The 251405-nt window shown below is 42.0% G+C and overlaps 2 protein-coding genes across 6 annotated transcripts; one reads left to right on the top strand and one right to left on the bottom strand.

Moving 5' to 3' along the window:
• Positions 1-42209: 42209 nt before the first annotated feature.
• Positions 42210-101095, top strand: Prkaa2 (protein kinase AMP-activated catalytic subunit alpha 2). Of its 2 annotated transcripts, XM_028887964.2 has the most exons (9): positions 42210-42324; positions 71935-72076; positions 84222-84315; positions 84883-85027; positions 85993-86080; positions 88165-88389; positions 97039-97543; positions 100029-100155; positions 100628-101095. In XM_028887964.2, exons 1-9 carry the CDS (start codon positions 42231-42233, stop codon positions 100864-100866), a joined length of 1659 nt encoding a protein of 552 aa, XP_028743797.1. In that variant the 5' UTR covers positions 42210-42230; the 3' UTR covers positions 100867-101095. The 2 variants fall into 2 exon arrangements, with proteins under 2 accessions (XP_028743797.1, XP_037058659.1); XM_037202764.1 differs by lacking the exon at positions 71935-72076 and having other exon boundaries at positions 42261-42324.
• Positions 101096-111903: 10808 nt separating this feature from the next.
• Fyb2 (FYN binding protein 2) lies at positions 111904-224714 on the bottom strand. 4 transcript variants are annotated; one of them, XM_028887938.2, is made up of 21 exons: positions 224550-224714; positions 185913-186633; positions 182655-182813; positions 180908-180941; positions 154980-155080; positions 147449-147483; positions 145536-145567; positions 144665-144764; positions 143058-143202; positions 134159-134273; positions 134030-134070; positions 132125-132188; positions 130978-131070; positions 129319-129363; positions 128547-128578; positions 126776-126836; positions 118852-118938; positions 115745-115838; positions 113210-113366; positions 113094-113127; positions 111904-112657 (listed from the first exon to the last, which is right to left on the bottom strand). In XM_028887938.2, the coding sequence occupies exons 1-21, from the start codon at positions 224556-224558 to the stop codon at positions 112645-112647; spliced, it is 2172 nt and encodes a 723-aa protein (XP_028743771.1). In that variant the 5' UTR covers positions 224559-224714; the 3' UTR covers positions 111904-112644. The 4 variants fall into 4 exon arrangements, with proteins under 4 accessions (XP_028743771.1, XP_028743781.1, XP_037058656.1 ...); XM_028887948.2 differs by lacking the exon at positions 129319-129363; XM_037202761.1 differs by lacking the exon at positions 132125-132188 and having other exon boundaries at positions 130978-131065.
• Positions 224715-251405: the final 26691 nt, after the last annotated feature.

Raw genomic sequence — 251405 nt, 5'->3', positions numbered from 1 at the left:
TTATACACTCGCTCCAAGTCCTTCTAATCTTCATATGTGGTTTTCAACCCCCAACATTTGTAAATGTGTACATTGGTTTGTTTGTGTGTGTGGTCACTTGCTTGACTGGGGGTTGATTGGAGACAGGAATATCATGTAACACAGTATAATAAATGATGATGCATTTAGGAAAATAATTGACACACTGACCATGTCCAGACATTGTTTTGCTAAAGGCGTAAATATGTTGCATTCCATTTTATTCTCATAATAAAGACAGGTGTTATAAACTTTCCTCTTCAAATGAGGAGGGTAATTTGTTTCACCAAATGTCTACTAATTCTAACCTTATTCATATCTAAAATGCTTTCACAGCAATATCTGGATTGTGGTTTGATTATACACCCAACACATCATAGCCAAGTTGGCATGAAGTTAACCATCAAAATATGAATGACGAAAGTCAGACGCTGTTCCAAGAGTTTTGAAAGTGTATTGGTATTTGCTTTTCCCAGTAGGTAGTTACCCATGTGAATGGTCTCTTTGGGAAATACTTGGAAATTTTGAGTGTATTTGTGTAGGATTTCAGGGTCCTTTTTCCAGAGGAAAGGCTGCTTTTTCCTCCAATCATGTGCTAGTAATGGGTTTGTTACCTTTCAGCTCCCAATGTACCCACCAATTCTTTCTGCATGATAATGCATGGAATTTCATAACCTATTTCCATAGTGAGAAAATACTGAGCTTTCTCAGCAGAGGATGCTAGAAGAATGATCTCAGAGGAAGGAGCCTTTTCTGCTCCAGGTGACTGTGCTGTTGCTCAGAAGCATATTCAGTTGAGTTTCATCCCAGTGCAGCCTGATAACCATTACTCAAAGGCCTTTCAGTACAAGCCTTGTGTCTTCTGGGCCTCTTGTCTATATCATATCAGTACATTTCTCTTCTCTGACATAAGGTCTGAACCCTGGCCTTCTGGAGATAATACCTCCTTTACAGATCTGACTTTCCTTGGGAATTCCCTCACTGTTAGGGTAGTCTTGTATTTTATAGTTACTCTTTATGATAGCTTAATTGTTCTTCATATTGGACATCCCATTTTTGTGTCTTTGCATGGTTTCTAATGTCCTGATCAGACCTGAACTGATAGAGAATAGGGGTGATCCCCAAAATCCTATGCTGTTGTTGTTTGAACAAGAACTCCATAGACTTGGTCATAGTTGGTAGAGCTGTTGGGTTAGAGAATTGTGTGCCCTTTAGAAGATACAGTCTTGCTGGAAGAAACATGTCCATAGGAGCAGGTGTTGAGAATTTATAGTCTCTACTCCCTGTTCTTCTATTTGCCTCCTGTGTATGGATGAAATGTAACCCAGCCAGCTTTCTGCTCATATTAGCATGCCTTCCTCACAATTAGGGACTCTAGCCTTCTGGAACCATAAACTAAATCAAACCTTTCTTCTTTAAGTTGCTTTTGGTCATGGTATTCTACAGGCTGCAGGAAAAATAGCTACTGTACATGCCTACAAGTCATGATTTGGGATCGGTTTGGCCGTACCCCTGGACTTGTATACAGTGCTATGTATCTTGCTAGTGGAAAGTGGGATGCTAGTAACCTGTGGCATGTGATGGCATCATAACTAGTCAATTTGTGGTTGATTATGATAAAGTACAAGGTGAAACACATTGCTTGGAAACTCAGTTTTCTGCTGTGTTTGACCAGTATGACAGCACCATAAATATTGAGACCATGATCAGGAATACAGTATAAAAGGGAAAAATTCTCATTCTTAACTCTCAGCTGTCTTCTCTGCAAAAGTAGTTTTCTCATATATCCTTTGCATACAAAATACTTAGCTGTTGGCTGTGCCTGGCCTGGGTCCCAGATACTTGCTTCCTGCTTGCCTAGTAGTTGTGGACAGCTGGACAGCAGAGAGTCTCACTGATAGTCATCCAGTGGGTTCTGCTGTACTTTCACCAGTGAGAGCTACTGCCCCACTTTCTTATCCTTTAGGAGTGCTCATCCATAGCCCTATGCAATCGTCTCTTCCTCTGTTTGATCACTGCTAATTCTGAACTTTTGTGTTTAAATCACTGTGCACTTTCTGGGGCCTGGTTGGACTTAGGCTGAAATGAAATCTAGGTCTGACATTTGGTACAAGGAAATGGTTACAAAAACTGTATAGCAGTAAGAGATGTGGCATTTAATATATTAAATGAAAAAAAAGCAGAATATAATGTTTATATACATATTGTAAAAGAGTATTAGAAGGGAATGCATAAAATATACAATTGAGCTAATATACAATATTGTAGGAAATTAATAATGACCCTTCTTTTATGTTCCAAATAATATGTGCTTAAATACTTCTTTTAAAATGGTCTTAAGAAATATACTAATATTCAGTACCTTTGTTTCCTGCTCTGACAAGGTGATTTGTTACGGCAATGGAATATCCAGATTAACATTCCTCCAATCTCAGAAATAAACCATAAGCTAACAGATGTTTCTGAGAAAACTACTGAAAGATATTATAAAGAACAGTTACCAACCACTCAGGTTGTACAAAAAAAGAGCACAACAGCTGCTGATCTTTCAAAGGTACCAACAGCCCTACCTTTCAAATGGTTAACTGACAAACCTAATGGCCTTTGACATCAGAAAAATTACAGGACTTAGAAGAGTTGGTACAGACGTAGCTAGATGCTCAACATATTGAAGAATTGACCAGTCCTTGGAAATCTCCTATATTTGTCATTAAAAAGAAATCTGGAAAATGGAGAATGGTAACAGATGTAAGAGCTATTAATAAGGTGATTCAGCTAATGGGCTCTTTACAGCCTGAACTTCCCTTGCCTTCTCTATTACCTAAAGGATGGTCTATTTTAGTGAATGATTTAAAAGACTGCTTTTTTTACTTTACTTTTGCAAGATGGAGAAAAAATTGCCTTCACAGTCACTCACTACTCATAATAATTCCCAGGCTGTCAAAAGATATCAGTGGAAAGTACTACCACATGGGATGTTAAATAGCCCTACTTTGTGTCAATATTTTGTACAATAGCCATTGGAAATAATTAGTAATCAGTTTCCTCAATTATAATTTACCATTATGTAGATGATATCTTACTAGCTGATTCAGATGCAGACATCTTAGAGAAAATGTTTGAAGAAATAAAGAAAATTTTGCCTTGTTGGGGATTACAAATTGCTCCTAAAAAATACAAAGAGGAGATTCTATTAATTACCTGGACATAAAACAGGTTCACAAAAAATTCAACCACAGAAAGTACAAATCATGAATGATCAATTATGAGCTCTTAATTTTCAAAAATTGCTAGGAGATATTTACTGACTATGACCCACAATTGAATCGACAATGCAAGAACTAAGCATTTATTTCAAACCCTACAAGATGATAAGGACTTAAATAGTCCAAGAAAATTATCAGCTGAGGCTGAGAGAGAATTGGCTTTGGTAGAAAAGAAATTACAGGATGTATATGTGGATTGTTTGGATCTGTAGCTTGATTGTATTCTGGTTATTTTACCTTCTAGATATCCCCCTACAAAAATTCTAATGCAGAGAGAAGATAATATCTTAGAATGGATATTTTTACCACACAGAGTAAAAAATTAAAGGCCTATGTAGAAAAGGCTTCTGAACTGATTCTGAAAGGAAAATTAAGACTCCATCAATCAGCAGGACTAGACTCAGCAGAAATTGTGGTACCTTTTACTAATGCTGAAATTTACTCATTATGAACAGAAAGTGAACATTGGCAAAGAGCTTGCAGCAATTTTTTTGGGAGAGATTATTAACCAATATCTCCAAAGCAGGAGATTTCAATCTATAAAGAGAACTAATTGGATTTTTCTTCATATTGTATGGGGAATACCAATTTCTGGAGCCCCTACATTCTATACTGATGCAAACAAATCAAGAAAGGCAGGTTATAAGTCAGGAAATTTAAGTAAAGTGGCTCAAAGTCCTTATGATTCTGTTCTAAAGTCAGAAATATATGCTGTTCTCATGATATTATTAGGTTTTCCAGAGCCTCTTAATATAGTTACTGACTCTCAATATGCAGATAAAGTTGTTTTACATATTGAAACTGCTGCATTTATTCCAGATGATTCAGAATTGACTTTCTTATTTATTCAGTTACAAGAAATAATCAGAAACAGAAGTCATCCCTTGTATATAACACATATCCTATCCTATCCAGGTTTACCAGGCCCTCTAGCACAAGGTAATGATGAAATTGATCAGCTATTGGTAGGAAATGTGCTAGAAGCTCAGAATTTCATAAGAAACATGGATGTTGATAGAAAGGGTCTGAAAAAATTTTTTTCCATCACTTGGCAACAAGCCAAGGAAATGTCCTACTTGTTCTTTGTATAAGCAGACTCTACTACCTGCAAGAAGTAATCCAAAGAGTACTCAAAGAAATGAAATTTGGCAAATGGATGTGTTTCTTTTTGCAGAGTTTGGAAAATTAAATATGTATACCATATTATAGATACATATTTAGTATTTCATTGGGCAACTGCTTTGAGCACTGAAAAGGCTGGTTCTATAATTATACATTTATTAGAAGTTATGGCTATCGTGGGGATACCTGTGCAAACTAAGACTGACAGTGCTCCAGCATATGTCTCTAGTAAAATGAAACAGTGTTTTTGTATATTACAGCACAAAGCATATTACAGGTATACCACACAATCCTATAGGGAAAGCAATTATAGAAAGATCTAATCGTACTCTAAAAGATCTGCTTAATAAGCAGAAAGAGGTAATAAAGACCTCTAGAAATAGATTGCACAATGCTTTATTAATGTTACATTTTCTAAATGCTAATGAGAAAGGAATGACAGCTGAGGAGAGACATTGGATACTAGAAAAAAATGTTGAATTTTATAAATGGCCTTATTAATTTAAAAAAAAAAAACCAGAGCCAGATACTAGGGTGAAAGCCAAGAGATCGGAGGTCTAGGACAAACCACAGCCAACCTCACCTCTCCAACTTCTCAGGATTCAGCGAGAGCTGCTTCCTGTATACCCACACCTATATGCCTTTCTGTCCCTGCCCTTTTACTTCCTCTCTCTGCCCAGCTACATTACTTCCTCTTTCTGCCCAGCTCTGTCACTTTCTGTCTGTCTATACAGACCTCCAGACATTTATAGTTAACTAGTGTTGGAATTAAAGGCGTGTGCCACCACCACACTTGGTTCTGTTCCCAGTGTGGCCTTGAACTCACAGAGATCTGGATGGATCTCTGCCTCCTGAATGCTAGGATTAAAGGCATGTGATAACATTGCCTGACATCTATGTTTAATATAGTGGCTGGCTTTTTCCTCTGATCCTCAGATAAGCTTTATTAGGAATGCACAAATTTAATTCACCACAGAGTTAAATCAGCTTGTATACTTTAAAGATATGTTGACTTTGGAATGGAAACCAGGATATGTGTTACATTGGGGAAGAGGTTTTGCTTTTGTTTCCACAGGAGAAGAAAAACCATCAAAATTGTTAAAGATTAGATTTGAACAGTAGAGAACTCTTGATTAGGAGAGGCGATAGTCCATCAAACAGAGTGACCATTCAATCTAAACTAATGTATAAGTCTAACAAATGCTTTTCACTTGATCAGATATATCTTGCCAAAAAGGAAACTCCTCAAAGTTAGGGTTGCAATAGGGTGTGGTGATATATTGTATATTAAATAAAGCTTGCCTGAGGATTAGAGGACAAAGTCAGCCACTAGATTAAACACAGAGGCCAGGCAGTGGTGGCACACACCTTTAATCCTAGCACTCTGGAGACAGAGATCCTTCTGGATCTCTGTGAGTTCAAAGCCACCCTGGACTACATGAGATTGATTCAGTCTAGGAGAGAAACAGAACCAGGCAGTGATGCCACACACCTTTAATCCCACTAGGAAGGAAGTGAAATGGCTGGGCAGAGAAAGGCATATAAGGTGTGAGGAGATAGGAACTAGAGCTCTTTTGGCTGAGGACTCAGAGGCTTCAGTCAGAGGATTCATGGAGATAGGATCTCACATTTCATTTGGCCTGAGGATTCAATAGTGGTGAGAAGTTTCCCTAGTGGCTTGTTCCTTTGTCTCTCTGATCTTTCAGCATTTACCACAGTATCTGGCTCCAGGTTTATATTATAATACCATTTAAGATTCGTATAACAGTTTTGTTTTTGTCTTTCCAGGAGAACGAAGGCATTCAACTAGGAATCTGAAGACCACTGGACAAATGAGACATCTAAAGAAAAAGGATGAATCATCCAGAGAAAATATCCTAAGATAGCCAATTAGTATATCACATTTCCAACAGGATAAGATTTCATAAATCTTCCCAAATGTTTGTTTCTGCTGTTCTTTACCGACATATCAGGCAAGTGGTCTTTTTGTAGTCCCAGTTCAATTAAAATTAAAATATGGCTTTGGAGTTGGAATGTGGCTCTCTCTTTCTCTGAACCCAAGCATGCTTGTTAAAGGAAAATCCAAAATGTCTATCTCATGTAAGAAGAGCCACTTGGTATGGGACAGAGGAAAAAGTAAAATTAGGGGACTATTCTATTGCCATTAATCTCATAATTCTTTGGTTTTATTTTGACTCTTTAAAATTTTAAGGTATAAATATTATCTCAAAATTTACTATATATATATTAAACTTTTTGTCATGATAGTAATGGTCATATAGAGTCCTAATTAATTCTAGAAAAGTTGAGTGGAAGGGTAGACTATGTGACACACTGCAGCTCCCAAGGTCACTACCATAAAAGAATATGTGATGGAGAGGTAGGAAAGATGGAGGAGTGAAGTGCTTTTCTTTTTCTTTTTTGGGAGGGACTGGGTGGAGAGGAAGCTACAAAGTGGAAGTTGGACATGGAATGACTGGGAAATTAATGGGATTGGGGTTGCATGATGTGAAATTCCAAAAAAAAAAAAAATCAATTAAAGATGTGTTAAAATTTGTATTTATTTATTATTTATTTATTTTATGTATATTAGTGCTATGTGACAGGACTTTTCCTGGGGAGACACAATACACGTCTACTCAACCCAGACAGGAATCCCACAACAGTTCAAAGTACGGATATCACCAAAGTCCAGCTTGGTAAACCAACGAGTTTTATTGGGTTTTATTATTTACAAGAACAGAAATGACTGAAAGACAGCTGCATCACCAAAGCCCACCCCTGCATGGGTGACAACTTGCAAAGCTGAGAACTTGGACCACACTGTGCAGCCTACAGGCAGCTCAGCAGGTTGGAGGGTGCCCTTTCCAGTGTCTCAGTTGTTTAAACCTCTTCCAGGCAGCTCAGCTGGTTTTTGCTTCTTCCAGGCATTGTTCTCTCAGAGGCATTGAAGCTTTTCTCCTCTGACAGTCTATTTTTGCTTTTCAGCTTCCTTCCATATGAAAGGGACTCTTAGCTTTTATTATTTACTCTACAGGGAGGGGGCCTAGTGAGTCTGATCAGTTTCAGGGACTTCCTGAAACTATTTTGAGTTGTTTACTTTCCTACATAGCGAGCTTCCCTTCTGAATAGAATGTTTCAATCTCAGAGAAAACTGTTATATAACAATTAGAGTTTTGCCAGTATGTATATATGGGCTTCACATGCATACCTGATGCTTGAATAGGCTAGAAGAGGGCTTTGGAGCTCCTGGAACCGGAGTGACAAATGGTCGTGAGCTGCCATATGGGTGGTGGGAACTGAACCCATGTTTTCTGCAAAGCAGCAAATGCTCTAAATGGCTCCCCAACATCCCCTCCTCCTTCTGCTTGATGTTCAACAAATGTTCGGTAGCATGGCATGCTCACCTAATCTGCTGTTAACGACTTTGGACTCTTGCTAGTCTTTTTCTGTCAGCTTGCTTATTTTAAGGTAGTCTTAGATGCATAATTGCTAAGTCACACTTGGCAACTTTGGTAGATATACACTGGGTCAGGGTCAATGTGTTTCTTTTTAATTTGTCCCCTTCCTCTGCGGACATCTGTCTATCCCATCAAACAAGTTAGACACTTAGGGATCTCCTCCAACTCTCCTTTCACTCTCTGCCACCACTGATGCAGACATAAAATTAAAATAACTTTATCTCATAATTGCCTTTATCTCCTAATTATATTCCAAATTGACTTCTGACTTTTAATTCCTAAAATCGCCACATTAAGTCACAACCTTTTGAACCAGTTTTGGATGTGCTTTCTTATACACACTTGTTATCACTATCTTAGTGCACAGGGGAGAATATGAAATAGGAATTTGCTTCTCTTGGAAAATCATGGAAAAAAAAGTTTCTAAGTTTGTCTCTGAGGGCTGAAGAGACACGAAGTAGACCAAGAGTAGTCTACTGGAGAGGCAAAGAGGTCCTGAGGTACTGTTATGTGAATACGTGGGAAGAATGGGAGAAACCTAAACAAAACAGCACAAAACAAAAACAAAAACTCAGTGGGCTGAAGGCACCCCAAGCCAAAGAAAACGAAGTGCCGAGGCGGTGTTGGGCTGGCTGTGAGATGCCCCCTAATTGGCTCTGTGCTTGAACACTTGGTCCGCAGCTTGAGGCACTGTTTGGGGAGGCTGTGGGGCCTTTCAGAAGTGGAGCCTAGCTGGAGGAAGTGGGTCCTCATGGAGCTGGGCTTAATGCCCCCAAGCTCAGTTGTGGGTTGTGTGGGTCGACCTCCCTGTTTCCTGACTACAGCCCGCATGACACATCCAGCTGCGTCAATCCCTGCTGCACGGGCCATGCAGGCCTTCTGAACCCCCAGCCAGGAAAAATCTAAAACATGCAGGGTTTGAAGGCCAGATTAAGCATGTTTTGTTGTATATTAATATGTAGAGTCCCCTGGGAGAATTTAAGCAACAAGGAAGCGCAAGCAGATTAGGGGGTGGGGAACATCTGCTATGTGCAGGGTGAACAAAAAAGCGTGTGCAGTCCAAGCAGGACATATGGATACTGGTGCACCCTGGCATCAGTGATGTGGCAAAGCAGCCACCCCGAAGACATATCCTCAGATAGATTTAATATTAAATTATGAAATGTTTCCCACAATGAAAACAATGCTAAGAAAATTATTGAAAAAAATAAATTTAAATGTTGAAAAATATTTAGAATGGTACTTAAGGAAGGGGTCATTACAGGAGCGTTCCCATTCTCATCCGTCTGCTTCTACAATTGATGGGCATTTTTACAATCACCAGAACAGGAACCACAGAAAGTAGCTTAGGTTCAGGAGTGTGGAGGAGTCGAATGGAAACAATGTGCTGATTTGGGGGTCAGGCTAAGACACAGGTATAATTGAAATTCTCAGGTAAGTTAGTACCAGACGGAAAACAAGGGCAGAGAAGGGGTGTCTGCCGACGGCACGCAGTTGTGAGTCACCTCCAAGTGGCTTGATTTGAATCCATGGGCGGACATGAGAATGTCTCATTATGTAACAAGCTGAGGAGAGGTCCAGCTCAGGCCCGGAGGGTTGACAGCTTGCATACCCGGAAGAGGAGGAGTGCACCGAACCAGCGAGAAGCAGCCTCTGGGTGGAGCTGAAAGGAGGGCAGGGACGGTAATGAAGAGAGGGGAGCTATTTCCTTGTGTCTGTTCCTGCTTGAGATTGGGTTGAAAAGAAACCACAGAGATGGCTATCAGCCTGCGAGTCTTAATTAGGGCTCTCACTGCTGTCATGAAACCCCGTGACCAAAAAGCAAGTTGAGGAGGAGAGGGTTTAATTGGCTTACACTTCCACAGCACTGCTCATCCTCAAGGGAAGTCAGAACAGGACCCCAAACAGGGCAGGAACCTAGCGGCAGGAGCTGATGCAGAGGCCATGGAGGGGTGCGGCTTGCTGGCCTGCTTTCTTTTTTTAAAAATTTTTTTAATTTAATTTTTTTTCATTTTACATACCAGTCCCAGTTCCCCCTCCCTCCCCTTCTCCTGCTCCCTCCCCACCTCCCCTCATCCTACCCCACCTCCCATCCACTCATAAGGGGTAAGGCCTCCCTTGGGTAGTCAACACAGGCTGGCATACCAAGTTGGGACAGGACCAAGCCCCTCCCTCCTGGATCAAGGTTGAACAAGGCATCCCATTATAGGGCATGGGCTCTGAACCCAGGACCATCAGCCCAGGGATGGAACCACCCACAAAGGGCTGGGCTCTCCCATTAAGAAAATGCCTTACAGCCAGATCTTATGAAGGCATTTTCTTAATTAAGGTTCCCTTCTTTCAGATAACTCTGTGTGTCAAGTTGATGTAAGACCAGGCAGCACATTGTGCATCAGTCTTCAATCAGGAAAGATCCAGTGAGGTAGTGGAGGCAAATCCTAAGTATAATGAGTTGAGTAACGAGTAGGGGAGAAAGTTGGGACACACTTCTCAGAGAAGTGTGGTGGGAAAGGAAGTCAGGGGTGAAGAGCTCCCTGGAGGATGAGGGGAGGCCGGCCTTTTAAAGATGGAAGGCTATTTCACATGCAGACTGGATGATGGTGAAGTGAGAGATTGTACTGGAAGAGAGAGAAAGACAAGGAGCTCAGCCTCAGAGGGCCTGGGAGAGTTAGACCTACATGGAAAAGTTGGCTGCAATAAAAGCAAGAACACAGAATGTTGGCGTGCCTTTCTCTGCTTCCTGGTTTACTAAAGTAAGACGTGAGAAGCCTCAGCCGCAAGCTCAGGCCGTGAACTCCACCATTCCTGCCCTGCCATGATAAGCAAAACCCTCTCCGTGCATGGGCTGGCAGGCCTGAGCATGAAAGAAAGGCTCTTGTTGGCAGGGAGGAGCAGCCGCTGAGTCTCCACACTTCTCTAGGGGATTTTTGGGGCCTGGATCACATCTCTCTGCCATGTGCTACCCAGGCTGGCCTTTTGCCCTTGAGCCCGGAGAAGAGTTCAGTGAGATGGCTCAAGCCCCGGTGTCCCTGCTGTGGGACAGCTGCCTCAACTGTCCTGGGAGGAAATCAGCTCTCAAGTTCCCTTAGCACTCAGCTGTGTCTAGTTCCTTGACTCCTAAAGTAGAAACAATGCAACTGTCCCCTGGGATGGCCAAAGGCCAGAGGCATATGAATGCAGCCTGGGACACACAGTAGGCAAGGAGTGACTGGTGGCTGAAATTTCTATTAATAGCAAATGTCCTTCTGGTCAGGGCAGTAAATCCCTCCAAGGTGCCAGGGACCTTGGTGACACCAGCTCCCTCCCAGGGTAGAGTCCATGGGAAGTAGCAACAAGGGGATACCTGTTCCTCAGCCCCGTCCTTGCTGTGGGACAGTGTGGGGTATGAGTTCTGCCAGTTCTCTAACACGGGAGTGAATTCCTCCCCCCCCATAGGGTGCTTTAAGGGATCGACAAGTGGGTGTGTGTGAAATAGTGACAAGGCCATCTGCTCCACATTGGTTAGATACAGACCTGTAATTCCCAACTTCCGGGAAGCTGAACCAGGATGACCATAAAGCCAAGCCCTGTCTGGAATATGTAGTAAGTTTGAGGCTAGCTAGTAACTTAGTGAGACCCTGTCTCAAAATAAAAGCAATAAGTATTTGAAGGTGTTGTAGCTCAGTGGTGGAATGCTTGCCTAGCGCGGCTGAGACTCTGGGTTCCATCCCCAACATCAAGAAAATAAAGGTGCAAAAAGTATGTCACCCTTCAGCAAGTTCCACAGTTCCTGTCTTGCCTGTGATAAGAACAAGGCTCAGAACTCAGTGACTTATACTAGGTTACTATACCACGTTAGCAAAGTTGGGGTCCCTGTGCCTCCCAGCTGATCTCATAGCCCTGTCCTTAGAACAAACTATCTTGTTCCCTTCATCCCCTGTGAGCCCTCAGAACTATTCCTAGGGACTGGCCACATGGACGCCGAGAGGAGAGAGTGAGGTCCAAGGACAGTGGTACTAGTCAAGGACAAGCTGAAAGCAAAGTACCCCTGCCTTCCTACTGTAGGTCTGTATCTGTGACAAGCATAGGTGTAGCTAGAGTTTTCCTGCCTTGTCCACAGTCAGGACAAATCTTTGTCACCTGCCAGTCCCACAGTCGCTCAGACCCAACCAAGTAAACACAGAGACTTATATTGCTTACAAACTGTATGGCTGTGGCAGGCTTCTTGCTAACTGTTCTTATAGCTTAAATTAATCCATTTCCATAAATCTATACCTTGCCACGTGGCTGGTGGCTTACCGGCACCTTCACATGCTGCTGGTCATGGCGGCGGCTGCAGTGTCTCTCTGCGTCAGCCTTCCACTTCCCAGAATTCTCCTCTCTCCTTGTCCCACCTACTTCCTGCCTGGCCACTGGCCAACCAGTGTTTTATTTATTGACCAATCAGAGCATTCTGACATACAGACCGTCCCACAGCACATAGGCCAGTGCCTAGGCTGGGGAAACCAAGGGTCAGGAGACCCCTCACGTCTGGGAAAAAGAGTTTTGGGGCTTAGCAGGATCCATATACCCAAGTCCAGGTATCCAGCGTGCACCCCAGCTTGTGTCTTGCCCTCCCTTCCGGAGTCAGCACCAGGCTTGTCCACACTTTGGTCTTCATGCTGAAGGTGCTGCAGGCCACTCAGGTCTGCCTTTAGGTAAGGCTGGGACTGTTCATGGAGCCAAGCGGTACATATGCCGGACCTCCAGGGGTAAGCTACAACCCAACAGGCAGAGATGACCAGCTCTCCCCAAGCAGAAAGTGCCACATGGCCAAGCCGTCACACGCATGTAACTCCAGTTACAGACTATGGGGTTATTGGCTCAGACTTGGGGCACCCAGAGGTTTGCTACAAAGAGCAAAAGGGATTCTGCTCAAGCCATAGTCTAAGGGCTGCCATTTTATAGATGAGCAGCCAGCTGGTCGGGGATCGCCCATGCCTCTTGGGCCTTGTGGTGTTACTTGGAAACTGGTGTTGCTTCTAGCTTTGGGAATGTATTTCTTGAATGCCCAGCATGCCTACAGCCTCTTTGTCTTCCTGGATGCTGGTGTTCTTTGCACAGCAGCCAGTTCCCATTGGCAGTTTATGCTATGATTCGAGACAAGAGGGCAGCCATATCCAAGACGCTGGACGGCTTGCTGCAGCTGCTTGGGCATCCCTAGGCAATGGATATGTACCCTCTTTTGTCAGCTTCAAGCTGACTCTCTTCATCTCTGTCATGGTCTACTGGTACACTGTAGGAGAGCCCAAGGACCAAATTCATCTTCCAGTAAATATCCCTTATCCCTCTCTGGTTTTTCCCAACCTGTCCCCAGCACCCTACTCCAGGCAACATCTTCCCAGTGACATTGGAACAAACAGAACACAATTTCCTGTTCATGTGCTCTGGAGGGTCCCCCACAAAGACCTGAATCCCAGGCAGTGGTGCTAACGAAGGGGCTACCCAGAGGCAGTGCAGACCTCCACCAGAGCCTGGGCATCTTCCTTCTGAGCTGCTTCCCTATGTCCAGATACAACAAGTGGACCTGGAGAATATGCTCTTAGATACAGTAGTGGCAGCCTGGTATGGCCACCTAAGGTGGAGCTGGAAGCCCTGCCAGCTGCCAGTGTTTTTGATGTCACCACTTTGGCATCTACGGGGACACGGATTTTATCATCCTCAAGGACCTGAGGAATCTGACCATTGTACTGAATATCCTGATATATTCTCAATAGTGTCTTCCTGGCCTTCAGACACCAACACCAGGTCACAGCACTGTGCACGTACAACCTCATGGCCCACTCCAGAGGCTCAACTTGGGATCACCAAGGCCTACAGATGCTCATGCAAGTCTTCAAGAAGCCGTGCTTCTGCTGGCCAGATGGCTCAGCAGGTAAAGAGGAGGGCTGCCAAGCCTGAAGACGTGAGAAAACTGACTCCTACAAGTTGTGCACTGACCTTCACACAAACGCCGCTGTGGCATGCATGCCCACATGCATGCATACATACACAAAAAAATAAATAAATACATATAATTGAAAAAAGAAAGAAGTGAGCCAGGAGAAGAGCTCAGAGCAGCCTGTGCACTGGGGCTAAAGAAGGAGAACAGAGATCCCCAAGCTGGTTGAGGAGTCTCACTTAGTCTTCCTCACTGCCCTATTCCAGTGACGCTCTTGCAGGTTGAGTCATGAAAAGCACTTTAATTTTTAAAATTGTTATTATTTTTATTTATGTGCATGTCTGTGTGAATGTATGCTACACAGGTGCTTGCCTGAGGAGCCTAGAAGAGGACAAGACTGTCCTGTGGAGCTGTAATCACAAGAAGTTGTTAACCACCGGATGCTGGGGCCTGGAAATTGGACATGGATCCTCTGAAAGGGCAGCCAAGGCTCTTCACTGCTGAACTGTCTCTTCAGCCCTGGGTTAGCACTTTCAAGACCACTCCCAGTTATAGAAACTGCAGGCCACCGTAAAGTGACTCAGAGAAATAAATAAATAAGCAAGGACACTCTCATGAGAGGAAACAGGAGAAGTGGGGAATTCGGCAGGTGCAGGTACATCTGTTGATCTGGCTGTGAGATTGGAGGAAAGGCCCGCCTGCTGGCTTCTCCTTTCTCAATTAACTTTGAAGGGAGGTCATCTTGTGAACATGATAGGGATAGGGGAGAGGACCTGTGAGGAAAGACTCTGAAATCAATAGCTCAGAGGAGAGAAGTGAGCTCCAAGAGGAATGGCAGGTGGCAGTGTGACTGTTCTGAACTTCACATCCTGTTGTAAATCAATCCAGGTTGATCTCTGCGAGAGATAGGACTGAATTAACCACTGGCTTCAGCTCTCCGCTTTCCTTGTATCTTGGGCTGGAGCTCCTGGAGACAGAGCCTTAAACTGACAGCTTATGTTTTTTATTAGAGAGTGTACTTCCGGGGAAAAGGATTAAAGATCGAGGTGATTGAGGAAGAATCGACTGAGAGCTAAAGGAAGCTACTGCAAAGTGACACATTGCTGGAGTCAAAGATGCTGCACCTCGGACCGTCCCCTTAAGCGTGGAGTGGGTAGAGAAGAGTTTATCCGTGATCTACAAGACTGTAGAGTGACTGGGCACTGTGGCTCTGGAGACTGAGATAGGAGGATTGTGTGTTGAGAAAGTTCCAGGCCAGCCTGGGTAATGTACTGGGTCCCTGCTTCACAAACAAAACAAAATACAATCCCTTGACCCTCTGTACTTCTGGGTTGCACATGACTTAGTATCAACACCTAGTAGGGTTCAAAAGGGGCTGTGACACAAATGAAGCCCCGGGATTAGAGGAGATGGGTGGAAGGCAGAGGTGGGAGGTGAAATGTAGATGACTTTTTTTTTTTTTTTTTTTTTTTTTTTTTTTTTTTTTGGTTTTTTGAGACAGGGTTTCTCTGTGTAGCTTTGTGCCTTTCCTGGAACTCACTTTGTAGACCAGGCTGGCCTCGAACTCTCAGAGATCCGCCTGCCTCTGCCTCCCGAGTGCTGGGATTAAAGGCGTGTGCCACCACCGCCCGGCTGTAGATGAATTTTTTAATGGCCTTATTAAATAAAAAACATGGAGCCAAATATAGGGGTGAAAGCCTTAGAGAGATCAGGGAAATAAGGAAAGCCACCGGCCAACCTTACCTCACCAACTCTGCAGCTTCCAAATGAGAGTTACTTCCTGTCTACCCACGCACACCTTTATTGCCTTGCTGTTCTGTCCTCTCATTGGCTATCTTAGCCCAGCTACCTCACTTCCTTGTCACTGTGTGTCTGTACAGACCTCCAGGTCTCTATGGTTGGTACTGGGATTAAAGGCGTGTGTCACCATGCTTGGTTCTGTTCCCTAGTATGGCTTTGAACACAGAGAGACCCTGCCTGATAAGTGATCGGATTAAGGGCATGTTCTTCCTGACTTTTTGTTTACTTAAAATGGTTGGCCTCCCCCTCCCCCATCTGCAGGCAAACTTTATTAACGCACAAATAAAATATCTCCACATTTCAATACAAATAAAATGTCACCCCAGTGAAAGGATTCTAACTCAGAACTACGTGAGCTTTGTCAGGGCAACAGGGAGAAGGAGTAGGTATTGCCCTAGTGTGGGGTGGAGGAGGTTTCACACAGCGAAGTGAGTGGGAGGCTGGAAATGGGCCCTGGAGGAGGATTATGGGACACTGACCATCTGCCTCCCCACCCCAGGCTAACAAGCTACCTTTGCCACACACACCCACAGGCCCAAAGCAATAGTTCAGGCTTATGCATGGAACAAATTTGAAGTTAGAGCAGGGCAAAGGAGTCTCATGGATTCTGAATGCTGTTATTCTATTTTTAAAAAGACACGTCACAAAGTACCCCTGTCCCAACATCTTGTGTTCCGTGGTTCATTTTGAGAAGGGCTGCTTCAGCTGGTTTCTGATGGAAGAATGGGTTTTAGGTGTGAAGAACTGGCCCAGGTATTTCAGGGTGCTCTCACCCTGCTGTCTACATTCCTCCTGTGTTTTCATATGCTCCCTTCACCCTGAGCATCCATTAACCACGGCTGCAGGGAGAGCGGACCTCTATATTCTGTTCACACATGACAAACAGGGTTTAGGGAACGGTTAGTGACAGGTCACATGATCAAGGAGCAAGCACCTCACAGTCCTTTCTAAGGACCCCTTTCCTCTCTAGTGTGTCTTTAAGCAACTTTTGGAACAGCAAGTGCATTTTTATATGACATTTTGCACAGAATCTATTTTCACACAGAAAATACGTTTCATAAAATGATCTTCACCTGGAAGCTCATCATTATAAAGCAAAGACAAATGAGGAAAAAAAATCATGCAATGCGGGGATCATTAAGAGGACCAGAAAGAGACCAGAATAAGGAATTTTAAACAAACTAGGAGTCTTCATCTTAGAGATCAGGCTAGAATTTGATGAGATACGTTTGCAGGTTGCCACACAGAGAATGCTGTGCTTAAGGGACTGGGAGATAACATTAAGATAGTGTATACACAGCTTAAAACTTCCCTGGACACTTTCATATATATTATCTTAGGTAATTTTATAGCATTGAGATGAATTAATATGTATCTCATTATGCATACATGTAAAAGAATTCCATCTTTCTTTTGACACATAGTAGCCTCTTTTTGAGAGGCAGTAGAGCATAGTGGTTAAAATCACAGGTTCAGGGCCAGTGAGATGATTTAAGAGGTAAAAGTGTTTGTTGCACAAGCCTGATGACATGAGTTTGATCCTTGGAACCCCCATTTAGGTGGAAGAAGACAACTGACTGTTGTTCTCTGACCTGCGCTCTCTCTCTCTCTCTCTCTCTCTCTCTCTCTCTTTCTCTCTCTCTCTCTCTCTCTCTCTCTCTCTCTCTCTCTCTCTCTCTCTCACACACACACACACACACACACACAAAATGGGTTTTATTTCTATCTTGTTGCTCACTATTTTCTCTGGTTTCAGCAAACTTATTCAATCATCTATATCCACTATTTTAACAGTCAAGAGGATAGACATAACTCATGCCTTATAGACTGTTTTGAGGATGAGCTCATGCTTATACAGTCCTCAGAGCTTGGTAGAGATTAAATGTTAGCCATTACCATTCAAATTTTAATTTTCCAGAAGGCAGGGGTAACATTTTTCTATTTCTCTGTATTCTTAATCCCAACTAAGTAGAATGCTATAAAATGTCTCCGACTCAATCTATACTTCTATCTCCGACTCAATCTATACTTCTAGGCTCTAGGAAAAGTGAGATGTGAGCTAGGGTGGAAGAGAACCAAAGGTCAAGAAGTTTGATGTGCATCCTTGTAATGCACTCTATCCTTCTTGGAGATAGAGAGGAGATGTGATCATTGAGGCTCAGAGGGTTTAAGCAACTGGCCCCAGATCACCCAGCTGTGAAGGATAGGTTAAGTTTATGTCTACTGGAGTCTGTCCATTGTATGTTGTATTGGAAACGAACATGAATAAATGGATGAGTGGATTTGAGGAGGATCTGGGTCTGTCTTTGGAGCTCCTCTTGTGTCTATTTATTTACCTCTGTACTCCCAGAACTTAGCACAGGGCCTGCTTCACGGGAAGAGCTCAATAAATATTTATCATTAACTGAATAAATAAATAAAGGAACGAAAGGGCAAAGGAATGAACCAAGGCAGGGGTGGATAAAGTGACCTCTCAAAAGGGCATTTTCTGCCTCAATATTCAGCCTCATACATTCAGAATTTGCTGGATTCACGATAATGCCTCTATTCACTGCCTGGAGAGAGTAGAGGAAGCAATTCATTACCTGTTTACTCCAAGTGCAAATTCAGACCAACTGCTTCAGCTGCCTGCGCTCTCATTTTTCATAAAGCAAAAAAGCAATGAGTCTCCAGCTGCATGAACATCAGTCACATTTGTTTGGCTGAAGGTTTTCTTGCAACAGGCCAGGGAATTTTAAAAAAATCTGTGTAGTGTGTCCCAAACATATTTTTTCTATTCAGAAAACTTTGTGAAAAATATTTTTGTTTGTATTTTAGAGGATTATATCTCCCGGCCCCCAGTATTCAGGCTCAAGCTGGTAAAGACCTACAGGGACTCCTAGGGGCGCTCTTACAGATGCTCGCTTCCTGCAATTGAAATGAATCCCTACTTCCTCTTAAGGGAGCAATGTAGTACGTTTGACATGAAGGGAGTTTGTTTATAATAAACTGTCAACATAATAAAAACACATTAATACATCTACGGGGTACAATAAGAAACTATTGCAAAAATTAGTTGTAAAAATGATTTAAACCACAAACATCAAATAATTCAGGGATGAGCAGAGATGCATTTCTGGGAAGGGAAGTCCATCTCACACTGGTGCTTACAAAGCATTTCACAACTGACAACAAATTCTCATGCCTGCATGATTTAGAGGACATAAAAAATGCTCACACAGGAAATGACATCACTGGTGTTTGCACGGCTGTATTTTAACCACTCAAACACAAATCTAACATTATAATCAGTTGTAGAACAGACATATTGCATTGAGAGGGCCAAATATCTATTCTATCTGCTATGTAGTGAGCATAGCAGAGAGATATACAAATGAGGGGATGTCTGGAGAAAGCTTCTTTGGGCAAAGATCTGGAGTTTTAGATCAAGTCAAATCAGGGACGCATTTTAAAATGCGAGTAAGGCTCAGCAGCAGTGGCGCACGCCTTTAATCCCAGCACTTGGGAGGTAGAGCCAGGCGGATCTCTGTGAGTTTGAGGCCAGCCTGGTCTACAGAGCAAGATCCAGGACAGGCACCAACCAAAACTACACACAGAAGCCCTGTCTCGAAAAACCAACCAACCAAACAAACAAAAATCCAAGTTAGATTCCATTCACATTCCATTGACCAAAGAAAGTCACACAGACAAGCCCTCCTTTAATCCAGTAATGTATTTCTCAAATGGTGAGGGAAAATGGTTAGGAGAGTAAAAAGCTGAAAAAATATACACGCTATTGCAACTACATATCCCAAACCAGCCAGAATAATTAAATAATAAAAATATAAATTTAAGGAAAAATTTAAAATGTCTTTATTAACTTGTAAAGGGAATGACAATTTGGCAATCATACTGGAAGTTTAGAGAAAGAAATTGAGCACATTAATTTTATACCTAGCAAAGCATAAAGTAAAAGTTTATTCATCCTTTTGAAGGCTTCTTTCATTGCTTGGGCTAATGCCTATTATTTAATTTGTCATTACTCTTTCTGGTTATTTATTTCTAAAGATTGAGGTGTCTTCTCTTACCAGTATATATTTGGAACCTAGGAAATCTCTGGCACAGACAAGGGACTCAGCGACTGCTTGTTAAAGAGTTTAATAAACTTGTGAATAACTAATACAAAACATGGTGCTATGTTTCAGCGCTAATTATTAGTATTTTATTTAAATATATTTATTTCCATCCTGTAGCACAGGAAGGCTAACTTATTTCCCATTCTTTCCCCCATCTTTTTCTACCTGAGAGTTTACGTTGTTTTGCTTCCCTTGATTATTTATAAATATATTTTAAATTTTATTTTGAGAATTTCATATATGCATATAATATTGTAATTATATACACCCCCCACTCCCTACCTCTATTTTTTCCTGGATTCTCCCTGCCAGAACCCCCTTTCAACTTCGTGTCTTTTTTGGTTTGTGTATAACCTACTGAGTTCATATATACCTGTAGTGGGAAGCCATTCCAGCTTTGGTTTGGAAGTTCCAACCCCCATTGAGGTTTTGGTAACTATCACGCCCACAAGGCGGGGCCAAGGGAGGGCCTGAAGACCCGAGACCGCACTCTTGCTGCTGGGAGCCCGGACGCTAGAGGTGGACAGAGAAGAGTTCTCCAGAGAACATTGCCGAACTACTGCTGCGTCTTTCCCAGAACCCTCAACCTACCTATTCCTTCATTTGTAAGTTATGTCATTAAATAAATCTCCTTTTAACTACGTGGAGTGGTCTTAATAATTTCACCAATATATACCTGCATGTGGGGCCATGCACTAGGACATGGTCAATCTGCCAGAGACCACATCCCTAAAGAAAACTGACTCTGCCCCCACCAGGCAGCTATCAACTGTCAACAGCTCATTAGCGAGGGTTTGGACTTTTGTGTCCCTCTCCCCTCCATGACAGAGCCATGAACAGACTGATCTTGCAGAGGTCTTGTGCATGCAACCACAGTGGCTCTGAGTTCATGAGTGTGATAGTCTGGTCACACCCAGAAGATGCTGCTTTACTTCAGTTCTCATTGTCCTCTGACTCTTACAACTTTCTGCCTCCCACTTTGCTGATGTTCTCAGAATCTTAAGAATGTGGGGTGTGACACTGATATCTCACACATGGCTGGGCAGTACACAGATACTTGTCCTCTGTACCTCATCCCATTGTGAGTCTTTGTATTAATCATCATGCTTCTCTGATAAAGACTGAGAGTTACTAATCTATGAGTGGAGAGATACATATTTACAAGAGAGTTGGATGTCTGTCTAGCAAAATAATGCCATGAACTTCCAGTCCGTGGGTTCTCGGTCAGATTTTCAGCCCCAGGCATGAGTTTCCTCCTGTGGAATGGCCTTAAATCTGATCAGAAAGTAGTTGGTTACTTCCATGACATTCGTACCATTATTGCAGTCATGGGCATATCTAGTTGTTATTATAGCACCCAGGGTTTACAGTTAGGTAAGACTATTCATGGATTTTTCTTCCCAAGCAGCTTGGTAGGGAAAAGGAAGGAATGAGAAAAGAGATAACTAACATTAAGATGTTTGAAAAAAAAAATCCAGATGGAAGTCTACTGTTTATAACTACCCCCCCCCACAGATGTTTAAATGGAGTTCCCTTTGTATGTAGGATAATGATCTTTCCAGAAACCATAGGTCAACAAAGAAAAAGCCCAGTGCCAGGTATGGGACACCTACCCTCAAGATGTAGGTCGGGCACAGTAGGGAGAGGAATCCAAGAGAACAATGAAGGCTATTGTCATTATCTTGATTGCCTGTCAGAACTTGATGGCAAGGCCCTATTGCCGAAGACACCGTATGCATTGGTCACAGGACTTGAAGAAATCAAGCTGGTCCTGAACTGGAAACCTCCTCCCTGCTAAGTAGCTTTACAATATTAGTGAAGTTATTTTATTTTAAATAAATGAAGACGAACACTCTTTGTTTGATACACACTATTTTCTTGCAGATAAATGCAGAGACAGAGAGCACAGAATCCATGCGAAGAGGTTTTCTACATTTGGAAATATCTCAGTGATATATTATCCACTATTCATTTACTACTCTACTGATGAATGTCAGTTTTTGAGTTAGATTCTTCTTACATTTATATCTTTTGTGATTTGTTTATTGTGGAAAGCCTTTGAGATCGACATTACATATTTATGAACTTGTCAGGAGAACTGTTACCCCAGTAGCACTGTTAAAAGGATTTCAAACAGGCTGTGTAATGCAGTGCCGTTGTGGTAAAGAGCCGATAATAATATAAAGGAATGGGAAAGCTGATATAATTCCAAAAAAATGAAAATGGAAATGGTAGGCTGCAAACTGGTTTCTATTACCATTCAACATATAATAAACATTTCAATATCTATAAAATGATTGCTGAACTCTCTTGGCTCAATTGGGTATTTTCATGATTTAAACTTCACAGTGAAGTAATGAAGTAGTTTATATAAAATTGCATCTTCGCAAGTCATCCAGAAATAATATTGAGGCATCCTCTCTGCAATTCCCCTTGCTCTCCCAGACCACAGCCTTCCAATTCTGCTGCTGGTTTTAGATAGATTACATAGCAAATATTATTTTAATGTAGCTACTCTCAAGGAAAACAGATTTTGCTTATGAATTTTACATGCTGTGTTGTCTTAATACAGGAAACTTAATTGTTCATGATAACTTTTGAAGATGTCATCTCTTAGCCAAGGATTTGTTCAAGTGACCTTGCTGTTTAGTTTTTCCGATCCATAAAAATGCGATAATAGTGTAGACTAAGTTAATTATCCAAAACTCGCATGACTTGTCTTATGAAGTAACAACTTGTGGTATTTTTGATGTGAATGTGTGTGTGTGTGTGTGTGTGTGTGTGTATGTGTGTGTGTGTGTTGCTGTGTGTGCTCTATGTATATTCATGTGCTTGCATGTAGAGACGTGAAGACATGGTACCATCCTCAGAAATGCTATCTACCTCTTATTTTTAAGACAGGGTCTGTCTTGGCCTAGAGTTCATCAATTAGCCTAGGCTGTCTGGTCATCAGTCTTCGGGGGTACTCTTCTCTCTGCCTTCCCAGTGTTGGGATTATAATCACAGATTGCACCCACACTTCTCACATTTTTCACATAGGTTCTTTGGATTGAGTGAGCCAGTCCAGATGATTTTAATTAAGGATCTTAGCTATATCATCAGGGAAACAGTAATTAAAAATAGTTTACATAGCAGACATGGTGGTATGTGCGTATAACCCCAGCAGTCAGAGGGCTAAGGTAGGTGGGCTGCTTCAAACTCAAGTTTAACCTGGGCTACATAGTGAGCACTGTGCTAGCCAGAGCTATATACCAAGACCCAGTCTCAACCATTCCCCAATAACTAACAGCTGAAATCTTGGAAGTCTTGGCTTAATGCTGAGAAACATTTGCAATACAATAAGAACAAGTTGTTTTGTCTGCAGATTGTCTTTATTAAGAGTATTCCAGCAGATACAAACTCAACTAAGACACGTGACAAAAAGTTATAACACTGAGCTCCCAGCAGCAGAGTGAGAACATACACATTTTTGTAGGGGATTTATTTTTAATTTATATTTGAAAAAAAATGTTAACAGATGGAGAAAAGTAAAGGAGTAATCATAAAATGCTTTGGCTTAGTTCCACAAAAACGCTTCATTGATTGAACAGGAAATAAGGTGTAGAATGTGCTTTTAACCAAACTAGGAATTCATTTTTCCAATTCATAAAAGCCACTCATTCTTTCTACTGCCAGTGGAAATAGCTCCTCATCTGGCACCCGTCAATATTTTCAAGTCTGTAATGCAAACCCACAAATAAACGTTCCTGCCACTCTGTTTCATGATGCAGAGAAAAGAACACTCTTTCTTCAGTGTTGAGAAATGCTATCAGTGGTTGGAGCTGCCAGAGTGGCGTGCACCCTGTCTCTTTGACACTATGGTAACACTTTGTGTGAAAAGCTTGAAGTTTTCTAGATGAAACTTGGTAAAATGAATTATATACTTGTGAAATGAGCAAGACATTTCTTAGATTTTGGGTAGAGATGCAATGGGAAACAGGCAGCCTTCAAAAATGCAGAATGGAGTCCAGTGGTTAACTAAGAGGCAAAATAAGAGGCTAGGAAAAGAAAAGAGAGGGAGAGAGGAACAAATTCAGAGGACCCATGTGGCCAGGACTCACTTAGAGTAGAAGATGAGTTTGAATTTGAGTAATACTGCCCAGTGTTGGGAATTAGTTAGACTGTTGGGAAGCAGTTAGAAATGTACCCTCCACTCAAGGCAGGTTTGGATAGTTCTATCTCAAAAACTCCTCTTTATCTTACAGGTTGATTCACTGGGCAATTACCTAATTTAGCCTTTGCTCTGTGTGCATCACGAAGTTACTATTAGATTTTAGAATGGGAAAGTACGCAGCAGAATGATGTATAATCATTTTTTAAAGATTTATTTATTTATTATGCATACAATGTTCTGCCTGCATGTATGTCTGCAAGCCAGAAGGGAGCGTCAGATCTCATTACAGATGGTTGTGAGCCACCATGTGGGTGCTGGGAAATGAACTCAGGACCTCCGAAAGGGCAGTCAGTGCTCTTAACCTCTGAGCCATCTCTCCAGCCCGTATAATCATTTTTTGCAAGTCTATTTATCAAGGGAATTTGTCATATTCAGTGAAACTAGAAAGCAAAAATCAAGAGAGTTCTTTCTTGAACAACTGAAAAAGGTTTGCTGAAAAGGATAGAATTAGTAATTCATTTTAAAATTACTTCTTAGGTACATGTCTGTTTCAAGAGAAGCCCTGAGAATGTGGGGTCATGGGATAAGTCTTTTGTACCTTATCGAAAGTAGACCTAAGTTTCATAAAAGTGAATATGAATCATAAAAACAAAATAAGAACATTCCAAATCTATTGTTTTCATTGTTTGTAATCTCAGTACTTGGGAAGCTGAGGCAGGAGCATGGTGAGTTTCAGGCCATCCTGGGCTACATAGTGAGATAGAGAGATCTTGTTTAAAAAACAAAACAAAACAAACAAGCAAGTTAAAAAAAAACCCTCCCCACCACCAAAACCCCCAACAACAACACAAAGAAGATATTTAAGAATGGTCTTTCTGTTCTTCCTGAGGAAATGCTAAAGGTATGTTTTTGAGACTAAAATTGTAGATGCCTTTGACCTCTGTTGTTCGGTTTTGGAAAAGCCCAAGCAGTGATGAGCTTCTCATTACACAGTCATTTTTAGCATTTTCCTGGTCTCTACCTGTAATCTAGTGTGCCAGAAACTTTATAATCGTTAAGTAATAGCTGTGAATCATCAGGTGGATTCAATAATGAAAAAATATTTTAAAACAAAAACCAAGCAGGACTTTGTAGGGATGGATGCCAACCACATTTCTCAATGAGAACCAAGGCTGAAAGACCAAAATATTACATTTGCATGAGGAGCTCCTCCGACCACGCCTCCTTCTCCCTCTCTCCTTCTCCCTCTACAAGAGGAGACTCTTTCTGGGGCACTAGAGTGGTAACACCCGTGAAAAGCAAAGGGAGAAGGAAAAGCTCCCGTACTTAGGGACGTGGAAGATGTTCCCTGGGACAATATAAGTATGTCCCAGGCCGTAAGACCCACGAACTAGACTGGAGCCGCTCTGTGGCTTGCAAGGATGACTGCTGAGGCTGCATGTAAATGAACACTTCGACCGGTTGCGTGGAAAATTTGTTTCAGGTTCCTCATTGTAGAGGGCTGTCAAGTAAAGGAACAAAGTGACCTTTTTCATTGTTACAGTTTCAGATACCACCAAGGCGGAGAAAACGCCCCCTCAAGTCCATCAAAGCTCTGGTTGCCAGCAGAGGGCGCCAGATGGACAAGTCGCACCGAGGAACATCTCATGCTGTTAAGTATGGGTCTCTTGGATTCTGCAGAGAGCAGAGAAGGTAGAACTTCATCAAATCTCAGGAAACAGCTCCTGCCACATTTCTGTTTGCTGCCAAAGCTAGCATAGGCTTAGGGTAAAAGAATAATTTAAAATATAGAATTTAGTTCATGAAGGACAACATCTTCTCGTCTGTACAAATGAATTATTCCTGGATGTGAACAGTGATAAATTAGATGAGTTAACTAATTTTGCATAAGAGGCATAGCCTTTCACTTGACAGTGAAAATAACACTTTCTTTTATTCATTCATCAAATGTTTATTTTTCATCAAATATTTAAAGAATGATTATAATATTATCATTCTCAGCAGGACAAGAGGCTGTTATAAATACTAATAGTGCAAATGCAATAGCTTATTCATTGTTTAACAGAAAAAATATATCAAAACATCAGAGTGAAGCTTTTATAGCTCTGTCAGGGGAAGGGTAGAACTGTGTCAAGAGTGTGGGGATACAATGAAAAGGGTTGCTTTTGTGTGTGTGCCATTTGGCTTTTAAAGTCAGTCTAAATCAAGGACTGCTCTAGGAAAAGGATAATGACAAAAGTGATACAGATGTTCCTCCACAGAATCAAGGGTAATCTCAGCCAGGAGTGATTAAGAAGTTCACTGTGAGGGTGAGAAATGATGGGCATGATTGCACGCTGTATGACTTAAAAAGGTAAAGTCACCCCTTAATCATTAAGCAGAATATTGTTAGAGCATTTATTGAGTAGCTTGATGCTGGGGACATAAAATAACGAGGGTACAAATCATGCCCTTGAATATTTTGGGCAGAGGACACATATACCCAAAATAGAAGAAGGAGGAGGAGGAGGAGAAAAGAAAAAGGAAGAGGTGGAGGAAAAGGAAGAGGAGGAGGAAAAGGAAGAGGAGGAGGAAGAGAAGGAAGAGGAGGAGAAAGATGTGATAGAATTAATATAATGTTATAGCACTATTTATTGCTGGAATACCAGGTTAAAAGGCAGAAAAGGGGAGGAAAATTAAGATAAAGCTATGTCCGAGGTGAGATTTCATTATTTGCCAATCATTTATTCGACTCCTATGATGAAGGACTAACTATGTTTATTGTGCTTGCTCTCAAAAGATTGACAGATGGTGACTGGACATGGAACAGGCAGATTCAATGGTGGGTTTAATTAAAACTATATGAGCAGATGGTGTTGTTAAAGACAGGCTGATCGGCTGTATGGGGGAGTGTCAGAAAAGGATTCACGGGGGAGGTGAGCTTTGCAAGACATGGAGAGATTTGTGAAGCAGGTTGTGATGAGTACAAAAGACTAAAGGAATTCCACAGTGATAGCAAGAGTAGGGAAAGGCGCTTCCAGTGATGCGCACACAGAACAGAAGGAAGTCTGACACCATTGTTAATTACTAAACAACCCATGGCCAGAACATTACAACTACTGCATGGGGAAAATGAGGCAAGAGTCTAGGTTGGCAGGGACCACATATTATGAGAAACCGTGAACTTAGACTTAAAAGTGAAAATTATTTTGTAGAGTAGTGGTATTTTCAAGCTGGATTCCACTACAGTTTTTTGTCTTGTTTGTTTGTTTGTTGAGTTCTAAGGAAGTATGCCACAAAAAAGTAAAGAACACACCCCAAGGGCTGATTTTAGAGGTCCCTAGGCTAGACTATCTAGCTTTAAACGTTAATTGTTAGGTACTGTAAAGTCTTTGAATGCTGTTGGGGAGAGAAATGAATGGTAAGCTACAAAATGTGCCTCATGTGATCAATCCATCCACAATATTGTGCCAGAAAGCCATTGTTCTCTTAAATCAGAAGCAGTCGTTGGATCCGATATATTCTGAGTATTTCTCAAATCCATCCTTCTCACTCCCTTCCCTAAAGGGACTTGCAGTGGTATGGGTCCTTACTGTCTGATCCAAGATAGAATACAAGCACCTCTAACTTACTGTTCTGTGCTGGGCGCTCAGTCCTACCCATGTGCTTGTCATATCGCTTTGTGCACAGTTTTTAGATTTACTAAATATACATGGTTTTCACTGGAGTTTAACTTTCTGGAAAGCAGATAGATGAAGTCCTAGAAGGCTGTCAAATTGAGATGATTGGTAAATGGTCTCCAGTTACTTATTCTCCTCCGCACTATCAGATTTCCCTTTTCTACGTGGGCAATCCCATCAGCGTACCAACATGCCATATTTTTCTTCATCCTAAAAAAACAAAACAAAGCAAAACTACCTTTGTGTCCTTCTATTCATTTGCTACTGCTACTACCTTTAAGGCTAAATTCTAACGTGGGGCTGGGGAGATGACTCACTGGGTAAAAAGTTCAAATCCCCAGACCCTACCTTAAAAAAAAAAAAAGCCAGATGCAAAGCACAAACATCTGTAATCCCAGCACTCCTACTGGGAGATGGAAGGCTGAGATAAGAGAATCCCTAGAACTCATGGCCCAGTCAGCTTGGTATATATAGTGGGAAGACAACAAAGAGACCTTACCACCAACCAATTGTAAGGAGTGGCTTAGTCCAGTGGACAGTGGATGCAGTCTTCTCTGGAGAGATGGGACCCAATAAGAAGCAGAGTCGGGGGAGGGCGAGGAGGTGCTCACTCTCTCTTTGGATGGTGCAGAGCTGGCAGCGAGCCACTGAGAAACATAGCTGGCAGTTTGGTCCCCATCTCCCTGGCGAACAAAGAGGTAACAGCAGCTGGATCAGCTGCGGCATTGCAGCTTCGTTCTCCATGAGTGTACTGTACTGATTTTACCTGTTAATAAAAACTGACTTAACTCCAGACTTCCTTCCCGCTTTACTCAAATATGTTTCTGCTTCCTTTTATAGCAAACTTAATAGATACACTTCTTGACTCATCTTTTTTCCAGAAACTAAATTCATTTAAGTTTTTATCTTCATCACTCTGTTCAGTCATTTTTCAAAGTCATCAAGTCCATTAGCAACTCTCCATTGCTCTCTCATAGCAACTCTCTCATCTCGACCTCTTAGCTGCATTAGATGGAGTAGGTCATAGTGTCTTGAGTTAGTTTTTACCTAACTCAGTGAGTATCCCTTTCCTAGAGAGATTTGATGGCACCTCTTCTTTTATATGTCTCTAAATCTGGAATAGGTAAGTACTGCACTGCTGTCTCGTCCTTTGCTCCCTATAGTCACTTCCTAAGTAAATCCCAGCCTGCTCTCTAGTCCTATGCATAGATGTGGATGATTCTGAAACACTGTGGTGGTTAATATTGTCCATCTGGTAGGATCTAGAGTCACCAAGGAAACCAACATCTGGGCTTATTTGTGAAGAAATTTCTAGATCAAGTTAACCAGAGTGCAAAGACTCACTGTAAATATGGGTAGCACTATTCCATGGACTGCTGTCCTAGACTGAATAAAAAGGGGAAAGTAAGGCTGGCATTCATGCCCCTCTGCCTCCTGACAGTGTGCAGTGTGACGAGCTGCCGCACACTTCTACAGAATGATGGACTACCCTCAACTGTGAGCCAAAACAAACCTTCCTTCCTTAAGTTGACATTATCAGGTACCCTTGTCAGAGTATTGAGAAAAGCAGCCCATATGCTTACATTTTGAAAGAAGACCTTTTCCCCAAGTTCACACTTTTGTGGTCAACCACTCCCTTGGCAAGGCATGCTGGAATTCTTTAGGCATTGTAAACTCACCAGTCAAACCGGAAGTTTGTTTCTCGTCCATCAATTTCCATCATCCCCTCCTTATTTTTCAGAAAGTGCCCCCCCCTCCAAGACAGGCTTTCTCTGTGTAGTCATGGCTGTCCTGGGACTTCCTCTGTAGACCAGGCTGGCCTCAATTCAGAGATCTGCTGCCTCTGCCTCCGAGTGCTGCTGGGATTAAAGGCGCACGCCACCACCGCCTGACACATCAGTGACTTTCATCATGCCATTCTCCTGTTTGAGAAGTCTCTGGAAGCAGCACTTCTGTGAACTCCTCCATCCTCTTTCTTGTAGACGGCACCCTGGATATGAGTTTCTGCAGGTCCTCTGGGATGTCATGTGTCCTGAGCACCTGCTGTTCCTTCTGTCCACGATGAATTTATCCTAACAGCTCGGAGGTACCTTTCTTCACTCAAGTCTTCCTTTACATGACTCTCAAATGCTGCATTCCTGGACTTTCTCTGACAACCTAAATACAAACGTCTGTCTAGCCTCTTCCTCTTCTCTCTGTGTTCATTGACTGGGCTTCAGTTTTCCACACAGCGCCCACTCCTAGCATTACATTGTCTTATATGTTTGTCTGAGTCTTCAGCTAGAGGGTGATAAAGACTTTTCCTTTTTACGTAATTCTAGTACAGCTAATCAGAGTATAACTGGGCCTCATCTTTGGGCATGTCCTTAAGAGGCCTGTTGTAGCAAGAATTCTCAACCCTGATATCTAATACAAATTCCTTACCCTCCACTCCCTCTCTACTAGGTGATGTCTGATCACATGCCATACCTTCAGCAGAAAAATCTTTTTTTTTTATTAAGAAATTTTCTACTCACTCCACATGCTATCCACAGCCACCCCCTCCTCCCTCCTCCCTCCTCCCACCCCCAGCCCTCTTTCCCAAGCCACCCCACAATCCCACATCCTCCAAATTGAGGTCTCCCATGGGGAGTCAACAGAGCCCAGCACACTGAGGCTAGGCGGGTCCACGCCCCTTCTCACTGCACCAAGGCCGTGCAAGGTGTCACACCACAGGCACCGGATTCCAGAAGCCTGCACATGCACCAGGGACAGATCCCGATCCCCCTGCCTTGGTGCCCCCCAAACAGTTTGAGCCAAACAACCATCTTCCATATCCAGAGGGCCTAGTCCAGTCCCATGGGGGCTCCACAGCCACCAGTCCACAGTTCATGGGCTTCCACTAGTATGGCCAGTTATCTCCAGCAGAAAAATCTTAAGTCAGTGAAACAAGGAATTCCCCTACTTTCTTAGCAATATTCCATCTGACAGTGTACTCCACCCACCTGTTTAGACATTGACCCTCTTTTTTTCCTTTCTGAACTTGGACTTGAATCCAGTCTCTTTTCTGTTGTTAACCCTCGCTGCATCCACCCCGTACCTTCTGCAAGAGTACTAAATCTAGAATGCTTTGCTGTCTTCAGGGAAGGCCTGGGCTTTCTTCAACAGGTGCTACCATTCTGAGTGATAAGAAGGGAAAGTGCAGCATCTGACATTCTCCTTACTATGCCACCAATGTCCAGTGAACACTCTCAGAAGACGTCCAATCAACATCGCTAAAGAATGGATGCATTTAGAACAAAGAAACAGAACACCCAGATAATCTGGGAACTTCAACTTGGTTTGACAAATAGTTTCATATTACTTTAAATATAACAGTGTTTTTTAAAATGGCATGTGAAATATTCACTAAGACAACTATTAATACAATTTAGTTTTATGAACCCTGAGTCTTAAGAACTAAGAACCTTCAAATACCATAGTACGATTTTTAAAAACCTAGTTCTCTGGCAAGGCTTTAAAGTATTTTTTTCTTAGATGGAGAAATATTTTAGTATTTATAGAACATTTGGAATTACCTAATTTATCTTGTTTGCACTAATTAATCATGTCAAAGCTTTGTGTTTAAGGCTAACAGGATCGAGCTAACAGCTGAAGCATTAATACCCGTTTGAGGTCATTAAAAGTGTTCGAAAAAGCTTTAAATAATACATACACTGTTAGTTTTGTCAGGGGTTGTTTTAATTCCAAAGGACAGCTGTAACAGAGATGATAATCACTTCAAGGTGCCAGTGCTATCCGCTTACTCAGATCTTAGCAGCTTGAAAGTATTCGCAGAGATAGTCACAGAATCCATGGAGGGGGTCATGATTTAACTCATCTCAAAAGGGTGTTGGAGCTTTTTTTTCACATGAGCTGTCAACACACACATGAAAGCAAGATTCCCAAAAAGCTGGCAAGATCCATAATGTTTACACAGCAAAGCAAACAACCTTTGTTATTCCAATTAATACATCTGCTTGTGAAGAAAGCCTGATCCAAATTGTTCATGTTTCCTTAGTTACATTCAGTATTATAATGTTGACTCATATTGAGGCAATTTAGAAATGTATGCAGCTACAGAATGAAAATAGATTATGTTGAGTATGACATTTGTTACTAGGGTTCTTGCTAAAAATAACATCTCAAAGTTATTAAATTTTCTTCAAAGAGTTTTAGGTATTGTCACATGCATCTGCTTCTCTTTAAGAGTTTAGGCCTAGGAAATATTATTCTTCAGCCTTAAAAATCAGTGATAATAAATGTCAAAGGGTAATATTTTAAATAATATGTCAGGATTAAAGCATTTGTTGAGAAACCTTGAACTTTGAATTACTTTATAGTAATCCTATTCTATCTACCTATCTACCGATCTATCTATCTATCTATCTATCTATCTATCTATCTATCTATCTATGATAGATTTGGTAGTTTCTGGCTCATGATTTTCCCCTACCTCCAAAAGTTTGGAACGCTGAGATATGTAAAATTATGCCTTATATTTAACATATGAATCTTATTACTTTGCATAGCTGCTACAGAATGCTTAATAGAATGACTGAAAAGGAGACTTAGTTTCAAAGACCACAGTCTATCATTGTGAGGAGGTCACAGTGGGGCACCACAGCTCATATCATGTCTGTCAGGAAGCAGAGAGAATGCTTATGCCTGCTGGCTCTTTCTTCTTTCCCTGTGCTATTCCACCTGGGCCTCAGCTATGGGTTGGTGTTACCACATTCTTATAGATCACCCCCCCCCTTGTTTAATTCTCCTGTCAACAGCCAGGTGGTGATGGCACATACCTTTAACTCCAGTGCTTGGGAGGTAGAGTCAGGCAGATCTCTGAGTTCAGGCCAGCTTGGCCTACAGAGTAAGTTCCAGGATAGCCAGGGATACATAGAGAAACCCTGTCTCAACAAAACAAAACAAAATACCAAAAGCCAAACCAAACCAAACCAAACAAACAAACAAACAAAAAAAAAAGGAAGAAAGAAAGAAATATTTTTGTCAACACCTTCACAGACACAATGAAGAGCATTTTCCAATCCAATTATGTTGAGGATTGTAGGTGGAAGTTTCTGTCCTGCCTGCCAGTTGCCAAATAACTGACACAAAGGCTTAATATTAATTATAAATGCTCAGTTGATAGCTCAGGCTTATTACTAATTAGCATTTTCAACTTAAATGAACCTATTTCATTTAATCTATGTATTGTCACATGGCTGGTGGCTTTATCTGTCCTCCAGCATGCCTTGCTCCCTCTGTGTCTTCTGGTGACTCCTCTGACTCTGCCCTTCTTCATACCAGCACCTTTAGTTTGGATGTCCTGCCTATACTTCCTGCCTGGCTACCAGCTAATCACTTTTATATTAAACCAACTCAAGTGACAAATCTTCACAGTGTACAAAAGGATTATTCCACAGCAGAGGATCAAGAATAACTATCACATATTTTTTGCCATAAAAATAAAACTGTACTTTCCCCTCTATTTTGAACAAAAATTTCTAGGAGGATATATCAAATTCCACTGGACCCCAGACATAGCAGATAGGCTATCAAAATGTCAATCATATATATTAAAAACTATTAATACATTACTGTAGTAGAATAATCTTTTTGTGCACTGTGAAGTTGTGTCTTTGCCGAGGCACCTTCTGATTTGTTTAATAGAGAGCTGAATGGCCACTAGCTAGGCAGGAAGAGGTTAGGTGGGACATCCTGGCAGTGAAAAAATAAGAGATGAATCTAGGCATGGAGAGATATCGGGGACTATGGGGGTCCAGCCCCTCGATAGTCCCCTCCCAGGGTCCAGGAAGACTCTACAACCAGCTGATAATTAATCTTTGATGAAAAGAAATGAATCTATGTACACGAAACTCCTTAGTTCATACACTTTATTATTCCGTGATAGTTCTCTCTCTACACAGCTTCTATCCTGCTCTCATGTCCAGTTCCTTTTTTGCCTGATTTCTCTATGTTTATCTACTGTCCCCTCTAGGTTCTATCTTAATTCCTTCATCTAGTTTTGTCCCTTCTAGGTTTTCATCTATCTAGTTCTTTCCCCTATCAGCTCCTCTCCCATCTCCTTCTCTCTCATGGCTCTTCCTCATCTTGTTCTTCCCCATCTGGCTCTTCCTCATCTTCCATCTCGTTCCTCTAGTACTTTCTTCTAACCCTTCAATGTACTTCTTCCCCATCTCAGTTTGTTCCTCTCAAGTTCTTACCTGTCTACTTCTTCCATTCTCGTTTCTCTTCTCTGTCCTCCATGTGCCCCGGGAGTCCTGGTATATATACACTTACAAGCAGTATTCCCTTAGAAGTGCAAAGCCAGGCTTCCAGGATCAAATGGAGGGGTGATAAGAATCACATAGGGAGACAATAACCATTAATTATCATTTGCAACCCCAAAGGGAAGTGACCAATGGGGAAATGAATTAACTAAAGGCTAAATTCAGGTAGTATCTAAGAAGAGGGCTCTTATGTGCTCAACTATAATCTTAAACATGATTGGTAGAAAAGGTTAAGAATCTATAAGTTGCTAGGTCAGTGGGAGAAGATAAAACTGTCTTCTTTTTTCCTGTGATTCATATCTGTTCAAGCTATCTGTCGTTTTTTCTGCAGGGTGGGGGAAAGTGTCCTCAGTCGCTATGCAACCTGTACAGCTAGATGCCTCTGGTGACAGCTAAAGGGAGATCTGGAACCAGAGGTAAGGTTTGGGAAAGGAGGAAGTAAAGCTTAATTGGCACATCCACTAGGCCTTCTCAAACAGGTAGCCCGGATGCTTAAGTCTGTTCTTAGAGCATACAGAGGTATCTCTGATAAGTTACTTTCCTCCATCTGGGGATGGACCTGGCTGGATGCTGCCAATGATGATAATTACAGGGAGGCTTGAACTGGGTTTCTGGCTGAGCATAGCTGTCAGTGCAGAAGGTTATCCAAATATTCCTAGAAGTGGTTAGATAAGGAGTTAGAGTTCTATAAAGTTAGTAAGACTGTAAGAAAGGAGGGTCCGAGCTAAATGGTGTAAAGCTATTACTGAACGTCACTTGACCTAGGCGGTGTCTCCTTGTGGAATTTGTCTTAAATCAGGAGACTTACATATGGACTGTTACTACTGTTAGTCCTTGAAAGTAGCCAAGGGAGATATCTGATTCCAGAGAAAGCCTTTCCTGAGGCAGTTCTCCAAATACCTGGAATGTGTATGTCCAGAGAGTGATCAGTCCACACTGTTAGCCCTTCATAGGGAAAAGTCAATTGGGAAAACTATGAAGGCACACATGATTTTCATAACAGAATACAGCTGATATATAACAAGCCAAGTAACACCAAAAACTCCTTGGGATTTGGCTTCCTCTGGAGGAATTCCCTGATTCCTCTAGGTAGTGACTTTTCCATAACCTGCTGAGTTCTTATGATATATTCCTGTGGCCTGGAGCAGGGAGATGCCAGAGGAGATAGAGAGGAAGCAGGACTTGCAGAGGAGAGGTAAAAGCCATGGGTCACATGGTAGCATGTAGTTTAATAAAAATGGGTTAATTTAAGTTATAAGAGCTAGTTAGAAACAAACCTAAGCTAAGTCTTAGCTTTCATGATTAATAGGAAGTCTCTGTGTTTTTATTTGGGAACTGGTGGTATAGAGAAAGCTTGCTACATATGGCACCCAATGTGGGGCTTGAATATCCAAGCACAGGGCCTGAGAAAGCTAAAAAAAAAAGTTCTAGATAAGGAGCTGAATGTGGCCTCTGAGTCCTGCAGTCTCTCAGGCAGACCAGTGCTCAGCATTCAGAGGCACCACTACTGGCTACTGCCTGCAGGCGGGAGCCAGCTGCCAGCACCATGTGCTAAGCTGAGCCCATACAGTGGCTGACATGGAAGTTTAAGATTTGTCTCATACTGGGAATGGGGGTGCATGTTTTTAATTCCAGCACTTGGGATGCAGAGGCAGGTGGATCTCTGAGTTTGAGGCCAGCCTGGTCTACAAAGCTAGTTCCAGGACTACAAATACTTCAAAGACCTACAAATTATATCATTTAAAATGTTTTTAACAACATAAGGCTTTTCATGACAGTGAGAAACATCTGCTCCTGTCAGTACCAATTTACTTCAAAAGAGGATGATGGGCATCAAAGAACTTGCATATGGAGTTTGCTTTCATTTGTGGAAAAGTTAGTCATTGCGCAAAGAAACTGCCCTTTTCTCAACTACTAACAGTATGCTGTCCAAATTGGACAATCAGGACACACACAAAAAGACAACTGCCAAACTTTGCCAAGACAAGGTAGGGCAACCCTTCAAAATTCCTGCTTCACAGGAAAGTCTGTCAGATATTTCAGGCCTGTAGGCTGAAGAGAAATGCCACAGCATTGCAGAGGAACCTTGAGTGAATATACAGGCAGCCAGCTGTTTCTGTCATTTCTATAGTTTTAGAAGTTGTTTGCTGTATACTTCCTGTTCATTCAGGTAATATTATATCCTTCTTGGGGCTCTGATGGAGTTGAAGACTAGATAGTTATAGCTACAGTTTTCCTTGATACCAAATTCAGAAAAGAAATTCACAAAAGAGGTGTAAAGTGTATAAGTTTGAGAGACATAAAACCTTAAATTGTTTATCTAAGAAAATGTTTTGAAGTCTAAAAAACAACAGTTTTGAGTTGGTAATACAAGTTAGGATAGAAAGTGAATTAGGTACAGAACTTTGGACTCACCACAATAGAATAGATAATGGAGTATTTTCTCTAAATTTGCCAAATGCAAATGGGTTGGACATTGTGAATGTAATTCTTACCTAATAATTGTTCTTATTGTATATAGTTTTACTGTGTTAGTTAAAACTTCTTTTTTTTTATTTAGACAAAAAGGGGGAAATGTTGTGGAATAATCTTTTTGTACATTGTAAAGATATGTCTTTGCCAAGGTACCTTCTGATTTGTTTAATAAAGAGCTAAATAGCCACTAGCTAGGCAGGAAGAGGTTAGGCAGGACATCCTGGCAGAGAAAAAATAAGAGATGAATCTAGGCATGGGGAGACACCAAAGGAGATGGAGAGGAAGCAGGACATACAAGAGGAGAGGTAAAAGCCATGGGTCACTTTGTAGCATGTAGATTAATAGAAATGGGTTAATTTAAGTTATAAAAGCTAGTTAGAAACAAGCCTAAGCTAAGGTTGAACTTTCATAATTAATAAGAAGTCTCCATGTTGTTATTTGGGAGCTGACACTACAGAGAAAGTCTGCTACATGTTACTGTACATTTATACAATAATAAGATAGACAATTACTAGAGTAGCAATATGAAAAATGAGCAGCAAGGTCCACAAAGAGAAATAGAATTTAAAAACTTGATCAAGGTTGGAGAAAAGGCTTGGTTCACAAAGTGCTTGCCATGCAAGTGTGGGGTACTGAGTTCGGATCTCTAGCACCCAAGTAAAACCTGAGTGCTCTAGTGCACCTGTGATCTAGCATTGGGGGAACAAAGACAGAGCAGACCCCTGGGGTCTTCTGGCCATCCAGTCTAGCTGAATGGGTGAGCTCCAAGTTCATGGAGAGACCTTGTGTCTCCCCCCCCCAAAAAAAATAAAAGGTGCAGAGTGATTGAGGAAGACAGCTAACATTGACTTCTGGCCCTCATGGGCATAAATACACATGTAGGAGGGTCTTTCTTGCCAGACTTTCTTTGGGCTGCCAGTCCCCAAATACTGACACAGGGACTTATTATTAATAATGAAAGCTTGGCCTTTAGCTTAGGCTTGTTCCCAACTAGCTCTCATAACTTAATTAACCTTTTTCTATTAATCTATGTTTTTCCATGTGGTTTATTACTCCCCTCCATACTGTACGTCCGACTTCCTCAGTGTCTCCCTTGGGTCTCCCATGCCAGATTCTAACCCAGAGTTCCTTTCTCGGCCCACAGAAGTCCCACCTATTCTCTCCTGCATAGCTATTGGCCATTTAGCTCTTCATTAACCTAATCAGAGGTGTTTTTGTTTGTTTTTTGTTTTTCGAGACAGGGTTTAGCTTTGCGCCTTTCCTGGAACTCACTCGGTAGCCCAGGCTGGCCTCGAATTCACAGAGATCCGCCTGCCTCTGCCTCCCGAGTGCTGGAATTAAAGGCGTGCACCACCACCTCCCAGCTCAGAAGGTGTTTTAACAGACACATTTTCACAGTGTACAAAGATTATCCCACAGCATACACACATGCACAAGCACACATAGCTGCATGCACAACAACTTGATCAGTCATGTTTAAGGGTAGAATTACCCAGTTTCTCTACAAACAAATTACAAAATATGAAGAAGCAAAGAGAATACAGACAAAAATGTAAAATATGAGAGTTTTAGATGTATGCTGGATAGTTAATTTATTTTTTAAAATTTCCTGAACTTGGAGATGGCTTGCTGTATCTGATGACACCAGTGAAATCTAGTGTAGAACCTTAGTGTAGTACAGCAGTTTTCAACTTGTGAGCCACAAGCTCTTTGGGGGTCAAATGGCCCTTTAACAGGGGTCCCCTAAGACCTTTGGAAAACACAGGTATTTACATTACAACTCATAACAGTAGCAAAATTATAGTTATGAAGTAGCAACAAAAATAATTTTATGGTTGGGGGTCGCCACAGCATAAGGAACTATATTACAGGGTGGCAGCGTTAGGAAGGCTGAGAACCACTGGTCTAGTAGTATTCTTGTCACCCATTCAGGTCCTGCTTCAGAATATTTAAAGGAAAATGATGGCAAAGGTCCAATTGTAGGGAGTGAAAGCAGCAAGAGCTAGACCAGTGGTCAGAACTGAATAGTTTCCTGGGCTATGAATCTTAGCTATTGGCGCCAGACAACAGTGACACTAAAACATCACTGCATGATACTATGATGGGATACATTACATTTGCAGTATTCTTGCGTGACATCTCCTAGGGGAACAAGGAGATGTGGATACTTACAGAGCCATGTATATAGAGAGTTTTGCATTGCTGAGTAGGGTGGAGCAAATATGGAATCATATATGAAGTATAGAGGGTACTAGACAACAGCATTGGCATTAAAGACCTTTCCATTTGTCTCACCCATGTAGCATTCCATTTCCCACTAATAAAGATCCAATGAGATTGAAAATGGTCAGTCCCGGCTGTCTCTCCACCATTGCCAGCAGTCTTTTGTGGGGGTATCTTTGTGGATTTCTGTGGGCCTCTTTAGCTCTTTGTTTCTTCCTTTTCTCATGTGGTCTTCATTTACCATGGTCTCCTATTCTTTGTTCTCCCTCTCTTTTCTTGATCCAGCTAGGATCTCCCGCTCTCTTTCCCTCGACCCTCGCCCTTCATTGCTTCCACTCATGTCCAAGCTGTTCATGTAGATCTCATCCATTTCTCTGTGTCTTTCTTGGGGTCCTGTTTTCCAGGTAGCCTCACTGGTGATGTGAGCAGCAGTCCAGTCATCCTTGTTCCACATCTAGCATCCTCCTATGAGTGAGTACATACTATATTTGTCTTTCTGAGTCTGGATTACCTCAACGTGAGAACTGGTCTCTGGCTACAAGTATATTGGCTCTCAGAGTACCACCTGACTTGTGAAGGAATGGAAGGAAGAGAAAAAGTTGGGACTTGATCAGAGTCTGCCACTCTGTTTCTAGCTTTATAGCCTTGCGGGGTCAGGGGAGGGGAAACTGAGTTTTCATAATTTGTAAAATGGGGGACAATAAGTTTCCTTGATGGAAAATAAGTGTGCTTAAATAAACTTCTTAGTCAAGAAAGTATTGTTTATGTTTAGCATAAAACTCCAAGGTTAGGATAATGACAATGACATTTTAATTGTTGGTGAATAGCTAATGCAACATGCTTTAAGATCTCAGTTTATAGCTTTTCTCCATGTAGCTTCACAATTTAAAGATTATTCAGCCTCATTTACTGGGTTATTAGGACAACACAGGCATACATATGTAACTGTAAAGCACAATAGTGATATTGTCTTCTTACCCACTTGAATGGCTAGTGAAGGAATGGCCTTTAGTTGCTTAAAAGTTCAGCCTTAAAAATAGCTGGGAAGCTTTCTCAAATTTGCCAGCTAGGTTGAGATCCTTAAGTGAGACTTCTTGTCAGCAGGAAAGGTGATCTGAAGAATGAACAAAAATAGCTTGTGTTCAACAGCTGTGATGTCTATAATTTATAAGCTGAGATCATCTCTCATCAGATTGCCATGGTGTACACACAAGAAGGAGTTTGCCAGTTGTATGTTTAGTAGCTATCAGAAAACGGGGTTTTGTTATATGCATCTCTCAGTTCAATATTCACATAAAAACAGTGTGATTTGACACTTCATGTTTGAAGAATGTGACCACGAAATGCTATTGGCATGCACAATGCCACAAATGTTTGACTGACCTTTACTAATTCGTTCCCAAATAGCAAATAATCCTTTTTCTGTGTGTTTTCAAATTATTTTTTTTCCCATGGGCAAAACTGCAAGTATTTGTAATGTTTTGAAATGTGTATGTATATGTTCAAGCAATGGCTAGCTGGAACTAATGTAAGTATGGAGCTTTATACTTTTTCTCTAATAGGAAGCAAGTAATCTTCATGTATGGAAAGACAGGTCAACACTAAATAATGGGGGCATTAAATGGAGGGACGGAGGGAAGGGGAGGGGGAGAGATTGCTTGATCATTAAATTATCTGCCTGGCACTAATACTCTTGTCCTTATGCTTTGATTTTCCTTTTACTATTTTTGACTTCCATCTTCAGTACACTTATTTAATTTGTGCTTTTATATCATTCTTGATCCTCATAATATTTTTATCACCTCTGTTTTGCATTTACTGGAATGTGTAACTTATTTTCATATTTGTTTTTACTATTTTTCCCTTGTCCGGTCTCTCATATATGTACACACACACACACACACACACACACACACACACACACACACACACACACAGGTGCTGAAATATACTTAGGGCTGTGTCTGTGATTTATTGGGAAATTTTGTTCAAATTAGTTAAAACCGAGAGTGTTGGAGAGGATGTCTTTGGTGGGAAACCCGCTCCCACATTTACGCCCAGGGAACTCTTGAGGAGGGAAAAGTGAGAAATATTTAGATAGAGATACCTAGACAACAATGAGAGGAAAGAAAGAAATACAGGATTACCCTGGGAGGACCTGGGTCAATATCCAACAGCCCAGAACTTGATTCAAAAGGGCTTTTATAACAGTGCTAAGGGGCAAGGCAAAAGACCTCCCCCTTGCTAGATACAACCAAGTGTAGACCCTTCCAAACACCTGGTACCCATGCCCGTGGTCCAATCATGTTCTTATGCAGCCCTGCTGGTAAAGCAAGCTCAGATCTCACTAGAAAACCTCTGTGGGCTCCAACAGTCTTTTATCTATGTAACATGACTGTCTACGTAACTGCATGAAGAAAAGAAGGGAGGACATGACTGCTCCTAGGTATTGTGGATGTGGGGCTTGTCTTATGTCAACTTGATACACAAACTAGAGTTATCTTAGAGGAGGGAACCTCAGTTGAGAAAATTGCCTCCATAAGATCCGGTTGTAAGGCATTTTCTTAATTAGTGATTAATGGGGGAGGGCCCAGTCCATTGTGGGTGGTGCCATCCCTGGTCCTGGGTTCTATAAGAAAGCAGGCTGAGCAAGCAAGCCAGTAAGCAGCACCCCTCCATGGCCTTTGCATCAGTTCCTGCTTCTAGGATCCTGCCATGTTTGAGTTCCTGTCCTGACTTCCTTTGATGATGAACAGTGTTGTGGAAGTGTAAGCCGAATAAACCCTTTCCTCATGGTCATGGCTTTTTTTTTTTTCTTTTCTCCCCCCCCCCCCAGCAATAGAAAAACCTAAGAGGGTGGAAAAGGTTTATTGTAGATAAAAATGGACAATAGGGGCAAAAGCAGAGACAGAGACATCTTGGTGTTGGTGGCGGTGTGTGTGTCCAGACTGAACAAGGTCATATACTGAGCATGGCCATGTGAAGAGGGGGAGGGGACAAAGCAAGAGAGGAGCCTGGACCAGTGTAGCCAAAATGGCTGAGCTACACAGGGGCCAAAGGAGCTGGGGGAAGGGGCAGCCCAGTGTCTGGGCTGCAGAGTTCAGGGTAGGGGCCGGGGTATGCCAGCCAGGAGGACCCTGTAAGGGGAAGATGGAGGGATGCTGGGACCACCTGGCGGCCAGTATCACCTCCGATTCATGCATAGGCACCCCAGTTAGCCGTTTGTCCCTGGTTTGAGACCTAACAATAACATGACCAGGAGCTACAAAATACGAGTGAGTTATAAAAGAATGGGGTCGCCATCTGAAGAGGGTACGGACTAGATCGTCCCCAGACAAATAAGCCTTGATCGGTGGAGCATCCCAGGGGGTAGTAGGGGAGGGCCGTCCACCCCAGCGTCCACCTCTGCCTGCCACCCCCGGCAAGTCTCCCTGTGGACAGCCCCTCGCCCCCACTTCTCTCCCCGTCTCGGTCGCGCTCAGCTTCATCCCTCCCAGCTTCTCACCCGTGGGCTTTGCTGGGGGGCGCCTCGGTTCTGAGCCCCAGGCCCACGTCCACACGCGCCCGACTCCGCTGAGCCCCACCGCGCCCCGCGCCCCCGGCGTCCCCGTCCCGCCCCCCGGGCCCGCTGCACTGTGGGTAGGCGGCGGCGGCGGCAGCGGCGGCGGTGGTGGCGGCGGCGGCGGCGGCTGCGCTGAGGGCCCGCGCCCGAGGGAGGCCGTGTGCCGAACATGGCTGAGAAGCAGAAGCACGACGGGAGGGTGAAGATCGGACACTACGTGCTGGGGGACACCCTGGGCGTCGGCACCTTCGGCAAAGTGAAGAGTGAGTGCAGGGACGGACGCGGGCTGGGGGGGCCGGGCGGCAGGTGGAGCGCCCGCGGGCGAGCCGGGGCCCCAGCACCTCGCGCGGCAGCCGGGGCGTGGGTCTAGGGGACGACCCCACGTTATGGGCCGTGCCTCGGCGGTCCCTGCGAGCCCCCTGGCCCTTCTCTACCCTCTCAGCGCCCTTGTCTGCAGAGCTGGGCGACTGGCCCAGTCCGCAGGGCCCTGGAGCATGGTCGGGATGGGGGAGTCACCGCGCCGTGGGGTCGGGAGCGGGTCTCCCACTCCTGCCAGGTGCCCTGCGTGGAGCGTCATCTGCGGTCTCAGTTAAACCTGAACGTGGCGCGGTCCGGGTGTGGCTTTCACCTTAAAGGTGAGAGGACGCCAGCCCCAGGGCTTCAGCGACACGCCCAAGGTCACAGAGAATTGGCGGATTCAGGGTCCGAAGTCTAAGATGTCCTCCAATTTTGGCCTTGCTGAGAGGTCCCCGCCTTCCCCCAGATTCTGCCCTGTACCAGGCCTTTGATGGTGGAGTTGACTGGGGGGCATGCCTACATCCAGGAGGTGGTGGTGGGGTCGTCCCTCTGCTGGGTGTGTGAAACGCTGAAATGCAGTCGGTTGGGCAGCACTTTGGGGACCCCCCCCCCCGCGCCCCCATCTCTCAGGTTGATTGGTGTTTGTAAAATGTTTCGAGGAAGGCTTCTGGGATTAGGGTCGGAAAACGTTCCTTGGTGATGGAATTTAGGGCCGAAGAGGTCAGAATTGCTTAGGCATGTGTTCTTGAGTTTTTTTTTTTTTTTTTTTTTTGGTGAAGGGATTGCAGTTGCGTGTTAGAAAAAACAAAACAAAACGGGCAGCTTTGGAAATTTCACACTGTACTTACTAGTTAAGTATTAAACTTTGCTTTGCTTTCTTATTAGTTACTAAGAGTCACATGAGGTTTCATTACCTCTCTTCTGAACAGTTCTTGTTAAAAATACTTGGTTGCAAGTTGAGAATTAAAAGTGAAACATTAGCTTTTTTGTTGAATAAATGTTGGGTAAGCAGTCTAGAAATGTTATGCTGAGGTTTATTGAAGACTTGAGGTTCAAAGTGGAAGGGAGAGACTTATCGTTTCTGCAAGGATTAACTCCTGTTCTCTTGGTATATCTAATACCCATTTGTACAGGGAGAAAACACTTCCTGGGCGCTCTTAGCACCTGGGAGGCACTGTTCCAGGCAACAGAGTTCTAGGAAAGAACAAAACCAGAACTTTCCTGAGGCTCACTTTCTACCAAGACAGCCAGAGTACGTGTGTGAAGTCTATGCTCCCTACTATTGAGAAATGAGAATACGGGGAAGGAAGGGCAGTTTTGTGAGGTTGGCAGATTATAATGAATCGGTCACACGTGGCCTCGCCAGGTGGGTATTTTTTGTAAAGACCTAAACTGTTCATAAAATCCTTTGAAGTCTTGCTGTGAAGTTGAGAGGGAAAAAAAAGTGTCGGGATCTTGGAAGAAAAGTGGATACTCAGGAGGTGGTCCAGAGACTAATGAATGATGTTGACAACATCTTTGCTGAGAACTGCTTTGTTAGGACATTTACAGTCAAGCAAACCGCTGCTTTGCCATTTAGGGTAAGTTATATAACTTAGCCCTATATCATTTCAAGTTCTGTTGCGTGCTTTTGTTTGCTCAGCCCATTGTCAAACGATAATTTAAATCTATTTAGGTTATATTCTCTCTGCTTCTAAGCACCAGCTTCCTAAAATATAAACATAACAGAAGGAATCTTTGATTTATGAGAAAAATCCTTTTCCTGGCAAACCCTGGTGGAATGAGCAACTGGTTAGAGTTTTTCTGACATTATTTGATCATCCTTAAAGAGACACTGTGGTGCATAGTTACTTTTAATTGTCAGATTCACGAAAGGTAGAATATTCTAGGAAAGGAATCTTGATTTTTTTTTTTTTTTTGCTTTTTTCGAGACAGGGTTTCTCTGTGTAACTTTGGTGCCTGTCCTGGATCTCGCTCTGTAGACCAGGCTTGCCTCTAACTCACAGAGATCCGCCCACCTCTGCCTCCTGAGTAGTGGGATTAAAGGCGTGAGCCACTGTTACCTGGCTAGGAAAGGAATCTTAATGATCACTTAGATCAGGTTAACTTGTCAGCATGTCTGTGGGGAATTGTCTTGGTTGTATTAATGGAAAGGAGAAGACCCACCCATTCTGGACAGCACCGTTCCCTGAGTTTGCGTCCTGGACTGTAGAATCATAGAGGATTGAGCGTGAGCAAGCATGCATGCATTCTCTCTCTGCTCTTGACTGAGGATGTTCCTGCCTTGACTTCCCTGGAATGGATGGAGCCTGGCATTTTGAGTTAAAATGTCCCCTTTCTCCACTCTCCACCTTTAGTTAGGGTGTTTTGTGACAGAAATTAAACTGGGCATGTGGGTTGTAATCAGTGCAGCTACAGTTCAGTTAATTCAAGGGACTGGTGAAACAAAGCACGTGCATTTTAAAAACTACATTTTTACTTAGGATTTGACAGGTTCATACTTACATACGATGCGCCTGAATCAAATCCAACCCACACTCTCTCCCCTCCGACTCCTTTCATCCACCACTACCACTTCTCCATTCCAATTTTATGTCCTCCTTCTTAACTCACTGAATCCACATAGTTCTGCCATTGTGTGCCGACCACCAGAACATGGGCAACCTACCAGGGGTCACATCTGAAGAAAACCAGCCTCCAACCCCTGCCTCACGAGCAGCTGTCAACTGCCAGTAGCTTTTCAGCTAGGAGTGGGTCTTTGTGAGCATCTCCCCTATCCAAGGCGTGTACACACGCACACACACACACATATATTACACATATGTATATATGTATATATAGTTATTGAGGTATGTTTTACATATTATAAAAGTCACTGATTGTAAGTGTACAATTCAACGGTTTTTGGTAATTTTACCAAGTACAACAACCATCTTTGTAGCTTAGCTGTGGAACTTCTATTTTGTCCATTTACATTTATCCCAGTCCCACCCATAACCCTGAATACCACTAATCTATGCCTAATATGTATAAAAATGTCTTTTCTGGAATCTTAGAATTGGGATCATTGAGCATGGAGTCTATCTAGTTTTTGAGCGGTGTTTTTGAGGTTCATACCTAGCATACCATGTCACTGATTCGTTCCTTTTTATTGCTGAGTGGTCTTCCATTGTATGTATATCCCCGCCCCTATACATTCCATAGCTGCTGGACATTGTCCTAAGTTAAAGGCTATTACAATAGTGCCGCCATGAATATTCACATGCAAATCTGTGTGTGAATGTGTGTTGTTTCCCTGAGAAAATACTTTAGGGAAGGAAGATAAAGTTCAGGCAGGTTTAAGAGGTTTCAGTCCAATGGTTGCTTGATTCCGTTTGTCCTGGGTTGTAATGGGGCAAGAACACCATGGCAGGAAGACTATGCAGCAAGGAAGCTTACCTCATGAAAGATTGGCCCACCTCCTACTTTCTACTGCCCACCCAATAAGGCCCTCATGATAGGAAGGCAGAACCTCGTGGACCATTCCCCTTCAGTAGTGCCAACAACTAGAGACTTTTGGGGAACAATTCATATCCAAACCTTAACAATGGGGATACATACCTTTTTTCTTTTTATCTTGGATAGGTACTTAGAATTGCTGGTTCCTATCAGTTTTATTTTTAACTTTTTGAGAAACTGACAAACTGGTTTCCAAAATGGTTGTACTATTTTATATCCTCACCGACATTTTCTCCGTTTCCTTATCAACGCCTGCCACTGTTTGTCTGACTTGTTACAGTTATTCCATTGGGTGAGCTCATTGAGGTTTTTAACTTTGCGTCTTACCAGTGACCATCTTTTCATTTATTCTTCTATCATCCACACATTTTCTTAAGTGAAATATACATATTACTTGTTCTGTTTTTTAGTGGGTTTTTTGTTTTTGTTTTTGGAGACAAGGTCTCACTATGCAGGTATGGCTGTTCTGGAACTTGCTATGTAGCCCAGGCTGACCTCAAACACCCAGAACTCCTAGAGCTTTGCCTGCCTCTGCCTCCTGAGTACTAGGATTAAAGGTGTGTACCCCCCCATACCTAGCTATTTGCTCCATTTTTGGTTGGGGTGTACTATACATGGCTTGAATAGGGTTTGTCCTGTATAATAACTGATATTGGAATTTGATTCCAACACTGCATTAAAAGGTGGTGGGCCCCTTATGAGGTAATTAGGTCTTTAAGAGGAACCAGTGCCTTCTTTGGTAGGTTAAGTAATGGTGGGATAGAGTGTGGTTATAAAGCAACTTTGCCCTTTGTGGTTTGTGGCTTTCCCATGCACTTGCTTGTCCTGCTTTTCTGCTATGAGATCACACACCATGAAGTTGTTCCCAGAAGCTGAGTAGATGCTGGCACCATGCTCGTAGACTTCCCAACCTCTGTCACCACTAGCCAAAATAAACTGCCTCGCTTACTAAATTACCTTCTCTCAATATGCTGTGTACCAGTAGAAGACAGGCTAAGACAAGTTGCTCATCAACTTTAAGCTGAGTTAAAAGGATTTTTAAAAAAAATAATCTATGCTACAAGTCTCTTGCTGAATATGTATTGCAAATAAAATTCTCTGTGCTTTGTAGGACTCTCTCCTCCTTCTCTCCCTCCCTCCCTGTCTTTCATTTGATAGGAACTTATGTATTTCAGACTGGCATCAAACTCAGTATGTTGCCAAGCCTGGCTTAGCGTTTCTGATCCTCCTGTCTCTACTTCCCAAATGACAGGATTAATGGCATGCACCAGCATGCCCCATTTATGAGGTTCTCAGGTATGCTAGGCAAGCACTCTACCAACTGAGCTACATCTTTGGCCTGAGTTTTCATTTTCTTAGTTTCTTTTGAAATATAAAAATTCCCAAGTTTTGAGTTCAAATTTGTCATTAAAAAAATGGAATTATCTCTTTGTGTTCAAGACCAGCCTGGTCTACATCGTGAGTTCCAAGAAAAAAAAGGGGGCGGGGCAGTGTCAAATATTTGATACCATAGTTGGAAAAAAATCTTTGCCTAGGAGGTCTGAAGATTTGTGGCTTATTATATTTTCTTATGAACATTTGATCTGGCTTTTACATGTAACTCTGTCCTACGTTTTGAGTTCATTCCTAAGTATGGGATGGGATGAGGCTGAAGGTTGACCTGTACCATGTGGTTATCCACTTGTCTCAGCATGTTTTATTGAAAGCTCATACAGTTTTAATTGTTCTAGATTTAGATTCTATAAAATTAAGTTCTATAAAACCTTACTAGTGGATTGTTTAATTTTATGTGGCAATAAAGATGTGGAATAGTGGAGTGAGGAGCATTTTATGTACTTTCCTCTTAACTGTTATGCTATTTAAATTTAATTTCAATTGTTGATATATAAATTTATTGATCAAAGTTAGCTTAATAAGCAAAAATATAAATAGTATAGCTTTCATATAATTGTAGCACAGTTTCAAATTACTTTTAAAAGCATATAAAGTCTTGTTTGCTAATGAGTAATTAAAAACTTATTTAAAGTGAACTACATTGAATTTTCTCCTTCATTGGGCTATGTATTGCTGTTTCTAGACGGTATTCTGGAAACAGATTATATGGGTTGACAAAGTTGAAAAAGTAGTATGTTTTTAGTCTCTTAAAAATTTCCTCTAAATTGCTGGTTTAAAGCTACACCCATTCTGGGTAGGAGAGAACTACTGTTTGGAGCTCTTGTAGTTGGACCTGCTCTGTTCTTCCCTATCTAAAGCTGGTAGAACTAGAACAGATCTTTTGCATATGATTTACAAAGTAGTTGAAGGAGATTACTATTTATAATGCCAGTTATTCATTTAAAAAGAGGCCCTTGCTTTCAAGGTGAAGACCGCTAGGTGTGGCTTATAAGAGAACTGTTCTTTGTATTTGTGCACCAGTAGGTGCCTGGCAGTAACATCTCTTTCTAGTCAGCAAAGTGTCACCAAGAACATTAGTATTGTTTCTGCTTTTCAAGTAGTTGTCCATGTGACCTGGCTTTCGAGAAATTAAGGAAATATTTTACTAGTTCCCCATTATTTTTGAGATAAAAAATTTCAAAATGTAAATAACAAGTTCTGAATGGTCACTTGGAAGATTACAAGTTATACCTATGCTTTTTTTTTGAAAGTTATTTATTTCTGCCAGACCAAAGGCCCTGGAGAGTTTGATCTTTGTCCTTGTTGTCTTTCTGTAGAACATATACAACTTATAAGGACCTTAACAAAATGGTTGTTAAGCTGATTTGGAAAAGAACTTGATTTGGAATTGCTTATATTTAATTGCTGACCTTGGTTTAATAGAAATCGAATTACTTGAGAATAGAGCAGAATTGTAAACCTGTCAGGTGTAAGGAAAGAGAACACAGCTAGTTATGATGGCGCATAGGCCTCCATCCCAGCACTCAGGCTAGGTCATGGGTGCCAGTCCAACTGTGGATCCACAGTCAGTGCCTGCCTCAAAGATAAAGTACAGCTTGAGTTTTCTCCAGTCCTGCCTGGCCCACAGTCAGGAGAAAGCACTCTCACCTGCCAGTCCCACAGCCACTTAGACCCAACCAAGTAAACACAGAGACTTCTATTGCTTATAAATTGTATGGCCGTAGCAGGCTTCTTGTTATCTAGTTCTTATATATTAAATTAACCAATATCTATTAGTCTATAAGTTGCCACATGGCTCTTGGCTTACGGTACCTTACATCTTGCTTTTCATGGCGGCGGCTGGCAGTGTCTCTCTGACTCAGCCTTCCTGTTCCCAGCATTCTCTTCTCTGTTTGTCCCGCCTATACTTCCTGCCTGGCAACTGGCCAATCAGCATTTTATTTATACAGAACGATATCCACAGCAATATAGCAGAAAGCAAAATATAAAACAGCAAAGGAGAATACCTTTGTAATTTTCAGTGATGAAAGTCACAATCTTAAGTTTTTTAAAACTGTATTCTAATTACTACGCTATGTACAGTGAGTTTATTGTTCTCCAGAGTAGTCGTCTTTACAAGTGGTAGATACATGCTGGACATCAGTGTACAGATGTTGTATACAGAGACACGGCATTTGCACACCCTCCAGTGTACAGACATTGGAGTGGTATGACCTAGTGTGGAACTTGGCCTGTCATAAGTCAGGTGTGGCACGTACCGAACTCATATGTTGCTTACACAGTTGTGAGAAGTACATAGAAATATGTAGTTCAAAAGGTCCTCTCATACACAATTAACTAAACTATTAGCATTACCTGTGATCTGGTTCTGATGAGAGGAATTTATGATTTAATATGTTTGGAAATTGCTAATTGTATAGATACTGCTCACTTTTCACCCTCTTGCACTCACTACTCCAAAGGCAGGAATGAAGGCATATTGTGTACCTCTCATGTGGATAGTTGTGTTTCAAATTCCCGGAAGAGATCAGACCTCGGTTCCATGGGCTGTGTCATGTTCTCGTGATGACACAGCACTGCTTTTCCTCATTTTTGTTGTTCACATTGCTTCTATAAAAATAGTCCAAAATGTTCACGAATTTTGTGGTTCATGCCAGCTTTGGTAATGCTCTGTAATAGTAATGCCACCTCAGACATCTTGAGAGTCCTGTGGCTCCTTAATGATAGGGAAAATATTTTTGCAGAAAAAAATTAGTTAATTTTTGAAGTCAAGTAGGTAATTTAATTTGATCTCGCAGAGAGATCTAATCTCAAATCTTTTATGAGGTAATTGGTAAGTGGGTATCAATGTTGAATGTTCTGTAACAATGAGAGCAAATCCTAGTATATTTAGATCCAAATATGAGAGAGAGTTTTTAAACAGGTTTTTTCTTTTCTATTTAAGCAAATAAGATGAATATGTAAAGCAATGTTTATTTTGATATGTGGTAAACCACCTTATTTTTAGCATGGTGCTAGTGAGGAAGGAATTTCAGGCAGTTTTATCTCTGCTAATAATAGAAACTTTCTTCCCCTCTTCAAGGGAGCAGTCTCCTCGCTTAAGCTGAGACTTGTTTGATGGTGTTCGCCTCTGATGGATTTTTGTTTGTTTCTTTTGCTGGTGCTTTTGCTTTTGAAGGATTACAGATTCTTCAATGAATCATTCTTAGATTTTTTAAAAACAACCTTTTGTGTAATTAAAAACACTAACAAGATTTGCATCTCTTATTCCAAATGTTAATGTGCTTAGTTATTAAAATATTTTGTTCTTTGCAGTTTTGTTATTTTATATATTATTAAACCCAGTGAGCAGTATGTTTTCATTTAGTACTGCTGTTTTTTCTAAATTGTAAATTAGCTATAAACCAATTAAATATGGTTGCTGTAGTGCAAAGTAGTGAAATTAAATGTATAGAATATACCTCAATTCTTTTTTTCTAAATTCTTACTTTATTTGTACAATTTTATTAGTATGCATTATTTTTGTTTTCCCTTTTTACTGTGTTTGAGTTGGTGCTGTGTGGGATTCCAGAACTAATTTTAGTTCTCCTGATGTAATTAATGCAATAATGCTACCTGTATATAGTATGTATTTGCTGTGCTTAAATTATATTGAATTTCAAGCACAAATAATATTATTGTTATTAATGTGACTACAGACACTACTACAAACAGCTGACTTACTAATTTAAATGAAATGAGAATGTTAACAGAATTTGCTTAATGACTTCTTGTTTTCTATTTAATGTCTTAAGTTACTGTGATATGATGAGCCCAGCTTATTTCAGATTCATACCAGGTCCCCTCTTTATAGTCTGTTTCAGTGCTCTGTGAATTGTTAGATAATCTCACAGCTATATTGCATACTATCAGTTGATTTCAGCAAGAAAATTGACTTTGTTTTTCATAGTAGCTTTGTGATTAAGATGAAATGTGCTATGGATGGTTTATTGCTGCTGAATATGTGTTCTCAAAGAAGTTAGGTGTGATCACAAAGGGGATGCTCTGTCTACGTTTGAATTGTCTTAAAGATTTATTTTTATTTTAATTATGTGTATGTGTCTGTGTCTGGGTGTGTTAGTGCAGGTGCCTGCAGAGGCCAAAAGTGTTGGCCCCTCATGCAGCTGGACTTTACAGGCAGTTGTGACCTGCCCAACACAGGTCCTGGGAATTGAACTTCGGTCTTCTGGAAGACCAGTTGATGCTCTTAACCACAGAGCCATCTCTGTAGCCCATACAGTTGAGTTTTTATAAATGATTTTGACATGGACTCAGATCCAATAAGAGTTGCTGTTTAGTATGGCAAAAACCTAGATAAAGTAACTAGTAGACAAACCATAGAATTAGAATTTAGCTGAATAGAATGTTTGGGTCGATATATAAAAACCAGAAAAGTGAAATTCAATAGGGACAAGTGTCAAATCAGCTCTTAGGTTAAAATCCAAACCAAAACACAGGTGGCGCATGAAGAATGGAACAATTGATAGTAGTTCCAAAGACTCAGAGTTTTAGGTGACCACAAGCTTAAGAACTACGTATTATGAATGAGTAAATGATAAAATTGTTGCCAGGTGGAAAATAGATGTGCAGAGACAATATTAGTTGGTGGTTGTAGAAGTAGTTTTGTTTTATTATACTTTAAGTCAAATTTGGAATAATAGGTTCAGTTCTTGGTGTTACAGCTTGGAAAAAATAGAGCCAATTGTGATTCATTCTGACAATAAGTTTTATCTTTAGGAGAACTCCACAAGTGTGCTATACGACCTCTTGTAGAGGAAATGTGATGTTTTTCACACTGTGAGAAAACAGGTGTGACTGTGCTTTAAGCAGCTAAAGTGCCATCATCTGGAAAAAAAAAGTCGCCATAACTGGTGATGCCTTAGAGACTGATGAAAGGAAGTGCATTATGGGCCAGAATTAGGTTTGTTTCCAGGCACCCATATCATGCATCAGTGAGATTTGTTATTGACCCATTTACTCAGGTGTAGATGGTTGTCCAGCAGGACTATTACTGCAGACTACCTAGCTTACATGGAAGGTAGGCATAGCTATCCTATGAGGATGTTCTTGTCAACTTTATTTTATCATTCTGTTAGTACGCATATATTTCCCCTAGTGTTATTGACATCCATCTGGCTATAACTTATATGAAACAACTTTCTAGTTAAGATCAACTAGAAAAACTGGAGGAGAAACCCCAAATAACTCCACAACCATCTGCTTGGAGGCAGCCAAAACTATTTTAAGGAAACCTTCTGAGAAGAAAAGTCCATTGGGGTGAGCCTGATGTTTTGAGTGGTTTGCTAATTTGTGAGGATGTTATTGTGAGACATCCAGCAGAGAGTGATAGCCCAAAGAGAGAAGAACCAAGCAGTCTGAGTTCTGAGGAGAACATAAAGTCAAGGTTTTCAGAGCCAGTCCTTGGTAAGCACACGAGTTTATGGTTGCAATCTTGGAAGATTAAAAATTCTGTTTATGGTCAGCTTAATCCCAGACTGACTAAGAATGTCTACTTCCTGTCTTCTCAAAGTAAAGGAAAATCAAGTGGGGTCTCTACAGATGTTCATACACAACATTCAGCATTCTAGGAGAGGTCTGTTGTGGGGGACTGTGGGATCTGCTCTGACCTACCCCCACCTTTAGAACATTTCTTAGGTAGAGGAGAGAGGAATGAAATATCAGCTAGAAAGAGAGACCGCACTAATGAGAAGAAAGACAGAAACACAGGATAACTTCAGGAGGGCCTAGGTCAATATCCACCAGCCTCATCCTTTGTTGAAAAGGGCTTTTTATAATATGCCAAGGGGAGAGGCAAAAGACCCCTTTGCAAGATCAAAGCACACTGTACAGCCAAGTATAGACCCTTCCAAACACCTGGTAAACATGCCCGTGGTCAAATCATCTCCTTATGCAGCCCTGTTGGGTAAATTAAGCTCAGATTCTCTGACCCTGAGTAATTTCTCACTAGAAAGCCTCTGTGGGCTTCCAAAGTCTGTGATAACAGGAAAAGATATGAAAGTGATTCAGATTTTAAAGTTATCAGACATGAACTTTAACTTATATGTTTAAGATCCAATTTTTTTTCAGTAGTAGACAAAGGAAGTTGTCTTTCTGTGTGAAGACAAAATGAAGTCATTAAAACAGAACTTTTAGAAAACTGAAAAGATCAGTGCAGTGAATGGTAGATCAAAAGAAAATATCCAGATTGGACCAGAGAGAGACAAATTATGGAAAGAATGCATAAGGCACAAATTGGAACACAGTGAAAACCCATAATATTATTGGAACCACTATAGAAAAAGTCAGTTGTAGGGTATGAAAGTTGACCTTAGCTTTTCCTTTTCTTAAGTGATATTTTAAAAATATTTTAATGATATTTATGTATAGGAGTTTGTGGCATATGTATGCAGTATCCACAGAGGCTAGAAGAGAATGTCAGATTCCCTGGACCTGGAGTTACAGGCAATTGTGAACCATGCAATGTGAGTACCAGAAACTGGATCCAGGTTCTTGGCAAGAGCAGTACATGGTCTTGCTGCTGAGGCATTTCTTCATTTCTGTGGTTTTTCTTCTTTAAATTTTTTGAATGTATACTAAGATAAGTATGATTATTCAGTTTGTCTACCAAACATTTAAAGTTATCATTATATTATATTATTATTATTATTATTATTATTTGTGTGTGTGTGTGTGTGTGTGTGTGTGTGTGTGTGTGTGTGTGTGTGTAGTGTGTGCAAGTGCCTATGTGCCATGGTAGGAGTCTGGAGGTCACAGGACAACTCTTGAGAGTCAGTTGTACCTTGCTACCTTACGAGATGTGGGGAATTCTGAATTCAGGCCATTAGGCCTGTGTACAGGAGTCTATATCCTTGAGCCATCTTGCCAGCCCCTAAACATCATTTTTATGAAAATGACCTGTAATTGGTTAGTTGACTTTGGGATGGAGGGACTGTGGAAGAAGTGTAAGGTCATTGTTTTTACCAGCACAATCATAAGGAAACAGAAACATACTTCCAGCTTCCATTTAAGGTGTCTGCTCATAGTGCATCCACATGGCTCCCACTTGAGGAGTCTTTTTACTAGAGTTGATAGGATCCACTCATTGAGTCTCACAACCTAGTGTGCCCTGTGTGAAGACTGGGCTAGGAAGTAACAGTTCTATGTCTTAGGACATGTGTGATCAGTTCTGTGTCTTAAGGATGTGTGTGATCTTACAGTTCTATGTCTTAGGACATGTGTGATCAGTTCTGTGTCTTAAGGATGTGTGTGATCACACAGTATTGACATTCTGTGTCATCTGTGTCCTAAATCCATCTTTGAAAACTAAACTGAAATAAAGTTAGAACCTTTCCTGTCTTGTCAATACTACTTTGGATTCAAGACCAGTGATTGTCCTAGAGTGGGCATTGCACAGTCCTGAGGGGAAAGAGAAAGATGGCAGGAGTGACTTTTGAAGATAAGAGGTGAAAGAAATCAACTCCCAACTTCTGCCATTTGAAGGGAGGAAAAGAAAGCTTAAAAATAAAGCAGCACACCTTTTTTTTTTTTTTTTCATTTGTTTTTGAAAGACAAATTGAATTTGTTACCAGCATAACCACACTAAGGGGGAAACACCAAAGTGAATTATCCTGTAAACAAAGTAATTCCAAATGAAAGCAAGAAGGCTGTCTTAGTTGAGGTTCTATTACTGTGAGCAGACATTATGACCATGGCAACTCTTATAAGGAAACATTTCATTGGGGCTGGCTTACAGTTGAGAGGTTCAGTCCATTAACACCATGGTAGGAAGCAGGGCAGTGTACAGGCAGACATGGTGCTGGAAAAGTAGCTAAGAGTTCTACAGCCTGCATGGCAGGCAGCAGGAAGAGAGAGCAGCTGGGCCTGGCTTGTGCATCTGAAATCCCAAAGCCCACCCTAGGGACACAACTAGCCCAAAAGGACACACTTGCCAATACTGCCACTCCCTGTGAGCCTATTGGGGCCATTTTCATTCAAACTATCACAAAGCCCAAATGAAATGAAAGACTCTGGAATGGGCTGATAGAGCAGTAACTAAATAGATAACTATTTAGATATAAATAATGAAACTCCATCCTCTAAGATTTAAAATATATGTCAGAATTAAATACAAGGCAAAATGTGAGAGTAGACCAACCCTGAATTATCTGAGAAAAGTAAAACTCCAAATTTGTGTAGACATTAGTGAGTCAAGGATGCATATTACAATCTCAGGGGTAATCATTAAAATGAAACCTAAGGACTCTTAAGGTGAAAACTAGTTTTGTGTTAATTATTTTGTAGAGAATTATGTAAATCATCCCAAAACTCGTTATAAGAGATTTTATTGAACTTGAAATTATTTTTATTCACTGCATCAAAAGAAAATCCAGTTTGCAGTTAGAGGTGATTCATGGAACTGGAAAAGAAAAGGGAAATAAAGCTGTAGAGTGAGCTGCAGGAGGAATCAGTTGCAGGACTGGAGCTGGAAAAACATGAGAAGGTATGATTAGTAATGGTGGTCATGCTCCTAGCAGGGTCTATGGGTCCTCTGGGTGAGGACAGGCAGAAAATTTTAGATCCTTTATCCATGACTTGAATGTATCTTCTAGCATTTCAAAATAATCTCTTCTATACTGATGAACGGACTTTTTATGATTATGTCTTCCTTTAGGTGATTAAACATTAAGATAATTTCTTTATGGAATCTTGGATTGACTTAAGTTTTAAAGAAATATTTTAAAGTTACAGTCTAAAGCCAGCATAAAGATTTAAAAAATAAAGCCGAAACCAGGTGTGATAGCACACACTTCTAATCCCAGCACGCAGGAGGCCAAGGTAGGTAGATCTCTTGTGAGTTTGAGGCCAGCCTGGTCTACCTAGTGAGTTCCAGGACATCCAGGGCCACATAGTAAGACACTGTCTTAACCACCACTCCCCGCAAAAAATTAGAAATCAACATACCTTGAGGTTAAAGAAGCTAAGTATAGCATTTTTATAAAACAAAACAAAAACAACAAAAAACTTCTTCAGGCCTTTCCTGCTTGATTTAAAACAGCCTGTTTTTTTCTCTGCCTCTTGCCTGTCTTTATGTGCTTTTTCTTAATTTATTAACATTGAACCAACATTATTTTGTATGCTTTCTTATTATTTATATTTTTCACCAGAATGCAAATTCCACTTATTTTCAGCATTCAAGGCAATTCTTTACACACTTCAGTCAAACAATATTTACTGACTAAAAGAACAGAAAATAAATGTACATATCCATATGGTAAAAACACCCAAGTGAGAAAGCTCTTTTGGGATATGTGAACTCATCTTTTCAGTACTGAATATATGTGATATGTGTTATTATGGGGCTATCAGAGTAGTGTTATCCAGGTTTTATTTCCCCAATTTCAACCTGTGTGTCTGATTCACAATAAAAGGCACAGCTCTATCCCTGCCTTGGTCTTTGATGGGACATTTTTTTTTTTTTTTTTAATTACTCTCATCCAGTTCCATTACTTCCATCATGGCTCCATTACGTCATGGTGCAATAAGGTGATAAGATGCAAGTGTGATAAGCATGCAGATGGGACAAGGATACTTGATACGTGACAAGAGACACTGGTGACCCAGAGGGAAACGAGGCTGAGTTTTTTGTTTAGGCTTTGGACACACCATCCTGTGTTGGCAAACCTTTTCAAGTTGATGGGACTTAAAATCATTGTGGAAACAGTTCTCTGGGATTGTTTTAAATTGGGTGGAGGTGGAATGACCCACACTAAATGCAGGCAGTGCTATTCCATGGGTTGTGGGTTCCTTTTAGATGGAAAGGAAAAAAAGTTGCTGAGTTGAACTATTTATCTCTTGTATGAATAAAATGTGACGAACTGCTATAAGCTCCCCCTGTTAAGACTTCCCGTTATGATAAACTATAAACCAAAATAAGCCCATTGTTCCTTAAATTGCTTTTGTTGGGAATTTGGTCTTAATAATGAGAAAAGTTAACTAATACATGTAAATGGTAACCAGAATCGGGTGGTTTTTAGACCTTTGAAATGGGTTTGCTGAAAGACTATGGATAGTTTGTGTCTGTGGGCCACAACAGCCTTGAAGTGCTGTAAGCAGAACTTAATAGAACATTCTGTTGGGATCTTGGAAGACAAGAATGTTGAGAGATATGTGGACAAAGGGGCCTAGCTCATGAGATGTCAGAGGTGAACAAGGACTCTATCTGGAGCTGGCTTAGGGACCATTCATACAGTATTCTGGCAAAAGATTCTGGCTGTATTCTACCTATTCCCTGAGAACCTGAGACAAACTGAATGTAATGGACCAATTTATTTGACAGGGGAAGTTTCAAGATGGAATAGCTGTGTTATGGTTTCTGCTCATTGGTATAATCCAAGTCTGCAGTGAGAAAGAACAAAAAGTTGAGCAGAAAGATAAGAAAACTAAAGTTTGAGAAGGAAATGTATGTGAATTAACTGTCAGGTTTCAGACAAGGAGAGTGTTGATGATAAAATAAAACATCTGACTGGGCAGTGGTGGTGCATGCCTTTAGTCCCAGCACTCAGGAGGCAGAGGCAGATGAATCTCTGAATTCTGAGTTCAAGGCCAGCTTGGTCTACAGAGTGAGTTCCAAGACAGCTAGGGTTACACAGAGAAACTCTGTCTTGAAAAAATAAAAACAAAGAAACCCCAACAAACAACAGAACAACACCAAAACAAAAAACCAAAACAAAAACATCTGTAATTGTTAATGAGATTAGTGCCATGAAGGAGAAACCTGGCATTTCCCCAGAGTCCACATACAGTGGCCGGTACAACTACGGTTCAGGAGGTCAGGCTCTAGTCCAAGCTGCTGCAGAACTTGACAACATTGTGCACATGATACTGGCTTAACAGGTTAAAAGATGCAAGACTGAGGAGGTTATGAAGTCTGTACCATAGTCCCAGAGAGCCACTAAGGCCAGGCAATGTGTGCCGGGGTCGAAGCTGCTGTGAGGAGGAGGTCCTGAAAGGTCACTGTGTGAGGCTGTGGAGGTGAGACCAAGGTGTAGTGAAGACCCCAGTATGTTGGCCATGCTAGGACTGCGGAATTTCTGCTGAAGAAAGCCATAGGCATGAAGTAGAATTGTTAGCTCAAAAGAGGGGCTATATGTACTCCAGGAGCAGAGCTGAGGGATGGGCCATCCAAGCCCCTTGGAGTCCAAATGATTCTACCAGGATCCTCCAAAGCTAGAGTGGAGCTGTAGGATTAGGTGTTTTCCCTGACACATTTTCTGTCTTGCTTCGGTCAAGTCCCTTCTTGCTGTGCCCCAGAGCTCCCTTTTGGAATGCGAATGCTTATTCTGTGCCTTGGTGTATTGTAGGAATGTAACTTTTTTGATTTTATAGTGGCTCCCAATTGGGAGATTACCTGGAGTCTCAACAGAAGTTTAGACTTTGGAATTTTAAACAGTGTGGCAATTGGTAAAGATTTTAGGGACTTGTGAAATTGGACTGGATACATTTTGTGTTATTAGATGTCCAAGAGTTTATGAGGACAAGAGGTGCAAAGTTACGGCTTAAACTGCTATGTGTGTCAGGTTGACAATGAGTGGGGTTGGGATGGCTAATCTCGTTTATCAACTTAATAGGATTTAGAGTCACCATGAGAACAAAGTTCTGAATATGTCAGTGTGGGATTTTCTAGACGAGGTGAATTGAGATAAGAAAACCTCACTAAACGTGGGCAGCACCATGCCATAGCCTAGGGTCCTGGACTGACTCAACAGGAGAAAGATTGTGGGGCTGCAGCATCCCTTTCTGTCAGCACAGATGCAGTTTGGCAGCCACCTTAAGGTCCTGCAGCTCTGACTTCTCCACTGTCCTAGTCTGTGTTCGTGAACTGTGAGCTGAAAGAAGCCCCTTGTCCTTGAGGTGTTTTGTGAGGTGTTCTGTCACAGCAGTGATGAAGGGAGCTAATGGGCTGCCATCCTCAGATGTCCCCTTAATTTCTAGTGTGCTCTCTGTAACCTCGATGGGATGCTATCCGCCATCTGAGTTTGGAGAATGAAATATGCCCATACGATTCTCAGCATGGTGCTTAGTCATAGCCAAAAATAAGAAGTCCTTTGCTTCCATGTTAGAACTATCTTCAGAGAATTTAAGGACTTCGTGAAGAGGAAATTTGGAGAAAATCAGTGAGACTGTTTTGCTTCATCATGGGCAAAGAAGAAAGGAGCCTTGTGTTATTTTGGCAGGAGTCTGATGATGGTAGGAGTTAGAACATATGCACATCAGATCACTCCTGACTCTAGAGTTAAAGTTCTGAATATGAATGAGCAAAGGCCAACAAACGGGGCCAACTTCTGCACCAAGTTCTGACTTGCTGATAAATTTAGTAACCTTTGGCTTGCCATAGTTTAGGTATTGACTCAGTGACCTAGGGTTTTTGTTTTTGTTTTTGTTTTTTTTTTAAAATATGGAATCTTATTACATATCCCGGTTTGGCCTACAGCTACTATGTAGACCAAATTTGGGGTGATCCTCCTACCTCTGCCTTTAGGAAACCAGGCATTTGCCGTCATGTCCAGGGCTTCCAAGAGCTCTCAAAATTATACACCCCTCTTAGTCACTTCCTTGTTCCTGTGACAAAAGCAATGTAAGGAAGAGAAATTAACTTTGACTTCGTTCCCGAGGTCTACAGTCCATGATGGTGGTCAAGACCTGGCAGCAGGCATGGTGTCAGAAGCAGAAGTCTGACTGGCCACATTGCATCTACATCTAGGAAGCAGAGGCTGTGCAATAAGACCTCAAGTCCTACCCTATGGTGGTATTTTATTTGTACTGAAATGTGATTTTAATTGTATGTTAATAAATAAAGTTGCCCAGGGGTCAGAGCTATTAGCAAGCCATAGGAAAGCAGGGTGGTGGTGGCGTATGCTTATAATTCCAGCACTTGGTAGGCAGAGCTAGGTAAGTCTCTGTGTGTTCAGGGATACAGCCAGCATTGGAGACATGCGCTTTTAAGAGCTGGAGGGCTGTACTTACAGGCAGTGACGAGGCAGTCACATGTTTGAGTTTACATCCAATGAGAAGGCAGAACAGAAAGACTATATGAAGACAAACACACAGGAAATAGGTTTTTTTCCAAGAGGTAAGACCACCTCAGGAAGAATGGTAAGGCTTTAGCTCTGAGCTCTGACCTCTTGGCTTTTTCTTTTACATTGGTTCTGTGTTTCTTATTTAATAAGATGGTTGGTTACATCTACAATACCCCCAGTGACTTACTTCCTCTAGAAAAACTCCAACTCCTAAAGATTCCACATCCTTCTTAAATAGTACCACCAGCTAGGGACCAAGTGTTCAAACATGTGAGTCTTTGGGGGAGATTTCTCATTCAAACCACAACATCCTCTACCCCACAAAGATTCTCATCATTCGAATCATTCTTCACATGAGTACTGATAGTATAAACTAACCGCCCATGAACACTGCTTTCAAAAAAAAACCACAGAAATGACTGATGTCCCAAGGAGCTCCCTTTGGTCAATGTCTCCATTCTTTGTTCCCACTGAAGGTTACCCCCATATATAATTGCACCTCCTTTTGAACTTTTTAGAAACAGAATCTTTTACATCTTCTTCTATCTGAGATTATGTCTGTGTGCTTTTTTGTTGATAGTTGCATATAATTGCAGTTTGTTCAGTCTCATTGATACACAGTATTACATTTAGTCTGCACTACTTATTTGTTAATAGACATATCAAAGTTTTTGTATTTGATTCTTATGCATAATACGGGTTTAAGCATTCTGTGTTTTTTCCATTTATGTCATTTTGTCATGTTAGAAAGACATAAATTTAAAATTCATTTATATCATTATAGAAATAGATTTCTTTCTGCCCTATTTCAGATTTTGTCTTTGACCATTCTTACAGGGTTTAGTTTGATACTCTGATACATGTGGATCAAATTCAGTCTCCTGTATCCGTCCTTCCCATTCTCTCATAATTAGACGAGATTAGAGGTGCTTTCAGTTTTTTCTACATTTAAACTGTTACTTCAGCTTCCACATATGAGGGAGAATATGTGATACTCATCTTTCTTCCCTGTTTATTGCACATCACTCGGGTCCTTTCATTTTACTATAAATGACAGGATTTTGGTCTTCTTTATGGTTCCATTGTGTTTATATACCATCTTTTCGTTAATTGCTCACCTGTTGGTGGGTATCAGGTTGATTCCATATCTTACTCTATTGTGAATAGTACCTCAATAATTCAGACCTCCAGCTTTGTTTTTGGTGGGATTTAATTTTCTTTGGATGTGTTCTTAGGCTTGGGATAGCTGGATCGTCTTTTAGTTTTTGGTGGAATTACCACTCTTCTTTATAGTAGCTATACTTTATATTTCCAACAAATAGTATAATAGAATTCCTTGCTTAAAAAAAAAAAAGACGCCGTTCTAACTAGAGTTCAGTTCATGTTTCCCTAGAGGCTGATGATACTGAACATTTTGCACGTATTTGTCGCCCATTTGCATTCCTTTTTTGAAGTGCCTGTCAAGGTGATTTGTCCACTTTTAAACTGGACACATGTCACCCCTTATGTACCCTGAATAGTAATTCCTTTGCCAGATGGATAGTTGGCAAATACTCTCTTGATTCTATAGCTTGTCTCTTCATTCTGCCGATTAATTTCTTTGCTGCCTTTTGGTTTGATGTTCTTTGTCAGGTTTTAACTTGTTTCTTATGCTTTGTGGACATATTCATAAACACATGGACTATGCCATCTTCAGAGTTTCAGGTCTTAAATTTAGGCCTTTGGTCCATTTGGGGTTCAGTTTTGTAGTTGGTTAGCAATAGGGTCAAGTTCATTCTGCATGTGGCTGTGCTCTTTCCCCAGAAGCGTTGGAGAAGCTGCCTTTTCTCCTGTGTGCTGCTCTTTGGTGCCTTTGCTGAGACTCCGTGGACTAGAGTGCTGGTCTGTTGTTGCTTTGTTTCTCCGGCATCTGTTTGTCCAATTGCTCTATGTGTCCATTTTTAGGTCATTACTGTGCTGTTTGCGCTACTGGGTCTGTTTAGCACTTGAGGTGCTTTCAGTTTTCTCCCTATTTCTATGAAGAATGTTAAATCTTGGTGGGTTTGTATTGAGTCACAAGAGTTGTGACTCACTGGGATAGCATGGGCATCTAAATATTGTTAAAACTTCTAGTCCTGAACACAGAAATCATCCAATTTTTGTTTTCTCAATATCTTTTGCCAAAGTTTTATAAATTTTCATTGTAAAGTTCTTTCACTTTTTTGGTGAAATTTGTCTCAGTGTATAGATTTTTATAGCTATTATGAATGTGAATGTGACTGCTTTCTTTCTCAGCAAGCTCATCGGTGTGTAACAGTGCTACTGACTTCTGTGTGTTTTGGTAACATGCATTATTGAGTTGATCAGTTCTTATAGTGTTGTGGTGGAGCCTTTAGTTTTGTTTTGTTTTTTTAATTTATAGGATTATATCTGTAAACAGTTACCTGCCTTCCTCTCCTATTGTTTACCTTTTCTTTCTGTCTCATGTCTAATCTAGCTCCAAATCTGCTAGTACTGAATTGAATGAGAGTGTTGAGAGCAGACATCTCATCTTGTTCTAGATCCTAGAGGAAATGCTTGCAGCTGTATGTTGGCTATTTTTTTTTATCATATATAACATTTATTATATTGAGATATGTCCTTCAGTACCTAATTTGTTCATTTTTCAAATCATGAAAGGATGTTGAAGTTTATTAAATGCTTTTTCTACATCTTTTGAAATGATCATATCATCCCTCTAACCCTTATCAAAACTTTAATACACTTATCAAAACTTTAATACATTTATGAACTTATTTACTCACTATGTTCATGTCTATTTGTGCATGCATATATATACATACAGTGGTGTATGACACTGTACATATATCAGGGGTCAAAAGACAACTGCAGGAGTGTGTTCTTTTATTCCACAGTAGAGCTTTGGGATCAAGCTCAGATGGGCTTGGTGGCAAGTGCCCTTACCCGATGAACTGTCTCTTCATGTATTGATTTGAAATGATCGAGCTGTTCTTGGATCCTTGAAAAGAACTCATAAATCCATCACTGATTTTGGTATCAGGGTAATGCTGGACTCTCATACACTGAATTTAGACGGTTTTCTTCCCCTTTGGATTCTTTAGAATGGTTTGGGAAGTGTTAGTCCTTTATTAAAGGTTCAGTAAAATTAAATAGTGAAGCTACCTAGTCATGTGTTTTTCTTTTTTCTTATTTTTAACTACTGATTCAATATTGTTATTTTTTATTGGCTTATTTTGTCTCTTTTTAATATTCTTACAGTTTAATTTTGGCAGATCATATGTGTTCAGAAATTGACCTCTTTATCAAGCGAGATTTTCCAGTTTGTTGGTATATATGTTGTTTGTATTAGCTTTGTAGTATTGATTATAAGGTTTTCTTTTCACCTCTGATTTTATTTGAGTCTTTCCTTTGTGTGTGTGTGTGTGTGTGTGTGTGTGTGTAACTGAAGATGTATTGATTCATTTATCTTTTCATAAAACCAATGTTATATATTTGTTAGTGTTTTTTTTTTTTTTATCATTCTATCATTTTTTTTTAATTTTTTTTTTTCAGAGCTGAGGACTGAACCCAGGGCCTTTGTGCTTGCTAGGCAAGCGCTCTACCACCGAGCTAAATCCCCAACCCCTGTGTTTTTTTAATAATAGTTTGTAAAATTAAAAAAATCTAAAAAACCAAACCCCCATTTTGTTTACCCTTTGAGTCTGTTTTTCTGTTTTGTTTATTTCTGCTCTGACTTTTATTCTTTCTCTTTCTCATTTTGTGTTTTTCTTGCTTTTCTAAGTCCTTGAAATGCCTTACAAGGCTGTTTACTTTAAATCTTTTTTGCTTTATATGAGCACTTACTGCTATAAAATTTTTAGTACTACCTTAGCTGTCAGAAATATGTGGGTTTTTTGTTTGTTTTTGTGTGTATTTCTTTTTTAATTATTAACATTTGTTTTGTGGTTCCAAGACTACTGTTTGGAATCACTATGGGTTTCTGGAGTACATTTGCTTCCATTTATTAAGCTTTCTGTGATAGTTTTGAGTTAAAGTGTGATACTGTGGCACTACTATAACATTTCAGCTGCAGAGTTTTTTACGTCTTACTCATTTATGCTTATGATATTCCTACTGTGTTAAACTTCATAGTATATTACTTTTAAAGTGATCTTTAAAAGACCCTTTAAAGATTCAGTTCATTTTTAATCGTGTGTGTGTGTGTGTGTGTGTGTGTGTGTGTGTGTGTGTGTGTGTCTGTCTGTCTGTCTCTGTCTGTCTGTCTCTGTCTGTCTGTCTCTGTCTGTCTGTCTCTGTCTGTCTAGGTATGTGCATGTGAGTGCTAGTACCCATAAAGGCCAGAAGAGAGTGTCAGATCCTCCAACCTGGAATTGCAGTTGTGTGAATTGTGTGTGGCCTGATGTCATGTCCTGGGAACCAAAGTCAGGTCCTCTGGAAGAGCAGTGCCTACTTTTGTTAACTGTTGAGCCAGCTCACTAGTTGCCTTTGGAAGGCTTATTTAGGATGCATTCTATGTACTTAAATGCACGTTCACTCTTCAGTGGTACCATGTCCTTCATAAACAGGTTTTTTTTTTGTTCTTTTTTTTTTCTCTCTGAGACAGGGTTTCTCTGTGTAGCTTTGGTGCCTGTCCTGGATCTCGCTCTGTAGACCAGGCTGGCCTCGAACTCAGAGATCCACCTGGCTCTGCCTCCCAAATGCTGGGATTAAAGGCATGCACCACCACTGCCCGGCTCATAAACAGTTTTAAAATTGATTTTATCAGATGTTTTCTCTCAGTTGCTAATGATACATTTCTCAGAAAATGTATTTTAGGGACATAGTCATTTGCTGTTCAAAAAAATTTCCAAAGTACCTTCTTAATAAGGACTTCCAGAATTAAATTTAAAGAAGAATCTTTTTTTCTAATGTATTACTTTTGATTTAAAAAAATCAGACTTACTTGTGTAGGGTCTATACAAATGAATAAATAAATGTAATAAACCCATCAGATTGTATTTGGGAATATATAGTGTATTTTTTCACAAAGAGCTTTGTTTGAGGCATGAGGTGATGGCTTACTAAAAGACTGTCATACAAGCATGGGGACTCGAGTTTTATCCTTAGCATCTATTTTTTTTTAAATCAGTTGTTGTAGCACCTATAGTCCTTGCTCTGGGGAGGTGGAGACAGGAAGATCTTCAGGGCTTGATAGCAGCCACTCTGGCTACTATAGGGTCAGTGAAAGATTCTGTCTTTGTTAGATATAATATTTAAAATCATATCTTAAAATTAAATAAGGAAGTTATGGTATGAATTCATGTGGAATTCCAAACTATAATTTATTAAATTGTACAGACTATGTGCTTGAGATTAAAAAAAAAAATCTGATTTAATCTGGTACTGCTAATTGAAAATTAGAAAAATTACAATATTGTCTTTATATAAAACAGTTGGCATATTTATACCTTCTTAATCCAGCTGAGTAAAGTTTTGTACTTTGTGCATTAAGAAAACAGTTTGAGAACTGGAAAGCTTTCAGAAAATGGCAGACTAAATTGTCAGGAGATGGGGAAAGCCTTAAAAGGTTTATATCCTCCAGGATAGGATGATCCTTGGGGGATATAATTAAAAAGATCTGAAGAGTTGGAAGGAGAATTAGGCTTGATTTAGTGAAACCTTTTGCTTAGTGTAGGGTTTATCTTATTTATGGCAATCCTGACAAATGGCTGAGCTTCCCATTTGAATCCTCAATGATGTAGTTGAGAGTGCTGATTCATGAAATATGTTGCCTGTTTTTCCGTCTCTGCCACTTATTACTTACTGGTTGGGTGACATAAACAAATTGATAGCCATTCTGTGCCCATTTCCAGCCCCTGTGTCCTTAGGCAAAGTCTGTGAGGAGCCTGACTTGACTCTCTCCTGTCTAATATGGAACAATGACCAAGGATCAAGTAAATGTGAAGTAGTGAATAACCCATGGGGCTATATTTAAGGAACGTAGTTACTTAGAAAAATGTGTTTTTCCAGTCTAGGCCAGTGTAGTGAATATGGAGGCCAGGAGAACCTTTGCAGAATGGATGACTCAGGTACTTGAATTTCTTTTTCTTTTTCTATTTTTTAAATTAATTAATTTATTTTTTTAATTTTATAATTTAATTTTACATATCAGTCACAGATTCCCCTGTCCTCCCTCCTCCCCACAATCCACCTCCCCCATTCCCACCTCCTCCAAGGCAAGGACTTCCTTGGGGATTCAGCTCAGCCTGGTAGATTAGGTACTTGAATTTCTAATAAGTAATTCCTAATTCTGTTTTCTAGAACAGTGCAAAGTCATTTCCAGTCCTCCTTCGGTGTGATACTCTTCACCTGGTAAAACACAGAGCTGTAAGTCAGATGTGATGGTGCAGGCCTCTCAGACTTGCAGTAACCAAGACACGGGTTGGAGGACAGGCCCTCAGAAAAGAACAGAGGGCTGGGCATGGGAGAGGCAGGTGGATTGCTACAAGTTTGAGGCCAGCCTGGTCTGCACACATAGTGAGTTTCAGGCTAGTCAGAGCTACAGAGTGAGACTGTCAACAACCCCCCCCCCCCAAGCCCAAAACAAACAGATAAGAAACAGAAATCATAAAAGGCATAATTCAGGTATAGTTTGGGTGATTTTGGATTTCCTTCCCCAGTGCTTCTTGGTTTTAGAAAGTATTTTGTGAATTTGTCTAGAATTTAAGAAACCAGAAGGGATTATTAATGGATGTTACAGCAAAACTGAATATTTGAAGTTAATTATTGCGTGTATATGAATGTGTGCATATAAGATGTGTGTTCATGCCATAGCATGCATGTGGAGGTCAGAAGAGCCCCTGAAAGGAATTTTAAAGTGTTCTGAATAATAGTATTTAAATTCAATGGCGGCAGAAATCTGCAGAAAATAAAAATACAGCTGTTGTTCAACTTGCTAAAAGGGCCTATTCTTTTCAACTTGATAAAAGGGTCTACCCTCTTTAACTGAATAAAAGGTCCTACCTCTCTTCAACTTGTTGGTCAGTGGGGTCCCATAGACTCCCCCAAACAGTTCAGGCTATTGTAATTGCTCTTTGCTGCCCACCAGGAATTAGAAGGGTATTGAGTGTTGAAGTCAGTCACCTCATACTTGAGTCATGAGAGAGAAATCAAGCTGGTACTGACCTGAAAGCGTCATCTGAATTGGCTAGCTTTCGTATTGCCAGAAGGTGCGATGCAGGTTACTGAGAGAGAAGAGCCATCAATATCTTGTCCAGCTGTGAACCCTGGGAGCTACATTAATGACAATCCTGGCAAGATATGCCCACCTGTGTATAGTGGCATGCATGCTATGAAAGTAACCATCAACTTTCAGGTTGAATTTAAGGCCTGACCCACAAGATAGAACTCATACCTGGTATTGTTAACTGGGACCAAAACACATTGCAGGGTAGACCATAGGCTCTAAAGGAGAACCTAATACTATTACGTTGCTAAATTGACATAATATCAAACTGCCCTCTAAATACTTGCCATTATACCCATAGATTATTGTAGCTCTCAGCTCTCATCAAAGAAGCTTCTTTTTGCTGTAGATGACAGTTAATACAGAAACCCAAAACCAGTCACAGTACAGAGAATAAGAAACTGGAGTGCTTTAAGTCTAAATGGGACATCCATATCATACTTCCTCCTCCCAAGACTCAGAACATCATGCACAGAAAGGTAAAAACTAGAGGTTATGGAGGACTACTGCCAAACAGTGTTTTCCAGACACGACAGGGCTGCTGAACTTCAAAACTCACAGTAGCTGTGTCTGTGTAGGTAAGATCCACACAAACTCAGTGTAGCAAAAACCCAGCACGAATGGGGAAGCAGTCCACAAAGTCCCACTCATAGTTGACAAACTATTGACTGCTTGGGAAGGTCAGTCAGTTTTCTTCAGGGATGCAGATCCTGGTAGCTGGCCCTTGCTTCACGGAAATGGTTCTACCCTCACATACTGGCAGCACCAAAGGAACTACAGAGTTAAACAAACAAACAAAAGCAGCATATGAATTAAAGATGGAGAAATGGTGTGAGAAATGTGGGTTAGGGTGGGTTTGCGCAAAACACTTTGCATATGTTGTTGAGGTGGATCAGTAGTTAACAGTGCAGACCACTCTTGTAGAGAACCTCAGTTCGGTTCCTAGCACCACATCAGGCGGCTCACAACTGCCGAACTTCAACATTGTATACTTGTATGAAAGTCTCAAAAAAAAAAAAAAATAGAGGGACTTAAACAAGATGGTAGTATGTAACTCTCCTGTAAAATTCTGGCAGATGGTTCAAACTGTCATCATGTCTGTTAGCCCTCTCTTCCTGTTGCTCCTGGATACATGACTGACCTTGGGCTCAGACCAGAGGCTTTTTATTTTTATTTTTTTAAGAAAGATTTTTTATTGTTTATATATATATATATAATTTTACAATACCATTCAGTTCTACATATCAGCCATGGGTTCCCCTATTCTCCCCCCTCCCCCCCCCTCTCATTACCCCCAGCCTACCCTCCATTCCCACCTCCTCCAGGACAAGTCCTCCCCCGAGGACTGCGATCAACCTGGTAGACTCAGTCCAGGCAGGTCCAGTCCCTTCCTCCCAGACTGAGCCAAGTGTCCCTGCATAAGCTCCAGGTTTCAAACAGCCATCTCCTGCAATGAGCACAGGACTTGGTCCCACTGCCTAGTTGCCTCCCAAACTGATCAAGCCAATCAACTGTCTCACCTATTTAGAGGGCCTGATCCAGCAGACTAGAGGCTTTTAAGTTCCAGACTTTGAGATGGAGAAGCTGCTGAGACATGGCTACACCCAGACACAGGTGTAGCTTGCTGTCTCTCCTTTTGCTAGTCATGTGTGTGGGTGTAATTTGGGATTTGTGCCTGGGATATAAAGGACAGTAGATATTGCTTGGCAGCTAGCAGTGCAATAAAACCACTCTATCCCAAGTGGACTGCCAGTGTGATTAGTACAGTGCTTTATCATAGTGGGCTCTCGTTACAAAGTTGTTAGTGGGTGAGTGTTCTTATTGTACCAGAAAGCAGATGTGATCTGAATATTTGCTTTTGTAAAATGGTGCTATGGCAAGTTTGTCCATCCTGTTTTCAACTACCCTTTACAAACAAGGCATATTAAATACCACATAAAATTTATTTCAGTTATTTTATGGCTGTAGTTGTTCCCCATTGATTCTATGAAACCTAATACAAATCTCTTTGTGTGTATGATCAACAAGCCATTGCTCATAAAAGATGCCTAGCAAATGTTTTGGATTTATTAAACTTTAAATTGATTAAATGATTGGAAATAAAACTTTGATGAATGCAAACATTTGATTTCCATAAAGGAAAGTTTATGTCTGCTACATACATTAAAGATATTTTTTTGTCTTGTTTGTGTATTTGTTAAAAAATTTCTAGGACTTTCACTTGGCTTCCAGGGGAAAGTATGACAGATTATTTATATGTAAATTATTATAGTTAAGCACCAAGTCACTGAAGGAATTATTAGGAAAAAGGCTAGTGTAATTCATCAAAAAGGAGGAATTCTCAATGTATTTGATTACTTTAACTTCAGACTTTTACTTAATTTATTATCTGTTTATGTAACCATTTCTAGGGAAAATGTCATTTCTTTTTCAGTGTTTCATGTGGGAAATTTTCTTCATGTATAAAGATAAGCGAGTCAGTTTTTCCTCAGAGGCAAAGAAGTCGTATTCTCTTCTGAGTCAGTCCCCTCATGCTTTTGTTTGCAGATTAACCCTGTGATGATAGTAAAACAAAGACCCATCTGCTTGGCCAATAGACTTCATGTTGGATACTTTGTATCACATGACCAAAATATCTGGGAACAACATGTAGGGAGGAATTATTTATTTTGGCTCCTGGTTTCAGAGGTGCCAGCCCACTATGACTGGAAGGGCAGGTTAGAACAGAGTAGTTAATATTTTATCAACCAGAAAGGAAAAAGAGAGACCAGAAGTGACTTGCAGCCTTAAAGACACGTCCCCATGACTACCTCCTCCGAGAGGCACACCTCTTACCCCCTCTTTCACCTGTATTGTGGTAGTATAAATCTATCAAGGCATTTATCCATTGATTAGGTCAGTGTCTTCTGTTTTAATTATCTTTGGAATGCCTTCACAGACATACCCAGAGCTGTACTTTACTAACCTCTCAAATATTTATTCAGTCAGCTTGTTGGACTAACCATCAGAGAGTCAATGGCCTTCTTTGACTTGGAAAAGTTACCTGTTTTCTCATTAGACAGTACTTTTAGTTACTCTGTGGAGAAAGAGAAACTGAATCTTGTCCCATTGTAGTGATAAGGGATGGCAGTCTTTACTTTCCTTGAGGCCATAGTGGATTTGAAGACAAAATCATACTTGTTGGGCCATGTGGGCGAGTGTTTGGGTGTTATCAAATTTCCAGGGTACGTGATACACTACTCAGGCCATTTCATTGTATAGTCCATGAAAATCAAAGTTTTCCTTAAGTCCTGGAAGCATTGTGAAATGCTAGTAAAATTGATGTTGCTTGAACATTATTTTTACTAATTAGTTTGCTTTATATGGAATTTTTAAACTTTTAAAAAAGTGTTTAAAATGGTTATGAAGTTATAAAAATAAAATAATGTCCCCTAACAAGAAATGCAGTTCATAAATTAATCCATTTAATATTTGCATCACTTTATCACAAATACATAGATAGTATTGTTGAATTATGTGGTTAAAATTTTAGTTCTGAAGTAAGATACCTCTGGGTAACATGTGGTGCCTCCACTTAGCATGTAACTTTAGTTAGACAAACTATTTAGCTTTTCTGTGAATTAGGTTGTATTTATCCCTGGAGAATAATAATACTTCATCGAGTAAGTGTGGATGAGAGATCTGTGAGATGACTCAAGCGTTTACCATGGACGTAGGTTAGAAACCTGCAGGTATTAATCCTTAAAGGGCCAGTAGAGAACAGAAGAGAGACCACCTAAGAGAGAGTGGTGCTAACCAACGGGGAATGAGAGTGCTCCCTTAGCAGAACCACTAGAACTGCCCCACTCCAGAGATTAGCATGACCCTGAACCAAAGGGAGTAATGGATGGTATGTGAAGGAGAGAGATTGGTATAGCTTGAATTTTGAACAGTAATTAAATTGCTTTACATTTATTACAGAAACTATTTATTCTTCTGTAATAAATATGATGATGTTAAATAAAAGATGAGAAATAAGGAAAAATATAATGAATTCTATTCTGTCTAAAAGATGTTCTATAATATTTTTATGAAGGATTACAGAATTTAGCAATGCTTTCTAGTAAGATTGAAGTAACATTTCTTTGCTTTACTGAAGATGCTGAGATGACTAAAGCATGGCTTCTGTGTTGAAGGCATTCTTTTTTAAGGGGAAGAGGCAGAGGCAAAAGAAGAGCACTTCAGGCCCGTGTATCCTGTGATGCTGAAATAGGTCCATGAGTAAACAAGCTTTGGGCACATTCGGAAAATGCACGATAATTCTGTTCTTACGACAGCCGCATTTCTCTTTCTCTTTTCTTTAGTTGGAGAACACCAGTTGACAGGCCATAAAGTGGCAGTTAAGATCTTAAATAGACAGAAGATTCGCAGTTTAGATGTTGTTGGAAAAATAAAACGAGAGATTCAAAATCTTAAACTCTTTCGTCATCCTCATATTATCAAACTGTAAGTATTTTTGTGTTTGAAAATATAAAAGAAATGTCCTAAAATAGTTACAACAAAATGTTATAAATATCTTGAGTTAACTTTAGAAACGCCAGTTTTCATGCTCACACTCAGTGTTAATTCATTTTCCCTCTGTCAGTTCCTCAGCGCACACACTCGGTTTAGAGTTAAAGCCAGTGCTTCAGAATGGGTAGGGTTCAGTGGTGAGCAGAGCCTTGGGAGTTGGGCCATTAGTACTCCTCAGAAAATCACTTGGGCATTTGCTGTTCTGAGGCTGGTTCTTTTGTTTTGCTTTGTTTCTTCTGTTTTTAATTTAAAAAAGTAATGTCAGACCAGGTGTGGTAGCACATTGCTATGATCTCACTTGGAGGGGCATGAGTTTGAGGCCAGCCTGGGCTGTATAGTAAAATTGGCCCATAAATAAATAAATAGATAAATAGATATGTTAGTAAAATTGAAAGATACTTTAACTAATTTAATTAGATATGTAGAAAATCTAGACATTAAGTATGCAGTAATATTCTGTTATGTTGTTTAAAGTTCTAGTTTTGTAGCAAATAATGTAGCATTCTAGAAACAGAAAATTATCTTTACTTTAAAGCTTAATTACAGTTTTTATGAAATAAATGTTAATTTTACTCAAGGAGTACTTGATAGTAGGCAGGAACTATGCTGAGCATTCTACATTTATAACTCCATATTATCGTTACGGCAAGTCTATAAGGTAGGCTTACTTTATAGATAAGAAGACAGCATTACTAACAGGGATAAACAACTAGAAAAGTAAATTTGTGGATCCATGGTTTTACCCAGTTAAATTTATATATTGTTACTCGGGTATGTAAAACAATAGCTAGATATAAACCCAATATGGTGCTATGTAAAGCCAAATTATTTAGTGAATTTAGTAGTAGAAATAGAGAGTCAGTCTATATCTTAATTCAAATAAGATTGCTGCATAAGAAAGTCTATTTAAGAATATTGTAAAGATATTAGTATCTTTTAGATTTTGTTTGCTAATGTTTTGAGAGCAGAATAAATTTATATTTAACCTAAAATTAGTTAGCAATCTTTTTTTTTTGTTTTGTTTTGTTTTGTTTTTTGAAACAGGATTTCTCTGTGTAACCAGAGATGTCCTGGAATACTCTCTGTAGATCAGGCTGGCTCCAAACTCAGATATCCACTTGCCTCTGCCTCCCAAGTGCAGAGATTAAAGGTGTGAGCCACCACTGCCTAGCTAGTAAGCAATCTTTTTAAAAATTATTATATTGTTTAAGAATTTTATACATGCATATGTGTTTTGATCAAATCTACCTTATTCTTTCCCCTACAGTCTCCCTTTCCCACTTTCCACTTACAACTTCAAAGCTCTTTTTTAAACCCTCAGTTCGCAATCTTTGAATGTCAGTTTTAACAGGAGCAACTTGCTAATCCTATGGAGTTCTATTGTTTATTTGATTGGAGGATAATGTCCCTCCAAATGTGTGTCCTCACCTCGAGAACCTGTGAATGGTGTCAGTTACATTGCAAAAACAAAGTAAGGTTACAGGTCATCTTATACTAAGAGAGGGAGAGAGGTAGTTCTGGACAGCTTGAGAGTCCATGTGAACACAGTGGTCCTCCAAAGTAGCAGACAAGGATAGAAGGATGAGTCAGAAAGAGTTCTGAGCAAAGTTATCATGGGCAGATGTGAATAGAACTCTACTGGCTGCTGGAGGCTTAAAAGATGGAGGAAGGAAGCCGGGCGGTGGTGGCGCACACCTTTAATCCCAGCACTCGGGAGGCAGAGCCAGGTGGACCTCTGTGAGTTCGAGGCCAGCTTGGTCTACAGAGTGAGTTCCAGGACAGGCACCAAAGCTACACAGAGAAACCCTGTCTCAAAAAACCAAAAGAAAAACAAAATATGGAGGAAGGGGCTATTAGACAACACAGAATAGCCTCTAAAAGCCAAAAATTCAAAGACATGGACTTTGCTCCTTGAGTCTCCATAAGACATCTTAATTTATGTCAAGCTTCCAATGCACAGAACTATAAGATGGTGCATGTGCGTTGTTTTCAGCCTCGTAAGTATGGAGGCAATGGAGACCAATGCTCCTTAGTTTTTGTCAACTGGACACAAGCTAGAGTTACCTGGGAAGAAGGAACCTCAATTAAGGAATGTCAGTGTGGCCTATAGTATGTCTGTGGGGCATTTTCTTGATTAATGACTGGTATTCAAGGGTCTAGCCCACTGTGGGCAGTGCCAACCCTGGGAAGACAGTCCTGGGTTGTATGGAAAAGCAAGCTGAACAAGTCAGAGAGTGAGATCCCATAAGCAGCGTTCTCTACAGTCTTTACTTGAGCTCCTGCCTGCAGGGACTACTATGAGTCCCTTCAGTTCCTTCTCTCCATGATGGACTCTAGTCTGTAAGAAGAAATAACCCTTTCTCCCCACGCTGCTCTTGGCCAGTGTTGGATCACAGTAACAGAAAAGCAAGCTAGAACAAATAGCTGTTTTTGATTTGTTTTTCCTCCAAGCAGGAAAGCCCTGGCTCTCCTGGAACTCACTATTGTAGACCAAGCTGGCCTCAAACTTGCAGAGATCTTCCTGTCTCTGACTCCCAAGTGTTAGAATTAAGGACAGGAGCTACCATGCCTAGCTTGTGAATTCCTAAAATCTCATTTGGAATAATTCCTAAAATGAGTGGTTGATACAATTATTACAGGCTTTGAAATATTTATTTATTTATTTATTTATTTATTTATTTATTTATTTATTTATTTTCCGAGACAGGGTTTCTCTGTGTAGCTTTGCGCCTTCCCTGGGACTCACTTGGTAGCCCAGGCTGGCCTCGAACTCACAGAGATCCGCCTGCCTCTGCCTCCCGAGTGCTGGGATTAAAGGCGTGCGCCACCACCGCCTGGCGAAATATTTATTTTTTATTGTTGCACTTTTTGTCAATTAACTATTGCAAATTAAAATATTTGGTGATGGAGCCCACACAGTGCCATCTTGCCATCGTCAAGAATGTGCCACTGACTGTTTCTGACTAATACTTGGTTTTGTGTGCCACTGGGTGACACAATTTCCCTGAGACTTTCAGTTTTATAGTATGCTTTAATGCTATATCATACTTACTTCAGGTTCATTTCATCATAAACATAGAATCATGTGGCAGTATTTGATTTGAAGACTATGTTCAGTATCAGGTGTTAGATAACTTTAGAGTGTGCATGTAAAAGTTTTGGAAGATTAGTGTAAAATATAACCTATCAAGGATAATGCACCTCTCCTCCCATTCATTGTCTAACTTTTGAATGCTGTGCTTCATAGTGTCATGTAAGAAGTAATGGTTGGCATTGGTGGAATGTCTAGTTTGTGATGAGCATTGGCACAAAAGCAGGCATTGGCCTCCTATGAGCCGATTCTCCTAAAGTTGATTCCGAGTAGTTCTCAGTTAACTGGTTAACTGAAACAGTTCTTACATATATATATATATATATATATATATATATATATATATATATATATGACAGTCTTGCTGTACAACCTAGGCTGGCCTAGAACTTCTGTGTAACCCAGGCTGACCTTACACTCAAACTCACAATCCTGTGTAACCTAAGCAAACTCACGATCCTGTGTTTGCTTCCTAATGCCAAGGCTCTAGGCCTGTGGGGATGCTGGCCCTCCTCCCGTCTGACCTGACTCTGTGTTTGTAATGGCGTCAGTGGCGTGTAAGCTAAGTCTCTGGTTTTTGCTGCTGCTTGGTAGCTGTTGTGTATGAGAAGAGAAACCTGAAATGGCCAGACCTAAAGCTTCAACCTCACTCTCTGATGCTAACCCTGAAAGCTCCCCTTGGGAAAGAAATGTGACCTAGTTTGTTCTGCTCTTGAGACATAGATTGCATTCGCCACTGTTCTAGTTAAATTTCTGTTGCTGTGATAAAACATCCTGGCAGAAAGCAGTTTAGGGGAGAACAGGGTTCACCCCATGTATAATTACAGGTTGCAGTCTATTATTGAGGGGAAGTCAACTCAGGAACCAGTAGCTAGTCACACATGTCCACAGCCGAGAGCCGAGAGAAATGGAAGCACCCCGCTGCCTGCCGCCTGCCGCCCGCCTGTGCTCAGCTAGCCTTTTCACTCTGCAGAGTTCAGGGCCCAGCCCATAAACTGGTGCCATCCCCCGCAGGCTGAGGCTTCCTACACCAGCTAACAATATGACCACCCAGTCCCCAACAGACACGGTCCAGTCTGATCAGGAGAATTTCTCAAGTGGGTTTTCCTCCTCAGTGACTCTAGGTTGTAGCAATTTGATGATTAAAACTACCAGCACAGTAAACACCTGTGGTTATCATGGAGCTTAAGTCTTGTTTCTGACTTAATTCATCAGTGTTGTCTTGTTCTTATTTCTGTAATTTATTAACATTTCTTGCCTCATTCTGGTTTAGAGTTATTGTTACCTTGTTCTAAAGTAGCTACAGAACAGCCTCAGACTTCACCAGCAAGTAGTTAGCAAAGATGAACCCACTGCTTAAACCTTTGATTTTTCAGCCATGAGCTTACGTCATTCATTCACATCCTCTTTAATTGTAAAACGGAACTTTAAAAAAAAAGAAAAACACTCGGGCCGGGCAGTGGTGGCGGTGCACACCTTTAATCCCAGCACTCGGGAGGCAGAGCCAGTCAGATCTCTGTGAGTCCAAGGCCAGCCTGGTCTACAGAGCAAGATCCAGGACAGCCAAGGCTACACAGAGAAACCCTGTCTCGAAAAACCAAAACCAAACAAAAAAACAAAACCAAACAAAACCCACTCATGTTTTCTTCCTACTGAGAGGCTTATTGACAGCCTCTAATAATGCTAGTGTCACACACACACACACACACACACACACACACACACACACACAGAGCACGCACTCTCACGCACAGGCATGGGGAGCAGTGGGCAGTGGGAAGTAGGCAGTAAACCCGTAATAGTTAACTGTGTCATATGCAGTAAAGATGTAAGGAACCTGAAGGAGGAATATTATATACAATGACTAGCAATAAAAAGGATGTGAAGCGGAACACTCCAGCAATCAAAGAAACAGAATGAGCTAGAACAATGGTTCTCAATCTGTGGGTCGTGACCCCTTTAGGAGTCACATATCAGATATTTGCATTCTGATTCATAACAGTAGCAAAATTACAGTTATGAAGTAGTAATGAAAAGAATTTTACGGTTGGGGATCACCACAAGATGAGGAACTGTATTAAAGGGGTACATTAGGAAGGGTGAGAACCACTGATTTCTAGAGGTTTGGAGTGATAAAATCAGAGACATAAAGGGGAGCCAGACTATACAAGACATTATCAAATACTGTTAAGGACTTTAACTTCCACTCTTGAGTGAGGTGAAAAGCCACTGAAGTATGTTGACCAGAGCTGAGATGTCATCTGACTTAACATGTAGACTGTATTTGGGCAAGTACTGAAGTAAGGAAAAAAGTTAGGAGTCAATTGCAGTACTCTGGGTGAGAGGTGATGGTGGTATGGGATACAGCATCATGTGGTAGATGTTGAGTAGTATGCCTGTTCTGTCAATGCTTTCAATGTGGAGTTAACATTTACTGAGAGAAAACAGATTATGAAAGAAGAATAACTCTAAGTACCTGATATGGGCAAATAAAAGAATATTGTTGCCATTGACTAAATGAGAAAGGTTACATGAAGAAAGACCAGGTTTGAGATGGGGTATTGGGAGTAACAAACCTTTGACTTTGGTTTTATGAAGCTGAAAGGAAGCATCCTAGTAAAGATGTTTTTGAATAGCTGAGTCTGGAATTCAGGGGAAAGTTATAGATAGATAGTGTTATATAGTTAGGATTTCCATTACTGTGAGGAGAAACCATGACCACGGCAACTCTTATAAAGAAAACATTTAACTGGGGCTGGCTTACAGTTCAGAGGTTTAGTCCATTATTGTCATGGCAGGAAACATGGTGGCATGCAGGCAGACGTGGTGCTGGAGAGGTAGCTGAGAGTTCTATATCTGGATCCACAGGTAGCAGGCAGAAAAATGAGACACTTCCTGGCTTGAGCATCTGAGAACTCAAAGCCTGCCCCCAGTGACACACTTCTGACAAGGTCATACCTACTCCAACAAGGCCACACTTCCTAATACTGCCACTCCCTGTGAGCCTATGGGGGCCGTTTTTATTCTAACCACCACAGATAGCATACCCTAAGACTGGATAAGAATATCAAGAACCCGCAGATAGATGAACTAGTCCAAGGACTGAGCTCCAAGACACTAACTCTGTCTGGACATAAGCAGGAATCTAAAAAGGGGAATGAAATGAATAGTCAGTGAAGGTGGAGGACAGAAGATCTAGTATCCTAAAACAAAACAAGTGAATATTCACAAACAAAACTATGTCCTTACCTTGTTATGCCAGGAGCCTAGATGTCAACATTTTTGTGTCTTCTCATTTGTCAAAATGATTGAATAGCAATAAATTCACAAGATACAGCCCTTTCAGTATAACAGTTTGCCAGATAGCCCTATCTGTTTTGGTAATCTGGTTGAAGCTAATAAGTTTTTTCCCCTTTTTTTTTCCTAGACAAGGTTTCTCTGTTTATCCCTGGCTGTCTTGGAACTTGCTCTTTAGACCAGGCTTGTCTAGAACCCACAGAGATTCTCCTGCCTCTGCTTTCCAAGTGCTGGGATTAAAGGTGTGGGCCACCACCTCTGGCTGTTCTTTTATTCTAATCTTAATCATCCATATTTACTCTCACATCATATTAGTACACAGTAAATTCTAAGCCTCTCTTTCATACACACACACACACACACACATGTATTTACAGAATGAGCAAGTTAAGGAGGCTACTATAGAGTTCTGAAGTTTCAAAATTGTACTAATAGAAATGTAAATTGAGTGTGTTAATAAGACAAAGGAACCCAAACCAGCTGCCCATATGGAGTTGTTGCTGAGGCCATAGGAGAGTCAGGGTTGAAATCTAAGATTTCATCAGTATACCTAGACTGAGGCAAGAACAGCAAATCCAGGTCCAAATGGACCACCAGGTAGATCAGTGACTAAGAGCAATTGAGTATGCCTCATCCACAGCAGCAGGCCAGGTTGAGCTGAGGTGCCAGGGACATTCATCCTTGATATGCATGTTGGGTGTCAGATGACACGCTTTTGGACTTAAGGCATCACAGTGCTAGCGAGGCACCTCCCACTCTATGGAATCCAGGTGAGGGAGTCATACACTTGGGTCTGGTGTGTCGCCCAAGTTCTTCCTCTTCGTTCTCCTTTTTCTTTTAGGAGTTGTTTTATTTTAAGTGTGTGCGTGTGTGTGTGTGTGTGTGTGTGTGTGTGTGTGTGTGTGTGTGTACATGTGATTGTAGGTGCTCTTAAAGTACAGAAGAGGGTTGGATTTCCTGCAGCTGGAGGTACAAGCTGTTATGAGCTGCCATATGTGGTGCTGGGAACTGAGCTCAGGCCCATTGAGCTGTATATGCCCTTAACTTCTGAGCCATCTCTCCAGCTCCCAAAATAATTTTTTTTATACAGTATGGAGTAACTTAGGATATAGATATAGCTTGATCTCAACAGATTATCAACTGTTCTTACTGCTAATATTGGGTAAGATAAAAACTGAGAATTGACTTATTAGATTTAGCAAAGTGGAGGTTACTGGTTGTTAAATCTTTTTCTTTCTTTTCCGGAGACAGAGTTTCTCTGTGTAGTTTTGGTGCCTTTCCTGGATGTTACTCTGTAGACCAGGCTGACCTTGAACTCACAGAGATCTGCCTGGCTCTGCCTCCTGAGTGATGGGATTAAAGGCATGCGCCACCACCGCCCGGCCATTAAATCTTATATGAGAATGTTAAAGGCAAAAATCTGATATGAAGAAAGATATGTGATGAAGAGAAACAATAGCTGTAGACAATAGGAGGAAAAGAGAGGAACAGTCACTAGATGGGAATGTACAGTCTAAAGGGGGTGTTTTTAAAGATGGGTAATGTTATAGATGTTTGTGTACCACAGTGCAGAATGATTAAATCAAGAAGGAACTATAGATGCAGGAGAAAGTGGGACTAATTGTAGGAGCCAACTTCCTTAGCAGGTATGGGGACAGAATTCAGTACATAATTGGAGGAGTTAATCTTAGAAAATCTATGACCATGGAGATGTTGACTGTGTGTAGTGGGAGGAAAGATAATTAGAAATAAGGAAGTCTAGGAACCTAGAGGCTATCTGTTAGACATATCATACATAGGTGGTATCTATACCCCAAGTAAAAACAATAGCAGTGAGGAAAATGATGGTTTAGAATGAGAGAGAGTTAGCAAGGAGATCAATGTGTGGTATTGTGTTACAGTAGTGTATGCTACAGGTTTTTGTTTGGTTTCCTTTGCTTGTTTGTTTTGAGGCAGGGTCTACTATGTATTCTAAGATGGCCTTGAACTTGTTAGGTATCGATCTTGAACTTAGGATTCTGAGGAAGATTGGACTGAAATTTTCCTTTGCACCACAGTTTATTCTTAGGATGTTCAAATATTCAACACTTACGATTTAATGAAAGGGGCTGGAGAGGTGGCTCAGTGGTTAAGAGTACTGGCTGCTCTTCCAGAGGTCCTGGGTTCAATTCTCAGCACCTACATGTTGGCTCATAACTGTCTGGTAACTGTAGTGCTGTGGACTCTGATGCCCTCTTCTGGTGTGCAGATATACATGCAGACAAAATGTCCACATACATAAAAAAGATGTAATTTAATATTCAATTAAGGAATTGATGAATCTACCCTCTAAGCAGCAATGACTGCTTATATTTCAGAAAGAGAGTCATTGTTTCTGTGGCAGGAGGCTCACGGTATGAGGTAGTCTTTAAGGTAAACAAATGAGATGGAAATCTGATCAGTTCTCCAACTTTTTTGTTTTTGTTTTTTCTGAGACAGGGTTTCTCTGTGTAGTGTTGGTGCCTGTCCTGGATCTCTCTCTCTAAACCAGGCTGGCCTCAAACTCAGAGATCCACCTGGCTCTGTCTCCTGAGTGCTGGAATTAAAGACATGTGCCACCACCGCCTGGCTTAGTTCTCCAACTCTTAATAGTCAGGAGGTGTGGGCAAAAGTAAAGGTATCCTCTTGAGGGCAAACCAACTGATTTCCTTTGGAAAAAGCAAGCAAACTATGACCCAACCAAATAAACACACAGAGACTTATACTGCTTACAAACTGTATGGCTGCATCAGGCTTCTTGTTATCTAGTTCTTATATCTTAAATTAACCAATATCTATTAGTCTATAAGTTGCCACGTGGCTCATGGCTTACCGGTACCTTACATCTCGCTTTTCATGGCGGCGGCTGGTGATGTCTCCCTGACTCAGCCTTCTACTTTCCAGAATTCTCCTTTCTCCTTGTCCCGCCTATAGTTCCTGCCTGGCTACTGGCCAATCAGTGTTTTATTTATTAACTAATCAGAGTAACACATTTACAGAACATCTCACAGCACTTCCCCTTTTCTTTTTTTTCAAAAAGCAAGATTTTAACTTTCACATAGTAAAATTATAGATAACAAAACAATTATCAAGCAAGAATTACAGTTACACTATCTAGTCTATTTATACAGACAGATCAACCAATTGAAATGTATGGATAGTATTTGGATCTAATTCTTAAAAAAAGGAAATTTATTGTGATTTGGTGGTCAAAAAGATATGCTTTATAAAGTTAGTAATCAGGATATATTTATCCTATTTTCTAGACTATTATGGAAATAATTGATTTTTTATGTCCATACATAAATAAGAACAACACTACCAACCCAATAAAATTTTCCAAAAGACGTAAGCACTTCTTGGAGAAGAAATGTGTATATTTTGCAAGTACTAGATACTGTATAATTCACAAGCTTTCTAGTTGTGTTAGCATCACAAATTATCTTTAGAAAACAACTGGCACCTGAAATTGAGCATTCACATGTACTGTAACTTGGCAATTCAACTAACTCATCAGAGTTTATCAAGAGAAAAATCTTATGTACAAAAATGTTCAAGTAGCACATAGTAGCAGAATTGTAGAAATAAGCTCAGTACTCTTCTATGGTAGAGAGATGAATAAATAGGCTTTGGCAAGAGAAGGATAAATAAATAAATATAGTGGACTATTATATAGCAGCCATATAGCTATAAAACACAGCAATATTGACTGGTTCTCAAAGAAGTTCCCCAATATCACAGACTATATACCATTTAAAATCTAAATCTTTAAGATAGATGGATGACTATGAATCACTGTTAAATGTATGTCTATATTTTGACATATCAAAATAAAACTAAAAAGGCTGCACAGGGCTATGGGCCAGTGGCTTTCCTGGTGGAGGTCAGCTCTCTGTACGGTCACGTGGGAGGGATTGGCAAGGTCCTGCCGTACTGTCTGGGTGATGGTTTTTGTATTGCTTATTGGAATATTATTAAAAACAGCAATCAACTAAAGAAAAGACCACTCATAGACTAAAAAAAATGAGTGTCAACAGTCCAGGATAATGATTACTACATTTTGATACAACTGAGTTAAAATTAAAAATCTTACTCTGTTATACTTGTCAATATGAATAATATTTTAAAATCTTAATAGATATGACCATCAAACAGGGATGTGCAGATGTGTATTAATGTTGATTTTTGGGTCACTTCAGAAATATTTTTTTTCTTGAGTCATGTGTTAGTTTGTGTGTTTATTGCTTAAAAATGCATGTAACCTTACTAGCTGGACATTGCTTAGAGATTGTCTGGATAATTGCTTTTTCCCTTAATTAAAAATGTTTCTGAAAAAATTCCTAAAGCACATTATTTTTCATTTCCATTACATTAAAAGAATACTGTTATGTGTGAATGATTAGTCATCATTATATTCCTTGTAATATTTCCATGTAATTTTTAGAAGTTACCTTTTAATAATCCAGAAATTTGCCTTTTCTACCAACTCCCTAATATGAAGCTGTTTTCCTAGGACTCTTCTTTTTCCAAAAATTGTTTTTCTTTGTTAATTGAAATTTTATTGGTTGAAAATTTGCCCCCCCTTTAACTTTCAGATTATTTTGGTATTGAGCCAAACATTTTTTAAAATGGTAATTTATACATTAATTTAAATAGTTTGTTGTAAGTACTTTGCCAGATGCAAATTCATTAATCAAATTATCATTATGAAACATGTAATTACAAACTGAGAGGTGTATGTTGTAAAGCCAAGGTAAGTATGTCTGTGCAAGCAAATTGCCCCTTTTACACTTGGAAGGTGGCCTTTGGTGTGTAATAGCATATGCTATGGAGTTAGAGGCTTCACGATTTAATTCAACCCAGAAGTATCCTATGAAGTCTTGTGGTATATTCCAAAGGATCAGCAGCTAAGATTATTTGAGTTTCATTATCTCATTCATGCCTCATCCAGAATGGATAAGCACAAGTGTTATTAGTAACAATAACACAGATCAGAAAAATGAGTTGATAACAGTAGGTGTTCCCACCTACTCTCTTCAGTTTGATCACTTGGATGCCTGTCAAAATAGCCTTTATCAAACTATTTCTTTTAGAGTTCCTAAATAAAACGACCTTTCCACAGTTCATGTGAAATAGTCTCACTGTATTTCTGTTACAGTCATTTGCTTTACATGAAATGGGATACCCTGTTATTTGTGTCTTCGAAGACTAAAGATTACCATTAGAAGTATTTTTCCAGGCCAGATATGGTGGTATACACCTGTTATTCCAGAATGTGGGAGCCGAAGTGGGAAGATTATGAGTTTGAGTAAGCCTGGATTCTATATGATGAACATCTATCTCAAGGAGAAAAAAAACTAAGAAAAATATTTCTACAGACAGTTTTTCATGTATTTAATTTACACATGATGTGTTTTCTCTTAGTATAGTTTATGATGATTTCAAAGATAACAGAAATCTGAAGGGGAGTCTAAGAGTCTCAGGATGTAGGGTACGTTTGTAATGTTCTTCCCTGCTATGGTGCTGGCATTAGCTTGCTGACATTGTAAATCTGTTGCCATCCTAGAGTATTATACACTATTGGAATATGAAATTGTAGCAAGAATAGTGGAAGAGGTTGATCAGTGTGGAAACACCACTTTGTATTAACCCCCTTTCTTATTTGTGAAACAGTTACCAGGTGATCAGCACTCCAACAGACTTTTTTATGGTCATGGAATATGTGTCTGGAGGTGAATTATTCGACTACATCTGTAAACATGGGCGGGTGAGTGACATACCATCTAGTATTCAACTCCCACCCCCAAGCTAAGAGAGTGGAAAGCATGGGAAGTAGCTAACTCAAAGATATTTTCAGTGCCTCCAGTTATTTCTGTAATAATGTCAACTACACATGCAGGACATATTTTCTTTCCCGAGAATCATGCCTTTTGAGACACAGATTTGGAAACTATATTCCAATTGATCGCCAAAAGATTCTTATGCTTTTTACAATCTGTTCTGTATAAACTCATGTTGAAGCTTCAATTATTTTCTTTTCTTAGCATTTTCATATAAGTTCTATTTTAGTTGGTTTTATTGATTCCTCAAAACATTGTGTATATCCAATATTAGTTGAAAATTAAATATCATTGCCATTTAGCAAAGCAAAACCTATCGAATAATATTTTGAGCTTTGATAAAGTTTTGGCTGGTTTGCTTTGTCTGACTTGTTGAATTTCTAATTAGTCAGTTCTAAATTAGCCTGCTTAGTTGTATGTAGGCTGGTTATGAAACTAAAATGCATAATAGATGTCCTAGATAGTCTTGATGCGGTTTATTTTCTGCATGCTAGGTTGAAGAGGTGGAAGCTCGGCGGCTCTTTCAGCAGATTCTGTCTGCCGTGGATTATTGTCACAGGCATATGGTTGTCCACCGGGACCTGAAACCAGAGAATGTGCTGCTGGATGCTCAGATGAACGCTAAGATAGCTGACTTTGGTATGCTACGCCATGTTTGCTCAGAGCTGTGTAGTACCTTTAAAATGGACCGGTAACTACTCCTAGAGAGCTAAGGACTTCCATTCACCACACAAATCCTATAACATGAAAAGGGATTAATTACAGTCTCCAAACTGGCTTATTCTGTTTATTTAAATCCACACAAAAAAGGCCAAAGTTTCCAAAACATGTTAGAAAGCCACGTCAAGACAGATCCAGTCAATATTCCTTTCCTCCTAAGGAAATGATACTTGTTTTGTTTTGGGGGGTTTTGTTTTTTGTTTTCTTGGTGGGGGGCTAGGGTGAGAAAGGAGTCCTAAACTCCTTTGTAATTAGCTCTGCTAATTACAGTTAAAACCAAATGTAGCCCTGGCTGTCTTGGAACTCCCTGTGTAGACCAGGCGAACCTCGAACTCACAGAGATCCACCTGCCTCTGCCTCCTGAGTGCTGGGATTAAAGATGTAATGCCCAATTACAACCTTTTAAGAAAGACTTTTAAAAGCACTGTTTTTTGTTTGTTTTAATTAGCAGCCTTTTTATTTCTTCGTATACAGAAGTAGATAATATTTGGTGCTTATATTTTTGAAAAAGTGATATAATTTCAATGAACCTTTTTTTGTGAAGAGTCAAAATTTTCATGCAGTGAGCTTCATTCCACTCACACATGTGCTGCTCTGTTGCTTTCTGTGTGACAGCATAGGTCCCTAAAATAACCTCTTTCTAGCCTAACAGTGCCTCCTGTTACTGGAGAGCTGAGTGTGTGTGTGTGTGTGTGGGGGGGGGGGGAGACGGGGACGGGCAGGACCCAGGAAGTGAACCCAGGTTGTCAACTTTGCTCAAGCATCTTGGCCCAGTGAGCTCTCTTGCCACCCACCTTATTCTTTAAAATAAAGAAAGAATATGATTTCTGAAGCATGAAACAACTAAGAGTTTTCAGCATCTGATAAATTGCTTTTATTTTTAGGACTGTCTAATATGATGTCAGATGGCGAATTTCTACGAACTAGCTGTGGATCGCCAAACTATGCAGCACCTGAGGTCATCTCAGGAAGGTAAGAGTTTAGTAGTGATAATTGAGCATTTTTGTGACCTTGTATCCATTCTAATAACATTGAATTTCCTTTGGAAGAAGATTTTTTAACATAGTAGAAACAAATTGTTCATTTATTTTTTTATTATAGGCAGAACAGTACATTTTTTTAAAGCTCCATGTAGGCATTGTAATGTGTTCATGCATTTTGTTCATTGACCATGACTGAGACAGATCTGATGCAGCGTCTATATTGTATTGTAGAAAATGTCAGTATCAGTAAGGATTTACTAAAGTTTAAGCCAGTGTCTTTATTTAACAGACATAGTTATTTAATAGTAGTATTTTCACACATTTCGCAGAGTCTTCAGGCAGTTGTTTTATATTTTGCCTTTGGAAGACTGAAATTTGGGTGACAATATGATTTCAAGCAATTAAACTAGACGAGTGACTTTGAAGTCTCTCATGTAATTAGCTCATTGGTAATGAACATTATAAAATATTTACAGAGGCTGCAGAGATGAAGTCAAGTCATTATACAGTGGCTAGTGTCTGGTTTTAAAAGTTCACAGGATGCTTGAGAGAAAGTATTGAGAAGGTATCTGCAAGTAGCAGATTGTGAGAGTCTTAGTTCATTTGGATGTAATGCACCAGAGCACCGTACAGCATGCCTTATAAACAATGGTGGTCTGTCCCATGGCTCGGGAGCTCCACAAAGATTTGGTGTGTGTACAGCCTATTCCTCACTGCCCACTGTTTGTAACTTTAAGCCTGTGTGCTCAAAGGGGAATGGGATCTCTCTGGGTAGTCTTTTATAAGGGTATGGGTCTTCATGAGAGTCCACCTCAGATCTCCTTAGAATCTTCACTTCCTCATACCGTCAGTTCGAGGTTAGAATTCAGCTGATAAGTTTTAGAGAACACAAGTATTTTGTAAGATGCTTGGGTGATACAGCTGATGATGTAAATTAGGGACAGCATTCCATTGAAGCAGATCATGTTCTTTCCACTGGAAATGTTGAAATTTGTTACCTCAGACCAACGTTTGGTTTTGGTAGTGTGCTTCTGGGGAACGGTAGGACAGTAGAAGGGTAAGACAAAAATAGAGGTGTGTGGCGCAGACAAAGGTTATCTAGAGCCAAACTGTCTTAGTCCATTGAGTTAGCAAGAGATTTTGAAAGAAAGCAGTAGGGACTCTGTTATACGGGGCCGGGCAGATAGCTCAGTGCTTAAGGGCACCTGCTGCTCTTCAGAGGACCTGTGCTTGATTTCAGTACTCACATTAGGGCTCCTAGCTGCCTACAACTCCAATTCCACAGAATCTGATGCCCTCTTCTGGACTAAGTATCAGACACACAAGTACTACATAGACACACATGCAGTCAACACACTCAGACACATAAAAATAAAATTTAAAAATAAATAAATCTTTTAGGAAAGATAATGTTAAACACTGTCAATATAGTACCAGTTAAGTATTTTAATGTCTCAAATTTTGTTTAAATGTGGGGTAGGAACAAAAATTTTGTTATATGTTCAATATATATATATATATATATAATATCAGAAATATATATCTATCATATATATCAGAAATAGTTCTGAGGGGGAAAACACTGTATGTATTATTGTATTTTTTTCTAGTTTGTGGTTATTTACTTTGATGTTTCCTTAAAGAAATAAAAGAGAAAGTGTAAATTTTGTTTGTTGGTTTGTTTTTGAGAACAGAGTTTTACCCTGAATGGCTTGGGACTGTCTAGACCAGGCTGGCCTCAAACTCACAGAGATCTGCCTGCCTCTGCCTCTCAAATTCTGAGATTAAAGGCATGTGCCATTATGCCTGGCCTGAAAGTATAATAAATTTTAATTAGCACTTATAATTAATTTTTAACAAATAAAAGTAAGTCTTTTGGCAAGTTTGTGTTGCTAATTAGGCTGGTTATTTCCTATGAAGAGTAATTTTTGAGGTTTGGGAATTGCTATGTATTTCGTTGACCTTAAATAGCAATATATACCAAGTTGGTTTTGCTTTATCATGGATGGAAGCAGGATACTAACAATGAGGGGAAATGGTACCTACACTCAGGCTTGTGTTCTCCTTTCTCAGGCTGTATGCAGGTCCCGAGGTTGATATCTGGAGCTGTGGCGTTATCCTGTATGCCCTTCTCTGTGGCACCCTCCCCTTTGATGATGAGCACGTGCCTACGCTCTTTAAGAAGATCCGAGGGGGTGTGTTTTATATCCCGGAATATCTCAACCGTTCTGTTGCCACTCTGCTGATGCACATGCTGCAGGTGGACCCCTTGAAGCGAGCGACTATCAAAGACATCCGGTGATTATAGTTTTTGTTATTTTGTACATTTTATCATTGTAGTAACAGTGATACTAGAATATTTGCTTCTCCTATGCTTTGTGACACTTTATTTTATGAGAATTTTTAGGCAAAGAGTGTGGTAAATTCTTGTAATCCCAGCACCTACCCAGAAGGATGAGGCAGGAGGATCTCAAGTTCAAGGCCAGCACGGGCTACAATGTGAGACCCTGTTTCAAAGAAAAGGAATTTTTAATATTTGAACTTATTATGTGGACCTGATTGTCACTTATCCTTCAAATATTTTACATTGCTTTTATGCTTATTAGCATAAGTAGTAAAGCATCTAAGGCCCTGTATAAGAAGGATACAGTCTCCTAGAGTCTCATTTCTTGCCTTCCCCACCACATTCTTCGCATTAGACTTAGGTCCCAACCCTTTATTGTGTTGCTTTGTATCCTGATTCTTTTCTGCATCTTCTGATCTGCTGTCATTCCAGTCATCTTTCATGTTCTGCTCACATGGCACCAGCTTTGTGAAATCATTTGTAGTTCCCTCTCACTGTATAGGAGCTTCTGATTGTTCAGCACATGCCTTGTTACTGCATTCTCATACTGTATCTGTTCTTCCTCAGCATATCTCCTTTCCTGCATTATAACTGTCAGGGCACAGATTGTCTTAAGAACCTGTCTATTCACCTGCTACTTTACTACTGTTACTGAAAGTGGAAGTTTAGAAGGAACTGAAGATATTTCAATGTGAAAATTGGAGAACTTTGTGTTTTAGATATGGTTGAATATGTTTTTTTTTTGAATCCTTACCACCACTGTAAAACTGACTTACCTTTTTTATTTATAGTATCTTATACAATGAAAATGCTATATAAATATAGTATTGAGGAAATACGCATGAAACATGTTTGTACATGTTCAATTCAGATGCATGCATTTCCACCTCCCCTCACTTTCCCATATCCCCTGCCTTCCCCTTTTCCCCGTACCCTTCTGCTCCCCGTGTCCCCCCTCTACCCTTCTCCCCATGTCCCCCCTGTGCCCTTCTGCTCCCCATACCCCCCCTGTACCCTCCTGCTCCCTATACCCCCCTGTACCCTTCTCCCCATACCCCCCTGTACCCTTCTCCCCATACCCCCCCTGCCCCCTTCTCCCCATGTCCCCCCTGTACCCTTCTGCTCCCCGTGTCCCCCCTGTACCCTTCTGCTCCCCATGTCCTCCCTGTACCCTTCTGCTCCCCATCCCCCCCTGTACCCTTCTGCTCCCCATCCCCCCTGTACCCTTCTGCTCCCCATCCCCCCCTGTACCCTTCTGCTCCCCATCCCCCCTGTACCCTTCTGCTCCCCATCCCCCCCTGTACCCTTCTGCTCCCCATCCCCCCTGTACCCTTCTGCTCCCCATCCCCCCTGTACCCTTCTGCTCCCCATCCCCCCTGTACCCTTCTGCTCCCCGACTCCCCCCATACCCTTCTGCTCCCTGACTCCCCCTGCCCCTTTTCTGGTTCCCATGTTTGGTTCCCATTCCCACTTTCTCCATTGAAGCCTCATTTTTTCTATCCGATGGCCCCTTTCTAGTTCCCAGCCTCTAACCACACTGTCCTTTAGAAGCTAGAATCCTAGTAGGAGACAACATGGAGATTTGTCTCTCCAAGCTTCACTTACTTAGCATAGTTAAGAAAATAAGTTTTGTTAAGTTTTTGATCCAGTAGCCACTAGTAGATTTACTGTGGAGAATCCCTTGATTGTTGAGGAATTAAGTAGCACACTGGCAGGGAATGATGTAATGATGTAATGTCTTCTACATGTTATGTATGTTTTTCGAGGAACGATGTAATGTTTCTATATGTTATGTATGTTTTTAGAGGAATGATGTAATGTTTTTACATGTTATATGTTTTTAGAGGAATGATGTAATGCCTTCTACATGTTAGTTTTTTTTAGAGGAATGAAGTAAGCCTTCTACATGTTACTTTTTTTTTTTTTTTGCAGGGATGATGTAATGCTTCTATATGTTATGTATGTTTTTAGAGGGCTTTTGTTTTTATCTAAGGTTCCAAAGATTGTTTAGAGGCACATTCTTTTGACATCTTTCAGAGCCTTTTCCTTTCCCCTAAAGCTGGAATATGTGTTTTGACATATATATCCTGTGGAACATTCCGAGGGTGGATGAGGTGGTGGTTTATGCTGGCTGCTGTGGTCTCTTGTAAGCAAGGACTGGATTCTTTTCACATTTAGGTGTCACTTTCCTCCTTGCTGTGACTAAAAACCTGGCAAGAAGCACCTTAGGGAGGAAGGGTTTAATTTGGTTCAGCGCTTGGAGAGATGTCGTCCATTGTGGGGAGGCAGGGCTGCAGGAGCCTGAGGTGGCTGATCACATTGTGTCTGCAGTCAGGAAGCAGAGTAGTCAGAGATGTGCTGGGCTATGAGGCCTAACCCCAGTCCTTTGTCACGGGAAGCTCCGCCTCCTGACGGATTCCACAACCTCTGTGAGCAGCAGCACTAGCTGGGAGTGTCCTACTGTAGGCACTTGTAGGGGGCATTCCATGCTCAAACCACAGCCTGTTCCTCTTCCCGGCCTGTTCCAGCATTCCTGGCCTCGTGCATAAGAATGGAGAGCTCTAAAATTGCTGCCACATTTAGTTATGGAAATGAACCAACGGGGATGGGGGGTAGGGGGGTGGGAGGGTAGAGGGGGGGGAACCTGTGTTCACAATTTTTTGGAATAAATAGTTCTTCTGATTGGGTTTTCCCCAGAAGAAAAATTAGACATGCTAATATACTTGTACTTGCTTATATAAGCACTGGTAAATTTTGAATAGTAACAGAATTCTGTTATTTCAAAATAATTGTTAAGATATTTATAGACTTTAAGAGAAAAATGTAAATAAATCTACTAAAATGAGTTAATTGACCCATAGGAAGTGCTATAAAATAGTGGTATTCTGGGCTGGTGAGATGGGTTAACCATTACAGGCTAAGGCTTACAACCAAAGGACAAAATAATGGCAACATTTCTACACTTAAACTAATAACTTGGAGTTATAGTTCTCACTATTTTATGTTCAATATTTCAATATGAGAATTCTTAATTTGATAAAGTATACTTCAACAGGTATAAAAATTAAATTTTTTGACAGTCGGTAGGCATCAAGCATTATGCTATATATCTAACCCATTTTGTTGCACTGAGTTTTTCATAGGTAGGTGTTATAATTCTCATTTTTTTGTTGTTTTTGTTTTTCGAGACAGGGTTTCTCTGTGTAGCTTTGCGCCTTCTCCTGGAACTCACTTGGTAGTCCAGGCTGGTCTCGAACTCACAGAGATCCACCTGGCTCTGCCTCCCAAGTGCTGGGATTAAAGGCGTGTGCCACCACCGCCCGGCCTTATAATTCTCATTTTACTACAATAAAATTGAAACTTAGGTTATGTCATGGTGTATTTATCTATTTGCTTTTATCTAAGTTACTTTAAATTAGGGACTGCATTTTCATACTAAAACACACTGTGTATGGCATATATTTAATGGTGAATTATCCTGTTTGTCAAGGGCAGTAGATACAGCTTAGTTGGTACACTGCTTGCACTGCATTCACAGAGTCCTGGGTTTGGTCCCTCACACTGCATAAACTTGGTGTAGGGGTGCACATCTGCAATCTGGCACTGGGACGTGAGGCAGAAGGATTAGAAGTTGAGGGTCATCTTTGGCTACATAGCAAGTTTGAGGTCTGCCTGGGCTACCTATAAGTGGAAAACTGGAATTCAGAACTTTCCTGAATTAAAAACCAGTGCTCTCTTTACTATCCTAGATTGTTACATGATTTATGTGACATTTATTTCTCCTTAATTCTCTCATAGTACTTTATATATCTCATATACTATGACAATTAGTGGCTTACTATTATGGAAATTGAGCATAGTTATCTGACATGATCAGAAATGTTTCAAATTTCAATGTTTTTCAAATTTTGGAATATTTGCATAGATTTTTCCAGTTAAGCATCCTTATCCAAAACCCAGAAATGCTTAAAAATTCAGAAGTTTTAGAGCATGATGGCTAAAAGATTTGAGATTTGGGTGCATTAAGAGTATGGATTTTCTGGTTGAAGATGCTCAACTTGTCTACAAAATATTCTCTTAAGCAAACTCCTAAGGATCTCAGGGAAAAAAAATCTCTCTACTTATTTGCTTACTTAATTGTTTTTGCTTTTCTTCCAATATGTGTTTAACATCTGCTCTGTGTGAGGTCTTAAGTTGAGTGCTAGAAATACAGTGGTAAACAGGAAAGATGTGTGCTCTTGGTGTTCTGAAATCAGCTTCTTTAAACCTACTACAGCGTTAATAGTAGTACTAAAATCACTGTTGTTGAAAACAGTGGATCTGAAGCTTAACTGTGAATATGAATATTGGTTTCTCCGGTTACTAATAATAATTACTTAACATATTTGTTCTTTAATTACTCTCTATTTGTAGTGAAATCATTGATAAGGTAATTACAAATTGAGCCATGTGAAATTGCTATTTTTGTAGGTCTAAAAACAATTGAATACTAGAAACTTCAAATATTCAACTTAATCTTGCATGTGTATATTTGTGTATGCAGATGTACATTCTCATGTATGCCCATGTGTGTGGCAACCTTTCATGTTGTTACTCAGGTGGCATCCACTTTTTTTTCCCTTTGAGTAAAGGTCTCTCTGGCCTGAAACTCATCAAGTAGGCTAGGACTACCAGCCAGCGAGCCCAAAGGACCTGTCTTCAGCTCTGGGAACGAATTTAAACTTGGCTAAGAGTGGTGACCTACATGTGACTTCTGGCAATTGGGAGGCTAGCTTGAGGCTAGCATAAGCAATGTAATAAGACCCTGTCTGTAAAACAGTTTTTATTTCTTTGAGAATTTAATACTTTTGATGTATTTTATTCTGCTTATTTCTCTTCCACATCTCCTCTCAGATACAACCCTTATTCCATCCCCACTTAACTTTATGCTCTCATTCTTTTTTTTTTTAAGCTTTGGTGTCCAATTACTGCTGTCTTGGTTTTGTGATCATCCAGTGGGGCCTCTTAGATGTACCAGGGCTCATAGTCCATAAAGAAAACTAACTCTTTCCTAGGAGCTATCAGACACCAAAAGCTTCTTAGATAGGGGTGGGACTTCGTGCCCACCTTTCTTCTCCACGCTGGGCTTTTGTCTGGTTTGAACTTGCAAAGCACACAAGGCTGTCGTGTGTGTGTGTGTGTGTGTGTGTGTGTGTGTGTGTGTGTGTGTGTGTGTGTGTGTTTGTGTGTTGTAATTGAAGCTCTTAAAAACAGTATCTGGCACATGAACTACTAATACCTTTTTATAAGTGAATATATAAAAACTTAGGTGGCACTTTAAAAAAATTTTAGTTTTGTCCTGTATCTGGCAGCCAGTAATCTTCTTTCTGTCTTTGATGAACATTTTATAGCATGTGACCTTTGATCTCTGTGGTCTTTAATTTAGCATAATGCTTTCAAGATACCTGCATGTGTAGTATTTATCAGTACTCCATTGTTTTTATTTATTTACCTTTTCCTCTCTCTCCTTTTGTTTTTTTTTAAGTGATTTATTTTCATTTTGTGTGCTTTAGTATTTTGCCTGCATGTATGTTTGTGTGAGGGTGTGTGATCCCCTGCAATTGGAATTACAGTTGTGAACTGTCATATGTGTGCTGAGAATTGAACCTGGGTCCTCTGAGAGAGCAGTTAGTGTTCTCAACTAATGAGCCATTTCTCCAAACCTTTCTGTAGTTTTTTAAAGACAGGGTTTCTGTGTAGCCCTGGCTATCCTGGAACTCTCTTTGTAGTCCAGGCTGGCCTTGAACTCATAGAGATCCACCTGCCTCTGCTTTCCGAGTACTAGGATTAAAGGTGTGTGCCACCGTGCCAGCTACCTTTCTCTTATTTATGAAATTATAATTGATTGATTGATCTCACAGCAAACTCCCTGATCCTTTTGATCTCCATATATAGTTTCAATACTACATTGTTTTTAGTCTAAAAAACATTATGCTGTGTAGATACGTTATGTTGTGTTGACGACATTGGGATATTTCTGTCTTGTGGCTTTGGTAAATAATTTTGTTCTGAACATTTAGATTCATATTTAATAGTCATGTTTTCATTTCTCATGTATGTACCTAGAGTTTATAATTGTCATCTATTGTTGGTTGTTGATATTCCTATTTGCTTAGTAATTTTTTTTGACTAATTCATTGAAGTCTTTCCTCTTGTTATATATTACAACTAAAGAGATTCTCCTTGGTTAGCTAAATGATGAGCTGCAGAAACAGATTTTTTTTTTTCGAGACAGGGTTTCTCTGTGTAGTTTTTTTTTTTGTTTTTTTTTTTTTTTGTTTTTTTTTTTTTTGGTTTTTTTGGTTTTTTTGAGACAGGGTTTCTCTGTGTAGCTTTGCGCCTCTCCTGGAACTCACTTGGTAGCCCAGGCTGGCCTCGAACTCACAGAGATCCGCCTGCCTCTGCCTCCCGAGTGCTGGGATTAAAGGCAAGCGCCACCACCGCCCAGCCAGATTTTTTTTAAATGCCATGATATAGTAGGCTCCCCAGCCTTTGAAAGTGATTCTGTGTTTACGTTGAGGGTGGATCTCTAGTGTTTTAAGAGGCAGTGATAACTCTGCCTTTGCTTTCGTGTCCTTCTTGTGCAGAGCCTTCAAGCCACCCAGTGATAACAAATTAGGATCTTGTCAGTTTTTTTCCTGGGCACACATCTGGCCGTTGTGAGTTTCAGGAATATGGGGAAACTTCTTAGACCCCTTTGCACTCTTATTTCCTAACCTAGCTTAAAGGTTATTTTGAAAGTTTTTGCTACAACTCTCCACAATACCTGATTTCTTGTACCACTCCATCCATGTCTCACTAGGCTTTTGATATTGGACCACAGCTGTTCTTGTAACATGACAAAACCCTTTGTTGTCTCAAGATTTTACAGAGATTGATTCTTTTGCTGCAATACATGTTTTCTACACATTGTTTCGCTGACTGCTGATCGTTCTGGTGTGTGCCTAAATGTTAACTTGAGTGCTCTCCCTCCCCGCTCTCCCATTCTGAATCATAGGCTCTCATTTGCTGTTTTCCACGCCCAGATTTTATCAGAGTAGTTGTGTATTTGGAACCACTTATTTTTAAATATCTGTTTGTATCTATCTAGTGTATCATCTCTGCGACTATTTGCTAGTAGTCATAACATCAGACACAAAGGTCCAGAAATGAGAGAAAATGAGATTAGGAGAGCAGTGTGCAAAAATTTTAGTGTTAGTATCTCCTTATGCTCTTGTTATTGAGGACCTCAAATAATTTTTTAGTGAATGACATAACCAGTAGTTAACATGTAACAATTAAAATTAGAATGGAAATTACTTTAAAAAAAATCTGTTCATTTAAATGTCTTAAACAAACAAACCAACCTAAGGATTTGACCTAGAGCCTTGCACTTCCTAGGTAAACACTCTACCACTGAGCTATATCTCTGTCCCCCTCTCCTATCTCCTTTTACATTTTACTTGAGATAAGGTCTCACTAAATTACCCACGGTGACTTATAATTTCTTTTGTAGTTGAAGCAAGCCTTGAACTTGAGATTCTCCTGAATCAGCTTCCTTAATAGCTAGGATAATAAGTGTAATACCACCAAGTCTAATAATAGTAATGTCTCTATTATGAAGACTCGTGAAAACATTGTAAAAAGCATCATCCCACACGTTTATGAATGTCCTTAGTGTCTAGTTTAATCAAATTCTCAATCTACTTCATTTAATCTTGCAATTTTATTTCTTTATATTTTGGTTTTTTGAGACAGGATTTGTCTGTGTTAACAGTCCTGGATGTCCTGGATCTCACTCTGTAGACCAGGCTGGTCTCAAACTCACAGAGATCCACCTGCCTCTGCCTCCCAAGTGCTGGGATTAAAGGTGTGTGCCACCACCCCCCAGCTAATCTTGGCAATATTTTATGTTAGTTGAAGTTCCTGAGGAAAATCTGAACTCAGGTAAATGGTTGAAAAATAAAGGAGTATTTAGTAGCCACTCAGATAATAGTGATATTCTTTGATACTAAAACAAAGGTTAACATACTAGCTTACAGTTTACTATATCAAATGAGAAAAAAAATCAATTAATGTTCGTATTTTACCACACTATGGTGATATAATATGTTGTAAATTTTAAGTGACTCTCTTATGCATGTATAATTTTGTCACATCATTGGGAAATCTTGCATTATTGAAATACACGGATTTCCCACATTACATTTACACTATCAAAAATCATATTCATTATTATCAATACTAATTTCACCATCAAGCCCCAGGAGGCAGGTACAGATTACCATCTGGAATGTTGCTTGGAAACTTAGATTCTGTCATTGGCCACAAATATTGCTAATTGTTTTCCTTGAAGCAACAGTCCCACTTTGTTCATTTTCAAGGAAATATCCCAAGTCTGAATATCTGTATTTATTTAAGGATAGAGATTAATTAACTGGCACCGGGGTCACATAGCCAATAGCAACAGAGCTGGAACTAGAGACCAATGGTTTGGAGTCGTTATGTTATATTGCACCATGTCTAAATTATGTGGGACTTATGAAAGCATGTTCTTACAGTAGTGTGTATGGTGTCTTTCCTAGAGAACATGAATGGTTTAAACAGGATTTGCCCAGTTATCTATTTCCTGAAGACCCTTCCTATGATGCTAACGTCATTGATGATGAGGCTGTGAAAGAAGTATGTGAAAAATTTGAGTGTACAGAATCAGAAGTAATGAACAGTTTATATAGTGGTGATCCTCAAGACCAGCTTGCAGTGGCTTACCATCTTATCATTGACAATCGGAGAATAATGAACCAAGCCAGTGAGTTCTACCTCGCCTCTAGTCCTCCAACTGGTTCTTTTATGGATGATAGTGCCATGCATATTCCCCCAGGCCTGAAACCACATCCTGAAAGGATGCCACCTCTTATAGCAGACAGCCCCAAAGCACGGTGCCCATTGGATGCACTGAACACAACTAAGCCCAAATCTTTAGCTGTGAAAAAAGCCAAGTGGCATCTTGGAATCCGAAGCCAGAGCAAACCATATGACATTATGGCTGAAGTGTACCGAGCTATGAAGCAGCTGGACTTTGAATGGAAGGTAGGAAATCACAATGTACTTAGGCTGTTTGTAGAGAAAATTGTTCTTATATAAGTTTTCTAAGCAGTTGAGTATTGAGATCCACATAAAGTTGTTTTTGATTTAGAAATAGTTGTAGTGGGCTTCATATTTTTGGTTGACGTGGTTCATTCTTTTAAACTATATAACACACACTGTCAAAACATAATAAATAAAGGATAAAAAACTGTTGATGCTGGGAACGTATTTTGAGTTACAGAATAGCATTCTTGGCCAAGTAATTGAAGTTATCTGAGAAAACAGCCCACCTGTTTCATCATGGTTCATAGCAACAACATTTCTGAAATCTGAAATCTTTTTTTTTTTTTTTTGGCTTTTCGAGACAGGGTTTCTCTGTGTAGTTTTGCGCCTTTCCTGGAGCTTACTTGGTAGCCCAGGCTGGCCTCGAACTCACAGCGATCCGCCTGGCTCTGCCTCCCGAGTGCTGGGATTAAAGGCGTGCGCCACCACCGCCCGGCGAAATCTGAAATCTTGAAAGTCAATTTCTTTTCACCTTTTTCAGGAAGCTTGTTTTCTTTTCATGCCTTTTTGGCATGCGTGGTCGATGGCTATGGCAGCTAGTGTTCAATTTATATTATGCTGTCAAGCATGTTCATTCTGTCAACAAATACTTTTCTCCAAGCTGAGAAATTCTCTTATTTGGGGTTTTTCATCCTTGGTATGTTAGTTACTTTCCTCAGTGCTGTGACAAAATCCCCAAGAAAAGGAACTTGGGGAAGGAAGGAAGGAAGGTTTGTTCAGACTCACAGTGTGAGGATACAGTCCATCACAGCAGGAAGTCATGGAGGCAGGAGGGTGAGACAGATGGTCGGTCGGTCGGTCACATTGTGTTCACAGTCAGGAAGCAGAAAGCAGTGAAAGCTGGTGCACAGCTCACTTTCTCCTTTTCCTCAGTCCAGAACTCCAGCATATGAAGTGCTGCTGCGCACATTTAGTGCAGCCTTTCCCCTTCAGTTTTCTCCATCCAGACAGTCTCTCAAAGACATGTCCAGAGGTTTGTAGACCTTGTCATGTTGACAGTAGTAACCATCACAAGTCTACCTCTGTCAGCTTGACACCCAATCATATCATTTCAAAGCTGTAGCCTTTCGTGTCTTCTCCCCACAGAATCACGGCCATCTCACCATAGAAAATGCATTTAACACAACTTCAAAGGTCCCTGTAGTCTTTAACAGTGGCAGCCCTGTTCAGTGTTAACTGTCACACTTGACTATGGCATATTTTCTTACTATCAACACACATTTTACGTTTTCAGTGTAACATTTTGTTGCAGTTGAACTCTTTGAGTATATATGAGGACATTTTTAAAATTTAAGATATCCCTTTAACTGTTAATCTTTTCTTGAGGGTGATGATGAATGTTTACTTTATTTTTTTTTTAATTTATTTGGTTTTTAATGAGATAGGACAGGGTCTCACTCTGTAGCCTAGGCTGGCGTGGAACTCACTATGTAGACCAGGCTGGCCTGGAACTCCTAGAAATCCACCTGCCACCTGCCAACTGCTTCCAAGTGCTGGAATTAATGTCACATTCCATTATAACAGGCCTATTTTAACTTTTTAAAATTAAGATCTTTAACAATTTCATACATGCATAAAATGAATTCTTGTTCTCCCAATTCTCTCTTCTCATATTCCTGTCCCCAGCTCTCTCTTACTTGTCGTCCCTTTCCAGATTCATGACTTATGGTTTTGTTGTGTGAGCCATTAAAGGGAAAAACATTTCAAATTTATCATATATTCAGCACATTTTAATCAATTTTAATTTGCTTTCATTTCATGATTTTTACATGATTAAATAAAATAACATTTCCTTAAACTAAAGCCAGTCTCCTCTTTCTGAAGCAAGTTTATGTAGTTAGATGGGATTTTGCTGGGCATAGTGGCTCATGCCTATAACACTAGCACTCCAGGGACCTGATGCAGGAGAATTTCTATGGGCTCAAAACCCAGTGTGGGACCCTATCTCACTTTTTAAGCATATAAACAAGAGATGCCAACATTTTAAACTATCCAATGGGAAGAATCTAGAAACTAATATGAGAGGTTCTGAAAACCCAGAGTTTTCCGAGTTTTCTTTATCTGAGCTAGTTTGACATGGTCCTCGGGATATCGTGTTGTTGGGGTTTTATGGCTACCTGATGTGAGCCACTGACAGTTAGCTCAGTTATTTCTTCTGCTCCCTATTTATCAAAACCACTGAAGCAAAGGCTACTAAGATGATTATTAATACTCTAGAGTAGATTTGTGTCTGGGTTAAAGGCTAGACTCTATAGGATCTGAGTTTTTACAAATGGTATTGTTAGTGGGATTAAATATACCAAATTACTTGTGACATAGAAAAATCAATGATAAATCCTTCTTTCTCACCCATATTTGCTTTTGATTTTCTTTGCTAGGATGGGAGACATTGTAGTTTTAACTTTTTATTCGTTTCTGGTTTTAGGTAGTGAATGCCTACCATCTTCGAGTAAGAAGAAAAAACCCAGTGACTGGCACTTATGTGAAAATGAGCTTGCAGCTTTACCTGGTTGACAATCGGAGCTATCTTTTAGACTTTAAAAGCATTGATGGTAAGGAGACTAGCAGGGGTGAGTTCTGAAAAATGAAACTTGGCACCATTTGACTTACTGTTATAATCATCTCAAAGACATGGTGGATGGGTTCTCTACTTTTTAAAGCAGTCTTAACAAAAATGTAAGTGAATTAAATATGTAGTTTTAGCAGGAAATAAATTGCTGAGGATGTAAGGTATTTTCAGATGTAAGCATGTTCACTTTCATTTCAGTGTAAATTGCTGCATCCTATGTTGAGAGGGACTCGGGGGAGCAGTAGCTGTGGAAAGGTTAGGAGTGATTAGTGACATGTAATGACTGTGGGAGGAGGAGATAGCTAGTGCCTCTTCAGCTCCTGACACATGCACATCCCAGTGCTTACCAGGCTCTCTGTGCTCAGGTCTGCCTACCTCCTGTTCTCAGTGCAGCAGCTTCCTGGGAAGACTTGGGCAAATGCACTTGCTATAGTTACTGTTCTTTGGTCTTTCAGATGAGATGGTGGAGCAGAGGTCTGGTTCTTCAACACCTCAGCGTTCCTGTTCTGCTGCTGGCCTGCACAGACCAAGGTCAAGTTTTGATTCCACCACAGCTGAGAACCACTCACTTTCTGGTTCTCTCACCGGCTCCTTGACTGGAAGCACTTTGTCTTCAGCTCCCCCCCGCCTGGGCAGTCACACCATGGATTTTTTTGAAATGTGTGCCAGTCTGATCACTACCTTAGCTCGCTGATACTCTACCACTGGTTTCTGTCTTTCTGTTACTGCACTGTGAAAATCACATACACTCTTGAAGTTATTAGCTCACTTTTGGGTATTACATACTCTGCAATATCAATTGATGTGAATATTCCCAGGTGACATGCAGTGTATTGAAATTACTGAAAACACAAAAGTCTGGCGTTTTGTTTACTTTTAGAATTCTATTCTACTGTGCCTATGATGAATTCAAATAGGTAGTACCTTTAATGGATGAATGTTGATAAAGTTTGCTAGTTTATACTTGTGAGTTCACTACACATGATGAGCACACCTCACTGATGAACCAGCTAATTTAGGAGGTGATACCTCCTTCCTTCATGTTTAGTGCATGTAAATCCAGTTTGCTTCCTAAATCTCAAAAGGTGTTAGACTATTCAGGAACCCAGTTTTCTTGCACAAGGAGATTAAAAATAGAATAAGTGTTAGTCAAATATTTAAATGTAGAAATCTGAAAATCCTGTCCTCCTAAATATTAGAAACCAAATTCTTTTTAATGGTTTCTGCAAATACTGCTTAGTATTAGCCAGAAAGACTGTGTTTCTGTTAACAGGTGCCCAGTCTCCAGGCTTAACATTTGTGCAAGGCCCCCTAGTTAAACCCCACCACCACCAAGCAAGACAAAACCATGCAAAAGTAGTTCACAGTTAAATGAAACAAGGCAAAAGACCAACAGCCCCATAAAGGAAATTCTACTCTGATGACCTGTTTTGTGTTTATGGGCCTGGGGTGTGTTGGGAGGGCCAGGAGATTATGGCCCTGACATCTTTGCTGATTCACCTGAGGTTTAAGTTGTTAGTGATGGCACCTCCTTCCTCAGTAGCCATTGTCTTTGTTCATTGTTCTTCAGTCTTGGGTGGCTCCTGGTCTTTAATCTTTCAGTTCAAAGCCCTGTGTTGTGCATGGGGTGTTTGTGTACTTCCAAAGCCTGATTGCTGTGACTTTCACTGTTGAAACTGATTGGACAGGGAAGCCTTAAACATTTCAAAGTATGTTCTCCTGGAATAAGTATATGTGTTGTTTACATATATACATGTATGTATTGACACATCAGTGCTTTTAATCAAAAAGAACCAAACTTTTTTTGTGCAAGTTTTTTTAAATTTAAGATAAAAACACTATATAGCAGGATAAAATTAATTGATTATATTTTGTTTTAGTAAAAGTATTTTTAAATTATATATAATTTATCTAATAATGTATTTATTCATTTATTGTGTTTATGTTGTGATTAAAAAAATCATTGACCTGATTTACCCTAGAAAATATTAAGCTCTTGAAAATGAAAGCAACATTGCCTTGACAGGTTTCTCTTCACCAAAAATGGTATATTTCTATCTACCAAGAAGGGCAAATGAGACTATTAGACTAAGTTTCTCATGTGTTTATGGAAGACAAGTTTGTCTGCCTGTAAATATCTTTTTAAATTATGAGTTTGCATTATATCCCATCAGATAATATTGTAGTTCTTTTAGAAAACGATGGTCAATATTTATCACTCCAATTCTCAGTATCAAAATCTAAAGGACCTTTGTTCTCCAATTTGAGAAAGAGGGTGGGTGTACAATTAAGGTAGCTTAAGTTTTTAATCTTTGAAAGATTGCCATCTTGTGGCAGTAGACGGTAATTTTTAGTAGTTATTTTAATAGCAATACTTAGCCCTGTTTTCTCTAATGTGTTTTATGGATGTTTTGTAATTCTGACTTCTCCAAATATGTACATATCCCTGTGTGTGTAGGGGAGCGTACCACCTCAAAATATTTGCCTAATTATGAATGGAAAACTTTGAAATAAGGAACTGATTGGATTCCTTATCTCTAATAACAACATCCACAACCGTTTTAAAGGCAGGAAGGATGCCAGAATGCTTTATTAGTCTAGTGCATTTGATGTTCAAAGCTTGCTCTTAGCAAAATTACTTTGTTTGAATGATTATGATGCTATTGGAGAGCTAAAAACTATTTAAAACATAATTCTTTTATGAGTTTCGGTGATGGAGTAATTGGTTTGCAGGGAGAATTCAGTGAATCCTCTAGCAGAACAGAAGGCAGACCTTTGACCTAGCACACGTTTTCGTTACTCTTGGAAACAGAATAGGAATGAATTCTTTGCAAATTTAAAATTTCCACATTTCAGTCAACACTGGATGTAGTAGGTACTGAGTTAAGATCAGGCCCTCTTGGATCCTAGGGAGAATTACTGTTAGGTTATAGATGTAGGCCTTATTTATATCCTGGAAATGGATTCCACCTGGTTCTAAAATAGTATTTCCTAAAACAAAGAAATACATGGAATAATTTTGGAAAACCTTGTGTTCTGCTCTGCACCTTACAGAGGACAGTGGGTATTAGCACTAAAGACTTGGATGAGTTCTTTAAGAAAAAGCAAGCCACATAACCGTGTGTAACCCTACTTTGCCCAAACTAGTTTACTGTTTTCAAACATCTGCTGAGTATGGTTGCTTCCCTGTAATCCTAGTGGGGAGCATGAGGCCAAAGTAGACTAGATAGATAGCAAGGCCTGTTTCACAATGAAAACAATAAGGAAACCTTAACATCCAATAATAAAATATGGAAAACATTTGGGCCTGAGTGCCACAGCCAGTGTGATTGTGACACTTAAGACACACTTCTTCCCTCTCGGGTGCTTTGGACAGCCTGGCTCAAATTCAGCACCACTCCGTGTACCGCAGACAGGTCCACCCCGAGTTTGCAGCTTGTATCACATGCTGGGTTCTCCATCAGACTGGAGGTTTTGTGGTAGAATTTCTATTCTTTTTTCTCTTAATAGATGACTGAAAAGTCTTAAACAAGATTACTTGTGGAAAACAAAAGAATAAGAGACCAGTGACTTTCTACTATGGCTCCCTGAAGAGCCAATCAGTTTTAATTCATTCTTCAGTGGCCACTGAACATTTCCTAAGTACTTTTTGTTAGGAAACCAAAATGGAAGCTGTCTCAAATTAAATCTGCAGGGAGAGAGAAAAGCAAACCATCCACAAGTCGGGGTTTTGTTTTGATGAAGAAACCATTTTAGAGCCCCTTGTCACATCTGGTCATCTGCAGAGAGAACTCAGGGGCCTAAACTAAGCAGAAATATATGTCCTTGTGTGCCAAGGAATTGGCTTATGTAGCGCAGTAATTCTCTACTTTATGCAAATAGGTATTCAAAGATACTTATATAATTCTGGGTATACTTTTTCCTTAGCTTGTACTCAGGGAATACAAATTTAATACTTGAGATAAAATGAAATGTAATTGGAAAATAATCATAAACAACCAAATCAGATTTTTATACTCCTTTATCTGTAGTATCTACTAATATGTAAGCATGCTTAATGTGGGCCCCACATTGATGTTTATAAGATTTAACAGCCTGGAACATACCTACCATAGACACTGCAGCTCTGTCTGTTCACTGGTTAATAAGTTAAACTCCCAGTATGAAGTCTCATATCTAAATTTGAGATCTGCTCATAGACCTGTCTGGTTTGCGTTTGGTTTAAAGATCTGAAACTCTTCAGTCTGGCATATCTCTCCCTGTTAGCTTTCCTTCAGTTACCCTGTGGCTTTTAGAGCAGGTGTTAGCACTTCAGCGGTCTGCAGCAGCTCTGTTGAAAAGTTGGGGTGAAGGCTATGTGCATCTCTTAGTAAGTTTCGTCTTGGACTTGGCCTCAATTTTGAGACCCTGAAATGCAAGAGATAGAGAAAAGAGCTAACGTCCCTTTGAGCTCAAAAGTTCTTCCTTGTTTACTTCTTCAGAGAATTTGTGTTAGTGTCCACTTTTTACGTATTTGTATTTTTATATTAGTATGAATGTTCTATCTTAGTTTGAGTCATTTCAAAGGTATATACGCCCGTATTATTCTAAACACAGCTACTTGGACTACTGGAATGCATATGGCAAAAATCATCAGCAAATCAAAAGCATCCTGTGAACTCAGCATTGATCAGGAAATGGCGACTGTGTAGTGGTGGCAGTGCTTGCCCGTTTCCAGTCCTGTTAGTTCACCCTTACAGCAGCAGTCAGTCCCGCGAGCAGGAACAGCAGTCTCTCCCTAAGTCCTGAGTGCCGTGCATGCAGGGATTGATTCAGTGGTGGCCAGGCATCCCTGATAATACTTCGCCTTTCTTCTAGGCTCAGCAGTTTGAGTTTGTGAAACATCTGCTAGACAAGTAATAAAAATAAACACTGGTGTATTGCTTCTAAGTCCTGGAGTGACATACAGTAGTTGTAGCTGAATATCTAGTTTAATTATAAAAACTAGTTGATTGCACTAACTAGATGTAATTATGTGAAATATTTATGATTATATTGATTTTTATAAATATAAGTTATTGAGGGTGCTTAAAATCTAGAAAAATCTCTAGAACATAATTTTTTCTTCAATTTTATTTATGTGATTTTTGGGGTGTGGGATTTTTGTACTGGGGATTGAACCAGGGCTTCACACAAGTGAAGCACGTGCTTGATACTGACCTAACCCCCTGCCCTCATCCTGTGACTCTTAAGGTACAGTCTCTCTCTGTAAAGGAGAGCCCCGGTCCCCATCTAAGTGATCATAGTTTGTGACTGTTAGCTGAAATAGGCTTAGCTAAACTTCATATTGGTAATCTTTTATTTTGTGCATAAATGATATGACACTATTTTCATAGAGTATGTCTCTATGAACTACCTAATCACTATTGGCTTGATAGAAATTCAAGCCTTTTCAAACTTGGAAATATAACTTAATGAGCTTTAAATCACTCACACACATATATATGTACATATACATATATATTATTTAAACAAGTAAGCGGCTTCTGTACCAGCCTTTCCTTGAATATTTATGCAGTTGATGCCACCAAACAGTTATAGCATTAGGAACAGGACCCACAGTCTAGACTGGATTAAGTCTTCATTGAGCTTCTTCAGCCATAACCTGATAAGAATCAGGTCCCAGCTAGAAGTTATCAGACTGCAGGCCTGTATTTTGTGAGCCAACATTAATGTTTACTGCCAGCCTTGCGAAGCAATGCTGTTTGTGACTGCATGTGACTTTTGGTAACTTTAGTTTATGTCGAAAAGCAGTTCAAATTTTAGAGATAATTCATGATTATTTGAACAAGCAGGGTGGGTAAATTCAATTATATTTAAAGTGCAATTAAGGAAATTCTAGGGTATAATCTCTCCAGTTTAAAAAAAAAAGTTAAGGATTTGTAGAATGTCCCAGAATGAAGAAAAATTTGAACATAGACTTTTTTTAAAATAAGGTTTATATAATATTTTTTAATTCAAGATTTGCTACTTTGTGTTAATTTAAAGTTTCAAAGAAAAACAGAAGCCTCCTAGGAAAGAAGAATAGCATTGTTATTTTTCTCCTGCTAATCTGAATGCTAAAAGTCTCCTGTAAATAAGTTTTGTTACCAAATGAAGCCCATTTTTCTAGATGGAGAACATTTTCCTAGAATGGAAGAGACATAGACCCACTGTCTACACAAAGAAAGAAACAGTACCTGGTGCCTTCTCACACAATTGCAGAGGAAAAGCAAACACACATTCAGACTCCATTTTCTTGTGAGTTCTGTTTCCTTGTGACCTGCCCCACAGACTGTCACGTGGTTTGCTTCTGCCTTGTCAGTTCCACTTGACCAGACCTCACACCATCACCACCGGAAGTTGTTCACTGAATAGAGTTTCTGTTTCATTTATTTCACTTTTTAAAGCCACCTGGGCAAATATTTGGCTGCCTTCTTCTTTTAAAATGAATGCAATTACTAGCAATCTTTATATTTTAAAGTTTATAAATGAAAGAAATGCAGAGCTAAAGACCGAATCTAATTGAAATCGAATTCCCTGTTTGCTACTATAGCAGCACAAGTTTGTAACCTTCTGTAGTTTTCTCTTGTACAAAATGTGGATAATAACCTACCTCACAGATGTGTGTGAGAAGCCGCTTGAAAGCCTGGAAGGAGGGCTTTAGAGCCCCATATTCAATGTCAATCCTTCCTTTTCTACTAGACCCTTTGATACTGATAGGATGAGTATCTTGTTTTTAGACGTCATATGTAATAAGAGCATAGTGCTGAGAATGTTTAAGACACAGTTTCACAAACTACAGTGTTCTTATTGTAAGACACTTAACATTTCTTGGAAACCTCAAATATTTAAATATCAAACCTGTCTTTTGTTTCAATAAATATTGTTATTCAGAATGTTGGCTAAAACTGCCTTAATGTACCGAAATACAGCTTTCTGTCAAGACTGTTCACAAATACCCATGGTTGTACTGTTTTGAGTGTTGATTGCGAAGTTGTTACGAACTATGACCTTGAAGGGTAGTATTTTAAAATTATCTTGTGAGTAATGGTTGTGTTTTTATCACGTTTAACTATTATACAGTGATTTTTGAGTGTGAACAATAAAATTGAAATTTGGCAGATTCTAGGTTATCTGTATGATTATAACATAATGCATTACTAGATAGAAATTATTTGTTTTTCAGGAACACCATGCATTCATTCTTAGCCTGTAAAATAGTCCCATAATGTATTCATGTATTAACTCATTGGCGCAGTGCTAGAGTATGTCTTTATTTAAAAACATTGTTAAATCATTGAAATGGGACTACTTTTTACAGTTGGTTTCAGAACAGAAGACAATAGACTCGCAGTGATTTTGTTTAAATAACTAGATTCTAATTTCAATTTTATTTGTTATGCATTTTTGTGAGTTAAATGATCGGTGGGAAGGATTTATCTTTAGTAACCATATAGAAAAGGTTAGTGAATTGCAGAGCATTTCATATTTGCAGGTTCTGTCTAATTAATGTTTGAACTGTATGGAACTCATTGGCAACAAACACAAGAGAAAAGTGGCCTGTCTGATTGTGTGTCTGCATTTTCCACAGAATCAAATTAAAATCTGGTTAATTTGAAAGTTATATTTGTTTCTGTTCAGTCATTATGCTAATATTCTGTGTTTAATAATAATTCCTGAGAAAGCGTCTTAGAAAGAAATTGCTTATAACTCAATGAGATTTCACACCATTGTTGTATAGTTTGTCTTTGATTCTGTACACTGTATTTTTAACCTGAGCCATATCTAAGTGTTCTATTTTTATAACAAATTGGCACAATTTTAAGGACTTAGCATGGATTTATTATTTTACTCTTTGGAAGTGCCATGGGTATACTTGGTTCTTAGGTGACTAAACACAAGTCTTCTACTGCTTCCACAAATTTATTATTATTATTTATTATTATTATTACTAGTAGTAATAGTACTACTACTTGTAGTATTTCTTCCTCCTCTTTGTCCTCTCCCCTTTCCCCGCTTCCTGTTCTTTTTTCTTCCCCTTCTCTTTTTTTTTTTTTTTTTTTGAGACAGGGTCTCATGTAACCCGGGTTTACCTCAGACTCACTGTGAAGCTGAGGGTGACCTTGAACTTCTGATCCTCCGGTGTCTACCTCCCAAGTGTTGGGATTAGAGGCATGCACCATTCTTCCCATTTTATGCCATGGTGGGTATTAAACCCAGAGTCTCATGCATGCAAGGCAAGCAGTCTACCACCAACATGATGCCCCCAGCCCCCCTTTTTTACTTTTCAAATACAGATACTTCGCTGACATATATTCATTGTACATAGTGATGGATTTTGTAGATTTTCCCTCCATAACTATAGCATCTACTTTGGCCATTTTTACTTACTCTTCCTTTCCTCAGTCCTTCAACAGTCTTGCTTCTACTTCCAGGCATATGCATTTATATACACACACATAATTTTATGTGTCATTATCAAATCTAGAGTCTACATGAGGAAATGTGATAGTTTTCTGAGTCTGTCTTATTTTGCTTAACGTGATGCCTAGTTGTAGCCATTTTCCTGAAAATGACATAATTTTGTTCTTAGAGGTTTACATGTATGTGTTTATGTGTTGTGTGTCCAGGGGCCTGTTGAGGCTAGAAGAGGGCCTCAGATCCCCTGAACTGCAGTTACAAATGGTTGTGAGTCACCTAACAAGGGTGCTGGGAACAGAACTTGGGTCCTATGGAAGAGCAGAAAATACTCTTAACCACGGAGCCATCCTTCCACTCCTCATAATTTAGTTCTTTATGGCTGAATAAAACTATTTTCTTTACATTCAAATGTTATCAAAATGATTCCATAATTTGGCTGTTGTGAGTAGTGCTTCCTAAAAATGGATGGCAAGTACCTCTGTAGGATATTAACTGCTGATCCATCTCTCCAGCCCATATTTTGCTTTTTTTTAAACAGTTCTAGTAAATAGAATTATTTCCTAGATTTCTTTCTCAGCGTGTTTGTCATTGATATAGAGGCAGTTTACTGATGTTTATATGTTGATTTTTAGTCTAATAGTTTTGCCAAGCGTGTTTATCAGTTCTAAAAGGTTTTGGTGGACTGTTTAGGCTTTTTCATATTTTACACTTACTGTTTATTTACTATGTGTGGGAGCTGCATGCTTGCCATGGTGTGATCATATTCATGGAAGTCAAAAGACAACTTGCTGGTGTGGGTTCTCGCCTTCCACCATGTGGGTTCTGGAGATTGAACTCAGGATGTCAGGTAAGTGTCCTTGCCCTCTGATCCCACCTCACTGTTTATGATCTTCTAAGCATAAGGTCATGTCATCTACAAATTGGGATACTTTAACTCTTTCTTCTCTATTTGTATGACTTTAATTTCTTTCTCTTGCCTTATTGCTCTGGCTAAGATTTTGAGCACTCTATTGTTTTGAGCACAAACTTTATCCTTCAGATATGAACCAAAACAAATCCTTCCTCTCTTCTGTTTCTTCTTACCAGGCATTTGATTACAGAAAGTGGAAAGAAACTAAGATAGCCCAACACAGGACCCAAAGAATGTTCACAGACATAGACAGAAATACATACTGTATATACATGCACATGGACTCTCAGGGATGGGAGGGAGGGATGAAAACAGGAAGGAAAGGTGAAAGTGGCCCCCTTGTTGTGTTCCTGATTAGAGGAAATGCTCTGTTGTCATCTAGTATAATATTGGCTATAGGTGTGATATATATGTCCTTTATTTTGTTGGGATGTGTTCCACTTAGTTTCTTCAGAGCATTGCATGTAGGGGATATTGAGCTTTGTCAAATCCTGCATTCATTGATATGGTCACATGGTTTCTGTCCTTGACTCTTATGTGATGATGTATCACACTTACTGATTTACATACTTTATTAACTGTGCAATTAAATCAATTTCATCATAGTGAATTATCTTTTTTATATGTATTGAATTTGGTATGCCAATATTTTACTGAAAAAATTTGCATTTATGTTCAGTAAGGAGATTGGCCTATCATTATTTTATTGTGTCTTTATCTGGCTTTGGTGTCAGGGTAATATTGGCTTCATAAAATGAGTTTGGTAGCATTCTTCTCTTTCTATTTCCTGTAATGGTTTGAAGAGCAGAGGTATTCTTAAAAACCTAGTAGAATTCAGGAAGGAATCCTTTTGGGCCTGTATGTTTTGGATTCTAGAGATTCTTATCACTTTAGCCTCATTACTTGTCATGTATCTGTTTAAGTTGTTTTTATTCCTCTTGGCAGGCTGTATAGGAATGTATCAGTGTTCTTTAGATTTTTCCAAACTTAGGTATGTAAGTTGTCAAAATGTTCTAATGATCTGAATTTCTTTGGTATTTATTGTAATGATTTCTCTTTTTACTTTATTTTAATTAGCATACAAATATTAGTTATCATTGCAACATTTTCGAACGAAATTTTAGTTGATTCTCTTCCTGTTATGCTCATCTCCCCTATGCTGTGAAATATACTCCCTTTGTACACTATAAAGATTTGTCACTTGAATTGGTTTAATAAAACGCTGATTGGCCCGTAGCCAGGCAAAAACTATAGGCAGGACAGCCAAACTGAGAATGCTGGAGGAAGAAAGGTATAGTCAGAAGAGATACCAGCCAGCCACCCAAGAAGCAGGACATGTAGAAAACGAGGTAACAAGCCATGAGCCATGTGACAAAGCATAGATAAGAAATATGAGTTAATTTTAGTGTAAGAGTTAGTTAGTAACAAGCCTGAGCTATCGGCCAAGTAGTTATACTTTATATTAAGTCTCTAAGTCAGTTATTTGGGAGGCAGCTGCTGGTTATTTGTAAGCAGGTAGTCAGGACAGAAAAACTCCAACACCCCTACCTCCCTGTCCTCTCCGACCCAGCTATCAGTCTTCCTGCACATACGTCCTTTGGTCCATCCTCAGCATTTCTTTTTACCCTATCTTGGTTTCTTCCTGTTTTTATGTTTGTCTGCTTTGGTTTAGTGTTTGTTTGTTTGTTTGTTTGTTTGTTTGTTTTTGGCTTCACTCATACATTACAAGCTAGGATCTGCATATGAGAGAGAACATGAAGTTTTGTCTTTCTGAGTTTGGGTCACTTCTCTTAATATAATACTTCTAGACCCATCTATTTTCCTGTAATTTCATTTTTATTTATAGACGACTAAAATTCCATTGTGTGTATGTATACTTTCATTATTCATCAGTTGATGGGCATCTAAGCTGGTTCCTTTACCTTCCTATTGTGGATTATGTAGCAATACACATGGATGTGCATGTATATTGTGGCCTTTGGGTATATGCCCAGGAGCAGCACATCTGGGTCCTGTTTTATTCTCTAAGCTTTGAACTCTGTGAATACCTTTGATTCATGTGGGTTAGAATGAACATGGCCTTTATTGGTGAGTGCCATCTGGAGCATGTAGAGGAAGATGAAGAATATAGAAACTTGAAAAGTAGCTTTGAAATAGATAGGATGACTCTGTCAAGAAAAAGCTTCCATTGTGCCTGCTGCTTAAAGAGCTGAGGAGGATTCTTCATATGCTTTTGTGGGAACAAAAGCCACATGAGTGCCCTGGAGGCCAGAGGAGGATGTTTCATCTCCTGGAGTAACAGGTATTGTGAGCTACTGCATGTAGTTGCTGGGAACTGAACTTGGGCCCTCTAAAGAATTAGGAAATGAACTTGAAGTGTAACTGTTGAAAGCATATGTAGAATTTATTATTAACACATAGTGCACATCAGGTAGGACCAGAATGTTATTTACAACTGTGCAATTTCTGTGTACTGTCATGTAAATAAAATACACTTGGATATGTTTGGGAATAGACAAACTATTAATTTCCCCTATTTTAGGCAAAGTTTTCACATGATACAACATGTGCATATCCTTACATTTTTGTTAAACATTTCTAAAAAAATACTTGTGTTTGAATTTAGAAAAGAATTTCCCCCCACCTCTCCCCCTAGCATACTGTTCCCTTCAGTAGTACTTATCTTCTGTTCTTTTACTTTGGTTTTTTGGTGTTTTGTTTAAAGTAACATGGTTACATTCTTTACCACTTAGAAGTCATATGAAATGTAGATGTGCACCAAGAAATTACATTTGACGTGTGCTAACATTAGATGTTCACTAGCCATCTGCACAGCTCACTGGTACCATAAGGCAAGATGTCTAACTTGGGATGTGGCTCATTAGGTAAGTGCTCGCATGCTAACATTCTGTTTCACAATCTCTTGAACCAGCAGGAAAATAGACATTGAAAGACGAACTTTTTTGAAGTCAAACCAACATTGACATGTTGAGGGTTTTCTTCTGAGTTTCTGACAGAAGTCTCCACAGCCCATCTCATTTGACACAGGAACTGGAAGGGCTGTGGGGCTGGGCTCACAGCTTGGGCACATCCTGACTTATGCAGACCTTCCTGATGGAATCAGCCCTGATGCCTGGGACAGAAAAGAGAACATGCAAGCATGTGAAATAGATGGTAAGTGGAACAGTTAGGAGATTTCAGACGATTTTAAAAACTGTTTGCAAATGGTCTCTGCATATTAGTCCGGTGAGCATACTCAGAAAGCCCCGTGAGAAGGTGTCCTCTGATGCAGTTCCAGGCAGTGCACTGCCTGGCTGGTGTTTGGTGTTTGGGGGACAGGGTTTCTCTGTGTAACCCTGGCTGTCCTGGAACTCACTCTGTAGACCAGGCTGGCCTTGAACTCAGAGACTGTCCTGCTTCCTGAGTGCTGGGATTAAAGACATGCACCACTGCGCTGGACTACATAGCTAATTTTCAAATACACTGGGTAGTCCCTTAAGACTAGTATACATAGTATACTACATTCAGTACCCAGAACTCATGGCTAGATATGAAATTAAACAACTTACTTGAAATTTAGATGTTCAATGAGCACATATCCATCTGTAGAAACAAAACTCATATTACTAACCTCAGATTTCTAGAGAAAATTTTTTAATATTGAAAAGTTTCACCATGAACTCACATTTGCCTTTGGAATTGCGACATATCACTAGGTTTTCTTCAGTGGTGTCGATAACTTCCAGCTGTTCTCCAGGAGTTATTGGCAGGTCAAATACTCCATTTCGTGAATTACTGGAGCACGCTACTGCTCTATTAATGACCACAATCTCTTTACCATACTAAAATGAGAAATTACTATAGTAAGATAGTTATTATAACAGAATTAATGAAAGATACAATATAGTAACCTCAACAGACAGGATGCTAGATACTGACAAAGTAAATGATGGGGTATTACAGTGAAAGACCCTTAAAATAATAGTAAAATCCAAAACAAAGCAATTGTCTAATGTGATTCTATTTTAAAACTGTTTTCACGTCCACTGATAGATATCAGAACAAGTCCTGGTAGGTGTGAAAATACCATACCTGATATGTTTAAACAGTAACAAAGCTAACTCCTAACTCAGGAGAGGAAACATTTGAACACAGCTGTAGAGTTAATATTCTGTTTTAGGATGATGTTCCATTCCTCACCTTTCTGAGCACATGTACTTTAAAATGGTGGCAGTGGGTATATGTGGGAAATGCCCACTGTCTGTGTACGGTGAAAGACAGGCGTTTGTGACAGAGCAATCTCTGGTGGGAAATTCAGTTCCTGAACCCACAGGACTTCTTCCTGATGAGCCTGCCTACAGGTACTTCACCTTCTCATGCACTGACCAAGAAAACAAAAACTAGGATCTGTAGTTTGGTCCCTGGTGTTTACTCCAGCAGATTAGGATGACCTGTAATGGCTCCTCACCTGACCCTCACAAACCCCTGACATCTTTCCCTCTCTCCAGGCCATTTGGTTACTATGAATCCTCAGTAGTTTCTTAAAAGCAAATCGTAGTAGGCTACCTTCCTAGTTACAGAGTTCTGAAGTCTCTATTGCCTTTAGGAAGGCTTGATATTCAGGATCCTTTGCATACTCTCATTCCTTGTCCCTTTACAAAGTCCTTGGGCCAAGTAGTGCCAAGGTGCTTTGTTTCCCATCTTTCCAGGCCTGTACTCATGTGAGCACTCTCCTCCTACTTGAAATACTCAGCTGCCAACAACTTCTGATATAACTGCCATGAACAACTTACTGCTGTAACTGTACTAAATATATTCCCATTGTAGAACTTAGTAAACACACTGCCTTTAAAAAAGAAACTATACGCAGAGAAACCCTGTCTCGAAAAAAAACCAAAAAAAAAAAAAAAAAAGAAAAAAAGAAACTAGAGGTGAGTGTTATACCCTCAATTCCTGTCCACAGTGAGGTACACAGTATTTTTTTTTGAGCTGGATTGAAATGGCATATTTTTTTTTCTTAAAGGTAACTAGAAGCCCATTTCAGGAACTAGGGATAGACTCATACTGAGGAGACAGGATTTTCATCCCATTTGGGACTTTCAAGGGCAAAGGAGAAAGCCTTGGTGGATGATAGGGGTCTTTTCAACCAGATATTACTATGCTATTGTTTTTGATCTAATCAAGTAACATCCCAGTATGTGGGGATTTTAGGTAACAACTTTCTGAGCTTTGGCCAAGCAGATGATATCAGCAGTTAAGGAATTTATGTGTAGTCTTATTTTTAGTTTACTTTCAAAATCGTTTGGGATGTTTTTGAAGTGTGAGGCAGTGTTTCTCTGCTGAGCACATGGATGTGAAGATAAAGATAACCTATGCCGCCTAGAAGTTCACAGTTAGTATGATGAACTGTACCAGAAGTTGTATTTAGGTAAGAAGAAGAGCAATTTCTTTAATTAGAAGTTTGAGCAGGTCTTTATGGAATGAGAAGATGTCTCAACTGGGTCTTGATAAGTGAACACACCAGATGGAGAAAGTAGCAGGGGGATGTCAGATGTGGAGCAGACCAAGTCGGTGCCGGAGGAAGGAGAGGGAAGGTGAGGTAGAGGTGCAAGCTCTTTTAGAAACAGAATTATGAGCAGTGAGTTACCAAAGGAGAAAGAGCAGAGACAGAATCTGTGGAGAGAAAAAAAGAATTAGCTGCGGCCATGACTTGAGGAAACAAGCATCATTTCTTTCTGGTAGAGCTCTGACTTACAGAATTTGTCTTTCTTAATCCACTGTCTACCATTGGATGCTGTTGAAAATGTTTCCTGAATTCAGAGGTCCTCACTTTGGCAGCAGATAAATTTGGGAAGGAGCAGTGGAGAACACTCCATAGCTTCTTAGTGAAGGATGTAAGTTTGAGATGTTGCTACACTCACTCAAATAAAACACGTTGTTTTACACTGGGAACTGAAACATGAAAGGGTCTCCTTCTAATCAGTATTGTACAAATGTGCTGAGAGAGTGAGACTTGAAGAGAGCCTTCAACAACATTGTAGAAGCTTTACCAGATGGAATAGCATGTACAAAGGCATGCCAATATAGGAATGTATCAGATCGTTTCGTTATCTCAGAGTGGCTGAGACACAGCAAACTAATGGAGCCTTTAAGAGTGGACGTTTCTAGTTGTCAGTAGTGTGAGTGTTCTGTTAATTATCACTTTCAGAAGAGAACATACCTGAAATCTTTCTCTAAAAAGTTTTTCTTCTTTTTCCATTCTATTCTTTTCTAAATTGTGCTTCTTAGCTCTGAAGAAATTTCTGGGAGAGAAACTAGCAAGAAATAACATGGGCAAGGTTAAATGTAGCATAACAAAAGTCCTAAATTTGTGAGCCTCTGAAGTCACCATCTCAGGATAAACTCAGGTATAATTTTACATAATATATAGTATATATTTCAGTTATCTATCTATACACATCCCTCTACTAGAGCAGATTTTCATAACTACTGAAGAAGGTAATACCAATTATTTTTCTGTTTTATACATACATATGTATTTGTGGGGTTTTTCCAGTGCTGGCTGAAGATCAAATCCAGAGCCTCATATATACTAAATGAGCACTCTACCACTGAGCTATATATCTAAGAATATTTTTGATATTAAGGAAGTATGAAATAAATCAACTTGATATAGAGAATGTTGAGTGCAGGAAGAGCAGAGAGATCAGAGAAACAACATGTTTTATAGAATAGTAGGCATATTAGTTACCTTTCTTTTTCTATTGCAATGAGAAAACACCATGACTAAGGTATATTATAGGAGGAAGTGTTTATTTGGGCTTACGATTCCTGGGGGATGGATTGGAGTCCATTATGGCAGAGAACTGATAGACACAGTGGCTGGAGCAGCAAGCAGAGACAAACTAGAAATGACATGTCTTTAAACTCTCAAAGCCCTCCCCCAAATGACATACTTCCTTCAGCAAAACCATACTCTTAAATGTACCCAAACAATGCCACCAACTGGAACCAGGTATTCAAATGCCTGAGTCTATGGGGAGCATTTGTCATAAAACATCACATTAAGGTAACTGGTTTTGACATTTAACTGTAGATTTTTGTATGCTTTCAATATATAGAAACAAGATCTAGGGTGATGGATTGTACCCTTAAACTATGAGCTAAAATAAATCCTTTCTGTCTAAAGTTGCCTTAGGGGGATATTTTATCACAGCAACAGGAAAAGTAAGAACTACATGGACAGCAAGGTGCAGCACACATGGGTGAAATGTGAAACACATCAAATGAACTAATCAATCCCCAAAGCTGCCTGAGACCCTTCCCTTGTTCTGCCTCCTGCTTTATAAATGGAATTTGGTTCCCCTTTTTATCAGTGTCAGCGAGGAGCATCTTCTATATTGGGGTATCCTTCCCATGCTTCTACTCACAGCCCCATTCTTGCTTGCCTGCCACAGTAATCTGCATGGGGCATAGTTTAGTAGCCTGATACCCTACTTGGAAAGGGCTACAAATGCACGTGACAACTTGCGACTCTTATCCACACACACACCTCTGAATAAATCTCCATCATACTGTATATACACCTTCCACTGTAAATGACCATCCAACCTAGATTGCATTCAGTTCTACTCTTCTTTTGTCTTGCTACAGAAATGGAAAGGTGTGAATGGGCTTAGGGTACATGTGTGATAAAACCATATTCCCAAGTGAACTTTCAGGGGAGAATGCCCATAACTGTACATACATGACTAAAATCAGGTGCAATATGGGATTGGACATGCACAGGAGACACATGATCATATAACACAATCTAAGAGAACCACTCTAACTATGCCTGTGAGTAACTGGCCCCTGCTCTCCTTGATCCCATAAGAAGAATCCTCAAACAATAACCTTGGGCCCCTGAGATCTGCTGCTCTCTTAGAGTATATTCTGACCTGTTATAACTCTTGGAATAAAGTTTCCCCAATACTTTGCAGTGTGCATTGTTTTTTCTTTCTTTCCTGAATAAAAAGCCAAAAATCTGGAAATATCCATCTCAGACCCTGACCACTGTCAAAAATACCATTTCCATGCCTGTTCATATATATATATATATATATATATATATATATATATATATATATATATATATATAAATTATCTGCATCCCTGTCATAGGGATGTCTTTCTGAAATTAATCACTGCACTCTTGTTTAACATCCTTCAGTGTGTCTGCACTAACCTACAGAAAATGCTAGTTCCTGGCATCATACACAGGTGTTTGACCATTCCCTCAATACAGTGTCCATTTGGGTCATGCATGCCTTTTTATTTGAATACTCGCCTAACCTTTGTAAGTGATTGGTAGAATAAGCTGTCCCAGAAACCATTATAAAAGGACAAGAAATTGATCCACTATTGTTCTTAAATAATGATGCATTATTGCATTTTGAAATTGAGAATAAGTTTACTGGAAATTGTTTCTCAAAAAAGATGGATTCATATTGATACTAGATAAAACTGTTGGATAAAAGGTCAGAAACCTTCCTGACCTTGGATTTCTCTTTTGCAGGGCTATGCAAACAACTATGATGTTCAATGTAAAAAAAAAAAAATCAACTTTAGTCTGAATACCTGTTTCCAAATTCAGAGAAAATAAACTTGAAGGAGGGGGTGCCTTTGCCAGTCTGAGTTGTTTCAATTTTCTGTGGACAAATGTCCAACTTGGAGATACCCTGGGAAAACCATTGGTTTCCTGATATAGGCAAATCACTCACTATTTACTAAGGATTTCCCCAGGAAGTTTTGTCCCCCATCCTACCTCATTCACAGCACTCAGGAAGAGGAGAACATAGCTAAGGAACCACTGACAAAGCAGAGCATATACTCACTCTCCATTCAGCCAGTCCAAATCACAGGAGTGGAGGGCACCTCCCAAGCTGAGAGCATGACCATTGCATTCTAACACTGACTGTCGTCATAATTAAACTGACATTTTAGTAATGGCTGTCAGTCCTAATTGGTATTCTAAGTTCTATCCTTCTGGAAGAATGCTGCTATGGCCTAAGAGGTAAGAACTTTGGAAGGCCTTCATTGTTTGCTAAGGGCTACCTCCCAGGCTTTCTTGTTTCTCATCAGTGGAGAGGAGGGAGGAGGTTGGGAATGAATGCAAGGAACTGTTTTTATATCTTCGTCTCTTTTAATCCTCCCAGTTGTACTATGAGGCAAGTGTTGCTACTTCTCAGTTGCAGACAAGGAACCTGAAAATCAGATTTAAGGTCTTGCCCAAGGTCAGACGTGGAAACTGCCACAGTGAAGTTGTGAGCTTCCTTGTCTTCTTACCTTTTGGATCCTTCACTGTCTTTTTCCCCCTTTTTCCACTTTGATGTCAAAAACTTAAGCTTCCAAGTTTTTAATTTATCTTCATCTCTGAGGAGAAAAATGTTTTGATCAAGTAAGTTAAAATTGAACTAGTAAATATTTACAGGATCACCAATGCTTTCTAGGTCAAAGACCAAAATAGTTGAAAACATCACCTGTAAAATTTGCTTCCATATTCACAGCAAGGCTGTACAGTGAATATCTTGGCTTTACAGGCTACATTCTCTATAGCAACTATTAGCTCCACTGTTGTGACTTCATTAAAAAACAAACAAACAAACAAAAAAAAAAAAACAATAGCAGGCCACACTGGCCCACAGGCCTGAAACTGCTGACCTCTCATCTTAGTGGCCCAAATTTGAAACCAGAAACCAAATTAGTCACTTTGTAATCATGCCTATCTCCTTTCTGAGCCTCAGATTTTTTTTTTTTTTTTTTTGTCTCTAAAGTGTACATCCTACTAAGTAAACTTGCAATTCTCACACCAGGTAGAAATGGCTAACACCACCAAAAATCAACGCTTATGGGAGGGCAAATTTGCATAACTATTATAGAAGTAAGTACAGAGGTTTCTAAAAAGTTAAAAATAAAATTATCACATAACCCAGGTCTAGGACACATACCCAAAGGACTTTCTGTCTACTACAGTGATACGTACGCATCTACTTTCTTTACTGCAGTTTCTACAATAACAAGGAATTGGAACCAGCCTAGCCATCTATCAACAGATAAGTGGATAAGGAAAGTGTGGCACAGGGACTGGAGGGACAGCCAAGTAGTTAGGAGCATGTGCTCGTATTACACAAGAACCCAGGTGCAGTCCCCAGCTCAAAACTACTTGGAACTCTAGCTCCAGGGGATCCAACATCTCTGAACTCCAAGGGTACCTGCACATACCCCCACACATCCACACAATTAAAAATAATTATTTTCTAAAGTGTGGTACCTAGATACAAAGGGATTCTACCTGTAAGTAAAAATGAAAATTGTGGGGAAATGGCAGATCTGGAAAGTGTAATATTAAATGAGGTGACAAAACCTTATGTTTTCTCTCATGTGGATTCCAGTTTGTGATGCTTACATGTTTGTATGTAAAAAAAAATGCATGGAAAAGTATTATAGAATGATTAGAAACATTTTAAGTACCTATCTGATTTTTTGCTAATTCATCATGAGTTAGCACTGCCGAATACAGGTGTGTTTGACTCCAGAGTCTTTCACCATACTACTACTTCAAAATATCACTTGCCTAAGTTAATGCAGTGCCCTTCATTGAGATGAGAAAAATTAAAAAAAAAAAAATCCTCTTCTACCAACCATCCAGAGGTCTATAGTGTTGACATGTCTAAATATTTCAGTAACTGCACTGGGAAGACTAAAAGACACATGTCTGAGAAACTTCACATTTTCATAGACATTATATTATGATTCCCTTCAGAGTATGCAGTCCTGGGGACTGAACTCAGGGCTTGTACATGCAAGGCAAGCACACTGTCATTTAACTATATCTCAAACCTTAACTATTTGGCCCAGGTAGGTCTTGAACTTACTATTCCTCTGCCTTAACCTCCCTAGAGGCTGGGATTGTAGACCTCTGCTACCAAGACCACTTTTCCTTCAGGTTTTGGTCACAGGGTCCATCAGTAGAGGAAGGATTAAGTACGGAAGCCACCAACTTAGGAGGCCAGTGGGACTTTCTGGGAATCTCCCACTCCTCTCCTTTTTCATCATCTCTTATCACTGGAGCCTAGAAAAAGGCTCTAGAGATCACTTCTTTTCTGACTGCTGCATGCTCATTGTCTCTGCTCAGCTCACAGAAGCTGGGACCCTGACAAAGTCCAACTGGATCTGCTACAAGCAATGCACAATGCCAGGCACAGAATGGGGCTTAGTATGAGCTGTGTGTGAAATGGTTAAAAAGGAGCTCCACCGTGAGTACAAAAAGGAACAGGCCGGGCAAACACCCACTTCAAAGTTATTTTCTATCCTAAAACAATATATCCCAAGTCTTTGAAGGTTGTGGAACAGGAGAAAGGAAGAACTAAAAAATGAAGCTACTTTCACCCTGTAATTATGATAAAACTCAGTCCTTGGTGGTCTAGTAGTTAGGATTCAGCACTCTCACTACCAAGGCCTGGGTTCAATTCTGGGCCAGGGAAGCCTCTCTTCTGCATGGCAATGGTGGCACATGCCTTTAATCCCACCCCTTAAGAGGCAGAGGCAGGGGGATTCAAGTTCAAGGCCAGCCTGTGCTGTGGAATAATCCTCTTGTACACTGTAAAAGATTTGTCACTCGAATCGGTTTAATAAAACACTGGCCAGTAGTCAGGCAGGAAGTGTAGGTAGGGCAGCCAAACTGAGAATGCTGGGAAGGAGAACGTCAGAGTGAGGAGTTTCAGAGGAAGCAAGATGAGAATGCAGTACTGAGAAAAGGTACCAAACCACATGGCTAAACATAGATAAGAATTATGAGTTAATTTAAGTATAAGAGTTAGTAATAAGTCTGAGCTACCAGCCAAGCATTTATAATTAATATAATCCTCTGAGTGGTTATTAGGAATTGGCGGGTAGAACAGAAACATCTGCTTACATATGGCATTCCAATGTGTGCTGAAATTTCCACATAAAACCTGACAAAGCTTTACAAAGGATTCTAAACACAAAAATGGAGTCAAACTCAGCTTCTTGGTAACTGTTTTTTCTTGGGTGGGCTGTTTGCTAGCAGCAGGCAGAGGTGTGGCTCCTTTAAGAGACAACTTCCTGGCTCAGTGTTATTGGCAAAAACTATGCAGCAATTTTAAGAGGCCCTGCTACCAAACACTTAAATGGGGTTTATGAGCAGCGGGTAGTGCACTATTTGGTGGCAACATGGACCCCAAAACTCCCCAGAGTTGGTGAATTGAATGTGGCTACCACTGGTACCTCCTAAGTGAAACTAGGCACTCAGAACTAAGGAATATGTAGGAGCCAACTGCCAAAACCATCACTTTGGTCCTAACCACACCTGCTTAGTAGTTTAAAGACTCATGTGGTCAGAAAAAGAGATATGCAGAAAAGACAGATTCAGAAAAAAGAAAAAAAAACCTCTAAATGAGTCACAGCACTTAAAAAGAATACATAGACTTGGGAGAGAAAAGAAGGTATAGACAGTTGTAAAAAATAAAATATGTAAAGTTTTAAAATAATAAAGTAAGATCCTTTAAAAGGGAATAAATATTTTTAAAAAGCCACATAAGGGTGGAAAATATACAGAGAATATGGATACTGTATGTTATTGTGCTGTCCTTAAAATTTTTAGCAGCTAACAAATGATAACTGCTAAGAGACATTTGATTATAAAAACTGCTGGATTAAACCAACCTATATATTTTAAAAATTCTTGACTTCAAAATTTAAGTCAAGGTATATGTTGCTTTGGAAAAGAGGTTTTTTTTTTTTTTTTGCTTTGTTTCCACAAAAAATGAGAGGTTATGGATTCATTCTGGGTTAAGGAAAATCAGGTTTGATTAAGGAAGACCCCCTTGAAATCCTAACTACAGACATAGGAAAATAAACCTAAAGTAACTATAAGGCATGTAACATACATTTTACCTGCACAGACATAAAATAAAAAATTGTCTTTGACTGGCTTGTGTACAATGCACAGTTTGTATTTGTATTAATACATAGATATATGTTACCTTTAAAAGTTTATATATTTTCAGAGCAAGGGGACCAGACACCAATGAAAATAATGGCCCAGATGATCCAGTTCCACAAAATACTACAGTTAAGACTTAACAATTATGCAAAATTTTCTCAGGATCCCAAAAAGACTACCAACCTCCCCAATCAACAGGAAGTAGTCTAGAGAGCTATGCCCCAAAATAAATTATGGCTATTTGTCATTGTTTAGGGGGGTTGGTTATGAGTTGTTATGGATAATGGTCAAGAAAAAACTAAACAAAGTTTTCCTTAGATATAATAGAAAGTAAATTAGATAGAAAACTTTAGAATCACTAAGATAATTATTTTCTCTAATTTTGTCAAATGTAAATGGATTAGAGAGTGTTACTGTAATTCTTACTTAATAACTGCTTTTGTTATATACAATCTTACTATGTTAAAGTTAAAACCTTCCTTTTTAATTAGACAAAAGGGGGGAAATGCTGTGGAATAATCTTCTTGTACACTGTAAAGATTTGTCAAATTTAATAAAATGCTGATTGGCTAGTAGCCAGGCAGGAAGTATAGGTGGAGTGGCCAAACTGAGAATGCTGGGAAGGAGAAGGTTAGAGTGAGGAGTCACCAGCCAGACACAGAGGAAGATTATAAAGTCACACTGAAAAAAGATACACCACCATGTGACTAAACATAGATAAGAATTATGGGTTAATTTATCGGTGTAAGCCTGAGCTACCAGCCAAGCATTTATAATTAACATAAGCCTCTGAGTGGTTAATTGGGAATTGGTGGGAGGGACAGATATGTCCATTTACAAGCCTGGTCTATAGAGCAAGTTCCAGGACAGGTGGGGCTACACATAGAAACTCTGTCTTGAAAAACAAAAAGGAAAAAAAAATCAGTTCAGGTGGGTCTAAGGGTTAAGTTTAAAAGGCAAAGTTGTAACATTTAGAAGAGAGTTTAGGAGAATGTCATATGAGCTGGGAGAAAGAGTTCTTTAGAAGACATAAAAAGCAATAGTAAAAAAATTAGAATTTCAAATTTAAATTATCATTCTTTGGAAGACTAGAAACAAACTTGAAAAGGCTAGCCAACAGTTGGAGAAGATATTGTAGGAACTGACATGAAAGTGAGAAAAGAGCTCTGTTCAAAAACGAATTGTTTTAAAACCCAAGATGAAGAAAAATACCAGCAACACAACAAAAAAGCAATCAAAAGATATGGACAGACTTTATAGGACAAAGACATGAGTGTGAGTAACTCCACACTGAAGCTTGTTAGTAATGCCAATTACTATAATGATGTGATACTATTTACAGACACCCACTTGACAAAAATGACTTCTCTCTGTTCCGTGTGTTAACATTGCAATCAATGCAAACCCTTATGTGCTAGGCTGGCACTTGTGAATTTATATTCCATGTATGGTTTGTATTTCCCCTTCCAAGTGCACACAGGATACATGAATCTATTATCTGTGGAAGTACTAGTCATAAAAGCAAAATCACTCAGGAACTAAGTACCTACCAACAAGAGAATAGATGAATTAATGTGGCACACACATGTACACGCTGGAATATCAATCCAAGAGCAGTAAAAACAAACAAATCATGGTAGCAAAACAGTGGATTTGAGTAAACTCAGGTACAGAATTATGTATAAAGGATGAAATCACTTTTACAATGAAGCAGTATTTTTGTCATCTATAATTCAATTAATCTGATTTTGTTTTGAACAGGAAAAGAACAAAAGCAGGGAAGGCACTCGCCCTGGGGGAGGCCAGTGAGCAGGTGTGCATATGATGATGAGGACAGGGTTGGCCATATTTTGGTGCTTGGTTATTAAAGATGGTGTGGTTGGCTTTATTATTCTTTATTTTTTTTTTTTTGTTTTTTGTTTTTTGTTTTTCGAGACAGGGTTTCTTTGTGTAGCTTTGTGCCTTTCCTGGAACTCACTTGGTAGACCAGGCTGGCCTCGAACTCACAGAGATCCGCCTGCCTCTGCCTCCCGAGTGCTGGGATTAAAGGCGTGCGCCACCACCGCCCGGCTATTCTTTATAACTTATGTTCACAAGCTATTTTTCAAGGAAAAGGTTTCATTCTTTTAAGTTGGTATTACAGGGCTGTTGTCTAAAAATTCCAGAGCATTCTTCTAATCTCATGTCATGCTACATCTGCTTCTTTCCTGATTATATGCCTTTTGTTTCAATAAACTTTCTTTTGATTTTTTTTTCAGACAGAGTCATACTATATAGCCCTGACTGGCTTTAGAATTTACTGCATGGACCAGGCTGGCCTTAAACTCATAGAGATCCTCCTGCCTCTGCCTCCAGAGTGCTGGGATTAAAAGTGTGTGTCACCACACTCATCCCAGAAACCTTGGAACACAGTGTTTTCCACACATACAGAGCTGTGGCCTCTGTTTCTCACCTCTCCTCCACTTATAAACATTACTATTCTTTTTCACTACTTCTAACAGTGCTGACACTCTAACAGACACTAAAGCTACCATCTTGAGATTCTAGATCATTGTGTGCAGTTTTATAACAAGCCCAACTTAACATACTGCTTTCTGGAGTCAGGCCACATGACTTAGACCTGAAAGCTAAGGTTGTAGGATCACAGAGTTATGAGACTACATGAAAATGTAATCAAGAAAATGAATTCTTACAACTATGAGGATAATGTTCTAATAAAAAGGGTATCAAGCCAAGAAGATAAAGTCATAGAAGTGAATGATCTAATAACTGTAGGTTAATAGCAAACACCTCTCCACACTTACTGTGACTCAGAAAAAAATCTGATCTTAAAATATAAATTTTGATGTTTTGGTTATAATGAAATCTTGAGTGTAGGTGAGAGAACAGTAAAAAATATACAGGAGTGAAAACTAGGGGAATCACACCTGTAACTCAAGCTACTTGGGAATGTAAGGCAGGAAGATCCCAAGTTCAAGGCCAGCTTGGACAACTTAGCAAAACTCTGAAAATGAAATAACACAAAATGAAGGACGAGGGCTGCATAGAGTGCTTGCTTAGAATATATGATGCCTTGCATCAATCCCCAGTCCTGCAAAAAGAAGAAACAAGGAGTGTATGAAGGAGAATAGAGCTGACATAGAGCATCCTAAGAACATACAACACTTAAAGCATGGATGGGCAGCCAGGACTCACACAAAAAGCATAAGGGAAACCAAGAGGAGGAATGGGGGTGGGGTGGGGGAGAACAGGACACTTTCCCCCTTTAAGAATGGCATGACCAGCCAGGCGGTGGTGGCGCACGCCTTTAATCCCAGCACTCGGGAGGCAGAGCCAGGCGGATCTCTGTGAGTTCGAGGCCAGCCTGGGCTACCAAGTGAGCTCCAGGAAAGGCGCAAAGCTACGCAGAGAAACCCTGTCTCGAAAAAACCAAAAAAAAAAAAAAAAGAATGGCATGACCAAAATTGTAAAACACTGTAAAAAAATCCAAGTTTGATCTGACCTTTAGAATGTCTCCTGGGTTTAACAAAGGATTGTTAGTGGCTTTACCAAGACCCCAGCACAAGTCCAAGTAGAGTGAGTAGGGACAGGGAGGTGAAAATGAAAGTCCTCCATCACCAGCTGTGCAGCTGGTGGAGATGAAAAGGAGGAAGAAGCTGTGAAGACCACTGAGGTAAGAAAAGCTTCCTTTCTACAGATGACAGTTATTTAGACCTTGAAAACTGTTCTACCAAACAGCCCTTGCTATCCCACGCTTTGCAGTGCACACAAAAGATTACTGTTTAAATGTATTGACAATTTCAAATCTCTAGATTCAAAGATAAGAAACAAAAGCACCCCGGAGCTCCAATGCCTTTGACTTGGTACACTTGTTGGGATGTCTACAGGTGTATTCATTGTTTTCTCTTTGGAAATGTTTGTCTGGTCTCTCAGGATCTGGCTCTCCTGATTAGGTTGAAGCCCCACATCTCTCTCTCCCCAGGTCCCATCCCTAAGAGAGCCTCCCTGGGGCTACTCAAGACCATGCCCACAGGCTACTTAAGATTTGGTCTCCATACTGCCCCTGCCTTCCTGAGAGTCACCTGGGAATTGCTTTGCTCTGTTTATCAAATTTGGCTTAATTGGCTTATTACATCGGCAGCAGAGGATACCCAATAACCAGAGCTTCAAAACTTATCACCTGTATCAAAGCATTAGGCAGTGGCCAGTGCCAGCAGAGATGACCAGTGAAATAAAATTACTTACTTTGATTCTTTCTCACTTGTGTCCACATCATCATAGATGGTAATGTCCTCAGACCCGAGTCCTAGGGCAGAGACAAGACAAAAAAATTATTAGGTATTCTTTATATACACCCAGTTTTCCAAATTATACACAATGACCTAAGTATACAGATACATCATCAAGCCTTCTTTTCTGATTACATAGACAGACTGGAACAAAATGAGTCTCTTTGGGGAAAAAAATCAATTGAGGGAATAAAAAGTAGTGAGTTCCCTGAATATCTGACCTACATGTGCATTTACATCCATTTGATTTTGTTAAGGCATAAGTTGTCCCCATTTTCTGGAACTAAAAAACAATTTATATTACTAGTATATTGAGAGGGCTTTTCAGAATATCCAGTGGGGGAAAATGGTAATGTCTTTGCTGATCCCTCTCCTCCCAACATATACAAAGTTGTATTGGTTTGAAGTAATTGTTCCTTTGCAATACTATTGTATTACATTGAATCTGAGTTAGTACATAATAATAATTAGACATGTCCAGCTTATAATGTTCATACTACCATGTGATATAGAATTCCATGATTTTTCAGATGATTCACCATTTGAACAAATTTGGAACATTTAGATATGTTCACAATTCATGTTCAATTATTCATAATTACTCTTAGCTTTACTAATTTTCCTCAATACCTCTAAGCTTTGTGTGTGAGGTATAGTTTTAACATCACTTATTTTGAGTGCTTTGGGACAGAAAATTTCAGATGCCAAATCTTTTTGGGTTTTAGAGTATTTGCATATACACATCTAGAAGATATATAGAGATGGTATCATGGACATAGGAGTCAAATATAAACTCAAATTAGTAATTGTTTCATATACATTTATTACACATATCCTAATGGTAATATCATATAGTTGTTTACTGTGCCTTCTATGTGCCATGCCTGTCACATGAATTCAGGTACAGAATTTTTCAACTATGGTAGTAATAAAAAGTTTCAGATTTTGGAGCAATTTGGTTTGTGGATTTGAGGATTAGGAATAATCTATCTGCAAGATGAATTCCTATTCTAAGTTGCCTTTGAGATTTTTTATGACAACATTTGGTAGAGCTGCATTCATCAGATCTATAATAACTTTGGTTATTCAGTGTGGCAGTTTATATTTCTGAAATATATATTTGAATCACTGAGCCATAGTTATAAATGAAAGTATATTTTGTGCCCATGAACAAAAACCAATGAACAAAAATTACATAGTCCTCATTTATCAACAAATGCCATAGACTGGACATGTATTGAGATATGTATGACATGTATAGGATATGCATCTTATATGTCAGGCATTATGATAACTTACACAGTGCTGTTTTATTATCAAATTAAAAGTGTCCCAGTAACCCATTCTTATTCAGTTAGTGTGTGGACTGCAGCACGTTCATACTTAATTTATCATGTCTTAATCTGGCTGTCAAATCCATCAGAGGTATGTGTATCAATGCAGAATGCCTAAGCTTCATAGTCACAGAGTCTTGGGTACAAATCCCAATCCAAAGTACAGATGTGGGTTCTAAAGCCTCCTATAAAAACAATGACATCTATTTACGGAAGTGCCAGAAAATGTTTCATCTTTCCAAAGCAGGAAGTACCATTGTTTAAGTTATCTTCCTTCATTCTGATGGGTCCAGTTTTCACTGGGAAAGCAGGAAAGATTACCAATGTTCTTCCCCTGCCCCTTAACACACCAATCCTGAAGACAAAGTATCAGTGGACAACATCATTACTTACCTAAGTCAGGCAGTGACATGGAAAATCCATTGCTAATGAAGAAAAGACAAATAAATAAATAAATAAATAAATAAATAAATAAATAAATAAATGTCAAAGAACAAAGTCATGCTCATTAATAGATATATCCAAAACACCATCCTAATGGCAAGGCATCCTGGTCCAGATAGCACTGACGTGAGACTCTTGCAGCTCTATTCTGACTGGCTCTACCCTACTCCAGATGAGCTCGTTCATCCCTGTGGACTGCCGGTAACTCACTTCCTAACTAGACCACTCAGGCTGCCTCACAGCCTTCTAAGATACAGTCAGATCTACTCAGTGAGCATGAGGATTGATGAGAAAGAACAGTGCACAGATGAATTCATCGGAACTCTCTGCAGACATTGCAGCCTGTCTGTGTTTTTTAAGCTAAAGGAAGACTTCTCCAGAGAAACGCTGGTCCGGTGGAAATGTAAGATGGCAAATTGCTAAGTGGGAGAGGATGTCTAGCTAGGTTTGGTTCTCTTCTCTCATTACTAAAGAGGTCACATGGAAAGAGATGTGTGATAGGAAAAGGGAAAGGAAAAAATAGAAAAGAAAGGAAAAAAGCCTATTTATTTAATGCCTTTAATTTAAACTCAGTACTACAGGTATTTTTGTAGTAGCCATGAGCCAGGCCCTGATGCTAGGTGAGCGAGATGATTGGATACAGTTTCTGTCCTGAAGGGGGACAGAAAATCAAGTAACAAAATCTCTTCCGCTGTGATCCAGACTGTGATCCAGTACCCACCTCCTGTCCATTGGCTCTCCTGGGAGATCTAGCCCCAGCGGACAACTGGAATTAAAATCACAAAATTTCAAGGCAATGTAATTGGGAAGAGCTTTCAAGGAGAGTAGCTTCATTCTATCTAATGCAGGTGAAGATCCTAGCAGATTATTTTCCAGTGCCCTCACAAAGGACAGATCTAGACCTGTATTATCTGTATTGATATTGTACAGAAAGGCTGTCCCCAAAGACCATATAGTCCCCCTCCCACTGCATTCATGAGGGAACCATGGTCCTGTACAAAAAAACATGGAAGAAACTCCTGTCTCTTTCACTGCTGGTGAATTTGGAGGTTACATGGGGACAGCGCCTTTCTAAGTCCAAGACCTTGAGATTCACAGGCAGGTCAGCAGAGCAGATTACCCATGACCACATGAGACACACATTGCTGCTTTCAAAGAAGACAAAGTAAACATGCATGTGTATACAAGGAAGACCACTGGAGAGTGTGCAGCCAAGAGAACATGAAGATCACTGGAGTATGTGTGGACAAGAGAACATGAAGATCACTGGAGAGTGTGCAGCCAAGAGAACATGAAGACCACTGGAGTATGTGTGGACAAGAGAACATGAAGACCACTGGAGAATGTGGACAAGAGAACATGAAGACCACTGGAGTATGTGTGGACAAGAGAACATGAAGACCACTGGAGAGTGTGGGTCCAAAAGAACATGAAGACCACTGGAGAGTGTGGACAAGAGAACATGAAGACCACTGGAGTATGTGTGGACAAGAGAACATGAAGACCACTGGAGAGTGTGGGTCTAAAAGAACATGAAGACCACTGGAGAGTGTGGACAAGAGAACATGAAGACCACTGGAGTATGTGCGGACAAGAGAACATGAAGACCACTAGAGAGTGTGGACAAGAGAACATGAAGACCACTAGAGAGTGTGGACAAGAGAACATGAAGACCACTGGAGTATGTGTGGACAAGAGAACATGAAGACCACTTGGGGGTGTGGGTCCAAAAGAACATGAAGACCATTGGAGAGTGTGGACAAGAGAATATGAAGACCACTTGGGGGTGTGGGTCCAAGAGAACATGAAGACCACTGGAGAGTGTGGACAAGAGAACATGAAGACCATTGGAGAGTGTGGACAAGAGAACATGAAGACCACTTGGGGGTGTGGGTCCAAGAGAACATGAAGACCACTGGAGAGTGTGGACAAGAGAACATGAAGACCATTGGAGAGTGTGGACAAGAGAACATGAAGACCACTTGGGGGTGTGGGTCCAAGAGAACATGAAGACCACTGGAGAGTGTGGACAAGAGAACATGAAGACCACTGGAGAGTGTGGGTCCAAAAGAACATGAAGACCATTGGAGAGTGTGGACAAGAGAACATGAAGACCACTTGGGGGTGTGGACAAGAGAACATGAAGACCACTGGAGAGTGTGGGTCCAAGAGAACATGAAAGGATATAACTACTAACATAATATTTAGTGATAATGACACGAGAAGCCAAGGAAGACTACAAATTTTCCATTCTGGATCTTGCTTGCCTATACTGGTAATTTTTTCTCACTTGTGTTTTAGGGTGTCATGTACTGGGGCTTTATAGTTGTAGTTCTGACACTATATGCTCCAGGAAGAAAAGCTAACGGGGACCGTTTACCTGACATTTGACTTGGCTTTCTTCATTCTGAATATGCCCTTCTCGTTCCTGAAGAGCTGCTGCAGTCTTCTCAGGGCTGCTCTTCCATCTACACTAAGAGGAATGAGGAGATAAAACAACACGGCGTTTGAGACGGTCCTAGAATTGGGATAGAACGCTATTGGCTTATCAAGGACCAGAGACTTCAGCCTCAAGTCCGAAAGAGACTCCCTTGAGGAAGTGCAAGGAAAGGCCTCGGCAATTGGGAGTGAAGTTTCCTGGGACCCTGATACAAAGCATATATGAGGCAGCCATGGAAAGAGGAATTATAGTGTGTACAAACAGTCATCTACGACAAACAGTGTTCATTTTTGTAGAGATTATGAAGCAAAGTCTTCCTTCATGAGGAGAAAATAATTTGGGGCAAAAACTCACTCCTAAATGATGCTAGAGACACATCAGAGGAATTACTGGTTCCTGGAACTGCCATCATTGATTTTTAATATACTCTTCAGTAACTGAGTGTACAGCAGTGGTGACATATTGATGGGCCAGCTGATGATGAAATTCTAATATCCTCTTGGCTTAGGAGGATGTAGTCAAAAGAGAGTTCACCTACATAACCAGCCCAGTATCACAGTGTCCCTCATCCCCAGACTCCTCACTGTTGACTATGCTCTTTTCTTTTCCTTGTTCTTCCTAATTAAACTTGACCAGTGTTGATCATTTGAGCAAACATCATCTGCAATACCTGTGAGGAAATCCTAAATCCCAGAGTCTGCCTGACTAACTCACAAAGACAAAAGCTAAGTTATATTTATTGCTTTGATCCTAGAAAAGCAACTATAAAGCCAAGAAAAATTCTATTGTTATTTACTTCCCTTGTCTCAACTACTTCTTAACACATAATATAAAAGTTCTCTACTCTAGAAAATGAACATTTGTCTCCAAGGAGAAAGCAACAAATCTTCAATCTTATGATGTATGATTGTACATGCTAGGGAATATGCTGCCAATGACAATGCAGTTATTTTAGTAACTTATCATCACTCTGAGCAATCTTCCCCAACAATGGTGGCAGGGGATGGTGCCATGTTTTCAACCATGGCTTACTAGGTAAACAAGAAACACCATCAGCATACAATCCAAATCCAAGAAAGAAACTCACTTTGTTTTTTGGTCATTATTCTTTGCTTTGTATATATCTTCATACATGTCTTCACTATTTTCCTCTGAAATTAAGAAGCATACACACACATACACACACAAAAAAAAACCATGAATAGATACCTATGAGCTTCCAAGTACTTTCAACTTTTTTTTAGCTAACTGAGTTTTGTTGAAGTATATGCATGTTTTCATAAGCACATGATAAAAATTTATAAACATCTATAAAGCTGTATAAATGGGAATTAGGCATGTCTTCTGCGTCTGATTCCATGTGGGATCTGCTTCAGCCAAAGGCAGCTTGTTTCTCAACAGATATATGCCCTTCACCCTCCATCCTTCCCCTTCCCACAGTTAGTGCAGAAGAGCTGTGAACATCCATGCATGATACAGCATGCTAAACGCTGGGGAGACAAAGGAAAACCCATGTATACTAAAGAACGTCTCCCTTTGCACCAGCCTAACACATAAGCTTAATATACACAGATGGACACAGATGGTAGTCTGGAAACAGAGTCTACAGGAAAGAGTATTGGAGTCAATGTATAAATGTTAAAGTTTCAAACTTTGCTGGAATACAGTGAGCATGCAGAGTTCTTTAACTTCTCTCTGTACCTCTGTTCTCTTATTAAAGAGTGAATATTGGATACATGTCAAATTTCTGGACTCTAAGGAGCCAGCCCAGAATAGTATTTGATTAGCTCAGTGTGTGTGTGTGTGTGTGTGTGTGTGTGTGTGTGTGTGTGTGTGTGTGTATGGAATATATATTACAAAGAGAGAGACTGTCTCACTCTTTAGCACAGGCTATCCTGAAACTCACTATGTAGGTCTAAGCAGGAAATGGGAAAGAAGATAGGAGAGAAGGGGAACGGAGGGAGGGGTAAACATAACTATGGATCTCTAAAAAAAAAAAAGATATGAAAATCTGCTATTTTATGTTATTGGAAAAGACTACCTGAAAAATAAATATCCTCTGTAGAGATTTGAGAATAGCCCCAGAGGCTCATATCTTTGAATGCTTAGCCACCAAGTATTACTTTAAATGGGGATGGGCACCTGCAAACATCTTCTGGTTGGCATTGCAGAGGCAGAGTTAACAGGAAAGCCTCTTAAAGGGGAAAACTGAATATAGTGTGAGATGAAGCTACACAGATGTTGGAAAGAGGGGCAGGCCAGCCAAAGCCTTCAGGCCAGAGATTCTCAACCTGTGGGTCATGACCCTTTGGAGGTCTAACAACCCTTTCATCAGGGTCACGTATTAAATATCCTGCATATTAGATATTTACATTATGATTCATAACAGTAGCAAAATTACCATTATGAAGTAGCAATGGAAACAATTTTATGGTGGGGGGGTCACCACAACATGAAGAACTGTATTAAAGGGTCACAGCATTATGAAGGCTGAGAACCACTGCTTTAGGCCCTGTTGACATTGATATTAAAAGCACTAGGAAGTTGGGGCCACATACTCCGATTGCATAGGACCCAAGTTCAGTTCTCACACCATCAGGTAGATTCAAAAAAATGGCTCCAGCTCCATGGAACCTAACACAATTGGCTTCCACAGACACCTGTACATACATGCATACCCGCCCCCACTCATACTCACATCCACATAATCAAAAATTAACAAGCACTAGGAAGCCCTGATGGTGTTTTAAATAAAAACACATACCACTTATCAGACTTGCTCTGTTAAGGCAGGGCAAAAAGAACAGTTTCATGTGGAGAGGCTTTCTGCCATAAGAACGTCCTTCCCTCCTCTAAACACATGCCTCTGTACCACTGCTCTTCGTCTCCACATCCAGTTCTTAATCACTGAAAATGTGTCCAAAGAAAAGTCCACAATCACGGCTCAGCCTCAGCAGCACTCCGTGATTCCATGATTCTAACCAGCACTTACCGCTGTCTGAGGTGAATGAGCTGGAGAAGTCCCACTTGGGTCTGTGGAGAAAGATATACAGACCATTAACCCAGCACACCTTCACAGTCTTGCCACGTCCCTCCTTCTGGAAGGTGAGAGGACACTTACAGATCTTCTCTGGAGCACCCCACATCGTCATAAGTATCCTCTGAAGAGGAGTTTGACCTAATGGTACTTGGACTTGGGGTTTCTTTGGTCACCTCCAAAGCCTCCACATACCCACCTGTAAGGGAAATAGGAAAAGCCCTGAGACACCATCATCAGCTCTTAGGGACACCTCTGTACTCATCCCTGGCGATACTGCACCCGCAGGAAAAGGCAGACTACGGGTGAAGAAAGTGGAATGCCGTCTGGGCATGCGCTCATTAGAGCAGGAGATGTCCCTCAAGGCTCATGTGTCTGATGTTCTGTTTTCCATGGAGACACTGTTTTGTAAGGTTCTGGAAACTTCAGGAGGTAGAGCCTGCTTAGAGGAAGCACGTCAGCAGAGAGTAACCCTTTAAAGGCTATCCCTATCCTGTCTTTGCTCTCGGCTTCCTGTCCATCATGACCTACATCTTCCCCACATGCTTTTACCACTCTGATGCTCTTCCCTAACACAGCCCTAGAAGTAGCAGAGCTGAGGACTATGGAGCAAACTCTGAGACCAAATCAAACTTTTCTCTGTTCGGTCCTTTAGTCACTGTGCCAATGAAACCAACAGCATGGTCTGCATGGTCTGGGATAAGCCACCTTCGTCTTGCAGAGTCTGTTACAAATCCCTGAAGTTGGGTAACTTGTTGTGGAATATTATTTTAAGATGTGTTACATTTGTTTATGCTATGGAACATTTGTTTTAATGATGCAAAGATGTGTTGCATTCTTTTATGTTGCATTTGTTTAACTCTCTGAAGCTGTGTTACTTGCCTGTCTAAAACACCCAATTGGTCTAATAAAGAGCTGAATGGCCAATAGTGAGGCAGGAGAAAGGATAGGCAGGGCTGGCAGACAGAGAGAAGAAATAGAAGGAGAAGAAGCAAGAAAGATCAGGAGCAAGAGAGATGAAGGAATGAGAAAAGAAGGGGCCAGCCACCCAGCTAAACAGCCAGACATAGAATAAGAAGGAAAGGAAGGTATAAAGAAATAGAAAAAGGTAAAAGCCAAGAGGGAAAAGATAGACGGGATAGTTTAAGTAAAGAATAGCTGACTAGAAATAAGCCAAGCTAAGGCATTTATAAGTAAGAATAAGCCTCCTTTATTTGGGAGCTGGGTGGTGGGCCACCCAAAAGAGTAAAAACAACCAATAATAGCAACTAACAGCCCCTTCTATGTGACTGTGCAAGGATCAAGCACATATTCATAAAGAGTGCTAATTCCCCAGCGAACCAAAGCTTTTCCCCAGCTTAATGGCTCTTCCCATTGTTTCTGACCCTCTGTTCTGAAGTTCTTCAGCCTCAGAGATTTTCTCTACCATCAAAATGGCCTGTGTAGTCTTTTGGTAGGTTCTTTTTCTTTTTCTTTTCTTTCTTTCTTTCTTTCTTTTTTTTTTTTTTTGGTTTTTCAAGACAGGGTTTCTCTGTGTATTTTTGCACCTTTCCTGGAACTTGCTTTGTAGACCAGGCTGGCCTTGAACTCACAGAGATCTACCTGCCTCTGCCTCCCGAGTACTGGGATTAAAGTCGTGCACCACCACTGCCCGGCCTTTTGGTAGTTTTTATCTTTCTTAAAGTTTCTTAAGTTGTTGGGCGGTAGTGGCACACGCCTTTAATTCCAGCACTCAGGAGGCAGAGCCAGGCGGATCTCTGTGAGTTCGAGGCCAGCCTGGACTACCAAGTGAATCCCAGGAAAGGCGCAAAGCTACACAGAGAAAACCTGTCTTGAAAAAAACCAAAAAAAAAAAAAAAAAAAGTTTAAGTTAATTGAACAGCCATCAACATGTATTATCAATCATAAAATTAAGTAGAAGATAACGTGCCAATGTGAAAAGTCCATAAGGGTTGTTTGCATGGGTAGGCAACCCGATAAATAGTTCTCAGCTGTAAACTTGTCATAACCATAAAACTGTCACCTCTTCGTCAGTTGGTGCAGCTTCATATTCAGTCTGTGGGTGCTGCAGGGTCATTTTCATTTCAGACACGAACTACTTATCATAAGAAGTGTATCTAAAAATATGCAACAAGGAAAGTGACTGGTGTCTATTAATTAAATGAGCCAAATGAGAAGATTTTATCCTATTGCAAGAAGTATGTGACCCTCAAACTACTTCAAAAGAGGGTCAGTTCCCAGAGGAAGGTGGCTCACTTTTTTCTAGAGAAGTTAGCAGGACAGTTTTAGCAAAAATAAGATGCTAAACACATAGTTGGGCACTTTTTCTTTCTTTTTAAAAGTGTTTTTATTCTACCTTATAGGTTTTGAGTGTTTTGCCTGCATGTATGTGTGTATTTCACATGTGCACCTAGTGCCTGCGGAGACCAGAAGAGGATGTTGGATCTGCTGGAACTGGAGTTATGGATGACTGTGAACTACCATGTTGGGTGCTGGGAACCAAACCCAGATCCTCTGTATGACCAAGTGCTCTTAACCACTGAGCCATCTCTCCAGTCCCCTGCTTCTTAATCTTTCTTATTGGTTCATAAAAAGCATTATGGAATCATCTTAGAAACATAATTCACAAATGTATATCTTCAACAGACAATTCCATATCCACCATAATCCTTCATGCCGTTTCCATTTGGCATATTGGATTTCATACCAATCTCATGATTTCCTTTTTAAAATTTTCTAGTCTTTAAATCTACTGTCCTCTAAAAAAGTCGATAATACCTTTCCCATTGCTCGGGTATCTCAGGCCCCAAGTGTTGGAGACATCCTTCTTTTCTTCCTTATCTCACATCCTGTCAGCATTCACCTGTTATCTCTAACAAGGTTTTATGGTAAATCCAGGCACACCTCCACAGTCCTATCACAGAGCCAGCCCTCCACCAACCTCTCACCTAAATCACTACAACAACAACAAATTTCCCCAACTTAGCTTATAACCTACCTATTCTCAGCCAGGTTGTTCTTTAAAACACAGCTCTGATTATGACTTTTTTGTGTGCTGGAAGTTCTTGATGGTTTGAAAAAAAGTCTCACTGAGAGCAAAGGCCAAAGCTCTCAAAGGGATTTCGAAAAGCCTGTGCTGGCCTTCTTCCCTCACTGCTCTCTCTCTGCAGCCTCTCTGGTCCAGTCACAGGGACCAACACCTATGACCAACTCTGGCCTGGAGTATTTCCTCCTTTTTTCTTTCTCCCTAGAATATTCTTATATCAGATACAATATGCCTATACTATTTTTACTGCTATGATATAACCTCTGAGAAAAGCAATTTATGGAAGGGGTGTTGAATGTGGCTCACACTCCATCATGGCGGGGTGGTCAAGGCAGTAGGGACCTGGGGTGGCTGGTCATGCTGAATCCACAGTCAGGTAGGGGAGAGAGCTGAATGTTGCTACTTAGCTTGCCTTTTCTTCTTTCCTGTTCTTTATTCAGTCCAGAACTCTAGAATGTGGGATGGTGAGACCCACAGGCAGCATGGGCCTAGCCTTCCCAGCTAAATCTCTCAGGAAGTTTCCTCACAGACACGTCAAGAGGCATGTCTCCTGTATGACTCTAAATGCAGTTGACAAGCAGGATTAACTATCCTTTCTGGATCTACTTGAGGCCGTTGAGGTCATCCACAGACACATTCAAGTTCCAACGTCCATGGCCTCCTTAATGTTCTTTCCTTTTTTATATCATTTACCTCCATTTCATATAAGAATGTTTTATTATTTTTGTCTGTCTTCATTGGATCAGAAAGTAACCCCTATGGGGACTGGGATTCTTTATTACTATATATTAATTGTACAAAAGAATGCAGTTCATTGTGGAATTCTTTTCTATTCAGTGTATGCATTTTGATCTTATTCACCACATCTATTATCTTGTCTTACCTACCACCTCCCTCCACATGGACCCTTTTCTCTTCCTTGTTAGTGTCTTTCCACATGAGGCAGAAAACATGATTAATTCCTTTTGAGTTTTCAGTTCCTCTCCAATTTCATCCACTTCCCTGTGAATGATAATTCCATTCTTCCAGGTGTTAGTGTGTATGTGTCTATGGAAGCCAGCAGTCCAACTTGGGTGTTGTTCCTCAGGCTCTGTCTCCCTTGTTTTTTGAGACAGACCTTCTCACTGGCCTGGAACGCACTGGGCTGGCCAGTGAGTCCCAGGGATCTTGCCTATCTCTGTCTCTCAAGGGATGGAATTACAAAGCATAGCACCATGCCTGTTTTTGTTGTTGCTGTTGATTTGTTTAAACACAGGTAACGATGATCAAATTCGAGTTCTCATGCACACATACCAAGGCAAGATATTTACTAATGGAATCATCTCTCCATCCTCCCCATTCTTCTTAATAACATAAAGTGTGTGTGTGTGTGTGTGTGTGTGTGTGTGTGTGTGTGTGTGTGTGATTTTCTTTAGCGGGTCCTCTGTTGAAGGTGACTCTGTAACTTGGCTGTTTTCAGCAGTGCTCTGATAACCTCAAGCGGGCCGACTTAGTTCTCTATCTTCACACCCATCCCTGGTAATAGCTGTGTCATGTGGCTGTTCCATGTTTAGTTTTTTTTCAAAGACTGTCATATCGATTTCCATAGCAGCTGTCCTAAAATTCACAACCCCACCAGCAGTGTTTAAGGGGCCCCTCAACATTCTCTCTAGAGTTTGTTTTCTGTTGTTGTCATAGCCATTCTGATTGGGGAAGGTGGAATCTCAGGATGGTTTTGATTTACATTCTTGGACCGCTGAGGAAGTTGAGTGCTTTCCCATGTAATTTATTTGTACTTCTTTTGAGAAGTGTCTGTTGTATTCATGTGCCCAGTTATTGAATGGCTTATTTGATTTTCAGTGTTGAACTCCATACATTCTCGATCTAGCTGGCAAAGATCTCTCCTCATTCTGTAGGCTGACTGTGTGCTCTGCTGCTTCCTTTGTGGCCAGAAGTATTTGTATTCGTACATCTCATTTGTCAGTTCTCACCACTGTTTTGTCTAAATTGGTTCCTATACCTACATTTCTAAGGTTTTCCCGGTGTGTCCTTCTTGTGATGTCAGGTTTCATTTTGTTACACTAAGGCCCTTGATCCATTTTGAGTTGATTTTTTTTTTTTTTTTTTTTTTTGTGCAGAATGGGAGATAGGGTCTTCAGTCCTATGTGCATGAGAGGAGGAGAATTCTTTGGCTGTTTCTTTCATCACTAAATCCCCATACCTTGAGGCGTACGGGGCATGCAAAGAACACAAAAATACTTTGAATTTTGAAAAATTTGAATGCATCTTCTAGCTAGTAAGTTTAACATGTATAGAATTTACTGCTATTGAAATGTTTGTATCTATTTTCTTATACCATATTTTTAAACTTTTCTCTGCTTTTTAAATCTCTTTCCCGATAACTAAGGCTTCTGCTCTTCAGAATTTAAAATTTTCTCATTTTAGAAGATATAGTGTTGTTTGTGTTTAATAGTTACCCGCTCTTTTTAAAACCTTTTTATATTTTTTACTTTCATGATTTTTTGTTTGCTTTTGTATTTTTCTTCTTCTTCTGCAGTGCTGTGAATCGAAGACCTGGAGTTTTGTCCATGCTAGGCAAGCACTCACAACTGAACTGCATCCCTAGTCCTGTTTTAAGATTCAATGACAACATACTACACAGGGGAATGCATCACAAAACTACAGACCAAGGTCTGGCTCCAGCTGCACATCTTCACACACACAGATCAAAGCAAGCGGCTCCGGTGTTGGGGCTCTCTGCTTCACATTCTTCCTCACCACAGGTAACAGCTGTTCTGACTCCCGATGTTGATGCATTCTATCCACCTTTGACCTTTGCACTAATGCAGCAATGCAGTTTGCACTCCTTGGTGCTGCACATTTGCATTCAGCTTATGTTGAGAGATTCTTTCAGGTTGTTGCAGATAGTTAGTTGCAGCTTCTCCTTTACTATGACTGAATTTCCTCTTCTAGTGTGTGGACAGGATGTGACATATTTATTCACTCTGTGTTTTTGTTGTGGCAGCGTTTCCCCCTAGAAGACACAGTCCTCAGTAGGTAGTCAAGGCTGCCTTAAACGCTCTATCATTCTACCTCTGTCTCCCAAGTGCTGGGCTTTCAGGCTCCTGTCATGCCCAGACCTCCATTCTCCTCCTCATTTGAACAGTTTCTACTTGAGACTGTTATAAAAATGTTCTGGCACAATCAATTTGTATATTTTTGTTAATTAAATACATGTTTCTGCCAGGGATATATGTAGCCTGGTGTGTCTAGGCCATTGAATGTGCATGTGTTTGATTTTAATATTCACAGTTTTCCAAGGTGATGGTCCTAGTTTACAATCTCCTCAGAATATAAATATTCTACCTGGTCCATATCTTTACCAACACTGAATATTTCTAGTCTTTTCCATTGCAGGCATTTTGATGGCAGGTAGCCTTCACTTGCAGTTCAGGGAGAGTCAATGAACTTGGGCTCTCATGGCATATTTACCTTTGGATACCTTCTCTTCCTCTATGATGAAATGCCAGTTCAAGTATCTTTCCAATTTCAATATCTATCATTCTTTTTAATGATTAATTTCTGTTTTGTATTTTGTGACTATAAAGATGCTTACATGAAAGATGTATATATTCCCTATGTGAGTTCTTGGTCGAATCGGTAATCATGTACGGCAGCTTAGATGAGAAATGGCCCTGTAGGCTCATGTAGTTGAACACTAGGTTCCCAGTTAGTAGCACTGTTTGGGGGAAGTTTAGGTGGTGCAGCCTTGCTGGAAGAAGTCTGTTACTGGGGGTGGGCTTTGAGATGAAACAGCCTCGCCCTACTACAGTTTGCTCTCTCTCTGCTTGCCACTGAAGACTGAGTTCTCAGCTTCCTGATCCTGCCACCATGCCTGCCACTTGCTGCCATGCCTCCTAGCCATGAGGGACTATAAGCCCAATATACTTCTTCTTTAAGTTGCCTTGGTCATGGTATTTTATCACAACAATAATGAAGGAACTAATACAATATGTATATGGAAAACATCTTCACCGTGTCTGTGATTTGCCTGCTAACTATTTTATTTGTATCATTTAAGAAATACATCCTAGCTTGCCTGAGTCTCTTCAGGATAAAATAATTAGTATTTTGGAAAGTAGAAATGAGCTGAAGATATGACAACTTCAGAAGTGACATTAAGGATGAATTTGAAGAGGCGATGGGACACAATAAGCTAAGAGAGGGGGCATGGGAGCATCCCAGGTAGAGGAAAGAGATGAAGTAAAAATTTAAGACCATTTAAGCTCATGACATGCTCTGAAATCATTTGACCGTAGCAGAGAGTGTCGGGGCGGGGCAGGAAGGACAAGTGAGTGGCACAGGGGAAGCCCATGAGGCTGAAGTAGATTTTAAAGGATGCTGATTCCACCTTTTGATCACTGAATTCATCCTATTCTGGCTGTAATACATCACATCCGTGACTTTCAGTAGACTAGTATGCTGCAATGGACCTTCCTTTTTGGGTTTTCAAGACAGGATTTTTCTGTGCAGCCCTGATTGTCCTGAACTCACTGTGTAGACCAGGCTGACCTTGAACTCAGAGGTCAGTCTGCCTCTGCGTCATGAGTGCTGGGACTAAAGGCATGCACCAGCACCACCTGGCGCAATGGGCATTCCTTTCCTGCATCTTTGCAGCATCTACTCTGATTCTCTTCATAGCAGTTGACTTGTTTTCCTTCCATGGGGTGGGTCTTGGCTTGGGTGAGAATGGCCCACATAAGCTCATATATTTGAATATGTGGTCCCCAGTTGGTAGAGCTATTTGGGAAGGATTAGGATGTGTAGCTTCGTTGGAGGAAGTATGCCACTGGAGTGGGTTTTGAGGTTTTCAAAGCTCATACCATTCCCCATTAGCTCACCCTCATGTGCCTTGTGCTTACAGATAAGACATGAGCTCTCAGCTGCACCAGTACCATGCCTGCCTGACTGCTGCCATGTTTCCCGCCATGATGGCCATGAATTCTAGCCCTTTGGAACTGTAAACCCTCTATAACTCTTTCTTCTATATGGTGCATTGGTCATGGTGTCTCTTCACAATAGAAAAGTAACTAAGACAGAGGATGTGTTGTTTGGTAGAAATGACTGTACCCACTCCTAGCTCAATGGGAATGTGACACAGCCTGGTCCAACCAGATCATCATAGGTTTTTAATCGGCGATGGCATGTGACTCAATCAGAGACAATGCAAGACTCATGTCATTTATCTTTGGAAAGATAAAAATTACAAGTTGTCCTTTGGGGCTTATCAGAGAATAGTTTGTAACTCTATCAATGCTTGCTGCCAGCTAGACTTTATAGGACTTGACTCTGCCTGAAAAACACAGTTACATTAGAGGAGAACTCGGGATACTTTGTCCTTGTGATATTATCTGTGTCCCTGGATCCAGGCATGCCTTGAGTTTCTGCCACGTGGTCCTACTTCAAGCGTGTGGTTTAACCAAGTATGATTTAATTCTCATTTATAATAGAGGGTTCTGACTAATGTGAAGGAAGAAAATGCAGCTGAAATAGTCACTTCATGATGCTGCATGGCATGTCAGTTTGCTAATGGTAAGAGCAGGGTCAACAGGCAGACAAGAAAAGAACAAGACTGTCACATGACATACTGTTGGATCTGGTCCTCATAACTCCTGTGAGGTCCGTGCTCAGATTCCCTTTTTGATGGAGAAATTGAACTACTGGAATACAAACTCACCACACAACTGTTAAGTTCACACTTGTGTAGTCTTGAACTTAAGCCATTTGCCTCTAAATGCAGTGTTCTTTCCATTACTCAGGGGAAGACAGCCCTTACAATCAAGTTACTAGGAACATAATAAATGTCCACTATATATCTATAAATAAATTATGATCTTGGCCATGCTCCCCTTTAAAACAATTCGGTAGCGAAGAGATTCCAGGGGAAATACAACTTACCCTTATCTTGGGAGGGCCTGGTCAGCATCACATCTTCGGGGAAGAGCCTGTTCGGAGTGATGTCAGCCATGGCTTCCGGGTTTCCAGCTGGAACACTCCTTCTGTCCTCGTGGACTTCTTCTGGTGTCCCTTCATAGACACCTGCCTAAACACAGACAACAGGGAGCGCAGTGCTGGGGTTGATAGTCAAATCAGTTCATTGCTCATGCACTCTGGGCTTCAGAATATGTTTCTTCATGAGAGCAGCTCTTAATTATTACAGGTTGTTGAGTGCTGTCTTACTAGAGCCTACATCTTCCCAGAGTCCATACCATGCCCTTCACTTATTTCTGAAGAGCCAATGGATGCCTGGCAGAGTCAGGCCTATGGGAGTGCCGACTCCCAAGTCAGGCTCTTTTTTCCATCTCAACCATCATGGCATCCGTGAGAAGAAATATCACTAGTCCTCTTGATAAAGAACTAGGCAGCTCAAATAACTGATGATGGATTTCATTTTTAGTAATCTACTGAGAGAGGGCTTAGCCCTACATCCCTGTTCTCACCACCTGTAAGGGGGCTTCTGGGTAGCCCTCTTTTCCTCCAGTGCTGTGGATATCGCTCTATATAAATAAAACACTGATGGCCAGTGACCAGACAGGAAGTGTAGGTGGGACAAGGAGAGAGGAGAATTGGGGAAACAGGAAGAAGGAGGGAGAGACACTGCAGCCACCGCCATGTAAAGACGCCAGTAAACCACCAGCCACGTGGCAAGGTATAGATTTATAGAAATGGGTTAATTTAAGATATAAGGACAGTTAGCAAGAAGCCTGCCACGGCCATACAGTTTATAAGTAATATAAGCGTCTGAGTGATTATTTTATATGTGGATTGTGGAACTGTGGGGCTTGGTGGAACCTGGAGAGAAGCCCTCCAGCAACACTCCAGTTTACCTGACATTTGCCTTCTATCTACTCCCCCGTACTCCTTCTCAAATCTGCGTTTCATTATCTATGAGACCTATATTGAATGTAAGACAATGTGAAAAGCTCTGGAAGTAGGCCAGGCAGTGGACTGAGCATCCCAGACATTGGTCATGGTGAACACAGGAAATTAGGGTGTAATAGGATATTACTTATGGAAGTGTTCACAGCCATAGCAACAGAGGATGGAGAGAGATTTCTCCTTTCCACTGGGAGGCTGAATGTGGGAAATCTTCCTAAAGCAGAACTCATCAAGCTCTATCTTTTAAAAGGTAGAGCTTTTAAACATACCTTTTAACATAGGTAGGAGACTGATAGAAGAGGACAGGAATATCTGGCAGATCAATCAGAATGAGCAAAGATATGGGCTATTTGGAGAAGTGTTAATGACCTAATATTACTAAGGGGTAGTGTGGAAGCTAAGGGAAAAGCGGGGGGGGGGGGGGGGGGGGAATAGGAGAGGGAAGACTGAAGATGAAGCTCAAAAGACACATGGGGGGGGGTGAATTATGAATGTTCTTACATACACCACAAAGGGTTGGGGTTTATTCCTTAGCTTTGTAAGAGAGGCAGTGGCTGACACTGATCAGATTTGTATTTGAGAAAGACCACATCTGAATTACATCATGAGTCCTAGGACACCGATACCTCGGAAGGGTGGTCAGGATGTGAATCCTCTCGCTTTTGAGGTTCTAATTCCCATAGCTCTTTTTCCTTCACATTGTTTTCTTCGTCCTTAGGTCTAGGGCTGAAATAGGAAGATGCCAAGGAAAAGTAAGGACTTACATGTAGATGGTAGATTGGCCCAATCCTAATGAGATGACTGAGAATTGTGAATCTTTCTTTAAGATGAGAAATCAGGACCAGATCAACCAGACTGATAGCTTATATGAGCTTCTGCCTGTTCCAAACAGTGGAAGTATTATTTTTTTGCTTAAACCCTTTTAGTTCTCTAGTACCTGTAGGGTGCACACAGTCCTCCTGTGGTTTGCCTTCCCAATTCCATCTCTCTTTGTTCCTTCCCTCTGCGTCTGTTTGGGTGTGGATTCTCATAGTTTCCCCCATTCCACCATCTTATTTGATCGTCTTGCTCTTTTTATTAGCTAGTAATGTTTCCAAACATGCCATTTGCATCTTACATTGCTAACAAATCTGTTCTCTTCTGTCTAAGTCACAATACTTGGGAGTCCTCCACTGATACCCTGGAGTACCATGTCTCCCTATTTTGCCCATCTGTTTTAGATTACCGCAAGTGGTCTATGGCTCTATCTTCAATTGCCCCTCTTTGCTTTGTCCACTAGAGTTGGCTGCATGAGCATAGTATGGGCTAAAATGACAAGAGCAAGGATGGTCAGACAGGGGCACTGAGAACCTGCTTTGCACTGGGTGTCTTACAAGGCCCTGGGGAAACAGGACCAGTCCATGCACTGGGAAGATAGCCAACCCGTAGCGGGAAAACGAATTCAATCATGAGTCATAGGTGGATAGACGATGCTTTCATTTTAGAGATAAAACTTACCTCAGCTCTGGATGCAGAAAACTCCTCCAAGGCTGAAAACAAAGAGGAAAACAGTCATTTCTGTGAGGTTACCCAAAGCAGGCTCTGCTGTTGGTTATAGATCATCGGGTAACGTGATCAAGCAGGAGGTGAAGTCTCAGGATGTGGCAACAGCAGGCCAAGGCCACAGAGAGTTCCATGAACTCCTGTGTGTAGGGCTGGAGCTCACACAGAAAAGAAAGCAGCATTTCTGAAGGTGCAATGCTTGTAAATTACAGCACATAACATGACTTGGACAGTTTTTTCTGCCTCCCTTTCCAGGCATGCCCCTGAAGGAGAAGAGCTTCTGGATGTACAGCTCGTGGCATCCGGGCAGTTTCCGTTGCCAAAGGTCAGTGTGTGAGTCTCGCTTGGATGGCACCCTAACAACATGCTCTCTGATCAAAATGCCACCCTTAAATGGCAGAGATTTAGTTTTTGTTAAGATTACATCCCAGTGGTCACAACATAACAAAACCCCCCTTCTCCTTAATCACTGGTCCCACATCTGCTGTCATTAATTGTTTGGAATCTAGCCAAGAACCCTGAAGAAAACAGAAAATAAGAATCTGAAAGTAGTCTCCACAGCCTAGACAGCCCTTAGAGGAGTGCCCTGCAGGCCTCAGTTCAGTGACTAGTGGTTCTTCGCAGAATTCTAGCAAATCAGTACCAGTAAACAAGTCGCATGGAACCTTTCTTAAATACTTTGAATGCTAATTACTGGCTACTTAATAGCTCTGAGCCCTCGAGTCATCGTTTATGGTTGGAGGCAGGGGTACTGACATCCAGGGTAATCTTGGGGACTGAATGTTGTCGGATAATTCCTGATCAAATAAAGGGCTCGCTGCTAGACATCAACATGCCAGCCGGAGGCAGACAGGGTAATTGCCAGAAAGGAGGATAACCACAGAAAATAGTCTGATGTGAGGCAACCAGGCCTTCTGCAAGGATCCAGGAGCATCTCGTAAGAGTGTGAACTATGCTCACACAGCCCCGCAGGCAAGTCATCAAAAAAGATGACATCAGACTCTCCTCGCCCAGCTTGAAAACAAAATGTGCCCACCGAGGGTGAACTAGCCCATTAACTGACCCCACAGAAGGGCTCGGGAAGCGCCCACTATACGTGTCAGACATTATACTAAGAGCTCAGACACTTCACTGCTCTCTGTGATTTGAAGAAGTACTGGTCCCCCCATTTACTGAACATCTGCTGTGGCAGACACAGTGATAAAACAAGCTTCCTGTCCCCATGGGGAGCACTTCATTTACAGAGGAGTGGTGATTCAGAGAGCTGAATGCCAAGTTCCAGGTCCTCCTCAACACACCATTCCATCAGTGCTTGCTTATGCTCCCCTCAAAAGGGCTCCAGATGTAGGTATTCTATTCTTCCCATTGCACAGGTGTCCCATACAATGTCCTTGTTGACCAACATTCAAGGTCATATCCAGGAGCTATGACTAAGGCCAGTAGCAATTCTTCTTGGGGCCCCAGCTGAATTGCTACATCACTTCCAAGGTGGCATTTAGCACCACACTGGCAGGAGCCCAGGAAGTATGCTTCTGGGCTCTGTCTGTTTTCTTGAAAGCATCAGATATACAAGTTTGGTTGTCCTCAAGGACATTTCTCTCTGAAAGAGATGATTATTAAAGGTCATTTGCCACAGACCACAAGAGATAAGGGTCCAGGAATCAGTTCAGATCATGTCTGCCCAACTCAATACATACCTTCTAATTCTGTATTAAAGGCCTGGGGTTCAGAACCCTGACCACTAGAACCTAGAAAAAGCCTGCTTCAAATAAGGAACTTTCATCTAGCTAGAAAGTACCCTAGACTCACATTTTTTTGGGAGTGTGCTACTCTTAATCACACATCAGTAAGGACAGGAGAAGCAATACCTTTTGGAGTTCTTCAATTTCAATTTCATAAGTGGCTAAAATAAACAAAAGATATTTCAAGTCAGTTTATATACTCATTTCATTAAATAGTCAGGATTAATATCATTTATATGATTGCAGAGTCCAGTTTTCTTACCCTTCAGAGCATCAAGGTTTGAGTTCTGTGGGGATTTCCAGGGTGGAATTTATAGCCTATTTTGAACACGTAAGAAACCACATCTTAACCTTCCTGATTTAGTAAATAGATACCTACATCCTGCTTAAAAGATATTATCAAAAATCAGTGGTAGCACTTAGGAGAGAAATGCAAAAGGTAGGTGTAGGTGTGTGTGTGTGTGTGTGTGTGTGTGTGTGTGTGTGTGTGCAGACTACTAGGAACCTGAGTCTAACTTAAAAGATAATTGCCAGGTCCTTCCCCAAGTACTTTGTTTCCTAAACACAGCTTGAAAGAGGACATAAATGTCTCCTGACTTTCCTGATGGTTCTGGGAGTGTGACTTAATGAAATCATGACTTCCTTAATTATTAATACATATAAGTAAGTAGTGGCAAGAATTGGCACCAAATTTGAGTCCTGCCACTTTCTTCCTGGGGGATTCAGATGAATTCCCATGAGCCTCGCGGGCTGTCATTCTGAGAAACTGGCTCATCAGCACCCCCTCCCAGATAGCAATTAAAAAATGTTGTCTATAGGACACTGGGCATTATATGAAAAGGGTCACATTTTCCAGAAAATTGCTTCTCATATGCTTGTTGCTTGGCAAACATTTATGAAATCCTGAAAGTGTAGAGCAGGCAGGGCTTCTGCTCTGTTTCTTCTGCTATTATCTTGAAATCGATCAAAAAATGCCCCATTTCTCAGCTCTTAATGTAAACATATCATTCCCTGACAAAATAAGTGTAACCCTAGTTTCCCCTAAAATTCAAGTTTTCTTAGATCTAAAATTCTATGTGCATCATTACTAATGTAGTTCCACATAAGTAAATGCATAGGTAAAAGTCATCTTTAGTGACTTTTAGAGGAAGCTACTTTATGCCCCTTGTTTTAATTTTTTGTTTAACACACACCCTTTTAAAAACATCAATCTGTTTATGGGGCTAGAGAGATGACTTAGCACTTAGCGGTTAAGAGCACTTGTTGCTCTTGCAGAGGACCTGGGTTCTAGTCCCACTACCCACATGATGGCTCAGAACCACTAGCAACTCCAGTTCCAGGGGATCTGACAGCCTCTTCTGATCTCCATGGGCACCAGGCACACACACAGTGCCCAGACATATATGGAGGCAAAACACTCATATCCACAAAGTAAAATAAATCTGAAAAATTTAAATCTACTTATGATTCAGTTTTCCCCATATCAATTCTAAGTATTGCCTCATCTCCACTCTTTAAAAAGATAGTCTTCTCTTTGATGTATCTGTCTGTGCTCTCCATAGAATTAACAAATTATGATCTCACTTGCTTTCCCTTTCCACCATGTAGAATATCAGTGCATGTTATGCCTTAGAAATCACAAAACCAGGGCTTGCAGATTCCCTGGGGATGCTTGCTCCAACAAGCAGGAAAAGATCACACACATTCAACTGAGGATGCCCATGTGTCGTCAAAGCCAAGGCTCTCCATTGCACCAAGGTAAGGACACTAGGTTTATGTTTTGTTGATACTCATGGGAGACCTGCCCTTTCCTAAACAGAAAGGGAGGTGATGTGGATTGGGGGCAGGGGTAGGAACAGAGGAGTGGGGGGAGGGACTGGGAGGAGAGGAGGGAGGGGAAACTGAGGCAGAAATGTAAAATAAATAAATAAATTCATTAAGAAAAAGAACATAAGGCTTGAGAAAAAAAAAACCAGCAAAAAGGTGCAGATTTGAGGGTTCCAAGGGAGGAAAGGGGAGGGGAAAAATGATGTAATTACAATCTCAAAAATAAGAGAAAGGGAGGGTGGGCTGTACTCCAAACAAATCAGCAGGGGCTAGGAATTATAACAAGTTTTGAGCCACAGCTTTGGAGTCCAGGCTCACTTTCTGTGCAGGGGCCTTTAACTTGCCTGCTCTGACACAGCTTTCCCAGGGCGGCAGAAAAAGAGAAAACTCCAGAAGAGTTTCCTCGGCCACTTTCCAACTGCAGAGATTCGTGGTCTGGAGACCTTTCACTTCTCCATGTACGACATCCCATGTCATCTTAGACAAGTCTGTCTTTTACATTAGGAGGTGAGATGACTCCAATTAATGTTAAGTAATTCAGTAATATAAATCAGCAAACATCTTTACAGTCTAGGCATTATGCTTCCTTTTGATACTCAAACTTTACCGATATGGAAACCCACACTCAGGGAAGTGAAGACGCTTGCGGAACGCCACTGAAGAGGAACAGCTTCCCAGCTTAGAACTTCATGGTCTGAAGGTGTCCCCAAGGCTCTCCAAGACCCCTCAAGAATTCCCTGGCACCAGGAGGCATAAGGGCACTGAGGGTCTTGATAACATCCGCGGATAACTATGTAATTTCCAGAACAGCCTGAATCCTGTGATCCAAGACTGAGCTCTGTCATGGTAGACACTGTGTAAGCTATGACCCTAAGCTATTGGGTTTGTTTCAAGGGACAGAATCACTGATGGGAAAACAGACACCAATTACTGTATCCTCCCCTTCCTTCTGCTCCCTAGCCCCACCCCATCACTCCTTTAGAAAAGAAATTAGATTCCTCACTCTTGAGAGAAACATTAAATTAAATTTTATAAAAGGTGTGAGAATTAGGCTCCTGTTTGACGTTATTTTTTTAACCTATGGATACTTATATACTCTACCATGATTTGTTAGAAGGCTAGCTTCATTGGGTTGCTTCTCCATCTTCATAAAAGGGGAAACAGGAAAAGAATGGTTTTGTGCATTTATGCCTGCCCGTCTCTGGTTTCTCAGCTTCAGTCCGCCACACCGTGACTCTCCACCAAGGCCACGTGATCTTCGTCACTGAAGTTATCGGTCTTGCCATCAGGTGGCTGCTTCTGCCCACATTTTCTTTCTCAAAACTGTCTGCACCTATTTTAAGTCCCTCAGCATTTCCATGTAAATTTTAGAATAATCTTGTCTATAGCTACAGAACACCTTGCTGAGATATTTATAGGAACTGCCTTAAGCCTATGAGCCACTTGGGGAGAACTGGTGTGTGTGTGTGTGTGTGTGTGTGTGTGTGTGTGTGTGTGTTTACTGTCAGTTTTACTCTATTGGGTCTTCTAATCCACAAACACAATATGTCTTTTCACTCATTTGGATTAGATTTGATTTATTTAATCCAAATTTTATACCCTTTAACACTTAACTCTTACGCATGCTGTGACAAATTTAAGTCTACACATTTATCTTTTGGAAAGAAAACTTAAAATGTATTGTACTTTTCCAATCTTAGCACCCACGTGCACATTGGTAGTACACAAAAACACAATTGTTTATTAGTTCTTGGCGGTGGGGAGCGGGGGTTGTTGCTCTGATAGGTTCTTATAAACTCTTAGGAGTTCCTACAGATGAAGATGCTATCTTTCTTGCCTTTCATTTCCTCATTGCCCTCTCTCTGGCTAGAAACCTTAGCTCTCCTTTCATTGAGAGTAGTAGGTGAGGGCATTCTTGCCTTGTTTCGAGTTTTGGAAACTCTTTGGTAAAGAGCAGTGCCTTCTTTACCACCAAGTAACATGCTCTGCAGCCTTCCTGTGAACATCCTTTATCAAAGTGAGGGAGTGCCTCTTCCCTTATTTTTCCAAGAATCATTATGTTGTGAACAGGGTAGAATTTTGCCCAGTGTTCTTTCAGAATCTATTGTGTGATTTTACTGTTTCACTCTGTCACTGTGGTAGGTGACACTGATTTGTGGATACTGAGCTTTGTATCTCTGAAACAAACTGCACTTGATGATGCTTGCTGAATACTATTGCTAATATCCTGTTTTTACGGTCTTTATGACTACTCTTGGAAGATCAAGGCTTGCCGTGCTAACCTTTAGTTTTAGTGTCAGGCTTATGCTAACTTCATGAGACAAGCCAGGAACTAGTTGCCTCTATTTTTCTCAAAGATATTGCAAAGCACTGGTGTTAGCTCTTAAGAGTTTGCAAGCATGTTTCACTGAAATCACCTGGATGCAGACTTTCTTTGGGGAACTTGTATGAGGTATGGGTGCATGTATGTATGTATGTGCTCATGTATGCAATGTGTGTTGGAGGTATGCATGTGTGTATGTGTGTTTTCCTGTATGTGGACACACAAGTGTGTTGGAGGTGTGCATGTGCACTTGGAGGCCAGAGATTGCTATTGGGTATCATCCTTAACAGCTCTTCATTTTACTTTCTGAGGCACGTTCTCTCAGTGAACCCAGAGCTCACCGATTCTCGGAGATCCCTGCCTCTGCCTCCCAAATGCTGCAATTATAGGTAGAAGCCACATCTCCCAGCTTTCATCTATTCCTAGGAATTCAAACTGCGGTCTTTATACTTACATGGCAAGCTCTCTACCCTCAGAGCCAGGATCTTAGTCCCTATTTTGGGGAACTTTTCAAATTCCAACTTCAGGTTTTTCCTAAGGGTTACAGGGCAATTCAAATTATTTGGGGTGATCCGTGGTAGTCTGAACTTTTAAAGGGATTATTTCAGTTTTGACTAAGTTGCCAAATTCATGTCTGTACAGTGCTTCCTTAACCCTTAGTGCCCATGGATCTGTGAGGCTAACTCTGCTTTATTCCTGAGATTGTTAGTTTTCTTCATCAGTCTTGCTACAGATTTGTCAATTCCATTGATCTTAGTAAGGGGATGGGACATGTCACAGAAATCCTCCTGACTGTTGGCTATAGTTCCCTAGTTTCTCAAGTCTTACCTGGTCTATTCTCTATCCTAATCTACCACACAGTGTCCTACTGGCAGGGATAGCCTTGGCCACTTCCATCCCCTCCCCCCTGACTCTGCTGCTCCACGGTCATTTCTTAGTTGGACCAGGTCTCACTTCCTGAACCCTTTCTGACTCTTTATTCATCAGCCCTGGCCTACTTGGTGGCATTACTCCTCAAGTGCAGTGAAGGACTCTGTAGAAAAGCCCGAAGAGAGGCTTGGGTTAATAATTGCTCCTTTAGGTCCCTCAAGTGATGCCCCTGCAAGGCCCACCTTTGGAATTTGTGTCCAGGAGTGAATAAATGGAGATCTCCTGCCCAGCTTTCCACAGTCAATCCTCAGCTTTACCCACTAGAACAAGTAGCCCTGCATGTGTGAAACATCCATACACCCTCCCGTGAAGCCCAGCTTGTCAAGAGGAAGACGGATCAAGGGAGAATCCCTGACCAGGACCTTGGTGAGGCATTTCCGTAATGGTAGGTTCTGGGTAAGGGAGTCTCAGGGGTCCAGAGAAAAAAAGGTGTAGGCTCAGACTCAAGCTTCCCCTCAGCCCTGTGAGCCTTCAGTCTTATAGAAAGTCATTCAGTGGGATCCAGTCCACATGGGGCCCTAGCCTTTCTAGTCAAAGTGTGGTAGACAGACCAGCAGCACCACATGAAAGGTGAACTTGTTACAAATACAGGTTCCAAGGCCACATACCAGAATTGTGGAGCCAGAATCTGTATTTTAAGAAGATCCCAAGGATCAATGCAGACGTTAGAAAGTGAAAAGCCCTGCTCTATTCCTATGGCTAATATTCTACAAACCACATAGGCACATTGGTTTTTTTTCACAAGTGATCTGACTTATCCCATTTCAAATGTTATCAGGGCACAAGGACAACTGTCTGTCTTCCTAGACTTTTAGAACACCTCTGTAACAGGGTAGGCAATGAATGAAAAACAAAACAAAAAGCAAACAACAACAAAAATCCTACACCTATGGCAGACATTAATAATCAATTGCAAAACTTCCATCTCATGCCTGAATCTACCCTCTAAATTTTAAGTGTTCAAGGCAGCCTTTGCTGATAATAGACTTTGTCCAGTAGAATTTTCCAGTAGTTATTCAATTTCTCACTCTTAGAGAGTGAAATGTGTTGTGGAATATTATTTTAACTGTGTAAAGGTATGTTACATTTGTTTGTGCTGCATTTGTTTAATTATGTAAAGATGTGTTGCTGTTTCACCTTGCCTGCCTAAGGCACCTGATTGGTTTAATAAATAGCTGAACGGTCAATAGCTAGGCAGGAGAGGGATAGGTGGGGCTGGCAGGCAGAGAGAATAAATAGGAGAAGAAATCTAGGCCTGGGAGAAGAACAAGAGAAGGAGAAGAGGAGAGAATGAGGGAGATGCCCAGGGCAGCTAGGCAGCCACCAGCCAGCAGACATGAGAAACAGTGACAGTAAGATGCACAGAAAAAAAGTTAAAAAGCCTTGAGGCAAAAGGTGAAGAGAAACCGGTTGAATTTAAGTTAAAAGAGCTAGCCAGAAACAAGCCTAAGCTAGGCTAATCATTCATAACTAGTAAGTCTCCGTGTCATGACTTGGGAGCTGGTTGGTGAACCAAAAGAAAAAGCCTGCTACAGAAATGTCAATATATCTTCATGTTTTATGTCACGTACTTTCTAAGTATATATTCCAGAACAATGACTTCTTTCCTAGAACCTAAGTCTTCTTGTCTGTACAGCAATAATTGAGCCGGAAGACCTTCTGGAGCCTCCTTGAAGGAAGATAAGCTCCCCTGTGTAAGATGCAGCTTAGATTTATGGAAAGGGCATGGTGTGTCCAGACAGGCTTAGCCTGTTCTGCACTATTGCTCTACCACACGGTACTTGGGTCACTATGTACAGCTCAGCCTCTCTAGTCTTCAGTCTCTTGTCTCTTGTAGTGAGGGATGGAAGCATTCAATCTGCAGGTATCTGCACAGAAGAACTAGCAGTGAAATACAATCCATAGTGCTGGGTCTGTGAGTCCTGTTATTTATTGTAGCACTAATATTTATAGCTTCTGTAGAGAAGTGGATGATGCTGTTTGTAGAACAAAGACATTGAACCTTGCAGTAACGTTGCGTCTCAGCTTCTCATTCCTTTTCTCTGAGCATCTCCTTTGCACAAAATGTTCTGAGCATCACCAGAGGCTGGAGGATTTAGCTCTGGACTCAAGAGCTACTGTATAAATCCCCTTTTTAAATTAGATTGAACACAAAGTCTAATTCTCATGGTGTGTCATCTCATTTTCTACACACTAAGTAACTGCAAGAATGCTATGATAAGCGAGGTGAGATTTCCTTAAGAGAAGTGAGAAAAAATTGAATCACACTGCCTTGACTTTCTTCCTACACACCTACAAAGGGCAAAGCAGTTAAGATGATTAGAGATGAGAAGAAATGGCAGAAAGGAAGAGGGACACAGTAGGAGTCACTTATTAGGAGTCCAGATCAGTGCTGATGCCCAGCTGGACTGATACCTATTGTTAAGAGACAAGAGATGGGAGAGATAAAAAGGAAATAAGATGGCAGAGCAGAATGAATGTGAAATCTTAACATATCATTAGCTATAGGGAGAATACCATCCTGACACGTTCTTATTCTGCACAGGGTTATAATATTAATTGGCTTAGCAGACTTACCATCATCAGTTTCTCCTACAGCACACAGGTTAATGGAGTTGCCAGAATGACTCAGATATGAAATTGTTGTGTCATAATTATGTGATTCTTCCAACTCAGCCCTGAAAAGAATGGAGGAAGAAAAGGTTACTTGAACTAACACATTTCTTGACTCTGACCAGGGAAGCAGGCAGGCTAACTGCAGATCTTCACCTCTCCTCTGCTGCTCCAAGTCCAATCCCCCATCTCATCTCCAGCTGTGTAGCAGACCACCTGCTGCAGCCTCCCTTTCCTCCTTGCCTGCATTCCCAGGGGACTAAGCATATTGTGATGGAACATCTACTTCCCTCCTTCCTCAGTACCCCTTCCTAGAGTCATCCTCATTCCTAAGTGTCAGCTCCTAATACCTAAAACACATTTTATCTGGAACCCCCCCTCCCCGGTGGCCACGTCTAGCAGAATATCAGAAGAATTTCCTACCAGGGATCGCAGCCACCACACTCTCCTAAGAACCAGAGAAGGCAATAGGAACAAAATACCCGCCCAACAAACACAAGACCAGATATCAACACCTACAACTGCAGTCTTCCCAAACCTGAATGCCTAGAAGCCAGCATAAAAAACAAGCAAAAAAACCAAACCAAACCAAACAAACAATAACAGCTAGGACACTATGTCTCCACTGGAGGCCAACAACCCTACCACAGCAGGCCTTGAGTACCACAACATAGCTGAAGCACAAGACAAAGACATTAAGATAGCCTTTATGAATATGATAGAGGTTCTTAAAGAAGAAATGAATAAATCTCTTAAGGAAATCTGTGAAAAGACAAAGAGTAGAAAGAAATGAATAAAACAGTTCAAGACCTGAAAGTGGAAATAGAATCAACAAAGAAAACTGAGGGAAATCTGGAAATAAAAAATTCAGGACTTCAAATAGAAACCTCAGAGGCAAGCCTCAGGAACAGAACACAAGAGACAGAAGAGAAAATCTTAGGCATTGAAGACACAATAAAAGAAATTAATACCTCCGTCAAAGAGAATGTTAAATCTAAAAAAATCCTGCACAAAACATCCAGGAAATCTGGGACATTATGAAGAGACCAAACCTAAGAATAAAAGGAATAGAGGAAGGAAATAAAAAACACAGGTCAAAGGCCCAGAAAATATTTTTAACAAAACCATAGAAGAAAACGTCCCCCACTGAAAGGAAGAGATGTCTATCAAAGCACAAGAAGCTTACAGAGCACCAAATAGATTGGGTCAGAAAAGAAAGTCTCCTTGGAGCATAATAATCAAAACACTAAATGTACAGAACAAAGAAAGAATAATAAAAGCTGCAAGAGAAAAAGATCAAGTAACCTATAAAGGCAGACCTATTAAAATTACACCTGACTTCTCAATGGAGACTCAAAGCCAAAAGGGCCTGGGTAGATGTGTTGCAGACTCTACAATACTGCATCTGCCAGACCAGACTACTATACCCAGCAAAACTTTCAAACACAATTGGTGGAAAAAATAAGACATTCCATAATGAAAACCAAATTTAGCAATATCTATCTACAAATCCAGTGCTATGGAAGGTGCCAGAAGGAAAACTCCCACTTAAAGAGGTTAGCCACAGTCAAGAACACACAAGGAATAAATAATCCCAGACCTGTAGCTGAAGTTTTTCTGTGTCCCATCTGGCCCATGGTTAGGACAAATCTCTCTCACCTGCCAGTCCTGCAGCCGCTTGGACCCAAGTAAACACACAGAGGCTTATATTAATTAAAACTGCTCAGCCATTAGCTCAGGCCTACCACTGACTAGCTCTTATATTTAAACTAACCCATAATTCTTATTTATGTTTAGCCACATGGCTTGATACCTTTTCTCAATTCTGCCTTCACATCTTGCTTCCTCTGTGTCTGGCTGGCAACTCCTGACTCAGACTTCCTGTTCCCAGAACTCTCTTCTCTGTTTATCCTGCCTATACTATAGTTCCTGCCTGGCTACTGGCCAATCAGCGTTTTATTTATCAACCAAATCAGAGCAACACATTCACAGCATACAGAGCAATATCCACAGCACAGACCAGCAAATCAAAAGAAGGGAGACACACACACACACACACACACACACACACACACACACACACACACACGCACACACACATGCACACACCAGCAAAATAACAGTAATCAATAAACACTGTTTATTGATATCTCAATATCAATGGATGCAAACTAACAGTGTGGATGGAAAAACAGGATCCATCCTCTGTTGTATCCAAAAAACACACCTTAACATCAAGACTAGACATTACCTGAGGGTAAAAGGATGGAAGAAGATATTCTAAGCCTAAAACGTAAGCTGATGCCACCATTTTAATTATCTGACAAAATAGACTTCAAATCAAAACTAATCAGAAGAGATAGGGATGTGCACTACATACTCATCAAAGGAAAAATCCACCAAGAGGACATTGCAATTCTTAATATCCATGCACCAAACACAAGGGCACCCAAGTTCTTAAAGAAACACCACTACTTAAATCACAAATTGACTCTTGCACACTAATAGTGTAAGACTTTAATACCCCACTCTAACCAATAGACAGGCCATCTAGAAATCTGAAAACCACACAGAGAAATGCTGGAGCTAACTGGCATTATATACCAAATGGACCAAACAGATATTTAAAGAAAATTTCATCTAAACACAAAAGAAAACACTTTCTTCTCTACACCTTATAGAACATTCTCCAAATTTGACCACATACTTGGATACAAAGCAAGTCTTGGTAGATACAAGAAAATTGAAATGACACCCTGCATTCTATCTGACCACCGTGGATTAAAGCTGGATTTCAACAATAAAAATAACAGAAAGCTTATACACTCATGGAAACTTCACAACTCACTACTGAATAAAAATCTGGGTCAAGATAGAAATTAAGAAAGAAATTAAAGACTTTCTAGAATTTAGTGAAAATGAATACACAACATTCCCAAACTCATGGGACACAATGAAAGCGGTTCTAAAAGGCAACTTCATAGCACTAAGTGCCTACAGAAAAAAATGAAGAGATCTCAGGTTTTTTCCCCATCTCTAACCCAGAAGCTACCTCCAATTGATAATTACTTGCAAATGAAAATTTCGTTTTATCCATGGGAGTCTAACTAAGGAAACAAACTACTCTTAAGGGTGGCCCCATGCCCAGCAGTAGATGGCCAATAGAAAACATGGCATCAAAGGTTTCTTCTCTCACAATGTTGTGTCAGAGATTTTTTTTTCATTTTTTATGTTATTATTCTTATTTTATAATTATATATATATACATATGTATATGTATACATTTTTGACACTACAGGTGCTCTGCATATATATTATGGCTTCTAGTTTAGTGTTTTTATGGGATTCCGTCATGTGTGAATGAATGGGTCCCTGGTTCTTGTGCCTTCTCTTTGGCTCTTTTCTGTTTGTTTTGTCCTATTCTGATGTGTTAGTTTCTGTTTTATCTTATTTTATTTTATTATTATCCCTTAGATGCATGTTTGTTTTCCAAGGAGAGACAAGAAGGAGGTGGATCTGGATGGAGTGTAGTGGAGAAGAAGTGGGAGGAGTAGAGAGAAGGGAAACTGGAATCAGGATATATCATGTCAGAAAAATATTTTCAATTCAAGGAAAAATTAAAAAACACCATGTCTTCAAACACATTTAAAAGCTTTTTGTATGTTTTTCCTCATTAGAGAAATCACACTGGGCCATCTAGTGACTTACACAGATGCGGAAGGCACGCACCCTCCCCAAAGTACAGGGCCTCTCAATGAAATACCATCACGCAAAGCATTACAGAGAGCTCACAAAGTTCACACAGGAATCAGTAAGGCAGAATCCCAGTGCCAGGTGTAGTGAAGAAACCCACAATAAGAAACTCGGGTAAGAGCTGCTGCGACTCTCGGGAATCCTGAGGCCAGATAAAGAAAGTCTTCATGCTAGGCAGCAGGTTACTGTCTAAGTCAGGTCAAGCTTAGACACTTCTCACTGGGAAGCCAGAGCTGTGCAGACAGCATGAAGTCTATAGTGACAGATGCTGCCTGACCTATGATGGGTTCTAGAAATATCTGCACACTCTCCCCAGGAAATGAGCAAGAAAGCTTTCTCTCTGTGGCCACAGAGCTGGAATACTTAGCCAGAAGAAACCAGAAGTTTAAAACCCAGCACCAAGGACAGGTGTAGGGCCAGAATTCATTCATCCTCTATGTTGCAGAGATCAACACTGACCCTGGACTTGAACTCCTGAGTCTCCTTATATGAACTAGAGATTTCCTGAAAAGGCTGCATCTGTATTGAAGGACTGCAGATGAGCTAGATGGTTAGAGCTGTGCTCGTGGAGAGTTGGGATGTTACAGGTTGAAATCCAAAGTTATCTTTCTTGGATATCTATTAATTTTTCCCCCAGACTGGGTTTCTTTACATAGCCCTGGCTGTCCTAGAACTTGCTCTGTAGACCAGGCTGGCCTCGAACTCGAGAGATCCACCTGCCTTTGCCCCTCAGTGCTGGGATTAAAGGTGTGGACCACCACTGCCCAGCTATTTTTGTTTTAATTTTTAAATTACGTTTCTTTGTGTCTGTGTGTGAGAGAGAACACATATGTCACATCACATGAGTGGCCATGAAAAGATAAGTTACAGGAGCCGGTTCTCTCCTTCCACCATGTGGGACTCAGGGATCAGACTCTGGCCATCAGGTTTACAGGTGAGGATCCTTCCACCATATGGGACTCAGGGATCAGACTCTGGCCATCAGGTTTACAGGTGAGGATCCTTCCACCATATGGGACTCAGGGATCAGACTCTGGCCATCAGGTTTACAGGTGAGAATCCTTCCACCAAGTGGGACTCAGGGATCAGACTCTGACCATCAGGTTTACAGGTGAGGACCTTTACCTGTAGAGTCAGCTCCCCAGCCCCATAGTTCTCTCAAGAGCCATCTAGAACCCTCTTTTGTATGTGATCTAACATCACTTTGATTTATCAGGTAGAGACATTAGAAAGCAGTAACTTAGCAAACCACCAGTGTCTACCACTCCCAAAGCAAATACTGCTGCCATGCAGCATCTGAACCCTAGAGCACAGACTTCCTTGCTTCACTTTTACCCATAGTGTCCCCCTCAATGTACATGGCAAGTATATTGATTTGTGGCTTTCCTTTGTTCTGTGTCTATGAAAGTTTCATGTAACTGATTCCTTAGGGAAGAATGCCATTTTGGGGCAACTCACACCCACCTTCCTAGGCCATGCTCATTCACATGAGACTCATAGTAAACTATCTCTTACTCACTTAGGAGTGAGAGATGAGTTTGCATTACATTGTAAAGCAAATCTGGCATACCTGGATACAAATGTTCCATGTCCACAACATCTAAGCCTCCAAAGGAAGCAATCCTCACTTAAAAGAAGTTTATTGTCAAAAGCCGAAAATCACAGAATAATGCGAGCCATCACAGAACAGTCAGAAGAGGTGAGCAATAGGGCAGGTAAATTTACAACAGTGTGCCTGAAGTATTCGAAGACATTATGTGAATAATGGTAACTACTAGGTGAAAACAAGAGATTCCCCAAAAAGAAGACTCGACATACTTACAGACAAAGAAAGGAGTTATAGAAATCATAGAGACAATTTGTTTGTATGTGTGCATGTGTGTTCATGTGTATGTGGGTACACCTCTGTGTGCCTGAATGTGGAAGCCAGTGGTCAACCTTGGGCATCATTCCTCAGGTGTTATCTATGTTGCTCTTTGAGAAAGGGACTCTCACTTGGCCATGAATATAAGGGCTAGGTTGGCAGGCAAGAGATTTGCCTGTCATGAGATTACAAGTGTACCATCATGGCTGGTTATTTTACGTGGTTTGGGGGCAGGAGGGTTGAACTGGTCTCTGTGCTTACAAGGCGAGCACTTTGCTGGACTGAGCCATTTCTGCAACCCATAACTATAATTCCTGAGATGAATAAAGAAAACTAAAGTGGGGTACAATGCCGGCCGGCATAGAAGCTGCCTTCATGTGACTCAGTTAAGGATAAGAGTGAGTTTAAGAAAGAACAGACCCTATTTCGAACAGAGTGTTAGAAAAAATAAAAAATAACATGTCTTCAAACACATTTAAAGGGTATCAGATCCCTTGGACCTGAAGTTCCAGGCAGGTGTTAGCTGACTGACATGTGTGCTGTGAACAGAACTCAGTCCTCTGGGAGAGCAGCAAGTGCTCTTAACCTTGGGCCATCTCTTTCTTTTCGAGTCTTTATTTGCATATTCTCTATAATGTCTTTAAAGAAACAGGACTAGTTCCATTTTGCCAAAAAAGGAAAATTATCAATTCTAATGCTTTGGTAACTTTTTCTTTCCTATTTTTCTTCATCCCTCCTGTAGGAGATAATTGAGAAGAACTTTGCTAAATTAGAGGATGCACTGTGTATCTCATGCTCTGATGCCTTAATGATCTCATCAGATACACAGGAAATTAACCTCATTAATAAGAAACAGTTTGTGGAGGAATTCTGGATATCTAATCAATTCCTGGCACAAATTTTGACAGAAATGAGTAAGTGTCTGAATTTAGATGATTACAAAGGAATTTAACCTCTTCTTCTAAGAAGAAGAGGATGGGGAGGAGAAAGAGGAAGAGAAGGAGGGAGAATAGAAAGAGCAGGAAGAGGAGGAGGAAGAGGAGGAAGGAGAAGAGGAGGAGGAAGAGCAGAAGGAGGAAGAGGAGGAGGGACAAGAGAAAGAGCAAGAAGAGGAGGAAGAAGAAGAGAAAGAGGAGGAAGAGAAGGAGGAGGAAGAGGAGGAAGAGCAGTGGCAGCATCTTTCAGATCAATTTATAAGGACTATTTACAGGTCTACTCTTGGGAAAGAGATATTGTGGATGATACTTAAATTCCCTTTCTTGCTAAGAATGTCTTTTCTTTCTTTTTCTAGGACATTGGAGCTAGATCTAAGATCCACCTCAATTTTATACAATGTGGATCAATATAAAGAACTTGAATAAGTAAGAACTAATATAATTCAATTTATTTATCTCCACATTTATGAAAAATGCTTCCAGAATGGTAGAAACATGGAGAGGATGCACGGTGGCTGGGCCAGGAGTATGGCTGCAGATGGAGGGAACTGAACCCTCGCCCTCATCAAATGCCATTTCGAAAGCACTAGACAAACCTCTCCAACTTCCATTTTCTACTCTGCAAAATATCAATGATGGAATATACTTTGAAGTTATAGAGTGGTTATTGAATGAAATATTTTCCCTCTGCATAAGGGTGCCACAAAAGCATGCTAGTAATATTATATTGGTAACATTATATTTTAAAAGCTGTTTGGAAGTGTCTTGCAAAGTTCTTTTATTACAGACATAACATTCAATTTCACACTTTCTTATGGTGAAGCTCTAATAATTTAAATTCAGCATCATAAAACTTTAATATTTATTAATGATGCCTTTATCATGATTAACTTTTCTCCAAGAAGCAACAATAGCTTCTTACCTGCGATGTGAGTGTTAAAGATGGCTTAAGAAAATAGAATTTTCTGGATTTTGTTTGGAGCCCTGGAATCTTATCTTTGAAATGGGCTCTGGATCTGAACAGAGATCTCAAAAGAAAAAATAAAACTGATAATGAGCTATCTTGGCAGAGCACTCTGACCAGGGAAGCAGGTAGGCTACCTCCAGAGCATCCCCTCTCCCTCCTGTCTTACCCAAGTCTCATAATCAGCTCTGTAGCAGACCATCTGCTGTGGCCTCACCTCCCTCTCTATCCTTGCCCCCAGTCTCCAGTGGATCACACAAATCAACTTCCCCAACTTTCCTCTCCACTGATCTTGTTATCCAGATGGTGTTCTGTGGTAACCCGCCTGACAATCCCGATGGAGAAACAAGTTGGTCAGTGAAGCAGGTGGGTGAGCTTCATATCTTTACTCTCCCTCTACTTCTCCAAATCTAGTCCCCAAGTGTCATCCCAAGCTCTGTAGCAGACTATCTACGTGGCGACTCCTCATTCTCTGCTTCCTTTACCAGGGAACTAAGCAGAGCCTGGTGGAACACCCTGCTCTCTTCCCTCCTGTGGACCCTAACAGCCACACTCTTCCTAGTCCACCCCCATTCCTAATGTCAGCTCCCAATACCTAGAAACACATTTTGCCTGGAATCCCCAGTGGCCACACCTAGGCCAGTCTCAAAAGATTTCCCTGCCAGGCAACGTACACTATCCTAACAAGAAGAGGAGCACAACAGAAACCAATAGAAAAATACCCAACTAACAAAGAGAAACTCAAATATCGGCACCTAGAATTACAATCATCCCTAGCCCAGATGTCTAGATGCCAGCATTAAAAAAAAAATTAACAGCCAGGACACTATGTCTCCACTAGAGCCCATCAACCCTACCACAGCAGGCCCTGAGATTACAACACAGCTGAAACACAAGACAAAGGCAGCCTTCCTGACTGTAACAGACGTACTTAGAGAGGAAACGAGTCCCTTAAAGAAATCTATGAAAACACAGTGGAGGGAAGTGAAGAAAGCAGTTCAAGACCTAAAAGTAGAAATAGAATCAACAAGGAAAACTGGGAGAAATCTGGGAATGAAAAATTTAGGACCTCAAATAGGAACCTCAGAGGCAAGCCTCACCAGCAGAGTACAAGAGACAGAGAAGAAAATCTCAGGCATTGAAGACATGACCGAAGAAATGGACACCTCTAACAAAGAGAATGTTAAATCTGAAAAAATCCTGGCACAAAACATCCAGGCAATCTGGGACAATATGAAGAGACCAAATCTAAGAATAATAGGAATAGAGGAAGGAGGAGAAACACGGGTCAAAGGCCCAGAAAATATTTTCAACAATATCATAGAAGAAAATTTCCCCAACCTAAAGAAGGAGATGGTTATTAAGGTACGAGAAGCATACAGAACACCAAGTAGATTGGACCAGAAAAGACAGTCTCCTTGACACATAATAATCAAAACACTAAACAAAGAGAACAAAGAAAGAATATTAAAAACTACAAAGGAAAAGATCAAGTGACATATAAAGGCAGACCTATTAGAATTATAGATCCAATATATACTGATTAGACTTCTCAGTGGAGACTCTAAAAGCCAGAAGGGCCTCAATAGATGTTCTACAAACAAAAAGACCATAGAAACCAGCCTAGACTTCTATACCCAGGAAAACTCTCAATCACAATAGATTGAGAAAATAAGACATCCCATGTTAAAAACCAAATTTAAGCAACATCTATAAATCCAGTCCTATGGAAGGTTCTAGAATGAAAGCTTCAACCTAAAGAGGTTAACCACAGTTAAGAACACACAAGGAATAAATAAATAATCCCAGACCAGCAAATCAAGAGGGGAAGCATAGCACTAGCCCCACCACCACCACTACCACCACCACTACCACCACCACCACATAACAGGAATAAAAAAAAAAACATTGATAATTGTCAACATCAATGATCTCAATTCCCCAGTTTAAAACACACACACACACACACACACACACACACACACACACACACACACACAGTATGGTTAGGAAAACAGGATCCATCCTTCAGTCACATCTAAGAAACACACTTTTTTTTTTTTTTTTTTTTTTTTTGGTTTTTCGAGACAGGGTTTCTCTGTGTAGCTTTGCGCCTTTCCTGGGACTCACTTGGTAGCCCAGGCTGGCCTCGAACTCACAGAGATCCGCCTGGCTCTGCCTCCCGAGTGCTGGGATTAAAGGCGTGCGCCACTACCGCCCACACTTTAATGTAGCATGAATCTTAAAAAGTTCTTATTAATAAAATCAAACCTGAGGCCATTTATTGGGGTGAAATGCTGGAAGATCAGAGAGACAGAACAAGCCACAGCTTCCTCACCTGGCCAATTCCTCAGGTGGTCCTGTTTCTTCAGACTGGAAGCCTCTGTGTCCTCATATCTGAATGGCTCTCAGCTGAACTGTGCTGCTAGAAGCCTGATGCTTCTAGTTTCTGGTCCTCACGCCTTATATACCTTTCTGCTTTCTACCATCACTCCCTGGGATCAAAGGCTCGCTTTCTGGGATTAAAGGAGTGAGTCACCATGCCTAGCTGTTTCCAATGTGGCCTTGAACTCACAGAGATCCAGAGGGATTTCTGTCTATAGAATGCTAGGATTAAAGGTGTGAGTGCTACCATTTTCTAGTCTTTGTGTCTAGTGGCTGTTCTGTCTCTGACCCCAGATAAGTTTATTAGGGTGCACAATATTTTGGGGAACACAATAGCACATTTTCCTTTTTTTTGTCTAAAATTTTAAAAAAGCTTAACTAATACAAGAAAAACTATCCAATAAGTATACACAGCCAAAAATTACATTAATGATGTCTAGTCCCTTAACATTTGACAGATTCAGATAAAAACTCCATTATATATATTAACTATGTCTAGTCCAGTAACAGCTGATAAACTCAGACCAAAAAATTTTCATTACTTATCTTATTTAAAACAAGTAGTTCCTTTTTAAAAGTAGATTCCATAATCTCCCTTTTTATCTTATCATATCCATGTTCTCTCTTTTTTCTTTTCATAATAGATTTTTGTCATTTTTATATCTTCCCCTTTTTCTTCAGTGTAGATTTAGTGATCTACCTATTTATCCTATTATTTCTTTATCTTTTTTTTCCCTCAGAGTAGATTCTATGATCTATCTCATATCTATATTCTCTTTTTCTTTTTGCTTTGTAGGGGTGAAGATATCTTTAGGGAATCTTGAAAAGAAAATTTTTGGGTTAATTGTCAAGTCCTGTATCATTTGTCCTGTCTCTGCATAATAGGAAATTTCAGGGCTTGTCACAAGTCCTTGCTTGAGTAGTTTGTCAGTAGTCTGGCTGAACACAATACCACCACACCTTAACATCAAGGATTGACATCACCTAGGAGTAAAAGAATGGAAAAAGATATTCTAAGCAAATAGACCTAAGAAACAAGCTGGTGTAGCTATTTTAGTGTTTGAGAAAATAGACTTCAAACCAAAACAAATCAGAAGAGATATGGAAGGACACTACATACCAAAGGAAAAACTCACCAGGAGACATTGCAATTCTTAACATCTATGCATCAAACACAAGGGCATTCAAGTTTATAAAAAACACTACTACAGCCTAGATCACAAGTTGAGTCTCACACACTGATGGTAGGAGACTTCAAAACCCTGTTCTCACCAATAGACAGACCATCCAAATAAAACTACACAGAGAAATGCTGGAGCTGACACTATAAACCAAAGGACCTAACGATATCTACACTACATTTCACCCAAACACAAAAAGTACACCTCAGCAACTCATGGGACTTTCTTCAAAATTGACCACAAGCTTGGACATAAAGCAAGTCTCAACTGATAATCAATAAAACAGAAAAAAATCAATTCAAAGAGTCAATGAAACAGAGTTGGTTCTTCAAGAAAAATCAATACAATTGACAAATCCCTAGGTAAATTAACTAAAAGGCAGAGTGAGAAGATCCAAATTAACAAAATTAGAAATGAAGAAGGGTAGGCATAATAATAGACACCAAGGAAATCCAGGGAATCATAAGGACACACTTCAAAAACCTGTACTCCAACCAATTGGAAACCTAAAGGGAATGCATAATTTTCTCAATATGTACTACTTAACAAAGTTAAATCAAGACCAGATAAGCAATTTAAGCAGACCTATAATCCCTAGTGAAATAGAAGCAGTCATTAAAAGTCTCCCAACCAAAACAAAACAAACAAACAAACAAACAAACAAAACACAAAAAAACAAAAGTCAGATGGTTTTAGTGCAGAATTCTATCAGACTTTCAAAGAAGAGTTAATGCCAATACTCCTCAAGTTATTCCACAAAATAGAAACAGAAAGAACATTGCCCAGTTCATTTTCTGAGGCCAGTTACCCCGATACCCAAACCCATAAAGATCCAATAAAGAAAGAGAATTACAGACCAATTTCCCTTATGAATATAGATGCAAAAATTCTAAAATACTTGTGAGCTGAATCCAAGAACACATAAGAAAGATTATCCAACATGATCAAGTTGGCTTCATCCCAGAGATGCAGGGATGGTTCAACATATGTAAAATGATAAATATAATCCATCAAATAAGCCAACCGAAAGACAAAAACCACATGACCATCTCATTAAATGCAGGAAAGGCCTTTGACAAAATCTAACACCCCTTTCTGGTAAAGGGATACATGGGATATACCTAAACATAATAAAAGCAGTTTATAGCAAACCAATAGGCAATATCAACTTCAATGGAGAAAAATTCAAAGCAATTCCACTAAAATCCAGAACAAGACAAGGTTGTCCACTCTCTCCATACCTATTCAATATAGTGTTTAAAGCCTGAACTAGAGCAATAAGACACCTAGAAGAGATCAAGGGGATATAAATTGGAAAGGAAGAAGTCAAAGTATTTTTATTTGCAGATGATATAATAGTATATGTAAGTGACCCTAAAAATTCTACCAGGAAACTCCCACAGCTGATAAATACTTTCAGCAAAGTAGCTAGATACAAAATTAATTCACAAAAATCAATAATCCCCCCATATACAAATGATAAATGGACTGAGAAAGAAATCAGGAAATCAACACTTTTCTCAATAGCCTGAAATATTATAAAATATCCTGCAGGTAACTCTAACTAAGCACAGGAAAGACTGGTATGGTAAAAAAATTCAAGATATTGAAGAAGATATCAAAAGATGAAAAGATATCCCATGACCATGGATCAGTAGTAGTAACATAGTAAAAATGGCCATCCTACCAAAAGCAATCCACCAATTCAATGCAATCCCCATCAAAATTCCAACACAATTCTTCACAGATCTTGAAAATGGTCAGCTTCATATAGACAAAGAAAACCCAGGAGAACTAAAACAATCCTGAATAATAAAAGACCTGCTGGAAGTATCATCACCCCCCAACCTCAAATTATACTGCAAACACTATAGAAATAAAAACAGCATGCATGGTATTGGCAAAAAAAAAAAAAAAGACAAGTTGATCAATGGAATTGAATTGAAGACCCAGACATAAATCCACACAACTATGGACACATGATTTTTAACAGAGAAGCCAGAAATAGCCACTGGAAAAAGACAGTATTTTCAATAAATGGTGCTAGTCAAGCTGGATGGCTGCATGAACAAGAAGGCAAGCCTGATCTATACTTATTACTCTATACAAAACTCAACTCCAAATGGATCAAAATATACAACCGGATACACTGAACCTGATAGAAGAGAAAGTGGGAAATAGCCTTGAACTCATTGATACAGAAAAAGACTTTCTGAACAGAACACCAATAGTATAGGCACTAAGATCAACAATTAATAAATGCAACCTCGTGACAGTGAAAAATCTTCTGCACAGCAAAGGACACTATCATTCAGACAGAGTAACATCTTACAAGTGGAAAAAGATTTTTACCAACTATACATTTTATAGAGGGCTAATATCCAAAATATGTAAAGAACTAAAAAAAACTAGATATAAAATAAACAAACAAATAACCCACCTTTGAGATTCCTTTTTACCCTAGTCAGAAGTGGAAAAAAAGTCAACAAAACTACCAACAGGGAATGTGGGGGAAAGGGAACCCTTATTTGGTGGTGTTGGGATTGAAAACTGGTGTAGTCATATGTCTGGAGAATTCTCAGAAAGCTATAAATAAATCTACCATAAGACCCCACTCTGCCACTCCTTGGCATATGTCCAAAGGCCTGGACATCCTACTCCACAGATACTTGCTCAGTCATGTTCAATGACTGCTCTATTGACAATAGCCAGAGAATGGAAACAACCTAAATGTCCTTCAACTGACAAACTGATAATGAAAATGTGGTACATACACACAATGGAATACTATTCAGCTGTAAATAAAAAAGAAACCATAAAGTGTGCAGGTAAATAGGCAGGAGTAGAAAAGATCATACCGAGTTAGGTAACCCAGACCCACAAAGAGAAACACAGCATGTTCTTTCTCATCTGTATTTTCTAGCTCAAAAAGTACAGGTATAAATATGGCACTCACCCCTCATCAAAGAAGCTGCCCTTCACAATGGAGCTCATTACACAACTTGTCAAAACATAGAGACCAACTGATGGAGTGCTCAGGCCTAGCAGCTACATCTACAACACAGCTCCTGCACCTAAGACTAAGGCAACATCATGGAAGATGGAGGAAAGATTTTTAAGAGCCATAGAACAGGGACAGCTGCTATGAGATTGTATCTCTCAGAAATTACAGTGAAGTTATACCCCTGACACCTGAACATTATGGCTGCCTAAACCAGACCTGAACAGGATAATGCCAATAGACACGCTAATGTGGAAGGGAAATACCTTACAGATCCTTCCTCTAGACAAAGAATTCCAAAAACTAATAAATGCTGAGAGGGGGAAGACTACTCTCTCCCAAGGATGAGCTCCCAACTGATTATGCAATATGGTCAGCCTTGAAATCTTAAACATACAAGCAAAATTAAATGGACTCAGTGGTTATATTTACATATTTATGCATATAGGTAGCAATAACAATGGAAGAAAGAGGTCATGAATTTGAGAGGGAGTGCAGGGGAAGGACCTGGGAGGAGTTGGAGGAAGGGAAAGGGTGGGGAGGGGGGAAAGGATGCTATAAGATATAGAGCAAAGAGGACCCCAAGGGACTGACCAAATAGTTATCTAAAGCCATAAGGAGAGAATGGTATGTCTGCTGCAGATATAAGAGTGGAGAACCTCTGCATTTCTCATTCGGTAAAGACGTATACTTTTATTCATGTTCTGTTTAAGACAAGGTGTTTCCCAGGCTGCTGTCAAATCCCCAGACTCAAATTATCCATCTGCTTCAGTGTCCAGAGTAGCTGAGATCACAGGCACAGGCACAACACCCGACTCTTTCTTTTGGCACAAACTGTATTTGTTAAGTTTTGTACCTAATTTAACTCTGTCAGTAGCACCATGAGGTATTTCCCAGATGACAATAATGAGGCTTAGACTACTGTGACATAGAGGACCTGAGTCTGGAAGCCAGACTGCCCGGTGGGTTCATCTGATTTTCCTCTCTACCACAAGCCACTCTAGAAGCAAAGAAAACTGGACAATAAAGCACTGGCTGGTGACAAAGAGTTTATGGAGAGAACTTAGCTTACAAGGGGTTTTTGAAAGATAGCTTTCAAAAAGTTTGAGGCTGATCCAACTGCCAGACAAGTTGAGTCTTCTGTAGCCATCCGCATGACCAGCAAGCCATCCTTGCGTATGACATTCTCGCCCATGAAATATGACTTGACATCTCATTATAGGAGCCCAATAGATTCAGTGATGGTCTGTAAGTGACCTTCTGAAAGCTCTTGTACAGTATCAAAGCAGATCCTCAGTAAAGCAAGGGCAGCTTCAGCAGAATAAATAGAACAAAGGGCTGTGAGCCCTAGGTGATCAATCACTCAGACAAACTACCTGTGGTCCACATTTTCAGGATGTCTGCTCTGGCATGTGCCATGATATCTAAGCCCACATGTCTTAGAGGCAGGGAATTGAGGCCACTCTCTGAGCTAGCGGCAGGCTGTAATGAGGAGTCAAGTTCTAGACCGCCCATTGCCTGTAATATGAGACCTTAGTGGAGACAAACCCCGCTGTTTCAGGGGATCACAGACTGCTGATGTTTATGACTCTTCTTGTCAGAATTATAGATTTTTATCCCACTGGTACAACAACCCTATAAGGTTGGATGGGATTTCACTGAACCCTATGTGAAGAAGAAATGGAAGTTTCAGGGATAGGACATTTTCCCAACATCACATAGTACATAGAGTTGTCCAAGAACCCTACAATTTGTGCTTTTATTCCCTTTAAGGTCTCTTGTTGGCCACTGTGCATGCCAGACTACACAGCCCACAAGCTTCTGGGGATTCTCCTGTCTCCACGTCCCACCTTGCTGAAGGAGCAGCAGGACTGTGGAAGAAACACTCTTGCAGCTGGCCTCTGTGTGGGTTCTGGAAACCCACACTCTGGTCCTCACTCATGTGTTGCAAATGCTTTATTGAAAAGCCATCTCTCCAGCTTAGGGAAGAACTTTTTAACCGGGGCATGGTGGTCCAGGCCTGCAATTTCAGCACTCAGGATGGGTCTCAATGCAAACCAGTTGATGCTACAATGTCTCAGAAAAGAAAATTTAGATTGACTCTCTTTCTCCTTATTTATAGTGAACTTATAAGGTGAGATGAACATGGGGGGGGGGGCAGGCAAACACAGCCTGGATGCAGTTGAGCCTCCGCTGAAGAGCATGTGTTTACTGTTCAGCCGATACTCATTGAACAGCTGTTATATGAAGCAGTCCTGTCCCAAGTGCACCCTACTGCTACCCATTCAGTCCTGTCAGATAGCCTACCATTCCTGCAGCCTATTTACTGCTTTTATGCGCTAGAGACATGGGACTCCTCTACCTTCAGTATCACCAATGGCTTCCTCTCAAACTCCATTTTCTTAAAAAAAAAAACAAAACCCTATGAAGTACCATTTTCTTTTACCCTTCCATAGGCTACTCTTCACATAACACCTAGAATGATCTAGAAATATAATCTAGACATGGTCCTATGATTCTTTATAAAGGCCTCCTAGGTTCTAAACACAGATAGTGATAAAATAACCCTAGTGGACTAGGAGGCCGGTTCATTCAGTAAAGAGCTGGAAGCACAAAGATGAGGACCTGAGTTTGGATCCCCAGCACTCACATGAAAAGCCAGGCACAGTGGGAAATGCCTGTTACCCCAGCACTATGGAGGCTGTAGTTGATGCCTGGGAGTATGGAGGATGCCTGGGGCTTGCTGGCCAGCCAAGCTAGCGGAATAGTAAGCTGCAGGTTCAGTGAGACACCCTGTCTCAAAAAGGAAGGGGGAGAGCAATTGAAGAACACACGTGTCATAGACGTCTGGCCCCCATACACGTGTGCATACACACACGTACACACCCATACAACAGTAAGCTCCCCACCTCATTGCGTTCCTGGGCATATCTCCAGGGTGCTGTCCCCTGCTCCTTGCCAAGCAGGAACCATGTGGGTCTCCCTCCTGCTTTGCAAGGATACCATGTTTGCTGCTAACTTTAAGGTTCTGAAGCACAGCGCCTGAACCTGGGATGGTTTCTGCATGGCCAGCTCCTCTCTACACCAGATCCCACCTTTGTGCCTCTCCAGCTATCTTTTCAAGTAGTCCCCCATCCCCCTCTGTGCCTACATACCATTATGTCTCCCTTTCTGCCTATAAATCACAGGCATAACCTGTAAATTATTTTCTGACTTTTAAACAGAGCTTAATTTGATCGCTGTTGCTATGGGATCATGTGACCCCTTGTGTCACTCTAGGTCCCCAGTCCCTAAGATAGTGTTGGCATGCTGACGACTGCCAGTTGACAAGTGCATCACCTTCCGCTGTTCGCAGCAACAAAGACTTAGTCCGTCTTCTCAGAAAACCATGGGAACAGAACTGTTTCAGATTTCAATGCTTCTCAGATGTTTTGAATATTTGCATACATTTTACCAGTTGGGTATCCTTAATCTGATAATTCAAAATCAGAAATGCTCTAAAACCTGATTGTTTTGGGGCACTGTGTATAAATGCTCAAAACCACATGGCATCATTTCAGACATTCCCAGGTAGGGGAAGATAATATCGCGTCATCACATTCTCCCAGTCAGCTCCTCCTGTCACATACTGTTCTAAAGTATTGCAAGGTGTCTCCACTCAGGTACCCCTGATATGAACAGTAAAGAGTTAAATACAAAGCAATAATAACTTCTTAGGGACAGGAGGGCTCCTTTCTTCCCATCTATGAACTTAGTACCGTGGGTGAGGAACCTGAGCTAGAGGCTAGAAGGTTGATGTTGACGCATTTGACACTGCCTTGGAGTATGTCATCATTGGCTTACTTGTCTTTCTTCCAATGGAAAAAAAATATTCTGCTTGAGGACAGAGCCTAAACCATGGCTGCCACATACTTGTGTCTGATAATTACTGGATTACCTAATTCATAAAAATTAATCATGTGTGACAAGTAGGATCCAGAAGGACATTACGTGGAAGATGACGCTTCCGCACATAGCAGGAGGCTAGGATTTATTTCTGCATCATTACTGCAAGCCTGCTTGTGTGCTGCCAACAGGCTACTCCACAGGTTGAAAGGCAGCAGTCATGTGAGACAGGAATTAGGAGACAAGCCTGGAGAAGCAATGGTCAGAACATACAAAGGACCTCCTGGACTCTGGCAAAAAGTATTGTTTTAGCTTTTATTCTAAATTCAAAATGGATGACAAATTGTTTGATGACTAATTTCATGGTGTAGCCACAGAGCAAGGAGTCCACAAAAAAAGAGGAGGAGAGGAACATGTCTTCAGCGTAAGCTAAAAGAACAATGTCTTGGCAATCCACTTGGAGCTGGCTCCAGACTGAGAGGAGGATGGAAGACTTCATGTGAACCTCATTTTCACATGGCTCCCAAGCAGAAGTGAAGACCTCAACCAGCCACTCACTAAGCTCAAACAGTAGAATGCTATGACACCAGATATGCAAATCAGTGCACGATACAGAAATGGTTTATCATTTGCCTAAGAGTTAGTGGGAGGTGTATCATTTAGTTCATTCATCCATCTTTCTTTCATTCAGTTTATCTGATGTTTCCCTGGTCCATAGTTTAGCCATTCAGTAATTATTCTTTACAAATCCTTGTATGATAGGTACTGGGAAATAGAGATGAAACCCACAGATGATCCTTTTATTCATGGTTTATAGTATAATAGATTCCTTCAAAATTCTTTCTATTGGAAAGTCTGAGAGGATACAGTGTAGTTGAAAATCCTTAATAAAGTCCTGAGTTCATATCCTGAGTAACCTCCATATACATCACACTTGGATCAAGTCAAGGAACATCACCATCCCTGACTACTCATCTATGAAACAAGACTGTAAACAATGCTTTCCTTGAACAAGTCTAGCAGCTATAAAAAAGTCTAAGCAATGCCAGGCATGTGACCATATCTTAAGATTAGCTTTTGGTCAACCTTACTGAATAGACCTATGTACAAAAATAGGGTGCAGTCTGCAAATGGTCAATTTTCCTCAAATCTGTCATTTCCTAACTTTTTATCTGAATGCCATTGGTGAAGAGTGTGTGGCTCCAAACCATTTGGTATCTTAGTTCTGCCCTGGCCTGCTCTTAAATGAAACCTAAAGAGAATTTTTGGAGTGGGCACTGAGTATTTCTCCTAGGCTCCCTTTGTCCTGAGGAAGAGCCACATTGAGCAGGGCAGACCTGGGTATTCCTGACCTGACTACATCATCATAAACTGTTTGACCTGACCCTCCAGGCCAGACATCTAGGAGCCACTAGAAGCTACTTCTTTTCCAGGGTGACTGTGGCTGGGAGCTTTAAAATGAGGAACACAAGCCTGAGGTATAGAGTTTTGTGATTGGAAAGTAATAATAGAAGTTCTGGGTGAAGTTTTTCCAAAGAGGAATTTTTTTTTTTTTTCGAAATAGGGTTTCTCTGTGTAGCTTTGTGCCTTTCTTGGAACTCACTCTGTAGCCCAGGCTGGCCTCGAACTAACAGAGATCCGCCTGGCTCTGCCTCCCGAGTGCTGGGATGAAAGGCGTGCACCACCACCACCTGGCTCTAAAGAGGAATTCTTAAAACATAAATAGGAGAAGTATTCTAGTGCATCTGTTGCTCCTGACACCATAGCCCTTGTAAAGAGGAGGACACACGGTGGCTGTGGTATACCACTGAAGTCTGAAAATGATGAGAAGAAGGTTTGGAGTGATTTAAACTGAAGCCATCAGAATGTTCTAGATCTAAAACTATATAGGATATAAATTAAAAAAAATTCCTTCTCTGCATTTGGTTCCCCCCCCAACACTCCAGTTGAGCAGACTGGGGATTCTGGGGGCCCTGCATCCCCAGTTATCAAGGCAGGACCAGAGGAGCTTCCTTGGCTGTTGGTCACACAGATGGGTGCCTCATCTTGATTTTCTGCCCTGCAACTTCTCAGGGAAGAAACCAAGTAATTAAAAAACTGGCCTTGAGAGGTCTGCTACACTGACAGAGACACATTGGCATGCTTTGTGTTATTCTGGCTACAAAGTAGAAACAGTCCAAACAGCTTCTGGAAGAATCACTCTTATCTTGTGTTAGGCATGGGCTCTGTGCCAAGCACCTCACCTGTGTTAACAGCAACCAAGAAGGAAACAGAAAATAACTAGAAGTCATCCTAGAATCCCACCTGCCCTGACCCCACTCCCCACACCTGAGCCAGCAATTGCTGGGGGTTCTCCAGTATAGACCACATAATTCCTTCTACCTCATTTCTATCCCTTAGTCCAGCTCTGGTTACTTAACCTCCTAACCTCTCTGTAACTCTGTAACTCACCTATGAAAAGGGATATCAACTACCTGGTATAGGAATGGACACAGAAGTGAAGTACTTGAAACACTATGAAAGTTGTTACTTTTGATGTTTTAATGACTTCTTGGGCTATCTTCCTACTCCCCCCCCCAATTCATTATTTATACAACATTAATGTTGATCTGTATAAAATAAATGTCACTCACATCACTCCTAAGTTTGAAACTTTCCCTTGGCTTGTCAGAACATTTAGGGCAAATGCCAAATTTATCCCCCGACTGGTGAATTTTCCTTGTACCATCTCCTTGCTCATTGGACTGTAACCACAGTCACCCCCCGTCTGGTTCTTTAAATACGTGGAGGGTGGGTCTCCTTTGAGACTCTGAGTCCTCTCCTGGAGTGTTTCTGTGATGAACAGGGCTCTTATTTGGGTGTCAAGCCAAATGTCACCACCTACAAGAGGCCTTTGTTAGTTATTCTAAACTTCCTTTGGTCCTCTCAAGTCCCATTTAATGCTGTACTCTCTAAAAGCTCTTGCTATGGCTGTTTTGGGTAAAGGCTGTGGATGCATTTGTCTGTTCTCAGTGTTGCTATTATCATTATTTTTTTACCTCTTTACCCTATGTGGGGCATCTGCCCCCACTTCCATGGAACGAACTACTCCCTGCTCCTAGCACAGAGTGACCTCGACCCTGTCAGATAGCTTCCAGCCCTTGGAAGCTTTGTGCTCCACTCTGCATGGGGTAGGCATACCAAAGCATAGATACAAAAGTGTGTTCCAAAATACCAGGGATGAAAGAGACCAGCCCTGTGACTCAAAATAAATTGATACTTTTGTGAAATGGAGACATAAAAAAACGTTCTCTTAGAGTCTCAATTGTTAAGAGCATATACTGCTCTTCCAGAGGACCAAGCCTGGGTTCCCAGCACCCAAGTCAGCAGCTGGCTCCAACTCCAGGGTGATCTGACCCACCTAGCTTCAGAGGATACCTGCACACAGTGGCACACACACTAAAACATACATATACATATTTAGAAGTAATAAAAATAAATCTTAACATTGTTTTTTAAAGTTCTCTTGCAAGGTAGAGTCAAAGTGGCCATATATTCAAGGCTAGCTTGGACTGGATAGTGGGACTCTGTCTCCAGCACACACACACACACACACACACACACACACACACACACACACACACGAGCGTGCGTGTGCGCTGAGAAAATGGTAGATTCCTATGAACATATCTGCAGGCTCTTCAGAGCCCCCATATATGTGGGCATTTTCTTTACTCCTGAAATAAACGGCCTCTTGCTCTCTCTCATGGAAGTCAGCCATTTCCTGAATCAGGATTACCCTCTGCTACTTTTTAGAGGGAGAAAGCCATATTTATAGTTCATGAATAAAACACTAGCCAACCGTGCTAAGCCCTGACAGTGACCTAAAGCTAGCTGTTGCCCAGGGATCAACCTGCTTTGTTCACACAAGCTCTGGCTGCTGATGCAAGAGGGATGGCAGGCAGCTTGGTTTGCATGAAAGAATGATGAGAAGAACATCCTCTAAAGAGCTCTATCACTGTTGTGAGCTAACGAGACACTAATATTTCAGATACAAACAATGGTGAGGTGGTGTTGAAGAAGTAGCTAAGACGCGCTGGGCATCATCTATGCACTGCTTGGTGGTATTGGTCCCCCCCAATACATTCAAGGAAATCCTATCATATGTCCATTTGCAGATGCAAACATCAAAGCTCTGGCATGTTGCTACTTCTCTCAAGTGTGGAAGAGGAGCTTGATCTTGTTATTGTTCTCACTCCGGGAGTATCTGCTTCTCGGATTGAACAGTGTCGGAAGAGGTACAGAAATGAAAGATGGCCGTCTTTGATGGCACTGAGTTCTTATCAAGACGATTATAACGTGTGCCCCTCCCAATACAGCAAAAATACAAAGACTTCATCAACAAAGATCAAAGACAAGTGTTTTCATTTATAGAAAGGTGACATTCTATGCTTTAAGTACCATCCTGAGGAGGGTTAAAGGTCCTGTCTGTTGTACATAAGAATCAAGTTCAGATGGAACAAATCGTTGAAACTTTGGGATATGGAGGCCAATTTTTCTCCCAACTTAATTTGAAAGAGTCCTCACTATACAGAATGTACTGGAGAAATGTGTGTTAAATGAATTAAAATTTGATCTAACAGAGAAGGATAAGTACTGTGTATTCTAGTTACTGAGTTTCCCATCAATAGATGTTTGAGAAGTAGAGGTCTCATGCTATTCTTACTCTTTGGGATGTTATATAATAGCTAAGTGAGTTACTCTCCAGATGCCAGACACTGTAATGAACACTTTACAATCCTCATCTCATTTCACTATTGGGTAAGAACAGAAACAGGATTGCAGAGGTTAAGGCAGCCTCAGTATTACAAACGTTATGTGGTAACATTGGCATTCAAAACCTAGGCTCCTATTATCTTCATTCTCATGGTCCAGATGTATCAGAAAACTGCCAAGTTCTTTTCCAGTTATGATAAATTTATGCTTAAATCTAATATCTGTATTGAAGGTTAATACATGAACAAGGAAGATCTTTCTTTTCCAGCAAGCCTGTTTCCATGGAAATTGTATCTAAGGCTGCTGGGCATTATGACAGTTATATGTTTAAGCTAACATCTGTTTTGTCATTGACAAGACAGAGTCCAAACTCCTTAGCAAGGTTTTAATATACAGTTGCCTGCCCCTCAGTATCTATGGGGAATTGCTTCTGGAATCCCTTGCAAACACCAAGGCTACAGATGCCCATATTGCTTTATACAACACTTAGTATGTATGTAGAACCTACACACCTTCTCCCCCACACTTCCCTCTAGCTTATTAGCACTCCTCGTGTGGTACCAATGTGCGGAGATAGCAGCTACACCATGTGCTCAGAAAATAAGGATGAGAAGATGTTTTTACATGCTCAGCAGACAGAATCTATTCCAAACTTTTTTCACCTAAGGTTTATTTGAACCTATAGATCAGAACCCACAGGTATAGATGGTTGGCTGTATTCTATAATCTGGATGTATCAATTATTTTTCCACATCAGGATACTTTTTGTCTGTTTATCTCTCTTTATTACGTATATTCAACACATTTTCCACATCTTTCTTTTTTTTTTTTTAATTTTTTGAGACAGGATCTCACTATGTAGCCCAGGCTGTCCCTGAACTTATGTCAATTTTTCTGCTTCAACCACCTTAGTGTTTGGATTATAAACATGTGCTATCGTACCTAATTGTATTTCCATCTTGACTGTCCATCAAGTCATCCATCCATCAACCAGCTACCTGTCAGGTGTGTATGTGTGACCAGGAGGAATACCCTGCTCATATCTCATTTTTATATTACAGTATCATGAAAGAGACTGGTTGACCTATCTAACCCCTGCTTATTATGTAGGCTAGACCTCAAATTAGTTCCTCTTTCATGACTCCACCTCTGAGTACTGTGGGTCCTCCTTATCTCCTGTGCCTTTCATTCTTATCATATGTGCCTACATCACAATTCACATATAAGAAAAAGTTCAGATGGGAGCTGTGTTCTAAAGCCAGTGTGACGGGGAGAAGAGTCAAAATTGCCTTCATAAATCCTGTAGGAAGACAGCGCCACACAGGAAACTGTCTCCCAAAGGCTCCTCACAGCTCTCAGTGTAAAATGACTTGCTGTCGCTGTGGTTAAAATGCCAGAGAAATCTTCATTTAGTGCCAATATGCCCAGCATAGTTACACTCATTCTGAGATGTTTTCAGAATGGCAGCCGTGAGGCCAGACTGACTCAGAGCACGGCAGCGGTGTGCTGCTACTTCAGACCACTCTGGGCCTGTGAGCACAGAGTGGCTAGTGTGAACCACTGCTAGAACCTTCTACATTATTGTCTCTTTCACAGAACTGCAGCTTCACCCACCCACCTGGCAATCAACTCTTTCAAATGGACATTACACTAGGAATTTCCTGAGCACGTGAATTATGTCTAGCACAACACAACCATTGCCTGGTAGAATAGGGCCACCTCAACAATCCATGGTTGTACAAGGTGCTTCACAATGTTCCTGTTGGCTCTTCAATCCATGTCTATACTGTCTACATTCTTCTTCCACAAAGATGGGCTACCTCCACACACCTCCTGTCCCTTCCTTTAGCATCTCTTCACTAGAATTATACTGAGTAAACATTCATCCTCACCACTGGACTCACGAGTTCCCTCTTCACCAATGGGTTGAGTGGATTAACATTCTCACTTATCACCCTTCCTTCATTCCTCATTTTTTTGGCATGTCTTCAGTGTCTCTCTAGCCTTACTCTGGACTTGGCCAGTGAGGTGCTTTGAGCAATAGATTGTGAGTGAAAGTGACCTGGGAAAGGCTGGGGAAGTGCTTGTTTATGCTACTGTCTTGTCTGCTGCCCCAGAGAGGAGAACATTTCTGTCTCATGATGATGGTCTGTGCCAAGTCTACGTATCCAGTCCTAGGGTAAGTCTCAATCAGCCAGCTTCCAGCTGAGCTACAGAAATGTGAGCAACTCCAGCCAGCATTGCTACTAGTCTGATAACACACGAGCTACTCTGGAGTCCCCATCAGCTCCCCCCAAGGACTCACAGTATTAAGGTCTGCTTTCACTAAGGAATACTAATGTTGCACTGGAGGAATACTCCCTGGTCCCTCTGGAGGACACGTGACTGCTCTCTCACTGCTGCAAGTTCTGAATCACGTGCTTCCTCTATTGTAGATAGCATGTGTGACTACTATGAACATCTGATGGCAGAACTAGAATAGGCTTGTTTGTCAGCCTGCCTCTCCTCCTACGACTGTCCTTGCCAAGAACATCTCTGTGAGGGAGTGAGGCTGAGTCAAAACAGTTTGGGCACATCAGGATTGGAATCATGGCTTGGTGAGCGGAGCATTTCTGAAGCTGGGCATCTGGGCCCATAAAATGAGGGCTGCAGCAGCAGCTTTGCAGCCCCCAAGAGACATGCAAAAGAGCAAACCCACAAAAACCAGGTGGCCCACGGCAGACCACTTCAAAAGCTCAAGAGATACTATTTGGCTAAGTGAATTAATGACTTGACTCTCCCCTAACAAAATTCTCAGGAGGGGGCACCAGAAATAGAACATCTTTTATCCCATTTCCAGCTCCTAACACCACAGCTGCCCAGAGCATTCTCAGCCTCTTCTTTGATTTATAACTAAGAAGGCCAATGTTAATATACTAAACCCACCTGGACAATTAAGAAGTACCAAGTACCTCAGAGGATGACGTGTGCATCGGTGCAGCAGTGAAATGCATCTTATTTCATCTTTTATTTAAAACCAAGAATTGCTGTTTGCTTTGTACATCTGTTCTTCCTGCAGCCTATCTAGGGGATATGCATACTGGCTCTGAGATTCTTGCCTGCCTTTGACACGGCCCATGAATCCCCCCAGTAGGCTGCCCTCCTCCACAGGAGAGGAACAGGTACTCACCTATCTGGAGTCCGGGGGCCCTCCTTCACAGTCACTGCAAGAGCAAGAGGCAGAAGGAAAAGGGGGTGTTGGTTGCAGGCTGGTTAAAGTGAATGACGCTCCCACCCTGGTATGCAGAGGTATGTGCACAGTCTCACATACCTACACTCGATGGTGTTATTTATGGGCACTTTGGCCTCCTTAAGGACAAGAACCCCTGTGTAGGTTTAACTTGTTAATTGCTTGTTTTTACCACATGGCCTGGCAGAGAGAACTACTCAACGTGTGTTCTAAATGACACTTAGATTTACTGAGCTTGTGCTGTGTGCCACCCATGGTCAGAATACTTTCTCACAACAATTCCACAAGATTAGAGGTACCACAGTGCCCCAGTTCACAAGACAGGAAAATGAGGCTCAGTGAGTACCATGCTCAAACTGAAATGGCTCCTGGGAAGTTGCTGAGATCCACAAAGCCTGTTTGATTATAATAGACTCAGCATTTTGTTCTAGTCAGCCGTCTTTCCTTTGGGGACAATTGTTTGAAGCCTGAGTTCTTTAATGTTCATAAAAATCACTGCCGGGCATGGTGGTTCATGCCTTTACTCCCACCACTCAGGAAGCAGAGGCAGGCAGATTTCTGAGTTTGGGCACAGCCTGAACTACACAGCAAGTTCCAGGACAGCCAGGGCTACACAGAAAAACCCTGTCTCAAAAAAAAAAAAAAAAAAAAAAGAACCAAAATGATAAATTAAAAAAAAAATCACACTTAGTCTTCTCTGATGAGAAGCTGGCCACATTACCACCCTACACCTATGAAAGCTGTCTGTGCATGGGAACTTTCTCAAAGGGTAAGGCTGGAGGTGACCTGTAGTGCAGACTCTCCATGTGTGGTTCCCAGGGTCAGCATGCCACTACCCACTTAAAAGGCAAATGTTCAGGCTCCCCCAAGATGAGAAGCTCTGAGGATGCATTTTAAAAAGTCCTCAGGTGATTCTGATGCTGGCTCCCATATGAAAGCCACTGAGTTAGAAAGATTCAATTGTGAGGTTGCCCAAAGCACACAAATGAACAACCAAAGCTTATATTAGCTCTGCTACCCCACCTCCTGCTGCACTGATGGCCACAGTAAAACCAACATCCCCGCATGGCACCCACCGCACAGCGCCCAAAGTGTCCGTTCCCCACATGTTCACTGAGGGAGCAAGAAAAGGTGTTTAAGAAGTCTGGAGGATGATGTCAAGGTAGGAACAGAAAGGACCAGAGGTGTTCCTTTAAATAGCAGAGGGAGGGAGACAAAAAGAACACAGATAAATGGCTTCCAGGGATGCATCACGTCCTACAGAGGATGCAGGGCACAGGGACCCAAGGGGATCCCAGTAAATATGTCAGGTCAAGCTTACACTGACTTTTCCCCCTGTCCTTTCTTCCTCTTCCTCCTTCACTGACTGTTTAAAGCACAGGTTTTACAGCACACACAAAAGCTCAATGCTTCCTTGCTTGGAGACTTTTCATTTTCTTCCTCTTGGACAGATTCCCAGTGATGCAATGCAGTATTCTCAGGGGGAAGTGATAAGGGGCCAATTCCTATACATGTGTCATTTCAAGGGCAAACTGCCACAGCTGTGATGTAAAACAGCTGTAATAACGTTCAGCCCCTTGGAAGAACAGCTTCTTACATGGAAGCGGGGTGGAGAGGGACGGGCATGTGGTCCAGGCACTGGACTATGACTCTGGCTGGTGTGGGTAGGCGCTGTGCATCCTCTTACCTTCTTTCAGGGTCTTGGAGACAGCAGTTGGCTGCCTACGGAAGGCCTGGAGGTCCACAAATGGGGGTTTTGAAGGCTTCTGGGGAGGCGGGCCGAGGGTCTCAATGGAAGGCAGTGGCTTTATTTTGGGAAGCTGTTGATGCCTGCTCTCTGGCTCATCTGAGTATGGATAGGAAAACATGTAGGGTGTTATTTACATTTGTCTCCTAAAACTGACCAGTTTGCTGGCTTCAGCCTTCCTCTCGTCTGACTAGTCTCCATCCAGCAGTGAGAACCCGCTGACCCAAACACACACCTGCTTACATCACTGTCTTGCTGATCATCTCTGTTCTGCTGCTTCAGCACAACCTGGATTCATGTCTAGATTCTTTTCTCAGCAAACAGCATTGTCCTGTTTCTCAACCTTTGGTACACACATCGTCCTCTCACACCACTGGCTTCTCAGCGCTCCAGCATTGGCTATCAAAGCCTTCAGTGACTCTCTCCTATCCAAGACTGCGCCTACCCCTCCTGACTATGGGATGCTGACTCCTTTCTTACCAACAACCACTTGTTAAGGCTGCACTCCAGTGACAGTTCCCTAAAAAAGCCTTCTTGCGTTTCCTGGAATCAAGGCTGGGGCTTACACTCTCTAGTCTGCACGTTCTGGTATATTGCTAATGCTGCTGCGTCTGTGCTGTGGTTGGTGGGCTACTGTGGGGACTCTGTGGCACTGCTCTCCCAGCTTAGAGGGGAGGGACTGTGATTACTCACGGAAAAGACTCCTCAAGTACGGGCTGAGCAAATAGCATGGGACTGGAAAGCAGAGTAGGAATTGGTCTCTGAATGTCCAGGGCTCTGGCTTCAGGGTTCTTAGAATCTATGGGTTTAGTGTCTTAAGATTTTCTAAACAGTCCCAATAGTGTGTATTTCTGCTTCTGGTATTCACAAATATAACCCCAACAGGAATTCCATGATTATACATGAAAATCATATGTGACATTTCTCCTGACAGAGAAAGACAAAGTTTTTTGGATTTTCTTTGTTTGCTTGTTTGTTTTGTTTTTCAAGACAGGGTTTCTCTGTGTAGTTTTGGTGCCTGTCCTGGATCTCGCTCTGTAGACCAGGCTGGCCTCGAACTCACAGAGATCTACCTAGCTCTGCCTCCCAAGTGCTAGGATTAAAGGCAAGCTGAGATGGGGGGGCAAGCTTTCTTCTTGCCCTTCCATTAGATGCCACATCTCCAGAAGCTCAGGGCCAAATTACTCTCTGTAAGTTTGTTGGGAATTTTAGTCTTAATAAAACCAAGAAGAAGACATAGGGAAAATCAAACACCAGTTATTAACTGGTTACTCACATTTCCCCCCCAAGCACTGTGCTAAGCTGATCTACGTGGTTATCTCATTAAACTCTCTCCATAGTTTCACCTGGGAGATGACCCACCCTTCTTTTCTTTTTCCCATATAGCTTTCTTCTCATCCATCTTTCCCATCCTTCATTGGTACCTATTCATTTACTGTATTCCAGGCATTATTGTGGGAGATGGAGCTAGAACCAAGAACAGAAACTAATATAGTCCTGGCTTCAGGAATGTTCATCATAATAAGAAGAGACTGATGATACAGCAGGGACAAACAAAGAAGAGAGTCCTGGAGGTCTACCTGGCATGTGGACCATAAGTTGGTGAGTTAGGGGAAGAGAAGTCAGAGATGCAAGGACTTACATGCAAGGCCATTAAGGTTATTGTTGTAGAATAATCCTTCGGTAAATTGTGAATACGTATTACTCTCATTGGTTAATAAGAAAGCTGACAGGCCAGTAGCTGGGCAGGAAATTAGGTGGGAAATCCAAACAGAATGATGTGAAGGAGGGCGGAGTCAGGGGAGACACCAGCCAGACAGCTGCTGAGGAAACAGGACATGTAGAAAATGAGGTAATAAGCCATGGGCCACGTGGCAAAGCATAGATAGGAAATGTGGGTTAATTTAAGTGTAAAAGTTAGCTAGTAACAAGGCTGAGCTATAGACTGAATATTTATTACTCATATTCAGCTTCTGAGTCAATTATTTGGGAGTGGGCAGTCGGGACAGGAAACATCTGGTTATAGGTTATAGTACTTTAGTTTCTATTCTAAGTACAAGGAGAAGCCATAGGACTGTGAGTGATCCATTCATACATCAAGACATCCATCTGTCTATCCAATCAACCAATCGATCAATCCACCAATCACTAAATAAACATCTTTTTGGAGACTTAACTTGATCTTGTTCTTTGTGATAAGGCAGTGAGGAAGATAGATTTTATCCTCTGAAAACTCCATCTTCCAGAGGCAAACAAGTGTATAGCAACTTACTGGGGAGAGGCAAGGGCCTGAGAAAACAAAACACTGCAAGAAGTCCAAGGGCAGCAGGAACAGCGGAGACGCTATAAAGAGTCCACTCAGGGCAGGGGACACTGCCGCAGAGACCGTGGAGGAGGAAGGAAGGGATCAGGCCGCCAGGGACTTGGTGGAAGAGTTTTCCAGGCAGATGGGCTGACCTGTGCTAAGACCTGGGGCGGAACCCACCATCTTATATCTAAAGACTGAGTGGCCAATGAATCAGGAGACGAGGAGGATGGAGAAGCAGGCAAGCCCCAAACAGTGTGAGGTATGTTAGATGGGCAGGCAGGTTTTGAGCAGCAGTGATGTGATCTGAATCATGCTACCTGACAGGCTCACCATGAAAACAGAACACCAGGGGCCGAGAGGGTGGGAGCAGGGAGAGCAGCTGGTAATGGCCCAGTGAGAGAAAAGTGTGGTATAGGGGCCGGGGCACAGACAGAAGCTGAGGGGTTCCGAACACACTTTCAGAGTAGAGCCAAAGAGGTAGTTGATGGATTCAAAGCAAGGAATAGAAGGTCTGGAGATTGGAGTAGCCCTCCTAGGTTCCTACGCTGAGACAGGACACATTTTGTGCTTTTTTTCCTACACAGAGAAGGGTGCCGATGAATTTGATTCATAGTAGAACATACTAAGGTTTAAGAAGCTTATAAATCACCCACGCTCACGTAGCTTGTGGAAGGTAGAGCTGGGATTCAAGTCCAAGTGGAGCCAAACTGTGCCACAACGTAATTCTGGATTAGGCGCTTGCTCAAACCTGAGACTACAATTTAACAGGCTGACCACAGCCATGCTCTCTATTGCTGTTGCAAAGGCTGCATACACTTCAATTCTGCAGGCTCGGGATGAGAAAAGCACAATGGTCTTGCCTCCAGTCCCCCGGGGACTCCATTTCTTACCTGGAACCGGGCTGGTAAGCTCGCACTCATAAACAGGCTGGCACAGGCTGTTCCTGGGGCTCTCCTCAGCACCAGGGCTGTCTGTACCTTTCCTGCCATGCTGAGGAAGCGGCAAAGGGGAGGCTTCAGAGGCCACAGGTGATTTTCTCCGGACCATCAAATGGCTCTGGGGAGAAAAGGTCTGGACTTCTGTTGTCTCCGGGCTCATCTCTGGTTTTATCTGAGCAAGCCCTGTGGTTTTCTGACTTTCCACATGGAAGGTCTTATTCCCACAGTTGGTAAGAGGCGGAGCTGGGGACATCTTACTGTTCTGAGATAAAAATTTCTCCCAGTTCCAAAGCTTAAATCTGAAGCTGCTGAGGACCAGTCCTTTCTCCTCATTGGATGACTCAGCTTTTGATCGACTCCCATCCCGTGGCGTGGCAGCTTCCTGGGAATTTCTTGCAGGACACACAGCAGACTTTTCCGGAGGTCCCGAGGAACGTGAATTCTTCTTTTCCTGGCTTTTAAGAGGCTGGCATACTTCAGTAGAAGAAGAAGACAGGGGCTGATGGTGATGGGATGAGAGGTCCTTCCCACTAGCCAGACTCTGAGCTGCCTGTGTGTGTCCCCTGTCATCCTTTCGAGAAACACCAGTTGGCAACTTAATCGGTCCTGGGAAAGGTGGGGCATCAAACTTTTGAAATTTGGCTCGAAGTTCCTTGAAGTTTCTTACCCCTTCCTGAAGCACAAAGAGGAAGAAAAGTGTCTGGTTACCCTGGGAAAATGTGCAGCATGATCAAGCGGCTTCATTGGCCTTGTTAAAGGTCTCCGAGGGCTGACGTGAGGGAATGCTTCTCCAGGCGAGCAGTCTCAGCCTGTGCATAGATGGGGGAAACCATTTTCTCCTTCTTAAATTTGGCAATGTTGGATGTTCTCACAGCACGGAAGGACTAATTAGAGACAGTACTAGCAATTGATCTTAAACATTATTGGTGTTTTTGGTGAGACTCAGTGTCTCATTATATGTAGCCTTGCCTGGCCTGGAATTCTATGTAGACCAGGATCACAGACATCCACCTGCCTCTGCCTCCAGAGTGCTGGGATTAAAGGCACCACACCACCACATCTGATGTCTGCTAAGCCTTTTGATGGCTTCTCTCTTAAAGAAATAGTTAAAATATGCTTTGGCATAGAAAAATGCTTGTCATAATACAGTCTCTGTTTGCTCAGAAGATAACGAAATTTTATCTCCACACAAAACAATTCAAACATGACTAGTCTTATACCAAATGGGTTGTTTACAATTGCCTTGGAGACCTGGCCCTGCCCACCATCCTGGCCTGCCTGAGTCACAAAGCATACTCCCATTTGCTTGTCAAGTGTTTCCTGGCACTTCCCGATGATTTCAAGCTCGCCCTCCATCCAGACTGCCTCTAGGAAGAACAGTAGGACCAGCAGCTTCACTGTTCCCTTGATGCTCTTCTGTCTCTTCATAACCTGGCTGTCGAATTTCACACCGTGTAAAAGCAAACTTTAGAAGGCTTACATCCAAATTCTGACTCTGCCCTTTCTCATTCAGGCAAATCCTATGTGCGACCATGTCTTTTTTTTTTCTTTTTTTTTCTTTTGGTTTTTCGAGACAGGGTTTCTCTGTGTAGCTTTGCGCCTTTCCTGGAACTCACTTGGTAGTCCAGGCTGGCCTCAAACTCACAGAGATCCGCCTGTCTCTGCCTCCCGAGTGCTGGGATTAAAGGCATGCGCCACCATCGCCCAGCTCTGCGACCATGTCTTAATGTTACACGCAGTTGTATAATATTATGAACACTAGAAGGATTGGGGTTACCACACAGAAAGTGTCCAGTAGAGGGCCTGACACACAGTAGGACTATGGTAAATAAAAGCTACGAGAGGCCAGATAGTACTCTTGTTTGTGGTTCCCTTCGGAGAACATCTTAAATCCAGCATATGAAAAGGGTTTTGGTCGTGGTAGCCCAGGCCTAGGGCAGAAGGTAGAAGAGAGGGAGTGTCCAGGACTACATCGGGAGCTGTCTGCTAGTCCAGCCAAATAGGCGTGGTACTTTTTCTACTGGTCCACCTTCTCCTATTAGAGCTCATTGGTTTTGGTAAATGCATGGGAAGTAGGGAGGCATTTAATGGAATCACTTCAAACACTAAGAGCCGTTATCCCCTCCTGATCACATTCCAGGGTTTGGTTTTGTTTTGTTTTCTCCTTTCTATTTCACGTATACAGACCATTGCCATGGCAGTGACTTTGGGTTCTGCCAGCTGAGGGACCTGCCGCATGCATGACCTTCCTTCACCATGTTTACAGTTGACTCACACCTGCTCTCTGAGGGTTTCAGGAGGGAGGGACGTTGACAAACGTCGGGAGGAAGGCAGGTGGCTGCAAGCTGGTTTGTGAGCTGTCCGCTGCTGTTTTCCTTCAGCTCACTCCCACTACACGCCTCCACCTCAGCACACGCTTACGGTTCTCTCTCCAAATTGCCAACGGTTCATTTCTTATACTTTAGTCAACAGATCAGCTAGACCGTCTCTATGTCCTCTCTCCTGATGTGGCACAAGCCTGTGCTAGGAATGGCATCGGGGGTCCTGAATGTGGAGTCTCAGCTTAGTCCTTCTCCAGCCAGATGCCTTATGAAATCCTTTTTAATGGCTCTAAGCCTATTTTCCCTTACTCTAAATTAGGACTTACTCGGGTGGCTGAGATATAAGGATTAGGAGTTCAAGGCCAGTCTGTGCTACTAAGGAATCTGTTTTCACAAAGAGCACAGGTTGGTTGTGGTGGGGAAAGACATGTACTTCTCATAACAATTCAGGACCAAATAAGATAACAGATAGACGTACTTCATGGTGAATAGTTTTAACATAAAGTACATGATCTTAGCTATTGGAAGATTTCAGTTTGGTACCAGAAAAAGATTGACACTGTTGTCGAACCAGTCCCCAGTATCCTTCATCTTACAAAACGAGACTCTCCACCCTGAAAACAATAGCTCTGTATTCCTCTCCTACTTCACTTTCCGACTCGTGGACTCTTCTGGGTATTTAAACAAATGAAAAAAAAATACAGCATTTGTCTCAATGTGACTGGTTATTTAACTTAGTACAATACCCTCCAGGTTTAGCTGTGATATAGTAAGTGTTAGCTTTCCTGTCTTCTCGCCAGGCAAGCCAGCACACATGTGTGGTCCCACCACTTGGTGGGTCGAAGCAGGAGGATTCTCTGCCAAGGCCAGCCTGGGTTATCTACTTAGGTTCTTTGCACATTTTAGTTACTGGGAATTAGACTGCTATATAATTCTGTGTTCAAGCACCACTTTGATGTCCTCCTTTTGGTTCTCTGGGGTATGTCCCCAAATGTTGAATTGCTGGACATAGGGCAATTCTACTTTTAAGTTGTTAGAAACGTCCATACTGTTTTCCATGGCAACCACATCATTTTACATTCCCACCAATGCCAAACACAAGGATTCTTATTTATCAACATACTCACCAACTCTTATTTTTCTCTATCAGCCATCTAAACAGGTGTGAGCTGGCTAGTGGTTACTGGTTTTGAAGTAATGTAATCATGGTTATTTTTTCTTTACTGTCTGAAGCCAACTCTAAAGGCATTACTTGGTAGAATTTAATCTTTGTTGGAGTGTTTATGCAAAGCAGAATTGTGCATTTGATAACCTTCAAACCCAGGCCCTCTGCAAAGACCACTGGTTCAGTGTGAGGCAAACCTGACTATATTCGGTTCATTTCCCCTTTCAGTAAATGTTCATTAATTGCTTACTATGTAGACAGGACACAGTTTCCACCATCAAAATCCTCTGAGATATTTTTGTGTACTATTAGGGAGATATAGACTGTAAGTAAACACACAAGAAAGTCTTAGAGGCAGGAGCTAGATGGGGAATTGGATAGATCTTCCAATGGTGTGTGGTACAACTCCTGATCTTCAAAGAAACCACAGAAAAATCATTGTTTTGCTCAGTCATATACCAGAGTGGGTGCTGGCCTCGGTGATCTTCAATGTCTCTTCAGTACTACACTGTTTCCTTCTTCCTGGTATGTGTGGGGAACAGATATGATTTGGGCTTTTCTGCTTATCACTTCCTGAGATTTCAGAGTTGAGGGCATGAGGTACATGGCATAGGGTGGCCTGGCAGCTAACAGTGGGTTAGAGCCTTCTGGTGAAACCACAGCCCATTTTGATGGGCCCCTCCTCCCCATGAGCTTAAATTGTCTTTGGTGTACCAGCTTTCCCAGTCCCTTTGCTAGTACCACTACCTTGGAGCCTTTCTTGTTGATTTTGAAACGACTTCGTTATGGTCTCTTTGCTTTGACTCTGAGCTCTAATCCTTCATTTATCCAGCTGTTAGACAAATCTGTTTAACAACACAAACCTGATCATATAGGTCTCTTACATGCTGAAAATCCTTCAAATTGGCTTCCTTGAGCTCTCAAATCAGCTCAAATACAGTTGCTGAGCATTGAGACGCATCCTCACGCCTCTCCTGGACTTTCTGACATCACCGGGGCCCCTTCCGCAGCAGACTGCCCCATTTCTCCCCTCACTGCATTGCATACATTGCCCCCTCACATCTCTTTGTACTATTTCCTCTGCCTGGAAGGCTCATCTTTCTCCTAATTCCTGGAATTAGCAAATCTGAATGGCTAATTCCTGGAATTAGCAAAGCTTCGATGGCAGTTGAAAAGATGTGTTGTCTTCTAGGAGCAAGACACTGAAGTTATGATGACCCCTAGACCAGTCCCTTTCTGATTCATGAAACGAGGGAAACAGACATCCATGGATCGCTGCAGTATAATACAGGGAATTACTGCACACACAGCACAATAGAGACTTGGAGATCTGATGGACATACCAAAAAAACCTTCCTGGAGATGACAGCAGCCATCAGTGGGACAACAGTGGGAGGGTGTCCAGAAAACAAGAAGCACGTGCCTAGAGGTGTGGCACAGCCTGCTGCAGATGGAGGAGCGAACAGGTCCACTCACTACCGCTCCCAGTGTTAGAGGGTGAGGCTGCAAGGCCAGTTTCCTAAGAGTACTTGAGGCCACCTTTAGAGCAGGGAGCATGACTGATGGTTCTACCACTGAAGAGCCAAATGCAGTCTACAACAGATAACCAAACCGACACCACCACCTCCACTCTGCCTGCTTTCCCCTGCATGCAGCCTGACTCATCCAGCTCAGTACAGTGAACCTGCCCTTCATGCAGAGGTAGAAAAGGTCAGAGGTACATCTCCAGGCAGTCTCTCTGCTGCAATTTTCCAAGCACAGGTGAGGGAAATGAGCACAAGAGTCTACCTTTTGGGAGCCAAGATTGCCATGCTGTGCAGTGAATGGCAGCATTCGTGAGCTCCGCTATGTGGCATACAACATCTTTCCCAGTGCACTTGGTGATTCTCCATGTAATCTATGATAAACCCCTTGCTGTGTAGACCAGTAACAGTGGATTTGGTCATCTACAATGACAAACACTGACATATCCAGCCTGCCATGCTTTCCTCCACAGCACCTCCCAGAACTCCGCATGTTACCCATCTCCCTCAGTCAGGGTAGAAACTCCACAAGGACGGGCCCTGTTGTATTTAGGTTTTGATTACTGCTGCCATATCAGAACCTGGAAGAATAGTAGTCTTACAACAGCTGCTTGATAAAAATTTGGTGAATTGATGCAGATTTACAAGTCTTTCAGAATCTAGATGATGCAAACACAATATGTTACTTATCTCTAGTCCTGTAATTCACAAAGTCTCTGGTGAGTAAATGAACCAATGACAGCACACTTGGAAAAGTTGGCAGGTTCATGGGATAAGTGAGTGAGAACTGTAGTATTGTAAACTTTCCTGGCACATCTTTGTGAGGTCAGCTTCAAATGTCCACAGAAACAAACCCCTACAAAGTCAGACGGTAGCACTGAGAACAGCTTTGGAAGACATCCTGGGCACTTCAGATCTGGATGGATCAGGTGAGCTGCAAATGCTTCATTTGGGAAGCACATGACAAACCCATGTCGGAGATATTGTGGGAACAAAGATAAAAGATGCAGTGTCCTCTAAACAGAAGAGGCTTATCTCTGATATGGAAAGGAGGGGACAACCAGCCACCATCAACAAAGAAAGCACTACTTCAGAAGGAGGAGGTAGCTGGGATCAAACACTTCTAAGTCCGGTTCCCTGGATGTGATGTTATGACATCTCAATTTAGTTAAACTTGGAGAACAACATTCAGAGGTCTCTCGTTCACTTTTTATTTTCTAGAACCATAGTTAATGGCAGTGACAACACACTGACCTGGGCGGTTCACACAGTCACCTGGTCACATCTGTTGGACTCCCAGGTGCAGGCAAATACCCAGCACAGAAAACCTAAGTGACTCCCTCAAGGTCACAGAAGTTCATGTAGCCTGGCTTTGGAGCTCATGTTCACCCCCGACACTATGATCACAAGTGCTCCTGTGCCCTCTGCACATCTCGGACACACTTCATAGTTGTGTTTTCTGTCTTCTTCAGCCTCATTGTGAACTCTTGATCAATTGCATGGAGTCTTGATTAATCTCTTCAATAGCCCCACAATGTGGGCATGCTTACTACACCATTTTACAGACAGCTAATGTGTACAGAGAGGTTAAATAACTCCTCAAGCTTAGATAGGGCAGTGGTTCTCAACCTTCCTAATGCTGCAACCCTTTAATACAGTTCCTCATGGTTTGAACCCCAACCATAAAGTTATTTTATTGCTACTTCACGATTACACAAACTGTAATTTTGGTACTGTTATGAATTGTAATGTAAATCTCTGTGTTTTCTCATGCTCTGAGGCAACCCTGTGAAAGGGCCATGGTTTGGCCCCTGAAGGGTCCTTGACCCACAGGTTGAGAATCACTGACATAGAAAATCAAAAAGGAATTTAAACCAACTCCACGTAATTCCAGCTTTCAACCATTCTGTGAACGAACTTATGAATTTAGAACCAGATTATAAACTTTTGCTGTCTCACAGAAGTTCTATAACTAATTGTATGTATGTCACAATTCCATTAGAAATCGTACAGTAACCACAGCCAGCCAGATGGTTCAGTGAGTCAAAAGGCTTCCTGAGCACACCTGAAGACCAGAGTTTGGTTCCCAGAACCCAGTGCAGAAGGAGAGAGCTCAACCCCTGAAAACCACCGTCTAACAACAGGCATGCTGTGCCACACATGTACCTGCACTCATATGCATCATACACAAACCACACAAGCAGTGACAATAAATAAAACAAATTAAAACACAATTCCCTAATAATTATTTTATGGAAGCAAATTCAAATTCCAGGAAACTTATCTCTTAAAAAACTTTTTAAATTGATATTTCAAGTATGTGAGTGTTTTGCCTGCATATCTGCATGTGCACTATGCGCATGCCTGGGCCTGAAGGGGCCAGAAGACACTGCTGTAGCCCCTGGAACTGGAGTTATGGTTATAAACTGCCACATGGCTGCTGGGAACTGAACTCAGGTCTTGTGCAAAAGCAGCCAGTGCTCTTAACCACTGAGCCATGTCTCCAGCCCTCAGGAACCCAACCTTTATTTACTTTTTGTTGTTTATGTTGACAGGAATACAACATTTTCCTAGTAAAATTGAATTTTCAAAAAAAATTACAATAAATGATATAGCAAATTATGCTCATGTAGTCTTGGAATTTTAAGGTAGCTCTGATCTGATGTAATTAAAAAATATAATTATGCAAAATAAGTAACAAAATATAATTCGGTGATGTGATTTTTTTTAAAATAAATTTGCAATTGAAAAAAGTCTGGTGTCAAATCATATGTCTATCTGAAGTTTACAAAATGTGAGATGGAGGCTACTTGGCTACATGGTACTCTAGATGTCCATCCGTGATGCCTGCATCACATCACACCGCAGCTCAACATGAGAAAATAGATTTCCCATGAATTAGCAGTGACTCCATGTGTGAAAGCTGACATGGAAACCCTGTGCCAGCGAGGCCCCTCAAACGCCACTAATTTCTGAGTTCCTGTAGATTGCTGAGTGTGACTGTTCACCACAGGGAAAAAACAAGGGCAACATCAATGACAACAGTTTATCACGAGCCTGAAACTCTCCCTCCTGGAAAACAAATGCAGGGACCCCGAGGAACAGGCAAGCGAAAAATCCACGGCACAGGGGAGCTGCAGAAGCCAAGAAAGTATGCTCTAGTAGAAGTCATAGCTGCCAGGTGCTAGCTACCACGGAAAGAAGGGAAAGTCTCACAAACAGCATGGGAGCACCTTTCAGGAACACAGGCTTCCCCACTCTGAGAGCTGGACAGTGGGGAGACTGCCTATGCTCCTGGTCGCGGGGATTAACACCTAAAACCCTAGGAAAGGGGAAAACAGCCTGATCTCCTCTCATTTGCCCTGGGAACAGATTCAGAGTGAAACTTCAAGCTCCCATGACACGGGTAGAAGGACTGATAATTGCTCCAGTCCTCCTTTAGGTGTCTGGGCCCTAAGGAGGGCTCCCCATGTGATCCAACGAAGGAATCTAGAACTTCTGGGGTCTACAGCTCAAACTCTTCTCTTGTCATGTCCCACCCGTGCAGACAGGAAGGCAGTTCCCAGTGTCCAGTGCGATCACGTGTCTCTGGGCACTCCTCTGGGTCAGTTCTGCTTGCTTATCACCTTCTACCTTATCTCGGCTGCCCACTGGCCTTTCTCAGTCCTCCATTCTTTACAATGCAGGGATTCTATTCATCTCTGTTATCTTCAGCTGATAGCTGGGCCAGCTGAGCATGCAGCCCCAAATACTCAATGCCTGTTCAGTGAAGGCAGTTATGGAAAACAGCCAGCCACCTAACCACAGGGCTGAATGTTTTGTCAATAAATATGCAGTGGCATCATGAATCAGTTTGGGGCCCTCGAGATGGCACAGTGGGTAAAAGGACTTGCCTCATAAGTCTGATGGCCTGAGTTCAGTCTGCTGAATTCATAAGCATTGCAAAGATGTGGTGGCTTGAACCTGTAATCATAGCAATCCTACAGAGAGACAGGAAGCAGAGAGGGGAGAGATCTCCCAGAATCTCTCAGACTAGCTAGCCTGGAGTTCGCTGAGTGGCAGAAATTACAAGATGGGGAGAACCGATTCCTGTGAGTTATCTTCACACACACACACACACACACACACACACACACACACACACACACACCACACACTAAATAAGTTTGGTGAAGCCCATTGGAAGTGAGATGGAATGGTTTTCACTGGAGGGGAGGCTCTGAAGCCATTCAGGGCTAATGGGACAGCATAAACAATAACAGGGAGGCATGCAGGTCCTTTGCATTTCATGGGGCAGCCAGAACACTGAAGAAGTAGTGGAAGAAGAAAACCATGCTCACGGAGGGTCTTCAGAGTTTTTACTCAAGGAAGAGATAATCTTGGTTGCTTTTCTAGAGCAATAAGAAAGAAGAGGTCCCTTGGTGCTGAGAGCCTTTCAGGGAACAATGTTTAGTCTATATCTATGAACATTTTTTCTTTAAGAAGGCCTTTCTGTTCATCAGCAGCCAGAGAAACTGGAACTGGAACTCAAGGTCCAAATAGTACTTGGTACTAATATAAACAACCATTTCTCCAGTTGGCTCCAGAATATTTAGGAGCCAACTTTCCCTCATCAAACCCTGTCTATCCTGGCCTTTCACAGACCCATGCTTCATTTCTCTCTCTGTCTTTGGGAATTTGCTTGGAATCCTGTCTTAGGGTTTCTACTGCTGTGATGAAACACCATGACCTTGAAGAGGAAAGGGTTTATTTGGCTTACACTTCCATATCACTGTTCATTATCAAAGGAAGTCAGGACAGGAACTCAAACATGGCAGGAACTTGGAAGCAGGAGCTCATGTAGAGGCCTTAGAGGAGTACTGGTTATTGACTTACTCTTCATGACTTGCTCAGTCTGCTTTCTTATAGAACCCACAACCACCTGCTCAAGGGATAGCACCATCCACAATGGGCTGGACCCACCCCCATCAATCACTAATTAAGAAGATGCTTACAGGTTTGTCTACAACCTGTTCTTATGGAGGTATTTTCTTCATTGAGATTCCCTCTTCTCAGATGACTTCAGCTTGTGTCAAGCTGACATAAAACTATCCAGCACAATTCCTGAGATTCAGATGTTTATATATAGATGTATGGTGTGCTGTGTGATTGTGCATGTGGATTTGCATGCCATTGCACACATGTGGAGGTCAGAGGTCAATCTCAGGTATCAATCCTTGCTTTCCGTTGATTGAGATCTGGCTTCTTTGCTGCTTGCCACATCATACCCCAGGCCCACTACCTTTCAGGCTGTGGTTTCCACCTCAAATCTCACCATGGGAGTGCTTCGATTACGGATGGACACTGCCATGTCTGGCTTTATGTGAGTTGCAGGGAATCAAATTCAGATCATCATGCTTAAATGACAAGCCCTTTCTTTATCCATGGAGCTATCTCCCCAGCTTAAGATTTATTCTTAGTAAAAAAAAAAAAATGTCTACAATCTTTATACAAAATTCTGGTGTATACTTTGGGACAAAGAAATTCTCTAATTTTAGAAAGGTAGCTTGTTACAAATTCTACATCCCTAAGCCCTGGCCCCATTTGCAGCAGTATGTTATGTTCAGACCAGCTCCTGTTTCCATAGGGAAACATATGAGTGCTCATCTAAGGTACAATAAGTACTGACCAGAAACTCTCTTGGGTTGACTCAGGTAGGGTTCTGATATCAAGACAGTTATGACAAATTAGTCATCTTAAAAGCTGCCCTTGGGCCGGGCGGCAGTGGCTCATGCCTTTAATCCCAGCATTCGAGAGGCAGAACCAGGTGGATCTCTGTGAGTTTGAGGCCAGCCTGGTGTAGCATGAATCTTAAAAGGTCTTATTAATAAAATCAAACCTGAAGCCAGGTATTGGAGTGAATGCTGGAAGATCAGAGAAGTAGAACAAGGCACAGCCACCTCACCTTGCCAATTCCTCAGCTGATCCTGTTTCCTCAGACTGGAAGCCTATCAGTCCTTATCCGGAATGAATCTCAGCTGTACTGCTAAAAGCCTAAAAGCTTAACCAGGCTCTAGTTCCTGGTCCTCATGCCTTAAATACCTTTCTGCTTCCTGCTATCACTTCCTGGGATTAAAGGCATGTGTCACCAAGCCATTTCCAGTGTGGCTTTGAACTCACAGAGATCCCAGAATACTAGGATTAAAGGTGTGTGTGCCACCATTTCTGGCCTCCATGTCTATCTAGTGGCTGTTCTGTCCTCTGACCCCAGATAAGTTTATTAGGATGCACAATATATTGGGGGGCACAATATATCACCACAGCCTGGTCTACAAAGCGAGATCCAGGACAAGCACCAAAACTACACAGAGAAACCCTGTCTCAAAAAACCAAAACAAAACAAAAAGCTGCACTTGGGAACTGTGGGTGTGGCATTGTGGATGAGTTCTCCATTTCCTAGGAAATCCTTCAAGACTAGAGGAGGGAGAATAAGGCAGTCAGTCTGTCTGTACCAGGTACACCGGATGATATCTGTGGCTACAGACAACCCCCAGCAGATAGTCCCGTGGGTCATCTGCTTTTGCTTATATCTTTACCATTATTTTCTCACTGGCAATCAGCTTCATGCAAGCAATTCTTCAATGGCCCAGTAGCTCTAAAATACGGTTCCATTATAATTTCTCACTTTTTTTTTTTTTAAATAGCATTTCCCTGTAACTATTTTTCAGATAAAATGCTATCTTAGCTAAGGTTTCTATTGCTATGATGAAACACCATGACCAAAGCCAACTTGGAGAGGAGAGGGTTTATTTCATTTCTACATTACTGTCCATTATCAAAGGAAGTCAGGCAGGGGCTTAACAGGGCAGGCAGGATCCTGGAGGCAGGAGCTGAAGCAGAACTCAAGGAAAGTTCTGCAAGATTACTGGCTTGCTCCTCAGGGCTCGATCAGCCTGCCCTGTTTTCTAATAGCACCCCGGACCACCAGCCCAGGGGTGGCACCACCCACAATGGTCTGGGCCCTCCCACATCAATCACTAATTAAGAACAGGCTCTATGGGCTTGCCTACAGCCAAATCTGATAGAGGCATTTTTTTTTTTTTTTTTTCAATCTCGGCTTCCTCCTCTCAGATGACTACAGCTTATGTCAGGTTGACATAAAGCTAGCTGGCCCAAATGCTAACTAACTCTGTCAGCTCCTGGATCGGGTCTCAAGCCACTATAACATGTCCTCCTCTCTCCCACTCTCCCTCCCACTCTCCCTCCCAGTCTCCCTAGTGCTGGGGAAGCCAGGACTTTACATAATGCTAGACAAGTGCTCTCACACTGAGTCCCTGCCATTCGTCTCTTTAATCTGTGATCACATAGACCTGCTGGGCTTCCTGGATGAGGACCGTGTTCTCCTGCATCCTCACAGCCTGTGCTTCACCTATCTGGACTGTCTTTGCCAGACACCCACCATTCACATTATGCTTATTTCTTTTACATCTAGCTCAGAAACTCCCATGAGGCTGTTATCAAAACCTCTCCTCAGGCCTCCCTGGCAACCACCCTCAGTCTTGGATGTGTCCTGGAATGCCCTGGGGACCCTTGAACATGCCCCCACTGAACAGAATCTCTGTGTGTCCACAGTGCTTTTGTATGGCCATCTCTCAGCCTCTCATCCAGCAACACATCTGGATGCAGAGTTCTCCAGCTACCATTCTCTTCCGGTCTTACTCTTTATCACTTCCTGTGTCCTACCGTAATTACTCAAGTGGATCCCTTGAGCTCATTCATAGCAGGTAGAGGAGTACACTCATCTCAGAGCCCACAGGTTCTCTGATGAGTGACTCCAAGTGCTCAATAAATATTTACCAAAGCAACTCTGAACAAAATGAATGAGCAGATTTAGGATAGTGGCCCAGAGGGGATTCTCATTTCAAAAAGGGCTTTCTCAGAGAACTACCAATTAATTTCCTGCCAACAATGCATCTAAATTGCTCCTTTAATCATGGCACTCCCCTTATTAAAATCCTTCAGTAGTCCCCCATGGCCTGATGCTAACGCCTACATTTCTTAGCTACACACACAAGGCCCCGTCTGCTGGTTTCTTGCTGTCCTCCCCATCTTCTTTCCCAGGTACGTCCTACTCCATTAGACTCAGCCCCCCCCCCCAGGAAAACCGAGTTGCCTCTGTGCATTTGTTCATGCTGTTCCCTCTGCCTGCAATCCCTTCTCCTATTTATTTCCTGAGCTCATGTTCATCATTTGAGACAGAGCTGAGGTGATAGTCCCAGAAGAGACTTCCAGCTCTGACCCCCATTGTTAGAGCAGCCTCTGCTCGCCCCTGTTTCCAATTTCCTAACTTTATCACTGTCGCCTGTACAGTGTGTGCTCTAACCCCACCCCTCCTCCAACTGAGGTCTGTAGAGGTGAGGATTGCGTCGTTTTTCCAACTCACATTCCTGTCACTGTGCATAGGCATACAGAGAATACATAGACAATACAGGCCCTTTTAATTATGCGTTTATGGATGTGGAGACTGAGAACAACTAGGCTTCATTCCAGATAGAAGTAAGGGTGCTCTAGATTCCTAGTATATTACATGTGTTTATGTTACTGCCTTTCCAGGTGTGTATAGCAACATGTCTCCGCTGCCAATTCTGTAGCTCCACCAACAGGCTTCTATAGGCTTCTACGCTTACCCCTGAAGAGGACTGAACCAAGGATCAGAGCTTCCTGAAGTTCTCAGCTCATCAATGAACCCCGGAGCCAGGGTCTAAACCCAGCAACAACTTGAAGCCTGTGGTGTTTGCACAGAACTCTGCTCTGCACACCTTTTCCTTAATAGTATGGTCGCCCATTTTCCCTGAGCATCCAACACTTCATGGAATTGAGATCCCCACCCCACCCCACCACCACCCCACCACCACCCCCTCCTACACCCCATCCCTGTGCTATTTTCTCGTGGAAGATGTCACATAATGTGTGACAGCTACCACACCCCATGAACACCGCCAGGACAGAGCAGTAGGAGGACAGGCAGATCAGGACATCCCTGACTGGGTTTGAGTAACAAGTGACTTCTCAGAGAAAAGGAAGCATGAAGAACAAATAGGAGTTTGACTACCCTTGGGAAATGGAAATTCATAACGAGAAATCCACGGAGTCTGTTTAACGGGCAAAGGAATTTATCAGGGGGAAAACTCACTCTACAGAACAGCATAGTTGCAGGTTCTGGAACTCTGTTCCGGCCGCCTGACTCAGTCCAGTCTCCAAATCCACAGGAGAGAGCAGAGCAGAGAGCTGCCTACGTGCATCTCAGGTCTTAAGGGTCGCGGTGAGGCCCTGCCCCAGGGGCATGGACTTCAAGGTCATAGGCAGGTGGGACAGTTACCTGCTGCCTCTCTAGGTCATAGACAGAACAGCTACCCACTACAGAAATCACACGTTGTGGAGCAAGGATGTATGGTTTTAAAAGGCCTGAGGCTGAGAGAGCCCAGCAGGCAGAGATTCCTGACGTAGGAGGATTATTGTACTTATGGTTGGAGTGTGAGGTGAGAAATGACGCTAGCCACGTTCCCAGTCTTTAAACAAACAGGCAGCATGTTTTCATTTTCATGGTTGGAGACATACCTTCAGAGATGATCCTGAGATATGTAACAAGAGAGTGATATTTTCTGTGTGTGTGTAGGCCCAAAGTCGACATGGGTCGTCTTCCTCAATCACTCTCTACTTTATTTATTACCCCAGGCATACCTTACTTATCTCTGTCTGCTGGTTTGGCAACAGGCAGGCGCCAAGCCTGCCTGCTTTTCTGTGGGTTCTGGGTAATCGAAATTCCAGACTTTACAGCCATGCAGCAAGCATTTTATCCACTGAGCCATCTCCCAAGACCAAGAAAATGATATTTTAGAGCCAACAGACCCCCCCTTGTCAAGGCACAGGCCTATAGAGCGACCAGAGCACAGTGACCAGCAAAGCAAACCAACGCTCACTGAAGGCACAAGATTTACGGTGCCTGTTAGGAAATAGCCGAACAGGAGAGGCTCGGCATCACTTCCAGACATCAAAATGTTGCTGAGCAGAGGCTCTGTGTTGGCGTTGAGGGTCTCTGAGGAAAAATTCGACCATGTGCCTCTGAGGCCAGTTTCAAATCGAAGCCCCCAGCAAAGCACTCTAGGTTTTAATTATATCAGCAGATAGGCGGCTCAGGGCTTCAAGTCAGAATTTACAATCTGCAAATGTACCAATCTGTCAACTGCCCTACTACTGGCCATTCTTCATTACCTGCCCCACACTTGTTTGGTACTGGAGCCTGGGGCAAGAATGGAGTTTCTGGGCCAATGGGATGCCTTGGGTAAAAGATGTTGCTAGATCCTCAGGATCCATAGTGGAAGGAAACAATCCAATCCCTCTTGAGAATTGCCCTCTGGCATGTGTGGCCTGCTGCCCCCAGCCTGACCCTTCTCTAAGATGGCTGCTGTCCTGTCTTCCTCTCATGCACCTCCATACACAGACACACAGTTCAGGAGGAGGAAGAGGAGGGAGACAGGGGGAAGGAGTGGGAGGACCGGGAGCGGAAGCTGCTGGCTAGGAAGCTGGGGAATGGAGTCTTTTTACTTGAGAGGGCTCCCTGAGTACCCTGATGTCTTCGCGTCTCTCCCCCACCCCCAAACAGAACAGCCAGTCACTGTCCATCTGGGTTATGACAGCTCTACACAAAGTGCAATTTAGCAGCCACCTAAAGGAGAAGGTTAAATACTTTCTCTGAGTCCCTCGATTGCTTTTACCCTCCACGATACGATGTAAATGCCTCAGCCAGCGGGGCCACTTAAATTTCTTAGATTTGCTTTGTATATTGGAATCCCAGACAAGTGAAGAAACTTCGAAAGAAATCAAAGCCCATTTTAGCTTAGGGATGTTAGGTGTGTTTTAAAGAAGGAACAAATAAGTTCCCTCCCAGGTTTTCTGTCTATTCCACATCTCCTTTCTGCAACAATTTCAGAAAATTTGTTTTTAAGATATGAAGTACCAGTCACCTGTGTCCTGATCATCATTTCCTCCATCATCTCTCCTTTTTCTTCCCCCTCTTCTCTCTCCTCTCCCTCCTGCCTGCCCCCCCATCCTCTTCCACCCCCTCTGTTGACATTGGTGTGTATAAACTGCTGCTGTTTAGACACAACCTTTGAGCCCCTTAGAAATCTGGCATGGGATGTGCCATTACCTTGATTTTACAGCTTTAGGAACCGGCTTGGAGAGAGAACAGTTTGGCCAAGGGTGAAACACTCTTGCTGTGGACTTGGGAGGTGGAAGGGTGGTGTTTGGGTGACCTTCAGTTGAACCTCTGTCACCGAAGTTCCCACCAATAAAGTGATATCAATAATAATATTCAATGGTCAGTTAGCTAAGATAATCCGTGGTAAGTGTTCATCCCGGTGCCGGGCACTGACTATGAAGCAGGAGAGGACGAGCTGATCCTCACTGGTTCTGTCAGTTTGCACTGTTATTAAGGGGCAGTTTCTATTTAACAAGAGAGTCTTCTCGAGTTTGAATGTGTGCCCCAAACTTCACGTGTCAGAAACTTAATTACTAAATGGATTTTTAAAGGTGGGCCTAAGGAAGTTACTTGGATAAGATTGGGTTGGATGAAGCCATGAGTGTGTGGCCTCCTGGATCACAGCAGCAGCTTTGAAAAATGAGGATGAGAGACCCAAGCACTCATGTGTAACATGAATTCAAAAATGGTCTTTCAGAAAAAAAAAACCTAGAGATAATGGGGTAAATGCTGAAAGATCAGAGAGACAAAGGAACAAGCCACAGCCACCTCTTACCTCTAGGACCCCTCAGCCTGAAAAGGCTCTCTAGCCGAAAGACCTCTAGCTGAAAGGGCTTTAGTTCCTGTCTCCTCATGCCTTATGTATCTTTCTCCGCCCAGCCATATCACTTCCTTATTAGTGCAGGGATAAAAGGCATGTGTGATTGCCAAGTGCTGGGATTAAAGGTGTGTGCCACCACTGTCTGGCTGTTTCTCTCCTAGACTGAGTCAAGCTCATGTAGTCCAGGGTGGCTTTGAACTCACAGAGATCCAGATGGATCTCTGCTTCCAGAGGTGCTAGGCCACCACTACCTGGCCTCTATGTTTAACCTAGTGGCTTGTTCTGTCCTCTGATATGCCAGCAAATTTTATTAGGACACACAATATATCACTACACTCATGCTCTAACTTGCTATGGTGTGATACAATAAAACAGGCCCTTTACCAATGCTGAGACGAGACCAGTGCCATGCTCTTAGATTCCCTGCTTCCAGAACTTGAGAAATAATGTTCTCTTCTTAATAAATTACTCAGTTCCAGGTAGTTTGTTATAGCTACATCACAATGATCAACAGAGATCTGAGTCCCAAATTCCAGATCTTTTCCCTATCCCATGGGCCCCTTCTCAACATCGCTTTGTTTACACTGATTCCAAGCTGTTATGGAGAAATAATCAACTCCATTTTACAAAAGAGGAAACAAGAGCTGCAGGGGTCATGACCCTTTGCCTAAGATGGAAGAGCTAATAAGTATCAGACCTCCTGAACACCATCTTCCAGTTTCTCACTACTCCTAACACAGTCTCAGGTTTGGCTTTGAATAGACAAGGAATGCAACTGAAGGGTATTTGAAAGCCCTTCATCTGGGGCAAGATTTCTTCAGCCAATAAGAACCGGTGCTTGACAGTCTGTGCTGTGTCCATGTTCATTCTGCTAAGTCACCCAGTCAGCCTCAGGACCTTTTTTACTGGATGAACAGCCAAGCCAGAGTCTTATGAGAGAGGCTCACAGCAGCATCAGTGTGGTGGTTTGACTAGAAATGCCCCCCCATAGGCTCATAGATTTGAATGCTTAGCTATCAGGGAGTGGCACTATTAAGAGGTGTGGCTTTATTAGAAGAAGTGTGTTACAAGGGTGGGCTTTGACACAGCTGGGTCCAGTGTCGTTCTCTCTTTCTGCTGTCTGCTGATCTAGATGTAAAACTCTTGGCTCCTTCTCCAGCACCGAGTCCTCCTGCACACATTGCTTCCTGCCATGATGATAATGGACTAACCCTCTGAATCTGTAATCCAGCTCCAATTAAATGTTTTCTTTATAAGAGTTGCTGTGGTCATGGTGTCTCTTCACAGCAATAGAAACCCTAACTGAGACAATCAGTGACACACCAGTCCCTGATGAACATTCCTAGCAGCAGCTCACAAGGTCCTTCACCTTTGGAGGTGGACAACTATGTGGGACCAACACCATCGTCCATCCTGACGTTTCCCAGGAAAGATGCATCCTTGGCCCTTTGGCTTTCACCATGCACTGATGGCTTTCAAGAGAAACCCCATGCTGTGGCAGAGCACTGGCCTCCACCTTGGCCTTCCCCTCACTGAATGTGTGCGTTTCAATAGATACTATACATCTCAATTACCCGTTAAGCCTCCCAAACTGAGAGGTGGTGAATGCCCTGTGCTCTTGAGAGCCCAACACCTCCTTCAGCCATGTGTTTACTGTGCTGTGACTGGGGTCAGTCCAGTTTTCACCTTCCCGACTAAACAGAATCACTTTCGATAGTAGAAGCAAGGCTAAGGGCAGGAATGTGAGGGTTGAAAAGCCTTAGGTTGGCATGTTGACCCGTGTCACCTTAATGAAGCTGTTTCAGTTCTTTTTTTTTTTTCTATTTCCTGATACATGGAATGGGGAAGCATCTGTGTCACCTTAACAAAGCTGTTTCAGTTCTTTTTTTCTTCGATTTCCTGACACATGGTATGGGGAAGCAACCCCCATCGTGGGCAATCATGCTGGCCTGGTGCCTGGCACAAAGGAGGCTCCTAAGCAATGGTGTTGGGATAAGACAGTCGCAACGTTGAAAAAGGGTGCTGATGCTGATGGTGATATTGATAACTCGTGGTTATGATGGTTATGCTGGCAGAGTGGTCATCTGTGGCGAACAACACGTGCCGACGTTAAGCAGCCTGGTACGTGCAGGTGGGAAGATCATTTATCAACTCTGAGAGGTGGCATTTTACTTCCCAGCGACAATGATGCTTCAGTCTTGGCCCTTCTTCTTCCACACTCACCACTGCCACTCCTCCTCCTCAATTTTAAGTGTCATATTTATTTACTTATTTTATTAGCATTGAACAATATAAAGTAAGCTTTCTTTTGTCTCTAACACGACTGTTTAGAACTCACATGACCATGGAAGTAACAAAATAGAAAATGAAGACAACTTGTTAAGACATGCTAACAATCACCACAGAACAAAACACAAACATCCAGCATGTATGTTTCCTCTTAGTTTCCCTAGTGTGAGGAGCGTATGCTCTTCCGGACTTTGCTAATAAATTGCTGTACAGTATTAAAGTACCGTGATATATGAATCAAAAATCTATTTTGAAATCAAATTTTAGTACAATGATTCTCAAGGGCAATGCAACAATCCATACAACCTAGATTTTAAAGGTAATAACACTTAGCCTCTTATGAGATGTGCTTAAAAATAAATGTACTAACAATTAAAACTGAATTATGACCTATAGGGAAAAGGAGAGTGAGGTTTATTGATAGCTAATTGGAAATATATAGGAATTACGTTGTAAGAGTTTTTCAAAAGTATTATTTTAATTTTAATTTTATTTTTATGAGCGGTGTGTGTGTGTATGTATATATACACACATGCATGAAGATGTTTGTGCAGACTGGTAGAGGGTTGTAGATCTCTTGGGGCTAGAGTTATAGGCTAGACATGTGAGTCACCATGTTTGTGCTGGGACCTGAACTCCAGTTTTCTACAAGAGTAACAATGGTCTTAGCTGTTGAACTACCTCTCCAGCCCCTCTGACCTGTATTCTAGATCAGAATTTTTTCTTTTATTTTTGTTTTGAGATCATAATTATATCAGTTTTCCCTGTCCCTTTCCTCCCTCCAAACTCTCCCATATATCCTTCCTTCCTCTCTTTCAAATTCATGGCCTCTTTTGTAATTAGTTGTTGTTACATATATACACATATATGCATATACATATTCCTAAATAATAAATACAACCTGTTCAGCCTGTATGTTACTTATATGTATGTTTTCAAAGCTGACCAGTTGGTATTGGGTGATGTGTGCTCTTGTGTATAACCCATGTGCTCTTCCCTGGGGAAGACTAATTCTCCTCTTTTGGCATTTCTTAGTTACCCACAGTCTGTTATGCAGGGTTGAGGGCTCATGGGCTCCCAGCACCCAGTCCATGTTAGCATGTCCATTGTTGTCCTTGTTCAGCGCATGTTTAGGCAGTCATGTTGCTGATCCACATATCTTAACACTTTACCTCAAGTCTGGAAAATTACCCTATGACCTTATTCTCTTCTCCTGTTCTCCCTTCCCCCTTACACTCCGGCCTGCTAATGGTGCTCACTCAGAACAATGGCACCAGACCCCCGCTGAAGACCTGTATTCTGTCCATTTCTACTTTACCCTGGGGGTCCCTCTTCAAGTGCAGTCAGTGGAAGGTGGGAAGAACAAAGGGAGTCCTGATGAAGAGAGATGCTGACCAAGCCACCAGCTGGAGGTAGCCTTAGATTTTCTCATAGGTGCTGGGACAGACCTGGGACTTGGCTCAGAGACCAGCTTGAGGTAAATAGTCAGAATAATGGGAGGGTGGAATGACACAGGCAATCTGTGTAGCCTGCATGGCTTCAAGGGTGATGGCAGGGATTTTCTGTGTGTTAAGAGACAGAAAGAATGAATAAGACCTTTAAAGTCACAGGATACCGCACAAATGAAAATAACAGGCAATCATTTAGCTTTGAGAGAGTAATAGGTGTGAAGTGATGACTTTCTGGTTCTGTGGCGTATGTAAGCTTTGGTTCCTCAAGAGGATCTGACTTCCCAGAGGCCAAACTGAAGGAGAAGCAACACTGGAATAGGATCCCAGAGCCTCTGTCTGGTCCTTCACAACATGAGCTCTCTTCTAGCTTAGGAAGGTAGCGCTAGGGATTAGAAACCCCAGGTCTACCGTGACACTTGAGTAAAAGCCAACAGGTTCATGTCAATTAGCTCTCATAGAATATATCACCGCTTGAGGAAGAAAGCTAAAACGTTTGTTGGCTAATTAAACATCTAAAATCTGCCTTTATTTTGGTAATATCTAAAATGGAAATTCTTTTTCCTTACTAAAGTTCTTATAGATATCAAATCAAGTGACATAAGAAGATTCTTTGGCTAGAACAGAAGGCCACACAGGTTCAAGGCATTCTCTTTAAAGGTGTATAATGATGTATCCCACACAAGAGGATGGTCTGGGTAGAAAGAGCAGAGTGTGTGGACCTAGCTTAGCAGAGACAGAGTACAGCTAGCTAAGGCCGTCAGTGTCCAGAGTGGAGCACTACCTGTGGAAACTCAAAAATAACTGAACTGAAAAGTAGGGCCCATAACAATTCTCTGAAAACTGTTTCATATCTGAAAACCGGCCTCTAACCATCCACTTCCTGGCTTGTGAACAGTCCAAAGAGGACAAAGAGAAGGAGAAAGACCATAAGTTCAGGATCTGCTATGAAGACAGTGAATTCAGGATCTGCTATGAAGACAGTGAATTCAGGATCTGCTATGAAGACAGTGAATTCAGGATCTGCTATGAAGACAGTGAATTCAGGATCTGCTATGAAGACAGTGAATTCAGGATCTGCTATGAACAACATCTGCCCTTCTCACTCTTCACCCAAGAGTCTTATTCAGACTTTAGGTGGGTCATAGCCCTCAAAAAAAATCCCCGTGTTTGTGTTCTGCACCACCCCACACTGTACAATGAGGTTGTACACACAGCTTGTGGCTCCTTAGGGCACCCTCTTTTCTACCACAGGCTCATGGGACACACTGTCCTCTATGGCTAGGACATATTTCTCACTCATGCCCTCCATTGCTTTCCTTCTAGCATAGGGGCCATCATTTTCATCAGAACAGCTATGGCTACTCACTCAAGATTGGGCTTGTAGACTTGACATTCTTTCATAGAAGCAGGGGGTGGGAAAGGGAAGAACTGGATCCTCACTTATAATTCAACTACTTTCTCTCACACTCTTCTAACTATTGTATGTAATTCTGCCTTAATTACATAAGGTCTTATGGTATCAGAAGGTGCTAGACTATTCAGTGTGTAGAAGGTTAACTGAAGGGCAGGCTCCATCAATGCAGCTATTGGGAAGTCATCATTCATGCTGGGTCAGACTTTCCAATAGTGTGGCTGCTTTGGGTCACCTACATGGGTGAGAGCCTTTCACCCATGCTCTGTAAGTGAGCCCAATGAAGTCATTGGTTCCCCAAGTTAGACTTTGGTGGAATTATACTTTGGCTTATTGGTGTCCCAGAAGGAGAGTATTGGTAGACATATGTTTACTCCTCACTGGGGAAAGCCTTCCTGCAATGGTGTGTCATCCTTAAAAGCCTAAATCAGAAATAATCTCTCCTCTGACTTACCCAAGTGAGTCCAGTCACTTGAATGTGGTGTCACTGTCCCACTGTGAAGATGTGATATTGCTTTTGTATATCTTCCTTATTAAACTCTAGACAGTTTGAGAAAGGCCTACACTGTTTCATTTTATGAGCTCTTGGCACCTTGCCTATTAAATGAAGGATCTCTGGGATCACCCCTGTGCTGTGGGATGGTCTGTATGTCAAGTTGCTCTGATTGGTCAACAAATAAAACACTGATTGGCCAGTGGCTAGGCAGGAAGTATAGGTGGGACTAACAGGAGAAAAGAAAGAACTGGAAGGCAGAAGGAGTCACTGCCAGCTGCCACCAGGACAAGCAGCATGTGAAGATGCCAGTAAGCCACAAGCCATGTGGCAAGGTATAAATTTATGGAAATGGATTAATTTAAGCTATAAGAACAGTTAGCAAGAAGCCTGACATGGCCATACAGTTTGTAAGCAATATAAGTCTCTGTGTTTACTTGGTTGGGTCTGAGCGGCTGTGGGACTGGCAGGTGACAAAGATTTGTCCTGACTGTGGGCAAGGCAGGAAAACTCTAGCTACACTTCTGGACTGTGCGGTCTCAGGATATAACTATTCAAACTCAAGAGGGTTCTGTTTTCTACTTGAGAAGGACACAGTAGTTACTGATTCCTGTAGGATTGCCAGGGTATACAGTTACATTCTTCACAGAAAAGGAACAGTTCCCAGGCCTCCAAACATGGTACCATTGTAGCTATCATCAATCTTATTGATCACATAAACTAGCAAACAAGAAAACAGTAAGAAATAAACCCTGATTTTACAGAATGGAATTCACAATATGAGAAATACATAGTGTACTGGCTGGTTTTGTGTGTCAACTTGACACAAGCTAGAGTCATCAGAGAGGCAGGAACCTCAGTTGAGGAAAAGCCTCCATGAGATCCAGCTGTAAGGCATTACCTCAATTAGTGATCAGTTGGGGAGGGACCAGCCCAGTGTGGGTGGTGCCATCCCTGGTCTTGTGGTCCTGGGTTCAATTAGAAAGTAGACAGCAAGCCTTGAGGAGCAAGCCAGTAAGCAGCACCCCTCCATGGCCTCTGCATCAGTTCCTGCTTCCAGGATCCTGCACTGTCTGAGTTCCTGTCCTGACTTCCTTCAGTAATGAACAGCAATATGGAAGTATAAGCCAAATAAACCTCTTTCTCCCCAACTTGCTTTTTGATTATGTTGTTTTGTTGCAACAATAGAAACCCAAACTAAGACATATAGGAAATGAGTAGCTATTTACTCACTTAAAAAAAAAATTAGCCTGGCGGTGGTAGCACATGCCCTTAATCTCAGTACTTGGGAGGTAGCATCAGGCAGATCTGTGTGAGTTTAAGGCCAGCCTGGTCTACAGAGCAAATTCCATGACAGCCAAGGCTACACAGAGAAACTCTGTCTTGAAAAACAAACAAACAAACAAAAAACAAAACAAAAACAACAAGAAAAAAGACTATTCCAAACACAACTGGTCAGAATGGGCTAGGAAAGAAGTAGACTAAGTAGAACCCTCCTTAGCTCATACAGGTGCTCATGCCCTATGAGGACCTATGACTATGTCTTATTATGGTGTCTTACATGGTGAAGGGACTTTGGAAAGGAGGGCTTGGCTCACCTGAGTGGGCTCGGCATATTCCTGGGGCCCTTATAGAACAGAGGTGAGACATTCATTGTCTTAAAGGCTGGAAGCCAAGGTCAGAGAGAAGATGCCACACTGCTGGCATTGATGCTGAAGGAGCCACCAGCAATGACAGCAAATGGTTTCTAAGCTGAAAAAGACAGGAACATAGATTCTTCTCATAGCCACAGGAGGCGTGCGGCCCTGTGGTCTCACTTGTTACAACATCACTAGGAAACTAATACTCATGCTCTGACAAAAATGGGATGATCAGTGGTTAGGATAGAAGAGGTTTTATTGTACCCAAGCAGATCCCAAATCTACTGGCTTAACCCAAGGTCTTTCCTCCTCCAGTCCAGCCCTCTCTTCTATATGCCCAGCCTGATTTAGAAGAGTACTCTCCTCCTCAATGTCACTTAGAGATCCACCATGCAGCATGTCACATCTTAACACCTAGGGCAGGTCCAGAAGGGCAAAGAGACTCATACCCACTTGCAGGTGCCTAGAGCATCTCTTCCACTCATAGCCCATTGGCCAGTACTTGTCACATGACTCCAGTATAATTTGAAAAAAGGCTAGGAATTGTTAAGAGAGCAAAGGGATGTCTGGTCAGCCCTAAGCATTGTTGGCCATATCACTAAAAGACTGACTTAGCAAGAGTTTTCCAAGAGAGGGGTTTTTAAATTGGCAACTAGATAACAAGAGAGGTATGCTAGGTAAAGAGAAAGTGAGGGAGGCAGAGGCAGGCAGATCTCTGTGAGTTCGAGGCCAGCCTGGGCTACCAAGTGAGTTCCAGGAAAAGGCGCAAAGCTACACGGAGAAACCCTGTCTCGAAAAACCAAAAAAAAAAAAAAAAAAAAAAAAAAAAAAAGAGAAAGTGAACACAGGCAGCCTTTGCACAAACTTGTGGAGCAAGGTAAAAAGTGGAGAGAAGATAGCATGTTTAATTGCTGTAAGGCCAGATAGACATGAACATTCACACTGCATTTAACATGCGCCTGCCCAAATAAGACAAGCCACAAAGGCACGAAAACTTTACACTTGCATCAGATTTCTATTGCATAAAATCTCATCTAGTTGTTTGGTGGAAAGGCTATTGATATATTTTCCCATTTTTTTTTTTTTCACCAAAAGGATTCCTATGAAGTCTTCAGATTAATGGACACTTATTTATCTTCTTCCTTGAAAAGTCTTCCTAGTAGGAGACCAGGTTGGATGATGGTTCCTGCATGGATGTTTCCCCAGAGGAAGCCTATGATCCTTTGGGTTCCTACTTAACTTATACTTGGGTTTACTAACTGAAAATTACACCTATATGAGCCTAGATGCTTAACTATGGATGAGGGCTAATCTTGACTGTCAGCTTGAAAGGAGTCATGGTCACTGAGGAAGCAGAACTCTGGGCATATCTGCGAGAGATTATCTAGATTTAGAGAATTAAGGTAGGAAGACACACCTCGTTCTAGTTTTATCTCTGTTACTGTGCTAAAGCACTCTGACCAAAGCTATATACACAGGCAAGGAAAGGGTTTATTGCAGCTTGCAGGTTATAGATCATTGAGGGAAGTCGGGACAGGAATTCAAACAGGAACATGAAGTAGAAAACACGGAAGAACACTGTTTTCTGGCTCATTAGCAAGTCCACGCTTAATTAGGTTTTTTTTACAAAGCCCAAGACTACCTGTTCCAACCATGCACAGTGCCATCCACAATGGGCTGGGTCACCCTATGTTGATTAACAATCCAGACAACTCCCTAAAGACTTGTCCAGAGGCCAATCTGATCATGGCAATTCCTTAATGGACTTCCTTCTCAGAAAACTCTAGATTGTGTCAAGTTGACAGTCGAAGCTAACCAGGATACACACTAAATGTGAGGGGCACCGGTCCGTGAACTGTGGTCCTGAACTGAATACAGGGGGGGCAGAAAACCGAATACAAGTTTTGGTTACTGTGTTTGGTGGCTGTTTGGACACAATATGACCAGTGGCCTTCTGTCTCTGCTGTCATACATCCCTGCCATCATGGATTGCACTCTCTGGAACTGTAAGCCCAAAGAGACCTTTTCTTTTTGAAGTTACTTTTGTCAGATATTTTTGTTAAAGTAATGAGATAAATAACTAATACATCAGGTAACAACTTTAAGAGAAATGATTCAATTTGAAGATGTAACAGAGTAGGAGAGAGCTGTGGCTATGTCCCGCCCTCACCCTACCCAAGGAATTGAGTCTATGCATCTCTTCTCTGTCCTTATTTTCTTCTGTTTGTATCTTGTATCACAATTCACAAAACTCTTTCCTCACTGATGTCCTCTGATCTCCATAATCATCTCAATGATGAGTTATCAATTCCATTCAACACAAGAGAGACCTAACTTCAAAAGCCTTCAGTAATTGGCCTTGTGGCCAGGCCTTATGGCTATAGTTTATGCGCTCTCCTGTAATATATTTCCTTTGTATCCCTTTCCCTAGTCAACCACAGTCAAGTACACCATTGCCATGCCTTTTTCTCTGATGGGTCACACCTACTAGTTATACCACATCATACTCCAGAAAACGTAGGCCATACAAGAATTTTATTACTCACAGCCATTGTTAAATGAATACTATGTGTTAGGCCATATACTAAAAGCTTTCTATCTAGAACTTAGTTTTCTTTCATAAAAATACCCATGAGACCAGCTCCATTATTATGATATACCATTTTGTAGACGAAGCAACTAAAGCACAATGCAGTGGAGAAGGGTTCAAGGACATGGAGCCAGGGTGGGGTTTGCACTCCACCAGTTGAGCCCTGGAGTCTGCACTTTTTCAAAGTCATTTTCCCATCTCTTTCCTTCCCCTCTCCCAACTCCGGGCCTTGCACACATTAGGTAACTATTTGGCCCCGAGGTCCTCCCACACCCCTTTTAGCTATTCTCAGTGGCACATCTACACAGCCACCATATTGTAACACTTTCTGGCCCTGTCTCACACATTTGTTCTTTAGCTTTCAGCTTAACATTTTCTACAGTCAACCCTTCTCCACCTCTTGACCCTGGTTGATCATGTCTTTAATACCATGTGCATTTATTGCTTTGTTGGCTACATCTGCTTTTCTGTTTCCCTGGAGACTGTGAGTTCTTTCACAGTATGCCATCATCAGCACCAGCTAACCCTGCCTGCGCGTTCATGGCATCAGGCATAGATCTAAGTGTTCTGTAGAAATCCACGAGTTCAAGAAAGTCTAGGCACTGTCAATGAGTGGGTCAGGCCCTCCACTGAGGGGCTCAGAGAAGCAGAATAACAGGCTGACGATCATGCAGCCAGTGGGGGGCAGTCCTGGGATTTAGACTCAGGGACTGAAGGTTGTTTGCTTTGTGGGGCTGGGGATGGAAAGCAGGGCCTCATACATGCTTCACAAATGCTCTGCTACTGGGCTACAGCCCCATCCTGGAGGAAAGGTATTCGGGTGAACATTCTACAAGACTTCGTCTCTTCCATAGTCCCTGGAACCATGCAGGAAGGACAGTCAGAGCTGGAAAAGAAGAGTCAACAAACCAACACCATGAAACAAAAGGGTACAACTTGCCTATGAGTCCCTGTGGAAAAACAAAAGCAGTTTTGACTATACACCAGCAGTGAAATGGCATGGCCAGAATAGTCTCATTGTTCCTCAAATTTCTTTCAGAAAAGATGCTTCTTCATAGTAATAAGGCAATAATAAATCTCACGGAATGATGGCCCCTTTAACAGTTTCCATCTAGAAGAGTTATTCTAAAGTATGGCTGTTGGAGCACTTTCCAACTAAGTCATTGAATCGTCAATGGATATTGGCCAGGAAACTCCATGTTTTATCACAACCCAGGGATGTTATGAATAGTGGGGGCTGTGAGGCACAAGGAGGAACCCTGCTTGCTGCCTCTCCTTGCTGCCAGCATGAAGTAAGACCCAGAGCCCCTAGAAGACGCTACAGTGCAGGTTGGGAGCATGGGCAAGAGCCCCAGAGCTTCAGGTTGTAGTTCCATGCCTCAGGATGTCCCTTAGTCCTCAGAGCCTCTGTTTTCCTGTGAAAAGTTGGGGCTAGTGCTACCTGGACAGATAGAACATCTTCAAGATCTATAGACCTTTGGTCTTGGTCCAGCACTCCCATCCAGAAAGATATGGGAAGCTTTAAAAGACAAGCTTGGTCCTGGTGGTTTTCAGAATCTTCTCTCTTGAAGGATAGATAGAGCCAGTCTCTATTTCTACTGTGATGATTGATTGACACTCAGAGATTATACACCTGACTGCAAGGAAGAATTTCTGGCTCACAGAGAAGTTAAGACAATGGGTAATGGCTATTTTATTTCTTGGTAAATGTACGAGCCAATGTTCTCTAGAGGAACAGAACTCATAGAATGAATATATATTTAAAGGGAGTATCCTTTATATATATATATATATATAAATATATATCACAGGAGTATCCAGTCACTTGATTCGAATTCAGTCAACTTGATGACCAAGACCAACACAGTAAACATACTATTCTGCTCCAAATGGAAATTTTAAAGTCACAGCTCACAAGCTAATGCCCCCATGTTTGTGCTTTTCCAGATAATAAACTCAAAAAATGGTACCCTAGTCAATGCTTAGTATCTAGGGGCTCCAAGTAAAGCATCTAGTTCAAAGGTTGGCTCCCTGATTCTTGGTCCATGAGACTCTGAACAAACCAGGCAACCCAGAAAATTGTTTCCTTGTCTGTAAAATGGAGATAGACTCATTCCCATGGGATTGGTGAAGCTTGAGTGAAACTGTGCCTGAAAGGACTTGATGGTATTCTGTAAATACCTTCCATCCTTCCCAGGACATTTAAGTTCATTAAATTAGTCATTAAACAAGGAACTGTGGTGAGTGCCAAGGAGAAGTCAGAACACACATCTACTGGTATAATTTGTTTATGAGAGATACAGGGCCAGACCTTGGGGTCCTTCATCTATGACCTGAAGATCAAACAAAGCAGAAGACACCTATAGTTAAGCATCTCTTACTCAAAATGTGTGGGTCCAGTAGTGTATTGGATCCTAGATTTCTTGAGAATTTGAAATATTGTATATATGTAATATGATTTCAAATCTAATACACAATTCATGTATGTTTCATATATACCTTATATGCACGGCCTGAAGGTGATCTAAATAACTCTGTGCATGAATCAAAATGGGGTGGGGTAAAAATCTCTCCTTGTGATACCATGCCAATGCTCAGGCCGGTTCAGATGTGCGAACAGTTCTGACTTGGAGTTTTCAGATCAGGGCCACTCTGCCTGTACCATACTCTCCAGCAGCATGCCACATCACTCAGACTATCCAGACAGTTCTGCTGCTAGGTGCTCTTAGCTGTCTCCTTTCCGAATTTAAATCCCCCTTTACAAGCAATGAAGCCCAAGGCCACAGAGATGAAATAATTCACCCGCAGGCACCCAGGCAGGAGAGGTGGACAGCACATACACAAGAGTCCGGAGACGCTCTGTCTCATGCTCTTTGTGAACATCACAGAAGACAGAGGAAGCTGAGCACACACATTCCACACACTCCAAATAGCATTCTCCCAGGCCAGGGTTGGCACAAGGCCTGTGATACCAGCTGCTCAGGAGGCTGAGGCAGGAGAGCTGACAGCGCAAGGCTTTCCTGGGCTTGCAGAGTGAGTTCAAGGCAGCCTCAGGCAACCAAATGTTAATGAAACCCTGCCTAGAAGGAAAAAAAGACAAGACAAGGAGAGGAGAAAAGAGAATGAAGGTTTGATGGAGTAGCACACACAAAGTTTCAATCCCTATTGCTCAAAACAAAACACACACAAAACAGTTTCAAACAGCAGCAACAGCAACGAACAGTCATAACAATAAGCAAAGACAGCCCCCAGTTGTATTGAGGAAGAGCACAACAGCCTTGAGTCCTTTGTTTTTAAGGGGCACTTGAAGTTGGCATGTCTCCACTCATCCTTTAAAACTTTAAATGACACTGCCTTGAAAACAATTTAACCCTCAGAACTATTAGAAGCCAGCCTCCCCCATCTCTTTCTTTTCTCTTGCCTCCAGCCATGACTTGTCTTCGAGACAAGCTATAGGCTAGTTCACCAAAGGTGTGTATGGGGAGATGGCGGTTGTAGGTCTTAGAAAATGGTTTACATAGCAATGGTGGCTCTGCTAGAATCCTGTGGATGGGGGAGCTTGACAATATCAACAACTGTAAGTATAGCATTTTGGCTTTTCAGTTTATTGAAATGTACTATTCAAAATGAAATCCTTACTGACAAAAGTGACAGGCGTTACTATTCACATATACAGATAAGAAAAATTAAAGTCAAAGAAGACAACTGGCCTGTCTGGGGACAAAGCGCAAAGGCATGGCAGATGGTGGCTCACATGCAGGTCTCCTGGCTTAATGTCTAAGCCCTCTGTCCCATACAACATCCACTACCATCATGAAGAAAGGGGAAAAGCCAATCATCCAGAACAGCACTGAGAGGGCCAGCAAGATGGCCCAGTGGGTAAAGGAGCTTTCTGCCAAGCCTGATCACCTGAGTTTGACTCCCAGGATCCCCACAGTGGAAGAGAACCAATGCTCCCTAGTTAGTGTTTCTCTTGTACACGCTTGTACGCCATGAAAACACACACACACACACACACACACACACACACACACACACACACACGAGTAAATAAGATGCAAACAGCACAAAAGAATGACACTTTGAGTTAAACAGTCTTAGTTTGCACCAGGACCCTGGCCTATCTGTAAAATGGGAAGATAAGAGGAAACATAGTCAAGAGACAAGAGATTTGAAAACTATGAAGTCTTTCCATGGTCAGGGTGCAAAGTCTGATATTCTGAAGCCCAGTCTATACAACGTATCTGTACTGAACGAGCCCCAGCAAATGGGGCATCATTTTGATTAATCTTTGAAAGTCTTCTCAGGGATTTGCAAACTGGAGAGGAATTCCAACTTGGATGCCACGCCCACTTCTGTTCTGTCCCCATGTAGCACTTTCCCGAGCACCTTCTCTGAAGAGCTAAGCATAGCTGCTGTTTGGGGGTAGGTTCAAACCGCGACACAAAGTCTCACCCTGAATATTAACAAAATACCACCCTAAATACTAACATCAACTTTCTTTGTTAATTTGTAGAGATGGGTTCTTGCAGAGTTTTGCTGGGGCCTCCATGATTAAGTGCCACCAAGCGTGACTTGAACAAGAGAAATTTGTTGTCTGATGGTTCTGGAAGGTGAATGTTCACATTCAAATTTCAGGCAGGGTTGGTTCCCTCCTGAGGACTGTAGGTCTCCCACTCAGCTTGGAGCTGGATGGCAGTTTTGATGTTTCATAAGGTGTTCTCACAGTCTGGTCACACTGTCTATCCTCTGCATAGTTCCCTGTTTAAATTCCTCTTTTCCGAGGATATCATTCATGCTGGATTAAAACTCACTCTTACGGCCTCACTTTAATTTGACTATTCTATAAAGCCCCTCTAAGATGTATGTTCCTCAAGCATTGGTTTAGGCTTTGGAGTAAGACTTTAGGAGAAGAATGACACAAAGTATAACAGCCACCCCAATCCTCCTATGAGTTACTATGTCAAGCTTGGCATTCTCTGCCCTTTGAGCCCAGGGGGCGGGTCCAAGTTCTTTATACCTATGAACATATTTAAGCCTCTGTGGAATGCTAAGAGGCAGATATTATTTTCTCTTCTTTACAAATGGAGCACCAAGAAATTAAATATCTTGCTCAAAACCACACAGCTGGTATTTATCACAGCTGGGGACAAACCAGTCAGGCACCTCAGAGGCTGTGCCTTAAAGAGTCAAGCTTTCCTGGACAATGCCTTCCTCCCTGGGACCTCACAGTCCACACATGGATCTACTCAAAGGGCCTGGAGTCTTGCAAGGAAAGGAGAGCCCAGTTGTGGCCAAGGAGCTGGGGAGGGATTCTTGGGAAAGTGAGGCCTGATTTGAGGTATACCAGCAAGAGGTCATGCCTCTGGGTGAGGATGCTTACAGAAATGCCAGGCTGGAGCCAGGGACTGGGCACCATGCTAAAATGAGAGGATACTGTGTGAGTACCAAGACCGCCAACCTTGTGTGTGTGTGTGTGTGTGTGTGTGTGTGTGTGTGTGTGTGTGTGTGGTGTGACATGCATGGGCTCTACCTCACAGGCATGGAGAACGGCTGGCAAGATGCAGAAGCAGAATGGCATGACCAGCATTGCCCACTTTGGAGCATTTCTCTCAGGAGAAATGTCAGTGAATGATTTGGAGAAGGCAGATTTGACTCTTCCCTTTGAAACAATGATGGGATAAGGGCAGGGCTCTCTATGAGGGATGACTGGCCATGGCACAGGTAATTCCCTATCTCACCAGCAAGGACCAAACAATGCAGTCCAAGAGGATGCTGCCCACAGCCTCCCAGCCAAGATATCTGTGAGCTGTCCAGCCTTTTATTTGGTGACTTATATGGTGGTTTCTTTTCCCTCAGAATACATCTGAGAAGTTTTGGAGCTTTTAAAAAATTTGTTTGTTTGTTTTTAAAGACAGGGTCTTACCCCATCCAGTCTAGCCTGGAACTCACAGCAGTCCTCCTGCCTCAGCCTTCTGTCTACTGGGATTGCAGGTTTATACCACCACACTCTGCTTTGATGAAAGCCTCTTCATCACAGCTTCTTCTACTCTCCACAGACAAACTCCCCAGCAAGAGGCTGTCATTGCAGGTGAATCCCCAGGGATTGGTCCTTGTGGACCAGAGATGTACATAGAGAAGAAACAGCCAGCATCTCCATTATTTAATAATAGGTGCTTCCTTAGGACCTTTTCCTTAAATGTCAGATTATTTAGGTAAAAAACCCAAACATTTGTCTTGAAGCATTGCTAAGTGATGTCTCATAGGCATGCAGAACTAGATCCCACCCAAATTAATCAAATGTGATCTTGGTAATATCTTACTGCCTCAGGACCACATCAGGGTGTACAGCTCAACCTTGAGTTTTAGAAGAAAAGCCCCTCTACCCCAAGTGGCTCCCTCAGCTCTCAGAATAAACCATGTGCAGCACCAAGGGCCTTTTAACCCCTGTCCTTTCTAAATATTAGGATTCCATTCTGGCAACTTATTTTCATTTAGAAAATTTCCACCCAGTAACCCTTCGCTTCAAGAGCGTCCCCTGACTCGCCCTACCACACTGTGTACCTCTGAGCCTTTGTCTGCTGCCCTCCACTCCACTCCCACTCCTCATCCTCTCCTACATAGCTACTCCTCTGACATTCAGCTGGGACAGCATCTCCCCGAAAGAGTCCCAAGACTGGGCTAGACACCCAGCCACACTGCTGCCATTGAGGCTGGACTTCCTCATTCTCCTTCACATCCTTTGTTTTCTTTAACACTCTTCTGCAAAGATGAGCAACTAGATGTCATGTAAGACAGGTTCCTCTCAGATGCTAATGTGGGGTCTGGCACATGGAAGATGCTTGTTCAACATCCATAAGATGATGAGGGCTGGGCCTAAGGAGCAGGTCTTCAATTCAACATGAACATGAACAATTCCAGGGCATCCAAGGAGCAGGCACTGGATGGGCGGCTACAAAACTGCTGCCAACTTTCTGCCCCTGGGGCTCAGATTTCCTTGTAAAATGGGAGTTGTTAAACTGGTTGGACTTCGAGAAATTTCCTAACGCCGGCACTTGCTCAAATCACTTGGCTGCCAATGGGCAGAGGTGGATTTAAATGGGGTTTGATTCTTAATGTGGTCCAAGCTCATCCAGCAAATATTCAGTCCCCATTTGGTGACACCATGATGGTAAGCCCTAACTCAAAAATGCTACAATTCTCTCTTGCCAAGACTGGACCCAAGTGAAAACACACTTGGCCGAGGGCACAGGTGGGCTACCACTTAACTCTGAGTTTCAAAAAGGATTTACCAACCTCTCAGTATGAAGGTCTAAAAGTACTCCCCCATGAGTGTGTGTGTATAAAATGTATGGATGTGTGCATATTTGTGTGGATATGTATATGTATTCATATGCACGTGGAAACTGGCAGTCAAACACAGGTGTAGCTCTTGAGGAGCTGCCCACCTTGTTGTTTGAGGCAGGCTTTCTCACTGAACCTGGAGCTCACTGATTCTGCCAGACTACTGTGCATCAAGCCCCAGGAATCCTCTAGTCACTGCCTCTCTTGTTTGGGGATTATAAGTGCACACCACAACACCTGACATTCTTGACCTGGGTGTTGTGGATTAAACTCATGCTTGTGTGACAAGCATTTTACAATTGAGCCAGCTCAAAACATGTTCTTACAGAATTCTTTTGTATCACATATCTGTATGAAAGAATAATTTTTTGCTGTTGTTTGTTTAGGACACAGTCTCACTATGTAACCTTGAATGGTCTAAAACCGCTGTGTAGATGAGGCTGGCCTTTAGCTCAGACATCTACGAGCTCTGTCTCCACAGTGCTGGGAGTAAAAGTGTGTGGCACATGTTCAGCCCTAACTTTTATTTAAGACAGAATCTCACTATGTAGTACCGGCTGGTCTTGAATTTACAATCCTCCTGCCTCAGCTTTCCAAATGTTGGGATTATAGGTGTGTAGCACCATGCCCAGATAAAAATAATTTGTAGGCCGGGCGTTGGTGGCGCACGCCTTTAATCCCAGCACTCGGGAGGCAGAGCCAGGTGGATCGCTGTGAGTTCGAGGCCAGCCTGGGCTACCAAGTGAGCTCCAGGAAAGGCGCAAAGCTACACAGAGAAACCCTGTCTCGAAAAACCAAAAAAAAAAAAAAAAAAAAAAAAAAAAAAAAAAAAAATAATTTGTATGTGTTCTGATATCTGCTAATACAGCACCAAACAACTGAAAACTGAATGGCCTAAAACAAACCTAAGCCCCACCTTCCTCTGCATCCCCAAGTGTGTATGAGGGGAATATTGACATGGTCCAGCTGGGTGAGATTTCCATCCACAGAGTGTTGATGAACGCCATTCTGTGGTGTCTGCCTCGTGCTGCTGTGGTCTGTGGGGCTTTCAGAGGAGGGGCTTTTCTTGTGGGCAGGCTGGCAAGCTAGGCTCAGCCAGAACTGTCAGTGTCTACACGCGGTTATCTTCAGCTGTGCGGAGGCTACTGACCTGGCTGAGGGCTGCAAGAATTAGTTCTCAGAACAAGGTGTGAACAGCATGGCCTCATAGGAGTCTGTGAAGTCCCACAGCTCCAAGTGTGGCAGCCCACAGGGTTCACGGCGGCCTGCAATCTTTCCCAGGTTCAGTATTGGGAGCATGTTTTCCCCTCTTGAGAAGAATGTCGAAGAATGTGAGGTCAGCTTTAACTCTGTGCAATCTTAAACACCTACTGGTTGTCAGCACTATTCTAGTAGATATTGTTCTGATTATTGTCCTGCCTCAGCCTCCCCCTTGAGCTCCGAATCCGAGTATTCCTCTGTATAATTAGCCCTTCAATCATTCCATGTCTAAAGCTGACTCAGAAAATTCTGGCTTCATCCTTCTGAAAGCTCAGCCTTCATGCCGTTCCCTTCCCCCCTCCCTGTCTAATCAGTATATCATGTTGACTCTACCTTTAATATACAGATGCGTCTTGACTTATCGCAGCATAATGGCATGATCCCATGCTAAGTTGAAAATACCATAAATATCATAAAATGCAGTTATGTTAAAAATGCAGTCAATACATCCAACCTATCAAACTTCAGTGCTTAGCAACAGAGAGCACATATTCATTTATCTGTATAGCATCACATTTGGCTAGCCCAGGAAAAGATCAAATTTGCAGCTCAGAGTAGTTTTTACCAAATGTGTGCCAGTTCTGTACATCATAAAGCCAAAACACCATCACTTCGATCATCCAAAGTCAGGGATGCAGATCCGTCACTTCTATAACCACCATCCCTGCTAAGTCCGGCCTGAGCCGCTTCTCCTCCTGTTCCAATCCCAGCACCTCTCCTCTACCGGGCCACGCAGTTACCGATCTCACCCTTCTGGCCATCTAGTTTCCAAACCACAGCCACACGATTCTGAGGAAATGTAAGCCAGGTGGTGCCATGCAGCTACCAGCTATCCTTGGGGAAAGCTGGTTTCTACTGAGGGTTCCACGCCTTCATGATGGGAACATTCACCCCTTACTTCCTCTGCTCCATTTAGTCTACCCTTGGCTGCTGTTCACCAAAGCAGCGTTTGTCTTAGCATCGGCTAGTACCTCTCGGTAGACTCGCTCCCCCTAAAACATCCACACAGCCAACTCTCTCACTTCCTTAAGTTTCTGTTCATCCCCTCCTTACAGTGACCTTTGACACTGTGCCACTTGAAATGGCAGTCTTCCCGCTGCCTCACGAACTTAGACCCTTCTTCTCCGCTTTGAAATGTCCACATTGCACCAGCTGCCGTTTACCCCTTATATTTTTGCTTCTTTCTCCTTTCTCATTAGCATATGAACTTTATGAAGGCATTCTGTACCGCTCTGCAGCCTAGTCTGACCTTAAACTTTTGATGCTGCCTCAACCTTCCAGGTGCTGGAATCACACACATGTACCACCATGACAGGCTAAAGCGGGTATTTTTAAATGTTTGGCTCCTAGCTGTATCCATGCACCCAACATGGAAGTTGGCCATACAAAGGAGGTTCTCCACATGTATATATTATATAAGGAATGTTTTTGTTGGTTTTCTAAAACAATAGAAGAACAACCCTTTTAAGATAAGGAACTATTCATATTTCTTTTTGTTTTGTTTGGAGACGGGGTTTCTCTGTGTCTACCTGGCTATCCCTGGCTCTGTAGGCCAGACTAGCCTTAAACTCAGAGATCCGCCTGTCTCTGCCTCCAGAGTGCTGGAATTAAAGACATGTACCACCACCACCCAGGTTCCATATTTCTTTTTGGGTCCTTTCCGCTAGTCTTTCTGAGCAGAGGAAAATGTGTGCTCACTTCTCTTGTCCTGTAAAACGTTACTAGGTAACAAATATGCCCTTTTGTACTTTTTTCTTTAAACTGCCAAACCTTCTCTCTGTTCTGCTGGAGTAATGAATCCCTGCTGGTGCTGCCTGGTTTACAGCTGGCACCCAGTCACTGTCGTTAAAGAACCAGAGCCTAGGCCCCAGCCCTGCTTCTGACCGGTGGTATCCTAACTGTGCAGCAGTAATGTTCTGTCCTTCAGCTTCCTCACCTAAAATCCCCAGGGCCAATGACCTCCAGTCTCTGTCCCATCAGACTGATAAGCAGAACTAGTCCACAGCGCAGATCCTGGCTAGGGAGAGGGCCGCATGTCAGTCCCCTTTCCTTTGCCTGAAGCCACGTGGATCAGTTCATCTTGGCAAGTTGCCATCATGGAGGAGGCTCCCAAAAGTTGATGAATAGAGTCCGGCACAGGGGCACATGCCTGCCATCCAAGCATTTGAGAGGCTGAGGCCAGTCTGGGCTGTAAAGTAAGACTTTTTACAAAGTAAAAACAACTCCCTGACCCCCACGCCCCCACCCAAAGAATAAGTTTCTAAACATCATGGCACCATATGTAGGCTAGCAGAAGGAATTCACCAGGAGAAGGAACTGGCTGGCATCCTTGGTTCCCTCTTTTCTAAAACTCAACCACCTGGGTGGAATGAGAAGCCAGAGACACAGGTGTCCCTTTCAACACAGGAGTGGTCCACCATCCTGACTGTAAACCAAACATCTAGATGGGAAGCAACACAGTGATTTCTTAGGCATGGTACATGTACATATGCATCCATGGAAAGAAAGCCACAAACAGAACAGCAGAGCAAGAACTCCACACGGAAAGGGGAGGATGGGGTTAGCCGGGCAAAATCTCTGAACACGTGAACAGCATTCCTTCAGTCATTCAAAACTTTCTGTTGCTTTTGTCAAAAACAAAAACAAAAACAAAAACAAAAACAAAAACAAAAACAAAAAACGATCAAGGACTCCCTGTGTGGCTCAGACTGGCTTTAGTCTTTCAATGCTCCTGGCTCCGCTTCTGAACTGCCACCATCCCAAGCCTGGGCTCTGTTTCTTCATGTACCTCCCTTCTCACAAAGCATCCACTCTGGTACAATTCTGTTTTAGGAGAGACACAAGCACTCTTGTCCCAGCCCACAGAGTCAATAGGGAGCAGTGATGTAAAGTCACAAGCCACAGGGGACATCGCAAGGCCACCTTTTCCCGGAGTCACGCTCTGCCCTTGGACCTAGACACTCGCCTGCCATCGCAAAGGCAGGACAGAGGGGGAAAGTCAACACTAAAGTGACAAGCACGTGAACTGTGGCCCTCAGAGCTGGCTAGATGCCCGGGTCCTGGGTTAGAGAGAGCGTCGCAGAGACACAGGCTGGCTGGGCAAGGCCAGCATGACAGGTTCATAGCAGGACACATGACACGTTTGGTCAGGTCCAGGAACGGGGGCACACAGGCAGCTCTTTTCCCAGGGATCCCTCCTTTGGAAAGAACTAAAGTCCACAAGGTGGCACGCTGACAGCCCATACCCAAGTGGGTGCCTTACCTCCTCCATGGTGTTCCTCGGAGCCAGCGTCTGGGAAAGAATCCCAGCTTCCCAGAGCTGGATCCTGGGGCCAACAGTGCTCTCGCCCTCGCCTGCCAGCTTGCAGTCACTTCCCCAAGTCTGGGGCACGCTGGAGCCCAAGCTCTTAGCCAGATCCACCTGGCCTGTGGCTCCTCCCTCCCTGGGGCTGGGCGCGGGCGGGTCTCCATCCTCCCAGCTGGATCAGCTGCGGTGGGGGCAGGAGGCAGGAGGCGGAGTGTGGGCAGAAGGCTCTCTCTGGGGCTTCCCAGGCTCCGTGCCATCACTCCCTCTGTACGGGTTTCACTTTGTGCCCGCGTCCGGTCCTCTCCCACCACATCCCACCCGGGGGAGTTGCTGAGAGTCAAGTGCATCTTGTTCCTAAAGTTAGAATGAAAGGCTCAGGACACTGGTCTCCATTAGTGACACCCTCGCCCAACTCTGCCTCTGCTGATGGCTACTTAATTTCACAAAAGCTGCTCAGGGCCAGAGAAAAGAAAGCAGGAAGTGTGGCTAAGCAGGCAGGTGCATTTAATGGGGGTGAGAGAGGAAGCTAAAATAACTACACCTGTTTGAAGACAGGTAGGGTCACTGTATTTGAATGCATGGCCCCCTTTAACCCTTACACGTAGTTCCCCCGGGAAGTGCTGCTGTCTTCATTTTAGCTGGCCAGGAACTGGGCCTTAACTAGCCCAGAGTGATGCTGGTAGCAAGCTGAAGCCAAGAGGCTCTGGCTGACTTGGAGATGACATTGTGTTTTGATTCATTGCTCTTTTCCTAGTAGAGCTGGTCCTGGTGGGAAACCCAAACCCCATTCCTAGATTTGGGGGGCTGGGGAGTCAGACAGGGTATATGTCATGCGAATTGGAGGTGGGCAGGGTGAATGACCTGTGCCCTGATTTATATGCAGCCTGCTGAGTTTCTTGCTTTTTAGGAACTAAAAATCGGTTCATTGTTTGATGCAGGGTCTCTCACTCAAACTGGCTTCCAACTCACTATATAACTTGGAATGACCTCCAACCTAACTATTTTTATTATTAGTATTACTACTATTATTATCAGGGTTTTGTTGTTGTTTTGAGATAGGGTCTCTATACAAAGCACTGGCTGTCCTGCAACTCACTCTGTAGACCAGGCTGGTCCGGAACTCACAGAGTTCCACCTGCCCCTGCCTCCCTAGTGATAGGACTAAAGGCAGGCATTACCATGCCCAGCTACCAAGTTCTTAAAATAAGATTCCCCTGTCCTGACTGGGGCGAGATGGAGGGCAGGTGAGGAAGCCACGCGCTTGCTTATCCCCAAACAGGTGACAAACTGCAGGATTTTCGTTTTCCTTAGCCTTGCTCACAGTCACTTTTGCTCCCACTCCTCAAGACCAAGGGTCTTCTGTGACCTTCCCTTAGCACTCTAGTAGTCCTGTCTATCCAGGTATACATTCATAGAGCGAGCTCTGGACCCCAGAAACCTTTGGGCCTCTCATTTCCCTATGCTCCCAACACAAGGGCTCCCCCTAGTGGCGTCAGGCAGCCCACAATGGCAGAGGGGTAAGCCAGATGGCAGTCTCTTAACAGCCCACCTAGATCTAGAGGGCCTTCGAGGTCTGCTTTGGTTTGGTCCTCGACAAGTTAGAGTGGTAAGTCCAGTGCATACCGGGCACCACTCATTGGCAGCTGTCGAGGATGGGGACTATTTTGCTAGGAGGCATAAGAATTAGGCTTGGCCTCCTTCTCAATCCCTTGGGCCCTTTTCTACTTTGGTTTCAATAAACCAAAATATTGTATAATTTTACAAAAACTTATTAAAAACACATAAACATTTTATGCGTGTTTTCCACTCATGTATTTATGTGCAGTACATGTATGAAGTACCTGCTGAGCAAGAAGAGGGTTTTCTTATCCTCTGGAACTGGAGCTATAGACCATTGTGAGCCACCACTTGGGTGCTGGGAACCAAACCCGGGTCCTCTGCAAAAGTAAGTGCTTTTAACTACCAAGGCATCTCACTAGCCCCACTCATTTTTTTTTTCTTGATGATAAATGTTCTAACTGCAGGAGGTCAACAGAGCATAGGAGATGATAGGAAAAGGGGAAATTATAGCGGCAGGCAGAGGGTACCATGGGAAGAGGGTCAGGGAAGTGGGGAGGAACGGGATGACATCTAAACTAAACGTGTCTGAACACTTTTCTTGGCATTACTTCAACACTGCATTTATCCATCATTTATATTGTATCAGGTATTCTAAATAATAAAAAACATTGCAAGGTAAACAGACAAAAAGAGAATTATGCTTGGAACCATCTACCATCCTGTTAATTATCCTATGATGCAGATGCTAACCAGTTTGCCCACCAGCACTTGGCCTTGAGAAGGTCCACAAGTCTGAGGTGTTCTTTGTCTTTAAAAGGAAGGCTGACAGGGTCAGCTCCAGGACTAATGGCCATTTGAAACCCTGATATGGTACTTAACACTTTTCGAGATCCTACACACCATTCCTCTCTTCCTTTCTCCATTTCCCCTAAACCACGGTATCAGCTACGTGTGGCGCAGGCCACACCTAGTTGTGGGAATGAGGTAGCACTCCTTCATCCCCACCCCCACCTGCAGGGATCTCAAATCGCTCAGGAGCCTCTGTCCTGTGAGCAGGCAGATCCTTGCACCCAGCTTGATAAAAAGGGAACTCGCACATGCTGACATGGGAGGGTAAAGGTAGTGAATACAGGCATTGTGAGGCATCGGGGATGTGAAATTTCAGTTTTGACCCAAGTCAAACTAGATCTCACTGTACCTTAGAAATGAACACAATTTAGTCAAAGATGAGATCTGTCCAAGTATCTGGCACTCGGAAGATCTGCTTTAGCCCCAGGCCAGGAGGAATTTCCCCATGAGCTCCAGTTAATCAGGGACAAGGAAGTAGCCTGCTGCATGCCTCTGTCTATTGCCTGCCAAGAACAGGACTACAGACCTTGCAGACCTTTTCCTGCTTATCTTTATTATGAGCCCTACTTTCTAACTGAGAACTGAGGTGCAGGCAAGTTAAGCAACTTCCTCTGGGCAACATTTAGCAAATGAAAGGACAGAAATTTCAATCCAGGCAGCCTGGCTCCAGACCCCGCCCTCACAGCCAGTCTGTTTGCTTTCTTTCAGTTTTCAAGAAACGCCAAACAATAAACTCATGGGATCTGAGAGCTGGAAGACTTAGAGTTTCCTCCTTCCCAGTTAGGTTCTGAAAGTGGGCTGTTGGAGATCTTAACGGATAGACTGAAGTTAGGCTCAGAATCTTCTAGATATTTCTTTTAAGCCCCTTGCTTTGGTTTGCTTTTCCTATAGGGGAGATAATATGCGCCCCCTTTAAGGTCACATCCTTTCTTTGGGCCACTGCCTTTTAAGCATAACAGTCATTACCATCTTATTCAGAGAGCCTATGACTATCTACAGAAGACAAGACCAGGCTTGGTGACCTGCCCTCATAGAAGGAGGGCTGAGGGAGGGTCTAGGTCCTCACCTAAGATTCTAGCTATTCTCTCCCTACCTCCTACCTATAATTCTGCCCCAACTGCCTATGGTCTAGGAGGTCTATGAGAGGTGGAAAGGTAATTGAAGCAGTGACTCCACCTTTGCAGTTTGGGGGACTCCATTTTTGCAGTTTGGGGGAAGTCACCACTCATGCTGGGGTGGGACTTTGCAGAGGTGAAACTGTCTGGGGGCCACCCACTGCCTTCAAACATCTCCTACTTTTGTGTCTGTGAATAGGCTCAGCAAACGCAGTGGTTCCCGGAGCTAGACTTGGGAGCAGTCGCTACTTTGGTTCCTCCTTGCAGCCTATCTGGAGTGAACAAACACTCATTCATGAATTCCCAGGAAAAGATAATGCAACAGGCAGTGAGCAGCAGCCATCAGTATTCCAGCACAGACTCGATTGTCCCAAACCTTTCAACCTCAGATATTACTTGAAACTTCTTAGTGTTTTCTTATCACGTCACTGTTTTTCATTTCTTGGTAAATACATTACTTACACTTTGTGCCGTAAGTAATGGCTTATCCACAATACCCTAACGTGAAGAAGGAATATTTTTTAAAATGAGAAAATGGGAAAGCTTGTGCATTTCCCCAGTTCCCTGGGTAAACCTTGAGCACTATCTGTCATGTGGCGACAAGGCTGGGGTGTGCAGATTGATTGTCAGAGTCAGGATGCTGCTGCTGGAGTAACCCGCTATTAATATTAACGCTATTATTGGTTACATTAATCATGTCTGAAGACTTTCAGCGGAACATGTAATTTGTTTATGTATAATTTATATCCCGAGTACTTTCAAAAGGGAAAGAAGGAAAGAGGAAAGGAAGTTAAATTTATTGGAAGTCTATTGTGTAACAAGTGACACAACATCTATTTTATTCTATTTTTCATGATAGTGTTTTCAGTATTATTTTAAATTTTTCCACTGAAGACTCAGCGGCTCAGAAAGATCAGGGTAGATCCCTAGATGTGCAAACACACAGGTTTAATTCTCCCTTTTCATTTTCTTTATCTCATACCCCTGTGGTGTGTGTGTGTGTGTGTGTGTGTGTGTGTGTGTGTGTTGTACTTTTATATATGTGTGCAGGTGCACGTGAAAGCCAGAGGTTGATATCAGGAGCTGTTGTTTGTTTGTTTGTTTTTTGTTTGTTTGTTTTTTATCATTTGCCACCTTAATTTTTTAAAGATTTATTTATTTATTTGAGGTTCTATCTGCATATATACCTCAATGTCAGAAGAAGGCAGTGTACAATGAAGCATGATCATATCTAGTCCCCCATTAAAATGACTCCTAATGACTTATTGCTATATTTAGATCCCCTATAGATGATTGTGAGCCACCATGCGGTTGCTGGGAATTGAACTCAGGACCTCTGGAAGAGTAGCTAGTGCTCTTAACTGCTGAACCAACTCTCCAGACCCTCTTCACCTTATTTTTGAGACAGGGGCTCACATTGAACTTGGAGCACATGAACTGGCTAGACTGTCTGGCCTGCCAGACCCTGGCAGGCTCCTGTCTCTGCCTCCCAGAACTGTATTACAGACATGCATTTGACCATTTGGCTTTTTAAATAAGCATGAAGGATCCAAACTCAAGTCCTCATGCTCCACTGAGCCAGCTCCTCCCAAACATCAGTTCTTCCTTTGAATTGCTTTTTCCTTCCCTCTATGATGGCCTCAAAAGACTTGAGTGATAAGATATCAAGTAAAATAAGATGGTTAAAAATGAAGATTAGGGTTCTAGAGAAGACAGGCAGGTGGGCAGGTAGGAAGGGATGGACAACCAATCAGAAATATGGAACGGATTACTATATGGTATACACTATTTACAGATTATATGAAAGGATGCAATGCTTAGAACTCTCTTGGAGGTCTGCGGACTGGTAAAGGTCTTGCTTGTTCTTTATCTGTTTGAGAAAGGTGTATCATCTAGTATTTGGTTTCTCTTTGTCTGGAAGGACGCTCATGTTTCCATTTTCTTCTTATGTTAGTCCACATCTTGCTAACATGTGCTTTAACAAGATGAATTGTTTTCCTTTAGTTTTGAGAATTTCCTACTGTGTACAATGAAGTATGATCATATCTGGTCCCCCATTAAAATGATTCCTAGTGACTTATTGCTATATTCATAGAATGGTGCATCTGTCAAACCCTCCTAAGAGAAATTTCTTCCTGCAGTAAATGGCAATTAAGAGAACACAACCAGTCAATGAGCAGAGAAGAAGAAGAAACTATGAAGTGCTCAGCCCTAAATGGGACATCTATAGTACACCCCTCCTCCCACGGCTCAGGGATCTTTGAGGAGGGAGCAGAGAGATTGTAAGCACCAGAGATGGTGAAGGACTTTTAGGAACCTGTTGTCCTGACACAGCAGGACAGTTGCACACAGGAACTCACAGTGACCATGACAGAATGTACAAGGCCTGTAGAAGCTCAAGCCAGACAAAATCCCAACATGGGGTCAGGACCACTGAGTCCCATCCATAGATGAGGGGCTATTGGCATTGCATAGCTTCCGGGAAAAGAAGCCTGTTAGGATGTGAGCCCTGGTAAATTCACCTCATTCCAGGGCAGGCTCCATACCCCAGAGTATAAAAGCAACCAAATTGGACTTGTACTGGTTAGTTTTATGTCAACTTGACATAGGCTAGAGTCATCTGAAAGAAGGAACTTCAGCTGAGAAAATGATCTGTCTGTAAAGCATTTTCTTAATTAGTGATTAATGGGGGAGGTCTCAGCCCACTTTGGGTGGTGCCAACCCTAGGCTGGCTGTCCTGGGTTCTATAAAAAAGCAGGCTGAACAAGCCATGAGTAGCAAGCCAGTAGGCAGTATCAGCTGCATCAGCCCCTGCCTCCAGGTTCCTGCCCAGTTTCAGTTTCTGTCCTGTTTGAGTTCCTGTCCTGACTTTCTTCACTGATGGACTATGATGCAGAAGTGTCAGTCAAATAAACCCTTTTCTCTCCAAGTTGTTTTTGGTCATTTTTTTTTTTATTACAGCAATAGTAACCCTAACTAAGAGAGGACTCAATGGTTTTTTTAAAGGAGGACATAAGGTTGGGTGGGTAGGGTAGTGGGAGTAGATCTTGGAGGAGTCGTGCAAGGAACAATGAATATAATTAAAGTGCATTGCATGTGATTCTCAAAGAATCAATAAAAATATTTTTTCTTTAGTTTTGAGAATTTCATACGGTCTTAGGGTTTCTGTTCTCGTGAAGAGACACCATGATCACAGCAACTTTTATAAAGGAAACATTTAACTGGAGCTGACTTACAGTTTAGAGGTTTAGCCCATTATTGTTATGGTGGGAAGCATGGCAGCATGCAGGCAGACATGGTGCTGGAGAGGTAGCTAGAGTTCTACACCTGGATCGATAGAGGCCGCAGGAAGAGAGAGTGACACTGGGCTTGGCTTGAGCATCTGAAATCTCAAAGCCCACCCCGCCGTGGCACATTTCCTCCATCAAGGCCACAGCTCCTCGAAGTGCCGCTCCCTATGGGCCTTTGGGGGCCATCTTCATTCAAACCACCACACATGCTATATACAATGAAATATGATCACATCAACTGCCCCATTTCCCTCTCCAGCGTCTCTCATGGTCCTCCTAACATCTCCCGCCCAACTTTTATGCCTTTCAAAATTTTATTGTGAAGAATGTTAAGGAAACATGACCAAGTCATGTTGTTTTCCTTTTAAGAATCGTTTTAAGAAGATGTATTTATTTGCATATTATGTGTCTGAGTATTTTGCCTGCATGCATGGATGTGCACCACGTGTGAGCATGGTACCTTTAGAAATAAGAAGAGGCTGTCAGATCCCCAGAACTGGCGTTACAGATGGGGTAAACTGATATGTGGGTACTGGGAACCAAACCTAGGTCCTCTGCAAGAGCAGAGGGTGCTCTCAACTGCCCCTCTCTATACCTCTCTAGCCCCCGCTTTCCTTCTACTGACCACTTAAGGAGAATTTTAGCAGCTGGTTTGCACCAGGTGTCCTGCTTGGGGCTAGGGATGTAGCGGCCCTTTGGGTTCTTGTGCAGAAACTGCCTTCCTCCACTAATGTCAGTTACATTATATATGTACCATTCCGATGAATTATTAAGATGTTTTCTGATATGCTTGTCTTGTTGAGATCAAAGGGAGAGTATTCCCCTGTGGCAAGGAGATGGGGAAATACTTGACTTCTAGGCAAGTAGGAAATCATTACCGCTATCAATCGCTCCCATGTTCCGTCACCCAGAAAAGTGGGTCCTTAGTTAGAAAACTCAAGCAGGGAATTCCCATCTCTCTTTGGGTCTTGTTTACTCGGATTGGGACTTCAAGGCATAGTCATGCCATGTGACTGCAATGCATAAAGGCTAGGAGTTATTAGGATGTAGGCATGGTAGGTCTAGCCACAGAATCCAGAGGTCAATTGATATCTCCACCCATTTGTGCTGTTAAAACAAAATCCTTAGACTGTCTGATCTATGAATAGAATAACTTTAATGATCACAGCCATGGAGGCTGGAATTCTGAAATCAAGACACTAGCAGGTGTCTACTCAGAGTCCAGTCTTCACTTTTGAGAAGATGCTTTTAGCACTGCATGCTCTGCACAGGATGAAGGCCACTGGATCCTCCAATGGTGGAAGACAGAAGGGCAAAGAGGCCTAGCTGCACTCCCTGCCAGACCTTTCATAAGGCCCTCTGAAAACCTCCACATGGGATATGCAGCTTCTTTTCTTTTCTTTTTTCTTTTTGGTTTTTTGAGACAAGGTTTCTCTGTGTAGCTTTGTGCCTTTCCTGGGACTCACTTGGTAGCTCAGGCTGGCCTCAAACTCACAGAGATCCGCCTGGCTCTGCCTCCCGAGTGCTGGGATTAAAGGCGTGCACCACCACCGCCCGGCTGGGATATGAAGCTTCAATGTGAACTTTGGGAAGGACACAGACCTTCAAACCATAACAATTGGGATGTTTCTCATGATCACTGTTTTAAAAGCCGACTTCATATGCACCAGAAAGTTCTGCTGACGTCTGAGAGGTAACATTGCTTTTCCCTTTGAGGATACGGTGGGCACAATCTTCTCCAGCACTCATGTGCATATCCCCTTTCCTCTGCTTACTCCCCCTTCAATGCCATGCTTATATTTTACGGGTAGAAGGTATGTCCAGGCATTGCTAGACAGCAGGAACAAGATGGCCTCCGCACGGTGGCTTCAGGGAAGGGGTTTAAGAGCATCCAAGTTAAAGATCTACAAAATTTATTTTGAAAAAAAAAAAAGGAGCATTCTTTATTTGTTCTTCATGCATCACCTGCAACCATGTTATAAAACCCGTTATTGTTAGATATTTTATTTTAACTCCAGCTCTGCAATCATGGAAAAGCAAACGCTTTGGATCTGTGTTTGGGATAGAGTGTTAAATAAAAGGGGAGTCATGTCCTTTGAGGTTGGCAGGGCTTGTGATACTGATTAGTGAGCGATTCCCCGGGCTGAGGAGTCTGGATGATGGCGTACTGAAAAACAGCCAGCCTTCCTCACACATCAGGGCTATGGGAGCCATTCTATCAGGATAGGTATGGAGGGGAGACAAAACACTTTGTTCTCACCATATCTTACTTTTATCTCCTGGTCTTAGGCACACGAGAAGAATGTATTTCTAACTGTCCTTGCAAGTAGATTCGAGAACGTGCCCAGGAATAGTATGTGGTAAAAAGAAATGACTATGACTCATGGGGTTGTGAAACTGTCTACCTTCCTTTCTTCTTGCTGCAATCCTGTGACACATCTGGTTAAGGTAGAAGTGTCGCAGAATCAGAGGGGCTGCATCCCTGAGCATAACATTGGCTTCCCTGAGCATCGGAGAGAGCTATGATACAGAATCTGTTAATGAAGCACCAGCCTGGACTATAAGGCACATTTCGTTGTTTTAAGTTTCTAAGAACATGGGGATAATTTGTTACTGTGGCACAGCCTCTCTTATCCTGGCTGGTACAGTTGTCTTCCATTCATTATTGAATCACAGTAACTTCAAAATGGATTGGTAGGAAAAACAGAAGGCAAAGGGAAGAATTGGGATGGGAGATAAGGAAAACTGCCGTGATATAGGTGGGGTTAGCCAACTCTGTGGGGCATGAACTGAAGATCAGATTATAATGCTACCTGACACGATCTGGGCTCCTGGGAATCACAGTGGTTATTACATGTATCATGTTAATGCATCGGGTTCGTTCACATATCGTGGTATTGAGTTCCTCAACAGTCTCACGGTGTCAGTGTGATTAATCTTATATATACGAATAAACTGAAGTAAAAAGCCATCTCTAGGTCACACAGCCCACAAGAAGCAGAGCCAGGTTTTAAACTCAGACCTGGTTGCTGAGGTAACATCAGATGGTAGCCATAGCCTAGCTGCTGACCCTGCAGAAGCTCTCACCTGGCATTGCTGTGATTTAAGGGAGAGATGCTGGCAACCACTGTAGCAGGAATCTTAAAAGTTCTTATTAATAAAGTCAAACCCGAGGCGAGTTATTGGGGTCCATGCTGGTTAATCAGAGAGACAGAATAAGCCACAGCTATCTCACCTCGCCGGATCCTCAGCTGGTCTTGTCTCCTCAGACTGGAGGCTTCTGTGTCCTCATCTCAATGGCTCTCAGCTGAACTGCTGCTGGAAAGCCTGAATGCTTAACCAGCCACATGCTTAACCAGCCACATGCTTAACCAGCCAAAATGCTTCTAGTTTCTGGTCCTCACACCTTATATATCTTCCTGCTTTCTACCACCACTCCCTGGGATTAAAGGCTGGCTTTCTGGGATTAAAGGTGTGTATCACCATGCTTGGCTATTTCCAATGTGGCCTTGAACTCACAGAGATCCAGAGGGATTTCTGTCTCTGGAATGCTAGGATTAAAGGCGTGTGCTATCACTGACTAACTAGTGGCTTGTCTGTTCTCTGACCCCAGGTAAGTTTATTAAGGTACACAATATTTTGGTGACACAATACCACCATAAACCACTGAGAGAATGACTGGCATTTAGAGAAGGATTTCAACATCCAGGGAGAGAGCCTGGTGTGCCCAGGAAAGACACCAGGGCATCAGACAAGGAGACAGGTGTTAAGGCTCCTCACAGAAGGCATGTGAACATCAAGATAGAAGCAGATGCCTGGCCGGAAGGACCGGGAACATACAATGGAGGGTGGGGACCAGTCAAGACATAATGACACTCTAGTGACAGAAGACTGAGTTTAGTGTGCACCAGACTATAGGAACAGTGACACCAGGTCTCCCTGCCAGGGGGATGTCCCCAATATCCCATCTCCTTGGTTAATGGTTTCTGAGCCTAAAAAGATCCGGCCTTGTGACCAAGGTCTCTAGACCTGTCCAGGGAGTGGCTAAGAAAGGCACCAAGATGGAATAGGAGAGATCCTTGGCCCAGACAAGACAGAATAAGAGCTACCACAGTCTGTGCTCTGTGGGTAACAGGGAGGAAGTATGAATATTATGGAATATATTGATTTTTGGCCAATCCCGATTCAACTGCGTAGCAGCTCTGTCTTTGACCAAGTGATCTTGCATGTTCCTCAGCTTTCTGATCTGTGAAATGGAGTCTGCTTCTACTCCCACGTGGCTGCAACTGTGACATTTTATACAGCACAGAAAGAAGCATACATAGGAGGTGACTGCTGACAGGAACTCAGTGTTTCTCCTTCCTCTCTTTTCACAGAGGGGGGCCACACATCTCTGCCCAGAGAGGCGAGACAGGCTTCACAGAGCCAACAAGGCCTGACTCTTAGTCCTAACATGACAGAGGATGGGACAGTCTAGAGAGAGAAGAGCTTGGACAAAGACCTGAGTTTGACGAGCAATTCTCCTGAACAGACCTTAAGAGGGCTAAAAGGATGGGAGGTGTGGCGTCTGCTTTCAGGAGTTGTGGTCTCACGACCTGTCACCCCAACAGCAACCTTCCTGTGATGTCCACGTCCCCCACTTACTAGTTGTGTTACCAGGATGATCATCAGCTCAGAGCCAAGCTGCCAAGGGTCAGTGCAACAGCTTGGAGGAAGGTAGGGTGCGGCCAGACCCCTGTGAGAGAGATCTCAGACTGAATGGAATGGCTGGAGGAGACAGACTGGCTGGCCTTTGTTGAGGCTGCAAGATGAAAGTCTTTCGTCATTGAAATGAAGGGCTTCCCTGGGAAGGGAGGTGTGCTTCTGTCTATGAGATGTGTTTCCCACTGTCTCTGGAGCAGGGGATGCTACTTCAAGCCACAGTGGCACAACCTGTGTGGACATTAGACAGGTGGAACTGAGTGTGGAGGTCAGTGATTTATTCAAAGGCAGTTTATCACTGTGGCATTTAATCACCTATATAAACAGTTGTTGAATTGAATCACCCCATATAATGCTTGCAAGTGCCTAGGCAGGATATGTACTAAATCCCAGTTTTCCGCATGAAAGAACAGCAGGATTTGATTAGGGCCTGGTTTGGAGGTGTGGCATGTGGGAGAGGAGGAGGAAGTTGGGAAGGTTAGAGAAGCTTGGCAAACTTTGAACTTGAAAGTTCTACAATGAACATGACCACCCCGCTTTGCTGAGTACCTCCCTGCTCTGGGCTCCTACTTGCTGTGGGATGTTCTGTATGTTAAATGTGTTGCTCTGATTGGTTAATAAATAAAACACTGATTGGACAGTAGCCAGAAGTATAGGCAGGATAAGGAGAGAAGAGAATTCTGGGAAGTGGAAGGCTGAGTTAGAGAGACACTACCAGCCGCTACCATGGAAAGCGAGATGTAAGGTACCGGTAAGCCATGAACCATGTGGCAACTTATAGACTAATAGAAATGGGTTAATTTAAGATATAAGAACAGCTAGCAAGAAGCCTGAGCCATTAGGCCAAACAGTTTAACTGATATAAGTGTCTGTGTGTTTACTTGATTGGGTCTGAGCGACTGTGGGACTTGGGGGTGAGAGAGATTTGTCCTGACCGTGGGCCAGGCAGGAAAACTCTAGCTACACCTACTTACATCCTGTTCATGCCCACATCCACGTCCCTAGGCCCTCATTCATTCCAAAATTGCCTAATTTTCTCCGTGGGCTAGAGTAGGCCAAGTCACACAGAAGGGAACAGAACTAAAATGTCTTCACTCCAAAAAGCCGACTTAGGTCATAGGTGAATCTTTACGTGGATGCTCACATGTTGTAAGATATTTTGTTTGTGCTCTAACAAATAAAGCTTGCCTGGAGATCAGAGTGTGGAGCTAGCCACTAGTTAACCATAGAGGCCAGGCAGTGGCGGCACATACCTTTAATCCCAGCACTTGGAAGGAGGAAGCAGGAAGATCAGGAGTTCAAGGCCACCCTGAGCTACAAGAGATTGATCTAGTCTAAAAGAGAAACAGAGTCAGGCAGTGGAGGCTCACGCCTTTAATCCCAGGACTAGGGAAGTGGAGACAGGAATATAAGGCAGGAGGAGACAGGAGCTCAGCCCCCATTTCATCTGAGAATTCAGTAGAGGTAAGAAGTCTCTCCAGTGGCTGCTCCTTTACTTCTCTTATCTTTCAGCATTTACCCCGATATCTGACTCTGCGTTTTTTATTATTAAAACCGATTAGAATTTGTGCTACACTCATCCTTAAGTACTATAAAAGAGAATAATTGGAAACAAAGAAGATGGTCAAGAAGTCCAGGACTCATTTTTCCAACACATATTTTGGAGTACCTACTCATGGTATTGAGTTAGGTGGGCACTGCTCTATGTATTGAAGACAGAGTGACACATATCCAGCTGCCCATGAGAGTTCTCATTTGGGTCCTTCACAGACGTTTCAAGCCCACCAAGGCCATAACTTAACCCAAGATCTAGCCCCTTGACCCTGCTCCAGAGAGCACTAAGTTTATCCTCCTTTCTTGAAGATACCTTGGACCTTCCTAACCCCCATTCTCTGTGCTCCATTTGGCAGCCATCGGCAAAGGCGCTTTGTCCACGCCCACTCCTGTATTTGGTACTTCATAGTTACCCACCGAAAGTCAGAACAGTCCTTGCCATCCAGGGACTTACAGTTAAATTTCACCTCAGAAGATGCCTCGACCTCTAGACTACCCAATAGCCAATCTCCTCAGTGAATCTCCTCTATGGCTTGTGTGTTTAGACCCAAGACGCCCCTGCCTCTAATTTACCATGCCACATCAGACAAGTTAACTGGGGCTTTCCAGACTGATCTTCCCATAGGCAAATCTGATAGTGATACTGTGCACTGGAAATGCACAGTGTTTGTGCTGAAAATGTATGTGACCCCGCATACAAGGGGTGAAGTCCCAAGTTTTCCCACATACAAAGGGTTCTTCAGACTTGGGCCCTGGGGCTATTCCAGTCTTGGCTACTGATGTCCCCACGGCTGATGTCTTCATTCTTGGGCTTACAATGATTCATCATATCCCCAGATATTTGCCTGCTTGTCTTTTCTCTACCTAGAATGCTGGTCTTGATGTACCCGCCATCCACCTGGGCCCTCCCCATTATCCCAAGAGCTAGTGAAATGCTGCCTCTGCATTGACTGACCACAGCATGAGGTCTCTGCTCCCACAGGTCCCTCCTTACCATCTCATAATGCAGCTGCCCTGCGGAACTGAGTCCGTTTGTAGCCTGGAGGCAGCCGTCCACCCGTGCTAGTGCTCCCGCGGTCTTCAGCGGTTGCTTCCCAGGTGTCCCCAATGCAGACTATCAAGCATGACGTCATGCCATCTGCCACAGTCTTCCCTGTCTGGTACAGCTCCTCTTTGCAATGACCAGAACCCACAGGGTCGTGGAGCGAGCTTCATTAAGGCTGCTGCTGAAGGGGGTCCTGGCGACCACACCCATGTTCTGGCACGAAGAACTTTACACACATGAATTCACTGTGTGCTTGAACAAGTGGGAGGCAGGCACTAACTCTCCCTACAGATAAGAAAGAATTTAAAAGTTTCACCGAGGGGTTGCCTGCCTGGAATTATCCCAGCTATTCTCACACAGAACACCTGTTTTTCACTGTTGTGACAGGATACATAGGAACATCTGGATGCCATTCCACCCACCAACCTGCCTTTGTTCCTTTGCCCCTGTCTGTCTAACCCCTAATCACCCCCTACACACACACACATAGGCAATGGGGCCTTCAAAAACAGGACCTTCTTCTTTTTTTGGCAGGGAGAGGTTTCCAGAGAGGGTTTCTCTGTGTAGCCTTGGCTGTCCTGGAACTGGCTCAGTAGACCAGGCTGGCCTCAAACTCACAGAGATCCGCCTGCCTATACCTCCCGAGTGCTGGGATTAAAGGCGTGCGCCGCCGCCGCCGCCGCCGCCGCCGCCGCCGCCGCCGCCTCCACCTGGCAGGACCTGCGTCTCATTCACTCCCTCCCCCTGTGCTCAGCTCAGGGCTAAGCCTTACAAATGCTTACAAGTGTGTTCCTCTCAGGTGAGACTTCATTAAGATGTACGAGTCATCTTTTCCTTTTTTTAGGGCTATGTGTCTTCTCATTACTCAGTCAGCATCCTTGACAGCCAAGCCCAGGAGAGGCAGTATAGGTTGAGGACTGTAGAAAGGTGGGTTGTATAATCCTTTTCAAGTAGCTGGAATGCAAGCTGCCAGCTATTTCCAGATCCTTTCAAATGCTTGGCTTCTACTCAGTCCAGACCATGGAAATATAATAATATTTTGGGCAGCTTCAAGGCAGCCATCCGCCTATGAGCCTGCCTCAAGCACAGGGGGACATTTTAGCATCCAGTCCAACGTCCAAATCTGTCTATTTGGCCACAAATGTGCATCTTTCCTTCATGTGCAAATTGCACTGTGCTCTGGGAGTAACAGTAAATTGGCCTCATTCTGGCTAAAGTCACATATCAGACCTGGAGAGTGGAAGGGTACTCAGTCCTTCCCCACTGTGTGGCAGGCCCAGCCAGCAGCCTCGGCTCCGTGGATCTGAAGCATTTCTGATCTGATGATCTCGCTCTGTACTCAGTGTCTTGACCATCTGTCAGGGAGGCAAATGCCACGCAGGGCCGGTTAACTGAACAAGGAGTTTGGGAATAGGGCACTGAGCTAGGAAAAGGGGAACTTTTTCTAAAAGTGAGTTAGGAAGGCTGTTTTGGGTGGATCCATAAAGGTCTTAGAAGTGGAAATAACAAAATTCATCTGTTATAGGTAAACATGGTGGTGATTTATCCTTTCATTGGTTTTATGATTGAGCCAGCCTTCCCCGGGTACTGTATATCTATCTGTCAGCGTGCAATTACAGGAACAGAGATTTCCCTCAATATTGGACAGAGGGAATTTCATAATGAGCACTGGCCCTACCCTGAGAGCCACAAGAAAACCAGAGGCAAACTAAAAGCTGGAAGCCACTAGCGTGGAGGTGTCAACACTGGGTGAGGTGGCATCAGTCTGAGATCTGGAAACACCCAGGGGAAACCAGAACCACGTGGCTGTTAGCGTGCATACCTCCCCAGGCTTCATTGAGAAGAAGATACGCCCCGGCTTCTCCCTTTTCTCCTCCTTCAGCCTCCGGGTACGGCCTCCTACTCACCCAGCTGAGGCAGGGCTCACCTGATGAAGGCGCCTGGGATGCAGTCTGGAGTGACGAGGAAGTATTCTTTGGGACTGAAGGGAGCAGGTCAGGGGTGAAGAACTGTTCAGAGGGCTATGGATTAGAGTGTGGACACAAGGATGAACGCATTGCAAGGGGAAAGAGCCCTACACAAGATTAAAATGAACGAACAAACAAACAATATTACACAGTCAAAGAGCAGCAAGGTCTTTTATGAATGAGGAGGGTCAGGACAGAGGGGTGGAAAGGAGTTCTCGGGAATCTGAGGGAGGCAAGATCGTTTGAGTGAAGCCAGGGAAAGCAGAGAAATCTCAGGGGGACTCTGGTGGGAGCTTGGTCTCCTGGGGGGAGAGAGAACTTCAGTCTGGCAGGAGGGGGAGGTGTGCGTGTGCGTGTGCGTGTGTGTGTGTGTGTGTGTGTAGATGCATGTGGTGTGTATATGTGTAAGAATGTGTGTACATATAGGGTTTTCAATGATACTCAAAGTCCAGACAAAGCCTGAAGTTTGGGGGTATTCTGCTGCAAGGGATAGAAAGGGGTGATATAAGACACCCTGACATTAACCTGCCTCCTTCTATTCTATTAAACAAAGGAAATGTACACTTCAGGCTGAGTATTCACACTTTAACATTTACCCTGAATACAAGGATCCAAGATATTCTTATACTTCTCCACAGACAACTGCCTAAGTTACATTATCTGTGGGGACAACCCTTTGTTTGGAGTTAGATTATGTCTGGAAACCTTTCCAGGAGATGGGAATCCCCAATCAGATACGTAGTGTGGTCTATCAAGGGACTGTACTTTGGGGTTGAAACTAAGGTAATAAAATCTGAGCTGTGGTTCAAAGACTCTCAGGTGACATATGAAGATCACCTCTCTAGGGCATTGCTCACACGGGTCACTCTCGGAGCATCTAAATAATCTGCTTAAAAATTGGTCTGATAATGTTATGATTGAACACCATGTGATTTAGCCTAGCTGTGAAGAACACACCAGCCCTTCATGCCTACCCAGTACCTTGTATTTTCTAAAACACAAAAATCAAAAGACACACAAATTGAGGGGGAAGGAAAGCAGAATAGAAGAGTCATTTACTCTTATGAGAATTTTTTTTCAAAAGCCTTGCACTGTCAAGAGAGACAGGAAGTCAATATCTGAGCATACTTCCAGAAGTCAACATCTGAGGGTATTTTAAGAAACTCACTGTCAGAGGTTAGGAGGTTGTAAACCCATCACCCAGTTAACTAAAAGATTTCCAAGAGATTATTTGGAGTGATTGCAAAATAACATTCACCATTCACTTCTACAAGCTGTTTCCTATTTGAAGCATGGTCCTAATTAGTCTTATCAATAAAAACCCAGAGTCAGATATTGAGGGTGAAAGCTGAAAGATTAGAGAAGCAGAGCAGCAGCCACTAGAAACTTCTTAACTTTACAAATCCTCAGACCAAATTGGGGGGAGATCCTGTCTCTACCAGCCTTATATTCTTGTCTCCACCTCCCTAGTGCTGGGATTAAAGGTGTGCACCACCACTGCCCAGCTCTGTTTTTCTTTTAAGCTGGTTCAATCTTGTATAGCTCAGGGCCTTGAACTCCTAATCTTCCTGTGTCCTTCTCCCAAGTGCTGGGATTAAAGGTGTAAGCCACCACTGCCTGGCCTCTATGATTAACTAGTGGCTGGCTCCACCCTCTGATCTCCTGGCAAACTTTATTTGTCAGAACACAAACAAAATACCATACACCACCTATTGTAAGAAAATGAAACTTTCCACATTCCAACTGCAACTGACCTTTTTGGCAGCCTACTTGTTCTCCTGCTTACCTGGGGTGGTCTGAGTAGGAATGTCCCCAATAGGCTCATTAGTCACCAGGGAGTGGCACTATTCGAAAGGATTAGAAGGATTAGAAGGTATAGCTTTGTTGGAGGAAGTGTGTCACTGGGGATAGAATTTGAGGTTTCAAAATTCCATGCCAAGGCCAGTCTCTCTCTCTCTCTCTCTCTCTCTCTCTCTCTCTCTCTCTCTCTCTCTCTCTCCCTATGGATCAGGATGAAGAACTCTCAGCTCCTTCTCTAGCACCATGTCTGCCTGCATGCTGCCATGATCCCCACTGTGATGATAATGGACCAAACCTCTGAAACTGTAAGCCAGCCACCAATTAAATGTTTTCTTTTATAAGAGTTGCCTTGGCCGACGATAGAACAGTGACTAAGACATTACCATTTCTTCTGCCAAAAAGGCATCCTAAAAAATAATTCCTTCTTTCTAAAATGTGTGATCTCATTCTTCTTGGTCTATGTGATTTAAGTGAACCTGATCCCACCCCTGGCTTCAGATTTGAGTCTTGATTGGTTCAGGGGTGAGTGGGTCATCTAAGTCAGGCTAATTGGAGGAAGCACAGGATTCAAGGCACCTGGGAGGGGCTTCTCCTCTCAAAACAGGTTAGGACTATCTAACAACTACTGTTGATAGCTTCTAGGAAGTCAAATTAGGAAGATACTTATCTCCTGAAAGGCAGGGAGTCCTTAACATTTGCTGTGGATTAAACTGCTACAAACTTAATCTACACTTGGACTACCAGGCATTGAGAAGCAGATTCCGTTTACTTACTAAGGCAAGGCATTCCTTTTCTTGCAAATAAAACCCTGGTTGAAAACAAAATCAAGGTTTCAGAATTCAGTATTGCCAACATGAGACACAATAGAATTTACACTTACGTTTCCTGAGCTTGGATACATCTTAAATGTTTCACATACATTGTTTCATTGAGTGTCCTACAGTAACTCAAGTTTCAGGTGAGAAAGACCGGGCTCTCAGAAGGCTTGACTGACTTTGATAGTGGGGACAGCTGACCCCTTTCCGCTGTCACTCACGGTTCTCCTCCTCCTTGGAGCTTTAGCAATTTTGAGTGTGTTCTTCCTTAGGTCAGTTCTGAGAATCAGGTAGCTCTTCTGGGTAAATGCTCTTTAAGAGATGAACTCACTATCATGCAGAAACCAGTAAAATAAAAAGGGACCAATGTTGAGATGGGGGAGCAAACAGAAGGAATATCAGGGTATAAGTGATCTGATGAGGAAAATAGGGAGGGGGGGCTCTAATTAGGGAAGGGGAGGAAGATATGCATAAAAGAGGGTAAAATGGCAGGCAGTAAGGATGTCTGAAAAAGTCATAGGGAATCATGTTATCAACTATCTGCATAAAAATACCTATAATACACGGAAGCCTGTGTATAAATACACATATATAGTTTAAGGGAAATTTTCTCAGCTCTGCTGACAATTCTTCTTCAAAGACCACCTAACAAAACCCCGACACCAGGCACGAGAAGCCCTTCTTCTGAGTTGTTTATCAGGTTGTCCAAGAGACTTCCAAAACATTACGGGCTATTGCTGTTGCTCTGGCTTGCACCCTCAGAGGTGGGAAGTAAGTCTCTATTGCTGAAACGCCATGCACTTCAGACCTAGTGCTGAGAGAGTCGGAGCTGGAACAGACCTGAAAGCATTCTCCCTGAGGACTGGCTCTCCTGGTACCACAAGCTGCCGTGGAAGCTTCTAAGGGAGGGAAGTAACCAATAGTCCTATGGCACCTATGAACCACAACAAACACTGGGACATGATAACCCTAAGGGTGCAGCAGTGGTACACACACCTAGGTGGTAACCACCAGCTCTCTAATTGGATGTAGGACCCACTCAATAAGATGCAAATCATGTCTAATACCGGAAACCTAGCCAGCTACCCAGGGCTAGTGAAGTCATGGATCTTGGAGGAGAACCTCTAACTGCTACTTTTCTAAACCAGCATAATTCTAACTACATCATAAATATTGGTCCTTATATACACCGATAAGTGTAGTTATCATCCCTCACCTAGGAAACTCCTTGCAACAAACGAAGAACATGACAGAAAATTACAACCCATCAAATTGCACAGTTGTAGAGCCTGGTCCCAACAGATACATCTACAACTCTCACATGTAAGGCTCAGAGATCGCTGAGGAAGAGGGGACCAAAGGATTGCAAGAGCCAGAGGAACAGGGAGTGTGCTGTGAGATCGTGTCTCCTAGGAATGTCAGAAGCTACAACCAAGAAGGCTCACCAACATGACTGCCTAAACATGAGCTGGACAAGGGCAACAGCAATAGACGTGCCAAAGAAGGCAGGAGAAAGCCCAGGGGCCCTCAACCTACAGAAAGAACTCTGGGCAGCTAAAGAATGCTGAGAGCAGGAGAATAGTCTTCTCCAGAGAAGGGCATGTTGATTGGTTAGCCAATACCAAATGATCAGCCCTGAGAACATATCTACAAGAAACATTATATAGAACGAGCAGGTTGATTTATGTATTTAGGAGTGTGTGTGTGTGTGTGTGTGTGTGTGTCATACACACACACATTTTTACTTACTTATATGTGTGTGTTTGTAAAATGGCAATTAAAAGACGAGGCCATGAATTTGAGAGAGCAAGGAGGGATGTATGGGAGGGCTTGGAGGGAGGTGAGGGAAGGGGGGATGATAGAGTTATATCATAATCTCAAAAAAATGCCTCTAGAAGAAGAGATGAACTCACTTTCCTCCTGTGACCCCTATCTCTTGAAATATTCCATTGCCATTGGTATGGATACAGACAGAGTGGGAGCCATCAGCGGATCCTTGAGGGTTTGGCCAGTGTGACTCTTCTGCCTACTGTCTGGAACTTTCTCTTAGGTCCCCAGCTACCTGCAAGGAAATAGTCTCTCCAGGGAGGGGAAGAGTACCTATTTGCTACCCCCGAGGAGGGCCATCCCAGGATCCTGCCCCCGATCTGCTGTCTGTGGATGCAGGATTCTAAGCTGAACATGCCATCTCATAGTCTTCTCCAGTTCTCCATCTCCCACTGGCACACACATTTACATTAAGTCATCCCCTCAATACCTTTCACCCTGCTTCTCTGACAGCTGATTTGCATTCCTTTCCTCTGTATCTTCTAAAGCAAAGAAGAAACTCCCAGCTTCCTTGACATTTGATAGAACCAGGGAAGCTGTTCCTACCTCAGAGAGATGTTCACTGCCTGATAATGTATATGAGGAATAGATCATTTACTTACGCTCAAAGCAGATGGACTTTATAAGGAGAAGTACTCTGTAACGCAGACATGGCTGGGAAGAATAAATCAAATCTTTCTGTGTACTTAGGGGAAAAGGAATTATTTAAATGTGGCCTCCAGCTTCAGGCCCATTTATGGAACATGCAATCCTACATTCTGACCACCAGGGGGAGCGCTAGGCCCATCTCTACACTGGTTCTATTTTTAGAGACTGATACTTGTCTCAAGGAAAAAAGCTGAAGAAATAAGACTATAATACTTTTTTTTTTTTTTAATCAGACCAACTTATAAATTATTTGCGAGTCCAATAAAAGGCAATTATCAACATTTCCTACTATTTCAAGAGTAATATATTCTATGTTAGAAAAAGATTCAATTTATTCCTTGGCTATGATTCAGATGACAGAAAACTGGAGGCAACCGCAACCAAAAGACGACAGTTCTCCTGTGTAAAGCCGGATGCTTGGGAGAGTGCTTGCTACAACAGAAGAAACCATTGTCTTCAAAGTTTCCCTCTTTTCTTTCCATCCACAAGGGCAAGCCATGCTTTTCTAAGTAGAGGGGTATGGTGTAATAGGACGTGTGAACAAAACCCAGTCTGTGGCATTCTGGGACCACAGCAATCTAAACAGACTAAACAAGCTGAGATCTGAAGTACTTGGAGGTCAGAAGCATTAGGCATGATTTGCAGACATGTTGTAAACTTCTGAAACTCTGGGCAGTCAAGGGAGAGGTCCAGAGTCAAGGAATAGTAGTTGGTTCTACAAGGAAGGACCCGACACAAGGTCTGCTGTGATGCTGAGAGGTGGGGCCTCATCAAATGCTGTGAAGCTGAGAGGTGGGGCAGCATCGGCCTCATCAAATGGGTTTGGTCATTCAGCTCTGCCTGCCCTTAGTTCTGTGTGTGTGATCACTGCGTGTTGATCTGACCATGTTCAACCCGCAGGCCTCATATTCATCTCTGAAGCTCATTCTCAACTTCGTCCACTACCTTTTTACCTTCCTCAGCCTTTCTCCACGCCCAGGGAGGTTGAGTCATAGAGAACCATGGCCCAGATGGTGCTGCCAGGTTCCAGTTGGGAAGCTCCAGTGTGAGGTCCACGGTGAGTTAAGACGGCCAGAGTATCTCTCCTGCCCTCTTCCCATTGTGCTTGGGTCACAGATGATAGTCCCTGTGTCCCCTTGCACCTTCTCACGCCTTGGCTTTGCAGTGTACCAGAAACTCCTCTGGTGGCAATGACCCCTGCTCTCCCTAGTCATGATCGCATCTCACTGGTTTCCTCAACCCTGTCCACACATCCCCAGTCTTCTTTTGAATCCTGTGGGTCAACTACTTTCTGCCAATGTCCAACTTTTATATCACTTCATTGTCAATACTTATTTATCGTCTTGTTTTAAAAAGGAACTTACAATTTGTCAGTGATATATTAAGTGGAAATCTTGTGAGTTATAATGAGAAAACACACAGAAAGGCACAACCTGGAAATGATAGGAAAACTGAGACAGTTGCCTGGCTTCACAACCTCTCCACGGACCGTCAGCAAGACGCAAACAGAGCCCCTTGTTTTTCCACAATGCCCAGATAAAGCATAGCATCAATTCAATTCAGAGTCTATAAAACACAACTAACCCAATTACCATGTGCACATTCAGCCGTGTGGAGCCGGGAGCTTTGGCCGAGTCTCTTTTGTTATAATGAAGGGTCTTCTATAGCTAGCACCGGGAAGAAGAGGCACGCCGGAGGGGGTGGTTGTGTAGATGCTCCTGGCAACGGGGACGGAAGGTGCCCCTGGGAATCCTAGAAGAGTATCCCATGCAGCCAGACCTCCCATCAAGGCAGCTGCATGCAGCGAGTCTAGCCGTTTCAGCTGCAATGCTTGCTGGGCCTGCACCCCATACCTGTGATTGACATGGCCCACCAGCAGCTTACTATTGGCATCTCTCTGCTTCTCTTCCTGCCAACAACCAGTTTCCTCCACGCCTTTAGTCTTCCTCGGTGCTCTCATTGTTCGGGTTTGCCCTTTGTCATGATTTTGTTTGCATACAACACCACGTTATTGGGGGTCTCCGTTCTACCTAAGCACCATTTTCTGAATAGCCAACTCCCCTTCTACAATGAATAACTGGATTCTCCTTGTGTCCTCAGAGGGCGCTATGATTAGCCACCTGACTTTGGGCAGAACTGACCGTGTTTGCCTACATGATAACAGCCTCTGGTAGGGTTGTCTGTACTCATATGACTGAAAGGCTAACAGGACAGAAGAGTTACCTGCTACTCATGGTGGCTCAGGGGCTGTGGTATAGGCAGGGAGTTGTCTCTGGTGAAGGAACACCAACCCACATGAACCCACTGTCCACTTGGATTCCAGAAATATGGTGTTCTTCTTTTCACTGAAAGCACATACTGATTTTGCTTGACTGTGGTTCCCTGGACATCTTTCCACGGCTCAGTTCTCTGTAAAGATTCATCTACTCCAGTCTTGATAGTAGGACTCAGAAGTAGGGGAAATATGGCACAGGCCCAGAGAGCAGGAGTTGGAGTTTGGTGAAGCTGTGCATCAGAAGTACACCAGAAATGGCCCCGGGGTCTGGGAAGCAAATGCTGGGAGAAAGAAGAGTTACCTCTGCAGTTGAGCATAGGCCCTGGTAATAAGCAAGGGCTACCAACTCAGGACCTGGATGAGGTGAGCTATGGATGGAGTCCTGAAAGGGTATGAACTGAATGCAGGCGGCAGTCTGGAGAGTGAATGAATGCCTCCTCTGGGGAACATCCCTGGAGAGTTCAGCAAAGGTTCACGATGGCTGAACTAAAGTTTTAATTCTACCACACAGCCATGTATGCCCTAGGACAAATCTGACGACGGAACCTGTTTCTGTAGGTATGAAATGTGGACAGTAAGATCTGCCTTAAGGAGCTTTGACACGAAATCATGATTGGGTGGTTTTTAAGTCCCAGCACTGAGAATTGACACAGTTTTATGATGGCAACTGTAGGAGGGGGGCGTGGCTGCTAACCTGTTTTCTAAGGTTTGCAACTAGGACTTGGGTTCCCGACAACTTGAGAGAAAAGCGATCCTTCAAAGCAATCCTGGGAACCCATGTCACCCCTGATGAGGCATCCAGGGCACCTCAGGAGGACCGGGCTGTGTGAGGCAAGCAGAGGCCAGGGTTACGTATGCGTGCTTCCTGCAGCACAGTTGGCTGTGGGTTGAATAATCTATTGCGAGGCTCAGATTTGAAAATAAATTTTTTAAAAAGGCAGCCATACAAGAACAGATAACAGCTCTCCCCAGGGGCACAGCAGGCTGGAAAGTGTTTCCTTGCGTGAAGGCAGGAGGATGGCTCAGTCCATCATAGCATAAGCCTGCCTCTGAAATCCTGGAGGGGCGAGGGGAAGCCCAGGCAACCTTGACCTCCTAGTCCAGTGCACTGGCTCTAACAACACCCTCCCATGCTTCTCTGAGAGCTTTTGTTCAGGTGAGGATGGAATTTTACCGGTACTGTCCTGTCAGGGGCAGGCTACAGAGGGCAGCTTAAGCCTGGTCTTCTTTGCCTGCTGGGGGAAGACGCTGTTCCCCTTCAGCCTAAGGGGCCATCTCTCTGGCAGGAAGGAGGGAGCCCCTGCCTGGTTTTGCTGCCCGGCAGGGCTGAGGCTGAATTATCTGGCAGGAGCAATTGAAGCCTACCTTGGCTGGAGTCAGCCAGGCTGTAAAGCACTTCCCCGAGGCACTCCAGCACCCAATTTGGAGATGAGTGGGGATTTACATGATTCAATGGAATGTTTCTTTCCTGTGTCGGGGCTCAGTCAGTCGTGAAGGGGGAATGTGTGAGCAAAGCATAGCAGCTGTGTTAGAGCCTTGTTCTCATCTGGAGGGGCTAGCTGAGCGGAGGCCAAGAGGGCTGAGTCTTTTGGGGACCGTGCCCCAAGGTGGGGTGCAGCTGCTCCATCATGACCCTCACAGCATTCTCCCCACTGAAGTCAGGTGGATGTGTGAAGAAAACTTCTCAGTCTAAATCCATCATGCAAAGGATACCCAATTTACTGGGGACTTATTATGGGCTGTGCACTATGTTGTCACTTCCCTAACAATTCCTCCTTGTAGAGATCTCCACACGACCTCTAAGAAGTAAGCCCTGTTACCCTCACGTACAGAGGAGGAAACTGAGGCTCAGAAGAGTATTGAGTCTAAGGAGGCAGAGCTGGAGGGAAGGTCACTCTGGTGACTCAGCTGGTGCCACCCCACTCCCCAGAGTGGTCTGGGAGTTATACCAGATGTGTTTATTTCTACATACCTACGACTGAATTTGAGATGAAAATGAGCCTGTATTTTCTAGAGACTCAGGGTCTCTAGAGGACCTCACTAGACCCAGGCTCATCATCGGGAGCTGAGGGCTGGAGCCGGGTAGAGTCCACTACAATGCCTATAGTGTAGAGGGCAGAGCTAGGAGCTGATGTTCCTAGACAGACGGGATTCAGATCTTTGCCAATCCACCTGCTAGGTGCAGAATTTACCCTTCCCGAGCCTCAGTTTCTTCATGTGTTCAAGAGATGGTCATAGAAACGTAGGTAGTTGCTTGCCAGTATCATGACCTTGCCGTACAGTACAGGCTCCAGAATCCAAGATGGCTACTGCTTTCATTATTACAGCATAGCTAAACAAGCTACATCACTATGGTCAAGATAAGACGCACCATTTATTTTGCTCATGAAGCTTCGATTTGGTCAGGATCAGCAGGATCGTCCCATCCCTGCTCTAGGCAGCACTAGCTGGTGGTTCCTCTGGGGATCCACTCAAGTGGCTAACAAAAGCAGCCTGTCATTTCCTTTCCATAGGGGACTATTGTGGCTCCCACACGATAATCGTGGCTGGGATGGAAGACCAAGCATCCCAAAGTCAGAAGATAAAAGGAGCCAGTTTATTAAACCTTGAGCCTCCTAGACTGAGGGAGGGGGCATTTCAGGGAGGACTATAAACGGGTTCAGCAATCATGTTTTAAAAGTGCCACGGTGGTCTGCCCTCTAACCACAATTCATTTTCATTTATTCCATGTGCCTGCCATACTCACCACGTCCCAGGAACCACAAAGCCTCATCCCCGTGTGATGGTAGGCTCAGGTTCAAGGTGCAGGATCTTGCCATCCATCAGGCCAGGCTGTCAATAAGGCTCCTTGAGTGCCGTGTATGAGACAAAGCTCTTTCTGGATCAGTGGTCCTGTGAACTAGAAAGACAGGTCATTTGCATTCACAGCCAGCGACAGGAGTCACACTCACAGGACAGCGAGGGAGTCCGGCTTGTCTGTGAGCATCTGGAGCAGGGGGTAGACGAGGCTTTCTTGTAGGAGCCTAGCTTGAGCTATGGACTGAGGAGGAGTTTGACCCTAGAAAATGGTTCCCATTCAAACCTCAACTCTGTCCTTAAGTGTAGGGGACAGTAGGTATGTCACTCAGGATTCTGTTCCCTTCTCCTTAGGACAAAATAATAATTTTTCCTTTGTCGGACTTGTGATAGTTAAATGAAGTACCGTATTTGAAACTGCCCAACAAAGTGCAGGGTATAAACGACATATCTAGCTTATGAATAAATTGAGCATAATGATGTTTATCTCGTGGAGTGAACACAAGACTCAAAATACATGAAAGCGATCTGTGGGTTGTAAAGTTGGGGGAAAGAATAATGCATATGTT

Source organism: Peromyscus leucopus, chromosome 2, assembly GCF_004664715.2.
Source record: "Peromyscus leucopus breed LL Stock chromosome 2, UCI_PerLeu_2.1, whole genome shotgun sequence".
NCBI lineage: Eukaryota > Metazoa > Chordata > Mammalia > Rodentia > Cricetidae > Peromyscus > Peromyscus leucopus.
The sequence above is the reverse complement of the archived record's forward strand: the minus strand, read 5'-3'. Positions and strand labels throughout refer to the sequence as shown.

Bases quoted from the DNA above. Each gene is read 5' to 3' on its own strand.
- Prkaa2 (XM_028887964.2), top strand. From the start codon at position 42,231: ATGGCTGAGAAGCAGAAGCACGACGGGAGGGTGAAGATCGGACACTAC. The intron at 84,316-84,882 runs GTGAGTGACATA...TCTGCATGCTAG, and splicing joins ACATCTGTAAACATGGGCGG to GTTGAAGAGGTGGAAGCTCG. The intron at 88,390-97,038 runs GTGATTATAGTT...TGTCTTTCCTAG, and splicing joins GCGACTATCAAAGACATCCG to AGAACATGAATGGTTTAAAC.
- Fyb2 (XM_028887938.2), bottom strand. The intron at 129,364-130,977 runs GTAAACGGTCCC...TTTTAATTCCAG, and splicing joins AAAGCCAAGTCAAATGTCAG to TTGTCCGCTGGGGCTAGATC. The intron at 113,128-113,209 runs GTGAGTTCATGG...TTGTTTCTACAG, and splicing joins TCGCAATTCCAAAGGCAAAT to ATGGATATGTGCTCATTGAA.